Consider the following 288,358-nt stretch of genomic DNA (forward strand, 5'->3'; position numbering starts at 1 on the left):
GTCGGAGACCAAAGCCAGTTTTGTTTAGACATGTAAGGTTTAAGATTCCTGTTCACATCTAAATGGAGATTCAGAAATAGGCAGTTGAATGAGTCTGACATTCAAGGAGAGAAGCTGTAGCTTGAAATATAAATCAACACATAGATGGTATTTAAAGTCCTGAAACTAGCAGTGAATAGATAGTGAAGGGGAGTGAATGTTTCCAGTTGATGTTTAGAAGATCAGGAGAGGAACGGGAGCAGCAAAGGAGATGAGAGATGACTAGACAAGCCAATGTCCCAGAAGCCAAGTAACAGAGTATCTTCTGAGGGGAGAGGGACGAATTGCTAAAATGCCCTGTGACAGGAGAACTAAGAATTCTCCGTCTGTAACTCTGCCTCTTAAATAAATGAATACATTTTAGGGGAAAGAAAACAAAGAATTGGCCACTGGGTATAACAATGCTGTGTCGTCAGTACCACTGAAGAGCCATTTCTGTGTGGTGCTAAGTATAAAGGTGCCAGGAGTGTGGATATGGAGACAGGCAAGGAATGGATTCAGACACTTTCCAGGAAATTTCTCTGAACAGAAGAGCAAAACGAGAAGTAGCTCAAAGCAAATGTGGTTTTTACGAAGGGGTTTGTTATTGTGTGTTTGATGAAGGGAGTGAATCCATAGATAAGAGAAGGCTGATGATGCAAGATTGGAGGGGATAGTACCTAGAGCTGACCTGGCTGTGTTTTCCATAAGCAAGTGCTGGGACAATTTGGGGCCCTAGATGTTTATTAGGAGTCAAAACCTGTGGAAGGAAGGGAGAGGAAGCAAGACTGAATAGAACTCGGACTACTGCCTGGTGGTTTTATTTTGGCAATTATTAAAATCTGGTCCTTACATTTTCTCTTATTTTGCCTTTCAGAACTTTCTTTCCCTTCCTCCCTCCCTCCCTCCCTCCCTCTCTTTTTCTTTCTTTCTTTCTTTCTTTCTTTCTTTCTTTCTTTCTTTCTTTCTTTCTTTCTTTCTTTCAATTTATTTATTTGAAAGGCAGAGTTACAGAGAGGCAGAGGCAAACAGAGAGGTCTTCGATTGCCTGGTTCACTCCCCCCATGGCCACAACAGTTGTAGCTGACCTGATCTAAAACCAAGAGTCAGGAGTTTGTTCCAGGTCTTCCCATGTGGGTGCAGGGGCCCAAGGACTTGGGCATTCTTCCACTGCTTTCTCAGGCCATTACAGAGAGCTGGATTGGAAGTGGAGCAGCCGGGACTTAAACCGGTGCCCATAAGGGAGATTGGCACTGTAGGTGGCGGCTTTACCCACTAGGCCACAGCTCCGTCCCCTTTGAGAAATTTTTAACATCTGTAGCACATGTGCATTGCTCTTTCTCTTGCAAAGACACTTCAAAAAGTTCATGGAAAATGGAATTAAAGTATAAGTTTATTTTGGTGCCAAAAATGTGAATCATGCACATGAGGGATCTTCAGAAATTTCATGGAAAAAAATTATGCTTGGATTTAAAAAACTTGGACACCAAATAAACACATCAGGCATATGTGGCATAGTGGGTGGGGCCACCACCTGTGGTGCCAGCATCCCACTTGGGCGTCAATTGGAGTCTCTGCTGCTCCTCTTCTGATCCAGCTCTCTGCTATGGCCTGGGAAAGCAGCAGAGGATGGCCCAAGTCCTTGGGCCCCTGCACCTGCGTGGAAGACCCAAAAGAGGCTCCTGGCTCCTGGCTGCGGATCAGTGCAGCTCCGGCTATTGTGGCCACCTGGGGAGTGAACCAGTGGATGGAAAACTCTCTCTCTGCCTCTGTCTTTCTGTAACTCTTTCAAATAAATAAATAAATCTTTAAAAAAATAAATAAAATTATCTTGAAATCCCATTTTCCATTAACTTTTTGAAGTAATCTTGTCTGTGTGGAGCCCTTTATGTACTCATATCTTTCCCAGACTGTAAGTTTCATGAGCATAGACCATGTCTGTGTTTTTATTATTCTCTCTCTCTCAGTGCTTGGCATGGTGTCTGACACATAGTAAATATTTTAAAAAAATATTTGTTTAATTGAAATGTATCTCCTTTGGGTTCTTAGACAGTGACATGAGTCTGTCGTCTGGATGCTATTTAGAGACAGTCCAGTAATATCAACTCAGTAAATTAACATGGCTTGAATAAGCCGATGGTCAGATTCTTTTTAAAACCTTGTCATAAATATAAATATAGTGGTGCATTTGGTTCTTCTAAAAACAAAGTCTCATGCTCTATTTTTGGCAGAGTTAGCCAGTGTACTTAGTTTGGTAATTTGAGATTAGGTTTGAGAATATCTGAATGTAGCAATATCCAGTTGTTTGATAATAAACTGGGTAGTCCAACTTGACAATGGCAAGGGAGAATTACTTGAGCTAAGCAGAGAAGGGGAGGGGGAAGAATGTTGTGAGACTTGGAGAATAAAGAAACTATGTGGTTACAAACTTCTGCCCCTAGTAACTAATTTTGTTCTAATTGTTTTAAAGATTTATTTTGAAAGTCAGAATTACAGAGAGAGGGGGAAAGATAGAGATCTTCCATCTGCTGATTCATGCCCCAGACGACTGCAACAGCCAATGCTAGGCCAGGCCAAAGCTAGGAGCCAGGAGCTTCTCCCATGTTTCCCATTTTTGGGCAGGTACCCAAACACTTGGGCCATCTTCTGGGGCTTTTTTTCCGGCCACTAGCAGAGAGCTGGATCAGAAGTGGAGCAGCCAGGACTTGAATCAGCGCCATGTGGATGCTGGTATTGAAACTGACAGCTTTACCTGCTACGCCACAATGCCATCCCCGTTGCTCTAAATTTCAAAGGTTTAATGTGTAACATATTTCATTAATATATCTTATCAACTATACCATGTAATGAAACCAAAGAAATAGGAAGGCATAGAGGTTTGGTATTATTTCTTTTGTTTGCTGTAAAATGGGGTGCTCATCTCTGTTGGAGGGAACTTTTCTGCTTGTGGGCCAACAATCAGTTCCTAGGGTATATTCAGTTTCATCAGTATTGGTCACATTTTCATATCAAAGTCAGAAAAATGTTTTCCACTGCAGGTTGGTTAGATACCCTCAATGTCATCACAGGACAGTCAAGTGGAATGGTGTCCTACAAAATAGATATGTCTGACTCCAAGATAGTCCTATAAATCATATTTTGCATCTAGAGTTGTACAAATATTTTTTATTATAATTTATTCTTTATTTAAGTAAATTTGCCCCACAGGTTTTAAAAAGTTAATTTTAAAATAAACATGTTTTTACATTAGAAAAAGAAGAAAGATTCAAAGTGGATGCTACCTTCTAATAACTTTTTTTTGAAAAATCATTAGTTATGAAAACAGCATATGAAAGAGGTACCTGTACCGCCATGTTGACTGCAGCTCAATTCACAATAGCTAAAATATAGTATCAACCCAGATGTCCATCAGCTGATGACTGGATAAAGAAAATGTGGCAAATGTACATGATGGAATACTACTCAGCCATAAAAAAGAATGAAATCCTGTCTTTTGCAACAAAATGGATGTAATTGGATACCATTATGAGACCATTATGTTTAGTGAAATAACTCAGCCCCATAAAGACAAATATCAAATCTTTTTCTGATTTGAGATAACTTATGATTATAAAGCAAATTGAAAGTGTGTCATTGCAGAAATTAAAAGAAAAATAAGAAAGGAAGGAAGAAGGAGGATGAGAGGGAGAGAAGGAGGAAAATATCATTATGTTCTTAAAACTGTGGGGCTGGCTCTGTAGAGCAGCTGGTTAACACCCATATGGGCATCTGTTCGAGTCCTGGCTGCTCCACTTCCAATCCAGCTCTCTGCTGTGGCCTGGGAAAGCAGTAGAAGATAGCCCAAGTCCTTGGGCCTCTGCACCTGTGTGAGAGACCCAGAGGAAGCTCCTGGCTCCTGGCTCCTGGCTTTGGATCAGCATAGCTCTCGCTGTTGAGGCCACCAGGGAAGTGAACCAGTGGATGGAAGACTCTCTCTCTCTCTCTCTGCCTCTGCCTCTCTGTAACTCTGCCTTTCAAATAAATAACTAAATAAATCTTTAAAAAAACAAACCCATTCATCTCTCTAGCAAACCTCAGCCTTTGAGGCCATGCAGAGTTTAGTTCCCAAAGTGTTATATTAATAAGAGGGTGTAAACTTAACCCAATTATGGTGTTTAGAGGTAGAACTCTTAGGTGATTACACTGGGTTATGTTAAAGTGGAACCCCCATGAGTGAATCCTGATAGATTTAAAAGGAGAGAGACTTTACAGATGTAGACAGACATGAGTGCCCCCTGTCTGTTGCCTTGTGATAACCTGCACCACTTTGGGACTCTGCCAACAAGAACACTTTTACCAAAGACCCAAGCAATGGGACCTACCAGATCACGGATGGTAAACCTCCAAAATTCTGAGCCCAAATCAACCTCTTTTCTTTCTAGAGTAGCCTGCCTCAAGTATTTCATTGCAGAAATGAAAAGCTGACTAATATCTGATTTATTTAATGTCTCAGTTGTCCGCTTTGTGCTTCTGAATATTTGAAGCCATTTTTGGCCTCTCCCTATTTTCAGTTAGTTATATCAAACATTTTGGGTTCTAAACTTCTAAATGGCTCTCAGACCCACCCCTTTTCCTTTCAGCCATATCTGCTCTCAACTAAACTGTTATTGATCTGAAGACTCTTTCTTTTCTTACCGAAAAAAAGAGTCCATCAAATAAGAAATAATTTGCAAGTCCTATAGTCTGACTAGTGTCTTCAGTAAACACAGACTAATCTATTAAGACTCAAACATTATCTTCTCAATAATGCATTTCTCATGCATCTGAAGACTCCTTCCCATCACCCCTATATTGTGCTCCCTTAGTACTTTGTTCATATCTTTGTTACAGTACTTATGAAATTGTGTTGTAATTACTTATTCATATGTCTGCCTTTAGGGTTTTGCGTCTTCAACGTCCTTTCTGAAGAATCAGTTCCCCTCATTTTCCTCAAACACCCTTCCACCCTCATTCCCAACCCTGTTGCCACCATCCATACAGTTAAATGAAGAATTATTTATTATTTATGTATTTATTTATTTATTTATTTTGAAAGTGTTAGAGGGGGAGAGAGAGAGATCTCTCATCTGTAATGCTGGGCCAGGCCAAAGCCAGGAGCTTCCTCTGGGTCTCCTGCATGGGTGGTAGGGACCCAAACACTTGGGCTATCTTTTGCTGCTTTTTCCAGGCCATTAGCAGGGAGTTGGATTGGAAGTGGAGCAGCTGGAGTCAAATAAATACCCATATGGCATGCCGGTGTTATAAGCAAGTTCTGTTATGCCACAATGCTCTTTTTTTGTTTGTTTTTAAGACTTATTTATTTACTTGAAAGGCAGAATTACTGAGAGAGAGGGAGAGACAGAGAACTTCCATCCATTGGTTCACACTGCAATGGCCAGGGCTGAGCCAGGCCAAAACCAGGAACCAGGTGAAGCTCCCACATGGGTGCAGGGGCCCAAACACTTGGACCATCCGCCACTGCTTTCCCAGATATAGGAAGAGCCTTTACGCACTATGCCGCAACACTGGTCCTGGTGAAGGACTCCTATATGCAGGTTTTCCATGCTAACTCTGGCCCAAGTAAAGCCAGTTAGTCCCTTTCTGGGAAAATGGAATACAGAGACAGAAAAATTGATTGGTAAAATGGGATCTGCAACATATAGTTAGAAACTATAGAGACACATTTCCTGCTGTGTGGACTAGAAAACCTATGGTGTAGAAAGAGAGACAAAAGAGTGAAGATGAAAGAGAATGGATCAAAATAAGGTAATGTAGGTGTTAATGGTTAAGATGATTGCATCCGGCATTGGAATTCCTGGGTTTGCCTCCCAGCTTCCGCTCCTGATCCGAGCTTCCTTCTTATGTGTACAGTGGGAAGGAGCAGTGATGGCTCAAATATTTAGGTTGCTGCCACTAATGTGGACGATCTGGATCACATTCCTGGTTCCTAGCTTTAGCCCCCAGGGTCTGGGGCTGTTGTGGTCATTTAGGGAGTGAACCAGGGGGAGAGAGCTCTCCCTCTTGCTCTTAATTAAAAAATAAAATAAGGTATTATGATGGCTAGTTTTATCTGTCAACTTGACTAGGCCATGGGATGCCCAGATAGCTAGTTAAACATTGTTTCTGGGTGTGTCTGTGAGGGTGTTTCTCAAGAGATTAGCATTTGAATTGTGGCCTTTCCGTGGTGGACATATGTTACCCATATGTTTGTTGAGGACCAGAATAGAGCAAAGATGTCGTTTGCCTGACTGCTTGAATGAGGGCACTGGGCCTCTCCTATCTTCAGTGTTCCTGCTTCTTAGGACTTCAGAAATCCACAGCATCAGCTCTCTGGCTCTCAGGACTTTACATTATACCAAATTCTCCTGGGTCTTCTATATGTAGAGGACAGGTTGTGGGACTTGTCCAGCTCCATAATCACACTGCCAATACCTTATAGTAGACCTTTGTCTCTCTCTACCTATCTATCTTTATATATATATATATATATATATGCACATATACATATGTATACATGTCTACATATGAATCTATGATGTATATCTATGTGTATATATACAAAGTTGGCCTTCTTGTGCCTGCAGGTTACACATCCATGGATAAAACCAACAAATGAAAATGTAGCCAGGCCTAAGTGGTTGTGTTTGTACTGAACATGGACAGGCTTTTTTCTTTGTCCTTCCCTAAACAATACAGTATAGCAGCTATTTAAAAATATTTTATTTGTTTTTTTAAAAGGTAGAGTTACAGAGAGAGGGGGAGAGACAGAAAGAAGGAGAGAGAGGGAGATCTTCCATCAGTAGATGGAAGTTCACTCCCCAAATGGCTGCCATGGTTGGGGCTGAGCCAGGCCAAAGCCAGGAACCAGGAACTTCCTCCAGGTTTACCACATAGGTGCAGGAGCCTAAGTACTTGTTTCATCCTCTGCTGCTTTCACAGGCACATTAGCTGGATCAGAAGTGGGAGAGCCTGGACTCAAAGTGGTGCTCATGTAGGATGCTGGAGTTGCAGGCTACGCCCCATCGCCAGCCCCTCTTAGTTTTTCAATCCCAGTACCCAGCAGTTTCCCACTAGTGATAATTCAGTATATCAAGACAGAATGAATAACAAAGCCACTGGGTTCCTTGCTCTGACCTCCTCCTCTCTGCCCCTTCACTTCTTCCTACATTAGCTAAACTGGTCCTCTCAGCTGTGATACCTTGTTTGGCCCAACAGAGAAACCAGACAGTTTAGGAAGTGCCCATTGTTTGTTTACTTGAGAGTTACAGAAAGAGAGGGAGCGATAGAGAGTCAGAGAGAGACCTTCCATCCACTGGTTCACTCCCCAAATGGCCACAACAGCAGGAGCTGGGCTGATCTGAAGCTAGGAGCCAGGAGCTGCTTTTGGGTCTCCCTCATGAGTTCAGGGGCCCATGCACTTGGGCCATCTTCCACTGCTTTCTCAGGTCATTGGCAGGGAGCTGGATTGGAAGTGGAGCAGCTGGGACTCCAACCAGCACCCATATGGGATGCCAGGCACAGGAGGCAGAGGCTTAACTAAGTCACAGTGTTGGTCCCATGGAAGTGTCCATTGCTATTCAACCTCCAAATCAGAAATTTATTTGATAAATTTAGAAAAGATCAGGGATTATTGCAAAGTCTCTTTAATGGACATTTGCATTTTCCAAGGCCCTGTTATTAAACTGGTTGAGAATTTAATTCTTTGAAGACTTTACACTATAACATGACTGTCTCTGAATGATGCCATGCTGCCTTGTTCGTGGAAGAATAAGCAAAAGTTAATGTGCATTTTTCTTTCTTTCTTTTTTAAGATTTATCTATTTATTTGAAAGTCAAAGTTACACAGAGAGGAGAGGCAGAGAGAGAGAGAGAGAGAGAGAGGTCTCTCATCCGATGGTTCACTCCCCAATTAGCTGCAACAGCCAGAGCTGCTCTGATTCGAAGCCAGGAGCCAGGAGCTTCTTCTGGGTCTCCCACGCGGGTGCCAAGGCCCAAGGACTTGGGTCATCTTCTACCGCTTTCCCAGGCCATAGCAGAGAGCTGGATTGGAAGAGGAGCAGCCAGGACTAGAACCGGCACCCATATGGGATGCTGGCCCTTCAGGCTAGGGTGTTAACCCGCTGAGCCACAGCGCCGGGCCCCCAGTGTGTTTCCACGAACTTTTGGAAACTCCTTCACATTATATTGACAGGTGAATGAATGAATGAATGAATGAACGATTGGAATCCCATTTAACAATCCATGCTCTACACTGAAGTAGGGATTATGTCATTCCCGGCTAACGTGTGTTAGTGATACTGGGATGTTGCACGGATCCCTTCCCGTGGATCTTCTCTTCTGTTATTCAGTAAGCTCTGCCCATTGCAAGTGGTTCTCCGTGAGAATTCCCTTTGGATACATCCACCTGCTCCTCCCCAGAACCGGAGCCTGGGTCTCTGCTAGGTGGACACGAAGGCTCCGGGCATGCTCACTAGCGAGCTGTGCTTGCCCAGGTGGCAGGCATCCCCCAGGCTGGCGAAGGCGACTTCATCCTGTCTTGTGCGGCTGAACTTCTGCTTTCCGAGGCCAATCGAACGTCCTGGAAAATGAGGTTTAGACAGGGAGGACGTCTACGTTTTAAAAGCCATACAACGGAAGGCGTTATTTTGGAAAAATGCGAATGCCTGACAGGAGCTTCTCGGAGCGCAATCTTGGCGTGACTTAAGTGTTCAGGGATGTGGTGTTTACGACCAAAGAGGATGTTCATGGTGCCTTGAGCCTCACCGGGCCAATCAAAGCTTTTAAACGTTTTTTTTTTTTTTTTTTTTTTTTTTTTTTTTTCCGGAAGCTGTCCAGAATTCCAAGGACCACCTTTGCCGCCGGCTTCCTAAAGAGAGCGCGAATTTGGGGGCGGTGCGCGCGCCGCGGAGGGCAGGCGGCCGAGCCGGGCCACCGCTCTCCAGAGTCAACAGCAGGGGGAGAGGCTCGGCCGGCGCCGGGCGAGCGGCGAGCGGGGCGCACCGCGGCCGAGGGTGGGGAGGCAGGACCGAGGGAGGAGACCTGAGGCGCGCCAGGGGCGGGAGCTGAGAGATCGGAAGCCTGTGGTACCCGAGGCCGCAGCCTGAAGCACTGGAGAGCGGAACCGGCAGGCACGAGCCCGGCGCGAGTGCGCCTCTCGGTCTCCGGACAGGTAAGAAAAGGCGCGCTCGCGACCCGGACCGCCCTGTACGGGGGCACGTGAAGTCTCCCCGGCTGTCACCTCCTCCCCTCCTCCTCTCTTCCTTTGCCCGTTCCCGGGGACCCCTCGGTGGCGCGCTGACCCCCCGGTCGGGGTCCCGCGCAGGCTCCCACCTTCCGCGCCCCCCGAATTCCACCCCGCCGCCGGCGGGACCCCCGCCTCCTCTTCAAGCACCACCCGGCACTTTCTCCTTTTCCCCATGGGCGGCTCCCAAAACCTCGCGCGCGCGATGGGGTAGGGGCGCGGGAGGTCCCCAAGCTCTCCAAGTGTGGAGCGCAAACGCGGACGCGCCGAGCGCCCTTGAAGGCTGTAAGAATGCCCAGGCTGAAAGATCCCCACGGTCGCCTTCCTGAACGCACCTTGTTTTTCTCTAACGCATCTGTCCTAACTTTGGGAAGAGTATTGATTCTTGATCAAGGTGAATGTGCCACCTTATCTTTTATATGTGCACAAAACATGGACTGGGGTCCTTCCCTTTACATACTGTGCTAAGTTTACAAGGTTTTCCGGAAGACTGCGGTGGTAAAACTTTATCACGGCTTAAACACTGCTTGAAGCAAAAACCCTGCTCAGGCACTGGGGGAAAGAAACAAGGGCCCTATCCAGCCCTTGCAGACATTTGGTGAGGGAACCAGTAGATGGAAGATCTCTCTCTCCCTCCCTCTCTCTCTCTCTCCCTCTCTTCTTTCTCCTTCTCTACCTCTGTAACTTTGCCTTTCAAATAAAACAAACAAACAAACAAACAATAAATAAATAAATCTTTAAAAAAAGGAGAGAGAGAGCGAGGGAGCGCGCGAGCACTTGCTCACCAGCTTGTGTGTATTTAAAAAGCATCTTAGGTGGTTGCGGTGGGTCTTGTTGAAAGTATCTGTAAGGTTTGCTTGGTTTGTTTGGGAGGGAGAGGAATAAGCATCACTTGGAGATAGCGTGAAATGGAGTGAAATCCGGTTCTGTGCAAGTGGATGAATTTGGCATTGTTGGTTCCGAGAGGCTGTTGTGGGGAACAAGGGCTGCAGTTCATTTGTGACTCAGATATAAGGTGGGGAGAAACACCACACTTCTAAGGGACCTGAGTGAAGAGCTAGCTGGGGTTTTTTTTTGTTTGTCTTGTCTTGTTTTTAAATTTATTTATTTATTTGAAAGGGTTACAGGGAGAGAGAAGGAGAGACAGTGAGAGACCTTCCATCCAATGGTCCATTCTCCAAATGGCAGCAATGGCTGGGGCTGGACCAGGCAGAATCAAGTAGCCTAGAACTCCATCCAGGTCTCCATGTGGGTGGCAGGGACCCAAGCACTTGGACCATCTTCTGCTGTTTTCCCAGGTACATTAGCAGGGAGCTGAATTGGAATTGGAATATCTGGCACTTCAACTGACACTCTTATATGCCTGCAAACTCAGTGCTGGCCCCAAGTGTTAACTTTTAACTTTCAATGTCTAAAATATAAGGATTCCTTCAAAAGAACTCTGTGAAAAAGGGCTGAGGCCCATTCTCCTGGGAATCAGAAAGTCTTCTCTTGCTGACTCTGACAAGGACTTAATGCAGGCTGCTGGCATTTTTACATGGTGTTGCTGTTAAGGCTCCTGACTCAAATGGATGGATTATTATCTGTAGGAACCAGGAGGAGGAGTGATCATAGAAACTGGTGAAGATCCAGTTTATCCTCCTAATCCTTTGAACCAGGCTCAATTGGTTACGAGTGTCTGTAAATCATGTTGTATTTGCACAAACACAAAATGTTTCTTCATCGTGCGCTTTGTGATAGGTGTACATTGCCAGCTTCTCTTCCTTGTCTACATAAGTACCTGAATCACTCTAAGTATGCATCAAACTATGGGCGTAATTACCAGGGAAAATAATGATTTTTGCTTGTCTGTGGTTTGCAAAGTTAAGGTGAAGGACTCATTTGCAAAAAACATACTGTAAGGTTGATATCTAGATGTACATTTGTTTTTATGAAATGAGAGGCTGTTAGGAAATAGGTATGATTTTTGGTATCTACTTTCAAGGATTTTAAGGACAAGCTGTTGACTGTTTGCAAAGCATTTTCAACTTGTAAGAAAGGAGTCACTGTCCAGTTATTGAGCCAATTGTGATTGTTTTCCTGGCAAACTTTTTCTTCCTTTCTAAAATTAGCATTCCCCCAGGAAAAGTAGTGCAGATGCACATGATTCAGTCAACTACATCCAGAAAATTCTGTTTGAATTTTAAAAGTGACCTTAATTCATCCCTATAGATCTACTGTTTGCAACCTATGCCACAAAATATGCAGAAATATTCATCGCTTGCTGATCTTTGCAGAGTGTTTGCTTAGGGAGGGTAGTTATGGAAAGACTACAATATTAAGTTACAAATTTTATTGGTTTGGGCAAAACTATTATGGTTATTTTCCTATGGTTTTTGTGTATATGTGTATACACTGGTTCTGGAAGTTACATAAGTGTGTGTGTGTGTGTGTGTGTGTGTGTTTAACACATGTTTTTAATAGGAACAGAAAGCCGGCGCCGTGGCTCAATAGGCTAATCCTCCACCTTGCGGCGCCGGCACACCGGGTTCTAGTCCCGGTTGGGGCGCCGGATTCTGTCCCGGTTGCCCCTCTTCCAGGCCAGCTCTCTGCTATGGCCAGGGAGTGCAGTGGAGGATGGCCCAGGTGCTTGGGCCCTGCACCCCATGGGAGACCAGGAAAAGCACCTGGCTCCTGGCTCCTGCCAGGATCAGCGCGGTGCGCCGGCTGCAGCGGCGGCCATTGGAGGGTGAACCAGCGGCAAAGGAAGACCTTTCTCTCTCTGTCTCTCTCTCTCACTGTCCACTCTGCCTGTCAAAAAAAAAAAAAAAAAAAATAGGAACAGAAACCCACAATATTTTTCTCTGTGGCAAAACATTGTAAGCATTAGGTTTTCATTACTTTTTCATGGAAACTTTAATATGACAGAACTGAGAGCTTCAAGGAAATAATTCCATAAAGATCTATTTGGATCCAGAAGTCCTTTTTGGAAAAAGATGTTGGAAGCCCCGAGTCGGCTACGTGCCTGGCCTCCGACGCGCAGTCCTTTGTGAGTGAGTAAGGGTGGTAGATCCAGTTCTGGCAACCTCAGACGTGGATGATTAGACCCTGCCACGCTTCTGCAGACCTTTAATTTAGTCTGTAACCTGATGCTTCACTGACCCCACACTCTCTCTGCCACGCTAGCACACAGTGGAATTGCTGGCACTCTGGGTTGAATTTTTTTCCCCTCCCATCAATTAGAACGTGTTTGCATAGGTTGCAGGGTACAGTTATATTTTTAGCTCAGTATTCTAAGAAATACCTCTGACCACAAGGAGAGTAGCCTTAGTGAGCCTGCCTCATAAATTGCTTATTTCATTGTGCTGTGTTAATTTCCCAGTGAGTCAACTGTCTAGAAATAATTGTCACAGAGTATTAAGATTGGAAGGCACTTTAGAAGTCATCCAGATTTTAATCATTTCTTTCTACAGATGAATATCTTAGCACTCATTGCCACAATCCAAACTTTGAGAGCAGAATTTAAACTTTATATTCTTCCCAGTTCTTCTAATAATGAGGATTTCATTCATTGGATATGAATTTATATGTGAGTTCAACAATGTAGCAATGGCAATGAAGTAGAGTGCAAATCTCAGCTCGATTTCCAAGAAAATTCCAAGTCGTGGCACTAGAGGCGATGGAGGTCATTTAGGAAGGCAGTGAACTACTTTAAAGTGGCATCCTTGGTGTTTCATTGCGTTGGGTGGGGTCTGATTCAGCTGGCTGCCGGGAGGGAAAGCGGATCGCACTGAGACAGATGAGATGAGAGGGAGAGTGAGGGGAAGAGCGAGTGAAGGGCATGAATTACATCACTCAGGGATGGCTAGCAGACCTTTCCCCAAATAATGGCAACAATGGTTGGAGCTTCTAGCCCCGCCAAGGCCCACTGAATTGAAGTCTTGCCCTTTGGAAATCCTGCTTCTTGAGACTTCCATCTTTTAAGATCTTCTGTCTTGAAGATCTCCTTTGCCAAGACCCTGGTGCTGAATGTTTTTCTTCTCTCACTCGTTTTAGAAGAATTCATCCTGATCTATAGACCATGAGAGGATTGAATTCGCTCTCAAGAGACCGTGTAAGAGAAGTATTCTTGCTAATACCACAATTTGCACAGTCATGATTTACGTTAGCTGGAAGCTGGGTTGCAAGCAGAGTTGCTGGGACTTGACTGGTGCTTGGATATGGACTGAGGATGTCCCAAGTGGTGGCTTATCCCACTGCACCACAATGCCTGCCCCGGCAGGGAACTTGCAAGTAGGAGTACATTCTAAAATAATGATAAAAACCTGATATGGTAAATACATAAGCTGGTCATAGTCATTCATCATCATTATCAGGTATTACAGACTCACATAATTGTGTGCTGTATTTTATATGTTGGCAGCACAGTAGACGTGCTTACACCAGCATCGCCACACGCAAGGTAATGCATTGTGCTACAACCTTGGTGACAGGAATTTTTCACCTCCATTATAATTTCATGGGACCATCATCATTCATGCTTGTGGTGACCAAAATGTCATAAGGCAGTGCACGGCTATTCTTTTCACACATTAAGGAAATATCTTCACAGCCCTGCGAGGTAGCCATTGCTACCCCTTTGTGATTCAGAGAAGTTAGCATCTTGACCAGGAATACACATGGCTTCTAAAACCCACAGTACTTTCTTAACAAGTGTGCCCTGTTGACTCTCCAGTAGGTGGTGTGCTCATTTTGGGACATCAGAGGTGTTTTCTAATTCTGAAGACTTTATAAAGTCTTTATGTGTTTCTGTAGTTCTTTTAGGTATTTTTAATGTGTGGAACTCAACAATGTCACATAGATTCAATGATTAAAGGCAACTATTGATATTAAAATATGTTTTCCAAGTGGAGTTAATCCTCAACAATCAAAATGTCTTTAAAACTAATGTTCTTTATTATTTTGTGAAATTGTGATGATTCATATTCATAAGATGACTAATTTGTACACATTCCATTGTTCTCAACAACTGATTCTCTGTTGTGTGATAAAATTTCCTTCAAAGCTTTTAAAATTCTGGCTCTTAGTGTAGATCATCTACTTTAGTGTCATCCTGCTTGGGCAGAAATAAACTGTTAATGAAATTTTAAAATTTATCTATTATTTATTTTTTAATTGACTCACTTTTAAAAGCATTTATTTGAAAGGAAGAATGACAGAGAGGGCTTCCATCCACAGGTTTATTCCTCAAATGCCTGCAATAACTAGGGCTTGGCCAGACTGTAGTCAAGAGATCAGAAACTCAATCTGGATCTTCAACATGGCTGGCAGGGGCCAAGTACTTGAGCCCTCACCTTCCTCCTAGGGTGCACATTAGTAGGAAGCTAGAATCAAAAGCAGACCTGGCATTCAAATCTTGGATATGAAATGTGGGCATCCAAGTAACATCTTAACTACTGCATCAAATGCCCACTCCCTAAAATGTTACTTACTACTTTATTAGGATATACTTTCTTTGATGTTTCCTTAATGCCACAGTTGGGAAGGGATGGAATTTGTTTTGCTTTGAAAGTGTGTAAATATTTGGCTATATTTTCTATGAATATCATTTCAGGATGGTAGAGGGGTGACTTAGAAAATTATTTTTTGTAAAAATAAGCATTAGTCTGATGAGGTTGAGAGCTATAGCCCTATACAAAATGTTTCTAACTGAGTCTGACACAAGTATGACAAGTGTAGCCATAGTGGAGTTTCCCCTTTCAGGAATTTATACATTTGAACGTGCTGCTTTTAGCTTTTGTTTATTCTGCATGATCAGCATCGAGTGCATTCACTGCTATCACTGAATACTCGAGATGAGATAATTTATAAAGAGAAAAATTTATTTTGGCTCAGCATTCTAGAAGTCCAAGAGCTTGCCACCAGCATCAGCTAACTTCTGGTGAAGGCTTGGTGCTGTTTCAGTCATGGCGGAAAAGCAGAGCGCCAGCAAACATGCGAGGAAGTGAGAAAGCATGAGCGTGAACTTGCTGGGCCTGACTCTCCCTGCTCTCATGGTCTGTCATCTAGTCCTGAGAGAGTGGGAGAAAGGCTTTCATTCATTCATAATGTCTGTTAAACATCCCAGCACCTCGGGACTAAGCTCCAACATAAGTTTTGGTAGGAACAAACCATAGCAAGCATTAAGCCTTTTCACATGAATAGCTGCTGTATTGGAATTGAATCTTGAAGCCTCTACCTTGGGGGAAGGTAGAAGAATTCTCTTTCTCTTTACCACCATTCTTCCATGGTGCTTATCTTCATATCCCCAAAGGCAGAGTTTATCTCTGATTTAGGAGGCTCATTGAAAACCTTTGAAAGGCACCACTGCCAGGTCCAGAGGGTACAACTGGTCTGGGGTCACACCCTTGGCATGGCCCAGCTTCCAGGATGCCACTGGGAATGGGGGAGCATTGCATCTTGGAGAATATATTATAATTGCCTCATGAAATTTTACTTTAAATTTCCAAGTAAGTTCTTGTAACTTAATACTTTTCCCATAATGCTTAATTAGTTCAGTTTTTTTTCCTGTCAAAAGCCATACTCTCCATTAGCATACTTTAATACTTTATCACTGTTTAAATACTTTATTGCTATTTACGTACTTTATCAGTGTTTGACACTGTTTTCTGGGAAACCACCTGGGCAGAAAGAGGTAAGGGAATTGGAGTATAATATTTAACTTTATTTAGAAACATTATGTTTATAAATAGGCTTATGAAAGGGGTAAAGGAGTATGTCAGGCAATTGCTTTCTTGTATTTTTGGATTGGAAAAATACAGCAGAGTATACATATGAATATCAAAGTGACTTCCAAGACCATCACTTAGAGATGACCACATCTAACATTTTGGTAGAACTTCTACAGTTTTTAAATATATGTGTGAGTATGTATTTATATGAGCTTTGTTGTTACAGAGCTGAGTTTTTCTATACATTCTGGTTTTTTTTGGAACCTACTTTTAAAAATTTACCAATGTATCTGGGGCTGGCGCTGTGGTATAGCAGGTTAATCCTGCACCTGTTATGCCAGCATTCAGTATGGGCACCAGCTTGAGTCCCAGCTGTTTCACTTCCCATCCAACTCCCTGCTGATGTGCCTGGGAAGGCAGCGGAGGATGGCCCAGGTGCTTGGGCCCTTGGAAGAAGCTCCTTGCTCCTGAATTTGGCCTGGCCCAGCCTTGGCCATTGCAGGCCATTTGGGGAGTGAACCAGTGATGAAAGATCCCTCTCTCTCTCTCACTCTCTCTCCTCTTTCTTTCTCTGTCTCCCTCCCTCCCTCTCTCTCTGTAACTCTGCCTTCAAATAAATTTTAAAAAAATTTACTAATGTATCATAAGAATTACCTATGCTATTGAGAATTTTTCTTTCACTATCTGGATTATATTTTTTTGTGTTCACTTTTCTTCTGTGTATGCATTAGTTTATCTTTACTATGATAAAATATCCAAGACAAACTACTTATGAAGGAAGGAGGTTTATAATGGCTTACAGTTTTGGAGAGTCACAGTCCAAGATCAGGTGGACCCATTGCTTTGGCCACCTGGTGAGGCTGACAAATGGCAGTAATGGAGGTGTGCAACTGAGGGATCACTTAGTGAGTCAGGAAGCAGGGAGAGTGGCTGCATCTGACCCTCGGGCTTTAAAAACCAACCCTCTCGTGAGCACCATCTCCTGAGGGCACTCCCTGCCACAACCTAAGGCCCTCTCATTACATCCACCGCCTAAAATCCATAACAGGGCTATGTTTCCTCCTGTCTTAGTACCATGAACTTATGATTTTTGTGGTTTAAATGTTTACATGAGTTCAGGAGACATATTCTATTTAAATCATAGTACTCAGACACATACCATATTAAAAATCAAATGTATCATTACAATCCATTATTGCTATCTTTAGCATTCTTGTTTATTCATTTATATGCTCGTTTTCCCTAATCAGTGGCAGGAGGAAATGGTTTCTTTACCAATCTTCCTCCTGTAAAATGGGAAATTTGGCACATTTATGACCTCACTTTTCTCCAGCTCTTACACTTCCAAGTTTTTGGTTGATATAATCAAGGATTATTAAAAGCAAATGTATCATCACTATTTATAATTTTTTTAAAGTAGGTCATGCATTTTCTAATTATATAATAACTTTTGACATTCTCTTTAAGGCTGCGAGACAAGATTTGGCTAAGTTTCTTTAGACTTAGCTCTGTTTAAATTGTTCCCTGTGGACATCAATTCAGTTATATTTCCTCATTCCTTAAGCTCAAATCATAACTAACTTTTTAAAGATTTAGTTACTTATTTGAAAGGTAGAGCTTCAGAGAAAAAGAGGGAGAGAGAGGTAGAGAGTGGGATAGTCTAGCTGCTGGTTCATTCCCTAAAGGACCACAATGGCCAGGGCTGGACCAAGCTGAAGCCTAGAACTTCATCCAGGACTCCCACATGGATGGGAGGGGCCCAAGCACGTCCCACTGCCTTTCCAGAGGCACTAGCAGGAAGCTGGATTGAAAGAGGGGCACCAGGGACTTGAAGCAGTGCTCATATGGAATGTTAACATCACACTGATCTACCCCATGCCTAATTTAAATATTCAAGTAACTGTTAAGCCATGAGTACCTGAGAATTTCATCAAGAATTTTTTCATCTATGCCAATGCATAGATAAGAATGTTTTTTATTTCATGAAAAATGCTTGGGCCATAGTCTTTTTTTTGACAGGCAGAGTGGACAGTGAGAGAGAGAGAGAGAGAGAGAGAGAGAAAGGTCTTCCTTTTTTGCCGTTGGTTCACCCTCCAATGGCCGCACGGCCGGCGCGATGCATCGCACTGATCCGATGGCAGGAGCCAGGTGCTTCTTCTGGTCTCCCATGGGGTGCAGGGCCCAAGCACTTGGGCCATCCTCCACTGCACTCCCTGGCCACAGCAGAGAGCTGGCCTGGAAGAGGGGCAACGGGACAGAATCCGGTGCCCCGACCGCGACTAGAACCCGGTGTGCCGGCACCGCAAGGCAGAGGATTAGCCTAGTGAGCCGCGGCGCCAGCCTGGGCCACAGTCTTTACCGTCCATGTTCTCTAGGTAGTGCCCCATAGAATTCCAGCATTAGAGCTGCAGAACAGGAGACTGATTGAGGTCTGTCTGCTTACTGTTTCTTTGTAGGTGATCCGGCTTCCAGTGTGGATATTTAAATCATTGTTTTCTTTTCTCAAATACTAAGCTTTTTTTTTTAAAAAAAAAAGATTTTATTTATTTATTTGAGAGGTAGAGTTACAGACAGTGAGAGGGAGAGATAGAGAAAGGTCTTCCTTCGGCTGGCTCATTCCCCAAATGGCCGCAATGGCTGGAGCTGCGCCCATCTGAAGCCAGGAGACAGGTGCTTCTCTCTGGTCTCCCGTGCAGGAGCAGGGCCCAAGCACTTGGGCCAACTTCTACTGCTTTTCCAGGCCACAGCAGAGAGCTGGATTGGAAGAGGAGCAGCCAGGACTAGAACTGGTGCCCATATGGGATGCTGGCACCACAGGCAGAGGATGGCACCGGCCCCCAAATACTAAACATTTTAACCTGACCACGCCATCATGATAGTTTTATTAATATATTTTTTAGAGATTTATTTATTTATTTGAAAGGCAGATTTACAGAGAGGCAGAGAGAGAGAGAGAGAGAGAGGTCTTCCATCCGATGGTTCACTCCCCAGATAGCCTCAATGGCCAGAGCTGGGCTGATCCAAAGCCAGGAGCCAGGAGATTCTTCCAGGTCTCCCAAGCAGGTGCAGGGGCCCAAGGACTTGGGTCATCTTCTGCTTTCCCAGGCCATAGCAGAGAGCTGGATCAGAAGTGGAGCAGCTGGGACTTGAACCGGTACCCATTCAGGATGCTGTCACTGCAGGCAGCGGCTTTTCCTGCAATGCCACAGTGTTTTATTAATTATTTATTAATTATTTTCATTAATTATTTATTAATTAATGCCCCATATTTTATTAATTTTTGCTGCTACTCTAGGGGCAGTTTAGCTTTGAAGATTTAAATCTTTTTTTCCCCATTTTCTTTTCAAAATCTTTAAAAAAATTTTTTTTGAGAGGCAGAGAGAAAGAAACAGAGACAGAGTGATCTTACATCTGCTTGCTCACTCCCCAAATTTCAGCAACAGCCAAGGCTGGGCCAGGCTGAAGCCGGGAGCCTGAAACTCCATCTGGGTCTCCTATGTGGGTGGCAGAGACCCACGTGCCGAATCATCACCTGCTGTGTCCCAGGTGTACATCAGCAAGAAGCCAGAATGCAAAGCAGAGTAGGGACCTTAGCAGAACTCAGGCACCTTAATATGGGATGTAGACATTCCAACCGGGGCTTAACTGCTGTGCCAAACTCTTTTTTTTTTTTTTAATTTGTTTGAAAGGCTGAGTTAGAGAGTGAGAGAGCAAGAGTGAGAGGGAGAGAGAGAGAGAGAGACTTTCCATCTACTTATTCAAATGGTTCCAATAGCCTGGAACTCCATCCAAATCTCCACTGCTCCACTTCTGATCCAGTTCCCTGCTAATGCACCTGGGAAAACAGTAGAACACAAGGCCCAAGAGTAGGAGACCCAGATGGAGTTCCTGGGTCTTGACTTCAGCCTAGCCCAGCACTGGCCATTGTGTCCAATTGGGGAATGAATCAGTGGATGGAATATCTCTTTCTCTCTCTCTTCCAGTCTCTATGTACCTGTGCCTTTCAAATAAATAAGTCTTTAAAAAAAGAAAGAAAGATCTCCTTCTTTTGGAATACAGTTAGCCCTCTACATTCATGCATTCCTCCAACTGAGAATCAAAAATATTCAGAAAAAAGGTGCATCTGTACTGAACATGTAGGGAATATTTTTTCTTTTCTTTATTTCCTAAGCTTTACAAAAGTCATCTGGAGATGATTTAAAGTATATGGATTGGAGCAGGCATTTGGTCTAACATGCAAGATGCCTGTGTGTCAAATCAGAGTGCCTGGGTTCAATTCCTGGTTCCAGCTTCTCATTCCAGCTTCCTATTTGTATGGACCTTGGGAGTCAGTGGTGATGGCTCTAGTCACTGGGTTCCTGCTTCCATGTGGGAGACCACATTGAATTCCCAGGTACTGGCTCTGGCCCTGGCAGCCCTGGCCATTCTGGGCATTTGTGAAGTGAACCTAGTAGATGAGAGCTCTCTGTCTCTCAGATAAAAATAAAAAAGTGAGAGGCTGTGTGAGGTTATATGCAAATACTATGCCATTCTATATAAGGGATGTGGGCATCCATATAATTTGTAACTCTGAGGGGTCCTGGGGTCCCAAGGACAGCTGTTTTTCACGTGCCTGGTGCTTGTTGTCTGTTCACATTGCCCTACAGAGGAACTCTCAGCCCAGAACTAGGGGATAAGGTGGGTGCTGTCACATAAGGTGTGGGCCCCTGGCTGACTCCATGGTCAAAGGAAAGGAAAAGGAAAAAGTTTAAATGTGCTGTGGTTTGCTTTACCTTTTCAGAGAAAAGGGAGAGAGAGAGAGAGAAAGCAAGAGGTAGATAATAATCAGGGAAGGGAAGCTTGACTACAAATTTTTTTAAAGATTTATTTATTTTATTTGAGAGGCAGAGTTACAAACAGAGAGAGAGAGAGAGAGAGAGAGAGAGATAGAGGGAGACAGAGCGAAAGGTCTTCCAGCCACTGGTTTACTCCCCAGATGGCCGCAGTGGCTGGAGCTGTGCCAATCTGAAGCCAGGATCCTGGAGCTTCTTCTGGGTCTCCTATGTGGGTGCAGGGGCCCAAGCACTTGGACCATCTTTGGGTGCTTTCCCAGGTGCATTAGCAGGGAGCAGAATTGGAAGTAGAGCAGCCAGGACTCAAACCGGCACCCATATGGGGTGCCGGTGCTTAAGGTGGGGGTTTAAGCTACTACTCCACAGTGCCGACCTGTCGCTAGCACCACTTGTCACACAGCTCGACAAGGCTAATGCAACAAGTGGGAGCACGGGAAAGAATCACATAGAATCATGATAGTCTTTTCAGTATAATTTATTATTCAATACTCAATACCACTCAGTATATATATTCAGTGCACACATCTAAAGGTCAATACCACTCATTATGTCATTAGTCCGCAAGTCATAACACACATCTAGGAGTAAGGCAATTTCCAGAAATATCCAGCCATAGTATAACACATAAAAAGCATAACCAATCTATACTCATGGCTAGGGATGTAATATGAACGCTGCGTTCTCAAGGTTCCTATCACGGTCATGAAAAATCAAAGTCCAAAGTCCAGAGTCCAAAGTCTCTGTTACCACTCGGAGAGACGGATCTCAGAACAGTCACTTACAGGCAGGAGTCGTGGGATGACTGGCACTCTGGGCAGTAGACTTGAAGTTCCAAGACAAACAGCAAGGTGAAAGGTTGGAGAGGTCACCTGATGAGAAGTTGGCTCCAGTGGAGTGGTGAGCAGAGCTTCAGTCAGTGGAGACGCGGGCAGAGTTTCACTTGACTGAGCCCTGGTCCCCGAGGGGATGCAGAGCAGTGGTGAGGCTTCCTTTTTATCCCCCACCCCTGGGGTAGGTGGGTGGTGCATGTGCCCTAGGCTGTCACCAGTCACAAGCTCATCTTTTTAGGTGTCACCAACCAGATGTTGGTGTCTGGGTGTGACCAATGGTGTGTTGGGGGTCTTCTGGGTGTGGCCAATCGTGGTGCAGTAGTGAAGGTGAAGCAATGCAGTAGCCAGCTGGTTGGCTGCTTCTTGTGATGTAATGTCCCCCAGTCTTATCAGGCCTCACCACCTGTGTCTGTCCTGGCAGATGGTCTGGGCAGTTCCTGGTGCTTAGTGGCCTTAGCTTAAGTAACTCCATTTTGGTTTTGCTTTTTCTCTTTCTTTTTGGGTTAGGGGTGCCCTGCCCTGTAACTCTTTTGGGACTCCTGTGGGATTCCCCACATGGCCCTGCACATTTTCTTTTTTATAAAATGCTGAAGCTTCATTAAAATAGAAACTTGTCCCAATGTTCAAACACTTTTATACATGATCTTATTTTATTCTTAAAACTAATACAGTTCCTGTGATCATTTATTCAGAAGGTTGTGGATGAAATACTTTCCTAACACTAATTCTTTTTTTTTTTCTTTTTTAACTTTAGTTTTCTTAGCCTCCTTTCCTTCACCTAGAAAGCAGGGTTTGAATTCCTGGAAAAAGATAGTATTTACCTCATAGAGCTGTAAAGATGACATGAGATAAGTGTAAAGGAATTGTCAGAACACAGATTGATGATAGTGGCCATGCAAGACATGGCCCAGACAGAGTGTGGCTCTAGAATAGGCCTTCAGCAGTGAAACCCTGGGGACACAAAGAAGTCCACACCAGGAGTCTGAGGAGGAGTGGCCAGAGTGTCAGAGACAGGCCAGGGGAGGCAGGGGAGTGAAGTCAGGCAATCAGAGGGGATGGAGCAATTTAAGATGAAGAGGACCGCCCTTAGTGTTGTGCATCAGGAGCCTGAAGAAATTACCACTGGGTTTACTGGTCAGCAGCTCAGTGGTCTCAGCCTCAGGCAGGTTCAGTAGAGAGCAGGCAGGAGGCAGGCTGTGGTGGAGGATTAGATAGCCAAGTGCAAGCTGCTAGTAAAAAATGTTCTCCCTTGGGATAAAGGGAAAAGGTGGGGGGGAGGGGAGATGATAGGCCAGTGGCTAAACAGATACCCAAGATACTCCAGATTGGAAAATAGCATGTGAATTTCACAGGATAATAACATAATGTTTAAATCTTACCTCTGTGTTTATTTGAGAGGGAGAGATAGCGCTCTCATCTCCTAGTTCCCCCCCTAAATGTGTGCAGTGGCTGGGGCTGGGCTAGGGCCAAAGCTTGTGATCTGTCAGCTCCAAGTTAGAGAACCAGGAAAGCTGGTGGTTGAATTCACTGAGTTCAGTTCTGAAGGCCCAAACACAGGGATTCTGACGCCCGAGGACAGGAGAAGATGGATGTCTTCACTGACGCAGAGAGAGAGTTTGTGCTTCCTCTGCTTCTTTGTTCTATCCAAGCCCTCAGCAGATTGGTTAATTCCCATCCATTGGTGAGGATGATCTTCTGCACTCAGTTTACTGATTCAAATGCTAGACGCATCCACACAGAAATGCCCACAAATGATGTTTTACCTGCTATCTGTTTTTTTTTTTTTTTTTTTTTTTTGACAGGCAGAGTGGACAGTGAGAGAGAGAGAGACAGAGAGAAAGGTCTTCCTTTTGCCGTTGGTTCACCCTCCAATGGCCGCCGCGGTCGGCGCACCGCGCTGATCCAAAGGCAGGAGCCAGGTGCTTCTCCTGGTCTCCCATGGGGTGCAGGGCCCAAGCACTTGGGCCATCCTCCACTGCACTCCCAGGCCACAGCAGAGAGCTGGCCTGGAAGAGGGGCAACCGGGACAGAATCGGGCGCCCCAGCGGGTCTAGAACCCGGTGTGCCGGCGCCGCAAGGTGGAGGATTAGCCTAGTGAGCCGCGGCGCCGGCTATCTGGGTTTCTCTTAGCTCAAGCTGGCACATTAGATTTACCATCAGAAGCAAACAATAAAGAAAGTAAAGTAACTTTCTGATTCTACTCCACGAGTCCCGCCGTGCATGGTAAGAGTCACATGTGTAAAACTGTCTATGATTTTTTAGTGATACACAACTGACAGAAGAATTGAAGGAGAGGGCAGAGGTGGTTATTGTGGGAATTGAACTTTTTTCAGAGACGTCACAATAACTATTTTCATTTCTTAAAATGATGCCAGAAGCATTTTAATTAATCAATTTAAATATGCATTAGGTAATTTTAAAACGAGGTTTGCAATCTGCTCCACAGCTGGGAAATGAGCTGAGATATTGCCTGTGTGTAATAAGCACAGAAGACAGTTTAGTCCTGCTGTTTCCAGAGAATCATAGAAGCAATAAACGGCCAAGATTGATTGTTCACCGTTTGTATTCTGTCACTGATCAATTAAAAAATATGTGTTCCTGTAAAATAGCAAAGATGATGCCCATAAGCCAATAAACTCTAAAATAAACAAAAATGCTAATGGATTTCTCCTTTTAGCATTTGGGAATTTTAAAAGGGCTTTAAACTATTAGCTTCCAGATCATCTTCCCAGAATTCACAGTGTTATTCAATTAGTCTTTGAATGGTGAAGGAGTGACAAGAGGACAATCCAAACAGCGTTTCTATTAATGTGCCCCTAAGAGCTGAAAAGAACCTGGAAAACACATGCGTTCCTACTTCTGCTCTGCCAGCCAAGGCCTGGGGGACCAGAGCAAGAAGCGGGGACCGTGGTCTTTACGTAATCTGATGGCTCTGACTACCACAAACTGTGCTGGCTTCCACTGCAAAGATGAGAGAGATTAGAAACTTTATTGTTTGGCTTGAGGGTCAGAAGATCAGACACTACAACACTGAAAACAGAGTTGATTTAAGAATCATCCAGGCTGGCGCTGTGGCTCACTAGGCTAATCCTCCACCTAGCGGCGCCGGCACACCAGGTTCTAGTTCCGGTTGGGGTGCCAGATTCTTTCCTGGTTGTCCCTCTTCCGGGCCAGCTCTCTCCTGTGGCCCGGGAAGGCAGTGGAGGATGGCCCAAGTGCTTGGGCCCTGCACCCCATGGGAGACCAGAAGAAGGACCTGGCTCCTGGCTCCTGCCATCGGATCAGCGCGGTGCGCTGGCCGCAGCGCGCCGGCCGCGGCGGCCATTGGAGGGTGAACCAACGGCAAAGGAAGACCTTTCTCTCTGTCTCTCTCTCTCACTGTCCACTCTGCCTGTCAAAAAAAAAAAAAAAAAAAAAAAAAAAATCATCCACAGCAGCAGTGACTGACCCAGGTTCTTTGAAAAGAGATGTTAACTGTCCTTTCAAGATTTATCATCGACAGAAAGCAATGGGCGGCTTCTTGGTTTAGCTGTTAGACTGAAGTATGGAGATACTGTATGGAGATAAAGCTGAAAAATACAAGAACTTAGTACCTGATAATGCCAAAAATGCTGACAATGCAACTAAAAATGCAGAGCCCCTGATCAGTTAGGACATAAATAATCCTGATTTGAAGGCTGGTGTAATGGTGTTGGCTAACCTTCAGGTTCAATGTCATGATGATTACCTGGTAATGTTTAAGGCAATTCATGTTTTTGATTGAGGAGTGCCTGACACAGGATACAGCTGCTAAAGCAAATCAAACAAAAGAGGGCTCCCTTGTTGCTTAGACAGACAGGTTTTTGGTTTTGACACAGCAGATGCAGTTCTTAATGAAGCTGCTCAAATTCTGTGATTGCGGAGTATAGAATTAAGAAAGCTATGGTAGCTGTTCAGGCTATTATTGCCAATCCAAGACAGACCACAGACTGGGCTAAGTGTGAAGATGAGCACTTGAGGCTATCAGCTTCTCTCTGCCTTAACACACATTTGGGAACCACTTCTGGCGTCTGTTTCAAAGCAAAATGTTGGGGCCGGCACTGTGGTGTAGCAGGTAATGCCGCCGCCTGCAGTGCCCGCATCCCAAATGGGTGCCAGTTTGAGTCCTGGCTGCTCCACTTCCCATCCAGCTCTCTGCTCTGGCCTGGGAAAGCAGTAGAAGATGGCCCAAGTCCTTGGGTCCCTGCACCTGCATGGGAGACCTGAAAGAAGCTCCTGGCTTCTGGCATCAGATCAGTCCGGCTCTGGCCATAGTGGCCAATTGGGGAGTGAACCAGCAGATGGAAGACCTCTCTCTCTCTCTCTCTCTGCCTTTCCTCTCTCTGTATAATTCTGACTTTCAAGTAAAATAAATAAATCTTTTAAAAAATGAAAATAAAATGTTACATTTTCATGGAAGGAATCCCAAGAAATTGACTGTGTTCTGAAATTTATCACCATTGCTTTTTTTCTTAAATAAAGTTTGGGAAAGTTGGGGTGGAAAAAGAAAACACTTGTGAATCACACCCAAAGTATTTACACTGACAGAGAACAAGTGCAATTTGTTCCATTACAATGGGATTTTGGATCCATAGGTAGGATTTTAGACTGGCCTGAAAGATGGCAGAAAGGTGATGACTTGGTGTGGAACCAGTCTTCTAGAACCAGTCTTCAGTGGTTCTAGAAGAAGCCCTTGCTGGCTTGCGCTGTGGCATAGTGGGTAAAGCCGCCACCTGCAGTGCCAGCATCCCATATGGATGCCAGTTTGAGTCCCGGGTGCTCCTCTTCTGATCCAGCTCTCTGCTATGGCCTGGGAAAGCAGTAGAAGATGGCCCAAGTCCTTGGGCCCCTGTACCCATGCGGGCTACCTGGAGAAGCTTCTGGTTCCTGGCTTTGGATTGGCACAGCTTCAGCCATTGCGGCCATCTGGGGAGTGAACCAGTGGATGGAAGACCTCTCTCTCTCTCTCTCTTTTTTTTTTTTTTTAACTTTTATTTAATGAATATAAATTTCCAAAGTACAGCTTATGGATTACAATGGCTTCCCTCCCCATAACTTCCCTCCCACCCGCAACCCTCCCCTTTCCTGCTCCCTCTCCCCTTCCATTCACATCAAGATTCATTTTCAATTCTCTTTATATACAGAAGATCAGTTTAGCATATATTAAGTAAAGGTCTCAACAGTTTGCACCCATATAGAAACACAAAGTGTGAAGTACTGTTTGAGTACTAGTTATAGCATTAATTCACATTGAACAGCACATTAAGGACAGAGATCCTACATGAGGAGTAAGTGCACAGTGACTCCTGTTGTTGACTTCACAAATTGACACTCTTGTTTATGGCATCAGTAATCACCCTAGGCTCTTGTCATGAGTTGCCAAGGCTATGGAAGCCTTTTGAGTTCACCAACTCTGATCATATTTAGACAAGGTCGTAGTCAAAATGGAAGTTCTCTCCTCCCTTCAGAGAAATGTACCTCCTTCTTTGATGACCTGTTCTTTCCGCTGGGATTTCACTCGTGGAGATCTTCCATTTAGGTTTTTTTTTTTTTTTTTTTTTTTTTTTTTTTTGCCAGAGTGTCTTGGCCTTCCATGCCTGAAATACTCTCATGGGCTTTTCAGCCAGAACTGAATGCCTTAAGGGCTGATTCTGAGGCCAGAGTGCTGTTTAGGACATCCGCCATTCTATGAGTCTGCTGTGTATCTCGCTTCCCATGTTGGATCATTCTCTCCCTTTTTTATTCTATCAGTTAGTATTTGCAGACACTAGTCTTGTTTATGTGCTCCCTTTGACTCTTAGTCCTTTCATTATGATCAATTGTGAACTGAAATTGATCACTTGGACTAGTGAGATGGTATTGGTACATGCCACCTTGATGGGATTGAATTGGAATCCGCTGGTATGTTTCTAACTCTACCATTTGGAGCAAGTCAGCTTGAGCATGGGAAGACCTCTCTCTCTCTCTCTCTCTCTCTCTCTCTCTCTCTCTTCCTCTGCTCTCTGTAACTCTGCCTTTCAAATAAATAAATAAATCTTAAAAAAAGAAGCCCTTGCTGTACCTTTGGATCTGCAGGGCAACGCTGTATTGCTCCAGAGCTGTGTTCAATGCTTTGTGCAATTCCTTTAGTGTTGTGTGAAGAGCAAGAGGGAGTAGAAGTGGGTGATTTCAATAGGTAGTTAGACAACTTAGTAGTTGTGTGGCCTTGACACATTCTGTGTCCTACTATTGCTTTTTCCTAGTGGTAAGCAAAATTCTAAGATCTTTCCCAAGATTCCCACCTCCTAAGTCAAATTCCCAGCTCGAGGCTTCAGCCTGGCCTAGCTGCTTCCATCATGGACATGCGGAGTGATTCCATGTCTCCCATGTGGTTGACAGGAGCTCAAGCACTTGGGCCATTTCACACTGCTTTTCCAGGTGCATTAGCAGGGAGCTAGATTAGAATTGGAGCAGCCAGGATTTGAACCAGTGCTCATATGAGATGTTGGCATCGCAGGCAGCTTAACCTGCTGTGCCGCAATGCCAGCTCCTACGCTTATCTTTGAATTCCATTTTTCCGTGCACTTTTTGAACTCTCTTTGTATTTATTCAGGGCTTACTTGTGTTACAGTGGAAATGAGGTGAGCTTTCCTAATCAGTTCAGTGTTCTTAATTGACTGGAAGTCCTTAAATTCATTTTGTGATCTTTCCCCCAATAATTCTTAAAAATTTTTTATTGGAATTACATTGAATCTATAGATTAATTTGGAAGAAATTTACATTTTAAAGGTTTATTTATTTATTTGAAAATCAGGGTTATATATAGAGAGAGGGAGAGGCAGAGAGAGAGAGAGAAAGAGAGAGAGAGAGAGAGAGAGGTCTTGTATTTGCTGGTTCACTCCCCAGTTGGCTGTCAATGGGCCAGAGCTTCGCCGACCTGAAGCCAGGAGCTAGGAGCTTCTTCTGGGTTTCCCACGTGGGTGCAGGGGCCCAAGGACTTGGGCCATCTTCTACTGCTTTCCCAGGCCGTAACAGAGAGCTGGATCGGAAGTGGAGCAGCCAAGTCTCGAACCTGTGTCCCTATGGGATGCGGGCACTGCAGGCGGCGGCCCTACCCTACCCACAGGGCCAGTCCCAGAAATTTACATATTTAAAATGTTGAATTCTATCTATGAGGCTGTTGTATATCTCACTATTCATTATAGACCCCTTTTAATGTCCTACTGAAATTGTGTAATGAAAAGATAGATGTTGTGTAGTGATTGTTAAATTTAGTGCTATGCTTTATACTTTCTTTATTCCTCAGTATCATTCTTGGCTTGTTGAATATCTGCGAGCAAATTACTTAATCATTCCCGTTGATCTGCTTAAGTACTTTTTAAAAAAAAATTTTTTTTTTTTTGACAGGCAGAGTGGACAGTGAGAGAGAGAGAGAGAGAGAAAGGTCTTCCTTTGCCGTTGGTTCACCCTCCAATGGCCGCTGCGGCCGGCGCGCTGCAGCCGGCGCACTGCACTGATCCGATGGCAGGAGCCAGGTGCTTCTCCTGGTCTCCCATGGGGTGTAGGGCCCAAGCACTTGGGCCATCCTCCACTGCACTCCCTGGCCACAGCAGAGAGCTGGCCTGGAAGGGGGGGCAACCGGGACAGAATCCGGCGCCCTGACCGGGACTAGAACCCGGTGTGCCGGCGCCGCTAGGTGGAGGATTAGCCTAGTGAGCCGCGGCGCCGGCACGTACTTTTTTTTTTTTAAGATTTATTTATTGGGGGCCTACTGAGCCGCCGTGGCTCAGTAGGGTAATCCTCCACCTGCAGTGCTGGAATCTCAAATGGGTGCTGGTTCTAGTCTTGGTTATTCCACTTCCAATCCAGCTCTCTGCATGTCCTGGGAAAGCAGTATTAGAAAATGGCCCAAGTGCTTGGGCCCCTGCACCCATGTGAGAGACCAGGAAGAAGCTCCTGGCTCCTGGCTCCTGGCTTTGGATCGGCGCAGCTCCAGCCATTGCGGCCATTTGGGGAGTGACCCAGTGGAAGCAAGAACTTTCTCTCTCTCTGTCCCTCTCATTGTCTGTAACTCTATTTTTCAAATAAATAAATAAAATCTTTAAAAAAGGATTTATTTATTTATTTGCAAGGCATAGTTACAGACAGGCAGAAGCAGAGAGAGAGAGAAGTCTTCCATCCTCTGGTTCACTCCCCAGATGGCCGCAATGGTTGGAGGTGTGCTGATCGGAAGCCAGGAACCAGGAGCTTCTTCCAGGTCTCCCACGTGGGTGCAGGGGCCCAAGGACTTGGGCCATTTTCTTATTTTCCTAGGCCACAGCAGATTGCTGGACTGGATGTACAGCAGCCAGGACTCAAACTGGCATCCATATGGGATGCTGGCACTGCAGGTGCCACAGCACCAGCCCCTAAGTATATTTTTATATCAGGAAGTCAACTGCTTAGTATAAAGCAACAAACACACTAAATAGTTCAGTTACCATTTTCATTTATAAGTCTAGTCGTAACCTATTGTTTAAGAAGTTTAAAACGTGCATATATAAAAATCATTCAAAATACACATAAATCAAACTTTTGAAATATAAGAAAACCACTAAAATTGCAACTGGTAACACAGTGGTAAACTAGAATTAATATGTGAGGGTTGTTTAAAATTGAATTCAAAGATAAACCTATTTTGGTGCAAAACAATTTTCAAATCCATGCATAGCTCTTTTCATAATAGACATTTTTATGAATATTTGAAGATCTCTCATGCCTGAATATCAAAAATTTTTGCCAGAATATACATACCTTTTAATTCAATTTTCTATATAATTTTTGAATTACCCTCATATATGATTTTGTTACTTGATGCAGGCTAAATCAGGATTTTTATTTTATTTTATTTTATTTTATTTTATTTTATTTTATTTTATTTATTTGACAGGTAGAGTTACAGACAGTGAGAGAGACAGAGAGAAAGGTCTTCCTTGCGTTGGTTCACCCCCCACATGGCCACCATGGCCGGAGCTACGCCGATCTGAAGCCAGGAGCCAGATGCTTCCTCCTGGTCTCCCATGCGGGTACAGGGGCCCAAGCACTTGGGCCATCCTCCACTGCCTTCCCAGGCCATAGCAGAGAGCTGGACTGGAAGAGGAGCAACTGGGACTAGAACCAGTGCCCATATGGGATGCTGGCACCGCAGGCAGAGGATTAATAGCAGACTGAGGTCTCTAGCTAGACTCGGAGCTCAGCCTTAGGCAAAGACATTGAACGAACTGGGTGATCTTCATCTCCAGGCTATGTGGACAGTCGACTCAGGCATAACAGAGATGCAAATGGAGGCATCAGTGGCAACTCTGAGTTGAAGGCTCCTTTCTACACAGACTGTGAATGCAAATCTAAAACAAAGCCTTTCGGCAGCTGTCCAGCAGGATGGAGACCATGTGTGGTTCTTTTTTCACAAGCGCCACGATGTAATCAGTGCATTGCTACTGCTTGCAGAGACTTATCGATTCAATGCTGCACTGTTTACCAATGTAGATACTTAGGGCTGGAAGGGACCTCAGAGATTCAGGATGTACAAACTAAAGGTGTGTATCAGAATCCTTTCATGGGACATTTGCAAAAATACCTGTGAAACATTCTGATTTAGCAGGTCTGGAATGTGGCTAAGTAGGGGTGTTGGGCAAAGTTTCCTGGATAATCTGACGCATGCTTCTGGTTAAGAATCATTTTTCTGGTCTAACTCTTTAGTAGTATGGATAAGAGAGTTTTCTTGGAAGGAGGCAAATTGCTTTTAAGATTGCCTTGGTTAGTAGAGGTGGTTAGAAAATTTAAGCCTCAATGATTCCATTTCTCCTGTTCTTTCTGAGCTCATATTTCAGCACCGTTAAGTTGTAATTTAGTTTCTGACTTAATAACTTGGACCTTTATTTTCTAAACAAATCTCTGTTTTTCTGTAACATAGATGAATGAACAATGCTCCACACTGTGTTTTGGGTTCAGAAATTGTGAGAAGCAGTTTAATGATGATAATCCAAGTTAGTTGTTAGCAGTTGCAACAGAGAGACAGCATACAGAGCTGCTGGGTCCGATGCTGGAAACCACAGTGAAGTTTGTGTTGTCCATGGGACAAAGTAATTTTTAGGAACTCACAAATTTATTTTTCATGCATGTGTATCTGAATTAATGAACAGCACATACAATTTACAAGCTGGGCTCATCTCCCAGTGTGGACATGATTAATACCTTTTCTAATCAGGTTTTTGAAATGTAGTTCATATGTCTCTAAGTTTGCACAAATATAAAAGTTTGCTTTTTCAGAAGGGTGAAGCAGGCTTCCGTACTTAATTGGAACTCACAGCATCCTTTCCTTACTTTGAATAGCAGGGAGAAATCCCACAGAAGTGGAGTGGCATTCGGTGCAGTGATTAAAACCCTGCTCCCCATATCAGGGTGCCTTGGTAGAGTCTGGGTTCTGCTCTTGACAATGCACACACTTTTGGAGGTGATGATGAGGGACAAGTAATTGGGTCCCTGCCACTTGTGAGAGGTCTGGATTGAGTTCCTGGCTCCCAGTGGTGGGCTGGCCCAGCCCTGGCTGCTGTGGGCACTGGGAAGTGAACCACTGTCTCTCTGTTTTTTAAATTAAAATTAAAAAAAAAAAAAAAACGCCACAGAGAAATCTCTCATTTGGGAGAGAGAAAAGAGCATGGTTCAGATCATCCACCTTACTTAATTGGTAGCTAACCAGGGCTGCCTTTTCATTCATTGGGTCCCACATTCAGCTTCCCTAGTAGCAGAGAACAAGATGTTAAATAATATAGGATCTGAATAAGTATTTTCGATGTAAGTGACTTGCTTTATAATCTACCTTTTTTTAAAAAAAAGATTTATTTATTTATTTGAAAGTCGGAGTTACACAGAAAGAGGAGAGGCAGAGGCAGAGAGAGAGAGAGAGAGAGAGAGAGGGGTCTTCCATCCGCTGGTTCATTCCCCAGTTGGCCGCAATGGCTGGAGCTGTGCCGATCCGAAGCTAGGAGCCAGGAGCTTCTTCCAGGTCTCCCATGCAGGTGCAGGGGTCCAAGGGCTTGGTCCATCTTCTACTGCTTTCCCAGGCCACAGCAGAGAGCTGGATTGGAGGTGGAGTAGCCAGGACTCGAACCGGCACCTATATCGGATGCCGGCACTGCAGGTGGTGGCTTTACTGACTACACCACAGTGCCGGCCCCTATAATCTGCTTTTATTAGAACCAATTCACTTTTTAAAGGAAATTATAGCTTTAATTTCACATTTTCCTTTCTCAAAAAGGAACTTAGACTGTTCACTTTTTAAAATGGTTTATTTATTTTAAAGGAAGAGTAACAGAGAGAGAGAGAGAAAGAGAGAAAGAGAAAGCATGTGTATGGGAGGGGCCAGCGCTGTGGTGTAACAGGTAAAGCCGCCTTCTGCAGTGCCAGCATCCCATATGGGCACCAGTCTGTGTCCTGGCTGCTCCAGTTATCTGCTATGGCCTGAGACAGCAGTAGAGGATGGCCCAAGTCCTTGGGCCCCTGCACCCACATGGAAGACCCAGGAGAAACTCCTGGCTCCTGGTTTCGGATCAGTGCAGCTCCGGCCGTTGCGGCCAATTGGGGAGTGAACCAGCAGATGGAAGATTCTCTCTCTCTCTCCCCCTCTCCTCTTTCTGTGTAACTCTGACTTTCAAATCAATAAATAAATCTTAAAAAAAAAAAAAAAGAAAGAAAACGTGTTAGAGAGGCAGGGTGTTGATGGGGGAGGTAAGGAGATATCTTTCATCTGCTGGTTCACTCCGCAGATGGCTGCAATGACTGGGGCTTTTCCAGGGTGAAGCCAGGAGCCAGAAATTCCATCTGGGTCTCCCACCTGGGTGGCAGGGGTCCAAGCACTTTGGCTGTCATCCACTGCCTTTCTTGGCATATAAGTAGAGAGTTGGATTGGAAGTGGAGCATCCAAGACTCACACTGGCACTCAGATATGGGATGCTGGCATTGCAGGCAGTGGCTTAACCCACTGTGCCACAATGCTAACCCCTCATCCACTGTTTTACAAAGGAGGAAACTTGCTAGGGTTGATTCTTGATTTTTAGTGACATTCCCTTTAGCAGTTTTTTGGCTTATGATTAAAAGCATAGATACTTGATAAAGCTGTGTGTTCAACGAGAGAGTCAGTATGGGATTTTCATGTTTCAGAAACACTTGGTTTAGGAGCTTTTTGTGCTGTTCTCCAGTGTTACTGGCCTTTTTCCCTCTGATATTGCATTTCCTGAACAGCATGTGGTTGGGCATCTTGTGAGCAGAATTATGTCACTGCTGGGGTGGGCACTGTGGTGCGGTGGGTTAAGCTGCTGCTTGGGACACCCGAATCCCGAATCAGATTGAGTTACACCTCTGCTTCAGATCCAGCTTCCTGCTCTTGCTCCTGGGAAGTAGCGGATGACTGCCTAAGTACCTGGATCCCTGTCATCTATGTGGGAGATCTGGATGGAATTCCTGACTCCTGGCTTTGTCCTGGCAGCCCTGGCTGTTGCAGCCATTTGGGGAGTGAATCAGCAGATGGAAGATTCTCTCTCTCTCTGTCTCTCTCTCATCTCTCTGTCTCTCCCTTTCTCTCTGTCACTCTACCTTTCAAATAAATAAATGTGCTTTAAAAGAAGTGTGTCGCTGCTGAATAGGCGGTTTCAAAAATTCTCAAATGACAAATAACAATCGTATGTATTTATGGTAAAGAAGATGATGTTCTCCTATGAGTTTGCAGTGTGGAATGGTTAAATCAAGATGGTTAACAAATCCAGAGTAGGGGTTTTTAATCCATGATATGAGACTTTCTGGCATCTACGTTGGCTGCCTCCTTGGCCCATGTTCCTGAATGGTGATATGTAATATCTCCTGTTGGACCAGGATGGATATTTAGTATAAGTGAGAAAACCTTTTTGTTTTAAGTCACTCAGATTTTGGAGTTACTGGTAACTTCAGGTTACAGATCTGCTAACTAATGGGTGTTTTCTTGAAAGAAAAATAATGTTTCCAATTTAGTCTATCACATTAAAGGGAAATGAAGAATTTAGTAACACATGTGGCACTTTAGGGTAAAGTGTGATACAGAAAGTTTGCTTACTGAGAATATCTTTTTTGGGGAGGGGTTATGTTTCTGTATTGTTGTCCAGATTCCCTGTTTTTAAATTGGGCCATGCCGAAGCCAGGAGTCCAGAAGTCCACCCAAGTCTCCCATGTGGGTGACATGGGACCCAGGTACTTGTGCCTCATCTTCCTCCCAAGGTACATGTTAGCAAGAAGTTTGATGGGAAGTGGACCTGGGACTTGAACCCAGAGCACTCACACTTTGGGTGTCCCAAAGCAGGATCTTAACCACAGTGCCAAGTGCCCACCCAAGAGCCCTTTCTAATTACGGTCAGGATTCAGCGAAATAAGAGTCAACAGCTTTGGGTCCTGGTCCTTATGTTGCCACTGCACGACCTTCACCTGTCTGGGTCTCAGGACACTCACTCTTCTATAAATAGGCGCTGAGACAAGCTGTCTTGTATGCTTTCCGAGCTCTGTTAATCTGTAATTCCAGGAACCAGGGTAACATGCTGCTGGCTGTTTTGGGTCTGGGCTCTCAAACAGAATTTTAAGGTAGTGTAGGAACCACGTCTATACATACTTTGGTATAAAAATTCAAGGAAATTCAAGGAAAAATGGTGCTTAAGTCACCCAAAGCCTGAATGTCCCAGAATGCCCTATAGTGAACTTTCAGAGCCCCATTTTTTGGTGAGTACAAGCCATGATTTTTAAAAATGTACTTTCAAGGTTTTTCTAATATTTAAATAGATTATCCTTGTATTTAAGAACTTTTTCTTCTCTAACATTCACAAAACGTTTCCCAAGGGTGTAGTGGAATTGTGCCTTTTTTAAAAAAATGTTTGAACATTTGAAATTCAGAGACAGAGAGAGATCCATAGAGAGAGAAATAGACACAAACAGAGAAAGAAACACACACGGAGAGGTAGGGCTCCGATTGACTGGTTCACTCCATAAATGCCCACAAGGGCTGGGCCTGGGCTGGAGCCGAAGATAGGAGCCGTGAATGCAATGCAGGTCTCGCACATAGGTTGCAGGAACCCAATTGCTTGAGCGATCACTGCAGCTCTCTGGGAATGTTGGTGGGAAGCTGGAATTGGAAGCTGGAATTAGGAACCGAACCCAGGCACTCTGAGGTGTGGGATGCAAGCATCTTAAATGCTAGGCCAGGGGCCAGCATTGTTGCACAGTGGGTTAAGCCTCCTGGCTTTGGCTTGGCCCAGCCCCAGCTATTGTTGACATTTGGGGAGTGAACCAGCAGAAGGAAGATCTCTCTCTCTCTCTCTCCCTCCCTCCCTCCCCCTCTGTCTGTAACTCTGCCCTTCAAATAAAAAAAATCTTTAAAAAAATCGCCAGGCCAACCATCTATCCTTTTGCCTGTTTTTTAAAAAAAATTTAATTTAATTCTATTTATTTGAATGACACATACTCTCACAACACAGATAGCTCATATCTGCTGATTCACTCTCAGATGCTTGAATCAGCCAGAACTGGACCAGATTGAAGCCAGAAGATAGGAACTCAATCCAGGTCTCCCACTGAGTGTCAGGAACCCACCTACTTGAGCCATCACTTGCTGCCACCAGGATGCACAGTAGGAAGCTAGACTTTAGAACAGAGCAAGGACTCACACCCAGTTACCCCAATGTGGACGTTGGTGTCCCAACCGCTGTGCCCAATACCTGTCCTGTGCCTCTGCTTTAGTTTGCTTTTTAAGTGTCTGACATTTCTTGTAGAGGTGTGGATGCCAAGGTCTACCATTTTTTTATGAGATTTGTCACTTTCTCTAAATTTTCCTTACTCTTTCTGAGTTCTAAGACCTTGGAAACATATTGCTGGGCTCAGCATGAATTGCCTTCCCCTTCATTTTTTTTTAAAGATTTATTTATTTATTTTTATTTATTAGAAAAGCAGAGTCACACACACACACAGAGAGAGAGAGAGAGAGAGAGAGAGAGAGAGAGAATCTTCCATCTGTTGGTTCACTCCCTGAATGGCCACAACAGCCGTGGTTGGGCCAGGTCAAAGCCAGGAGCCAGAAACTCCATCTCTGTCTTCCATATGGGCAGCAGGACCTCAAGCACTTGGCCATCATCCACTGCTTCCCAGGCGCGTTAGCAGAGAGCAGGATCTGCAGCAGACTAGCGAGGACTTTAACTGCCACTCTGGTATGGGATGAAAGTGTCCCAAATGGCAGCTTAACCAACTGTGCCACAAACCTGCCCCTTGCTCTGGCTTTGTGACTGCTGTCTTCTCAGAGCCAGAATAAGCTGGCCACAGATCCACAACGACGTAGGCCTTACACAGTGCTGTCATCCAAGTTACATTAATTTCATTGCTATTCCAGCGTACTGGTAAAGGGACTGAATGAGCTATGAAAGCCTGTTCAGTTGTCTGCTTCTAGTTGCACACTCTTCAGGATTTTTTTTTTTTTTTGCTTATTACTTTTCATACTGCAGTTTGCTAATACAGTATTGTAGCATGATGATCTATCTTAGGAAGGTTTTAGATGATGGTGGAAGTTACTGATAAGGATTCTTGGTTGTAAAACATACTTTTACAGAATCAGAAACTATCTGAAAATATAAAACCTATTCAATTATACTGAGCTTTCACACCTTGTTTTAATTCAATGGCAAATAATATGCTTTTTATGTGAAACTCAGTTTTTAAGAAAGCAGAGCTGTGGTATTTTGACTGGTGTTACTTACTTTGCATTCTTAAAATATTATTATCATTTTCTACTTTTGCCTAAATCTTATATATAAAGACAGTTTCAGTTCACTTATCCAAAGAAATAAAAATAACCTCACAAGAGTACAAACAGTTCTCTGTTACAAGAATTCTGATGGAGCTTTTAAAGTTCCATGAACAAAAGCACCATTCAGCGTTGATCTTAGAGATAACAATCTTAGCATCTCTGATTAGTCATCCTACCTAATCTTAACTAGTGGCTAGTCCAGTCCGGTCCAGTGCTGTGCTGGTCAAGGTGAATCAGTGTCTCCAAATTTCAGTTGACCTTGAGGAATGCATTAGCCCAAGCCCAGGCAATGCACTGTAAGCCTTGTCTGTATTTGTGAACCACAATCTCAGGGTGTCTGGGTAGGCATGACAGGCATGTAGGCTGAGGTATTTACTGATTCCTCTATGCCACCAGGCTCACAGCGCTCCACTGAGTTAAGCCACATGTCACTACTTGGGTGGCTTCATTGCTGAGGAGTGTGAATGGGGTGGAATGTGGTAATAAAGTGGTCCTGAAAATGTTCAGATTTGGTGGTGTAAGGGATATGTGTGTTTTGCATGATTACTTTCAGTAGAATACTTACAATTCTAGACCTTCTTTCTGAGCAATGCAGAAAGAAATAGACTTGTTTGCTTGATTCGTTTTCACAGTCATTTCTCCAAGTACAATGGGTAATATTAAGAAAATTCTAATAACTACACTAGGTGCTCCGTTAATGCACCCATAAGATTTCTCTTAGCTCAGTAAAATACTCACAAGGGGAATGAGCTGGATTTTTACGGTACTTAGCATTTGAGCTAAGTGCAGTTCTGTTTCATTCACACTTGGAAGGTTTTATAACTCACTGAAGGAACTATACCCCAGGTTCCCAAAGGAAATGTTGACAACAATAGGTCTGATGTTTGGAGAAAATAAAATCCGAGCTCATCAAAGGAAAAGCAAGTAAAAGAGCAAAGAAGCAACAATCCTTGCAGAAGTGTTCTGTGAACCTGCCTCTGTTGGGCACTGAGGGCACGAGTGAGCCCATTCTCCTGGCTGCGGCTTGATGTCAGCTCCTATCAGCTGCTGCCACTAAGTGTCAGTTATGTGGGGGCCCTGACCCCTTTCCATTTGCAGAACAAGAATAGAACTAATTGTAGCGTTAGGATGCAATGCATTCCAAAATATATTTATTCTGAAGCAGGAATCTCTTCTACATCCCGCAAAGCAACTAGCTGGATGTACTTTTTGTCACTTAGAATATTTTTGACATTGGATTTGAAACTCTAAACCTCAAATGTGCTCAAAAAATATACTTCAAATAATTCAACTTATATATAGTTCAAATATTTTAATAATGAACTGTGTGAGACCATCCGTTGTGAGACCATGGTGGAATTGTACTGTGTTAAGTTGTGCTTAAAATAAAAACACCAGTTTAGGGAGGATGTTCCAGAAATGACATTTGCCATCATGGCATTGAGTCTGCACCCACATCAGAGCCTCCGCCAAATTATAAACTTGGTAAAGTTTGCATCTCTCTTCTTTGTTCTTTAAGTTTCTGCTCTTCCTCAGAAGCCGTTGCCCTCATTCTGATGAATTCCCAGTATTGGACAAAGTCTCCTTAACCACATTTAAAAGCAAAATCTGATGTTCAGAAGCATATAAAAAGAACACACAAAGGCATATTTAATCACTAATAGCAGAAATAGGAAACTTCTCAGTTTGGTGCCCCTGGACTGATTGCATGTGATGACAGGGAAGTTGGCATGGTTTCTGCAGGATGGGGAACCACAAGTCCTGCGTCCAAGCCCTCTCAGAGCCTCGTCTGTCTCAGCCTCAGTTTGTGTGTTCCTTGGGAGCAGTGGTGATTCTGTGAGATGGTTTGTTTAGTACTGTCATAAACACTCTTGTTCTATGTTTTTTAAAAAGTGCTTTCAAGCCATGCAGGGCTCTGTAATTGGGAATTCAGAAGCCCTGAGCATCGTCCTGCTTTGCTGCTTCCCACTCTCTGAGACTCAGGGAAATCTAACCATGCCAGGCCTGTTGGTACATCATAAAAACCTGCAGTTTGAACCAGAATATCTCTAAGGTACTGTTTAATGCAAAGCATTTTACATGAATTAAAATCATTTGCAAAGACAATACTGTGACACCCAGTACTGAGAACATGGAAGGTGACATGTGTTTGAGTTAGGATGTAAGTAGAAGGATAAAGGGGGTGGTGATTATGGGGGAACCAGCATTTATCCTCCCTAGGAAGTGCCGAGGGAAGCTGTAAACCATGAGGTGAATGGGTTCAGTGTGGCAGACCCCTAGAGAGTAGGGGCATTACTTTGGATGGGTTCACAGCTTTGGGGTGAAGGTTGAGGGATATTGGGGACTGAAGAACAGGGAGTATTAAAATTGGAGGGGTGCAGTGTTGTTAGAGGACAGGATCTAAGACTGTAGGGGATTTTGGTGGTCAGCAGCTGCAGGGGGGAAGGTGGCAGGAGGAGGAGCAGAAGGAAATGCAAGGACAGTGAAGACAATGACTGACAAGGACAGGGAAGACAATGATGAGTCTGGGCAGTGAGAGTGATCAATTTAACATATAGATGACTTCCCTATGGTTCATGGCTTTCCTTGTGTCGAGGAAATACAAATGCCTTATCTTAAGCTTTCAGGTCCTTGAAAGAATTGGTGCTTGCTTTTAGCCCTTCCCCTCTGTTCCACTCTGGCTTTTTCCCTCTGGATTCCAGCCACTAAATTGCACCTGCACTGGGGCCTTAGCTCACAGCGTTTCCCTACCCTTCTTCATAGGGTGAGCATGGAGTTTAGCTCAAGAGTTTCTTCAGACAGGCTAGCTCTTTTTTTTTCTTTGTCTTTTTAAAGGTTCATTTTATTTATTTGGAAGGTAGAGTAAAAGGTGGTCGGGGGGGCAGTTCATTCCCCAAATGGCTGCAATGGCTAGGGCAGTGCCAGGCTGAAGCCATGACCCTGGAACTGCATCAAATTCTGCTACAAGGGTGGCAGGGGCCCAAGCACCAGGGCTATCCTCTGCAGTTTTCCCAGGTGTATTGGGAAGGTGCTGGATCAGAAGTGGGGCAACCAGGACTTGTACGGGATGCTGGCGTCACAGGCGCAGCTTAACCCGCTTAACCTATTGTGTGCCACAACCCATGTGAGTCAGGCTTTCTCTGATCACCCTATGTCTAATATTCTCTATCCCTTGTCTAAATTCTTTGTCTTTTCTTAATAACTACCACAATCTATAGTTTTGTGCTTCCATACAGTATCTGATCAAAAGACTCTTTTGTCAAGTGATTGAATAAACGAATGAGCTGACATTCTTTTTATTCCTTTTCTCTGTTCCCATATCTTTCTCTACTTATTTTGTATTTCCTTCTTTTTTTTCCAGAGTCAATATAGCTTATGTAATTTCTTTTCTGATTGTGAAGGTAGTACGGGGTGGATGTTGTGGTGCAACAAGCTGAGCCATTGCTCGGGCACCCACATCCCATATTGCAGTGCTGGTTTGAGTCCCAGCTACACTGCTTCCTGTCCAGCTGCCTGCTGATGGGCAGCAGACAAGGTTCCTGTCATGCACGTGGCAGACCCAGATGGGCTGCAGGCTCCGGGCTTCAGCCTGGCCCAGCCCTGGCTGTTTTGGGCATCTGGGGAGTGAACCAGCAGGTAGAAGATCTCTCTCTCTCTATCCTTCCCCTCTCTGTCACTCTGCCTTTCAAATAAATAAATCAATCAATCAGTCTTTTCTTAAAAAATACATATCAAGGCTAAAAAAATTAGATAATAAGGAAATAAGGAAGAGAATGAAATCATGGAAATTTCATCACCCAAAGAAAATTATATGCAGATAAGAAAAACATGCAAACTGAAGATGTGCTTACGATACACATGCTTTTTTTTTTTTTTTTTTTAAGATTTATTTATTTGTTTGAATGGCAGAGTTACAGAGAAGCAGAGGTAGAGAGAGAGAAAGAGAGGTCTTCCAGCCACTGGTTCACTCTCAAATTGGCCACAACGGCCAGAGCTGCGTTGATCCGAAGCCAGGAACCAGGAGCTTCTTCTAGATCTGCCACTTGGTGCAGGGGCCCCCAGGACTTGGGCCATCTTCCACTGCTTAAAAGGCCATAGCAGAGAGCTGGATGGGAAGTGGAGTAGTCGGGACTCAAACCAGTGCCCATATGGCATGCTGGCACTGCAGGCGGCGCACTACACCACAGCGCCAGCCTCTACACGTGCTCTTTCATAACTTCCCATGTTGTTAATACGTATGGATCACGATGTTTTCATTCTTTTACCAAAGTCATTCCCTTCCCATAGCAGCTCAAAGTATGTTTTATTATTCATTGCATCTATTGAAGAATTTTAAAATCCAGTCCATAATTTTAAAAAGCAATTGAGATCAGTATTTCTCATTCCAAAATTTAACAAAACCAAGTTGCTTTCCCTTAAAAGGGCTTCAGTTAGTCACCTGTGCCTCCTTCCAGAGGTCTTTGCCCTGGAGTTAGGCCGGCCCCGCCTTCTTTAGGCATAATCCAGCAGTTCTCTTCGGTATGAAAAGTGGCGGTTATTCTTGTCTTTCACTGCCGGCGTTGCAGATTGTGTATTTGGAGAAGCTAACAGCTGCGTGTGCTATTTCCAATACTCTTTAAGATCCACCAGGATGTGACCATGGGAATGCTTGCCATTTGGTTTCTGGGGATGGCGGGGTGGGGGGTGGGGGGTGGGGGCTGGGAGGGTGGGAAGGCAAGGAGGGTGAGTCCGGGATATTTGTAAGATTGGTGAGTGTTATGCAGAGGTGAAAACTAGGTGAGAAATTCTTCAATAGACTGTAGACTTGCCATCCTGTATCTAGAGAGAACTTACACTCCTTTGAACAGCTCTCACCCTGAACGTGGGCGGCCAGAGAATGACCCTCAAGCAGCATCAGTAGGCTTCCACAGCAAACAAGCAGATAAACGCCCCTATTCCTATATCTGATGATATCACACCATTGCATAGTATGCTTATTAGTAACCATCAACAAACCAATCAGACGAAAAGCCTTGTTTTTTCTCTTTTGAAAAACAAACTGTAACAATTAGGGGGCAATGGACTTCATTGAAGCATTAAGACACACAGCTGAGTTGGGTTTCTGGTTGTTTATGTGCAACCAAAAGACCATCCGTTGACATGGTTTGCTGATTGGATTAGGCTGAGAAATCCTTGTTATATTTTACTTGGGTCAGTTTAATGGATTTTTCTCAAAATAATTAGCAGCCCCAAACCTGAAAGAAAATGAAATCTTTATTCCTATCCTTTTCATATAATAATATAAATCATTTTATGTTCTGGGGATTTTTGCTTGGAAAAGGATGCTTAAAATTACAGCTATTTTTCTTTGCTGTAATTACTGAAAAGCCCTTCATGGCTAGGCTTTAGCCCTTTTCATGAGGGTTGGGGAGCTTGCAGTTAGCGTGTTAGCGTTTGTGTAATCACTTGATAACAGATATATTTTTGGCTTGGAAGGATGTGGGAGAAACTGTGCCCTGCCCACTTCCTTTTAAGACCTTTTCAGGGGCTGGGGCTGTGGCGTAGTGGGTAAAGCTGCTGCCTGCAGTGCCGGCATCCCATATGGGCGTCCGTTCGAGTCCTGGCTGCTCCACTTCCCATCCAGCTCTCTGCTATGGCCTGGAAAAGCAGCAGAAGATGTGCTTGGGCCCCTGCACTGGTGTGGAAGACCTGGAAGAAGCTCCTGGCTTCTCGCTTTGGATCGGCCTAGCTCTCGTTGTTCTCAGACATTTGGGTAGTGAATCAGCGGATGGAAGACTTCTGTTTGTGCTTCTCTGTAACTCTGTCTTTCAAATAAAAAAACAAAACTTAAAAAAAAAAAAAGACCTTTTCATTTCCTTGCTCTTCAAACTTCCAACTGCTAGGGTCTGGAGAAACTGAGGAACACACACCAACTCCCAGGAGCCTCAGGTCCTGGCCGCTGGGAGTTGAAGTGTATTTAATGCACCTCTCCTATCTCTTGGATGGGATGGGTTAAGGCCTGTGTTTGTCTTCGGAGTTTCCTGCTGGAGTTAAGTTCTAATCATGGGTTGAACAACCCACTTAATTAGCAATCTTCCCTTTCCTGCTCCCCTCCAATGCCTTCCTAATAAACTCTTTGCAATCAAATCTTGGTCTTAAATCAAACCACAACCCTGCTTTGGGGTGTTAAAAATTGTAGGCGGCCATAGATTTGGATTGGGCACCCATACCAACAACCAAACCAGTATGTAGTTTAATCACCTTACCTGAGCTTTGATTGGTTGCAGAAAGCCCTGGAACCAATTAACTAATGAAGCTGTAAAGTTAATTAAACTGTAACCAATTGGTTGACTAGATTGTAGCCACTTACATTGTTTTCTAATTCTCATCTTCATTTTTATATAAATTCTGTCTGATCACATTGTTGGCTGGAATTCTCAGAAGTTTCTAGGATTCTGGATTCTTTTAAAAAAATTTTATTTCTTTGAGGCCGCATTGAGGTATAGCAGGTTAAGCCTCTGCCTGCACCATTGGCATCCCATATGGGTGCCGGTTTGAGTCCCGGCTGCTTTACTTCCAAGCCAGCTCCTTGCTAATGGCCTGAGAAAAGCAGTGGGAGATGGTCCAAGTGCTTGGGCCCCTGAACCCACATAGGAAACACAGAAGAAACTCCTGGCTTTTGGCTTCCGGCTTCAGCCTAGCCCAGCCCCGGCCTGTTACAGCCATTTGGGGGAGTGAGCCTGAAGATGGAAGATCTCTGTCTCTCCTCCTCTCTCCGTAACTCTGCCTTTCAAATAAATAGAAAATAAATCCTAAATAAAAATTTAAAATATTTATTTTCATTTTATTTGAAAGTCAGAGAGAAAGAGAGAAAGAGGGGGCAAGAGAACTATATCTTCATCCACTGGTTAACTCCCCAAATGCCCAAAACAGCCAAGGCTGGGTCAGGCTGAAGCAATGAACTTGGAACTCAGTCTGGTTCTCCCACAATGGGTGTCAGCGACCCAAGCATTTGAGCCATTAGCTGCTCTCTCCTACATTAGTAGGAAGCTGGATGGGAAGTGGAGTAGCCAGGACTTGAACCTGCTACTCTGATGTAGTAATGTGGGTATCCCAAGTAGTGACTTAACCACTGGGCTACATGCTTGTCCTAAATTCTTTTTTTTTTTTTGACAGGCAGAGTGGATAGTGAGAGAGAGAGACAGAGAGAAAGGGCTTCCTTTTGCCGTTGGTTCACCCTCCAATGGCCACCACGGCTGGCACGCTGCGGCTGGCGCACCACGCTGATCCGAAGGCAGGAGCCAGGTGCTTCTCCTGGTCTCCAATGGGGTGCAGGGCCCAAGCACTTGGGCCATCCTCCACTGCACTCCCTGGCCATAGCAGAGAGCTGGCCTGGAAGGGGGGCAACCGGGACAGAATCTGGCGCCCCCGACCGGGACTAGAACCCGGTGTGCCAGTACCGCAAGGCAGAGGCTTAGCCTAGTGAGCCGTGGCGCCAGCTTGTCCTAGATTCTTGAATCGTGTTTGTTTTGTTTCACTTTATTTTGTTCTTTGCTCCAATAAACTCTATTAGATTTAATTGATCTAAGGAATTTTCCTTTTATCATACCAAATCTAAAACAAACCTCTTGCCATTAGGCAACATGTTACTCTATTATCCTAAGAAAGTAATAATAATAATAAAAAACTCTTGGCTTAATCTGCTTAACAGGCACTTTCTATGTTTTCACCATCTGGTAGCCTCTTTTGCTAATTATCTACTAAAAATGTCTTTGTTGTTATTCTTTTTAAAGGGAATACTTTTATACATCTAAAACATGATTGAAGCAATTACAATTCAGAGAAATCATCAGAAAAATAAGTACTCAGATCAAACAGTCATATTTTAAGAGATCCTGTTAGATAGGAAATTAGAAGTTAGCCTATGTGTGTGTGAGGGCCCTAAGGAAACAAAGCAGAGAGGAAGGCCTGGAAATATACCTTGAAGTAGCCCAGTATTTGCAGTGCGGAGTCCTGTCCGTACCCTGGTAACGTCACAGTGCGGAGTCCTGTCCGTACCCTGGTAACGTCACAGTGCGGAGTCCTGTCCATACCCTGGTAACGCCACAGTGCGGAGTCCTGTCCGTACCCTGGTAACGCCACAGTGCGGAGTCCTGTCCGTACCCTGGTAATGTCAAAGGTGGTCCCAGCTTTCCCCTCTAGGAAAGCTCCCCAGGAACATCCTCCCTGCTCAGTGCTGAGGGGTTACCCCGGCCGATAACTTTGTGTAATAAAACCTTCCCAGCCTTCCCCCTAGGAAGGCACCCTGGGGAATAACTCTCTGCCAGGTGCCAGGTGGGCTACTCAGCTTGTAGTAAAACGTTGGGAGGAGTTTTACCCAGTTAGCACCCAGCAATCCCTCTTCCAGGAGAAGAGGGAGGGGGAGAGGGGAAATGGCAGGAAGACCTGGACTCCATTCCCCGTATGCCCCAGTCTGTCCTCTCGTCCGATTCCTGAGATGCCCGGCTGGTCTGTCTGGTGTACTCTGTTCATCTGCTGCCTCCTTACCACTGCTCTCTGTCTGACGTCTGAGTTTCTTTCGTGAAGACAAGAACTCCTGAGCTGCCCATCTGCAGGAACAATCCCAGTCACAGTAGTGATACTTCAAGACAGAGAATAGGTGCCAAGTCGGAATTTAGTGGCTAAACTTATACTTTTATTGTTGCTTTCATGGCATCTTCTGTATCATAGACTAGCCAGAGGCTTATAAAGAATTTGGAATTTTAGTGATACTTAGGTCTGCAAAAGCCATTTAATTCACATCAGTGTAATAGCTGTACATTGCAGTTTGCTTTTTACATTTGATGTAGAGTGATAGATTTTGTAGGCCTGGAGGTTACTCCTGCAAGAGTCACAAGCACTTTGAAAGACACAAGTGCTGATTTGAGTCCCAGCTGCTCCCTTTCCATACGGATCCCTACTAATGCACCTGGGAAAGCAGCAGAAGATGGCTCAGGCTCCTGGCTTCAGCCTAGCCCAGGGCTGGCCATTGCAGCCATCTGGGGACTGAGCCAGCTGATGGAAGATCTCTGTCTCTCTAACTCTGCTTTTCAAATTAGATAAGTAAATATTAAAAAAGAAAAAAATGAATTGTGTAAAATTAAGAATATCTTCTGTTTTATTCATTGTGTAAGTAATTGGCTTAAATATAATTCTTTTTTTTTTTTTTTTTTTTTTGGCTCCACTCTGGGTACTTTCTTGTATTGAAAGTAGCCAGGACTTGAACCAGCACTCATATGGGATGTTAGCATTGCAGGCAACAGCTTTATCCGTTACACCACAGAGCTGGGCTTCCCAATTTGTATTTATGTTATCACGGTGAGAACACATACTTTATTTTAAATATTGAACTTCTAAACTAAGTAAACAGTAAGATTCACAATTATGTCAGATATTTCATCCTAAACAGACTAAATTTCGAAAAGCTTTACTTTTATCCTGTGAATTAGACTGAAAAAAATCAAACCCTTATTGGGTTTAATAGATGAGGCTTTGATGACACTGATATAAAATTAGCAACAATGAGCTGTCTAAAATCCTCCTGTTGTCAGTATCAACCATTATGGCTTTACTTTTTGTACACGAACACAAAACTTAAAATAAAAAATTGGCAGAGTCAGTTGAGAAGACTATTACTGGATCTAAATGTTATGTAAGCACCTTCTACAGCTGTGATAAATCATAAACTATGGAACAGGCTTCTCCAAATAGCTATGGATGTTTTATGTAGACGATAATGCTTCTTCAGCAGATTTTTGTTTGAGGGTTTTCACTTGGTGCTTGATATCAAGATATCTTGATATCTTGCCATGGGGGAGGTGACAAATGATGACATTTTGTTAGTTTCGCATTCATCATCAACTTACTTGAGAATCAGAAAGGCAGTATTTGGGGCTGACATTGTGGTGCAGCAGGCTAATCCAGTGGATGGAAGATTGTCTCTCTCTGTGTCTCTCCCTCTCTCTGGAACTCTGCCTTTCAAATATATAAATAAATCTTTAACAATAAAAAGAAATTCAGTACTTAATATCTTACTAAGCGTGTATTTCCATTTTCTGTATATTTATTTGAAAGGCAGAGTTACAGGAAGAGAGATCTTCCTTTTCTTTTTAAAAAAGATTTATTTATTTATTTGAAAGTCAGGTATGGAGAGAGAGAGAGAGAGAGAGAACGAGTGAGCGAGTGGAAACAAGTGAGCTTCCATCTGCTGGCTCACTCTTCAAATAGCAGTAATGGCCAGGGCTGGGAAAGACTGAAGCCAGGAGTCAGCAGCTCCAGGAGCTTCTTCCGGGTCTTCCATGTGAGTGCAGGGGCCCAAGCACTTGGGACTCGAGCCTGCATCCATGTGGGATGCCGATGTCGCAGGTGGCAGCTTTACTCACCATGCCACAACGCTGTACATGTGCATTTTTGAGCGCATTGCTGTTGAGAGGATTTATTGCAAAATAAAAAAGCATCACCTAACAATGCGATGCACGTCACGAAAGAGCTGCCTCATTCTGGGAAAGGGGTCAGACTGGCACCTCTGGCTCTAAGGTAGCACTCTCAGTGGCTCCCCCACCAGTGTGTCAAACATCCCAGCTCACAGTTTGTCATATTTCCTGCTGACCCCACCAGCTGTGCCTTGGAGCTTCTTGAACTTGCAGGCCTGAACCTGGGCCATGACACACCTGGTTGGTGAATGCTGAGGTCACAGGGCAGCAGCTGTTGGGAGTTCTCTCGCCAATAGCAAAGGTACCATGGCACACAGAGCTGTCCTTGAGAAGGAGGTGTGTTGGTTCCCTATGTGGAGAGGCCTGGGGAGAGTCTTCCAGAGTTGCTGCGTGCTAAAGTGATGCCTGTGTCCACTGCTCATGTGAATTATGCAATACAAGACAGGGCATGGTGGAAGCTGACAAAGACTACTGCTAATTCAAAGTGTGGGGTGGGTGTTTGGCTCAGCCGTTCAGATGCTGTTTGGGACACCGACACCCCACAGCAGAGGGCTACCTCTGTTGCCAATTCCAGTTTCCTGCTGATGGATGATATGCACTCTGGGAGGCAGCAGGTGGTGACTCAGATATTTCAGACCCTGCCTCCCGTGTGAGACCTGGACTGAGGTCCCAGTTCCAGGCTTTGGCCTGGTTGTTTTGGGCATTTGGGGAATAAACCAGAGGATGGAAGATCCCTCTGTGCATTGGTCACCTGTGTCTCTATCTCCTTGCCTTTTAAATAGATAAATAAATTTTAAAAGTTAATAAATATTTTAAAAAATTAAAAATAGAACTGCTGTGCTCTGGCCCAGGCCCACACTCCATGGTTATTTTATTTTATTTTATTTTATTTTATTTATTTATTTATTTTTGACAGGCAGAGTGGACAATGAGAGAGAGAGAGAGACAGAGAGAGAAAGGTCTTCCTTTGCCGTTGGTTCACCCTCCAATGGCCGCTGCGGCCGGCACGCTGCGCTGATCTGATGCCAGGAGCCAGGTGCTTCTCCTGGTCTCCCATGGGGTGCAGGGCCCAAGCACTTGGGCCATCCTCCACTGCACTCCCTGGCCACAGCAGAGAGCTGGCCTGGAAGAGGGGCAACCAGGACAGAATCCGGCGCCCCGACCGGGACTAGAACCCAGAGTGCCCGCGCCGCAAGGCGGAAGATTAGCCTATTGAGCCATGGCGCCGGCCTCCATGGTTCTTAAGGTGGGTTCTGGCCAGGCCTCCCAGGATGTCAGTGGCCTTGTATCTGCTGAGGGGCAAGAGGCAATCCAACATCTCCTGGGAGAAAGTGTCCAGCTCATTCCACTTTGTCATGGAGGATCAGAGCAAGGGCCAGGTGAAAGAGTATGTCTAGTAGCAGCATATGTTACATAGAAATCTCATTTATCTAGCTACCATAGCACATGCCAGCCCAGCCACTACTTCAAAAGCAGCAGGATGATCTTCCACTTGGCTGTTGTGAGGAGAAATTATAATTAAAAGAAAGTATAGGGGCCGGCACTGTGGAGTAGGGGTAAAGCCACTCTCTGCAGTGCTGGCATCCCTTATGGGTGCCGGTTCTAGTCCCAGCCTCCCCACTTCCAATCCAGCCCTATGCTATGGCCTGGGAAAGCAGTAGAAGTTGGCCCAAGTCCTTGGGCCCCTGCACCCGTGTGGGGGCCTGGAAGAAGCTCCTGGCTCCTGGCTTGGGATTGGCACAGCTCTGGCAGTTGCGGCCATTAGGGGAGTGAACCAGCGGATGGAAGACCTACCTCTCTCTGCCTCTGCCTCTCTGTAACTTTGAAAGGCAGAGTTACACAGAGAGAAGGAGAGGCAGAGAGAGATAGAGAAGACTTCCATCCGCTGGTGCACTCCCCAACTGGCCACAACAGCCAGAACTGGACCAATCCCAAGCCAGGAGCCAGGAGCCTCTTCTGAGTCTCCCACAGGGGTGCAGGGGCCCAAGGACTTGTCTCATCTTCTACTGCTTTCCCAGGCCATAGCAGAGAGCTAGATTGGAAATGGAGCAGCTGGAACTCGAACTGGTGCCTATATGGGATGCTGGCACTGCAGGTGGCAGCTTTACCTGCTATGCCACAGAGCCAGCACCAATGAATAAATCTTTAAAAAAATAAATTATAAATTAATGTAATAAATAACATAATAAAATACAATTCATCTCCTACACAGTGGAGACAGGATCTTCACCAATTCAACTGTTCAAAATGTGAATTTGAAAAATGTGAAGAAAGCTAGTAACTTAACTGTGCTCTCAGTGTTAGTATTTATTTTAATAATGAAGCAAATCCCTCAACAGATTGGCCCAGTTGTCTTGTTTTCTGTAATGAGAGCGTGTTTGGATAACAAAGACAGTGGGCATCCTGAAGCTGACATTTTTGTTTCAGTCTGAGAAGTTTCAGCTAAATGTTGGATGATCTGCAGAAACGGGTAGGCTCCTAACTTTGATCTTGCCGAATGGACCTGTGATTGTGTGCTGCCTCCTACTGGTCCAACTGCTTTTTGGGTTGCTCTGAGATAAAACTTGCTTTCCAAAGGGGGGAAAAAAAAAGAACCATCTTGATCCAACAATACCACTACTGGGACTATATATCTAATGGAAATGACGTCAGTCTGTCAAAGAGACAATTGCACTCCCATTGCAACACTGTTCACAGTGGCCAAGAAATGGAAGCCACCCAAGAGTTCATCAACTGATAAAAATGGCTATAGACAATTAGATACACACACACACACACACACACACACAAAGAGACCGGAATATTATTCAGCCATGCAAAGGATGAAATCTTGTCAGTTGAAACAGTGTGGATGGAACTGGAGGTCGTTATGGCAAGTGAAATAAACAGGCACAAAAGACAAGTATCAAGTGATTTCGCTCAGATGTAGACTGAAAAATTGACCTCAAAAATGTTGAGAGTGGGAATTGTGGTTACAAAGGCTGGGGAAAGTTGTGGGGTAAGGAAAGGTTGATTAATGGGTATTGCACAGGAAGATGGCTATAGATGATGATGCACTGCATATATAAATATATAAATATAAGATTTATTTTATTTACTTGAAAGGCAGAATTACAGAGAGAGAGAGAAGGAAACAGAGAGAGAGAGAGACAGACAGACAGACAGACAGACAGAGAGAGGGAAGTCTTCCATCCATTGGTTCAGTCCCCAAATGGCCTCAATGGGCAGGGCTGGGCCAGGCTGAAGCCAGGAACCAGGAGCCAGAAGCTTCTTTTGGGTCTCCCACATGGGTGCAAGGGCTCAAGCACTTGCACCATCCTCTGTTGCTTTCCCAGGTGCATTAGCAGGGAGTTGGATCAAAAGTGGAGCAGCTGGGTCTTGAACTGGCGCCCATATGGGATGCCGGCACTTCAGGCCAGGATGTTAACCCACTGTGCCACAGCGCCGGCCCCTCAAATCCTTTCTTTCTTTTCAAAAAACATATACAAAAGAAAAAACATATATATATATATATGCACACACACACATACACACAGGGCACACACACACACACACACTCAGGGGCCATTGCTGTGGCATAGTGGGTTTAAGCCATGTCTCGCCATGTCTCTCTACTATGGCCTGGGGAAACAGTAGAAGATGGCCCAAGTCCTTGGGCCCCTGAACCCACGTGGGAAACCCGGAGGTAGTTCCTGGTTCCTGGCTTGGGATCGGCACAGCTCCGGCCATTGCGGCCAATTGGGGAGTGAACCATCAGATGAAAGACCTCTTTCTCTCTCTTTCTCTGCCTCTCCTCCCTCTGTGTAACTCTGACTTTCAAAGTAAATAAATAAATAAATAAATAAAAAGAAAGGATTTGAATATCTTACCATTAAAAAATTATAAGTATTTTAGGCAATAGATATATTTATGCAGATTGGGACATTATATAATATAAATTATATATAATATATAAAAATGTATATAATATAAATGTATATAAGTACATAAGTACATCATGTAGTACCGCATCAATAAATGTATCAATTTAAAATAAAAACAGTAGAGGGCGATGAAGCCAATTCTAGCTTATTTTCTGCAAAAATTAATGTTAATCATCCATCACACTAAAAAATCCAGGAAAATGTTAAACCAGATGGGGTGGCAGGGCAATAGGTCAAACCAGGACTGTACAGGGCAAGAATATGGCACATTTCCTTTCTTTTTTTTTTTATTTTGGCACATTTCCTTTTCTTTTTTTTAATATTTATTTATTTATTTGAAAGGCAGAATTACAGAGAGACAGAGGCAGAGAGAAAGAGAGAGAGAGAGAGAGAGAGAGAGAGAGAGAGAGAGAAGTCTTCCATCCATTGGTTCACTCCCCAAATGGCTGCAATGGCTGGAGTTGAGCCGATCCGAAGCCAAGAGCCTGGAGCTTCTTCCGGGTCTCCCACGCGGGTGCAGGTGTCCAAAGACTTGGGCCATGTTCTGTTGCTTTCCCAGGCCATAGCAGAGAGCTGGATAATAACTGGAGCAGCCAGGACTCAAACTGGCGCCCTATGGGATGCCGGCACTGCAGGCTGCAGCTTTACCTGCTATGCCACAGCACGTGCCCCTTGGCACATTTTCTTAAAAGAAGGTTTTGCTTGGGAACACTAGAGGGCGCTTTAGACTATAATAAAAATCCTTTCCTTTATAGAAACACATACTCTGTCAGATTAATATAAATTTCAATAATGATAGTTTATAAAAACTTAAATAAATCCACATCAAGTTGTTTTGATATTTCTATGATATGTACAAATTGAATACAAATGTTTTGATGCCTTCTGCCCCCCATGCTGGTGTGGAGGTTATAATTCTATTTTTGCTTTAGTTATTTTTATTTTTAGAAAAAGATTAATCCATTTATTTGAAAGGCAGAGTGACACACAGAGGGAGTCTTTCTCTCTCTGTCTCTGTCTCTCTGTCTCTGTCTCTCTCTCTCTCTCACACACACACACACACACACACACACACAGATATTTTCCATCCCCTGGTATACTTCCTAAATGGCCACAACAACTGAGACTGGGTCAGGCTGAAGCCAGGATCCAGGAACTCTTTCTGGTTTTCCCACATGAGCAGCAGGGGCCTATGTACTAGCGCCATCGTCTTCTGCTTCCCAGGGCCATTAGCAGGGAGCTGGATGGGAAGTGGAGTAGTAGGGACTCCAGCTGGCGCTCATAGGTGATGCCGGCACCCTAATCAGCAGCTGATGCCTGACTCATGGTAGGCTTTTTATTTAAAAAAAATTTTAAGAAGCATCTGAAAGTTGAAGACAGGGTTGCAATCTCACTAATTGAGGTTTTGTTGTGTGTGTGCTTAATGCAGAGATTTAAAACAACTGCAGCATTATTCTTGTTTACAGATGAGCTTAAAGATATTGTTGCAGGTATGCGTAGCACCTGTTTCTCTTGTTGGGTGTGTTAATAAGTAAGGGCTGGTACATCAGTTTCCAGGGCAGCAGTATGATCCTGTGGGGAAAAGTGGTGCTTGACCTGGCTCGGTGCACGCCTCGGTGATGTGGGCGGATCTTACCATCTTGCTGGGGCTTTTCCTAGTAAGGGGGTGAGGCTGAGCCGAGTGATTCCTAGGGACGCTTAGGTGGTTTCCATGGCTTGGCCATTGTGAATTGTGGGGCAGTCAACATGGGAGTGCCGGCAACTCTTCCACAGACTGCTTGTATTGCCTTTGGCTATCTCCCCAGTAGTGGGATTTCACGTTTAGAATTCTCTGATGTGTACACTTTGATTAATCTTTATTTATATTTGCCTGTGGGTATCATAATAGCTAGAAATCCTCTCAACTCACATTGTGACATCTGTGACGCTGTGAATATTTGATTCTGGGAAAGTGGGCATGGAGGTGGTTTCCTTCTTGGGGCCCTGATCAAGTTCTCCATAATGGCTCATTTTACACTAGAAATGTCCCCCTCTCTGCTGCTACACAATATTAAACAGACCCAACTGCCCCACCTCAAAGTTCCCCTGGAGGAAAAATGATGGCCAAGTGTTTGTATTCCATGGACTTTCTTGATCAGATTCAGACTAGATAAATACTGAGAGGCCAAAATCATTTGCAGTTTCTCAAGTAAGTCTCAATAGTCTATCCTGCCTGCTACAAAAACACATGAGACAGATGTTTGCCGGATATTAGCCTCACCAGCCATCGTATTAATTAAGGTCAGACTTTAGTGGTCTGGTGTTTGATTGGATACTGTTGTTACTCTTTTTGTTGTTGTTGTTCCTGAAAATGCTCTGGCATTAAAAAATTTTTGTTTAATTTGAAAGGCACAGAGACAGAGAACTTCCATCTGCCGGTTTACTCCCCAGATGCCTGCGACAGACTGGGCTGGGTCAGGCTGAAGCTAGGAGCCCAGAACTCAGTCTGAGTTTTCCCTGTGGGTGGCAGGGACCCAAGTACTTGAACTAGCACCTGCTGCCTCCTGAGGTACACAGTAGGAGGAAGCTGGATCAGAAATGGGAGCAGGAATGGAATCCAGGCACTCCTGCATGGTGTGCAGGCATCCCAAGCGGCATTTCACTGCTGCGCCAGACGTCTGCCCCACCCTAAACCTTTTAAATTAATTAATTAATTGGAGAGGCAGAGAGATTAAGAAAGAGAGAGCTAGTGCGTTCCCATGCACTGGTTCATTTCCCCACAACAACCAGGGCTGGGCCAGGCTGAAGTTAGGAGCCAGGAACCCCATCCAGGTCTCCCAGGTGAATGGCAGGGACCCACTACTTCAGCCATCACCACTGCCTCCCAGGGTCTGCATTAGCAGAAAGCAGGGATTCAGAGCCAGAGGTGGGATCAAACCCAGGTACTGTGATGTGGCCTGCCAGCTTGTTATCTGGTGTCTTAACTGCTGGGCCAGTTGCCCGCCCTGCTTCCCAAGCCTTTTAAGTGTAGCACATTAGTTTTTGTCATAGCCTATGAGATAGGCACTCTCATGATCTCCAGGGTGGATGAGGAGGGACTGTTGAGGTTGCATATCTGGAGCAAGAAGTTTGTCTTCAGAGCTCTGCTCCTAACCTTTACACTGTGCAACACAGTTGTATGGCTTAGCAATTCCTGACTAATATATATATCCGTGAGTGAGTGAATGTTGTTACATAGTGACTAGGCATATGGTAAGCAGGAGAGAAGGGGCCAGCTCTGTGGCATCTTGGGTTAAGCTGCCTCCTGCGGTGCAGGTATCCCATATGGTTACCCGTTGGAGTCCTGATCCAGCTCCTTGCTAATGCACTTGGGAAAGCAGTGGAAGATGATTCAAGTACTTGGGCCCCCTGTATCCACATGGGAGACCTAGAAGAAGTTCCTGGCTCCTGGCTTCTGCCTAGAAGAAGCCCTGGCTGTTATGGTTATTTGGGGAGTGAACCAGCAGATGGAAGATCTCTCTCTCTCCATTTCTCTCTCTGTAACTGTGTCTATGTCTTTCAAATAAAATAAAATAAATCTTAAAAAAAAAAAAAAGGAAGAGAGAAAAGTTTCCATGGTGTTTTTTTCTAGTGGCTGTTTCAGTTACTCCATGAAAGGTGTTAGGTTCCCAGGAACCCATGGAACTCACTCAGGCTTCGTAATATGAGTACCTGGGTTACATTTAGGTTTGCCTGGAAATAGTGAATAGGGATTCAAGGCCACCCAGTCATCCAACTCTTGGCAGTTAGGCCCTGGGGTTGGAATAGAGAAGCATGGGGAACAAGAATGAGGAGTGGGGTCCAATTTTCTAGCAAACAGGAAAAACGCAAGGAGGGGAAGTAGCTACAGCTCCCTGGCAGCCCCATCCACTAGCCAAGTCAGGGGCAACGGAGCCTCTCCTGTGTCCCTCTAGAGCCACTCTGAGAGCCAGGCTCCCCCGGAGTGACAAGATGTGTCTCCCCGAGTGGACCCAAAGAGGATGGACAGATGCTGAAGTCCCAGGACCACAACTGGTTTCAGTGGGGAATGGGTGAGCTGTGGGCTGGGGACTGTGGTGCAGCAGGTTAAGTTGCTGCTAGGGAAACCTACATCCCATCTCAGAGCACCAGTTTGAACCTGGCTGCTCTACTTCAGATCCTGCTTCCTGCTAAGGCACCTGGGAGGCAGCAGATGATGGCCCAAGTACTTTGGTCCCTGCCACCCATGTGGGAGACCTGAGTGAAGTTCTAGGTTCCTGGCCTTGACCTGCCCCGGCCCTGGCTATTATGGGCATTTGAAGAGTGAACCAGAGGATGGAAGCTTGCTTTCTCACTCTCCCTTACTCTACATTTCAAGTAAAAGAAATCATAAGCCTTTAAAAAGTTCCCTTTGTTGTTTTTTTTTTTTATTGTGGTAAAATTTATGTAATATGAAATTGGCCATTTCCACCATTTTGAAGTGTATCATTTAGTGGCATTAAGGACAGTTACAATTTTTTTTTGCAGCTCCACCACCATCTGTTTCCCAGACTTTTTTCATCATCTCAAATAGAAACCCTCCTTTTCCCACTCCCCACAGCAAGCCGTAACTTAAACCACCTTTCCACGCCTGTGTCTATGAGTCTGATGGCTCCGGGGCCCTCATAGAAGTGGGATCAGACAGTATTTGTCCTTTAGTGACTGGCCTATCCCATTTTGCATAACATCTTCAAGATTCATCCTCAAGTCAGCCTATGTGCCTGAACTTCACGCCTTCTCAGACTGCAGAAGCCGCCTGGCCTTGCACTTCTTTGGTGCCCATAAGAGAATGTGGAGTAGGAAAGAGCGCCTTTCTCTTGCCTCTCAAGAAATCCTATGTTGTCCCCCAGTGATAGCAAGTGGTGTGACTGATCAGGCAACAGAAAAACAACCCTTCATACCCCCAAACCTGATCCCCAGGTACTTTTCCACACTGCCTGGAAGACGGGGGACCTGGAGCTGGGGTTGGTCACACAAGGAGAGAGTGTGGGGGAGTGGAGCTGGGGAGAAGATGCAGTCCATGATCTCACATTCACGTGGGTTATAGTAATCAGATCGTGTTCCTGCCCTCGCTCCCCCAGCTGTACGGAGTAGGAATTACAAGGCTGAATGGAGAGTAGAGAAAGGTTGTCCGTCTGGAACACAGGGGGCTTATCCGGGCACTAGCGGAGCTCCAGGCCTGTGGGGAGAACAGAGGGAAGAGAAGAGGAACCGGACAAGAGAGGGAAGGGCAGAGGAGCCAACTTTGCTCTTGGCCAGTCTTAAGCGGGACCAGATGGGATGGGCTCCCTCACCCTCCCAGCACCTGTCATTTAATGCGAGTGACGTCTCTAGGCCACCTGGAGTTCTAGAAGGGACTGGGGACGGCTGCCCCGTGCAGCCTCTCTCCTTCCTGTGTAGCTTCTCTGGTGCTGCAGGCGTGGATGAAGTTTCCAAGGCCGACGCTGGGCCAAGCAATGCGGACTGAATTTCTTTACGGACAAGCTTTGCGCTCCGTTCCGCTGTAAGTGTCTTTGGCCTGGAGTCTGCTAGGGCTGCCGCTCCGGTTGATGTAACTTGACACTCTCATAGTGGGAGGAGCCTCGCTCACCTGGACTTGCGTCTTGCTTAGCTTTTTCACGTTGGATTGGTTGGAGAAAAAGCAGCTAGCTTATTCTGTGAACTGTGTGTGCAGTCCGGAGACAGGAAGGAGGTTTCTAGGTCTGTGTTGTTGACCTAATTCTGGATTATGTTTTTAGTGTTGCTGACCTAATTCTGCATTATGTTTTCATTGAATGAGTTGATTATTTTTGTATCCTTTTCTGGTAAGTGAATTACCTTCACTACTTTCATATTTTTTCCATGCCCCAACTTCCAGCTCCTCTCCACATTTTGTAAGCGCTTGAAAATTCACTCTGTAAGCTATTTTTCATTCTTTTAAGCCAGTAGGAATAATCTTTGCCTGCTTATCATTTGAATGTCAGCATTGCTGCTGGGCTGGGGCATAATTTGTATGGGGAATAAGTTGATGTTTGTGGCAAGGCTTTAAAGAGGCTATGTTCTTGGTGTTGCATTTAATATTTAATGTGCCAATGGAATCTTTTTACTTTAATCGCTTCCTTGGGTGATTAAATATGCGTCACCAGACCTGGCTTTCTTTCATCAACCTTGAAAAAAAACCAGTTCCTTGTTAAACAAGTCAGTTACTTGTTCTCTGAAGTTATGTTCGCCGGATACCGTGACTACTGACATTGTTTTTTGTGTTTCCATTTCAGTGCAAGGGATGAAAGCAAATCACTTTAAAGATAAATATTCTCGTATTTTGACACTGTGGTCCATGTGCTATCTTGTGGTTAGCTTGAATATTTGAAAAATTCCAAGTTCAAGTTCACAGGCTTCATGGTAGGATTGTTTCTCAAACTTGTGCAATTATGCCCGATTTCCTCTGGCATGGTATAATAAAGACTCTTGTCAGGTATACATTTGATTTTTTTTAAATCACTTCCCTGTTTTTCAGTAAGCTTTAAGATTCTTTTTCAGTCTTAAAAAATTAATTGAAAATAGTAACAAGATTACATGTGCCTTTAAAAAAATCTTTAGGAAGACAGCATTGCTTGAAAACTCTTTTCTAAAAAGATCAAGACATTCCAAAAGGAATGATTCTGATGGCAACACTGAGGATTGAGACCTTGTTATAGGTTTCTTTGTGGGTGTGAAAACTATCTCAATGTACATAGGTCCATTTGGTAACACTTTAGGGATCAATCATGCTATCTCCCTCAAACACAAATTTATTTTAGAAGATGTTATAAAAATATTTTGTAAGAAATATAATTTTAAAGTTATTTGTTGTCACTGCGTGCATTAAGTATGCAACTATAGTATTTGTGCTTCCTCCTCCTGTTACTAAACAACTCTAGTGGAGAAAGCAGAGAAGCTCTTTCAGTCCCTGTTTCTTTTCCTGTTGTATTCACTTAGGACATTGATCTAATTACATTGTTCAGCTTTGCAGCAGTTTCTACTAATTCAGTTTAAAATCAGATTAAAACAAAACAACTTTCTTCTTCTTGTGTGTCCAAACCCATTATTTGGACTGTTCTGAACTTTTTAAAAGAATGCTTAGGAGGCTGGCGCTGTGCCCTGCAGTGCCAGCATCCCATGTGGGCGCCGGTTCAAGTCTTGGCTGCTCCACTTCCTATCCAGCTCTCTGCTATGGCCTAGGAGGGCAGTGGAAGATGGCCTGGGTCCTTGGGCCCCTGAACCCATGTGGGAGACCAGGAGGAAGCTCCTGGCTCCTGGCTTCAGATTGGCACAGCTCTGACTGTTGTGGCCCACTGGGGAGTGAACCAGTGGATGGAAGACTTCTCTCTCTCTGCCTCTGCCTCTCTGTAACTCTGACTTTCAAATAAATAAATAAATTTTAAAAGAAAACAACAACAAAAAAAAGAATGCTTAGCCAGGTTTTCTCCTCCAACCACAATTTGACACAATTTCCTTAAACCCAAGAAAACTGTGCCACATTCAAAGATCCTGGAGTTAGTTGTTGAGGTGGTGTTCCTGATGATGGGGAGAAGCTAAGTGGACCACCATGGGGTGTTTTCTTTATGAGTGATGGAGAGAGCCAGGGCTGGGGAATCAGGGCTGAGTCTTAATTAGTCTTAATTAAGGCTGGGGTTTCCCTTTGATTTCAGCATTTCCATGGGTCCTTGTTTTCATGTGGACTTTGTCCTCTCTCTCCCAGTTGCCTGCCCATTTTTTTTTTCCTTCATACAGATATTGTTAACAAAATGTGACCATATTTGGATGCCCTCTGAGCTTTGGAAAGATATTTTCTTTGGGTTCAGTCCATTGGGTGCATTTGGTGCTGCTGTGAATGCATCAGAGAAACAAAGTGGGATAAAGCTTGAAGTATTGAATTATCTTATGTTCCTTCTTGGGTCATATCAGCTGCAAAATTTTACTTCCTTTTGCTGCTTAGAAAATGTGACCCATTGTCAGCAGGGCATTCCCAAGCCACAGAAGCTCCACCATAGCTCCAAGTCCTGCAAATCAAACACCTTCCTGCTTCCCCAGGTCACCCCAGTGTTTGCTTTATGACTTCATGAATGATGAAAGGAGAGGCTCTGTCTTCAGCAGTTGTGAGAATCTCAGCTCCAGATGCTGGCATGGCAAAACAGCGTAACTGTGTCAACTTGAAGATTGTGTTAGGCAGAGAAACAAGGCACTGGTTTATTTATTTAAAAATTTTTTTTTAAAGATTTATTTATTTATTTGAAAGAGTTACAGAGAGAGAGAAGGAGAGGCAGAGAGAGAGGTCTTCTACCTGCTGGTTTACTTGCCAGTTGACCCCAACAACCAGAGCTGTGCTGATCTGAAGCCAGGAGCCAGGAGCTTCCTCTGGGTCTTCCCATGTGGGTGCAGAGGCCTAACAACTTGGGCCATCTTCTACTACTTTCCCAGGCCATAGTAGAGAGCTGGATTGGAAGTGGAGCAGCCGGGTCTCAAACTGGCACCCATATGGGACACCGGCACTGCAGGCAGTGGCTTTGCCTGCTATGCCACAGTGCCAGCCCCAAGGCATGGGTTTAGATGTGAGTAGTTGCCCCATATCTGTGGTTTTCCTCTCTGTGACTTCAGTGACCTGAGCACTCAACAGTGGCCTGAAAAAAGTAGGTGGAAAATTCTAGAAGTTCTTAAGTTGTACATCATTGTGTGTGGTGTGGTGAAAAATTTTTTTTTTATTTAACAGGTAGAGTCAGACAGTGAGAGAGAGAGACAGAGAGAAAGGTCTTCCTTCCATTGGTTCACCCCCTAAATGGCTGCTACGGCCGGAACTACGCCGATCCGAAGCCAGGAGCCAGGTGCTTCCTCCTGGTCTCCCATGTGGGTGCAGGGGCCCAAGCACTTGGGCCATCCTCCACTGCCTTCCTGGACCACAGCAGAGAGCTGGACTGGAAGAGGAGCAACCGGGACTAGAACCCGGCGCCCATATAGGATGCCAGTGCCGCAGGTGGAGGACTAACCAAGTGAGCCACGGTGCTGGCCCCTGTGTGGTGAAATCTTACAACGTTCTATTCCATCCCATCCAGGATTTTACTCCTCCCTTTGTCCAGAGTAACTCTGCTGTGTGTGCTGCCTGTCCAGTAGTCACTTAATGGCTGTCTTAGTTATCAGATTGGCTGTCGCAGTATCATAGTACTTCTATTCCAGGAGCCCTTAGCACAAGAGAAGTGATGTTGGCAATTCCAATATGCCAAAGAGAAGTCATAAAATGCTTTAACTGAAAAGGTGAAGGTTTTCCACTAAGGCAATTTAAAAAACCTGTATGTTGAGGATCCTAAAATCTAGGGTAAGAATAAATTTTCTTAAGGTGTGAAGAAGGAAAATGAAATTCATGCTAATTTTGCTATCACCTCAAACAGCAAAGGTTGTGGCCACAATGTATGATGGCTGCTTAATTAAGATGGGAAAAACATTAAATTATAGGGTTTGGTACTACCTGTGGTTTTGGGCATTCCTTGGGGGTCTCAGTATATAGCACCCACAGAGAAGGGGGGATGACTTAGATGATTTATAAAGAAGAGAGTTGGAGTGATGATTTAGGCCAGAACTGTTAGCAGAGGTGGCTGGAATAGAGGTTCTTGCCTTCCCCTTAGAAAAGAATTTCAGACATGGGGCAGAATAGTAAGCAAGGTAACAAAGTTTAGTGAGGTAGTGCATCCATCAGAACAGGTGGGCACCTCTTCAGAGAAATGTGAGTGTGCCAGGTTACATTAGAACTGGGGAAAGCAAGGCGGCAGACTTTAATACAGAGAATACATCTGAGAGGCCATGTGGGCGTCTTAGCACAGAACTGTTGGCCCAGTGTGCATTCAGACTGGGGCTTATTACCGGTAGGGGGCCCAGTTATTCCCCTGGAGTTTCCTTTTCCTCATCCTCTTCTATCTTCCTGCCTAACAGAACCACTGGCAGTAGATAAACCTGGTTCAAAATCTGGTTCAGCCTTTGACTAGCCAGGTAAGTTTGATATGTCTAAAAGTTTTTTCATCTGTAAGATAAAGCATAAGGGGCGGTGTTGTGCCATAGTGGGTTAACCTGCCTCCTGTGGTGCTGGCATCCCATATGGATGAAAGTTCAAGTCCCGGCTGCTCCACTTTAGATCCAGCTCCCTGCTAATATGCTTGGGAAAGCAGCAGAGGATGGCCTAAGTGGTTGGGCCCCTGTACCCAGATGGAGCTCCTGGCTCCTGACTTCGGATTGGCCCAGCTGTGGCCATTATTGCCATTTGTGGAGTGAACCAGCAGATGGAAGATCTCTCTGTCTGCCCCCTCGCCCAACTCTGCCTTTCAAATAAATAAATCCTAAAACAAAAATGATACTACATAATATTTAGGGGATATTGTGGGACCAAGATATCTGTTATATCTGGCATAAAATAGGTCCTCAGTAACTGTCTCATTTGTTCATAAGTGTATTTCTAATTTTTTCATCAAAGAATAATCATGACACGTTTCTTGGTGACCGTCCTGATGAAATAGAGGTGATGGATATTGAAGTACTGACCCCTGCTGGTGAGTTCCTGGCTGCCCTGTGTGGGCCTTTCCCTGAGCCTCTGGAGAACGAGGCTTTTTCCTCTGTTTTCTTTGTGCTCTGGCCACCCTTAGGCCATTGCATTTAGCTCAGGGTTCCTGCACTTTCTCCTGGATGGAGAGCATTTCTGTAGACAGGGATCATCTTACGCATATTGTCTCCCTCCCACCAACTGTCTAGTGTAGGGACTGGCATGGACGTCACCATTAGTTGGAATGAAATGGATTGAATTTAATTAGGTCAAATACCTGCATAGAGAACAGGGCTGCACTGCCCAAGACTGTGAGGCACTTCATTTTACAGACTTATTTTTTTTAAAAGATTTATTTGAAAGAGTTACAGACACGCACACACACACACACACACACACACACACAGATCTTCCCTCAGTCCCCAAATGGCCTCATCAGCTGGGGCCAGGCCACACTGAACCAGCACCCAGGAGCTTCATCCAGGTCTCCCACATGGGTACGGTGGCCCGAGCACTTGGGCCATCTTCTGCTGCTTTCCCAGACACATCAACAGGGCATTGGATTGGAAGTGGAGCAGCCAGGACTTGAACTGGTGCCCATGTGGGGTGCCAGTGCTGCAGGTAGTAGTTTCACCTTCTGTGCCACAGCACAGGCCCCTACAGACTTATCTTTTAAACACATATTTATTTATTTAATTATTTTATTTATTTGAAAGGCAGAGAGACAGAGATAACTCAGGTAGACATGGAGATCTTCCATCTTCTGCTATACTCCTCAAATGCCAATGATGTTTGGGGCTGGTCCCAGGAGCTGGTAGCTATCCAGTTTTCCCATGTGGGTGGCACCAAAGCACTTAAACCATCACTTGCTGCCTCCCAGGGTGCACATCAGTGAAAAGCCAGAGTTAGGAGTGGAGCCAGGATGTGAACACAGGCTCTCCACTGTGGGATGCAGGTGTCCCAAGTGCATCCAATGCCTACTCATACAGCCCTGTGTTTGATTTCAGGCCCCCAGTCTTGGTTTCACATTGGGCTTCATCTCACCTTTGATGTTGTTCAGAATTCTAATTGTTGTCACAGGTAAGCAATGGGCTGATGTCCTGCTGCCAGCAGATGTCAGCTTTTTCAAGGCTTCAGGGTTGGATTTGGCATTCTCTGGGACATGGCTGGGGTGTAGTTGGGTCTTCTGTTCTACAGGGGATAGGGCAGGTATGAGCTTAGGAATCATGCTTGGATGTCGTGGGTTTCCCTGTGGACTTAGTGACTTGTCTTTAGCTTGTCAGTAGGGGGATGTCTGTAGCTACTGTTGACACCCAGGTTCACTTTTGTGTCCTCAGGTTTCCTGTTTAAGAAAAAGGGAGTAAGCTATTCCACTTATGGTGGCAGTCAAAAATAACAGTGATATCTTGAAAGACAGAAAAAAACCTAGTGCTATTGTTATATATAAATTTTTTATATGGTTGCCACATCTGTTACTTACATTATAGTTTTATAGGCTCCTTTGTAAGACTCTGGTATTCTTGAGGAGGGGGCATAATTTAAAAATACATCCTTCTATCTGTTCTAATTCTTTGCTCTCCTTGTGAATTTTTAAGGTGGAGTTAGAGAGGGAGGGAGAGATGGAGAGATGTAGAGAGAGATCTTCCATCCATTGATTCACTCTGCAAATAGCTGCAATGGCCAGGGCTGGGCCAGGCTGAAGCCAGGAGCCAGAAGCTTCATCTGGGTCTCCCATGTGCATGCAGAGTCTCAAGGACTTGGGCAATCTTCCACTGCTTCCCCAGACACATTAGCAGGAAGCTGGATTGGAACTGGAGCAACCAGGACTTGAATTGGGACCCATATGGGATGCCAGCATTGCAGGCAGCAGCTTAACTCATTCATTATGGCACAACACTGGCCCTTTTGCTCTCCTTTTAAAAAAAATTATTCATTTGAGAGGCAGAGAGAGAGAGAAACAGAGAGAGAGAGAGAGAGACCGATTTCATCGGCTGGTTGTCTTTCCAAATGTCCACAACAGCCAGGGCTGGGCTGGCTTGAAGCCCCAAGCACGAAATTCAATCCAGGTTTCCCACATGCATGGCAGGAACACAATTACTTGCACCAGCACCACTGTCTCCCACGGTCTGCATTGGAAGGAAGCTGGAGCCAGAGCCAGGATTTGAACCGGCGTACTTTTGTTGCCAAATGACCCCCCAAACCTGTAGGAGATGTTGCTCTAGAACTCTCCAGATCTGGGTTTACTTGCCTGAGGCACCAAAAGCCAATCAGTGACATTGGGGTGGTAGAAGAAAGTAAGAGTTTATTGCAAGGGTTGCAAAGGCAAAGCAAGGAGCTGGACAGCTACTGCTTAATTCTTGGGCTCCCCAAGAATTCTCACAGATTGAAACTGGGGCTGAGAGGTCTTGTTCAGCTTGTTTTGAAGTTCCTGCTTGCTCAGTCATGCTCATCACCTTCCTTTGATTGGTCAGTGATACAGTGCTCTTTATGAAATTTTTATAATGGCCTTGTGGGCTTCATTTGATCTGGGGATAATACAAATGGTAGCTAGCTTTTGCCCTAGATCTGAAATATGCTTTCCTGGAGACCTGGAATTCTCCTACACAAACCCTTCCGAACAGGACGGGTTACCAAGATTTTATTTGTTGGAGAAGCAAATGACTTCTTGAGTCCAGTAATTAGCACCTTGTAGGGCCAGATATACGGGTCTCTCAGTTCAGTGACTTCCTTTTGGTAGAGGACAGGCATAGATACCTTGGGCTAAGGGAGGAAGGGGAAAGGCTGGGTCCTGCCTTTGCAAGATAGGGGTTTGGTCTCACTTTGATATGGGCATGTGTGTCTTCACTGCTAGGCTAGATGCCTTCCCCACTCCTTTTTTATTTTTTTTAAATGAGACCATACTTATTCAAGAATTGACTTAGTTGGATGAAGGAGTTGGTGTGCACTGGGTGGATCCAATAAGGGTTGTGTTATCTGAGGCCGGTGCTGTGGCATAGTGGGTAAAGCTGCTGCCTGCAGTGCTGGCATCCCATATGGGCACTGGTTTGAGTCCTGGCTGCTCCACTTCTGATCCAGCTCTCTGCTATGGCCTGGGGAAGTCCTTGGGCCTCTGTACCTGTGAGGGAGAACTGTAAGAAGCTCCTGGCTCCTGGCTTTGGATTGGCCCGGCTCCATAGCTGCCATTTGGGGAGGGAACCAGTGGATAGAGGATTTTCTCTCTCTCTCTCTGCCTTTCAAATAAATAAATTAAAAAAAGTGGTTGTATTATCTGTATAATTTTATTTAGTTAGTTATTTTAAAGATTTATTTATTTAAAAAGTGGAATGACAGAGACAGAGATGGTCCAGCTGTTAGTTTATTCTCCAAATGGCTGTAACAGTGAGGTCTGGGCTAGGCTGAAGTCAGAAGCCTGGAACTCCATCTGGGTCTTCCATGTGGGTGGCAGGAATCCAAGCACTTGGGCCATCGTCCACTGCCTTCTTGAGTGGATCAGAAATGGAGCAGCCGGGACTCAAATAGGCACTCCAGTATAGGTTGCTGGTGATTTTTTTTTTTTTTTTGGACAGGTAGAGTTAGACAGTGAGAGAGAGAGACAGAGAGAAAGGTCTTCCTTCCATTGGTTCACCACCCAAAATGGCTGCTATGGCTGGAACTACGCTGATCAGGACAAAACCTGGGACCCCAACTGAGATTAGAACTTGCAGTGCTGGCGCTGCAGGCGGAGGATTAGCCTAGCGAGCCACAGCGCCGGCTGTGTTACCAGTGATTTAAACAGCAGCTTACCCTATTGCCCCACAACACCTGTCCTCATCTCTATAATCTCAAAAAAATAGTAAACCCGACTGAAAAGCAGTCTGCTTTTGATATCATTATAGGTTAACCATTCTAAACAATGTTAGTGATAAAATACTCTTCCCTGTGTTTACTGTTGAATTTTAATAATGTAATCATATATGTGATCTGCAAATAAGTCCATGTGCATTACTTTTTTTTTTATAAACTATTTCTATGGGGTTGTTAATTCTGAGAACTCATAATAATTGGCTCATGATCTACATAAATGAAGTACTCACATTCACTCTTTGTTTCCATTTTATTTTTTAAGTAATTAACTAACCTGCATTTGAAAAGTAGAGACAAGAGCAGAGACAAATGGACACAGAGGGGTATCCCATCAGCTGGTTCACTTCCCAAATGCCCAGAGCAGCCAGGGCTGAGGCAGTCCAAAGCCAGGAGCTGGGAACTTGGCCTGGGTCTCCCATGGGGGAGGCAAGGACCAGCACAGGAGCCACCACGTGCTGCCTCACAGGAGGCACCTGAGCAGGAACCTGGACTGAGAAGCGGAGTCCAGGACTGTGATGTGGGATGCATGGAACAAAGTGGCACCTTAACTGCTGTGCCAAAAGGCTGTCCCTGCCATTCCCCCCTTGCTAAAAAAAATGGATAAGCCTTCATTATTTCACAGTTTCTGGGGCTCTGGGATCCAGGAGTGGCTGAGGGTTGAGCGTCCAGCTTGTCAGTTGCAGTGAAGGTGTGGCTGGGCGTCACCTGGAGACTGGGCTTCCTGGAGGCTGGAGGCTGGGCAGGAAGATCCGCTTTCTCAGTTAGGGTTTCTCGGTTCCTCCCCAGCTGAGCCTCTCCAAGGACATCTGACTTCCCCTGAAGGGAGGGACCCACATGCATTCATCTCAGTAATTTCCTAAGATGTCTGGATTGTTTGAATTCTCTTCAATGGTAGTTGGAGCTCCTGTCACTGTGCTACTGCGCATGTCTGTGTTTAGACAAGTAGATGGGAAATAAGCAGTGTTGGCTGTGATTGTGTTACCGGAGAAATTGCAGGGTTCTTGTCTTCGTGCAAGAAAGAATTCAGGCGTGAGACAGAGAGTAGTGGGAGGTAAAATAGCAAGGTTTATTAGGGCAGGGACATCCGTAAGGATGGATGGGCACCTCTCCAGACAGGACCTGGGAAAGAGTGCCATCGCTCGGACGGAGGGGGGGGGGGGTGGTTGGGGGGGTGGGGAGGGGCAAGGTTACATGATTGAGAGGAGAGATTACACCTGGCCAGGCAGGTGGGCAGCTCAGCAGAGAGGCAGAGGGCTGAGCACGCAGTCTGGTTGAGGCTGGCTGGGGGGATGGGGTTAAGGAGATGGGTCTTTGTCTTCACACATCTCCTCCTGAAACAAAGGATTTTATGGCTGTAAATATTAAGAAGCTCCTATCTGAGTTTTCCCTTGAAGGTATCAGACAGGAGGAAGCTTAGTTGGCGCCATCCTGGGTTCAGAGGAAGGGTGAGCAGGACCCCCTAGAGAATGGGGATCCGAGCAGAGCAGGGTGTTTGAAATGCAGATACTGGGCTGCATCTGGGAGATTGTGGAAGATCTGTCAGGCAGAAGGGGCGGGATCTCCACCTGGCAGGTTATCAGGTAGAAGGGGGTAGGGCAGAATGTGAATACCGGGCTGCCCCTGAAGCATTGTCAACAGATGCATATGCTGGACATAGATGTCTTCTCTTTAGGCCTTTGTGTCACACACACATAAGCTCATAACTGACTTCCTACCTAACAATTGGACAGATTGGACAGTAATGAGATCACCTTTCCTTTGGTTCTGTCACTCCTGTGACATTTTGAATTAAAAATTTGTGTTTACAATTTGGAACAGCATAAAGGGTAATGGGTAAAATTTTAAGATTGTTTTTATTTTAGAGGCAGAGGGAGATTTTATTGAATTTGAGTAACATCTTTAAAATGAAAATTTATTTTGCTTTTAAGATTCTTGCTGGTCTAATTGATTTTATTAAAATTCTTTAGTTATTTGAGAGGCGGGGGAGAGAGAGCGAGCCAGCCAGTGAGCTACCATCTGCTGAGTCATTCTCCAAATGCCTGCGTTCCCTGGGGTTAGGCCTGGGTCTGGCTGAAGCTAGAAGCAGGGAACTCAATCCAGGTCTCCTACTTGGGTGGTGGGAATCCAATGACTTGAGCCCCACCGCTGCCACTTGGCAGGAGGCCGAAGTCTGAAGCTGGAGGCAGGTAGGAAGCCCAGCCAGTCTGATATGGGATGCAGGTGTCTTAACAGCTAAGCCAAATGCCTGCCCCTCTTGCTTGTTTTAAAAACAAAAGAAGCCCCCCCCCGCCCATCCCCCACTGTGGCACAGCGGGTAAAGCCATCGCCTGCGGTGCTGCCATCCCATATAGGCTCTCGCTCAAAACCCGGCTTCTCCTCTTCTGATCCGGCTCTCTGCCTATGGCCTGGGAAAGCAGTAGAAGGTGGCCCAAGCCCTTGGCCCCCTGTACCCATGTGGGAGACCCAGAGGAGGCTTCTGGCTCCTGGCATCCGATCAGAGCAGCTCTGGCAGTTGCGGCCAACTGGAGAGTGAGTCAGTGGATGGAAGACCTCTCTCTCTCTCTCTCTGCCTCTCCTCTCTCTGTGTAACTGTTGACTTTCAAATAAATAAGTAAATCTTTAGAAAAACAATAAAAAACAAAAGAAGGAATAAGAAAATATATTACATCAGTATAATTTAGTAGTTACCAAATTGTAAGTTTCCCAGGCATTTCATTTTTCTTAAAATTCACTTATTCAGTGATTATAATGTTACTTCTTATATATGGATAAATTCATATTCATCATTATATATGTAGATAAGCTTGTAAATATGTACACATTCTTCCCTCTCTATTCCAAGTATATATGAAAGTGGGGCCAACGCTGTGGCACAGTAGGTTAATGCCCTGGCCTGAAAGCACTGGAATCCCATGTGGGCGCTGGTTCGAGACCCAGTTGCTCCACTTCCAATCCAGCTCTCTGCTTTGGCCTGGGAAAGCAGTAGAGGATGGCCCAAGTGCTTGGGCCCCTGCACATCACATAGGAGACCAAGAAGAAGCACCTGACTCCTGGCTTTGGATTGGTACAGCTCTGGCCGTTGCAGCCATTTGGGGAGTGAACCAACGGAAGGAAGACCTTTCTCCCTGTCTCCCTCTCTCACTGTCTGTTACTCTACCTCTCAAATAGGTAAATAAATCTTTAAAAAAAAAAACCCATGAGAGTGGCCGGCGCCGCGGCTCACTAGGCTAATCCTCTGCCTGCAGCGCCGGCACTCCAGGTTCTAGTCCTGGTTGGGGCGCCGATTCTGTTCCGGTTGCTCCTCTTCCAGTCTAGCTCTCTGCTGTGGCCCGGGAGTGCAGTGGAGGATGGCCCAGGTCCTTGGGCCCTGCATCAGCATGGGAGACCAGGAGGAAGCACCTGGCTCCTGGCTTCAGATCGGTGCAGCACGCCGGCCATGGTGGCCTTTGGGGGGGGTGAACCAACGGAAGAAAAACCTTTCTCTGTCTCTCTCTCTCTCACTGTCTATAACTCTACCTGTCAAAAAAAATTTAAAAAAACCCCAAAAACAAAAAAAACCTCATGAAAGTAATAAAGGTATTGTCCTGTTACCTTTTTCCTTTTTGAATGATAACATTTCTTTTTTGTCTTTATATTTTTTAACATGATCATATCTTCTAAGTTCTGTGAAAATAAAAGAGCTCCTATTTATGCTGCTTTTCTGGCCATTCTCACCAGGGTATTTGCTTCCTTTTACAAGTATAACTAAAAATAACTTTGCCATTTAGAGAAGGGTGGTGTTAAAAATTGGTTTACTCCAGGTCAAATTTGCTGAGTATGTTACTGCTTCAGCAATAGTTTTCCATGTAAACTTTACCATCTGTAATAACTTTCCTTGTACTCCTATACTTTGTCAACTAAACACATTCTGCTCTTATCTAGTGACAAGTTCCTGAAAAATTCTATGTAATCTAAATCTCCTGAAAGCTGAGATTTTAGGGGCCAGCACCATAGCACAGCAGGTTAATCCTCTGCCTGTGGTACCGGCATCTCATATAGGTGCTGGTTCTGGTCCTGGCTGCTCCTCTTCCAATCCAGCTCTCTGCTGTGGCCCAGGAAAGCAGCAGAAGATGGCCCAAGTACTTGGGCCCCTGCACTCACGTGGGAGACTGGGGAGAAGCACCTGGCTCTTGGTTTCGGATTGGCACAGCTCCGGCAGTTGCAACCATTTGGGGAGTGAACCAATGGAAAGAAGACCTTTCTCTCTGTCTCTCCCTCTCATTGTCTGTAACCCTACCTATCAAATAAATAAAAAAACTTTAAAAAATAAAAAAATAAAAATCATTCGTTTTAAAAAAAGAAAGCCGAGATTTTAAAATATATTCTTCTGAGCACACAAGTTATTAATTCTCTTTTCAACATGTTTACACCCGTTTACCTTCTATTACCTTTTTATTTTTAAGATTTATTTATTTGAAAGGCAGAGTTACAGAAAGACTGGAAGAGGGAGAGACAGAGATCTTCCATCTGTTGGTTCAACTAATGGCTGCAAAGGCCAAGGCTGGGCCAAGCTGAAGCCGGGAGCCAGGAGTTCTTACGGGCCTCCCACAGGGATGCAGGGGCCCAAGCACTTGGGCCATCTTCTGCTGCTTTCCTAGGTACTTCAGCGAGAAGCTGGATTGGAAGTGGAGCAGCCGAGACTGGAACGGGCGCTCAAGTGGGATGATAGCACTGCAGGCGGCAGCTTAACCCACTATGCCACAGTGCAGATCCTGCCTTCTATTACCTTTTATCCTTAAAGGAATATCAGGGAGCATCCACAAAGCATGTTCTGGGTTCTGAGCATTGAATGCTAGGTATTTCTCCTGCTCACATGTTCCTGCACTGATCAGAAAGGCATAGCCCCTTTCAATCCCAAAGCTACTTCGTTCCTGCCTTGTGGGTCCTCCCTGGATGGCTTTGGGATGGCAGACTAGCATGGTTTCCAGGTCATCTGCTTCCTGCAGATTTGAACTCATGTGCTGCCTTCTTTCCAGATAGCACCAAAGTAGCAGAGCATTCTCTGCCAAAGACAGAATGGGAACCACTCATTTCAAAGATGAGGACACGGTCACTCTGATGTAGTGTGGAGTTCCTGGTCATATTTAGGAACAGGCGCATGGTGCATACTTGAATATGTTGGTTAAATGAATGAGGTCCCGACATTACTGTTAAAAATCAATCAAGAATTTCTGAATGTCCCCTAGACTGTTCTTAAGAAGTAGCATCATGGGAGTGGTGTTGTACAGCTACTTGCAACACTGCTGTCCCATATTGGAGTGTGAGTTCAAGGACTGAGAAAGCAGTGGAAGGTGACCCAAGTATTTGTGCCCCTGTCGCCCATGTGGGAGACCAGGAGACAATTCCAGGCTCCTGGTTTTGCCCTGGTCCAGCTTGGCTCTTGTGGTAATTTGGGTGAGTGAATCAGCAGGTGGAAAATCCAATCTCTCTCTCTTTTCCCCCCTCCGCTTCTTCCCTTCCTCCCTACCTCTTTCTCTTTCTGTAACTCTGCCTTTTAAATAACAAATAAATAAATCTAAAAAAAAAAATTCTGGCTTTAGCCTTAAAAAGATCAGGGCGTAAATCTTGCCCCCTTAAATATGTTATCTGGGTGATCTTGGGCAAAGGGCTGATCTCGATGCGACTTTCCTCATCTTTCCAGTTACCAGGGCTGCATGGATGAAGTGGAATAACAGATGGTAGAATGGCCAGAATATCACAGACTCTGTTGACTGGCAGGTGTAATTGTGGCAATGTAGAACCATTTTAGGTTTGTCTTGGCTACATCCTGTAAGAGTGGGCTTCAAACAGTTCATGGAAAATGTGTATTATGAAAAAGCATGCTTGGATTTCCAGTTGGTTTTGTAGCAGATTATATTTATGCTTCAATTCCTTTTTCCATGAAGCATCCTCATATGTGAGCTTCTGCCTGCAGAACTGATACAAAGCACTGGTTTTTGCTGGAGTTGGAGGAGAACTCCTTCATGTGGAAATAGTACACAAACACCTGGGGAGTGTGATCTGGGTGCTGCTTTTATTATTTGCTTCATGTAAGTTGTTTTATTGTTCTTAACTCATCTCCCTTTGGGTTTATTGGCGTCTGTCCTAGTATATGTGATGCTGATCACAGAGTAATTTGAAGGTTAAAGGGATGATGTATTTCACTGGCTGCAGGAGCTTTTCCAGAAAGAGGGTCAATGTTTACCTCTTAAATATGGGATGGCAGGGCTGGCATTGTGGCATAGCATAGCAGGTGAAACCTCCACCTGTGCCATATAGGTGCCAGTTCCAATCCAGCTTCCTGCTAATATGCCTGGGAAAGCAGCAGAGGGTGGCCCAAGTCCTTCGGCTTCTGCACCCACATGGTAGACCTGGACAAAACTCTTGGCTCCTGGCTTTAGCTTAGGCCAACCCTGGTTATTATAGCCTTTTGGCGAGTGAACCAGCAGATGGAAGATTTCTCTCTCTTTCTCTGTCCTCTTCTCTCTGTAACTCTGTTTTTCAAATAAATAAAAAATAAATCTTTAAAAAAATATGAGGATGTCCTTATATAGGGTCACAATAAAGGTTTGGAAATATTTTGGATGTGTCTCTTATATATACAGGGTCTAGTGACTCCCCAGGTGAGGCACACAAGCATAACCTGAATATATGTTAGAATGATAATAGATGATGAAAAAGGCACCTATTGTTTTTTACATGAAAAATCCCAGTTGAACTCATAAAGAGCTTTTGGAAACCTCTGATACAGTTTCTGAGAAAGTGATCAGGGCTATTTATTTAAACCATCAACTCAGTGTATTTAATCCCTTTGGGCTAAGGAGGAAAATTATTTTTTTTTCTTCAAAAAGTAATTTCCACATCCAATGAAACTCTTAGACTGGTGTCTATTTTTAATGAACAAATATGAGAGCTGGGAAAGTCATTTAATTTGTCTGTGTCAGTTTCTTTTTCCATAAAACGAGGGAGCTGAAGCAAGTGCTCAGACTTCTTGTGCCTTTGCATTCTTGGGTTTGTAATGCAAATCAGAAGGGTTGAATGGCTATTGACATCTGCCAATCATTTTGTGTCCTTCTAGGGAATGTAGTCTGACCTCTAGATTGTACACTCCTAACAAAGGGAAGGAGTCCTTTACATTTTTATAAGTGGCAAAACATGCAGTAGGAGAACTTCGGTTTTTCACTGTTTGTTATCCCCTTTTCATCTGGCAAGGCCTGGCTCTTTCATCTGAAGTTAAGCAGATGTTGGTTTCTGTTGAGTTTTTCCTGGTGGCTTCTCAGGGTTATTGTGCTTTGCTCTGATAGAATGTGCCATGTTAAAACCTTTCCCCCCCCCTTTTAAGGAAACTTCTTAACTGTGTCACACCACACTGTTTTTCGTGCACCTTGTTGTAAATTTGCATCATAAATCTTAAAAATGCAAAGCTCATGTAGCCTGACATTAATTTTTAAGTGACATTGATGTTCATACTTTGCATCAAATTTGACTTTCTCTTCAGCCCTTTCTCTGTTTCTTTCTTTTCTTTCCTTTCTCCTGTTATGGGGGAGCCTAAGTCAAAATCAATATTTTGGGGTCCTTGCCATTTATGTAGAGATTTCTAAATACCAGTTCAAATGAAGCAGACAACATGGTAAGGTTTGAGATTTATTTAGAGAGTGAGAGAAATACACAGGAGCGTGAGGGCGTTGTTAAGGGAGAGTGAGTCAGAAAGTTTAAACAGGAAGCTCCAATCCAAAATTTTGGGGGGCAGGCCAGTGGCCACGTGCAGGGCTCTGCAGGCCAGAGGCAGGAGGTTGGGGGGCAGGAGAAGGGCCAAGAGCAGGGGCAAAAAAGGAGGCGGGTTCAGTGTGATCCAGACCTCTTATTCACTCCCCAAAGAGGAATGGTTACGTAGCCTGATTGACAGGTGGATGGATACAGGTGAGCTCACGCAGGGGGCGTGAGATCACCTGGGGGACAGGGTGGGTGTGGCCTCCAGATCTTGGGTCTAATCCTGTCTCCCTGATAGGGTCCCATATCATTCCCTCCCTTCCCACCTTCCTTCCTTCCTCTCTCTCTCTCTCTCTCTCTCTCTTTCTCTCTCTCTCTCTCTCTCTTTCTCTTTCTTTCTTTCTTTCTTTCTTTCTTTCTTTCTTTCTTTCTTTCTTTCTTTCTTTCTTTCTTTCTTTCTTTCTTTCTTTCTTTCAACAGGTAGAGATATAGACAGTGAGAGAGAGAGAGACAGAGAAAAAGGTCTTCCTTCCACTGGTTCACTCCCCAAATGGCCACTACAGCCGGCGCTGCACCGATCCGAAGCCAGGAGCCAGGTGCTTCCTCCTGGTCTCCCATGAGGGTGCAGGGCCCAAGCACTTGGGCCATCCTCCACTGCCCTCCCAGGCCACAGCAGAGAGCTGGACTGGAAGAGGAGCAACCGGGGCTAGAACCTGGCACCCATATGGGATGCCGGCACTGTAGGCAGAAGATTAACCAAGTGAGCCACAGTGCCGGCCCCCTTTATTTCTTTCAGATTTATTTCTATTTGAAAGGCGGAGTCACAGAGAGAGAGGGAGAGACAGAGATATTCCATGTGCTGGTTCATTCCCCAAATGACCAGGGCTGGGCCAGACTGAAGCCATGTGGTGGCAGGGACCCAATTACTGGGACCATCTTCTGCTGCTTTTCCAGGCTTCTTAGCAGGAAGCTGGATTGGAAGTGGAGCAGCTGGGACTTGAACTGGCTCTCAGATATGGGATGCGGATGTCACAGGTGGCTTTACCTGCTATGCCACAACACTCCCCCCCCACACATTCTTTTTTTAATTTTTTTTAAGATTTGTTTATTTGTTTGAAAGAGTTACAGAGAGAGAGGGAGAGACACACAGAGAGATCTTCTGTCCTCCGGGTCACTGCCCAGATGGCTGCAATTGCCAGAGCTGGGCCAGCCTGAAGCTGGAGCTTCTTCCAGGTCTCCCATGCGGTTGCAGGGGCCCACTGACTTGGGTCATCTTCCACTGCTTTCCCAGGTTGTAGCAGAGAGCTGGATAGGAAGTGGAGCAGCTGGGGCTAGAACTGGTGCCCTTATGGGATGCCAGCACTGCAGGCGGCAGCTTTACCTCCTACACCACAGTGCCAGCCCCACTCCTCATCTTTTCCTAAGGCTGCCCTACAAAATAAATACAACCCAGTTTAAAATTTTTTTCTTTTGTTTATTTGAGAGGGAGATATATACATATATATATATATATATATAGAGAGAGAGAGAGAGAGAGAGAGAATAAGAGGGCTTCTGTTTGCTGGTTCACTCCTCAAATGTCCGTGATGGTGAGGGCTAGGCTGAGGAGAAAGCCAGGAACTGGGAACTCATTCCAGGACCTCACATGGGTGGTAGGGGTCCAAGTAGCCGAGCCCTCACCTGCTGCCTCCACGGTGTGCATCAGCAGGAAGCTGGAGTCAGGAACCAGAGCCAGGCACTCCAGTATGAGATGTGGGCACCTTGAGTGGAATCTGAAACACTAGGTCAAATACCTACCCCGATCTACTTTACAGCAAAATTTCAAAATGTTCCCCTTAGGAGGATTCAGCTACAGTCAGTTTATTTACTGAACAATTAAATGAGTGTCTACTCTTCTGGGTACTGTGGAAATGGCAGTGAACCAAAGAAGAGAAATTCCAGCCCTCACGGAGCTGGCATTCTAAGGAACTGGGCATCAATAACCACACTACCACGTGTAGTGTGTCATCTGATGGTGGTGCATGCCATAGAGAAAAGTAAAGGGGTTATATTTTCAAGGAAGGTGGCTGTAAGGGTAGCCTTGATGTCATTTACCCCTGAGGAGATAGGTGAGGAGAGGGATCTGGATAAACGAGAGAATTTATCCAGCACTGGATGGTGCTTGAAACCCTTATAGGAGGAGCAAAGGCAGCAGCAGGAGGAACCATGCAGTGTGTTAGGGCCTTTCGTGTGTATTAACCAGGGACCTGGCTGGCTCTTGGTGTGGCTTTGGGCTAGTGGTTCAGATGCAGCGTTTCACACTGAAAGGCCTGGCCCATTCCTGGCTCCAGCTGCTGACTCAAGCTTCCTGCTAAAGCAGACCTTGGGTGGCAGCTGTGATGACTCAAATGATCGGGTTCCTACCATTCATGTGGGAGACCTGGATTAAGTTCCTCCTTCCTGGCTTTGGCCACAGTCCAATCTGGGCTGATGAGGGTGTTTGGAGAGTGAACCAGCAGATGGGAGCTCGTCTCTCTCTTTTTCTCTCTCATATAAAATTTTTTTTCCCAGAGGTTTTAATGCTAAATAGAAGTGATATCCCTCACTCAACTCTATTTAAAGGATAGAATTACTGTTAATTTTTGTCGATTCTTATGGCAGTTTCTTTTTCATAAACCCTTTTTTGGTATATTGTTCTTCTGAACATGAATACATTAATAAAGTTCAAGGAGGGGCCAGTGTTGTGTAGCAGGTAAAGCCACTGCCAGCGATGCTGGCATCACAGAGGGGCATGGGTTTGAGTCTGGTGGCCACTGTCAATCCAGCTCCCTGCTAATGACCTAGGAAAAGCAGTGGAAGATAGTCCAAGTGTTTGGGCCCCTGCGCCTACATGGGAGGCCTGGATAAAGCTCTGGCTCCTGGCTTTGGCCTGACCCAGCCCTGGCTGTTGTGGCCATTTGCAGAGTGACCCAGTGGATGGCAGATAGATACTCTCTCTCTCTCTGTCTCTCTCTGTCTCTCTCTCTCTCTGCTTTTCAAATAAATAAATCTTTAAAAAAAAAAAAAAAAACAAAGTTCAGGGAATATAAAAGGGTGAATGAGTTCAAAGTATTCCTTGTGTCGTGGAGACACCGAGTTCCCCTCTTGGGAGGCAAGGATATCATCACTTTCCCCTGCATCTAGAGATGATCTAGACCCATTGTCATGCACACAGGGTAAAGCTTGGGGCAACATCTTTGGAGCCAGACTGCTTGCATTTTAGACCCCACTAGTACTCACCCCACTGTGACCTTGGGCAAGAAACTGAAAGTGTAAATGCTTCCATTTCCCCATCTGTAGAATGAAGGAAATGCTCATTGTATTGTTCTGAGGCTTCAATGAGATTCTATGTAATGTATGTATAAAAATACAATGGATTTAGCATAATAGTTAGCAAATAAAAAACAGCCAATAAGGTTTAGTTTTTATCAGCATATTTCATTCCCATGGAAAGCTTTTATAAGATTTATTTTATTTATTTGAAAGAGAGTTACAGAAAGAGGTAGTGTTGCCGTTGATTTCTCAACAATGTTGCAGTGGATTCGTTTCTGAGAGGAACAGCGTGGTGGGGGCAAGAGGCACGGAGTCACCACACAGACCCCGGGAGTCCGGTGAAAGCAGGCTTGAGGCGAGCAGCTGGCAGACTCGTTTATTTCAGTTGAAACTACATCTTATATAGCCAAGACCAGCCAATCTGGTCAAGGGGCGGTCTATGCCCCATCCAATCACAGCCTGCCAGGCAGTTTCCAAAGCCATCCAATCACAGCCTGTTGCCAGGCAGTTTCCAAAGCCATTCCTGAGTAACTAATACTCGTTTGCCAGTGGCCATCTTGGCATGGTCCTCTTTTGCAAGAGAATTACAGAAAGAGGTAGTGCCAGAGAGAGAGGTCTTCCATCCATCCTCTGGTTCAATCTCCAAAGGGCTACAATGGCTGAAGCTGAGCCAATCCGAAGCCAGGAACCAGGAGCTTCTTCTGGATCTCTCATATTGGTGCAGGGGCCCAAGGACAATGGGCATCCTCTGCTGCTTTCCCAGGCACATTAGAAGGGAGTTGGATCAGAAGTGGAAGAGCTGGGACTCAAACCGGCGCCCATATGGAATGCTGGTGCTGTAGGCTGGTGCCCTGTAGAGAGCTTTTATAGTCATCCCACTCTACAAGTGAGGACAACGAGTCTCAACAAGGTCAAGCAGGACTGGCATGTGATGCTTGGGAGTCCCTGCAATACGGCAAACCTGGGTTCCCAGGATAAGAGTTAAGGGCAATGGCTCTCTGTGTCTGCCCATCTTAGATGCATAAATGCCAGATGAATGCCACTGTACAAGGTATGTGGATGTTTGCTGGAGAGCCTAATCAAATTCCTGTATTTTCTTTTCTATGGCTTCAGCCAAGGATATTTTACAAATGCCTGTAAGTTTTGTTGCTTTCTTAGACAACTTCCGTTCTTTTCACAACTGTTTCTTGAGCATTTATTATGTTCCATGCAGTGTATTAGACACTGTGGTGAACACACTAGACCAAGTCCCCCTTCCTGTGATGGTTACAGTGAAGTGAGAGACACAGACAAATCAATCTTTAAGATTCTGAGTGCTATTTGCTCTGATAGCGATTTGGCCAATTTAGGGGAGAGGTGGATTTCCTTAAGACTATACGTGTTTTCTAAAACATTTAAAAAAATTGTTTGCTTTTAGGGAGCATTCACCAGGTTTATTGATCATGGACGTACACCAAATAATTCTTAGAAACAATAGGCTTGTTTTTTGTTTGCTTTGCCTGAGAATGTGCAGAACATTGGGTGTTGCTGCTGTCTTTGAAGGCTCGGGGGTTGCAAGCAGGTATTGCATTGTTTGCCAACAGAGAACTCATTATCAATGTAACACATGAAGGAGATTGTGACTTAAAATGGACAGAGGAAAAACAGTAGGTATGGATATTCAGTGGGTTGCATTATAGGTGGGAAATGAGTGTAGTCTGCCTTGAAGCCATGTTAAATTATAAATGCTGTCAGCTATTACTTCTTGGATGGAAGGAGTAAAACAAAACTTGAAGCCATTAATTCTGCTTTGTCTGGTCTACATGGTCTACTCAGCTCTACACGCCTGGGGAAGTAGGAAGTTTGAAAACTAATAAACTTCAATCAGACTTTTTTGGGGATAATGTTTGTTTTGTAAATTTGCAGATAAATCACAGCAGAAATGCAATCAAAAATTATGTATAGAATGATGTTCAATACTTACTGATGATTTATTGCCATCCATGAAAATTACTGCCTATTTCTCTTAATTCCACCTCCATATTGCCTTTGTGTCTGCTCTCCTCATTCTGTGATGCTGTCACTCACACTTACCTATCTCACTTGCTCGTGGCCTTGTAAGGGAGTGAATGTATGTCTTGGAGAAATTCCAGCATTCCATCTCTCCTTTGGTTGAGGGTGGGAATCACCTGCAGAATTGTACTCATTCTGCAGTTCCAGTTTCATGCCTTTGGGCCCAGAACTGTCCACAGGTCCACACGGAGAGACTCAATGGCCCCTAACTCCAGCATCAGAGCTGTGAGATCCTGAATGCTCATCCTGCGGCAAGGTCTCTGCCAGTCCACCTGGACCTCCCCATTGTGGTCTCAATGGTTGTTCCCCAGTGTTGGGGAGGGGGCAAGTGGTTAGGTCACAGGGACAAAACATTCCTGAACAGGATTGGTGCCCACATACCAGAGGCTCAAGAGAGACTCATTCTTTCCACCAAGTGAGCACGCAGTGAGAAGATGCCTTCTAAGAACCAGGAAGTCAGCCCCAGTCAGTTCCCGGCTCCCAGAACAGTGAGAACTAAGTGTCTGTTGTTGATAAGCCACCCAGTGCATGGAATTGCGTTACGGCAGCCCAAGTGGACTAAGACTCCTTATTCTCACCCTCTCTGAACTCATCTTTGTGCCTCCAGTCCTGGCATCTTTTAGGCCCTTTCTGATTAGCTGTTGGACAGAGAGTTCTGGTACTGCTAATGCCTCAGTTTGTGTCCCATGGCAAATAGCACTGCACTTCTGGAACCCTGGCGGCCAGGCCAGTTTCCTTGGTGCTGGTTTATAGTGTAGTTTACCTTAGAAGTATTGTTTGGGGTTGGCATTTTGTGATGTCCCTAAGCAGAGACGGGAAACAGGTGACATTTAGCAGCCTCTCACCATTGTTTTCCTGAAGACACAGGCAGTCTCTCCAGGCCTCTGGCTAAACACTTAAAGTCCCTGGCATAAGGCATCGGGCTTGCAACCTGCTTCTGCCTGCTGCACACTACTCAGGAGAAACCCAAGGCAGGATGAAAGAATTGCCATTGCGTTCCTCTGCCCCGGTTGGAGCCCCCAGACTTGCTTCAAGGCCGCATCACATCTCGCCATTCCTCATACGGGGTGGACGTCAACCATTTTCCTGATGTGCTAAGATTTGTCCCCAGAAGCTCTGTGTCTGAAGGAAACACCTGCTCTGCTTCCAAGCCCTCAGGAAGCCCCATCCTGTCTCTGAGTCAGCCATCTGCACAGCTCCACCTTCTTCAAGAAGCCATCACGGCCGGCCAGCCCAGTCTGTCTCTGCCCAGCCTTGTCTCGCCCTAGCTTGCACCCCCACAGCTGGCTGTTTCCTCAGTGTCTGCCTGCCAAGTCCACCTGGAAGGCTTCTTTGGCTGTGTTCTTTGTTTTTACATAGTGCTCTGCCATGATTTGATTCAATTCTTTCCATCACTGAGAAAGGCAGCATAGTGTGTCCATGACAATAGGGATTATATCTGACTCCCAGATGAAATGTAAGAATACACAGACTCCAAGATCAACACTTGGTACATGTGGTAAGGGTTCTATAAACACCAGCTGACTGTGTTTTCTTCTGGCAGCAAGTGCTGTGTGGCAGGATCTTCAGCTTTGGCTTGGTGAATAGCACTGTAGCTTTGTGGGTATGAGAATGGACCTAGGTCCTCCACTGTTGGGGTTCAAATCATTCCCTAGGTGACATTGGGTGATTTATGCATTTTGCTTCATCTCTGTCCCTCAGTTTCCTTATCTATAAAGTCAGCAATAGTTATAGTTCGGTTCATAACATTGTTGTGAACATTAAATTAATTAACCTATTAAGTGCTTAGAAAACCATGTTTCTGGTATAAAGTGCTAGGTATTTTTGTTTTATTTTATTTCATTTTTTTTAAAATTTTTTAAACTTTTATTTAATAAATATAAATTTCCAAAGTACAGCTTATGGATTACAATCTTGGCTTTCCATGCCTGAAATACTCTCATGGGCTCTGCAGCCAGATCCAAATGCCTTAAGGGCTGATTCTGAGGCCAGAGTGCTGTTTAGGACATCTGCCATTCTATGAGTCTGCTGTGTCCTGCTTCCCATGTTGGATCGTTCTCTCCCTTTTTAATTCTATCAGTTAGTATTAGCAGACACTAGTCTTGTTTATGTGATCTCTTTGACTCTTAGACCTATCATGGTCAATTGTGAACTGAAATTGATCACTTGGACTACTGAGATGGCATTGGTACATTTCACCTTGATGGGATTGAATTGGAATCCCCTGTAAAGTGCTAGGTATTAACAACTCCCAGTGTTTAAGTCTGGAAGAGATACCCTGTGACAGTAGTCGTGAAAGTGAGCTTTCATTACTAGGCAGCATTAGGTAAGGCAAGTTCCTTCTCTGCTTCTTTGCAAAAATCCAGGTCAGATTGGAACTGAATGTGGACCAGTGGCTGCAAAATAGAGGTCAGAAATCCACTGGAGCAGCCTTGTTGGGCATTGGAGTTTCTGACTCAGCTAAGTAAGGCAGATGTGTCTCCCGAACTCATCCTAAGAATCACCTGGGGCACTTGTTAGACACATAGACTCCAAGCCTTGCCCCAGACCAACTGAATCAGAATCTTCAGGGAGGGGCCTTGGAATCTGGTGTCTAACAACCCATCCAAATAGTACCACCTAGAAACACTAAACACTCCATCACTGGAGAAGGGTTTAGATGCACTGATGTTGAGTCTCATGCTTTGGGGGTTCTGATTTGATTGTTGTGGGGTGTGGTGTGTGAGCAAACATGTACAATCTGATTTGATTGCCTTTGGGTTTTGGCATATTCTTTAAGCATGTAGGCGTGAAGACTTTCTTTTCTTTCTTTCTTTTTTTTTTAAGCAGCTTTTCAGATATTTCTAATGTGAGCTAAGGTTGAAAAACCACTAAAATAGAGAGTCAGATTTAAGTCAGCACTTTTTTCTGAAGCAGTTGGGATATGTGTTAAAAATGCAGTGTTATTAGTCCCAGCCCCAGTCTGCCAAATTGGACTCTGGTCAACTGGGTAGGTAGGGCCAGGTGAGGAGAGAGGACTGAAGCCCTGGAATTTGCATTGGAAACAGACATTCCCTGTGGTTCTCTTGCATGCTGTACTTTTTTTTTTTTGACAGGCAGAGTGGACAGTGAGAGAGAGAGACAGAGAGAAAGGTCTTCCTTTGCCATTGGTTCACCCTCCAATGGTCGCCGCGGCCGGTGCGCTGCAGCCGGCGCACTGTGCTGATCCTATGGCAGGAGCCAGGTACTTATCCTGGTCTCCCATGGGGTGCAGGGCCCAAGCACTTGGGTCATCCTCCACTGTACTCCCAGGCCACAGCAGAGAGCTGGCCTGGAAGAGGGACAACCGGGACAGAATCCGGCGCCCTGACCGGGACTAGAACCCGGTGTGCTGGTGCCACAAGGTGGAGGATTAGCCTAGTGAGCCGCGGCGCCAGCTTGCATGTTGTACTTTAAGAGCTACCTACTCAAAGATGATTTCCCTTAGAAGGCATGTGAGAAAGTAGCTGAATGAATGACAATGAATCATTATTTCCTTTCCTTGAAAGGAGTGTGTTAGAAATGTGTTTATTTGTAATTTGTAAATAATGTGTAAATTTGTTACTTGCTCTCCTGTAATTGATGATTAGGGCTTCTGGATAATTGTCCCATTTTTATTCTCCTTTGATTTACCCAGGCAGAAATTTATGGGTGTTCTTCTTTGGGTTTTTGCACAGCCACATAGATGTAGCAGGTAAGATGATGAAACAGATAAACATGCTTTGGAACTCAGTTAACTGGTTGGACAGGTTGAGGCTCAGCATGGGGTGGCTGTGTTCTCAAGGCTGTTAAACCAAGGGTCTGAAACCACTTGGTGCTGGTAATGGATTGATTTCTATAGTAGAGGTGAGTGCATCAGGCAGCCAAAGCCTGATGGTGTTGAGCACTTACTTGGTCAACTTCTGCTGTGGTCTAATTCATATTCAGCTCACCAGTGAGCTCTGACACTTCCCCATGTAGCTTACCCGCACCTTTGCCATTGAAAATGTGTGCATGGACCAGCAGCATTGGCATCACCTGGGAGCTTTGTAAGAGCTGCAGACTCTCTGGCCGCATCTTACCAAGCCCAGTGTGTTGACTTGTGTCTGACAGTGTGTCTGCATCACACGCAGTAATTTCTGCTGGTGTGAGTCAGCATCCATGAGTTTGATTAGCTTTAAGATACTAATAAAGTTAATTGCTGGGCCTGTGAGAGCGGCCCCAGAGGTGGATTCATCAAGAAGATGTCACTGAATGAAGGGCTGGTTGGCCTCCTCTCTCGTCCTGTGGTGCCCTTTAATTTCAGCACTGACGCGCTCTGTAAGCTGCTGCAGATAACTGTCTGGGCTCATTTCCATTTTGGCCTGTCGACTCAATGAACTCTCCCATCCAGCTCTTCCCCTGCTTGCCCAAGCCGTTGTTCAGCCAGCCAGCATTTCAGCAGTTTCTGGGAGTCTTTGCAGATGGTGCAGAAAGGAGATTTAAAAAAAAATTCTATGGGATACATCTGTTTATGAATTATTATTAGCCTTTCTTCCATTTTAAAGACTGCTTATTTATAGCAGTTTCAGGTTCATAGCAAAATAGAGAGGAAGTTCAGAGATATCCCATGTACCCTCTGCTGCTATACATGCACAGCCTCCCACATGAACATCTCCCACCCAAGTGATATATTTGTCATTATTTTTTATTTTTTGAGAAGGAGAGGGAGGGAGGGGAGGGGAGAGAGAGAGAGAGAGGAGAGAGAGAGAGCTCATCCTCTAGTCTATACCCCAAACGCCAGAAACAGTGGGGCCAAAGTTAGAACTCAGTGCAGGTCTCCCAAATGGGTGGCAGGGACCCAAGTACTTGAGCCATCACGGCTGCTTTCCAGAGTCTGCATTAGCAGGAAGCTGGAGTCAGGAGCCAGAGATGGCCATCCAAGTCAGGCACTCTGACGTGGAACGTGGGTGTCTTCATGTCTAGGCCAAGAGAGTGCTCCTCTTTATCACTTTTCAATTAACCTAAGTCCCTACCTTATTTAGACGTCCTTAGTTTTTAACCTAATATCCTTTTTCTGTTCCAGGATCCCATCCAGAACACTGCATTCCATTTAGTCATCACGTCTCCTCAGGCTGCTCTTGGCCACGTTTCTTAGACTTTCCTTGCTGTTGATGACCTGGGCAGTTTTGAGGAGTATTTTTAGACTGCTCCTCAATGGGGCTTGGGACAGGTCTGATGTTTTTCTCATGGCTAGGCTGGGGTTGTTAGAGTGCCATTGTCATCACATCAGTCCAGGGGTGCCGATTGTCTCTGTGACATTGCTGAGGAGAGCAGCCTTGGTCGCCTGGCCGAGGTGGTGCTGGTTGGTTTTTTCCATTGATGTTCCTCTTTTTCCCTTCCCTACAGAAGTCACTAGAAGGAAGTTATTCTGTGTCATCCTCACTCAAGGGGTGGAGACTTACTCTCTGCTTCCTTGAGGGTAAAATGTCTTTGTACATAATTTTTTTTTTTTTTGACAGGCAGAGTGGACAGTGAGAAAGAGAGACAGAGAGAAAGGTCTTTCTTTTCCGTTGGTTCACCCTCCAGTGGCTGCTGCGGCCGGCGCACCATGCTGATCCGAGGCCAGGAGCAAGGTGCTTCTCCTGGTCTCCCATGCAGGTGCAGGGGCCAAGGACTTGGGCCATCCTCCACTGCACTCCCTGGCCACAGCAGAGAGCTGGACTGAAAGAGGAGCAACTGGGACAGAATCCGGCGCCCCAACCGGGGCTAGAACCCGGTGTGCTGGCACTGCAGGCGGAGGATTAGCCTACTGAGCTGCGGTGCCGGCTTTTTTGATATTTTTAAGATTTATTTTATTTATTTACTTGAAAGAGTTACAAAGAGAGAGAAAGAGAGGCAGAGAGAGAGGTCTTCCATCTGCTGGTTCACTCCCTGATTGGCCGCAACAGCCAGAGCTGCATCAATCTGAAGCTGGGGGCCAGGAGCTTCTTCTGGGTCTCCCATGTGGATACAGGGGCCCAAGGACTTGGGCCATCTTCTACTGCTATCCCAGGCCATAGCAGAGAGCTGGATTGGAAGTAGAGCATCCGGGTCTCAAACTGGAACCCCATATAGGATGCTGGCACTGCAGGTGGTGGCTTTACCTGCTACGCCACAGCGATGGCCCCAATTATTTGGTATTTTTCTGCATGGGAGATTGATGGATCCATTCTCTACCATTTATTCAATCTTGTATCAGCGTGGATGCATGAATATTTGTTTTGTGCTTTGTTCCAGAAGCTAATACTACTTTACTTTGTTGTTAAAATTATAGGTGTATCCTTATTGTTTGTTTGTTTTTGGGTGCTCATTAGAAATCTAGGACTTTTGTCACTGACTGAGTATAGACCCACCTGCAGGTAAAGCAGGTAATTGCTTACCTGGAGTGATTTTAGTGGGGGTCTCCCACCAGTCTTAAAATTGGTGCTGTTTCAGGGCCGGTGCTGTGGCACAGCGGGTTAAAGCCCTTTAACCTGTCCCTTTATGTGTGTGTCCTAAGTTCCTTGCTTATAAGTACACCACTCAGATTGGGTTAGTGACTACCCATAATGGCCTCATTGTAACCCAGTTACCTGTTTTAAAAATTTATTTAATATATTTGAAAGGCAGAAACAGAGAGAGAGAAAGAGAGAGATCTCCCATCCACTGGTTCACTCCTCCCTGCAACACTGGGGCTGGGCCAGGCTGCAGTCAGGAGCCCCAAACGCAGTCTGAGTCTCCCATGTGGGTGGCAGGGACCCAACTACTTGAGCCGTGTCTGCCTTTCCTCCCAGGGTCTGCATTAGCAGGAAGCTGGAATCGAGAGCAAGAACTGGGATGCAAGCCCAGACGCTGATATGGGATGTGGGCATCCTGAGCAGTATCCTAACTGTTATGCCAAATGCCTCTCCTCCATCTCTTCAAAGACTGCATCTTCAAATACAGTCACATTCTAAAGTGCTGGCTTTGGGACTTCACCGCGTGGCTTTTGGAGCAACACTATTTAGCCCATAACAATCCTTCAAGAGTCTAGATACAGACACATTTTCCCCATGCATTAACAAGAAGCAGCAATCATTGTTTATGCTCTTTAACTTACCTTACTGACCTGACCCCATGTGAGGCAAGACTGTACTTCCTCTGGGAGAGCCCAAAACACAGTCAGTGGGGAAGGGGTTTGGGAATCAACCTCTTTGCAGAGGGACTACTATGACCGGGGAGCCTCAGCTTCGGGCAGGATGAGACCGCTGTCTAAATGCATATGGAGGAAGGGAAAGGAGTTTTAGGACACAAAGCATAATGGATGGATGGGGAGTCACATAGGCAGTGTGTAGTAACCTGTACTCCGTGCAAGGTGACTTTGTCTATTATGAAAAATTATCTTTAGCTGCTTGACAGCACACGGACTCCATAAGAATGATCTTGGAGTCAAGTTTATGTAAGAAGATCAGGCGATTTATACTGCAAGGGTGACCACTTTTCTGTATCTTGTCACTCAGCTTGGTGTAGAAAAATCTCTGTCTCTATTCTTAGCTTAGGGTTGTGTTACAAAAGACCTCTAGGCTTGATATGAACCTTGCCCAGATCAAGGATATTGTGCAATAAATGCATATTCTTTGAACCAAAGCCCAATCTTTGAAACCAGCTGAGTTTGTTGTGACTTTAACAAGCAACAGATCTTGCTGGTGATTGTGGTTCAATGCTTTCAACTTTTTCAGTTGTGGAGAAAGTAACGGTGTGGAGTTTTAGTACTTCGTGTTTCAAGTCATGCACTTGACTTCCAAGGCCAGTAACAACTGGAGACACTGTACAAAAACGAGGTTGATTCAGGGGAGAGAGAGCAAGTTTGAATGGTAAGACCCTGCACTACGTTGCTGGTTTCATCTTCTATGGAAGAGACTAGTCATTGCCTTTTAAAATTTTTTTTAAAAAAGATTTGCTTATTTATTTGAATGGCAGAGTGACAAAGAGAGAGGGAGGGAAAGAGAGATCTTTGGGTCAGGCCAAAGCCAGGAGCCAGAAATTCCATCTGAGTCTCCCAAGTGGGTGGCAGGGCCCCAAGTACTTGGGCCATCTTCTTCTGCTTTCCTAGGCACATTATCAGGAAGTTGGATTGGAAACCTAGCAGCGAGGACTTGAACTGGCACCCTGGTATGGGATACCAGGATCAATAGTGATGGCTTAACCTGCTGTACCACAATGCTGGCCCCGGTTGCCTTTTTAAAAATATTTATTGATTTACTTGAGAGGCATGTTAGAAAGAAAAAAACATATCTTAAGACATTACTACTTCTCCTCATCCCTATTATAGTGAGTCAAACCCAATTCTTTTTTTTTTTTTTAAGATTTTTATTTATTTATTTGACAGGTAGAGTTACAGACAGTGAGAGAGAGACAGAGAGAAAGGTCTTCCTTCCACTGGTTCACTCCCCAAATGGCTGCAATGGCCGGCGCGCTGCGCCAATCCGAAGCCAGGAGCCAAGTGCCTCTTCCTGGTCTCCCATGAGGGTGCAGGGGCCCAAGCACTTGGGCCATCCTCCACAGCCTTCCAAAGCCACAGCAGAGAGCTGGACTGGAAGAGGAGCAACCGGGACTAGAACCGGCGCCCATATGGGATGCCAGTGCCACAGGTGGAAGATTAATCTAGTGCGCCATGGCGCCGACCCTGCCAAACCCAATTCTTGATGAACTTTGGCTACGTATTAAAATTATCTGGGGACTCTATTTAAAACTACTACTGTTTGGACTCCACCTCCAGAGATTCTGAATTCATTGGTTTGGCATAGGAACCAGGCAAAGGTTGTTCTTTTTTTTTTTTTTTAAGATTTATTTATTTATTTGAAAGTCAATTACACAGCGAGAGGAAAGGTCTCTCTCTCTCTCTCTCTCTCTCTCTCTCTCTCTCTCTCGGTCTTCCATCTGCTGGTTCACTCCGCAACTGGCTGCAACGGCCGGAGCTGTGCCGGTCCGAAGCCAGGAGTCAGGAGCTTCTTCCAGGTCTCCCACGTGGGTACAGGGGCCCAAGGACTTGGACCATCTTCTACTGCTATCCCAGGCCATAGCAGAGAGCTGGATCAGAAGTGTAGCAGCTTGGACTAGAACTGGTGCCCATATGGGATGCCGGCACTGCAGGTGGCAACTTTACCCGCCATGCCACAATGCCAGCCTCCACCCAGTTGCTTTTATCAGAAACCTGGAAGTCAACATTGAGCCACTGAACTCTCACTTCCAATACCCAGTGAGTTCCGTAGCCCTGGCAACTCTCCTAAGTAATGTATGAAACTGCTCACTTCTCTCTAACTCCATTGCTGCCCCCAGCTTCGTCTCTCTCCTGTGCTGCTGCAAACAGTCTCTCACCCAGAAGCACATGCATGACATTTTGTTTCCCTTCAACCTATTTCAACTCTGCAGCTGGGGTAATTACTTAAAAACATACAGATATGGTGACATCAAGTTGCTTAAAAAGGCTCTATTTGGTCTTTAAATTTAAAGGCAAAGAGAGAGAGAGAAGGGGTGCCCGTCTTCTAATCCACTCCACAAATGCCTGCAATGGCTGGGGCTGGGCCAGGGCCAAGCCGGGAGCCAGGAACTCAATCCAGGTCTCTCATGTGGGTGGCAGGGACCCAGGTACTTGAACCATCATTGCTGATTTACAGAGTGGGTGTTATCAGGAAGCTGAAGTCAAGAGCCCTCGCCAGGAATCAAACCCAAGTATTGTGATGTGGGATGTAGGCTGTGCAACTGGTGGACCAAATGCTCACCCTTAGTTTAATTTTTAAGTTTATAAACTCCATTTCTATCATCTGGCCTTCTTCTACATCTTAATCTCAAAGCACTTTTCTTCAACCTTCCCACTCCAATGCGGGGCTGTTGAATTCTTTAGATTTCTAAAGCACATTGTGCTTTTCTGTCCTCTGCTTAGGTTTTCTCTGCCTAGCAACTCTGTCTCTCTCTCTTTTATTTTTTCTATGTGTTTTCTGACTCAGCTCGTGCAGGACTGAGCTGAGCCGTCAGTTGCAGAGGGATGGCCTTCCTCGCCTTGCGGGTGGGGAGTTCTAAATGTTTGGCTTCACATTACAGCCAGTGGAGGAGGTTTTAAAACAACTCAGTAATCCAATTTCATTTCCTGGGCTGGGGTGTGAATCAGAATCACCTGGTGGGCAGTGCCAGTGCTGCTGGCCTGGGGCCCCCGCACTGTGGAATGATTGTTCTAGATTTGTCTGAGTTCCAGTGAAGTGCTCCTGTCAGATATGTGCAGCCCTTCCCATGGCATTTGTCACACTTTGTTACTATTGCTTTTTTTTTTTTTTTTAATCTTTTATTTAATGAATATAAATTTCCAAAGTAGGACTCATGGGTTACAATGGCTTCCCCCCCCATACCGTCCCTCCCACCCACAACCCTCCCCTTTCCCACTCCCTCTCCCCTTCCATTCACATCAAGATTCATTTTCGATTATCTTAATATACAGAAGATCAGCTTAGTATACCTTAAGTAAGTATTTCAACAGTTTGCTCCCACACAGAAACATAAAGTGAAAAATAATAGATGATTTTTTTTTAAATGATGATGAAATCAGATCAGACCTATTGTCATGTTTAATCCCAGTGAGAGTCAAGTTGGGAATTGATAATTTCTTTCTTTCTTTCTTTTTTTTTTTTTTACAGAAGATCAGTTTAGTGTACATTAAGTAAAGATTTCAACAGTTTGCACCCCCATAGAAACACAAAGTGAAATATACTGTTTGAGTACTCGTTATAGCATTAAGCCTCAGTGTACAGCACGTTAAGGACAGAGATCCTACATGAGGAGTAAGTGCACAGTGACTCCTGTTGTTGACTTTACCAATTGACACTCCTGTTTATGGCATCAGTAATCTCCCTATGCACCAGTCATGAGTTTCCAAGGCTATGGAAGCCCCTTGAGTTCTCCGACTCTTATCTTGTTTAGACAAGGTCATAGTCAAAGTGGAGGTTCTCTCCTCCCTTCAGAGAAAGGCACCTCCCTCTTTGAAGACCTGTTCTTTCCACTGGGATCTCACTCACAGAGATCTTTTTGCCAGAGTGTCTTGGCTTTCCATGCCTGAAATACTCTCATGGGCTTTTCAGCCAGATCCGAGTGCCTTTAGGGCTGATTCTGAGGCCAGAGTGCTATTTAGGACATCCGCCATTCTATGAGTCTGCTGAGTATCTCACTTCCCATGTTGGATCACTCTCCCCTTTATTTATTCTATCGGTTAGTGTTAGCAGATACTAGACTTGTTTATGTGCTCCCTTTGACTCTTAGTCCTTTCATTATGATCAATTGTGAACTGAAATTGATCACTTGGAGTAGTGAGATGGCATTGGCACATGCCACCTTGATGGGATTGAATTGGAATCCCCTGGTATGTTTCCAACTCTACCATTTGGAGCAAGTCAGCCCGAGCATGCCCCAAATTATACATCTCTTCCCTCTCTTATTCCCACTCTTATGTTTAACAGGGATCACATTTCAGTTAATTTTCAACACTTAAGAATAACTGTGTGATAATTACAGAATTAAACCAGTCATATTACTATTGCTTTTTTTTTTTTATTTTTTTTTATTTTTATTTTTTGACAGGCAGAGTGGACAGTGAGAGAGAGAGACAGAGAGAAAGGTCTTCCTTTTGCCGTTGGTTCACCCTCCAATGGCCGCCGCGGCCGGCGCGCTGCGGCCGGCGCACCACGCTGATCCGATGGCAGGAGCCAGGAGCCAGGTGCTTTTCCTGGTCTCCCATGGGGTGCAGGGCCCAAGCACCTGGGCCATCCTCCACTGCACTCCCTGGCCACAGCAGAGGGCTGGCCTGGAAGAGGGGCAACCGGGACAGAATCCGGCGCCCCGACCGGGACTAGAACCCGGTGTGCCGGCGCCGCTAGGCGGAGGATTAGCCTATTGAGCCGCGGCGCCGGCCATTACTATTGCTTTTTAAAAATTGTCTTTCCTGAAGGCAGGTGTTTGCCCTAACTGTTAAGACACCTAAGTACCACTTTGAAGTACCTGGGTTCGATTCCTGGCTCCAGCTCTTGATTCCAGCTTCTTGTGAATGCAGGTTATAGCACAAGTCATTGAGTCCCTATCACCCACACGGGAGAGCTGGATTGAATTCCTGGCTGCCAGCTTCCCAGCCCAGCCCTGGTAATTTTGGGCATTTGGTGAGTGAACCAGCGAATGGAGCTCACTGCCTGTCTCTTTGCCTCTCACATAAATAGCAATTTTAAAAACCCCTTCACTCCTTCTAGAAAGGAAGAACAATCATTTGTGAGATTGGGTGCTCTGCCTCTTGTCTACTTTTGTATCCCCAGTGTCTAACCCTGCGTGCATAATAAGGATTTATTTACTATTGAGTGAACAAATAAAGTACTCTGTTTGGGTGAGAAGGAGGTGTCCAGATTGTCCTTGCATTTGTTAAAGCTGTTGGCCGGCGCCGTGGCTCACTAGGCTAATCCTCCGCCTAGCGGCGCCGGCACACCGGGTTCTAGTCCCGGTCAGGGCGCCGGATTCTGTCCCGGTTGCCCCTCTTCCAGGCCAGCTCTCTGCTGTGGCCCAGGAGTGCAGTGGAGGATGGCCCAAGTCCTAGGGCCCTGCACCTGCATGGGAGACCAGGAAAAGCACCTGGCTCCTGGCTTCGGATCAGTGCGATGCGCCGGCCGGCGGCCGCGGCGGCCATTGGAGGGTGAACCAACGGCAAAGGAAGACCTTTCTCTCTGTCTCTCTCTCTCTCACTGTCTACTCTGCCTGTCAAAAATTTAAAAAAAAAAGGCAGTGATAATTCAGGGGTAGGACTAGGATTTGTCTATGTAGTGATCCTTAACTTGTTTCAAATGCGTTTGATTTTGGTTTCCCTTGGTTCCAACTCTTGCTGAGGGTAGCATCTGCGCCTCGAGGCACCTCTGCACCTTCATTCTTCTCATATCCAGCACTTCTTTCAACATAAAGAGCAGCAAGTGAATGCATTTTGGCTGATTGTAGTTCAAGACAATCCCATGCAAATCTAGCATTTATTTTTGGTGTGTAGATGTGTGTGCTCATGTGTGTGTGCATCTATGTGCATGGTGGCAAATATTTTAACAATATCTTAGAGTTGAAGAGAATGGAAGTGTTATATAGTGTTCCATTGCCAGAAATGTAATTCTTTATAATTGACGAAGCAGAAACTTCCTTTGGCCCTGTTGGGGTTGTGGTGGATTACATTACATTTTAGGGGGCCACTCTGAAGCAAACCAGGATGCATTTTTTTTTGCATATGCAATATCTTGAATTTTTTATTTAAAAAGTTTGTATATTTATAAAATTCTCTTTGTATAGTTATAAAATCATATTTATATAAAATAGTATATACTTATTTATTTACCATTTATACAATACTTTCTATATGAAGCATAATCCAAGCAAGAACAGACAGATGTTCAGCCTTGCTGCATAGTTCACTGGGAGACAAGCAAGTAAGCTGGCGATTAGAACATAACAGAGTAAGTGCTGTAGTAGAGTATGCAAGAGTGACCTTGGGAATATTCCAGCCCCCCTCCCAGACAAATGGGGACCTGCTGCACTGTGTTAGAGCAACACAGGTATTAGCCTGGGTAGGGGTGGAGGTATTAATGCAGGTTGTCTCTTGTGTATGGGTCGTACTTAAGGGTTCGTTCTGACCCTTAGAGAATGGAAGGGAAGAAATGCCAAGTAAAGGGGTTTATTTGACTGTTCAGTTCTTGGGGACTCATAGATACTTCAGCAGGACCGTGCATGCCGTGGGCATGTGTGAAGCTTCTGCAGCAAGTGCTGGTGGTTTCTTCAGGTTCTTACATGGGCTTGTGATTTCCATAAGGGCTGGGATGGCAGCTCATGGAGGAGGAAGATGGATAGATAAGGACTCATTCCTGTGGCTGCAACCGTACGGGACTTCCCTTGGACTTTCCCCATAAATGCAGAAGTAATTTGTGATAGATGTTGCAATAAAAATATTTTAAAGTCAGCTGTACTTTACATATCCTGGGATAACTCAGTGTGGAAACTTGGGTTGGGTTATTGTGTGAAGAACTTAAGATAAACATCTTAATATATTCATGAGTTCTGGTTTCTGTACACAACCCTCTTGTGAAGATGTTCACAGCCATATGTTTAAGGGTCCCAAGTACCCAGGTATAGCACCAGCAGCTGTCAGCCCAGTCCTAGCAGGGAATGAAGGGAGCTGGATGTGGGTTATTTCATTGTCTTGTTCATGTGTTACTTATACTTGGCAGACGGCCGGATGCCTCGTTGTCTAACCTGTGACCAGGGGCCCCTCATTCGGGAAACTTGTTTATTCTGGCAGGTGCCCTCGTGTCTCTTGTCTGGCCCATGTCCAGTTTGCGCTGCTGCCCGTCGGTTTGCCTCTGGGAGGGAGTGAGGGTTTGAACTGGACATTGGCCTATTCAAAAGTCTGCACTCCTTTTGTAGAGTAATCCTAATTTACTTGGAAATGTGGTTTAATCAAGGTGTTTCTAGTTTAAAGCAGCAAATAAGTTTGAACTAACTTTAACAAAACACATTTTATTGTAAGGATTAGGAGTTTCGTGAGGAAACTAAAAATAGGAATTAGGCAACTTCTAGAAGGAACTGGAACTGAGAACTGGAAAGTCATAATTCTCTTTCTCTGACTCCTACCTCCTCTCTTGCTTATCTGCCTTCCTGTTCTCTTGGCTTTCTGTGCTGCTTGTATAGATGGTGGACCATGGCTGCTGGAGCTTCAACTGAGCACAGAGCTTAGATCTCCCTAAATCCAGGTATAGAGAAAACCTGATTGGCTCTGCTTCAGACTGTCATCCTTCCTGGGTCCAATCAACTTTATCCAAGGAGATAGAACTGCATCATCAGACATGGCTGCCATGGAATTTGAAGGCAACATCATTTACTGGTAGGAATGTTTGACCCTTTTCTCATGGATCTGGGTTGGCTGCAACTTACTCTGGGGACTCTAACTGTTACATGGGAAAAATCAAAGGGTTTCCTTCTGGGTTTGACTCTTGATTATATTTCTTTGAAGAGGAAATAAGACCAGAACAGATTTGGCCAAAATGTTACTGTGTATGATTTTCCTCATCTGATGCACATTCCCACTGTTCCTGCGGTCTCATTCTGTTCAGCCTTGTTGTCTCCATCCACATTCACACAGGATTACCCTCCCAGTGCAGATGCTCAGAAGATGCAGATGTTCAGAAACAGTCACCCACCTCCTTTGGGGCTTAGCTTTTCCCTTGGTTTTCAGCAGCAACAGCACCCTGGACTCCCTTTGCCTATTTTAAGTGACCAAAACCCAGCCTAACCTATTGTCATTAGTACCTCTTTGTGATAATGGCCAGAGTCTTTTCCCCAATAGACACTACTTATCTGGAGATGACTCCAGTTACCCTCATTGGGCACACTGGAAAGCATAATTCCTTGGGGCTTGTTAGGAACAAATGGTGGTCACCAGCTCTCTTCTCAATGGAAGTAGTACAGTACCCTGTTACTGACATCCATGCGTACTTTCTGTTTCTTCTGCAGCTGTAAGAAACAAGAAACTCAATAGGGGACCATTTTTGCTGTATGATTTTTGGGAGGTTCCAGAGTTTGATCGTAGGTCAGTTGTTTAGAACTTGGAATTCATTTTACTATGGAAACAATACTATAGTGTAGGTTTCCAGTCAAACTAAATGATCATTGGCCTAGATGGCACCTGAAATGGTAATTGTGACCTTGACATCTTCCTTGTCCTTAGAGTCTGAATTCTTGTAGATAGTCCTGAATTCGTTAGTTTCCCAAAAACTCCATTACCCTGGCACTGCAACTTTCTGTACTTTGACGGAAGTAGGGAGAATCCACGAGGTAGGTAAGTGGGTGATGAATATAGGCTCTGGGTATTGAAAGAGGCAAGGGTAGTAGGTGCTACAAAAGGAAGGATAAGAAAGAGTAGAGAGGGATGAGTTTTATGTCTCTAGTGGTTCTCATAGGAAAGACAGACGAGGCTGGGGAAGAGGAATAGGGAGCAAGGAACAGCTGGCTGCCACTTTTGATAAATGGAGCTTGTCACTAGTTCATCAATGTGTTTAAAATAATAATTAACTACTTTTTCCTGTATGCAAGTCTTTGAGTTGTTATTCCCCTCAATTTGCCTTCAGTAAGTGAGGAGTGTCTTTTACAGAAGTCTTCGTTTGTTTAGCTAGATCCCTGGACTCCCTGAGATGAGATCTCATGGCACAGAAGTTCAGCCAGGAAACTGGAGGATGTGAACCAGCCTCTATGGTTATATCATGGCAGCATGACTTTGTGAGGTCTTGCTTATGTGGTGTTAGCTGGTGATTTCATCCCCCTTTTTGACTTGGAACGAGGCAACTTTAGATTCTCAACAAACAGATGGACAACAAGGTTGACACAGGATCTTGTACTGAAATAATCTTTGAGTCATACTCTTCGACTGTTCACTCATCCAGGAAACTTGCTCCATTCTTCTTGCAGAAGGCCAATGCTGAGAATTCAGCATACTCAAAGCTGCTGGGTTCTCTTATCAATGTATATTTCTATATCTTTCTTCACGGTCAAGTTAGGGATTTTGCTAGTATAAGAATATTATCTAGTTTTTTTGGAAAAACACCTGGCATTTTGCCCTAAGAATAATTTTAAAAAATAGAATGAAAAGTTTTACATGAACCTCCTATTTTTGTCCCCTTTCTGAAAAAGAGATTCTGGCATAAGAAAAAGAGGAGCCTGATTTCACCTGTAACTTTATTTCAGGAAAAGTTGCTATAGTTGAAGCTCGCCCTACTTGATTGTTAGGTTCAAGTGCATATTGTGCCAATGATGGTCTGAGTAGCCCCAGGAACAGCAGTTCATATTTCAGGGTTCAGTTTTCTCATCTATAAAGTGGGAATGATGAAACCACAACTTGAAGGATCATTGTACTAAATGTGATGATGCTTGTGGAAGTATAAAGCTAAGGTAACATTGCTGTGTTAATGTAGATTTTGATTGATTTTCAGAGATTAAAACTGTCCTTCCTCTATTATAACATCAGTTATAGTGCTCGGGGAGCAATTGGTGCAAGAATAGGGAGAAAAGGACGGCTGGCTGCCATTTTGATAAGTGGATCTTGTCATTAGTTAGTCAGTGGGTTTAACAGAATAATTAACTATTTTTTCCTCACATGTAATTCTTTGAGATTTCCGTATTCTAAACCAAGTATATTGTACTCAATACATTTGACGGAACCTTGCTGGCAAGGGCTATGTAGTAATAATGTTCACTCCTTAGTGATTCCTTCCTCTATTTGACTTTTTAATGCAGTGTACAATACAGCATAGTCTAATCCAGGGTTTGGTGTAGCGCAGTTTCTCTTCCTGCTCAGTGGGTGGGTATTTTTGCCATCTTGCTTGCTGGTGAGAGCCGTATGCTGATGTAGCACATCAGGGCATCTGAACTGTTGAACTGCGATAATCAGCATGAGCTGAGCTGGGGCACCCATGTTTACAGCATTCTTTTCAGGCTGAGGGTATCTGATTTCTGCTTCCTTATTTCCAATTCTGATAGCTGTAAGTATGTAGGTATGTATGTTGTCCAAAGTTCTATAGAAGTATGTGTAAAAATTGTAAGCTGAAAGATTGGAATTTCTTCCCTTAGGATTAAATAACACTATGTCATACACTGTCCACTTTCAAATGTTTGGTCTTTTGATGGTCAACTCCTGGATCACTTCCACGAACAGAAGGTAACATTTTGGAGTGGTGGTTGTCATCATCACCACTGAGGAGCAGAGCATCAGCCTGTGTGTGCCCTTGTGGAGGTCGTATGAAAGGCAGATATTTGACAAGGGTCCCTAATCTCAACAGGATAGTCTGGGAGCCTTGTTCCAAAGTCTTTGCCATCTGACTTTGTGTATACTGACCCTTAGGTGGGGAGGTGAATGAGCCTCTCCTCTCACACCTTTTCTCAGTTTGCTGCTTAGATATCTTACTGGACTGCAGTATTTATTCATCATAAACTACCCCTTGAATCTTTATTTAAAATGTAAGTTTGATGTGCTGTTAACCTATCACTAATGAGCCCCGTTGGGCTTAAGGGAGCACTAGATATTCACAAAAAAATTAGGAATAAATTGGAGGGTGATTTTCCATGCTTATCTTTTGCTTTCATTGTAACAGTTTGTCAATGAAGTTTTTAAACTTTAAAAACTTTTTTTATTAAAAAGTTTTTGTTTAGAGTGGGTGTTGTAGTGCAGTGGGTTAAGTTGCCACTTGGGACACCTGCATCTTATATTGGAGTGCTAGTTTGAGTCCTGGCTGCTCTGTTTCTTATCCAACACCCTGCTAAGGTGCCTGGGAGGCAGAGGATGATGGCCCAAGTACTTGAGTTCCTGCCACCCATGTGGGAGACTGGGATGGAGTTCCTGGGTCCCAGCTTCAGCTGGGCCCAGAACTGGTTGTTGTAGTCATTTGGGGGAGTGAACCAATGAATGAAAGATCTCTCTCTCTCTGGCTATGCCTTTCAAATAAATGTCTTAAAACTTTTTTAAAATAACATGTAATACTTGTACTTCTTTATGGGGTATAGTGTGATATCTCAACACATATACACAGTATAAACCTATCAAACCAGACAACCAGACTTTGCCATTTTCTTATCAGGAGCTTTAATATCTTCTCTCTCCAATTTTTTTTTTCTTTTAAGACAGAAAGTTATCCAATCTGCTGATTTGCTCCCCAAATGCCTTCAATGACCCTAGCTGGACTGAAACCAGAGCCACAGGAGCTGGGAACACAATCCAGGTATCCCACACGGGAGTCAGGAACCTAATTACTTGAACTGACACCTCTGCCTCCCAGAGTCTGCATTGGCTAGAACCTGGAGCCAGGAGCCAGAACTGAGAATTGAACTTAGGCACTCTGATGTGGAAGACAGACCTGTTAACTGGAAGACTAAATGCCCACTGTCTCTTCTGGTTCTTTATATAGAATATAATTCATTATTGTGAACTAGAGTTGCCCCACTGTGCTGTATTAGAACCTATCACTTAATTTAAAAAACTGTTTATTTATTTGAAAGGCATAGTGACAGAGAGAGGGAGAGACAGCGATCTTTGACCTGATGGTTCACTTTTAAAATGCCTACCATAGCTGAGACTGGGCCAGGCTAACAACAGGAACCAGGAGCTCCATCTGGGTCCCATATGGGTGGCAGGAGCCCAAGTGTTTGGGCCATAATCTGCTGTCTCCTAGCTACATTAGTAGGCATCTGGATTGAAGGTAGAGGAAGAGGGGCCGGCACTGTGGCGTAGTAGGTAAAGCTACCACTTGCAGTGCTGGCATCCCATATGGGTGCCGGTTCGAGTTCCAGCTGCTCCACTTCTGATTCAGCTCTCTGCTATGGCCTGGGAAAGCAATAGAAGATGGCCCAAGTCCTTGGGACCCTGCACCTGCTTGGGAGACCTGGAAGAAGCTCCTGACTCCTGGCTTCGGACCGGCACAGCTCCAGCCATTGTGGCCATCTGGGGAGTGAACCAGCGGATAGAAAACCTCTCTCTCTCTCTCTCTCTCTCTGCCTCTCTGTAACTCTGCCTTTCATATAAATAAATATATAAAATCTTTAAAAAAAGAAAAAGAAAGTAGAGGAAGGACTCAAATCCAAGCAATTTGATATGGGATGCTGGTGTACTGGGTGATGGTTTAACCCACTGTGCCACAGTGCCTACCCCTAGAACCTATGATTTCTATCTGACTATGTTTTGGTACCTATTATTCAACCTTTCTCCTTGCCCTTACACCGTTCCCAAACTCTAGCACTAGCTATCCTAAGTTCACATCAGCTTTTTTTCTTTTCTTTCTTTTTTTTAAGTTTCTTTTTGTGACAGAACATGTGGTATTTGTCTTTGGTGTCTAGCTTAATCCATATAATGATCTTCAATCCCAACCTTTTTAAAAATGTGAATGGTGGCCAGCACCGCGACTCACTTGGCTAATCCTCAGTCTGCGGTGCTGGCACCCTGGGTTCAAGTCCCAGTTAGGGCACCGGATTCTGTCCCAGTTGCTCCTCTTCCAATCCAGCTCTCTGCTGTGGCCCGGAAAGGCAGTGGAGGATGGCCCAAATGCTTGGGCCCTGCACCTGCATGGGAGACCAGGAGGAAGTACCTGGCTCCTGGCTTTGGATTGGTGTAGCTCTGGCCGTAGCGGCCACCTGGGGGGTGAACCAACAGAAGGAAGACCTTTCTCTCTGTCTAACTCTGCCTGTCAAAAAAAAAAAAAAAAAAAAAAAAGTGAATGCCTTGGTTGGAGAAACTTACCATGTCTAATCTGTCTTATACTCCTTGAACTCTTATGCTTTATTTATCTTTGTATTCCCAGTGCCTAATAAAGGTTTCTTGAATGAAGCAAGAAGGGTAAGAGCATTATATTATGAGAGGAAGCCCAGAAAAGGGTGTCTGACTACACAGGGTAAGGGAAAGTTGCCTGGGGGATACCCAGAAAAGGTATGACTTGGAGTGACATTTTATGGGACAAAGTAGAAAGGGTAGGAAGAACGACCTTTGTAAATGGAGAACCAGAGGAATGTGAGTAAGAAGTTGGGGTCTCTAGAAATAGAGTCATATGGCTGGAGCTAAGATGCAAAGTGAAAAACAATGAATCTGAAAAGGAAAGCAAGTTATACACAATTTTGAATTTTGTGCCAATTAAAAAGTCTCTTAGGTTCTTAGAATTACCTCTGTGATACACTGATCAATAGTATAAAAACCAAGTATGGGATTAGCTTTCATGAGGTCATTTAAGTAGAAGAGATTAAATATTTATTTAATGTTTACATAATCATTAATTCAAAGTAGATGTATGTGTGTAATGGTTTTTGTTTGAAATGAATGGTTGCTAACATCATAAACTGAAATCTTAGCAGTTTTACGAGCATTCTGCCTGATTTAGAGGTTAAAATACTGGAGTCTCATTTCAACACTCAGTGGTTGAATAGTGATGCTCCACATCATGGGACAATTTTATAGCTAAAACTATGTTTTAATGAGGTTTTCCTGCTATATCAGTTACTAACTATTTAGAAGTGTGATACTTATAAAGGGTTTGTAAGCAAGTAAGCTTAGATTATTATCTATGATGGTTACTTCTGTGAAGATTAAAAAAAGATGAGGTATGCAAAATGCTTAGTTCGAATACGATGCCAGGCACACAATCGATAGTCAAATATGACATTTCATCTCCAAACTCCTTACAATGGAGGGAGCAATCACTTTATTATTTTAAACTTCAGAAGAAACTTTAAGAAAACAATGCTCTGCCTCCAAGTGTACCCTTGTTAACAAATCTTTTGTAACAGTTTGGGTTTTCCTTGGTGATGTAAAAACAAGATTTCTTCTCTCACATGTGCTCACTGGATGAGTTTTAGATCATCCAGGCAGGTCTGATATGACTGTAGACTCTTCAAGACCCAGTAGGACTGAGTATTTTATCAGCTGCTTGAATTTTAAATAGTTTTGGTCCCTCGCACCTTAAGGTCCCAGGGAATCGTGCTGAGGCCCTCTTGATGCGTGAGGCAAATGCTTTTCTCTTGGATTTGTGGGCGACCAGCAGGCTTGCCAGAGCTACTGCTGATGCAAAGGAGTTGACATGTCAGATTTGAAAATGAAAACTTAGACCAGCATTTTCTTGGATACAGTTCAGGAGGGTTGCATGCCTTTGGTTTGTTTTGATTAAATTCCAAGGTGATAAAATCATCTGACTATTAAAAATGATTAATTGCTTTGTTTTCTACTGAGAAGGTAATGGTTCCAGATTTGCAAGTTTGAATGCATTTTGCAGTTGGACAATGAAACATGAGCAATTGTTACTGTGATTTAATCTTTAGGGGAGGAGGGCAGGTTACCTGGTGACATCACTGTGAAATATTTCAGGAAGCATTTCTTTAGAGACGTGCAGTTTTCCAGAACTGAATGACTAGAAAATAGAATTGTTAACCTATATGGCTAAAACAAAGTAAACACTAGAAAATAAAAAGGAGAGACTTTATACATCCCATTCCTTCATTATAATCCAGTTAAATCAGAAATCAGCACCAAACGTGTGACCCAAAGACCCAACTCCTTGGAAATTAAGCTTATTATTATAAAATAATCTGAAAGCACGTCATTGTAAAATGTAGTGGGTAAAGCTGCTGCCTGCGGCACTGGCATCCCATATGGGCGCCGATTTGAGTTCCTGCTGCTCCACTTCTGATCTGGCTCTCTGTTATGACCTGAGAAAGCAGTGGAAGATGGCCCAAGTGCTTGGGCCTCTGCACCTGCATGCAAGAGTTAGAAGAAGCTCAGATCAGCCCAGCTCCAGACATTGGGGTCATTTGGGGAGTGAACCAGTGGATGGGAGACCTCTTTGTCTCTCTGCCTCTCTGTAACTCTGCCTTTCAAATAAATGTATAAATCTTTAAAAAAATAAAGCATAAGAAAGGAAGGAGAAAGGAGGATTGGGAGTGTGGGTGGGAGGGAGGGTGGTTTGGGAAGTATCACTATGCTCCTAAATCTGTATGTATAAAATACATGAAATTTGATTCACCTTATATAAATAAAAATTATTAAAAAAAAAACACTCTCCAAGATAAACCTTTGGTTAAACAGAAAAATCAAAGATAAATGATAGATTCTTTGGAGAGCAGTAAGAAAATATACTTCATACACAAATCTCTGAGGCATAACATGTATCCAAAACTGTAGTCAGAGAAAAACTTATGACATAGATATCTCTTTTTTTTTTTTTGACAGGCAGAGTGGACAGTGAGAGAGAGAGACAGAGAGAAAGGTCTTCCTTTTTGCCATTGGTTCACCCTCCTGTGCGCTGTGGCTGGCGCACCACGCTGATCCCAAGACAGTGAGAGAGAGAGACAGAGAGAAAGGTCTTCCTTTTTGCCGTTGGTTCACCCCCCAATGGCCGCTGTGGCTGGCACACCGTGCTTATCCGAAGCCAGAAGCCAGGTGCTTATCCTGGTCTCCCACGCGGGTGCAGGGCCCAAGGACTTGGGCCATCCTCCACTGCACTCCTGGGCCACAGCAGAGAGCTGGCCTAGAAGAGGAGCGACCGGGACAGAATCCGGCACCCAGACCGGGACTAGAACCCGGTGTGCCGGTGCTGCAGGCAGAGGATTAGCCTAGTGAGCTGCGGCCACATAGATATCTCTATTCTTCCTGAAGAAAAGACCAAGAAAATGCCCACTGCCCTCAAATAAAAGACAGACAAAGAACAAAGCCAGCATCCCCACCCACAAACTGATGAAGTTAGAAGTTGGAATTAATACAATAGAAAAAAGTGTCAACAGGCAAAATAAAACAAAATACTGGAAAAAGAGAATAAAATTATACAATATTAGGAATGAGAAAACAGACAACCACAGATGAAGGGAAGATGAAAAGAATTACACATGAAAGCAGATGTAAAATTTCGTGAAAATGAATTTTGAAACTTAGAGGAAATAGATAATTAATAAGCAAAAAAAAATGACTCAGGAAATGACTCAGGAAATTCAAAGAGAAATTATAGAAATCCAATTGGTGACTCTTGTTTTCTTTCTTTTTTTTTTTTTTAAAGATTTATTTATTTATGTTGAAAGTTGGAGTGATTGAGACAGTGTGTGTGTGTGGAGGGGTGGGAGGAGAGACAGGGAGAGAGAGAATTTTCCATCTGCTGGTTCACTCTGTAGATTGCTGCAATGGTCAGAGCTGGACCAGGCTGAATCAAGGAGGCAGAGCTTCATCTGGGTCCCTCATGTGGGTGGCAGGAGCCCGAATACTCGGGTCATCTTTCACTGCTTTTTCCAGGTCATTAGCAGGGAGCTGGATGGGAAGTGGAGCAGCTGGAATGTGAACCAATGTCCGTACGGGATGCTGGCATGGCAGGCATCAGCTGTACCTGCTACACCACAAAGCTGGCTTGCTGCCTCTTTTATTCCATTTGATGTTTACCCTGGGTTTTTTGTTTTGCTTCATTTATTTGTTTACTTTTTTATATTTTTTTTTTTAAGATTTAATTATTTGTAAGTCAGAGTTACTCAGAGAGAGAAGAAGCAGACAGAGAGAGGTCTTCCATCCGCTGATGCACTCCCCAGATAGCCACAATAGCTAGAACTGGGCCAATCCAAGCCAGGAGCCAGGAGCTTCCTCCGGGTCTCCCACACGAGTGCAGGGGCTATAGGACTTGGACCATCTTCCACTGCTTTCCTAGGCCATAGCAGAAAGCTGGATCAGAAGTGGAGCAGCCAGGACTCGATCCACTGCCCATATGGGATGACGGCACTGCAGGTGGCGTCTTTACCCATTATGCCACAGTGCTGGCCCCTTGTTTATTTGCTTTTAAGGAAGCAGTATTATTTAGCAATGCCTTAACATGAGACAAGGTGGCAGTCTTCTAGTTTGTATGCCAGATTTTACTGTGGTATTGTCTAATGGTGTGTAAAATGGTATATTGTGAAGAGTGTATTTTACCTGTGTTAAATCTGAAAAATGATGAGTATCACCCTGCTTTTGCCCCAGTTCTCTCCAAATGCAAGTAACTTACGTCTTCCTTTAAAGAACAGCATGCAACACACTTACTGATAAAATGGAGTATGTTCCTACCTTCTTGGCTAAGGCTAACTCCTCCCAGTCTAGATGATGGTGGGAGAAGTACTTGATGTTGCTCTCCTGTTAGCCACCTGGTGTGTCGGTCAGTTATGCCTTAACCCCCACCTCTGAGACCTGCAAAAAGCTGGCAATTAATTGCGTGGTTGATTGTTGTTGAGGCCAGGTGAATGGGAAATCTGATTGCTATCAGTACAGGGTTTTGTTTGTTTGTTTGTTTGTTTTTTTGGTATAGTGTTCGTCTATACTTATTTATATTTCATTTAATTTGTATTGTTTAAGAACTTTAAATTTTAGTTTGTAATCATTCTTTTGGGCAGAAAATGAGCTAAAAGAGAGAAAGGGTAATGAAAAATTAAGCACTAAATTTCTTTTTCTCAAGGAAGTTGATGATGAGTGTGTAATGTACAGATCTACTAAAATATCATCAGTATCTGCTTCAAAGGTTTGTCATTATTTAAGAATACTTTGCCCAAAGACGATGATTTAACACATTCAGCTGCAGCAGGTGTCATTACATTTTGTTCTGTGAATGTGAGTATTCATTTAGATCAAATGAATCTTCTAAATCTCATTAACCCGTTTTCCATTTTGTTTCCTTATGAATATAAGGAAAGTGAAACAATAGTTGTTAATGTGGTGGATTCCTTTAGTATAAAAGGAATTTGTATGCGGTTAAATTTTTCTAGTATTATGTCAATAGTACCAGATTCTTCAAACAGAAATTCATTTAAATCTATTGCCTGATTGTTTTATTTTCATCTAATTTATGGAATAAAAGTAAAGCTTTAAGGAAAATTGCTCTACCAAAGTTTAAATATTTAATATTCCAGAGATTCTATTATTAATTTGGCTAAAATTTATCATAAAAAATAAAATTGATGTTTTCATTGTGATAAAAGAGATATAACAGAAATTGTGATAAAATTTCCATAGCAAAAGATCTCACCATTTTAAGTGTATAATTTGATGGCTTTTAGTAGATATATAGGTTTGTATAACTATCACTAGCATCCCATTTGAGAGTACTTCTATCAGCCAGAAAAATTCTGATGTCCATTGGCAGCCAATCCTCATTTTCACATCCAGCCCTAGGCAACCACTGCAAATGATTTATTTCTCAGTGAAAATGCAAGCAAAGGTTTTGGTGGACAAGATGTCAGAATATAATCATATATATTGCATATATATTATGTATGTTAGTATTGTATTGGTACTTCAACACTTGAAGACATATATATGTGTGTGTGTGTGTGTGTATACAGAAAGAATATCCATGAAGTAGAAATTTGCACATGTAATTTATTTCTTTTAAACAAATTGTGATAGAAATAGTCAATGTTTACAAATATTTTTCTATACACTCCAAGTAGTTGAACTACAATATTTTTGCAATGAAGTTGATATTGAATCTGAAAATCCTCTAACATGTAGAATGTGTTTTTTCTCTTTGCGGACTATTTTTTTTTCTTTATTTATTTGACAGGTAGAGTTATAGACAGTGAGAGAGAGAAAGAGACAGAGAGAAAGATCTTCCTTCCATTGGTTCACTCCCCAAATGGCCGCCACGGCCAGCACTGTGCCAATCCGAAGCCAGGAGCCAGGTGCCTCCTCCTGGTCTCCCATGCAGGTGCAGGGACCCAAGCACTTGGGCCATCCTCCACTGCCCTCCCAGGCCACAGCAGAGAGCTGGACTGGAAGAGGAGCAACTGGGACTAGAACCAGCACCCATATGGGATGCCGGCGCAGCAGGCGGAGGATTAACCAAGTAAGCCATGGCGCTGGCCCCCATCTCTTTGCAGACTATTAACCAATCAGATTTGAGAAATGTTTTGGATCTTTGAACTACTTTGTAAATCAGTGCTCATTGATAGTACTGATTTTTTTTTTTTTGCTTTTGAAAAGGAATCCTCTAAATTTTGATTGTATTTTGTTTGAAATAAATTGGAAATTTGTAATCAAGGTAAGCAGGCAGAATAGAATACTCAGCTTTTGAAGAATTATATTTTATAGTCATGGAAAGCAAAGTTAGCAAACAAAGCTCTAGAACTTATTCTTGCAAATATAAGATAGGACTTTAAATGATAAGCACTTAATAAGCAGGATTTAATGTTAAAATTTTATAGTTGTATTTGGAATATCTATCTGGACTTGTGGAAAGAATCTTTTGATGGACCTACTATTTTAAATAGGATATAGCTATCTCTCTTTTAAGATTTATTTATTAATTTGAAAATCAGTTACAGAGAAAGAGAGAAAGAGACAGAGAAAGATCTTCCATCCACTGGTTCTCTCCCCGAAGGACCGGACCATAACAACCAGGACTGGGCCAGGCTGAAGCCAGGACCAGGAACTTCATTCAGGTCTCCCACATAGGTGCTGGGGCTAAGCTCTTGGGGCATTTTCCTGCTTTCCTAAGGGCATTAGCAGGGAGTTAGATCAGAAGTGGAGCAGCTAGGACTTGAATTTGCACCCATATGGGATGCCAGATCGCACGAGGCAGCTTAAGCTGCTGTGCCACAATGCCAGCCCTTGCTATCTTCTTCTTCTTTTTTTTTTTAAACCAGACTTCTATAAGCAAAATATGCTATGTTTTGAAATACTTTGGCTTAAGTATTTATATAGCTCAATATAGAAATAGGAAAATTAGGAATAAACTACATTTAGCCTAGCACTTATGTCGCTGGGTAGGATGTCTGAATCTCACATCAGAGTTTCCAGGTTCAATCCTCAGCTCTAGGTCCTGATTCCCGCTTCCCACTAATGCAGAACCTGGAAGGCAGAGTGATGGCTCACATAACTGGATTCCTGCTCAGGATTGTGTTCCTGGTTCCCAGCTTCAGCTGGAGTTCAGTCCTGGCCATACCAGAAATTTTGGAGTGAGCCAGTGAAGGAGAGCTCTGTCTGTCTATCTGTTTCTCTCTGTCTCTTTGCCTCTCCAATGAATAAAATTAAAAAAATTAAAAGATCAATATCATATAATCATATCAATAGTTACTGAAAAATCATTTGATAAAGCTCAGTATTATTCCTGATAAAACTCTTAAGGAGTAGCAGAAAGAAATCCTTTAAATGTAATAAAGACCATTTGTTAAAAAATAAAAAAAGCCCTTCATTATAAATGATGAGATAATATAATCAGTTAAATAAAAAATCTAGACCAGAATGCCCATGATCAGAAATTTTGTTCATTTTAATTTATTATCCTTTGTTATTGTTATTTTTCTAGCAGATGCAATAAGACAAGAAGTTATGTTGTTGCTATAGTTTTTAGAAGAAATAAAAACATCTTTTCTTGGTTGCTGATATGATTATAAACATGAGGCTGAGTCTAAATAAAACCGCTCTAGTAAATAAAATATTTGGAGGGGATGTCTGGATGCAAAATAAATGTAAAAATTGAAATCTTTTCTCTATCTTTCCAATAAACACTAAGAAATAGGTGATAATGTTCCCTTAAATAATATAATATTCATATGTATAAAAGTATATGCAATATATAAATTTCTTATAGTTCAGAGCTATAGTAGCTATAGTAGCTACTTGGGTTTTCAAAAATTATATTAAATAATCATAAAACTTTATATTAATAAAATATAATATGCTGTAATGACAGTATAATAGAGATAGTATTGGCCTAACAATAAACAAATAAATGTTGGAACAGAATAGATTAAAAGATAAATATTTCAGAATGATTACTTCAGAATAGAGATAACTTAATTTTTGATATCTGTTGCAGTCCAATTCAGTGGAAAAATCATGGATTGGTTAATAAATTATTCTAGCATAAGTGGTTCCCTGTTTATAATGCAACTGATTCAAAACTCAAGATAATTCCTTGATGGACTACTAACAAAATTAAAAACAAAACATTGGACTTTTCAGAAGAAAATCTAGGAAAACATACATATAAAATATAAAGGCTGGGAAAGCTTTCTTAATACCAGAAACCTCAGACAGCCAACTCTCATGAGAAAATTCTGAGGAGGGTGTGGGGGACTTGAAGTCACTGGTGGTAAGGGTAGGAGGTGCTAGACCTTGCCAGTGTAGGGGATTTTTTTCTCTTGTAGGGTACAGGATTGACTTTCTCCCCATGGAGGCACTTGCGTTCCTCCATCCTGCATGTCTCTCCTCTACTCTGTAATCTTCATCCAGTCCTGGCTTCTATATTTTTGGTTCTTCAATATTTTGAAGATGTAGTATCTGTTAGCTCCATCTGGCTCCTGGTTTTACTGGAGGACTTGGTGATTAAATGTTGTGCAGGAAGAGGGAGGAGATAGTGGAGAAGGACAAGGTAGGAAAAGAAGGGTATCATCCAGTTACATGGTAGGGAAAACCCAAGTTTTTAGGATACCTTTAAAAAAAAGTCCCATTGGGAAATTAACATCTATACTATATCTGTCTCTGAAAGGTGGAGTCTTTTTTTTTTTTTTTTAATTTTTTTTTTTTTTTTGACAGGCAGAGTGGACAGTGAGAGAGAGACAGAGAGAAAGGTCTTCCTTTTGCCGTTGGTTCACCCTCCAATGGCCGCCGCGGCCGGCGCGCTGCGGCCGGCGCACCACGCTGATCCGATGGCAGGAGCCAGGAGCCAGGTGCTTCTCCTGGTCTCCCATGGGGTGCAGGGCCCAAGCACTTGGGCCATCCTCCACTGCACTCCCTGGCCACAGCAGAGAGCTGGCCTGGAAGAGGGGCAACCGGGACAGAATCCGATGCCCCGACCGGGACTAGAACCCGGTGTGCCGGCGCCGCAAGGCGGAGGATTAGCCTAGTGAGCCGCGGCGCCGGCCCTGGAAGGTGGAGTCTTAATTGCAATAATAAAATTCCATATCCATCAAGCCAAGAAATGTTTTGCCTTTCAGTGGAATCCTTGGCATCTATGTTGGATATGGATGCACAGGACTGAGTGTTGGATTTCCTGTAAACCAGTTTGGGTGTTGGTTGGTATGATGACTCTGGGAACACTGGGGATTTTTTTATTCATTGATTGTCTCATGCAGGAATTTGGAGATAAAACATTAGAAGGATTAATAGAAACCTTGCAAACACAAGGATTCTCAAGAGTATTTCATCTGGCTCTCTGGTGCAGAATCTTAATTCAGGGCTAATGCAGAGTCATTTTTTCTGGAATGAGCTAGGTGCTGCTGACCTCCATTTTCTCACTGACCCTACATCCCGGCTTCCTGGAACTGTCTTATGGGATGATAGAGCCTCAGGCACCTGAATCCCCAGGAGACCTGCTCTCTAATCCAGCCCTCCCTCCCAACTCAGGTGGGCTTTTCTGTGGCATAACGACAATGGCAATTAGCTCTTTAGGTCAAGGGTTTCTTGTAGTTTCAACTTGCTCTGAGAAGTGTTGAGATGCCTCTTGTATGTATGAAAGAGAAACAGAACAACATGTCTCCAACTTTGTCAGATTTTGTTATCGGACATAACTGGAGGATGACTTCTGGGTCACATGTCGACTTTCCATGCAGTTTGTCTGTTCTTTGCCATGCCACCCAGAATGTATTTTTGACCTAAAATCTATCATATGGTTTTATAATATTCGTGTAAATCTTATTATTAGTCTTATTTTGAATTGTGTTATACTCTTAGTTTTATGCACAGTGCACTCAATAAATGTTGAAAGGATGAGTAAGATGAACCTCATTAGATGTCACAGAAAACACAAATGAAATTGTAGGTGTTTGGAAATGCGAAGTGACCAAACTGTCAGGGTAGAACACTGTGACCTTTGCCTTCTATCTTTTCTGGTGCAGCAAGAATTGTACTTTTTGCAGAAGCTGCTTTCTCAATACTTGTGTTCTTCTCTCTGGTTTATCAAAACTGAACAATCCATTTAAAAAGTGCATTTTTAAACCACAGGCTGCACTTAAAGTGTCATGTGTATGATATGTGTTACTAACTTACATGCTAAGGGGCCAGCACTGTAGCATAGTGGGTAAAGCCGCCACCTGCAGTGTTGGCATCCCATATGGACACCAGTTCAAGTCCCGGCTGCTCCACTTTTGATCCAGCTCTCTGCTATGGCCTGGGAAAGCAGTAGAAGATGACCCAAGTCCTTGGGTCCCTGCACCCATGTGGGAGACCCGGAAGAAGCTCTTGGCTCCTGGTTTTGGATTGGCGCAGCTCTGGCTGTTGCAGCCAACTGGGGAGTGAACTCTCTCTCTCTCTGTCTCTCCTCTCCTCTCTGTAACTCTGACTTTCAAATAAATAAATAAATCCTTAAAAAAAAAACTTACATGCTAAGGTTGAACAGAAGTGTAATTTCATGAATGAATTTTGGCCGGTGCCATGGCTCACTAGGCTAATCCTCTGCCTGTGGCGCCGGCACCCCGGGTTCTAGTACCAGTTGGGGCGCCGGATTCTGTCCCGGTTGCTCCTCTTCCAGTCCAGCTCTCTGCTGTGGCCTGGGAAGGCAGTGGAGGATGGCCCAAGTGCTTGGGCCCTGCACCCACATGGGAGACCAGGAGGAAGCACTTGGTTCCTGGCTTCAGATAGGCTCAGCACAGGCTGTAGCGGCCATTTTGGTGGTGAACCAACAGAAGGAAGACCTTTCTCTCTGTCTCTCTCTCTCTCACTGTCTAAACTCTGCTGGTCAAAAAAAAAAAAAAAAATGAATTTTGACTTTTCTTTTTATTAAAGACAATAATTTTCATTTAAAAAAAAAGATTTTATTTTGAGCGGTAGAGTTACAGACAGTGAGAGAAGGAGAGTCAGAAAGATCTTCCATCCACAGGTTCACTCCCCAAATGGCCACAATGGTCAGAGCTGGGCTGATCCTAAGCCAGTATCCAGGAGCTTCTGCTGGGTGTCCCACATGGGTGCAGGGGCCCAAGCACTTGAACCAACTTCCACTGCTTTCCCAGGCCATGGCAGAGTGCTTGCTCAGAAGAGGAGCAGCCAGGACATGACTTGGCGCCACAGGTGGATGTATAGCCCACCATGCCATAGTGCTGGCCTCAGCAATTCTTTCTTAGGTTTATTTTAGGGCTTCTCTTTTACTTACCCTTTAAATAGTGGTATTCCTTTGGATTCACTTTTCTGACCTTTCTCTTTCTTTTCTCTTCCTTTTCCTTTTGCCTCTTAGTTGAACATTGAGTTCCTACTGTGTGTCAGGCCAGGGCCACAGTGCACAGCTGAGTAGGTTGTACACTGCAAATTTCTGAGAGTGGCATTCACTTCCCCACTTTTAAGACTGGTACAGTGTAGATATTTCTGTCCAATAGGCACAACACTAGCTACTTTACAATCTTCTCATGTATGCTCACAACGACCTAAGAGATGAATATCATCATTCCCATTTTTTAAAAAAAAGATTTATTTAATTTATTTGAAAGAGTGATAAAGAGTGGGGGACAGAGAGAGAAAAAAATCTTTTTTTTTTTTTTTGACCGGCAGAGTTTAGACAGTGAGAGAGAGAGAGAGAGACAGAGAGAAAGGTCTTCCTTCCATTGGTTCACCCCTAAATGGCCATTACGGCCGGTGCGCTGCGCTGATCCAAAGCCAGGAGCCAGGTGCTTCCTCCTGGTCTTCCATGCAGGTGCAGGGCCCAAACACTTGGGCCATCCTCCACTGCCTTCCCAGGCCACAGCAGAGAGTTGGACTGGAAAAGGAGCAACCAGGACAGAACCCGGCGCCCCAACTGGGACTAGAACCTGGGGTACTGGCGCCGCAGGCAGAGGATTAGCCAAGTGAGCCATGGCACTGGCCAAAAAATCTTTCATTCGTTGGTTCACTTCCAAAATGGCTGCAATGGTTGGGACTGGGCAAGACAAAGCCAAGAGCCTGAACACCATCTGGTTCTCACGTGTGGGCAGCAGAGACCCAAGTACTTGGGCCTCTGTGGCCTTCCCAGTGCATTAGCAGGTAGCTGGCTCAGAAGTGGAGCAGTCAGGACTTGAACTGGAGCTCTGATATGGGACGCCAGTATTGCAAACAGTGGCTTAACTCCCTGCTCCACAATGCCAGCCCTCATGATTCCCATTTTATGGATGAGAAAGTTGAGTTTTAGTTAAGTACCTTGCTTGAGATTATACAGACATGAATGAGTGGTAGCGTTTGTCTGGGTCCAAAGCTCTGGGCTTCCCTCCACAGCACACTCTCCATTGCAGGTGATCCTGGCTTTCAGTAATTTCATCCATGACCACCCCCTAAATGATGGCCATTCCCAAATGGCCCTCATGTCAGATCTTTTCCTGTTGACTGCCTACTAGACCAGTTTTCCAGTATGCCCTAGAGATTCCTCTGTTTCTGCAGGATTTAAATGCAATCACCATCATTTTGCTTGCCTCTGTGTGTCCTTTTTTCTCACTCTTAGAGGTGCCAATGGCCTGGGCTCTTCTTTCTCTGTCATCCCTCACATCCAATTAGATACCAAGTCCCATAAATTCTGTTTCTGAAATCTCTTTTCATTTGTTCCCATTCCTTTAAAATATTTTATATTATTTACTTTTATTTATTTGAAAGGCAGAGAGAGAGAGAGAGAGAGAGAGATATCTTTCATCTGCTAGTTCACCCCCAAAAGGCTGGGCTGGCTGAAGCCAGCAGCCCAGAACACAATCCGTATCTGCAGAGTGGCAGGGCCCAGACTACTTGAGTCATTGCTGCTGCCTCCCTGGGTGCACATTAGCAGGAAGCTGGAGCTGGAACTTGAACCCAGGCACTCTGATATTGGGTGTGGGCATCCCACGTGGGCCGAATGCCTGCCGCTTTATTTGTCTTTAATGTTTTCATCCCTTTCTTCCCATGCGCATGTCACTACATTGGTTCAGACCTTCATTCTTTTATTGTGAACACATCAACCGCATCTACTCTGTCTGAATTATGAAAAGGCTCACCTGAACTCTAATGTTTGTTTTTGCAGTCATTGTTCTGCCTGTTCGCCCTTCTCTACCTTCTCCACTCATTTCCTGGAAAACTCAGATTTATATCGCCCTGTGGAGGAAGCCTGCTCTGAATCTGTTCATCAATTCCCTTCCTTTGGTTAAACTGTTTGTCTCTGTGCTCCCATGGCGCACCATGCTTCAGTCTACCCTATTGCTCATCACAGTACCCTGATAGCTGATACCCTTATCTCCCTCCTGCCCTGGACTGGAGGGTCCTTGAGCACAAGGACTGCATTTAAGCTACCTTCACCTTCGTGTTCCAGGGCAGCTTCTATGGAAGGAAACCAATCAGTGCTCAAGAGAATGAATATTCACTCACCCTAGGGACACTTAGGCAGATCGGAAAGATTGTTCCCATAATACTATAGCATTCCCCATGTTGATTTAGTCTTATTAAATTTTGCCTGCAGTTTTGATATGTTTGCATGGTTGGAGATACTCAATGATGCTATTTGATTATACAAAATATTCGGGACAACAGGTAGCCCTATTGTTGCTTAACTTGTGTTTTCATTCATATTGGCAGCAGCTTTTTCCCTGTCCTGCTGACAGAGATTATAGCATAATTGCATGGTAATTTAAAAAGTGGACTCTGTGTTGAACTTTGGTTTAAGGCTCTGAAGATTTACATGCCCTCTAATGAATAAACTGACCTCTTCCAAGGTGCTTTATTTATCTTTCCTGGTGCCTGTAGGTCAGCAGTGGCTAGTGTGCCAAGGAAGTTCTTTAAGGTAGGTCATCTCAGAACCTAGGGCACTGCTCCACTTGACGTTAGGTGTCTTGGGGCGGCGGCTTTCCTTGACATACACCTTTCTCAAGTTCCAGCTCTTTGTTCCAGCTCCTTCGCTCTCTGGTTTGGGCCAATCACTTAAGTCACCCTGGACATCAATTTCCTCATCTTTAAAATTAGGTGTTTGAACTTAAAAAGCTCAAAGGACTTTTCAGGCTCAAATATCCTTTGATTTTATTACCTTGGGTCCCTGTTGTGTGTTCTTGTTGCCTTCTCTCCCCTACCAGTGGGTTGGTCCTCCCGCCTGCGCTAGCATCACACACACAGTTCCACTCGGTTCTCCCGCCCTTCGCTTTGACCTAGAGGTTTGCCTCCACAGAAGCTGAGAACCAGTTTGCTTGTGTAGTTTGGAAGAGTGCCTGCTGCTACTACTTCACTGGCAGGCACGGATCTCCCCCACAAAGGACTTGTGAATCCTTTCTTTTATGGGAAGCATGATCCAGACAGTGGATGTAAAAGGAGAGTGAGTTGCAGGCAGAGCCTTCTGTCAGAGAAGGGACATTTGACGTGGCAGCGTTGAACGGATGTGGGCTGTGATTGTGACCTATGACGGGGTGGGTTGTGAGGAGTGAGTTAATACGTCATCTGTTAAAAATATCGCGCGGTATTAAGTGTTGGAGGTTTTGGAGTGAGGAAGGCATGTGGTAGTATCTCACAGCATCTGGCTTTCTCTTTCTTTAACTGCTGAGCAACCAGTTCAGTTACCGTGCGTTTCCCCACATAATGTGTTGACAAAGCACTCCAGTGGAAATCATTGTTTCATAAAAAACATGCCTGTGTCTTAGGAGGGAAACAAACACTCTCCCTGACTGGATGGGCTTGCTTTCTAATTTTATCACTAGACGCAAAAGGATGGATCAGGTACCATCTGTTTTTTGCGATGTGCTTGGGAAGTATTTCTATAATAAACAGTTTTCTGGCGAGGTGGTTAGGCGGGTCTGGAGTGTTACAGAAAGGAGACTTTGGGAGCTGGGAGAAGAAGGTGCCTGGGAAGATGTGTACAGAGAAGCGGCAGGCGCCGGGGACCAAGAGACTGGGTAGGACGGAAGGCACCAGGGCTGCTGCCCCGGGGACCCCGCTCCGGGCGCCCCGGGGAGGACTGGATCTCCCGTTGCTGGTGGCGGCTGGGCTCGGACAGGGTTAAGGCCATCACCTGCGGCTGAAGTGCGACCCAGATGGGAAGTAGGAAGTGCGGCGCCCGAGCTTCCTGTATAAATAAACGCGCGGCTCCCAGCTCCGGGCTCCCGGCGAGCTGCGCCCCACGCCCGCCCGCTGGCTGTGCCCGGTTCACGGGCACCGCAGCTGCCCGTCAAGCCGAGGGGGCGGAGAGGGACTCCTCCTCCTCCGACCCGTCGGTCTGGGAGTGGCAGCGCTGGTGCAGCCCCGGCCAAGTGCAGAGCTGTCAGCTCCGAGCCCGGAGCCCTGAAGAGACTGAGACAGACGGCCCCTCCTCCGCGGCGTGCGAGCGGCTGGGGCTGGCGGCGCGCACCGACCGGGCTGCTGAGAAGCCGCCGGGGACAACGCGGCCCTCCTGCCAGGTGGGCTGCTCCAGCGCTGTGCGCTGCAGGCTGCCAGACCGCGACAGGCAAAGGACCCGGGAGACTGGCCCGGCCACCGCCGAGGCTGAGGGCTCTCGCTCTGCCTCCACTGCTCAAGCCATGCAGAACTGAATCCATTCTGAATGCCTCCGACACCTGTTAACTTTTAAAAATAGATGCCTTTGGAAAGGTAAGAAGAAACTCGTTTTGTTTCTAACAAAGCAATAGCTACAGAAGGTATCATGAAATTGAAGATTGGACCAAACCTCCCTGTGTCTTAAGGGGAGACCAGAAGTTGGCATTGTCTAGGATGTCTACCTTCTGTTATTTGGAAATGCATAGCAATATGTTGACACACATGGCTATGAATAAGATGTTATGTTAACCGTGGGATCTAGGCCATACAGTACAGTGATTATTTTATCAGATAATTGCTGATAAAACAGAATGAAACTCTGATCCAGTTTTCAAGTTCAAGTTAAAGTGAAACTGACTGGTGTTTCAACAGGGAAAGGGGATCTTTTGCTTAGCCCTTCTAGGGTATCCCTTTTGCTTTTCTTACTGGTTTCAGAGATTCTATTGTCAGTCTACTCCTGGTGCGTACAGGAGGGTACCTCCAAAAGTTCATGGAATGGTATACTGTGGAAAATTACATGTGGATTTCAAAAACTTTTGCACCAAAATAAAATCTGTTAATTCCACTTTCCATGAGCTTTTTGAAGGACCCTGTACTTCTCACATGTAGATTTTTCAGAAATAAAGTCTGCACTTTGGGAAAATGTTCTCTTTCCTCATGTTTTTCCACTGCAGACTGTCAGTTTCTTATTTCTTATTTCTTTTCTTTTTTTTTTTTTTTTGTCACATGTATCCTACTCAGACAGTTGCTGGGGCTCCCAATAGAATTTGCAAGTGTTCTTCTGGTTTGATGTATCTGGGTGTTTATTGGAGCATTGAGCGGTATGAGATAAGGGAGAATATATCTAACCTTTCTGAAACAGCAAATCAGGGGTGTCCATGCCCAGAAGCAAAATAAGTGAACTTGGGGATGACTCAGTTTTTAGGGTGAGGCAAAAGGAGCCCAGCCAGTCTTAACTGAGTTCCTGACTAATTGAAGTATCTGCTGCTGCGGCTTTCGCCCAGATGAGGCTCCTGGCCTTCCGTCCCTCTCACATCTAATTCCTTTGCAGGTTCCTCTGCCTTCCAGCTCTCTCTCCTTCTCAACCTGAGTCCTTTTCATGGATAGCAGTCTCATAAGTCTCTAAAACTGTCTTGAGGGGAGTGGTGCAGAAAAAGCAAGAAATCCACAGCAGATCCCCAAAACCACTTGGAAATAATTCTCTTATGAAACCCAAGGCTGTGGTTGCACGTAATGCCTGCCCTGCCCTTGCACACCTTTGACTGGTATTTTATTCTTTGTAGTGAGCATAGACCTAGAAAAATGGGATGGAGATTTAAAGAAATCTCTATATCAAAAAGAGCTTCTGACTAATTGACTGTCTTGATGAGAAAAAAAAAAAGTAAAAATATACAGTGAATGTGAAAAAGATATCAAATGGTAGAATTGGGTTCTTTGGTTTTTGATTCAAATTGAACAAACAAAGCAAAGAAACTCAACCAAAAACTTCCCAAGCTAATCACCCTAGATAACTTGCTCCTACATTACTGTGCTGGAAGTAGGGTTTGAGTGTGGTCAAACACTGTCCATTTACCCAGGGTTTTACAAATATTTACAGTCACCCATGCCAAATATCTCTGTGCTGAGCCCTGAAGGACATTCTCAGCATTCAAAAGCCCCATTCTCATGAATGGTTTCCGTTCATTGGCAATTTAAAGGCATCTAGATCTCCAAACTAGGTCAGTTCAAGGCATGGCTTGTTAAAACAATCAGTTTTGGGGTCTCAGATCATGAACCAGGTTTTTGTAGCCAAAATCCACAGTGAAGAGAAAAGTGTGCTCTCTCTAGAAAGAAAAGAAAGCTATCTCTTCCACGATATAGATGCGTTTAATTTGAGAATATTTAAATTTTCCTTCTTGAAAAGTCTTTTCATTATTTTAGATATTTAGAAACATTCCTATGTGTGTCAGAATCATTTCTGTGTGTTGTTTCTGCTAATCCTGGCTTCTGTGTTTCCCGTGGCCTTGACCTAGGACATTACTTTCTTGTTGAGCCGGGTTGTTAGTGTTTGAAATTTCCAGTTTGAGGTAGAGGTCAGGAATCATGCTGAACCCAGATGTTGATAGAGGAACAAAGTCCGAACAGTTTTGGGACTAAACCTAACTTTGTGCAACTGATTATTTTGCATGTGTGAAAGGTGCCAAGCTGCTCCACAAGTTTGCTTTCCACTTTGGTCTTTGGGGAGTAAGTTTCTGTAGCCAAAGCTCCTAAGTAATCAGGCATCCCTCTCAGGGATGTCTGCCTCAGCTTATAGAAGCTCCTTCGAGACACCAGTTTATCAGCATTTTCCGGTTTTGAATCGTTGAAAGTGAATACAGGTGAGAACCTGGCCTTTAACATTTCTCACTTTCATGTGTAGTTAGAAAAGTTAGGAGTAGAGAGTAGTTAGAAAATACTATTGAGCATCTATTTGCTAGGCACTGTATTAAATCCTGGGGATATAAGATGTGTACGATGTGGTCTCTTTCCTGAAGGAATTTTCCTACTTGTAAGGTTGGAAGTGACTTTGGACTAAAGAGGTAATTTCCTAATTCATGTTGTTTTACCTGAGTATGACAACTACTTTGATGATTGTCATCTCAATCATGTGGGTTTTTTTTTTTTTTTTTTTTTGGTAATATTTGGTAATGTTTCTCTGATGTCACTTGACCGTTAAGTAACTGAAAAGTCATAACAGCACCCAAATTAATTTGTTTTAAATGTCTTAATTTATTTTTTCACCTTTGGGGGAAGTGAGACATCTGGGACTAATGTTTTATTTTTATTAACTTTGACATTTTCTATTTACTTGATTGGTGAGTACTTCTAAATCTGGTGCGTTGTACTGTAGTGGCTATTTCAAAATGGAAAACATTTGTTAAAGAGAGTAAATTTACTGATGCTTCTGAAATGCAGAATGAGAAACCTCTGTGATTGGATCCCTCTCTTGAAAGCACAGTGACCTAAGTGAAATACCGTTCTCTAATTCATAGCTGAGTTGATGCTTGTAGTATCCATTAAGAATGTGCTCTGAAAGAGATATTCCATTGGTTTCTAATTCCTCCAAGGTCATGTGTTGAGTCCAGGCCCTTAGTTAACTTGATCTTTAGCTTCCTGGGAAGAGATCAAGACAACTCATTTCTCTTTGCTATACTCATGGCTGAAGCCTTCAACGCACAAATTCTCCTGTATTGGATTCTGTGAAATCAGCTGTTGACTACCTCCTCAACTGGTTTGGCCTTTGTATGTAGCAACTGGATTTAGTCAGCTACATCCCTAGCACTTATTGTGGGATTTGGTTCTTTGTGGATTGACTTTGTTTCCTGCATTATGGATTCCTGTGATTAGAAAATGATTAAGAAAAGATGAACAAAAATACACACCTTGCCTGGCATGGGATTCAGAAGATTCCTCTTTCAAAATGGCTTTAAATTTGATTCTAATTTCAATCTCCATATAAGGCTTTTAGCTTTCATCAGGGGGATAATATTGACACCTGCTTTTATTCATTTGGAGAAAATAATTTTGATGTAGATATTCCTAAACAGTGCCTCTGGTTTCCTGGTCATGTCCTGACCCATGAAATCAGTCTGTCTCTTGTGCTATGGGCTTTCTGAAATGCCACTTCTCCGTGATCTGTTAATTGCATCATTGTCTGACCTGCGTTTTAGTGGTGTTCCTTCTTGCTTCTGGGCTTTGTTGTTATGCCAGGCAGGGGGAAGAAAATTATCCAGCAGGGCTGGATGAATAATTGCAGGTGGCAGGGGAACCACTGATTAAAAAAGGAGTGATCAGGGCACAGTGGGGGTATTGAGCAGGGAGCTACCATGATGAATGTAAAATTACTGTGCTAGAAGTACCATTGGCTGTTATTCTCATATTCACTCCTGCCTTCTTTGATATGTTTCTATTGTTAGGAAGGCTGGGAACAGATTTCCACCCTTAGGCCTCACCCCGTGGTGTAATGAGAGCATGGGAAGAAGGCAGGAAAGAACAGAAATGCACTTTTTAGAAAATGGACCAACATTTTGCAAATGCTGAAAGTTGACATCCCAGAAACCCTGTACTCCATAGCATTTAGATAGGTTATCACAAAGCACTATCTCTTCCAAGATGTATTTTGTTCGCAAAAATTACAAAAAAGTAGACCTCATTAAAATCGTTGTATTGGACTTTATTCACAACTTCGTTATAAACAGGAGAGAGGATGTTTAGAAAGCAGTGCTTGCTGATAGTGAAGGTGCTTTTCCTTCTTTATGGGATGTTTGTCTTATTCACTAACAAGTAGGTTAATAGGGATACAGAGTCATGGCTGGTTAATGTTTCAGTTAATGTTTCGGTTAGTGACGCACTGCATGTGTGGCAGTGGTCCCATTGATGATAATGGAGCTGAAAAATTCCTATTGTCTGGTGACACTGTTGCCGTCATATCACAGCATGAAGCATTACTCATGCTTTTGTTTGATGCTGATGTAAACATACCTACTGTGCTACTGGTCATATGAAAGTGTAGCGCATAACAATTACATCCAAGTACAACAGATGACTATGTTACTGGTTTATGTATTTACTGTACTTTTTCATCAATATTTTAGAATGACTACTTGTATAAAAAGTGACTGTAAAACAGTCTGTCGTGTGATATGGCAGAGCCTCATCTCTCTCAAGTTTGCTGAGTCTAATGGTGCAATCACATGGTGTAGCAGCCCTAGACCATCTAGGTTTGTAAAATGCACTCTGTGGGGTTCTTACAGCAAAATCCTCTAATATAGCAAAAGCCCCAGATGATACACTTCTCAGGTGTTCTTGTGCTTTAATCCACACATGATTGTCTTTGCTTATCAGTTCCACATTTAGAAGACGATGATCTCCAAGTTACAGAACTTTGATCTTCTTGCCATACTAGAAACTGTTGAGAGAAGATGTCAAAATGAAGGAAGTGGGGCTGGTACTGTGGTGTAGCAGGTTAAGCTGTTGCCTGCAGTACCAGTATCACATATGTGCGCTGGTTTGAGATCTGGTGCTGCACTTCTGATCCAGCTCCCTGCTGATGTGCCTGGGAAAGCAGTGGAGGATGGCTGAAGTGCTTGGGTCCCTGCACCGACATGGGGGACCTGGATGAAGCTCCTGGCTCCTGGGCTGGGCCAGGCCATTGCAGCCATTTGGGGAATGAACCAGTGGATGGAAGATTCTCTCTCTTTCTTCTTCCCTCTCTCTGTAATTCTGCCTTTCAAAGAAATAAAAAATAATAATAAAAAAATGAAGGAAATGTAGACTGAAGTACTCTTTGTTTCTGATATTCCCTGAATGAAGCTGTGGAGCAACAGATAGAACAGAAGTCCCTTTTTCTAAACCATGTGAGGCTCAGTGAGCAGCAGGCTATACACTGCCACCTCGCAGAGTGACAGTAGCAAGGAGCAGTGACTGCTTCCATCACATCTAAGTACCACGTATTTCCTGTGTTTGCTTGTGCTGGAAATTATTTTCTAATTGATTTTGCTTTTAAAACTATGACAAAGTGTGCTAATTGCAATACCATGAATATACTCCTCGTTTTTAAGCATAATTCTTTTAAGAAGTAATCAAATAGGGGCCGGCACTGTGGCATAGTGGGCTAAGCTTCCATCTGTTGGATCGGCATCCCATATGGGCACTGGTGCATGTCCTGGCTACTCCACTTCCAATCCAGCTCTCTGCTTATGGCCTGGGAAAACAGTGGAAGATGGCCTAAGTTCTTGAGCCCCTGCATTCACATGGGAGACCTGGAAAAGCTCCTGGCTCCTAGCTTCCTTGTGGCCATCTGGGTAGTAAAACAGTGGATGGAAAACCTTTCTCTGTCTCTCACTTTCTCTGTCTGTAACTCTACCTCTCAGATAAACAAAATCTTTTAATAAACTAATCAAATAAATACAAAATATACTTGAGTAATTGCAGTTGATTGACTACTATTTAACCTATGGTCCATTTAGGGTATGTATTTGGACTGTTTTTCTGAGCTTACCAATATGCACTGGTTGATTTTGTCCGTGAATGACCAGAGACCTTGTCCAAATTGCAGGGATTAGAACCACAAAACTGGATACTGTGGTGCAACCACAAGACCTTGTCTCACTTAACACTAACACTCATTCATTGCTCTTGCTGCTGTTCTTGCTACTGCTACAAGCCAGTGGTTCTAGTTAGCACTTTTCTAGGCTCACTCAGTGCCATTTGAGTCACCGTTAGTTTCTATAAAGAACACAAACCATCAGCTAACTAAAGCACTCTGTTGGGCAGATGGGCCAAGTTCAACAGCTTATGGCTTTTTCAGATTGTGGTGAATGGTGGAAGCCAACTGCCTGACATGTCATTCTTAGCTGGTCTGGGAGGGCTTCCCTAACAGGCAGAGGTAGGACCTTTGGATGGCTGCCCTGTTGTAGTGTGGGCTTCCTTAGAGAACCTGTCTTTGTTGTGCAGCACTTCAGCCTTACCCCTCACCTTCCACCCTTCCTGAAAACCCTTTCCTTTGCCAGCTCCCTCCTGTCGTCTTGCATTCATGTCCATTATTTCAGCTCTTCACAGCAATGGCTCAGTATCTTGCAAGGGTCTGTAGACATTTTAGTCACATCCGTTTGTCCTGTCTTCTTTTTCCCTTGTTCATGAATAACTGTTATTAGGATTTCATAGCACAAACAAGAAGTAAGGTCTCAGCACAGATCAACTAAATTTTTACTTACTTTAATGTATTCTGTTTTGTCAGTAATGTCCAGTTGATACATTCTGGTAGCTTTCTGTTTCTCTTAGTTTCTTTAGTTGTATACCTAATTATAACATTTTTGCAAAATGGTGTAATAATTCTCAAATAACTACTTGGGTATCACAGTAAAACATCACATTTTCCAATCATGTTATCTTTCTGTGCAAAGGAATAAATCATTGGACTTTGGATAGTCGAGTAGGCACTAACTACATCAGTTAAAAATACTTTTAAATATTGGCTCTCTCCCTTTCTGCGTTTTTGGAGCAGATTGCTTACTCAGACCACAGGCAGAAAATAAAAATTACTTATACATCCAGCTTCTCAAGTATTCCTTTCTTTGTCAATTCTGATGAAAATGCATTAAAGGAAAAGTGACTTTCCTATCAGATAGTACTTGCTTCTCATGTAACCAGCACTTTTAGAACAAGAAACACTCATGCGGCAGGTAGAACTCCTGGTTCTCCTCTCCTGGTAATTTGGTGCAATCCAATGGTTTAGAATGGCTTCCCGGTGATCTGATTGGGTTTATTATGGAAGTCTGAGACCTGCCACCAGCTTAGGAAGTTTAAGTGTGAAGACAGCTATCAGATTTCTCTATCCAACATGCCCCTTGCATTCCTGGCCAAACTTCTTTCCCTAAGGGGTTCTTGACACCCAATAGTAACTGTAAAAGGAATTAGAATTGTTGCCTTTTATAATCAAGTGATATGGTGGGTGATTCAAGTTACTTTCTTATCTTAGACAAAAATGTGAGGTATGAAGCAGAACAAGTCCAGCAAGCCAACAAAGAATGAGTTAGCTCTTGGTAGAAGGAAGACTTTGCTTGAAACTCCTGGGGATTGCCCATGTACTTGTGAGAGATAAGAGGGACAGGAGGAGGTAGCGAAGGGACTGTTCTCAGCCTTCTTATGACTACTTCTGAGCTTCCTGCCCTTTACCGGGTAGTTTGGTGGGGTTTGTTGGTGGTTTCATGCTGTGGGACAGAAGAATCTAAGACATAAAGGAAGAAATCCTCAGAAACTTTGGAGCCTTTCACCCACATCTCTAATGTGGGGAAACGGCACCTGAGGACTTCAGGATTCTCTTGTTCACTGCATGAAGAGCTCAATTTCCAGTGAATCAATAGTGAAAGGATTTCTTGTTTGATATTCTTTTTATGAAGTGTTTGCTGTGTGTCATTCATTTAAACAGTCATTGTTGATTTTTCCCCAAGTGAAAAACCAAAGATCTGGTTTCCAGCCTGTGCATGGACAAGTCTTTTTGCTTCTGTGTTGGGACTTAGTTGGATTCTGAGGGGGTTCCCAGGGATTGCTCCTGCATCTGCCACTCTTGAACCACCAATGGTCTACCTTAATCTCTTTTATAGTATGGCAATTTGCTTAAGATTGTTGTTTTTTTATAAAATTCCATTGCTTGAAAAATGTTCAAAAACCATCATATTAGGGAACTGGTGTTCTTGTACACAGAAAAATAAATCACTTCCTTTTGAAGAGTCATTTTGGATTCTTCACATCTCAAAGAGATAGAATATGTGACTTCTTTCCTCCATCTCCCTGAGCCACAAGTGCTGCCAATTGGAATGCTTGGAATTAAAAACAAAAAAAAGTTTTTATATCATCAAAATGTTTTTGTATATAAAACATATTTCTTTGTTTTATACTTATAATTTTGATTTCAAAACCTTATAGGCATGTAATTCATAAACTAATGGGTGTAAATACGTATCTGGTAAGTTTCAAGACTGATTGCTGCAGTTTCTAGTTCTGCCTTCACGAGAAGTCTATTTCTCTGAGATTCCTAGTATCTCTTTGATGTAATGGATTCATTTCCTTTGGCTGTACACCCAGTAGTGAGATTAGTGCATGAATCTTCTTAAGGAAGTCTTCTGTCCTTTCCTACTCAAGAAACATGTCTTCTTCTCCTTCTCCTTCTCCTTCTCCTTCTCCTTCTCCTTCTCCTTCTCCTTCTCCTTCTCCTTCTCCTTCTCCTTCTCCTTCTCCTCTCCTTCTCCTTCTCCTTCTCCTTCTCCTTCTCCTTCTCCTTCTCCTTCTCCTTCTCCTTCTCCTTCTCCTTCTCCTTCTCCTTCTCCTTCTCCTTCTCCTTCTCCTTCTCCTTCTCCTTCTCCTTCTCCTTCTCCTCCTCCTCCTCCTCCTCCTCCTCCTCCTCTTCCTCCTCCTCCTCCTTCTTCTTCTTCTTTTTTTCCACTTGGGATTTCTCTTTCAGTGTGAAAGAGAACTCAAAGTATGTTGTATATACAGTGCTGGGAAAATAGTAATGTGAAGATAGCAGTTGGGAATTAGGTGGGAGCAGTGTGCTATGCACTGGGGAGTCTTGGAGAAGTAAACTGGTGATAGCTGTCTAAGAAAAATCTGGGAGGGAGAAGAGGTAACATCATTCATTTTTGTTAGAATGGAGTGATAATTCTCAAGTAACTAGTTGAGGGTCATAGTAAAACATCATACTTTCCAATCACATTATTTTTCTGTGCAAGAGAATAACCTGATTTTTGGATAGTCAAATAGGCATAAACTAAGAGGTTTTCTTCTTCTTTTTTTAGTCTCAAAATCCTGAATCTTATGTGCAGGTTTATTTGAATTTAATTTGCTCTTGGTTGATAGCTTGCCAAATAGTAAATTGATGAAGAATATTGTATTTTCCCTCTTACTGGACCTTCGCCAAGGAATATCATGTCTTCCATTTTGGAAGCTAATTGTTAGTTAATTTCTTATTTCATTTATCTTGAATTGAGACTACTGCTACTACTTAGGGAGTAAGTGGAGAACCTTAAATTTTCAAGTTACTAGAGTTAGTAACTTGACTCTTTCTGGTATGACATTAAGAAAGTTAACAAGGGCAAATTGACAAGCAAAAATCTCATTCTATCTTTTTTTTTTTCCATTCACTCCAATCTCCCACCCACCCTTTGTAATAAATTTCTACCCATGTATTGAGACAGAATCCACTGAGGCCAGGTAGTAAATGCTGCACATGTCAAGTAACTTATTTTGCTCAAACACTGGGAGGAAAAGAGTTTGGTTCTTTTTTTTTTTTTAAAGATTTATTTTTTTAATTTAATTGAAAGTCAGAGTTACACAGAGAGAGAAGGAGAGGCAGAGAGAGAGAGAGAGAGAGAGAGGTGTCTTCCATCCACTGGTTCACTCTCCAATTGGCTGCAACGGCCAGAGCTGCGCCGATCCAAAGCCAGGAGCCAGAAGCTTCTTCCTGGTCTCTCATATGGGTACAGGGGCCTAAGGACTTGGGCCATCTTCTGCTGCTTTCCCAGGCCATAGCAGAGAGCTAGATTGGAAGAGGAGCAGCCTGGACTAGAATCAGCGTGCATATGGGATGCTGGCACTGCAGGCAGTGTCTTTACCTACTACGCCACAGTGCTGGCTCCAAGTCTGATTCTTATAGGGGGTGGGTATTGCAATTATTTCTGTAGATCAGAATTGACCATATTCTTTTAAAATAATAACTTTTAGGATTTTGCTCTTATTTAAACAGAATATGAAATTTCCTGATATAAAATAAGATTAATGTAGGAAGACTATTTTAACAATTATTTCACTTCTTTTAAAGATGTTTTGAATAAAATCAGTCTAGTGGAATGATTTTGGTTGTAATTTTTATTTTTTAGTATAAAGATACTTTTCCTATAGTTGTACTGTGTGTAGAGATGAGTTTTGTTCTGTAAAACTTCACCGTTTTCATCTTTCTCTGCCTCATCTCTCTGTAATATCCACTGTGGTATAGTGGCTCAGGATCTAGGTTTGACCTCAGAAGATAGAAGTTTGAGTTATGCTCTGCCATGTACAAACTCTGGGAACTTTAGCAGGTTCTTTAACATCTGGATACTTCAATTAATATGTAAAATGAAGAAAATAATCACATTTGCAGAAGATTAAACAAAATAATGTATGCGAAGGCATACACTGAACACCAACACTATTTAAAAAGTTTTAATTAGAATAAAGTGTGCATAACCTAAAACGTTACCATTTCAACCATTTGGGGTATACAGGTCACTGGTGTTAAGTATATCTAGTGATGTGCACCATCCAGTATCTATTTCTAGAAGTTTTTCATCATCCCATGCAGAAACTCTATACCCATTAAATGTTAACATGTCATTCCCCCCTCCCATCAGCCCTTAGTAACCACCATTGTACTCTCTGCTGCTACAAATTTGACTCTTCTAGTTACCTCATATAAGTTCTCACAGAATTATATAACTTCTGCCCTTTTCTGGCTGGCTTGTCTCACTTAGCATAATACCTTAAGGGTTCAGCCATGTTGTAGCATGTGTCAGGATTTCATTCCTTTAGGGCTGTATAAGATTTCATTGTATGGATGTACTAGGTTTTGTTTATTCATCTGTTGATGGGTACTTGGGCTATATCTGCCCTTCAGTTATTGTGAATAATGATGCTATGATCATGGATGTACAAGCAACTCTTTGAGATCTTGCTTTTAATTCTTTTGCCTATATACCCAGAAGTGGAATTGCTGGATCTTGTGATAATTCTTTAACTTTTGAATGGTACCTTATTATTTTTTTAACTTCACATTTTTTTAGAAACTTAATTAACTTTAAAGAAGCACCCAAGAATGGTACATCTTTTGCGAGCACTTAGATAGAACTATAACTTATGAGACATAAGAATATCCTCCATTTAATACATTAAAAGAAAATAATCTCTTGAGAAAAAGTTTTATCATTAATTAAGGAAGCACCTAAGAAAACAAGCAATGGAGTTGGGCACTTAGGCATAATTAAAACTTATCAGACTTAAGAATATCCTCCACTTAATACACTAACATGAAATAAATCTTTGAGAATAAGTTTTATTGTTAACTCTCATAATACAACTTTTTGTGGACAGAGGTCCTGCATAGGAAGTTAGTGCACAGTGACTCTTGTTAATTTACAATTAACACTCTTATGTGTGATGTCAGTGATCACCAAGGCTCTTGACACGAGCTGCCTAGGCTATGGAAGCCTTTTGAATCCACAAACTCCTTCAGTATTTAGACAAGGCCATAAGCAGAGTGGAAGTTCTCTTCTCTCTTTAGAAAAAAGTATACCCTTCTTTGATGACCACTTCTTTTCACTGGGGTCTCACCCACAGAGGTCTTTCATGTAGGACATTTTTTGCTACAGTGTCTTGGCTTTCCATGCCTGAAATGCTCTCATGGGCTTTTCAGCCAGACCAGAATACCTTAAGGGCTGATTCTGAGGTCAGAGGTGGCACCTTATTTTTAAGAATTTTTTGAAACTGTGTATTGGTGGTAGCAATGAAACTCCTAACTGGTGTGTTTGTTCATAGTGGATGTTTGCTTTCCAGCTTTATTAAATCATAATTGACAAAATTATATATATTTATAGTATACAGTGTGATATTTTGATGTTTGTATGCATCATGAAGTGATTAAATCAACCGAATTAACATCATCTCCAATACTTATTATTTTGTGCATGATGAGAACATTTAAAATCTGTCAATACCATCCAAGTATACAGTATATTATTATTATTTTTTTAACAGGCAGAGTGGACAGTGAGAGAGAGAGACAGAGAGAAAGGTCTTCCTTTGCCGTTGGTTCACCCTCCAATGGCCGCCGCGGCCGGCGCACCGCGCTGATCCAATGGCAGGAGCCAGGAGCCAGGTGCTTTTCCTGGTCTCCCATGGGGTGCAGGGCCCAAGGACTTGGGCCATCCTCCACTGCACTCCCTGGCCACAGCAGAGAGCTGGCCTGGAAGAGGGGCAACCGGGACAGAATCCGGCGCCCCAACCGGGACTAGAACCCGGTGTGCCGGTGCCGCAAGGGGGAGGATTAACCTAGTGAGCCGCGGCGCTGGCCTCAGTATATTATTTTTTAAAAGATTTATTTTATTTATTTGAAAGAGTTACAGAGAGAGGTAGAGCTAGAAAGAGAGAGAGGTCTTCCATCTGCTGGTTCACTCCCCAGATGGCTGCAATGGCCAGAAATGAGCTGATCCAAATCCAAGAGCAAGGAGCTCCTTCTGGGTCTCCCATGTGGGTGCAGGGGTCCAAAGACTTGAGCCACCTTCTACGGCTTTCCCAGGCCATAGCAGAGAGCTGGATCGGAAATGGAGCAGCCAGGACACAAACTGGTGCCCGTATGGGATTCCAGTGCTGCAGGCCAGGGCTTTAGCCGATTGTGCCTCAGTGCCAGCCCAGCATACAGTATATTATTACCAATGATAGCTGTCATGCTGTGCAGCACATCTCCAAACTCACTCATGCGATCTAACTGAAGCTCTGCTTTACCAGCATCTCCTCATTGGTTGTTAATCTCCCATAGTTTACGTGATGCACATTAGGATAGTGAAGTCAGCTCAAGTTTCAAAGTTCCAGGAACACCATGCCAAGAAAGCAAGTTCTTTGGTCCTTGCTTCTCCGAAATGCATTGGCCATACATTTAGAGATCACTAAAGGTGAGGATTTGTTCTCTTGGCCCCCAGATGGGGAGGTCAGATGATAACTGAATCAATGGATGCAATATTTTCTCTTTGGTCCTTTCTGTAGGGATTGAGGAGACTGAAGAAGGCAGAAGAGAGGCTGATGGGCTCAGTCGGCAGACTGCAGTGTCTAACCATGACTGCTGAAAATCCGACGCCTGGAGACCTGGCGTTGGCTCCCCTCGTCACTTGCAAACTCTGCCTGTGCGAACAGTCCCTGGACAAGATGACCACACTCCAGGAATGCCGGTGCATCTTCTGCACAGCTGTAAGTTTTCCTCTGATGCTTTGGCTATGAGAAAATACAAAAGGAAAAAATTTTTAAAAGTACAGAATGTATTTCTGTGGCTTACTGAGAATCCAGAGTTTGCTGCAAGGAGATCCTGCTTTGGAAGGAAATCCCACATTTGGACCTGATTGCAAGTGCATAGTATATAGTTGTTTTACTTTATCAAACCTCCTTTCATTCTATTTTCAAAATATGCTGAAGGCATTTTATTCCACATAATAAAGAGAATGCTGTAGATCCCCGGGAGTACACTTGTCACTAAGTATGATACCTGCTGTCGATGCTCATGAACTTCATTACAAGTATCATTTAAGGCTAGCTGGATCAGATGTAACAATAGGAAATTGACCAATGGGTTCCTGTAAGATTCAGAGATGGAAAAGAAGAATATCGTTTATTCATTCATTCATTCAACAAATATCTACTGAGCAGTGACTGTGTTTTGGGAACTATTCTAGGCAACAGAATCTATCTATTAAAGAAGGAAATCGCAACAAATATCATTTTTGTAAAATAAGAAAATAAATAAATTTATTGGGGTGGTTAAGGAGTATCTTTTTCTTTGTTTTTTTTTTTTTAATTATATATATTTTTGTTTATATAAAGGAAACAGATTTTATGTATTTCATATATATATAGTTTTAAAAGCATAATGATACTTCTAACCCTACCCTTCCTACCTTCTTCGACCCAGCAAATATCCTTTTTCTTATGAATTTAGGAGTTCTGTCAAAGAGAGTTACATGATGGGGGATGGTATTATGGTGCAGTAGATTAAGCTGCCACTTGGGACAGTGGCACTGCACATCAGAGTGCTGATTCGAGTTCCAAAGGCTCCACTTATGGTCCAGTTTCCTGCTAATGCACCTGGAAGGCAGTGGATAATGGCCCAAGTATTTGAGTCTCTGCCACCCATTTGAGAGACCCACATGGAGTTCTAGGTTTCTGGCTTTGGCCTGAGCTAGCCCTTGCTATCGCAGGCATTTGAAGAATGAACTAGCAGATGGAAGATCTCTGTCCCCCTCTCTGTCTCTCTTTCTGTCATTCTGCCTTCCAAACAAATACATCTTTTAAAACAGATGTTAAATGATATACTAGGGTAACTCAGAAATTCACAGGATGATGGATTTAAGATGTTTTTTATGTGCAAAAACTTTTGAAATCCATGCATACAGAGGTCTTCAAAAAGTTCATGGGAAATGTGTATTATAAAAAAATCATACATGAATTTCAAACATTTTTGCACCAAATGACCTTATCTCTTACATCCATTGCTCCACGAAGCTTTGACGCACCCTTGTGTGTCCTCAGATAGACCTTGAAGGAGGTTTTATCTATGGCGCTTGAGCAGCTGTATCTCTTCTTCATTTCCATAGACTTCCCAGGTATAATCTTTATCCCTAGTCTCAAAATGCTGGGTTTTCAGGAATATTTTAGAATTTTCTCTCAGAATGGACTTTTGGAATCTTAATCCTTTTCCTTTTGCTATAACAAAATACCCAAGACTGGGTACCTAGTAAAGAGAAGAGGTTTATGAAGCTCGTGGTTGAAGGTCGAGAGTCCAAGCAGCATGCCTCTGGCTCCTGTGTGGAAGCCCCTTGCTTTGTTGTCCCCTGGCGAAGGGCATCATCATGGCAGTGCATGAGGGAGGCATAGATCCCCTGGTGACACAGAGTGATTCAGGGGTCAGGTGTGCTGGTTTTTCAGCAGCTGTTTTTGTGGGAACTAACTGGGGTACCGTAACTGCATTAATTCCTTCTAATGGCAGCACCCCGCAATAACCTAATTGTCTTGGCCTAAACCCTCACCTCTTTTTTTCTTTTTAAAGATTTATTTATTTATTTGAAAGAGTTACACAGCGAGAGGAGAGACAGAGAGAGAGAGAGAGAGAGAGAGAGAGAGGTCTTCCATCCGATGGTTCACTTCCCAATTGGCCGCAAGGGCTGGAGCTGCTCCCATCTGAAGGCAGGAGCCAGGAGCTTCTTCTGGGTCTCCCTTGTGGGTGCAGAGACCCAAAGTCTTGGGCTATGTTCCACTGCTTTCCCAAGCCATAGCAGAGAGCTGGATTGGAAGTGGAGCAGCTGGGTATCGAACCGGTATCCACATGGGATGCTGGCGCCCTAGGCCAGGGTGTTAACCCGCTGCACCACAGCGCCGGCCCCACCCTCACCTCTTAAGTTTCCACCAGCTCCCAGTGTTAGCACATTGAGCCTCCAGGACCTGAACTTCTGGGAGACAAGCAATAGCTCATTGTATAGTGTTGGGTAAGGAAGGCTCAGGAAGGGAGTAGGGCCCACTAAGTGGGGGTCAGCATTGCAAGGCCAGGGTGTGTTGGACAGGAATTGGCTTCCCCGAGGAGCGGCGACTGTGCTGCTGCTGCTTCCCCGTCTAGTTGGTGTGTGTGCCTCACAGGAAGCGAGGAAATGACCTTGTCGTCCCAGAGCAGCTCCTGTTTCCTCAGGTCTTGCTGAATACTGCCCTCCAAAAGTGATTATTCCTCTGACATTCTCACACATGTTCCAGACCCTTGCTAATCCTTGAAACCAATGAGTCAGAGGCAGCATTTAGTATAAACCAGAATGGAAAATTTTCTCTGAGGGTTACTGATGTTTAAGAGCAGGATCTGGGACTTGTTTTCTGCTGTGAGATTTCATGGTACAGAATTCAAGTTTGTGCGTCAACATACAAGAAAAGGCTGCATGTCATATTCCCAAGGAGCTAACACTTAATAACTGTATTAGCCTTTAGTGTTCCAGTAGTTAGCTGCTAATTAAAAACAGCACCAAGTTTCTGATTTTTCCTTTAGCAATTTGGGGCTGAGGAGTCACTAAATTGCATTGTTCTGTCCTGTAGGATCACACCTCCCTAGGGATGGGGAATACACAAAAGCAGAAAGTCAGATGGCTTGATACTTTTGCTACTTCTCCAGTTTGGGAACTTGATGCACCTATACAGATCAGCTCCCCTGTTTTTCTTATTTCCCCCTTACCTGTGACCTGCCCAAATTGTGAGCTGCACGAGCATGATTACATTAGTGTCTGTAAATTTGCTGTGAGAATCACACTCACTTGAAATACTATAGCTGGTTTTTTTTTTTTTTTGATGCAAGATTTATTTCTTCTTTTTTAAAAAATGATTTCAACATGTGTCTAATAGCCCCAGACTTTACTCTTCGCTTAAGTTAAAGATATCAATATGTCATGAGGTTTCAAGGCTGGCTGAAAAGAAATTTGTAGCATTTTTTGACGTGCCACATACTACTAAATTCCACTTTTAAATAAGATTGGATGACATCTCTGAATTATTGACTGGGAAAGATTTCTTCAGCATATGCTATTTAATATGATTTTATTGGTTTTGCTAAGACCTCTTCTACCCCAGGAAATGTCCAAATATAGTGGTTCTCCTGCTTTGTTGGTGCTGTCCTGGTATATTTCCATAGATTTAATAAAGCTTTTTAAACATTCTGCCTGTGTCCTGTCCTCTCCAAGTGACGTCCCTGGCTGTTTTGCTGTGAGCTCCAATTCTTTTCATTTCCAAGATCAGCGTGCTCCTGTACTAACTCTACCCCAGCTAACTCCATTGTGGGACTGGATATCTGATTTCTAATTTTTAACATGAAGGTGGTAGAGATCTTCACCGTGCTCCAAATGCTGAGTGCGATGTGTCGGGGAATGCGGAATGGGAGGGTGATGAGTGTCTTTCTGGACTACTGCATGTTACCAGATGTTTCCCTCTCTTTAGGGAGGCCTGGCCTTTAAATGGGTGCCACCTCACCCCAGGTGTGTCCGTGCCCTCCCCTGCCCCAAACCCTGAGCGCCACAAATGATTCTTAAATAAAGTGTTCCACATTCAAATTAGCTTGAAAACGGCCCCATTCTCTGTTCCTGTCCTTGGAGGGATGTGAGGCACATTCACATTTCAGAGGCTCTGAGAAATCTTGTGGCTGATAAGAAAGGAGGGACCCCGTGAACCTCTGGAGGAAGCATTTCCACTTAGCTGTGCCCCCCCTTTCAGTGGAACACCTATGACCTTGTCCATAACTGGTGCTTCGTAGAATGCTGCTTTAAATTATTCCCCAGAGGTAATTCTTGATGTGAATGGCATCCAGAGAGAGGGGTGTGATGGGTGTTCATCCAGTAACCCAGAAATATGTCCTGTTTCTTGATGGAGGTGTTCGGTGTGTGAGAGTGGTTTCCATTAGGTTATTTTCTCAGCTGTAATATGCAGAAGAAAATGTAGAATAAGGCAAGAGAAACTACACAGATAAGACACAAATGGGCGTGGCTCCCACCAGCACGGCTAAAGTCACAGGTCACTAGGTGTATGATGCAGACAAAGACGGTGATGTTGGGTGGTTACTGAGAGGGGTACTGTGTAATCACTTATTCTATTCTGCAAGTTAAATATTTCAGAGATAGAAGCCTCCCAAGAACATGCACAGAGTCTGCCTCTTCTCTCACTCTCTTTTTTTGCCTGCAGATTTAAATAACCCAATTATGAAAATTTGAACTTTCCCTTTCTGGCTTTTGCAATACGCATAATTTTAATTCAGGTGAAAGGAAAAGGTTTCATAAAAGTCAGTTATCAAAGTAGTGAAAATTTGTGGTTTGCTCCCTGGGTGGGCAGTATTTGCTTCTGATTTATTTTGGAGGCTATTTCTGTCAGCCATGGATGCAGGGAGAATGAAAACACAGTTGTTGCTTGTTTTTATAACCTAGATAATTTCACCTAAAAAGAGTTGGTATGTTGGGCCTGGCCTATTTACCTTTCAGATTAAAGTCAGGATGTGCTGAGCAAAAAGAAAATAAAGTCCAGCCATATTCCTGACTCTTTTCCATTACATTTTGTTGGCCGTGGGTAGTTAGAGCTCCTTTTACTATTCATTTCTCTGAGCCAAATGGATTTTCCAATGTTTAAAAAGTGAGAGGAAATAAAAAACTTTTTAGACCAAACCCCTCTTTCCCTTGGGGCCTGTCGGATGACCTTTAAGAAAGCCCACGGCTGGCCTGGGAGACGTTTACAGTTTGGGAAGATTTGCAGTGCGTGTGCTCATGTGTGTGTGTTTGCGTGTGTGTGTGCATGCCTGTGTACTCGTGGGCTGGTAACTTCCAAATAAGGCAGAGAGCGTGCAGTGCTTCTTTCCTGCATTCTAACTGATATCTGCATTAGGAGAAAGGAATGTCATTTTCCTACTCCTGCCCCTATTTCTCCCTTGCAGTCTAGCGTAGTGTCTGAGAAGGCCGTTAGGGAGACCATGAGAGCCAGACTCAAGCTCAGACTTTTCCATTTAGTGGTGTTCGATTTGGGGTGAGTTCTTTAGCATCTGCAGCGCTTAGTGTCCTCACTTGTTTGATGTGAAAGGGAGGAGATGATACCACCTATCTTGGAGTGTGGTAGGGGGTGTAATACATGAGCTGTGCACTAAAGCATATGGCACGGTGCCAAGCCTATTCAAGCTGACCTTATTATGATGCCTTTCTTTCCTAAGTTCCGTTGGTATCCCGAGCTGCTCAGTTTGTAAAAAAGTGTTTTAGAGGAATGAAGACTCATAAAAGATATGACTAGCTTCCTCATTAGTCTTTTTGAAAAGGTAGCTATCCAGGTGAGTTCAACTCCACTACTGTTCTGAGACATCCAGAGACAAGCAGCAAGGATAGAGAGAGGAATTTCTCTGTTGGACTTTTTCTAAGTGTGGCTTATGGTTCTTGGACTTCTGAACTGAAGTTCCAAAAGTAGGACAAGGGAAAAAGCAATATAACTGAGAAAGTTGGGGCTGGCGCTGTGGCATAGTAGGCTAAGCTTCTACCTGCATCCCCAGCATCCCATATGGACGCCAGTTTGTGTCCCGGCTGCTCCACTTCCAATTCAGCTTCCTGCTAATGGCCTGGGAAAACAGTGGAAGATGATCCAAATACTGAGGCCCTTGCACCCACGTGGGAGACCTGAAAGAAACTCCTGGATCCTGGCTTCAGATTGGCCCAACTCCAGTCATTGTGGCCAGTTGGGGAGCAAACCAGTGGTTGGAAGACCTCTCTCTCTCTGTCTCTTCCTCCCCCTCCCCCACCCCGTAACTCTATCTCTCAAATAAATAAATAAGATTTAAAAGAAAAAAAAGTGGGGCCGGCGGCCGTGGCACAGTAGGTTAATCCTCTGCCTGCGGCGCCAGCATCCCATATGGGTGCCGGTTCTAGTCCTGGCTGCTCCTCTTCTGATCCAGTTCTCTGCTGTGGCCTGGGAAAGAAGTGGAGGATGGCCCAGGTCCTTGGGCCCCTGCACCCATGTGGGAGACTGGAGGAAGCTCCTGGCTTCTGGCTTTGGATCGACGCAGCTCCGGCCATTGCGGCCATCTGGGGAGTGAACCAGCAGATGGAGGCCCTTTCTCTCTGTCTTTCCTTCTCACTGTCTGTAACTAACATTCAAATAAATAAATAAAATTTTTTTTAAAAAGTAAATAGATGAGCACATTTCCGATGGATGTAAAAAATTCTGATGGATGTAAAAGATTCAGATGGAAGAGTATCTCATGCTACCATTAAAAAAGTTTTATTTGTTTTCATTTTATTTGAAAAGCAGAGAGACAGACATAGGCAGAGAGCCATCTTCCTTCTGCTGGTTCACTAACCAAGTACCACAACAGCCATGCTGGACCAGGTCACAGCTGAGCCTGGAACTCAGTTTGAGTCCCTGATATGAGAGTCAGGGACGCAAGCATTTGATGCATCATCTGCTGCCTCCTAGGATGTGCATTAGCAGGAAACTGGATTAGGAAGCAGAGCCAGGACTTGAATCCCAGCACTTCAACATGGGATACAGCATCCTAAGCAGCATCTTTACTTCTGCATCAAATACCCGCCCCTTCCATTTGTCTGAGAGCTACTTACCCCTAAGATGAATATAGTAATATAATTCATTGTTGACTTGCCATGTTACTCTAGTACCATTTTAAGGACCTTTCATTGAAAACTCTCTAGAACTGCAGGAAATAATGAGGCATCTTACAACTGTTGGCCAAATGCCCTAAACAGCACTCTGGCCTCAGAATTAGCCTTTAAGGCATTCGGACCTGGCTAAAAAGCCCATGAGAATTTCAGGCATGGAAAGCCAAGACACTGTGGCAAAAAATGACCTAAATGAAAGATTTCTGTGAGTGAGATCCCAGTGGAAAGAATGGGCCATTAAAGAAGGAGGTACCTTTCTCTGAAGGGAGGAGAGAACTTCCATTTTGATTATGGCCTTGTCTAAATAAGGTCTGAGTTTGTGAACTCAAGAGGCATCCATAGCCTTGGCAGGTCATGACAAGAGCCTTGGGAGATTACTGACATCATAAATAAGAGTGTCAATTGTTAATGAACAACAGGAGTCACTGTGCACTTAACTCCCCATGTAGGATCTCTGTCCTTAATGTGTTATACTATGCAAATTAATGGTAAAAATAGTCTTCAAACAGTACTTTATACTTTGTGTGTCTGTGTGGGTGCAAACTGTTGAAATCTTTACTTAGTATATACTAAATGCTCTTATTTATATAAAGATAATTAAAAATGAATCTCAATGAAGAATGGGATGGGAGAGGGAGTAGGAGACGGGATGGTTTGCGGGTGGGAGGGCGGGTATTGGGGGAAAAGCACTATGATCCAAAAGTTGTACTTTCTAAATTTATATTTATTAAATAAAAGTTTTCTTTTTTTTAGTATGATACTTTTTTGTATTTTTTTAACTTTTATTTAGTAAATATAAATTTCCAAAGTACAGTTTATGGATTACAATGGCTTTTCCCCCCATAATTTCCCTCCCACTCACACCACTCCCATCTCCCACTCCCTCTCCCATTCCATTCACATCAAGATTCATTTTCAATTATATTTATATACAGAAGATCGATTTAGTATATATTAAGTAAAGATTTCATCAGTTTGCACCCACACGGAAACACAAAGTGTGAAGTGCTGTTTCAGTACTAGTTATAGCATTATTTCACATTGGACAACACATTAAGGACAGATCCCACATGAGAAGTAAGTGCACAGTGACTCCTGTTGTTGACTTAACAAATTGACACTCTTGTTTATGGTGTCAGTAATCTCCCTAGGCTCTAGCCATGAGTTGCCAAGGCTATGGAAACCTTTTGAGTTCGCTGACTTCGATCTTATTCTGACAGAAAAAAACCTGTTAGCCAATGCCACGGAACAATTTTCTTTCACTTCTTCTGGTCACATGAACTGCCAAAACTTTCTAAAGCTTCTGAAGTCTCCATCCCTCGAGATTTCCATGTCTTCTATTGCTATTAAGTTGACAAGACTAAATTTTAACCATTAAAATCACTCTATTATTGTTTTAGTGTTTGGTACTAAAGTACATTGGATTGCAAAGGTAGTTTTATGCTTTCTCTTATTTGCTTGGATGGTCAAGAGTAAGTCAGTGAGTTTATCCTCATCTTTTTAAAAACTTTTTAAAAAGATTTTATTTATATAAGAGGTAGAGTTACAACCAGAGAGAGGGAGAGAGAGAGAGAGGTGCTCCATTTGCTGGCTCACTCCCCAAATGGCCACAATGGCTGGAGTTTGGCTGATCCAAAGCCAGGAGCCAGGAGCTTCTTCTGGGTCTCCCATGCAGGTGCAAGGGCCCAAGTACTTGGGCTATCCTCCGCCGTTTTCCCAGGCCATAGCAGAGAGCTGGGTTGGAAGAAGAACAGCCAGGACTCAAACTGGTGCCCATATGGGATGCCAGCCCTTTAGGCAGAGGCCCAACCCACTACACCACAGTGCCGACCCCTATTCTCATCTTTATGAACTGACTTCAACATACTTGCTGCTTATATCTGTTAAGAGTTTTAATGATAGTAAATTTTATTTGTATTGGTCCAGTCACCAGTTTGAAGTGCCAAGTTCAATCTTATATTTTCCACTGACAACAGAGTTGCTGCAGGGTCAGATGGCATCTGCGAATGGGACCAAATAGTAACAGCATGAGAAATGGATTAGAGATGACTCAAGGAGGAGCTGGCTTCCTGGACCTATGATCTCATCCAGGCCTAATGCTTACCACCTACTTATTCAAGGAAAGTAGTAAAATATGGGCCAGGAGGGAAGAATAGTGAAAGAAATCCATACTACTTAGGCCCTAATGTCTTTGCTATTACATTGTCCTAGAATTGTAATGAATCTTAAGACTTCTAGTACCCCTCATGCTCCTAATGAAAGAAATCCTTTTCCTGGCTGCCAATGCGTTTGGGCATTCCAGAGAAGCATCTGAAGTTTAGTTGCCTGAGCCTCATTTATTGAACAAATATTTACTGTGTCTTGCACAAGTCTGATGATTAGGATGTAATGGCAAGCAATTGGGTCAAGGCCTGGTTTTTAAGGAGCTCAACTTCAGTTGCATGACAAACTTGCTAGCAAGTAGAAACAGAAGCCAGATGATGATACGTGCTGTCACAAAACAGAGCACAGTGAGAGGGTAGAGAGTGTTCTTGGGTAGGGGTTTCTGCTTCATGTTGGATTGTCAGGGAAGTCTCACTGATAAACTTATCTGAGCAGAGACCTGAAGGAAATGGGGAGCAAGCCACTGACATGTTTTAGACAGAGGGAAGCAGCGTGGAGGCCTTAGGCTGGAAGTGTGCTTGGTGTGCCCCTCTGTGTGGTTGGAGAAGGGGTGTGTATGTGTGTGTATAGGGGAGCCACCAGAAGACAAAGTTAGAGAGATGATGTTTGTGTATAGAATGTGTAGGACCTCACAGGCTATGGTAAGGATTTTGACCTCACTCTGATTTAAGAGTAGAGGGTTTTGATTCACAGAGTGGCAAGATCTGATAATGTTTTAAAGATTTGTTTATTTATTCGAAAGGCAGAGTTACAGAGAGGCAGAGCCAGAGAGAGAGGTCTTCCATCTACTGGTTCACTCTCCAAATATGGGCCAGGAGGGAAGAACAGTGAAAGAAATCCATACTACTTAGGCCCTAATGTCTTTGCTATTACATTGTCCTAGAATTGTAATGAATCTTAAGACTTCTAGTACCCCTCATGCTCCTAATGAAAGAAATCCTTTTCCTGGCTGCCAATGCATTTGTTTATTTATTCGAAAGGCAGAGTTACAGAGAGGCAGAGCCAGAGAGAGAGGTCTTCCATCTACTGGTTCACTCTCCAAATGGCTGCAAAGGCTAGAGCTGGGCAAACTGATTCATTCTAATTCATTTATTATGCATTTCTTTATTTAAGGAAGTCTTCCATGTTTTATAAACATGGCCAATTTCATATATGTATGAAACTGGAAAACGAAACATTAAAATATTCCATTATAAAAAAAAGGGTAGGGCTGGGCCAATCTGAAGCCAGGAGTCAGGAGCTTTTTCCAGGTCTCCCACATGGGTGCTGGGGCCCAAGGACTTGGGCCATGTTCCACTGCTTTCCCAGGCCATCGGCAGAGAGCTGGATCGAAAGAGGAACAGCCAGAACTTGAACCGGTGCCCATAAGAGATGCCGGCACTGCAGATGGCAGCTTTACTCGCTACACCACAGTGCCAACCCTCCTGATAGTGTTTTAAATGGATTACTATATTAGTAAGGGTTCTCCAGAGATACATAACCATAGGAAAATATATATATATCCCAAAATATATATATATACAAAATCTTCATGTAAAATGAATATTATGAAAAAACTATTCATGGATTTCAGATTTCTATGGTGCCAAAAATAAGCTTACTTTTTAATTCCATTTTTCTGTGAACGTTTTGGAGCACCTGCTTGTGTGTGTGTGCGTATGTGTGTGTGTGCATGCATAGATATGATTATAGATTTATTACAAGGAATTGGATCTTCCAGCTATGGAGACTGAGTCCTACAGTCTGCCATCTGGAAGATGGAGAACCAGGAGAACTGATGGTGTAGGTTCCAGTCTGAATCTGAAGACTTACAAACCAAGAGAGCCTGTGTGATGAGGCCTCGTCTGAGAGCAGGAAGACTAATGTCCAGCTCAAGCTGTGAGGCACCTTCTTCCTCTTTCCTGTTCTAGCCAAGCCCTCAATGGATTGGATGGTGCCCACCCACAGAGAAAAAGGTCATCTGCTTTACTCAGTCACTGATTCAAATGCTAATCTCCTCCAGAAACATCCTCATGAATGTTTGACCAAATATCTGGGCACCCCCTTGGCTCAGTCAAGTTGATATATAACATCAACTATCCAAATCATTCAGGGCTGCCTTGAAAATAAACTACAGAAGCCAGGATGAAAACACAACTAGTTAGGAGGCAAATGTAGTAGTCCAGGCCAGAGAGTATACTTACTAGACCAGCAGGTGGTAGCTGTTGATGACCTTGAGCAGTCTAGGACTTCATTTTCTTTTATATAAAATAGGGATAGTAATAAATCCTACCATGAGATTATAGAGAAGATTATAGTAGACTATATAGCACACACTACAGTGCCTGGAATATACTGAGATACAGTATATAAAACCAATATATATATAAAGCCAATAGAACTAGCATTTGTATCTCTACTGGTTTTAGTGTGATGTTTAGTTTTTGACTAAAAAGTTACAGGATTGAAATATACTATAATTTTGCCTATTCAGTGGTAGGAAATTCTAATTCTAAACTATCTTTTCTTGCATTAATTTGGAACCTTTTAAAATTTAATTTGTAAGTATTAGTGCTAGTTCTGCTCTTTAAAATATTTTTTTTTAAATTATTTATGAGAGAGAAACAGATTTTATCCACTGATTTACTCATTGAATGCCCACAATAGCTGGAGCGAGGCTGGCCAGGCCCAAACCAGAAACTGAAAACTTAAACCAGGTTTTCCACTTGGGTGCTAGGCATCCAATCATCTGAGCCATTTTCTGCCATCTCCCACTATCACTGTATTAGCAAGAAGCTAGAGTCAGGAGCAAGAGCTGGAAATCAAAAATAGGTACTGCAATGTGGGATGTGGGTATCCTAACTACAGGGCCACATACTTGCCCCCTAGTTCTGCTCTGTAAGATCAAACTGGATGAAATCCAGTTTTGCTATTATTAGTTAAAATGTGATCCTACTGGCTGACTTTGTATTATTTGAATGAAGTTTATCTTTCTGTTGGAGGACAAGGATGAGGTTACTCATAAAAAACTCTGCAGTACTCAGTCCAGCTTGGGAGGGGTGAGCTATGACAGGGAAGTCTTGACAGTCAGGTCTGGTTCTGGTTCCCATTCTGTCAATGGCTTATGGCTCTGAGCAAATCATTTCTCTGTTTTGGGATATTTCTATAACAGTTCTTGAGATTCCAACCCTCCCCATAGTGTTTTCTTCTTTCTTTATTTTTTTTAAAAGATTTACTTCATTTATTTGAAAGAGAGAGTTACAGAGAGAGGGGGAGAGAGAAGAAAGAAAAAGAGAGAGATCTTCCATCCACTGGTTCATTCCCCCTATGGCTGCAACAGCCAGGGCTGGGCCAGACGAAAGCCAGGAGCCAGGAGCTTCTTCTGGGCCTCCCTCAGTGGGTGGAGGGGCCCAAGTACTTGGGCCATCCTCTGTTGCTTTCCCATGTGCATTAGCATGGAGCTGGATCGGAAGTGGAGCAGCCGGAACTTGAGCCATCACCTCTATGAGATGCTGGTGCAGCAGGCCAGGGCTTTAACCCGCTGAGCTGCAATGCCAGCCCTAACTCATCAGTTATTTTAACTAGCCAGATCATTCATTCTCCTATGGGAGATTTCAGTTTGCTGAAGGAGATACATAATTAAATATATTAATTATTCACATGCATTTAGATCCCATAATCAGATAAGCAAGGCCTTACTCTATTTGGCGTGGAAATACAACTGGTGTGGACACTGTTCTCACCAGATCCCTCCAGAGGGTGATGTATGTCCCGTTCCCCATTCCCCGGGGCTGGCCTGCACATCAGTGGCCGCTGCAGACACATGAAGGTCTTGGCCCCCACGGCCTAGGAAGAGGTCACTTTGTAGGGCCATTCCCACCCCTAAACACCTTGTTGGAGGGCACCAACTCAGGCCCCAGTTGCAGCTGCACTGTTGGGATCTCCTCGTGCCCCATCCTGCCTTACTCGGATCTAAGCATTGCTTTGTGGAAGGGATACCCAGTGAGTCCTTACGGCATTCTCCGTGTTGGAATCCACTTCTAGCAAACACAGTTGAAGGCACAAATCCTTCAGTTTTTTTCCTCTATAAGGCCCCTCGCTCCAGAAAAATTTCCCTTTTTTAAGTGAGCGTCTCATAGCCTTTCTTAGTGTGGGAAAATTCCTTAAAGTGTGCGGTATTCCTGTATTTATTGTGTTTGTATATTTACACAACTCTATTGAACCTGAAAACTATGCAGTTTTTGGGTGTATCTTGGAATGTCTCACCTTAGAGCGGGTATGTTCACAAATGGTGCTTTATTTCCTCCTTGGATTGACAGAATTCTTTTGAAACAAGTACCATTTGCACAACACTCTTGATTTTGATCAGAGGTTGAACGAGTCCTTTTAGGCTTTTCTGCACTGAGAAAGCGTGTGGTAGCAGACTGGGAGTGGGGGAGCTGTACGACGGAACACAATTTTATTGTTTTTGCACAAAGAAATGCTGAGAAGATGGGAAGTTGGTGATCTGCTTGTATGCTATATGGTTTCTTTTCTAAAAAGCAGACCTTTGCCAACCTTTAATTCTGCAAACCATGTATCAGAAGGTGATAGGCTTATTGCCAAACATGCAAACCATGCTACAACGAGAGAACGTCCCCCTAACAAGTCACCACAGTTTATTTATTCTTTTGAAGTTGTGCCCTGATTGTAATTCCCTCTAAGTCTCCTCCCATCTTAGTTCAAGCTCTACCCAGCCACTTGATGCCCTGTGTCCAGGCACTGTGCTAACTGTAGAGCAAATGGCAGTGCATCACGCGTCACACATAACCCATTCGGCCCTTGTGTGGGAAGCAGAGCCTCTGATTGAGGAAGCACAGTGTGCCGTGGGAGCATGCAGAAACTCACTTGTACTAGACTTGAGCTTAGCAAAGAGTTCCTGAGGAGCTGAGGCTGAAAAGATGATTGGGAGGTTGCTTGGCGGCTGTATGAATGGGGCCCTGGGAGGGAGCAGTGCTCCAGGGAGAAGGGACCAACCACGCGTGAAAGCACAGAATCAGAGGGCGGCTTGCTGCAGAGTCCTGGCTCTGCTCTTGATTTCAGCTTCCTGCCAGTGTGCATCCTGGGGGAGGCAGTGGTGATGTCACATAGTAGTTGAGTCTCTGCCACCTGTGTGGGAGACCAAGATTAAATTCCTGGCTGCTAGCTTTGGCCTGGCCCAGTCTGGCTGTTACTCGACAGCTTGATTCCTCATGGCATTTCATTGCTGGATCAAGGCACATCTCCATTCATTATTCAATTATTCAATAGGTAATATACTAGGTGATGCGGAATTTATTGGTGGCATTGAGTAGGCTAATGTAAAATAGGCTTTTCTGAAGGCATTTTGAACCAAAAAGGAGATTTTATAGAAATATCTGTATTGCCTTATATTCTAGCCATTTAACATTGGTTCATTTTATCTTTCCACTTAGATTTGAAGCTCACTAAGGGGAGAAGCTAGGAAAAAACCATCATCACAGTTGGTACAGTAATAGTAGCTAGCGTTTATTGAACACTGCTCAGTCCAAGGCATTGTTCTAAGTGCTCTAACTCATTACATTTATAAAAGTATCTGAGTTGAGCATTAAAAAGTACCCCTAATTTCAAGATCATGAAGCTGGTATATAGTAATGACTTGTTTACTAATGTAATGATATATTGTATTTGTGAATATGTTTTGAGGCCTATTTGGCCATTCCAAGCAAATCATTCATTAGTTGCCACTTTCTAAAAGCATTTGGGTCAGGAGTGGGCCTTTAGCATAGTAGTTAAGACACTGCATGGGATGCCTGCTTCCCATATCTGAATGCCTGTGTTCAAGTCCTGGCTCATCTTCGTCTTCCAGCTTCCTGCTAATGTGTACTCCTGGGAGGCAGCAGGTAAGGGCTCAAGTACTTAGGTCTCTGCTACCTATGTGGAAAACCCAGATTGGCTTTGGTCTGTCCCAGCCCTGGCTGTTGTGGACATTTGGAGAGTGAATTAATAGATAGAAGAGTTCTGTCTGTTTCCCTGCCTTTCAAATAAACTGAAATACATTTATGTAAAATACTTGAGTCAGGCATGGGATGTTGTGCCATCACTAAAGATTTACCTCTCCCAACTTCAACTATTTCTACAAAGTTTACAGAAATTCAAGGGTGGGGTGCATAGGATTTTAGTTCCTCTGTTTCTGTAGAACTAGGAAGCCAACAGGCAAATCAAGAACCACCCACCCCCTCAATGGAAGAATCTACAGGAAAGGCCTTATAGTTGAATTCTCTCTTCCCTTCAATTGCTAACCCACAACAGTTTTCAGTTCTAGATGAGACTTGAGGTAAATGCAAAGCTTTTGGTGGCCAATTTCATGTACCCTGATGGGGGCAGAGAATTTAACTAGAAATATAGTGAAATCTCAGGTGCTGGTTTCCTCCCTCCTAGCCCATTTTTACTTGTTCACTTCTTTTTAAATTGGAGCTAATTTTAAATTATATATGTAAATACATGCTTATCTTAAAATAAAACAGAAGCTTTGAAAAGTGTTGAACATATGAACAATTCACCTGTACTCCCTCTTCCAGATACTTTCCCTGTGTATAAAGCAACAGACATAAATATGGATGGGTGCATATTCATTTGCATCACTTAATGGAGACAAGGGATCATTATGGACACTTTTCTTTAGCTCAAGTTTTACAAATTTAACTCGGTATACTGCAGACACATTTTTGTATAAGCTATACAGACTTACTTTTCTTATTAAGAGTTACATAATGTTTTATGGTATGCATGTATCAAAATTTGTTTCACCAGGCCCCTCCTAATACTGGATTTCAAGGTTGTTTCTGGTTTTTGCTTTTATAAATGAAAATTCCTGTATTTATGTAAATGTGAAAATATCTGCCCCATGAGACATTTTCAGAACTAGAATTGCTTCATCAAAAGGTATGCACATTTAAAAGCAATGTCAAATGACCTTCCCACAATGTTCTGCCAATGTAGCAATCCCTCCAGTAGCATAGGAAAGTCCCTTCTTTTGACACCCAGGGTATTTTCAAACTTTTCACCTTCTCTAATCTTATATGTGAGAAGAGCATATCTCAGTGTTTAATCCATGCTTCCTTCTCAAAGGAGGAAGAAGACTGTATAAAAACAAGCTCATCTCCTGATTTTATCTATTTTTTTTTTTAAAAAAGACAGTCTGATCAATGCATGTACAGTTGTGGCTGATTTTATGCTGTGGTATTCACAATATCGTCAAGGTAGCAGAAATGGACTGTATCTAGAAAAGTATTCCACATAGGGGAGATAAATGAATGAAAAAATACTTTTTATAGCAGTGGTCCTAAGGCAACAGGAGAAAGAAAGTCACAAAAAATATTTATGTAGAGTGGCGAGATGTTACTAGGAAATAGAAATTTTACAAACATAGGCAGCTAAAAAACAACAAAAAAAATCTATTTCTTTCCGTCCCTCCTCCCTCCCTCCCTTCCTTCCTTCTTTCTTTTTTAAAGGTTTACTTATTTATTTTGAAAGGCAGGTGATAGAGAGGAAGAGACACACACAGAGAGAGCTTCCCTCACTGGTTTACTCAACCAGCAGGGCTGGGCCAGACCAAAGCCGGGAGCCAGGAACTCCATCCACGTCTCCCACAGGGTGGCAGGGACCCAAGCCCTTGTGCTGCCTTTTGCTTTAGCAGGTGTGTTACCAGGGAGCTGGATCCAAAGCAGAAAAGCTGGGACTGGAACTGGCACTCCTTTGTCGGATGCTGGCATTGCAGGCAATGGCTTAACCCACTGTGTCATAATACCAACCCCAAGAATCCTGTTTTCTGAACAATTCAGTTCATCCACGATTGGTTAGGTCAGGTGGTGTTGTGGATTCCAGCATACCTCTTGGAATCAGGTGAGTTATAGTCAGCTCTGCCAACAGGAAGCCTCGGTGGTTCTGAACCTTTCCATCCTTGAGTAAGGATGTCCTCTTGGTGTGACTTCTGGAGAGGGTGTTTGTTCACTCTCTTTGAATTTCCATTTAGTCATCTGGTGGGAAGAAATCAAGGAAGGAGGAAAAACAAGGGCACGTGAGGACTTGCCTGATAATGTGTATTATGCAAGGGTACTTTAAAGAAAAATTTATTTACATTTAGCCTCCAGTTTATAGATGAAGAAACCAACGCAGAATTTAGTAACTTGCCCATGATTCATGCTCTTAATGCTTGGATCAGAGCATTGTTTGGCTGGAAGAAGAACTGTGAAAATAAATAGTGTACTGCCTAGCATGCAGTGTGTGCTCCCCCATTTTAGTTTGTTAACGTGGTTCATAAGAGGTTTTAGTGATCCTACCTATAGTTTCTAAGGCTTATTGAATCCCAAACTGACAACTGGTTACTGATTTTACATGAAGGCACTTGAGAAAGTTCATGGAAAAATAGAACTGAAGATAAGCTTATTTTGGTGCAAAATTTTTTTTAAATCCATGCATTGTTTTTTCATGGTATATATTTTCAATGAACTTTTTAAATGAACTCATTTGCATATATTTCAAAATATTTTTCCATCAAGATAAATTTTATCTTTTAATTTCATGTTCCATGAACTTTTTTTTTTTAAGATTTATTTATTTATTTGAAGTCAGAATTACACAGAGAGAGAAGGAGAGGCAGAGAGAGAAAGAGAGAGAGGGGTCTTCCATCTGCTGGTTCACTCCCCAATTGGCCACAACGGCCAGAGCTGTGCTGATCCGAAGCCAGGAGCCAGGAGCTTCTTCCAAGTGTCCCACACGGGTGCAGGGGCCCAAGGACTTGGGTCATCTGCTGCTGCTTTCTCAGGCCATAACAGAGAGTGGGATCGGAAGTGTAGCAGCCGGAACTTGAACCAGTGCTCATATGGGATGCCAGCACTGCAGGTAGCGGCTTTACCTACCATGCCACAGTGCCGGGCCCATTCCATGAACTTTTTATTTTTATTTTATTTATTTATTTATTTTTTGACAGGCAGAGTGGACAGTGAGAGAGACAGAAAGAAAGGTCTTCCTTTTGCCTTTGGTTCACCCTCCAATGGCCGCCATGGCCGGTGCGCTGCGGCCGGCACACCGCGCTGATCCGAAGGCAGGAGCCAGGTACTTCTCCTGGTCTCCCATGCAGGTGCAGGGCCCAAGCACTTGGGCCATCCTCCACTGCACTCCCTGGCCATAGCAGAAAGCTGGCCTGGAAGGGGGGCAACCGGGACAGAATCCGGCACCCCGACCAGGACTAGAACCCGGTGTGCCGGCGCCGCTAGGTGGAGGATTAGCCTAGTGAGCCACGGCACCGGCCCATGAACTTTTTAAAAAGATTTATTTATTTATTTGAAAGGCAGAGGGAGTGAGTGGGAGAGGGAGAAAGAGAGATCGATCTTCCATTTGTTAATTCACTTCCCAAAGGCTGCAACACAGGTGGCTGAGCCAGGCTAAACCTAGGAGCCAAGAACCCTGTCTGATTCTCCCACATGGGTGAGCAGGAACTCAAGTACTTGAGCCATCATCTGCTACTTTCTAGGAGAGGCTGGATCAAAAGTAGAGTAGCGAGGACTCCAAACCGGCGCTCTGGTATGGGATGCAGGTAACCTGCTGAACTACAGCATCTGGCCTCCAGGAACTTTTTGAAGCATCCTCATCTATATAAAGGTTTAGTAGGTACCAATGGTTGTAGGGAACAACTGATTTAAAAGACCCAAAAGAGCTTTCCAGAGAACAGAAGTGAGTGTATAACCTTTTTTAAAAAATTTATTTTATTTATTTTGAATGGCAAAGCTGGCCCAGGACAAAGCCAAGAAGAACCCAGAATTCCATCTGGGTTTCTCACGTGGTGACAGGAGCCCAGGTACATGGGCCATCATTCATTTCTTTCCAAGGTGCGTTAGCAGGGAGCTGGACTAGACACAGAGCAGCTGGGACTGAAATCAGTGGTCTGATACAGGCTGCCAGAGGCACAGGCGGTAACTCAACGATATGTGGTAACAGCAGACCCTAGAAAGCAAAATTGTTGAGCCCCACTTTAGACTTACTGAATCAGAAACTGTGGGAATGGGGCCCAACTCTCTGTATTTTGATTCAACCTCCAGGTGATACTGATGCACTGGTTTAGGGTACTTGGAGACCACTTTATTGGTGAAGCCTATATTAATTGCTCACTAATAATGTGTTTTGAAATACATATGCTCTCTCTGTGACCATGGACACACATTTCTGAAACAAGATCATAAAGTTTTTTTGCCAGGAGAGTCTGGTTTGCTGGAATATATATCAGCTTCATGTATTTGGAAAGTAGTAGTTCAAGGATAGTAGCTGGGTTAGATTTTAACAACAGTCAAAAGTAGCCTCATAGGGGCTGGTGCTATGGCGTAAAGCCACTGCCTTCAGTGCCAGAATCCCATATAGGTGCCGGTTCGAGTCCCGGCTATTCTACTTCTGATCCAGCTCTCTGCTGTGGCCTGGGAAGGCAGTAGAAGATGGCCCAAGTCCTCAGACCCCTGCACCCATGTGGGAGACCCAGAGGAAGCTCCTGGCTCATGGCTTCAGATCGACGCAGCTGCGGCCGTTGTGGCCAGTTGGTGAGTGAACCAGCAGATGGAAGACCTCTACCTCTCCTTCTCCTTCTGTAACTCTGATTTTCAATAAATAAATAAAATAACTGTTTTAAAGAAAAGTAGCCTCATGTCTGTAACACATGGATTTACTAAGAGAAAGAAAAGGAAGACTGGTTCAAATTATGGCAATTGCATTGGAAAAAATTGCCAAATATAAAGACCAATGATTTCTGGAAACTTACTTTTTACAGAATGTAAAAAAAAAAAAACTTAGAGTTTTGTAGAATTAAACTTTTGGGGGTATATTATAAGGTAAGGAAAGTTGTAGTTTTGATGCTATTTAAATTATAATTAGGAAGTTACCCTGATTATACCATGGGGTAACCAAATAAAATTATTTCAAATTAATTTTGAATAAAATAAGTTTCCTAATAACTAACCTAGTCGCTGCCCAACCTTTCAGATTTCATGTTTCTTGCATCTAGGAGATTGTGTCTTATAACTAACCAGGGAGGCAGTTTGTTCAGGGCTTAGGTCTATTCTCAACCAATAGTGCGTACTCCTAATCATCATTCACATAGAGAAACAATGGCCTCTCCAGGCAGCTGTGACAGCATCACCGTTGTTCAACTTCTGGGTCGTTAATGTGAGCTATTTTGCATGCTAACTTTATAAGGTATATACTGTAGGAAAATATAACAGATGGCATATTAGCTTTCATGTATACAATGTAAATATTCTTTTAAAATTTCAAAAATCTAGATAGTCACAAATTAATATTTGTCCCATTAGTTTTAATTCATAAGATGTTCTTTCACTATAATTTGTTCTAACTCTGGTTTAAGTACTGAAACAGATACTGGTGTTTTATTTAAAATATAGTAGAGATGATGTATGCTTTAAGGAATGTTGAAATCTGAGATTTGATGAATGATGTCAGTTTTTTTTTTCTTTTGAATTTAGTTTAAAAAATTGGACAACAGTTTGCTATGAAGGTTTTCAAACATTCAAAGAAGGTGAAAGAATTTTGCAATGAATATGCCTACGGCCTCTTAGATTCTGTCTTAGTCCATTTGTGTTACTGTAATAAAAAACTTGAGATGAGGTAACTTGTGAACAATAGAAATTTATTTTGGGGCCAGCTCTGTGGCACAGCGGGATAAGCCTCTGTCTGCAGTGCCAACGTCTCATATGGGTGCCAGTTTGAATCCTGGCCACTCTGCTGCCAATCCAGCTCCCTGCTGACATGGGAAAAGCAGTTGAAGATGGCCCAAGTGCTTGGGCCCCTGCACCCACGTGGGAGACCCAGGAGTTGCTCCTGGTTCCTGGTTTCAGCTTGCAGCCCCAGCTGCATTTGGGGAGTGAAGCAGCAGATGGAAGATGTCACTCTCTGTCTCTCTCTCTCTCTCTCTCTCTCTCTCTCTTTCTCTCTTTCTGTAACTCTGACTTTCAAATAAATCTTAGAAAGGAGAAAAAATTACTACTGTCAGTTCTGAAGACTGGGAAGCCCAAGGTGAAGGTGGCAGCAGGATGGTTGTCTGATGAGGGCTGCTGTCTTCCAGGGTGGTGCCTTGTGTCTTCACAGCAAAGCAGGAGAGCTCTCCCTCAACCTCAAGCCCCTATAGAAGGATGCCCTCCCATTCAGAGGGTGGAGCGCTTGTGGTTTGATCATCTCCCACCTCTTAATATGATTGCAATGGGGATCAAGTTTCAACATGAATTCTGGAGGAAACACCTTTATTTATTTAAGATTTATTTGTTTATTTGAGAGGCAAAGTTACAGACAGAAAGATGGAGAGACAGAGAGAGAGGTCTTCCACCCACTGGTTCATTCCCCAAATGGCTGCAACGTCCAGAGCTGAGCCAATCTGAAGCCAGGAGCCAGGACCTTCCCCTGGGTCCCCCATGTGGGTGCAGGGTCCAAGTACTTGGGCCATCCTCTGCTGCCATCCCAGGTCATTAGCAGGGAGCTGGACCAGATGAGGAGCAACTGGGACATACACTGGCACCCATATAGGATGCTGGCACCACAGGTGGAGGCTTAACCTACTACACCACAGTGCCAGCCCCGGAAACACCATCATTCAAACCACAGCAGCTTCTAACACATATCTTCACTTGCTTTATTACATAACTAGCCATTGCATCTTTTTTGCAGGGTATAGTTTTATTACTGACTCTGATTTCTCCAGGAAAATTTTAGTACCCAATGTGTTTCTTTAGATTGGGTTACATCGTTGTATTTTCTTCAGATAACTTGTGTAGTGCTAAGTGGCTAGGGGAGATTTCTTCACCTCGTATTAATTTACGTTTTGTTTCTTTCTCTGTTGCTGAGACCTTCTGTGCATCCTGAGAGATTCAAAAGCACTGCCTAGGAGTTCAAGCAGGGATTCTTATAGGGGGAGGAAGAAGAAAGTGACAAATGAGTTCAATGGAATCTGCCTGTGCCGAGTCCGGGGTGTGCATATTCTCACTGCTTGTGCTGGGCCTGTTTGCTGGAACCTTGGTGCCAGCTGAGGGATTACAGCTCTGAGAGCTAATGTTTCTTTGGAGGAAATAGAAGGATGTAAACTTGGCAAGCTTTCTTGTTTTCTTTCTCCTGGAGCCATTGGTTGCTTTTCTGGGCATACTGTGTCATAAGATAGCACTTGGCGCAGATACATCTCTTTGGGACTAGTTTAAGAATTGAGGCCTCCTTCTGCTAAGGAAGGCAGTACAGGTGGGCAAAAGAAAAACTTCTGGAAGGTCGTCTGAAGAGTTATGGAATTACTCATATTGGGATGTTCTAGTTTAACAGAGTGAATTGGCTTCCTTGTAGGCACTGGACTAAGTTGAAGCATTTGCAGGGGATTTCTCTTCAAAGCTATTTCAATCACTGAGTTTCTTATTTTAGATATTTCATGATCACTTGAGATAAAGATAGAAATGTTTGTTGACTATTGCTTGATGGGAACTGGAGGTACTTTTCACCAAAGCCCATATCGAATGGAAGTCCAATCTCCCATGTTGAATGACTGTTCTCGTACTTACAAGGTAGACTGTCATGCACTTTTCAGGAAAAGTAACATCACTATTAAACCATTTAAACCATTTGGGTTAACTATTTAAAGTTTCTCCATCAGAGTTTTATCTTTTACCAATAAAATCTTCTCCTTGAGCCTTCTTTGCTACATCTTCTGGATCTAGCTGGATGCATGCAGTCTCCATGGAGATGCTGGATAGGAAAGAGTCCTTCCTTCCCTGGAGTTCATATGCTCAGCATTATTGAATGACTTAGAAGCAGTGATGATGGATGTAGAAGTATCTTCTCCGATTAGAACTGAGGGCATGGGTGGTTCCCAGAGCTGGTGGCACATTATAATCTCAAGAGTTTAAAAATACTGTTCCACAAGTAATACAAGGTCAATATACAAAGATCAATTGTGTTTTTGTATACAAACATGATATTATAATGGCATTAAAAACAGTTCCATTTACAAAAGCAGCAAAAGGGTTAAAATCCTTAGAAATAATTTAAAAAAAAAGTACAAAGCATAGATTCTACATGCTCTACAACATTCTTGAAAGAAATTAAAAACACTGAAGAAATGGAAAGATGTCCATTTTCATGGATTAGAAGCCTTAATATTGTTAAGATGGCAACATTCCCCAAATGGATCTACAGGTTCAACATAGTCCCTACAAATATACCAGTTGTTCTTTGCAGAAATTGACAAACTGATACTAAAATTCAAATGGAGGGATTGGTATTATACCACGGTGAGTTAAACTGCCACTTGCAACTCTGGCATCTCATATCAGAGTGCTGATTTGAGTCTTGGCTGCTCAGCTACCAATCCAGCTCCCTGCTAAAATGCCTGGGAAGATGGCAAAAGATTACCCATATACTTGGGTCCCTGCCACCTGGATGGGGTTCCTGGCTCTTGACTTCAGCTTGGCCCAGACCTGGTGTTGTGAACATCTGGGGAGTGAACCAGCAGATGGAAGATTTCTCTGTATGTGTCACTCTGCCTTTCAAATCAATCAATCTTAAAAAGTGAAATTAAAATGGAAATATGAGGGACCTAGAATAGTCAAAACAATTTAAAAAACAAGAGTTGGAGAACCTTCTTCTTCATTTTAAAATTTACTACAGAGTGATCATAATAAAAACAGTCTGATAACTCTCATGAGGGTAGAAAGATCATTGGAATAGAATTGAGAGTCCAGAAGCAAATCCTCATATTCAATGTCGATTGGTAAAATATTTTAATACATTAAAGAAAAAGAAAGAGTGTGTGCTCCTACCCGCTGATTTACTCCTGAGTGCTTGCAATAGTTGAGACTGGGCTGGGCTAAAGTTGGGAGCCAGGAAGGCAATGTAGTTTTCACACATGGGTAACAGGAACCCAAATACTTGAGCCATCACTACTACCTCCCAGGTTTGCATTAGCAGGAAGCTGGAATTGGGAGCTGAAGTCGATTGTCAAACTCAGGCCCTCCAATGTGGAATGGGGGCATCTTAACTGGTGGCTTAATCACTAGACCAAACATCATCCTCTTCAGTTAGTTTTCAACAAGGGTGCCAAGACAACTCAAGGAAGGAAGAAAAAATTTTCAACAAATGGTATTGCGGCAACTGGATATCCATTTGTAAAAGAATGAAGTTAGAGCACTTCCTCATACCAAAATAAATCATACCCTAAATAGAAGAGCTAGGAAAAGAGACACATCCTCGTGACCATGGGTTAAGTATTCTAATATATGGCACCAAAAGTATGAAAGGAAAAACAGATAAATTGGGCTTCTATAAAATATAAAACTTTCATGAACAGTGAATATCATCCAAAAAGTTAAGCAATAACCTACAGAATGGGAGAAAATAGTTGCAAATCATACCTCATAAGGGACATCCCTAGAATATATAAGGAGCTCTTGAAACACAATAATAAAAATACAAATAATCCAGTTAAAAATGGCTAGAGGAGTAGACAGTTCTGAGTAGACCGCCTCCACATAATGTGTACAAATTATCAATAAGCTAAAAATCTTCAGCCACAGAGAAATGCATATCAAACCCACAATGAGGTATCACTTCTTCATATTAGGAAGGTTATAATTAAAAAAAAATCACAGAAAATAATAAAATTTTGTGAGGATTTGAAGGAATTGGAACCCCTATACACTGTTGATGGGAAGGTAAAGTGATGACGGTGCTTTGGGAAATAGCATAGCAGGTCCTCAAAAGGTAAAAATAGAGGTGCCACGTGCCATAATCCCTGATATATACCCAAGGGAAATGAAAACGTTTGTTTGGGGCCGGTGCTGTGGCGTAGTGGGTAAAGCCACTGCCTGCAGCGCCGGCATCCCATTTGGGCGCTGGTTCGAGTCCTGGCTGCTCCACTTCTGATCCAGCATCTCTGTGATGGCCTGGGAAAGCAGTAGAGGATGATCCATGTCCTTGGGCCCCTGCACCTGCGTGGGAGACCCAGAGGGAGTTCCTGGCTCCTGGCTTTGGATAGCATAGTTCCAACTGTTGTGGCCATCTAGGGGAGTGAACAAGTGGATGGAAGACACCTCTCTCTCTCTCTGCCTCTGCCTCTCTGTAACTCTCCTTTCAAACAAATAAGTAAATCTTTAAGAAAAAAAAAAGAAAATGTGTGTTCATGCAAAAACTTGTTCATAGATGCATATTTCAGAATAGACGTAAAGTGGTAGCTGCCCAAATATTGAATGGATGAATGGATGAATATAAGGGCATCTCACAAAGTTCATGGAAAAATGGATTTAAGTGTCATTTATTTTGGTGCAAAAGCCCCCTTTGGAATCCATGCATACTATTTTCATAATAAACATTTTCTGTGAACTTGTATGAACTTTGTAAGCACCATGCTAGGTGGATGAAGTCAGTCATAAAGGTCACGTTGTATGATTTAACTTATGTGAATTGTGCAGAATAGGCAAATCGACAGAAAAAGTATGTCGGTGTTTGCCCAGGACTGGGACATGGAGAATTTGTGGGAGAAGTGACGAGGAAGTGCTAACAGGCATAGAGTTTCTTTGGGAAGTATGAAATACTCTAAAATTGAATCTGGTGATGGTTGTACACTGTGAAGATACCAGGAAATACTGTATCAAATATTTTAGAGGGGTGAATTGCATAGTATGTGAGGTATATCTTAATAAAACTGTATTTAAATTGATGCCAGCATCATTTCCTTAGAGGATCTGGGCAATGGACTTTGAAAATCCCCCCAGTAAGGACTGGTGCTGTGGCACAGTGGGTTAAAGCCCCAGCCTGCAGCACCGGCATCCCATATGGGCGCCAGTTCGAGTCCCGGCTGCTCCTCTTCCGATCCAGCTCTTTGCTATGGCCTGGGAAGGCAGTGGAAGATGGTCCAAGTCCTTGGGCTCTTGCACCCATGTGGGAGACCTGGAAGAAGCACCTAGCTGCTGGCTTTGCATCAGCTCAGCTCTGGCTGTTGTGGTCCTTTGACCATGGGCAAGAATGGAAGACCTCTCTCTCTCTGGCTCTACCTCTCTCTGTAACTCTGTATTTCAAATAAATAAAAATAATTCTTCAAAAAAAAGAAAAGAAAATCTCCCCAGTAGTGTGGAGGTTTTTAAGACCCACTTGTACACCAGCCCATTTGAGTGTTTGGGTTTGAGTTGGCTTCTGCTGATGCACACTGGGAAGCAGCAGTGAAGGTTCAAGTACTCGGGTCCCTGCCTCCCATATGGGAGACCTGGGTTGAGCTCCAGGTCCTGGTTTTGGCTAGCACAGCCCTGGCTGTTGTGGGCATCTGGCAAATGAGCCAGTGGGTGGACGATTTCTATCTGTGTCTTTCTCTCTATATATCTATCTCTCAGCCTTTCTGATAAATGTAAAAAGAAAAGAAATCTCCTTAGATGATTCTATTAAACAGCTAAGTAGATCTTGGTACTCAGATGTGATCTGTCTGCCAACAGCATCAACAAGATCTGGGAACTGGAAAGGACAACAGAGTCTCAGGCCCTGACCTGGAGCTGCTGAATCACAAACTGTATTTTTAATAAATCCTCAAGTGACTTTAGTGGATATTAACATTTGAGCAGCATTGTCTGTAACATAGTTGAGTAGGAAGGCAGATAAATGCTCCTTTGGAATTCACTACCCTCCTCTTGATATGCCTCTCTTTGCCTGAGCTTTCCCAACAGTGTCCCACAGTTTCCGGTGCTTCTTGTCTATAAAAACAGGTCTGGCATAAGTCTTTTTCTTGAAAGTATTGCTCACTGCTAGGGAGCCTCTGTTCTATTGGACTAACCTGTAGTGATATTTTCTGCCATCATGAAGAGCGTTCTGGAGGTGAAATTCTAACCAAAGAAATGTAATCATTGAAATTTCTGCTAATGTTGACGGGTAGAGTGAGTGGCGAGAGTGGATTTTTTAGGAATACATAATTATATATACCTAATTATTTAATCTCAGTTATAGTAAGTATTATAAGGAAGGAAAAAAGAGTGGTGATAGTCGTGGAAGGATCTTAAGCTGCTTAGGGAAAGAATCACACTTAGATTTATTTAAAATTCTTTTCCTCTTGGCCGGCACCGCGGCTCACTAGGCTAATCCTCCGCCTGTGGTGCCGGCACACAGGGTTCTAGTCCCGGTCGGGGCGCCGGATTCTGTCCCGGTTGCCCCTCTTCCAGGCCAGCTCTCTGCTGTGGCCAGGGAGTATAGTGGAGGATGGCCCAAGTGCTTGGGCCCTGCACCCGCATGGGAGACCAGGAGAAGCACCTGGCTTCTGGCTTCGGGTCAGCGCGGTGCGCTGGCCGCAGCGGCCATTGGAGGGTGAACCAACGGCAAAGGAAGACCTTTTTCTCTGTCTCTCTCTCTCTCTCACTGTCCATTCTGCCTGTCAAAAAAAAATTAAAAAATAAAAATAAATAAAATAAAATTCTTTTTCTCTTCATTGGGGAGAATTAATAGAAAGAGGCGAAAGCAGATGCAGAAGTCCAGTGAGTGGGCTAAAGAGAAGCCAAGACCCGAGATAACTGCGCCTGAGTATGGGCTACTGGCAGAACAGACTGAGAAAGGATATTTATGCAATGGACATTTATGAAAAGAGGTACAGGATTGGGGTATTAAATCGTTCAACATGTTCTGTAGTACCTTCTACATGTTTTCTAAGGATCCTTCAAAAACCAAGACAAAATGTCTGTTCTTATAACTGACCTTCTAGTGGGGCGGCAAACAGGGCACAAGTTGGGAGGGCTATGAAGAAAAATAAAGCCACGTAGAGAGACCCATCGGGGCAGGGCAGGCTGGCTTTTAGAGTTAGGGGGAAGGCATGTCTGATATGGTAACATGGAGTGGCGTTCCTCATGGAGTAACCACAAGGTGTCTGGAGAAGGTACCTTGCAAGGAGAGGGAATGGCAAGTGCCAGGAAGGACCCAATGGCAGAACAAGTCTGGCTGCTGATGAACTGGCAGGAGGGCCCATTTTCCCAGAGCTTGGTGGAGGTGGAACGTGGTAGAAATGAGGTGTGGGTAATAGCCAAGAGTTAAGGCATATGGGAGCTTGAAAGCCATAGTCAAGAGTTAGAGAGATACTCCAACTAAATACAAATTCATTGCAGGGTTTGGGGCAAGAAAATAAAAAATAAAATAAAATAAAAAATAAATAAAATAAAAAATAAAAAAAATAAAAAAGAAAAAAGAAAAAAGAAAATAAAAATGTCTAAAAATTGCTGTGTGGAGAAAAAGCCCAGAGACTAGTGAGGAAGCTATTGCAGGGACCACAAAAGAGGAGATGGTGACCTGCAGTGGAGTGGGGATTTGTGATTGGATTTGGGGCACATGAGGCGTCTTTAAAGAGTTAATGGAAAATGAACATTATGAAAAAACTATGCCTGGATTTCAAAAATTGTTTTACACTCAAATTATTTTTTAGTTCAATTTTTTCAAGGAACTTTTTGAAGTACTCGGGTATTTCAGTCATGGAGTTTGAGGAAAAGGGGAATCCAGGGTGATGGGTTTTTATCTCTGGTACCATTTACCTAAAAGAGGACGCTGGGAGACAGGAGAACAGTTTTGTTGGTAAGTTGGGAAAGGTGGAATCCAAAACTTCTAAGTTGGATTGAGTTTGAGGAGGTGGCAGACAGGTAGAGATGTCCAGCAGGCATTTATTGGGAAGCAGAGTAGGAGAAGGAGCAGCGTTGTGAACGACTGCCAGGCTTCTGGGTAGTACAACTGCCAAGGATGGACATGCCAGACACACAGAGAGAGAAGGAAGCAGGATTTAGGAGGAAAGGTCATGCATGCAGCCTTGTGTCTGTTGGATTTGAGTTCCTGTGATCCATCCTGGGGTCACTACAATTCCAGCATTTAAAACTTGAGTTGAAAAATGTTTCAGAGATGGAAGAGGGGTGGCCAGAGGGCAAGACTGTCAATCAGGAGAGTGTGGAGTCCTGGAGGCAGTGAGGAGGAGGTTGCAGAGAGGTGGGAGTGGAGAACCTGAGTCTGCTGAGAGGTCTGGAGGGAGGGAGCGGGCCCTGCGTTGAGTGACGTGCAGGTCCCCAGCCACTGCATTTCAAGGTGGCAGGAGGACCGGGGTTGGGGGTTGGTGAGGGAGTGAGGGCAGACAGGTCTTTCAGACATGTCACTGTGAAGAGAAGAGAAGTAAAGAAGCCAGTAGACAGCCAAGAGGAAGAGTAAGGGAGGAATGATTTTCTTTGCCATTTTATTATTATTTTTTTAAAGATTTATTTATTTGAAAGTCAGAGTTATACAGAGAGAGGGAGAAAAAAGATCTGCCATCTGCTTCACTTCCCAGATGGCTGCAACAGCCAAGGCTGGGCCAGGCCAAAGCCAGAACTTCTTCCAGGTCTCCCACATGGGTTGCCAGAGCCCCAGTACTTGGGCCATCTTCTGCTGCTTTTCTCAGGCCATTAGTAGGGAGCTGGATCAGAAGTGGAGCAGCCAGGACATGAACCAATGACCGTTTGTGCTGCTGGCATTGCATCAGCAGCTTTACCCACTACAGTACAATGCTGGCCCCTATTATGTTTCTTTGATTAGGATATCTTTGCTCATGCTTAATCACTGAATAAGAATCTACTACATTGGACAAAATTTTAAGACATAGGAAAAGGGGTGAGCATTTGGGGTAGCAGTTAAGATACTACTTGGGATGCCTGTATCCCCTATCTGAGTGCCTGGCTTCATCCTGGCTCAGCTTCCAATCCCGGCTTCCTGCTAATATGTACCATTGGAAGCAGCGGGTGATGGCTAAAGTATCTGGACCTCTGGTACCTCATGGGAGACCTGTATTGAGTTGTCACATCCTGGCTTTGGCCTGGCCCAGCCCTATCTGTTGTGGGCACCTGGCAAGATGGAAAATTTATGTCTCTGTCTCTCCTTGTACTCTGCCTTTCAAATTAAGAAAAAAAAAAACCTGAAAATAAAAATTAAGAAAACAAATATATAAGACAGAAACTGGATCATCAATAGGTTAATTTCCTGATATCAGGAGGGAATAGGAAACAGAAAATAATGGAGTTGACTTCTAGGTGTCCAGGAGGAAGGGGGAAAGGATACATGTGTGGGTGGGTTTCTATTTTAGTGATTAGAACTGAAGTTTTGCCATCAGCTCCCATAAAAGCCTGAGGGGTCTATCATGTGCCAGATCTTGTGGGAGGTGCCCATGGGAACAATAAATAGGTGATCTGGACCCTCAAGGAAATTCTGGGCTGTTGGAAACAGGCAAGTTCATGGTCATTTTCAAAGCAGGGGGCTAAGGGCTGCTTTGTTTGCCTGTACAATCTTCATTCAGTGTTAATATCTGGTGTTACCTAAGGTGGTGCTAGGTAGTTTGCAAGTAGGGAGGAAAAGTCAAGTCTTCTGAATGATTGAGGAAGCTGGTGGGGGTAGGGGTGGGTAGGAGTTGGGGAGGCTGAGTAGTTTATAAAATTCCCTTTGGCGTTGTGGTGAAATGGGTTAAGCCCCAACCTGTGATGCTGGCAACCCACATCCAAGAAATGGTTCTAGTACCGGCTGCTCTGCTTCTGATTCAGCTCCCTGCTAATGTGCCAGGAAGGCAGCAAGATGCTCGAAGTACCTGAGCTCCTGCCACTCATGTGGGAGACCCAGATGGAGTCCAGGCTGCTGGCTTTGATCTGGCCCTTCTCAGCTTTTGTGACCATTTAGGGAGTGAACCAGTGGGCTGAAGATTCTCATTCTCTCATTCTCTCATTCTCTCATTCTCTCATTCTCTCATTCTCTCTCTCACTCTCTCTCTCTCTCTCATCCTCTCACCTCCATCTCCATCTCTATCTCTGTCACTCTACCTTTCAAATAAATGACACAAGTCTTTTTTAAAAATTGCCTTTGGATACTCTGCTATTCTGATACATCCCCGAAGGAAAGTGTACTATCTCAGACCCTCTGCCAGTGGGAATCACGGTGTTCTCCCACTTTGGATGGGTTATATGGTTTCCTTTTCAGAGTAAAATAATTAGAACCCCAATATTCAGTTATTTAAAATACTTCTATTAGAGTCTTACTAACACTTATACAAATAGAAATACAAGGTTTAGCACAGTTAGGCATATGTCTCTTAAACAAGAACACCAGAATAAATGGGCAAGCCAAACATGGACTGGAATTACAGACCAATAAAATGTGAGCAGACATGTATGTGATGGGTGATGTTTAGCTCAGCTAAATCACCTTCTGCAGTCAGACTCTGAGTTTGGAGTGTTCCAGTGAGTATGTGGTAATTCAGTGATCCCACCACTTTCCTCTTCTGGAATCACTAAAAATCCTGATGTGTGCATCTGCTCCTGGCTCTAGATTCTTTCTTTCTCTTTCCATCTGCCTGTGACAATGGAGGCCTTTCTACCTGGCAAAACAGTCCTGCCCACACACACACACACACACACACACACGTGAGCATTGAGATTCAGTGGAAATAGGGAGTTTCCTGAGATGGAAATGCTTTTATTTAGATGTTTAATTGAGATCGTTGAGTCAACATAAAATGGGAGAAGTCTTGCCTTGAAGAACTCCTGGGCTCCCAAGAGTACTTGCGTGCGTCTGGTATGAGGGGGCAGTGCTAGCTGAGCACCTGGGTACTGTGACAGCACATGGGCTGGGATGCCGCCACGCTTGGGGCCAGGCAGGGAAGGGTTGTGGAGTAAGAGAAGCTTGAGGAGGAGAACTGTGAAAACTAGGGTTTCTTTTAACTGTCCTGACAGCTTGTTCTTTGACTTAGATTTCTCCTGTTTAGTTACTTGGTGCCAGGTTTTCCCAGGGGTCCTCTGATATCCTTTGTGGTTGACAAACACCCATGATGGAGAAGTTGATCTGCATCAGTAGGATCATATTGGTTAACAGCCTAGATCTCTGAAAGAGGTTTTGTCAGAAAACATTTTAAGATCATACCATATTAGGACCCAACATCTTGCCTTGTTGTAAATTGTTGGTTTATCTGATTTTTTTTAAACCAAGGTGATTTTGGTGTGTTAATAGGCTTTTGAGTTGCAAGAGATACCATCTTGAGCTTTACTAACACTTTAACTCAATTGCAATTCAACAAAGAAGGCTTTATTCTCAAACCATGTGGAGAGCTCAGAGTCTAAACTAGAATAAGCAGAATATTGGCCTCAATGTAAGATGCTGCGTAGAACACACTGGAGATATTGTGATGTAATTGTGTATGGAGGCAGAGAAATGTTAGTCTATTTTTTTTATAGACTATTGACGTTAATGTACGCATTGTACCTGGAATAATAAAATGCAGAACAGACACTCAGGAGCCTGTGTGGGTTTTGGCCCTGAGGTACTATCCTCCTCATCACCTTTCTTTCCAGCTAGGGATGAGAGAGAGAGAGATGAGAAACCCTAGGTCAGTAGTGTGGGGAGCAATCCGGACTGGACTAAGTTACTGGAATTAAGACTTATTCTATGCATCTGCTCTCCCACAATATGGCGCTGGGAGAGGAGAAAACAGCTTCTACCCAGGTGCCTCCAGTTCAGCCAATAAACTGTAGGACTCGCTCCTGATTGGAGGAGAGCAGCGTACTCGGCGTGTGGGCAGCCGAGTTGGGATTGGCGGAGGACTATAAAGGAGGAGAGAGACGGCATGCACCAGGAACATCTAAGGGAACACCTGTGCAGCCCCCGAGAGAGCCGGCCGGCGGTGTGCCGCTCCCCTGCGGAAGTGGGGAATGTGGCCAGGGGGAACTGCCCTTCCACGGAGGTGGAAGGGATAGTAGCCAACCCGGGAAGAACCAGCAGCAAACCCGGGGAGGGCCGAGCAGACGAAAGAACAGCGCGGGGTCCTGTGTCGTTCCTCCACGAAGAGGGGGAGCGACAAGTAGTTCACTAACTAAGCTTCCAGTGGGTGACTCCTTTATAGACCTCAGGACCACAGCACCTGCATCCCATAGCAGCCAAGATTCTGGGGAAGGGAGGGGGTGTCATCTAAATATTCAACTAATGTAGCTATTATGACTTCCTTCCTCCCAACTATACTTATTCTCTTCCTGCATTCCCTCCCCACCCCATGAGGCTGGTCTTCAAGAATCACATCTGCTTGGGGACCTTGATTTCTCCTTGCCTGCCTACCATTCAGAAACATCTATTCCATTCTCCATTTTTCACTTTTCAGAATATTTTCTTGTATTCTCTAATGCAAGACTCTCTCCATTTCCTGAGAATATGCTAGGCAGGCAGTATTGTCCCATTTTATTTTAGATTTTATTTATTTGAGAGGTAAAGTTACAACAGTGAGAGGGAGGGACAGAGGGAGAGCCATTCACTCCCCGAATGGCTGTAATGGCGGGAACTGGGTCAATCCGAAGCCAGGAGCCAGGAGCTTCAGGGTCTCCCACATGGGTGCAGGGGCCCAAATGCTTGGACCATCTTCCACTGCTTTCCCAGGACATTGGAAGAGGAGCAGCTGGGACTAGAATCGGCTCTGATATGGGATGCTGGCGCTGCAAGCAGAGGATTAGCCTACTGCACTACAGTGCTGGCCCCTATTGTCTCATTTTATATAAATGGTATCTCTCCCCCTGTAACCTGAGAGGTTAATGACTTGCCCAAGTCAGCAGAGGAGACCTTAGAGCTTGTCCTTCAACCTCCATCACTGGAATCCAGTTCTATACACTACTCATTGTAATGTTTTATTTTCCCTAGGAAAAAAAAACCTTGAAGAAAAGTATGATCTAGTGGATAGTCCCTTCCACCCCATAGCTTGTTCTTTCAGTGAGAGGGAACATGGGACCCTCATCCTGGGGACCCTTTGCACACTATAACACATGGGAAGAGTGCCTCATCCTTTAATACACTGGAAACCCACACCCTTGAAGGGGATCTTGGAGAAGCCCCTTTCCGGGAAGATCCCATTGGAGATAATTCAAAGATTTTCAGGGCTGGAACAGACAATAGGAGTCCTCTGCTTCACCAGGGGTTTGAAGGTTAAATTCTTGGTTAGATCCCCTCTGAATCCTTGAGGCTGGTGGAGGGAGTTTGAGGAGCAGTTCTTGTCATGATATTCATAGATTACCCTTCATGGCCTAAAAATACTAACTCTACCAAAGTAAGTAAAATGTTGACTGTTCAAATAAAAAAGTTGTGTGGAAGGTTGCCCTGGGGCACAGGGAAAGTCTCAAAGTGCAGTTTTCCCAACTCTGCCCAGAAATGCAAATCACCGACCTGGGAAAACCTGTTGTGTCATGGGGAAACTCACCCTATCTCAGCAGGGACTGCTGCTGTAAGCATACACCTCAGCCCGGTCCATGCTGCAGCAGCAGTCAGCCTCTAGCTGTCCTGCCACCTGCTGCTCACCTGCAGCGTGTTCCATCATTCTACCTCTGCTCACTCTCTCCAGCTGTTCTGGTGAATTCCTTTACACCTGCGACACTGGCCTCAACGGTCACTTCCAGTGACAAGTGTTTTCTTTCTTCTCTGGGTTTTTGAAATATTCTGTTTGAAGGATTTATCTTGGAATTTGTTAGCTGTTAAGAAAATTGCATATTCGCCAGGGAAATGCAATTCAAAACCGCAATGAGGTTTCACCTCACCCCAGTAAGAATGGTTTTCATACAGAAATCAACAAATAATACATGCTGGCGAGGATGTGGGAAAAATGTACTCTAATCCACTGTTGGTGGGAATGTAAACTGGTAAACCCACTATGGAACACAATGTGGAGATACCTCAGAAATCTGAATGTAGACCTACCATATGACCCAGCCATTCCACTCCTGGGAATTTACCCAAGGGAAATGAAATCAGTAAATAAGAGAGTTATCTGTACCCCCATGTTTATTGCAGCTCAATTCACAATAGCTAAAACATGAAATCAACCTAAATTCCCATCAATCGAAGAATAGATAAAGAAAATATGGGATATGAACACTATGGAATACCACACAGTGGTAAAAAATAATGAAATCTGGTCATTTGCAACAAAATGGGTGGTTCTAGAAAACATCATACTTAGTGAAATAAGCCAGTCCCAAAGGGACAAATACCACATGTTCTCCCTGATCTATGAGAACTAATAGAGCACCTAAAACAAAAGCTGTAGAAGTGAAATTGATACTTTGAGAAGGGATGACTTGAGCTGCCTTGTCTTGACTGTCGAGGAACAGTTTCATGTTTTTTTGTGTCTTTGGTTTTTTTTTCTTCGTACTATTTGTTGAACTCTTTACTTAATATAGTTAATCATATGTGTATAAAGTCAATTGAGGATGGATCTCAGTAAAAAATAAGAGTGGGAATAAGAGAGGGAGAGGAAGTTTGTAACTGTAAAGCTGTATAGTTCTGCATACATTCTTACAGACTTACTTCTAAGGGTGCAATATAAAAACTTGTCATGGGACTCCAAATCCCATTAAGCTGGGTGGTAAAAAATGCCATCTTAGGTGTTAAATTGAATGTATTAAGTGTTATAGTGGAACATATAGATAGGATCAAGTGTCTGGTAATAATAAATAGAATTAAAAAGGAGATAATATTCCAACATGGGAAGCAGTCCACACAGCAGACTCATAGAATGACAATTGCTTTAAGTAACACTCTGACCTCAGAATCAGCTCTTTAGGCTTCCTGGTCCGGCTGAAAAGCCCATGAGAACATTTCAGGCATGGAAAGCCAAGACACTGTGGCAAAAAATGTCCTACATGAAGGATCTAAGGATCTGTGTGAGTGAGACCCCAGCAGAATTAGTGGCCATCAAAGAAGAATGTACTTTTCTCTAAAGGGAGAAGAGAACTTCCACTTTGCTTATGGCCTTGTCTAGATACTAATGGAGTTTGTGGACTCAAAAAGCTTCCATAGCCTAGGCAGCTCATGTCAAGATTCTCGGGTGGTCACTGACATCATGCATAAGAGTGTTAATTGTTAAATTGACAACAGGAGTCACTGTGCACTAACTCCCCATGCAGGATCTCTGTCCTCAATGAGTTGTATTATGAGAGTTAACTGTAAAACTAATTCTCAGTTTTTTTGTCTGTGTGCGTGTGTGTGCAAATTGTTGAAATCTTTACTTAATATAGAGTTGGTCTTCTGTGTACAAAGTTACTTGAAAATGAATCTTAATAGAGAATAGGACTGGGAAGGGGAGAGAGAGGAAGAGGAGGGGTGGGAATGTGGGTAGGAGGGCAGGTAAGGTCAGAAGAATAACTGTATTCCTAAAGTTGTACTTATGAAATTTGTATTCCTTAAAAATAAATAAAGAAAAAGTAAAATCATGTGTTTGGGTACCTGTTTAATGCTGTTGTTTAATGAAATGTAATTGTTAAAATGTGATGAGATAGTGATAGTTTTTTCTATTTCTGCCTTTCTTTATATTTATATACTAGATGCCAGTTTCCCCCCAGAATTGTTAACCATTTACCTATGTTTGCTTTGTGAAACATGTACAGGGGTTCATGTGCAGGTTTTTTTCCTTTTGTGTCTTATTAGCCAGAGGTAATGAAAAAGAGAGGGAACGTTTGTGGGTAAATTTCCTAGTCAAGGAGAATGGAAGGCATGTAATGAACCCATGGTACTTGAAAATACAATAAGAAGGAAAACAACCAAGAGTAGTTATTGTTCTCTACCTGCCTTTGAATAGAAGCGCATATCTAGAGGGCTGGAGTGTCAGTGTGACACTTTACAACCTGCAGTTACCAATCTCTATCTTGAACCAGTGTTTCTTACACTAAAAACAAAGGGTATTCCAAGTGTGTACTTAAACCCAACGTGTAGAGCTAAGAGCTCTTCCTCCCTCAAAATCATGGGTCATTTGCAGCAAGCAGAGTGCTTATGAAAAGTTTCAGAACTCATTAGGTTGCTGCATTGTGGTTTGCAATGTACCTAAGAATATTGCATTAGTGGATGAAACATCTATTATAAACTCTTGGGGAAACTTTTATTTCAATTTTACAGACTTGCAGTGTAAGTTGAAATAAATTTTGATAACGACTCTCATAGCCTCTTTAGTTCCTACTTAACATTAAGCTTTTTATATAGACCCCAGTAGTTCCAAGCAGAGACTTGCCTAGAGCCATGCAAAATGCTGTGTTATAAATAATCTGTTCTGTCTTCCATAGCTTCTCTTTAAGCTGTTTAACTGGTCCCCTTCGGGGAGCAGAGAAAAGATGGCTCAGAAGGAGGCAGGGTTAATGTTTTCCACTAGATAAAGTCTAAGACCAGGTAAAGAGGACAGAAACCATGATATTCTGCAGTTTGCAGTTTTACAAAGGAGGAGCTTTTATATACAAATTTCAGGTTTGTGTGTCTGTGATTTTTAAGGCTTTTAGGTCATTGAAATAAGTATCACTACACCCATCTCAAAGATTAAGGGAAGTAAGTCCGGGTCATGGATTAAATCACTTTCCCATTGTCATCTTACAGAGTGGAGTTAGGCTAGATCTTTGAGGTTAGGGTTGAAATTTATAGTGTTGTTCGCTTTGTTTTTCTCTGGTGCTGTCCCTCCAATCCTGGAATCTGTGTGACGTGGTGGCTGGAGAGATGAAGGGGGTAACACTGGGACAGTGTGTCCCATGGACGGCAGAGAGGTCCTTAGAAGCAAAGTGGGGTGGGCAGGCCTTCCCACCATTGACTCTTTTATTCCCTTGGTGTACGCTTCTTTTATGAGCCACCCTTATTGTTCCTCCTGGGTTTTGCTGCCCATTGAACTTCTTCCCGTATGTGCTTGCTGCTGCCTCTTCCATGTATCACTGTTCCTGGTGCTGGACAGTGTTTGCCACAGTCAGACTCATAATAAGTGATTATCCACTCTCCTCTTGAACAAGAAAGTGGAAGTTAAAGTAGAGTATTTGCGTTGGGATTTACCTACCAGTTAAGCTATCTCTTCAAATGCCTATATCCAATTTCAGAGTGCTTGGGTTCCACTCCTGGCTCCGCTCCTGATTCTGTCTTCCTGCTGATAGACACCCTGGGAGGTGGGGGTGATGGCTCAAGTACTTGGATCCATGCCACCCACATGGAAAATCCTGATTGAGTTCCCAGTTCCTGAATTTAGCCTGGTCCAGTCCTGGCTGTTTGCAGGGATTTGAGAAGTGATCCAGCAGATGGGAGCAGCCTCCTACACCCTTCCCCGCCCTCTGTCTCTCTTTTTTTTCCCCTCTCTGTCTCTTTCTCTCTGCCTCTCAAAAATAAATAAATAAAAATTTTAAATAGTGCATATTGTCTGGATTAGGTAAATCATAATGCAAGAATGATTTAAGAGGACCTTACTCCCAGGTACCTTTTTATTCCTCAGTTTATGTCAGATCATGAGCACTTCTCACATCTTTAAATACTATTGAAAACATTTTCTGTCATTCTGCAGCATTCCACTATTTGAATGTAGCGAAATTTATGTATGTGTTCTTCTATTTTGGATATTTAGGTGTTTTTTTTTTTTAGTTGTGGTCATGACTACTTGAAGAGATACAAGTCTGGTTTACTTGGTGTGCCCTAGTCATCAACTCATTTGTACATTGTAACAGGAGTTTCCATCAGATAAATACAGGGTTATTTTTCTGAAATAATATAGTAATGATATTAATTTGACTTTCAGATGGAGAAATGAAAAATAGTGGTCTGTGAAAGGAATAGATATCACAATATGTCTTTGGTATCTGACCATAGAGTTTTGTTTAATGGTTTTTAGTTTTATAAAACTTGGTGCAATTGCCATATTTTTAGTGTAGCAGATTGATACATAATGTATATATTTGAAAATATCTGAACTGAATACTTAAATAATCATCATTTTATAAGAGTCTATACTTCACAGAGTAGCTTGGGTATTTTTGGTGGAGTATTTTATGTGTATTTTGAGCTTGAATTTTTTGGTTATCCATGGGCTCAACAATTATGAACAAATTAGTAGAGGATCCGACTTTGAGATTTGTTGTAGTTATTTGCTGGAACTATATTTGTCCCTCTTTATCCGAGGCAGTTTGTTCTAGGAACTCCATAGACACCAAAATCCACAGATGCTTAAGCCCCTTCTATAAAGTAACATAATATTTGCATAGAACCTACCATGTCCTCAGGTATATTTTAAATCATTTCTAGATTACTTACAATATACCTGACAAATGTAAATGCTATATAAATAGTTATTATCTTCTTTTTTTTGGAAATAATGACAAGGAAAAAAGCCTGTACATTTTTTTAAAAAAGATTTTATGTGTTTATTTGACAGAGTTACAGAGAGTGAGAGGGAAAGAGAGAGAAAGGTCTTCCATCCACTGGTTCACTCCCTAGATGGCTGCAATGGCCGGAGCTGCACTGATCTGAAGCCAGGAGCCAGGAGCTTCTTCCAGGTCTCCCACGTGGGTGCAGGGGCCTAAGTGCCTGGGCCATCTTCTACTGCTTTTCCCAGCACATAGCAGAGAGCTGGATAGGAAGTAGAGCAGCTGGGACTAGAACAAAGCCTGTACATTTTAAGTCCACAGTCATTTTTCATAGGCCAGGCCAGTGACAATATAACTTTTTTTTTTTTTTGAAAATATTTTGGATCTGTGAAAGTACTTGTTGAATCCACAAGGGCTGTCTTCAGTTTCCTGTGGCTGTGTGAGGTGGGGTGGGAGGGGAAAAGAGAGGAATGACGCTGGTGGTCCCATAATGCTCTCTGTCCTCTCCTGCCTTCTCACCCCTCCACCCACTGCCCGAGGTCCAGGCACAATTAACCATAGGCCAAGATTGTTCTTAGTCTTCCCTATCCAGTTTCTTACTGTAGGTGAGCAGTGCCTTTTTTCTACCCAAAACTTTTCAACATGGCATCCACCGAGGCATATAGTTTGGGAAGGCCTCATCCTCTGCAATTGTCTTTGCTATTCTGAGTTATCAGGAGGTCTTGGACTTTCCCCAACCCTGTCACTGCCTTTTCCAGGTGCACGTACTGATATGAGTGACCCTCGATATGTCATTGCCGTCATCTTACTTTGGTTCTTTTTGGCTAGTTAAGCACAGGACACAGAGCTCTAGTCTCCCTCTGGGTGTACTTTGAGGGAGGGGGCCGTCAGAGAAAAATGGAATTGGAATGTCACATAAGTTTAAAAAAATTTAAAAAAGGCCCTTGCTGTGAATGCAAAAGGTGTTTTTTCTTTTCCCAATCTGTGGTGAATGAAATGTGTGAGCATACGGGAATTTGACTTGAATAAACTCTTAAGATGAAGTCATACCTAATGAATTGCCTGTCTCTACATTCTTTCCGAAGTGATGGCTCTTAGTATTTGCACTTGTGATAACTTATGTTTCCTGAGTACAGGAGCCCCAGGACGGCCAATTAAGGAAGAAGCGGCAGTGGCTGCTTCATTACGTAACTGTGCTACCGTAATAGAGTGAATAATTGTCTTTTTTCTTTTTAATTTCTAGTGCCTGAAACAGTATATGCAGTTGGCAATCCGAGAAGGATGTGGGTCTCCTATCACTTGTCCTGACGTGGTGTGCCTGAACCAGGGGACCCTGCAGGAAGCTGAGGTATGCACGAGTGCCACAGCCTACCCCTCTTCCTGTTGATGTAACTTTACTAGGATCTTGACTCTACACACCTCGCTGCCAAGGAGTCTAGCAACAGAATACAGAGGGCAACTTGGTAAAGGAGTTCTTTATTGCTACATACCTTTGGATTCTTTATATACACTGTTAACATGGTCCCTGACCTCAGTTCTATTTATATCTGCCAACTTGAGTGCTGAAACAGGTCTAGAATAGGCAAAGGTGCTAGAAATCCAACTGGAAATGGAATAATGCATGGTCTTTAAAGATAAATAGACCATAGAATAGCCACAGTTCTCAAAAATATAAACTACTGTGATTCTACCATGGTAGCCTGGGTTGAACGATTTCCCAAGAGCAGAGAGAGAGAGAGAGAGAGAGAGAGAGAGAGAGAGGCTTTTCATTCAAATCATGTCAGGCATCAGAACATCAGAAACTTTTTTTTTTTTAAAAGTTTTTCTCTCATTTTCTTACGACTGTAATTTATCTCTTTCCTTTGTTTGTTCAGTCCTTGATCATTGGCTTGCCATAAATCTACCTTCTAATCTTTGGACCCTGTTCACTGTTAATCAGAATATAATAAGCTTTTGTCCATTCTTAAGGAGTTTGTAAGTCTCTGAAAGAGGTTCCAAGAAATCAACGGAATAAGTTACCATTCAGCAATCACTGAACACCTGCTTTGTACCAGGAACCCCTACAGTTGCTCTTGTGGCCACTATACTACTATCTAATCCTCTCAACAAAACTCATGATATTGGGTTACTTCCCAATGAAGAAACTGAGGCCATGTAATTATGGGCAGAAATAATTTGGTTTGAATTCTATCTCTTTACTTTCTTGATATGTGCTTTTGTGTAATTTTTTAACCCTTACAGGGCTCAATGATGGTTCAAGTACTTGGATTCCTGCCACCCATGTGGGAGACCCAGATGGAGTTCATAGTTCCTTGTTTCAGCCTGCCTAACTCCTGGCTGTTGCAGGCATTTTGGGAATGAACCACTCGCTCTGTCACTTTTCCTTTCAAATAAGTAAATAAACAAATTATTTTCAAAGGCATGTTGTACCCAGGTTAGAATTTTTTTTTTTAAAGTTAGAGTAATTGGGACTGGTGCTGCGGCACGGTGGGTTAAGCTGGTTCGAGTTCCAGCTGCTCCACTTCCGATCCATCACCCTGCTAATGGCCTTGGAAAAACAGCAGAAGATGGCCCAAATGCTTGGGCCCTTGACACCCACATGGGAGACCTGGAAGAAGTTCTGATGAGTTCTGACTCCTGGCTTTGGTCTGACTAAGCCCCAGCCATTGTGGCCATTTGGGGAGTGAACCAGTGGATGGAAATGTTTCTCTCTGTCTCTCCACCCCTCTCTGTAGTTCTGCCTTTCAAATGAATAAGTAAATAAATATTTTTTAAGTTATTGATTAAAATTAGATATAATTTAAAGTTCAGCTTTTAAATTGTGCTTGTCAGTAACTTTTTTTGTTTAATTAACTACGTATTTGCAAAGCAGAAAGAGATAGAGAGAGAGAGAGAGATGAACAGATAGTTCTCTTCCATCTGTGGATTCTCTCCCAGGCTTGCAATAGCCAGGTCTGGGCCAGGTCAAAGCCAGGAGTCCAGAACTCTATTGAAGTCTCCCACATAGGTGGCAGAGACCCAAGCACTTCGAGCCATCACTTGCTGCCTCCCAGGATATGCATTAGCAGGAAGCTGGATTGGAAACAGAGCTGAGTTTCTACCCCAGGCACTCTGATATGGGATGCGGGTATCTCAAGTGACATCTTAACTACTGTACCAAATGCCCACTCCAATAACTGTTTTTAAGTGTTCAACAGCACATGTAGCAAATGGCTTCCTGATTGGACAGCATGGGGTAGGACACTCACGTGAATGCAGAAAGTTCAGCGGCATAGTGTGGCTCTGTACTTTCAGGAAATGCTAACCATCAGGCAGTGACACTCCAGGTGTGCAGTGTTAGGGCTCAGTGTTAGACAAGTGGGTGAGGACTGGCTGCAGTTTGTCTTACCCCTTCTGATTTTCCTTGTGTAGGCTTTTTGTGCTTCCCCTCCTCTTGCCCTTTTCCCAGTAGGTCCACCCTTCCTGCTTCTGGTTCTGTTCATCCAGATTTATTTTAAAAGCAATTTTACTTTGAGGTTGTATTAAAATCAAACAAACCTATAATAGCCCTTTAAAGATTACCAAACACATACACACTCCCCCCGCCCCCCCGAAAGGGAGAGTTACAGAGAAAGAGGTGAAGCTATAGGGAGATATCTTCCATGTTTTCGTTCACTGTCCAGATAGCCATAGTGGCCAGGGCAGGGCCAGGCCAAAGCCAGGAGCCTAGAACTCCATCCAAGCCTCTCACTTGGTGGCAGGGATCTGCTACTGCTTTTCCAGATGCACTGGCAGGGAGCTCAATTGGAAATAGGGCAGCTGGGACTCAAATCAGCGTCCATATGAGGTGCCAGTGTCACAGGCTCCACCAGATGATATTTTAAAAAGCAGAACAAGGGCCAGGGGTCTGTTGTGGTACAGTGGGTTAAGCTGGGACCTGCAAAAGATTTGAAATCCATATATAGGGAGAGTCTTCAAAAAAAGTTCATGGAAAATATACATTATGAAAAAACTATGCATGGATTGCAAACATTTTTACACCAAAATTATCTTTTAACTCCATTTTCCATGAACTTTTAAAAGATATTTAATTATTTGAAAAGGTAGGGGGAGAAATCTTCCAGCTACTCATTTACTCCCCAGCTGACTACAAGAGCAGGGGCTAGACCAGGGTGAAGCCTGGAGCCAGGAACTTCATCTGGGTCTCCCACGTGAGTAGCAGAGACTCAAGTACTTGAGCCATCATCCATTGTCTCCCAGGCACATTATCAAGCAGTTGCCTAGGAAGTGGAGTAATTGGGACTTGAACCGGTGCTCAAGATACAGGATGCAGGTGTCCCAAGTGGCAGCTTAACCTGCTGTGCCAAAACACCTGCCCTTCCATGAGCTTTTTGAAGTGCCCTCATATATAATTCACTATCTGTACATTATTGAGTAGATTCCAGTGGAGTTCTAGTTGAGGCTGGTTCCCTTTGTCTTGCTGCTATTTATATGAGGATATAGAATTTTTCATCATTCATTGTCTTGTGCAATGCATTAAGTACAACATTTCCTCAACTTCAGAGGACACTAGGAAGTCTTTAAGCTCTTTCCTGAGTGAGCCCAGCTCACAAAGCGGGCTCCGCTCCCTGTGTCTGCCTCCTTGGTTCCTTCAAATTGGCTCAGCTCTTGGCTCTGCCTCTTTTCTCTGTCAGGAGAGCCTCCTTAGTGAAGCATTTAGTGCCCAGTCCAAGCACTGCTTGCTTACATATTAACTGTCAGCTTGTGTCCATGTCACAGAAGAGGGGGGCGAGATAGGAACCGGAGGACCCGTGCTAGAGGTGAGCCCACGTGAGCCTGGGATGTGCTGAACTTCCCTTCGTTGCATCCTCTGGTACTTTCAGCTGTTGCTCAGCAGGGTGTTCCAAGGTACTGGATCCAGGGACCTTGTCCAATATGGAATTATGAAGACAGGACACAGATTGTTCTGATAGCATTACTTCGGGCCAAGTCCTTGCTTGAGAGCTTAAGGAGCTTTATTAAAAAAGGTGGTGTCTACTTTGAGCAGTTCCGTACCTCTGGGATTAATGCGCTGTCCTTCCTGGGAGAGTCTGAGCTATGCATCTGGGCTGCATCATCCTTGAGTGGCACGTGCATAACGTATTTGAATGGGGGCTGCCTGAGTTGAACTTCTTCCAACTGCCAGCTGGCGGGGAGGCACACAGAAGAGCTTCTCACCCACTGATCCTCCTTCCAAGTGCTGAGGCCCTGAATCCGCCAGCCTGCCTTTTACTGCCAGTGCCATAGCATGCAGCAGAGGAAGGGTGGGGGCATCTGCTGCTGCCAGGAATGGGGGATTCTGGGGCTGGCGTTGTGGCACAGTGGGTTAAGCCACTGCCTGTGACACCGACATCCCAGATGTGCACTGGTTCGAGTCCTGGCTGCTCTACTTCTGATCCAGCTCTCTGTTAATGTGCCTGGGAAAACAGCAGAAGATGGCCCAAGTGTTTGAGTCCCAGCCACCCACATGGGAGACCCAAATGGAATCCCTGGTTGCTTACTTCAGCCTGGCCGAGCCCCAGCTGTTGCAGCCATCTGGGGAATGGACCAGCAGATGGAAGATCTCTGTTTCTGCCTCCCTCTCTGTATCACTGCCTTTCAAATAAGTAAAATAAATAAATAAAATCTTAAAAAAAAAGAATGGTGGGGATGCTCCAGAATTTCTCTAAGATAGGATTTAGGGTAGGGCACTCTGGAAGCCTGGGAGCAAGGAGACAGCTAGCATATTAAGGACTATGAAGCTACTTTACAACATAGTTTTTACTTAGATGGCATATCATTTAGGGTGGCTTTGGAAAAGGCTGCTAGAGTTATGAGGATCCAAGTGTTCTTTCCAAATTACCTTCCTTTAGCATCCCTTGCAGTAACCAGGTCTTTCTTTTTTTTTAAAGAATTATTTTATTTATTTGAAAGTCAGAGTTACACAGAGAGAGAAGGAGAGGCAGAGAGAGAGAGAGAGAGAGAGAGAGAGGTCTTCCATTCTGCTGGTTCACTCCTCAAATGACCACAAAGGCCAGAGCTGAGCTGATCCGAAGCCAGGAGCCAGGAATTTCTTTCAGGTCTCCCATGCAGGTGCAGGGGCCCAAGGACTTGGGCCATCTTCTACTGCTTTCCCAGGTCATAGCAGAGAGCTAGTAACCAGCTCTTTTTTTTATCTTTTAAAGATTTTATTTATTTATTTGAAAGGCAGAGTTACAGAGAGAACGAGAGAGAAATCTTCCATCAGCTGGTTCACTCCCAAATGGCTACAATGGCTAGGACTGGGCAAATAGCTTGAACACCATCCAGATCTCCCACATAGGTGGCAGGGCCCTAAGTACTTGGGCCAGCCTCTGCTGCTTTCCCAGGAGCATTAGCAGAGAGCTGGATCAGAACTGGAGCAATTGGGACTGTGGACACTCCTGTATGGGATAATGGCATTGCAGGTGGCTTAACCTACTGCACCACAATGCCAGCCCTGGGTTCTTCTAACATTCATCTTTCTGTGATCACAGGAAGCTGGGCCAGATCAAGGATTAGGATGCCAAGCAAATGTTGTAGTACTGTCCCTGGGGTTGAAAAACATAAACTGAAAGGGATTGGGCCTGTGTGTGCTACACTTAGGCTGCCATTTATGTTGGCTGGAGAGATGGTAAACTTTGGGTATGGCAGGGAATAGAGGAATCTGCCAGAGTTAAATAGATATTTTTGAGATTCCCAGCTGAATTTTGTTTGGTTTAGAGAATATATAAAGCTTTCTTTTAAAATGTATTTAAAACTGCAGATAAATGGGAAATAATATTTCCAAGCTTCTGCTTTCACTAAAGGGAACCAAGCTGTGTCACATGGAGGTGCACCTGGGCAAGTGCCTTTTACCCACAGATGAGAGTTCTTTGAACAGTTCATGGAAAATGCATATCATGAAAATACTATGCATGGATTTCAATCTTTTTGCACCAAAATTAACTTATCTTTTAACTGCATAACTACAGACTCTCTGAGGCACCCTGAAGGGAGTCGAGGGAGGAAGTTGGTGGGTGATGGGAGCACTTGACCTTGGTTGCACAGGGGCTGAGACGTCTGCAGAGCACATGATGAACGGACAGCCTGTGCACACATGTGCAGACACCTCTGCGGATCACTGGCCCGGGAATCCTCCCGCCCTTCACTTCTATGGTGGGACCCAGCTTCTGGTTGATGCCCTCCTGGTTCTTTCTATCAGGATTTGAGGTCTAGAGTTTAGGAAAGGAGGCTTTGGCTGGTCCGTTGCGCTGAGGTAAAGGGATCCACTTGCTGCTTTTCTTCTCTGTTAGGAAGTGTAGTTCTTCTTTTCTAGGTCGGGATGGAAAACATTTCTTCACTTCTGTGCCAGTGTGATTAGACATTGATCCAGAAGGCAAGTCCAGTTTCTCCCGCCTTTACTTTTGCAAGTCATAGTCCTCAAGCATTGCCAGAGCCTTGACAGGTCATATGATCCAGTGGTTAATTCCATCTCCAGATGTATTGATTTGTTGTACTCTCTGTTCAACCTGTTTCTTTAATTTTTAAAAGCACTTGTAGCAGAAGTCTGATTGATTAAACACATTTTTAAAAATTTCATGTGAGAGGCAGAGAAACAAGGAAAAATAGGGAGAGTGGCAGAGCAAGCTCCCATCTACTGGTTTGCTCCTCAAATACCTCCAAAAACCACAGATGAGCTGGGACTGATACAAACCCATCCAAATCTCCCATGTAGGTGGTAGGGATCCACTTATTTAAGTCATCTCTGCTGCCTCCTACAGTCTGTTTTAGCAGGAAACTCAAATCAGGAGTTGGAGCCTGAAATTGAACCTAGGCACTCTGACATAGAACCCAGAGCATCTTAACTGCCCGTCTAAATGCCTACTTCCAGGGCCAAACCTGGGGGAGGGGGAAGCATTTGGCGCAGCACTAAGCAGCTGCCTGGGACACCCGCATTGCGTATGGGAGTGACTGGGTTCAAGTCCCAGCTCAGCTTCTGATTCCAGCTTCCTGCTAACATGCACCCTGGGAGGCAGCAGATGATGACTCAAGTAGTTGGGTCACTGCCACTCACAAGGGCGATCCAGGTGGAGTTCCTGGCTTCTAGCTTCTGCTGGACCCAGCCCTAGTTCTTGTGTGTATTTGTGGACTGAACCAGTGGATGGGTTCTCTCTCTCTCTCTCTCTTTCTCTCTCTCTCTCTCTTCCCCTCCCTCCCTTCCTCCCTTCCTCCCTCTCTCTTTCTCTCTCTCCCTTCTCTCCCTCCTCTCTCTCTCTGTCTCTCCTGCCCTCCCATCTTCTATCTTTTTCTTCCTTTCAAATAAAATAGATTACAAAAGTAATAAAGGGCCAAAACTAAATAAAGTCTTAACTTCTCTCTTCTTCTGTCCTGCTTTGCAGATTCTGATGGGCAATATTTACTGAAGCCTGTCTGATCTTCAATCATTGAGTTTTAATCACTTCATTTTCTTAACCCAGAATCAATTTCCCAACTAGAAATCAACATGTATTGTGTTTACCAACATTTCTCACGGGAACACATACCACTCTGTTCATGCATGATTTTGCAGTAAGCAGGCTCTACCGTCTGCTCCTTTCTTTTCCTTTGCTTTGCTTTTTAGTTTTTTTGTAGGGTTGGTGTCAATGTAGGTTGAAGTTAATGCAGGTGGTGATGCCTTCAAGTATTATGGCCATAGTTAATAGTGATTAAAAAAGGGTGTGGCTCAATTTTCATCTTTCTCCAATGTGCATGTTAGAGATATCCAGTTAACTGCCAGGTCTAAGTGCTACTGCACCCCTCGTGTAGGCATGCTCTGACTTCCTGAGTGTGGGCCTGCTCTGGGTGGAAGGGAAAATCAAAGCCTTCCAGCAGAGGAAGAGTCAGATATTTAGTAAGTATCCCCAGCTCCATTTTTACCAGAATAATAACCAAAAGAAAAATACAATGAATAGTGTGTTTTTTTTTAAAAAAATATTTGAAATGCAGAGCAAGTGAGCGAGAGAGAGATCAGTTTTCTATCCCCTGGTTCCTCTCGAAATGGCTATAATGGTGAGACTGGGCCAGGCTGAAACCAGGAGCCCCTGTGGGTTGCAGGGGCCCAAGCACTTGGGGCCATCTTCCATTGCTTCCCCAGGCACACTAGCAGGGAGCTGGATTGGAAACGGAGCAGCTGAGACTTGAACCCCCACTCATATGGGATGCTGGCATTGCAAGTGCCAGCTCCACAACACCAGCCCCACGAATAGCTTTTCTGTTGTTACTCTTTTGGTATTATTGCTCTAGTTCTGTTCAAACTAAAAAGTATATTTTCTCTGAATTAAAATTGTTTTCCTTTTAGAAAAATTTCAAGAATGATGAGGAGGAAAAATAATCTATTGAGCTTGGATAGGAGGAGATTTAATAGGTTTAACCTGTTTAATAGGTAAAGTAGCACACATTTCAAAGGAAAAACTTTAAATCAAATTAAGGACTTTTTAGTGGTTGATCTGAGGGACATGGTCTTTTTTTTTTTAAAAAAAGATTTACTTACTTACTTGAAAGTCAGAGTTACACGTAGAGAGAAGGAGAAACAGAGAGAGAGAGAGAGGGAGAGAGAGAGAGGTCTTCCACTTGTTGGTTCACAATGGCCAGAGCCACGCTGGTCTGAAGCCAGGAGCCAGGAGCTTCTTCTGGATCTCCCACACAGGTACGGGGGCCCAAGGACTTGGGCCATCTTCTACTGCTTTCCCAGGCCATAGCAGAGAGTTGGATTGGAAGTGGAACAGCTGGTACACAAAACCGGTGCCCATATGGGTTGCCAGCACTGCAGGCGATGGCTTCACACACTGCAGCACAGTGCCGGCCCCAGGGCATGTTGTTTTGATAGCCAAGGAAATATTTAGAGAGCTTTGCTTCTACTGCTTGACTATGGATTAGAATCCACTGAATAAAACAAATATTAGTAGTCTATATACTGATCTAAATAAGATGAATAAACACATCTTTAGGGGAGAAGGGACAGAAGGTAGGAATAGAAAAGTCATTAAGCAAATACCACAATAATATAATTTTTTAAATTTTTATTTGATAGGAAGAGAGAGAGAGAGAGAGAGAGAGAAATCTCCCAACTGCTGGTTCACTCCCCAGATGCCTTCAACAGCTGGGGCTGGATCAAGTCAAAGCCAGGAGCAAAGAACTCAATCCAAGTCTCCTCCATGGGAACCCAGTCACTCAAACCATCTCTGCTGCCCCCCAGGGTTCTCATTAGCAGGAAGCTGGAATTGGGAACCCAGAGATGGGAACTGAATGCATGTATTCTGATATGGGACACAGGCATCCATTCATTAATGGGTAGCACAAATGCCTCCACAGTGATATTTTTGGCAAGAACTGTAAATGGATACCAAAATTAGTGGGCAAATAAATGTATGATCAGAAGCAGGAGTTTGCATGGGCTAAAAGCGCCTTCCTATAGGGAAATCTTAAAACTGTATGTTGCCTGGGCATCTGTTTTGAATTTAAGTTGGAGCCTCTCATACCAGAAACAGGGCTTAGTCACCTTTGAGACAGTTTCCATCAGGTATCTGCCTCACGCAACTTCCTCTTGATGAATGCCTCCCGTATGCTCCCTGCCCTCTGTGTGCAGCCTCCAGAGATGCCATGCCATCCCCAGGGCTGTAAATAATAAAACTTTATTTCTATCCTATGTTCTTCCCAATCATTGCAGGGGTACTCTGCATCTTAAAGATTCTAAATTAAAATACCGTCTACCCCTGCAAGATACTTGTTGATCACAAAGGTTGGAGAAACCTGACAGACACCACCTAGCTAGCTCAGAAAGTTAAACACCATTGGTAATAAGATGTATTGTCCCCATGTACCGCCTGATAACCCCGAGATTGCACCTGTGATATTTTTGCCAAAAATGTACACTCTTAGTCTAATCAGACAAATCCAAATCAGGGAATTTTATGCAAACAAGTGGCATGGATTCTTAAAAAATGTCAAGGTCATGAAAGAGAAAAATAAGCTAAAGAACTGTCATGGGTTAGAAAAGGCCAAGGAGACACTGACGCAAGTATAGCTTGGATCCGGTCTTGGATTACAAAAGACAGAGAGACAACTTGTGGAATTTATATAAGACCTACTGTAGGTGGTTTAGTTGTGTTGAATCAGTCAGTGTGAATTTCCTATTATTTCCATAATTGACTGTGGTTATATGAGGGGACTTTGAAAAGTTCATGGGTAATTGGAATTAAAAGATAAATATACTTGGAAATTTTAAAAAGCAAACCAGACTTATGCTACAAGTGTTTTGAAAAATTAAGAGAGCAGGTTGAACAGAGAGTACAACAGACCAGTACATCTGGAGATGGAATTAACCACTGGCTCATATGACCTGTCAAGGCTCTGGCAATGCTTGAGGATTACTATTTACAAAAGTAAAGGTGGGAGAAACTGGACTTGCCTTCTGGATCAATGTCTAATCACATTGGCACAGAAATGAAGAAATGTTTTCCATCCCAACCCAGAAAAGAACTGCTTTTTCTAACAGAGAAGAAAAGCGGTATATTGACCCTTTGACCTCAGCGCAACGGACCAGCCAAAGCCTCCTTTCCTAAACTCTAGACCTCAAATCCTGATTGAAAAAACCAGGAAGGAGGACCTCAATCAGAAGCTGGGTCCCACCATAGAAGTGAAGGGTGGGATGGAACTGGGTTCCAGGGCCAGTGCTCTCAGAGGTGTCTGCACACAGCTGCCCTGGCCGTTCATTTGTCTTGTGTTCTGCAGATGCCTTAGTCTACCAGGCAACCAAGGTCATGCACCCAACTCATCCCTGACTCCTCCCTCAACTCACGTGAAGGTGCTTCAAAAAGTTCATGGAAAAGTGGAATTTAAATAGAAATTAATTTTAGTGCAAAAAAAATTGAAATCCATGCATGGTTTTTTCACTATATATATTTCAACTTTTTAAAGACATCTCAAATAGGGCTTTATCATTAAGAGTAGGTAAGGGGAATGGAGTTTAGGAACACTAAATAAATTTTGCAAATTTTCATGAATATAAAATTGTTTCAAAATAAAAAGGTAAAGAATGATGCAGTGTGGTTTTTGAATGATAGAAATTTCTTTCTTGGCAGAGAAAAGATGAATGCGTATCGCAAGACACTTCCAATTGATCTCTTACTATTCTCTAGAATTGTTAGTCTAGCATTCAATGTTAAAATTCTTTCGGTCAAAAAATTGTCTATAGCTCCTTTACCTGCATCATGATTGAGTTTTCCAATAATCATCCTAATACAATAATTTCAATTTTGGAATAGTAGAAATGTTAGTCTTGATCAATAGTGACTTAGTGGCAAATGGCATCAGAACCAAGAATTTAATAATTTGGATCATTTTTTTTTAACTAGCTCCAGCTTTATCTCATCTAAAACCAAAAATGTGATAGACATATTTGAGAAAATTAGTTTTCATCTGAAGAATCCAACATACAACAAGATAAACAAATAGATCTTTCTTGAATCTTATATATACAAAGGTACTTCAGAAGGTTTGTAGAAAGTAGATTTAAAACATAAGTTAGGAGCAGATGTTTAGCCAACAGATAAGATACTCCCCACATTACAAATTCAATTCTGGGCTCCGACTCCTGACTCCAGATTCCTGCAAATTAAGACCCTGGCGGACAGCAGTGATAGCTCAAATATGCCACCCAAGGAGGAGACTTGGATTGTGTTTCAGGCTCCTGGCCCCTTTCTCTTCCTCTGGCTACTTCCCCTGGGGAGTGAACCAGTAGATGATAGCTCTCTCTGTCTCTGTTTCTCTGCCTCTCAAATAAATAACATAAAATAATTTTTAAAAATAAATGTTTATTTTCGTGCAAAAAGTTTTGAAGGACATGCAAAGCCTCATCAGAAAACTCTTGGAAAATGTATATTAGGAAAAAACCACGCAAACATTTCATTTTTTTCACCGAAATAGACATATCTTAATTCTATTTCCCATGAGCGTTTTGAAGTACCCTTGTATTTCTTTCCTTTTGAGTAGTGAAGTTACTTGAGTGCGGCTTCTGCGTCTGCTTCCTCACATGCCCAGGCCTGCAACCCAAGGCTTTGCACACAGTAGGTTTCACTGAGCATAGGAGGAAGGTATAGTCTAAATGGCAGGGCTGGCCAGAGAATTGATATATTCCCTGGGGTACTTGCATTCCAAAAGGATCAGATAAAGCGAGCAATGATGGAATTAACTTTCTGTGATACAAAATATCAGTAGAAAAATGGATTTACTTTATTAAGGCCTAATTCCATATAGACCTTTGATTTAGGAAATAATAAGCAGGAGATTCAAAGCAGAGTTAAGAGGGGAAAAACTTAAAGAGACCCAAGACCTCCCTGTTGTCAGTAATGTGTATTCTGATGGAGTTTATCTTTTTAATTTAAAATTAAACATCCGTCTCTACCGTTGATGACTTTTGATGACATTAATTTCTGACATTTTTCTCAACAGCATTTCATCTGTGACTAAAACATCTTCCTGTTGCCTGTGTCTTTTGTAAATTGTCTTTGACTTACTGTTGCATAAATTACTCATCATTAGAAAATCAGCAAACTGGAAGGTTGACTTTGAAGGATCTAAAGAAGGTCTTGATCAGTCCTCAGACTATTTTCGATTGCAGTGAGTGGTATAGAGGGCTGTCCCATAGAGTCAAAGACCTCTCATAGCTTTTGGGGAAGGAGTATGGTGAAAATAAGCTCATGGAATGTCACTGTGGTCTCTGGGGCCCAGATGATATCATTCCCTCCTCACTCTAATCCTGGAGTTGTAGTAACAACAGGTTGGTTGTCCTCCACTCACAACACATCACTGGCAAATGTGGGAATTGGACTCTGATTCCTTAATGTCACCGCTCACTTCATTTGCCTGGACCTTTTGTCTCCAATCCTGATTTTATTTGAGATACCTTTGTTTTCCGGGAAAGATTTTTGGGTAGTGTTATAACAGATGTCCAGAGTTGGCTTTCAATAGAATAAAAGTCTAACCATATTTATAAAAAGAACTGTGGCAAAGTACATTTCGCATGAAATTGACCTTAGTTTGTTATGAGGATTGCTAAGGTACTAGATGAAAATAAAACATTGTCTCCCCAAATGGAGAAAGAAAATTTCAAAAAAAGAATGTATTTATAATTAAATTTGTTTCTGCATATTTCACTTGGATTGGGAAGATCAAACCTGCTTGTTTTGTGGCCCTTCTTACATTCTAGCTACCTTAGTTTGGTTCACTTACAAAGTAAACAAATCCAGATTACTTTTGTAGCAGGGATGATTAGATTTCTGAATACATTTTAAATGTATTATATTTGTTAAATGCAATTTTAGCTGCATTATTTTCTTACTTGAGTTTTTTCTCAAAGTGGACTTGCTTTCATTAGTTGTAAGAACTTCCATTTGGATATGTTTTACAGCCTACCCCCTCCTCCCCTCTGCCCCGCCACCAAAAATAGTAGTTTAGAGAGGGAATTGTCAAGGCTAAGGCTGTGTTCTGGATCATGTTGCTGAGTATCTAGAAAGCTAATATCAAATCCTTTGATTTTCTCAGTTGTAAATCTTTTAAGCAACGTCAATATACTTATATTTTGACGTCAATGGAATTAATATTTTTAGAATGCCAGCTTAAGAGCAGTTAGCTTTTCCTGCATCTGCCTTTTAAATGCAATTTAAAAATGATGAATCTGAAATGTCACTTGGTTGGCTATGAATCACTGCTGTTTACTAATAAACCTTTGGTTCATGTGGCCTTCTGAGAGGGAAATGGAAAGCTAGCCACAAGAAATGTCTAAGGCATTTCTTTTCCACCAGGGGCTGAGCGGTCATTGTGATAACTGAGGGCTCCACGAAGTGATTTTTGTCAAAAGAAATTATTTTTGAATTATTCAAAAGATACAATTTCCTGGGCAACCAATAAAGCCTTCATAATTGCTGAGATACAGAGATCCTTCAAAAAGTTTATGGAAAGTGGAAATGAAAGATAAGATTATTTAGTGAAGAAAAACATTTGAACCCCATGAATAGTTTTTCATGATATCCATTTCTCTTGAATTTTTGAAGACCTCTCATATACATGCATTTAAATTTTGTTTTGCACTGAAATAAACTTACTTTGTAATTCCATTTTCTGTGAATTTTTTGAAGTACCATTGAGCCATCTACTTGACCTTGGTTTCTCAGGGTTCTAAAGGCAGAACACCACTATTTTTAAAATTTCTTAATCAGATGTAGAGAGAAAAGGAGAATCATGGGGCCACTGTTGTGGTATAGTGGATTAAGCTACCACCTGCAAGGTTGGTATCCCATATGGGTGCCAGTTCATGTCCTGGGTTCCCTACTTCTGATCCAGTTTGCTGCTAATGTGCCTGGAAAAGCAGTGGAGGATGGCCCAAGTGCTTGGCCTTTGCACCCACGTAGGAGACCTGAATGAAGCTTCTGGCTCCCAGCTTCAGCTGGCTCTGCCCCAGCCATTGTGGCCATTTGGGGCATGAACCAATGGATGGAAGACTTACCTTTCTCTCTCTGTCTCTCCTTCTTTCTCTCTGTAACCCTGCCTTTCAAATAAGTAAATAAATTCTTTTAAGAAAAATAAATCAAGAAAAGGAGCATCTTTCATTTATGTTCACAACTAAGTGGGGAATCCAGGTAATAAAATTTGGCTGTGTGGCCTCAGTAGGCATTGATCAAACAGTGCAGGGCTATCAGTGTTTTTGTAACTGGAGCCTTGAACAGTGATTCCTAGCCGTATGGATGATTTGAGACTGCACGTGTTAGTGCGTGAACAGTGTAGTGAAAAGAAGTTTGCAAACAGCTGTGACAGAGAGCATAGAGGAAGCCAAACAAGAAAGAGAACTATAAAAGGCTGCTAACTCAGGACCCTGTGGTGACTGAAATCTCATCTTTCTGACATCTCTGCTTTCAGATTGCCTGTTTGGTGCCCGTGGATCAGTTTCAGCTTTATCAGCGGTTAAAATTTGAACGAGGTATGCACTCTTTTCTTGTCCTATGATGAATGTGATTTTACATGTGTCATCTTTACACCAACCCACATGGAAGATGAACACAGCTGCGGGCTGACAGCAGAGCTGCAAGGGGACTCGGAAAGGGAAAAACTGTAATTGCAACATAAAATTTCAACTCTCGTCCACACCAGAAGAAACTGCAGACTCTCAGGAAATAGGGCTTTCCATATGTGGATGGTTTTGTTTTGAATTTGGCTCATGTAAGAAAGGTTTTGCAAAAGTTGGACGATTTCATAATAACACTAATAATACAAAAAAATTGATTCAAAATACGTTTTCTCACCCATTTTTTCCACTCTAGAAGATTACATCAAAGCATTAACTTGCCCAGGCATTTTACTACGCCTTATGATATTCACTATTTTTTAAAGCTTATTTATTTGTATTTATTTGAAATCATGGGGGGCAGGGCGGTAGAGAGAAAGAGAGAGAGAGAGAGAGAGAGAGAGAGAGAGAGATAACTTCCATCCTCTGTTTTGCTCCCCAAATGGCCAAAACAGCCAGAGCTGGGCCAGGGCAAACCCAGTAGCCAGGAACTCCATCTCTGTCTCCCATGTCAGGGGCCCAAGCTGGGAACTCAGTCCCAGTCTCTGTTGTGGTGACAGAAGCCCAAACTTAAACAGTTATTTGCCATCTTCCCAGCTGCACATTAGCAGAAAGCTGAGTCAGGAGACAGAATAGAAGTAAAACCTGGCTGACGCTGCGGCTCACTAGGCTAATCCTCCACCTTGCAGTGCTGGCACACAGGGTTCTAGTCCCGGTCGGGGCGCAGGATTCTGTCCCGGTTGCCCCTCTTCCAGGCCAGCTCTCTGCTGTGGCCAGGGAGTGCAGTGGAGGATGGCCCAAGTGCTTGGGCCCTGCACCCCATGGGAGACCAGGAGAAGCACCTGGCTCCTGCCTTCGGATCAGCGTGGTGCGCTGGCCGCAGCACGCAGGCCGCAGCGGCCATTGGAGGGTGAACCAACGGCAAAGAAAGACCTTTCTATCTCTCTCTCTCACTGTCCACTCTGCCTGTCAAAAATAAATAAATAAATAAAATAAATAAATAAAAAAGTCAAACCCAAGCACTGTGATATGGGCATTTCTTTCTTTTTCTTTTTTTTTGGACAGGCAGAGTTACACAGTGAGAGAGAGACAGAGAGAAAGGTCTTCCGTTTTCTGTTGGTTCACCCCCCAAGTGGCCGCTATGGCCAGCGTGTTGCGACGATCGGAAGCCAGGAGCCAGGTGCTCCCTCCTGGTCTCCCATGGGGTGCAGGGCCCAAGCACTTGGGCCATCCTCCACTGCACTCCCTGGTCACAGCAGAGAGCTGGCCTGGAAGAGGGGCAATCGGGACAGAATCCAGCGCCCCAACCAGGGCTAGAACCCGAGATGCTGGCACAACAGGCAGAGGATTAGCCTAGTGAGCCGCGGTGCCGGCCAGGATGTGGGCATCTTAACAATCAGCCAAATACTCATCCCCACAATCTTCATTTTGAGTCTTCACATTTGTGACAATGCTCCTTGAGTTTTGTCTTGCTCTTTTATTGCCCCTGGTTAAATGCTCCCACATTGTCTTTTGTATCTGATCATTAAGGTTTTATTTCATCAGAGCCCTGGCTCATTATTTTGTTTCTTGTAGTCTGTTAAAGTCAGTGATACTTGATGACTTTATCATCTGCTCAGCTTTATTTTTAATTCCTATCTCTTGTTAGTCATTTTCCTTCTCATGGTCTCTGATCACAAGCCCATTCTTATCATCTGTGTGTGTGTGTTTTCTTTTTGAGTCTACTTTTCTGGAGTTTTGTGGTAAATGTATGACTAAGTCCAGGGCTTCCTTCCTAAGCTATGCTTTTTAATGATAACACTTTCTCCTCAGCTTAAGCTTCCTCTGTTTGCCAGCCAATTCTTTCTCGTGGATCCATTTTAAGTATAAAATAGTAGTTTCTAGATGTTTCAACTTCCCATCAAAAGACTAAAGTACCTGTGAAACAAAACTTGCACTGATCATCAGGTGGGGTGAGGTTTCTAAAGAGGACCTGAGTGAGGGACACAGTTAAATGTTGGCTTCTCCCTTGGTGGGCTTCCATTTCCTCATCTATAAAATGGGAATGATAATTGAATTATCATCCTACAGTTGTTGTAAAGAATGAGTGAATGAATATTGTGTGTCTTTCACAGTGCATTTAATAAATTATTAGTGGCATTTAAAAAATTATTGTTGGGGCCTGTACTGTGGTACAGCAGGTTAAAGCCCTGGCCTGCAGCACTGGTTCCCCTTATGGGCACTGGTCCAAGTCCCGGCTGCTCTACTTCCAATCCAGCTCTCTGCTATGGCCTGGGAAAGCAGAAAAAAATGGCCCAAGTCCTTGGGCCTCTGTATGCACGTGGGATGCCTGGAGGAAGCTCCTGGCTCCTGGCTTTGATCCAGCACAGCTCCAGCCATTGTGGCCATTTGGGGAGTGAACCAGTAGATGAAAGACCCCCCCACACACACACTTCTGGCTCTACCTCTCCCTGTAACTCTGTCTTTCAAATAAATAAAATAAATCTTACAAAAAATTATTGTTATACATAATCACCACCACCAAATCTTACCTTTTCCCTCAGTTTTCCAAACTGAACTGAGAATCTTGCAGAAGATTCTCCAATCATCCCTTGGATTGAATGTGTAGAATAACAACATAATGTGTTCATCACCATCTAAATCTTCTTCAGCCCATTTCTACCCTATTGTCCTAGATTCTAGAGAATTGTGTAGAACCTTAATAATCAGGACTAACTTCTTAAATCACTTATCATATTATCAGTTTAACACAGGTTGCCCTTAGTCTAAGCAAGAATTCCACCTTCTCTTACCACCTGGAAGTAGATCATGACTTGCTGAGATGGAACATCCAAGGTGGCTACTTCAAAGAGAAAACATTCTTATAGTGATAGTGGCAATTAAGATTTATTTAGTAATGTTGTGTTTCTTTATATGCAGTGGTATTTTAGGAGGAAAACAGACTCACCAAGCATAAGTTATGCAAACTTCTAACTTCTGTGGGCCAGGATATAATTGTGTCATATTAGATAACCTCAAACAAAGATTTTTTCCAAGTTTGAATTCTGTGGTTCTTTTCAGTTGTCTTGAGAATAATCCCTCCAACAATGGCTACCTCTGTTTGGGTGTATTTACTGTAGCAGATGTTAATTCTAATCAGTGTGGTTTAATTGCATTTTCATTATCTGCAGAAGACCTTTGTTCTTTGAGATATCAGAAAGCAAATTAACTTTGGCATAATTAAAAATGCAATGGGTCATAAAAGCTAAAACAGTTTGATTTATTTCAGCAGATAATTAAATTAGCTTGGGTGCATTGTGTTTCCCATAATCATAAAAATTCATGGGATGTCTTTTTTTTGGCACAGCTTCCTTTTCTGGAGAAAGACAAAAAAAAAAAAAAAGAAATAAAAGAAAAAAAGACCCATTCCTGTTAGCTAAGAGAATATATAACTGAATGAAAAGAAAACCCACATATCTAATGTTATGGCGCTGGGGGAAAACCAAGGATCTTGCATTCTGTTTTTGACAGTGGAAAACAATCACTTGAGTCAGATATGGTCCTTAAGTCTCATGGCTATTTTAATTCCCCAGAATATTTCTATTTGCTGATAATTGTCAGAATACAGAAGTAAGAGTTCTATGTTACTTTACATCTTAGATTTTTTTTATTTGAGTGGCAGATATAGAGAGAGACAGAGGGAAAGAGAGCTCGCATGTGCTGGATTACTTCCCAGATGCCTACAAGAGCTAAGACTGGCCTAGGCCAAGGTCAGGAATAAGGAACTCCATCTGGGTTTCCCATGTAGGTGGCAGGAGCCCCACTGGTCCCGCCCATGGTCTGCATTAGCAGGAAGCTGAAGTGAGGAGCTAGAGCCAAGGTATCCATCCCAGGTATTCTGATGTGGCACATGGGTGTCTTAACCACTAGGCTGAATGCCTGCTGCAAAAAATAGTTTTAGATAGCACTTCCTGCCTAGCTTAATTTACATGAACAAGCACAGCCTTAAGATCAAATAGTCATGAGGTTTTACTTCAGTATAATCAATTCTACTTTCCTTAAGTAAATTGCAATTCAAACCTTTTAATTTGTCCATCTCCAATGTAAATTTGTCATAGTTAATCACTTCTAAGTCATGTTCATATTAAAGATTCAGGGTCCCTATTGTGTGGGAGCTGACTTCCAGGTTCCTGATGTCTCCTTGTTGAGATTTTTGAAGCTCCCAATCTCAGAGCTACATGATACTTTTCATCAGTGCTCATGAAGAGGAAATCAACTGAACCAGCCTCAACTCACTTTCTACACACTTTGGAATAAAAATTTGAAGGGGGAAGCAGCTAAACCTTAAGCTTTGTGGATAATTGTGCTATTTTATTTTTATAACAGCTATGTTTCCTAGGCCAAAAGCCAGGAAACAGAATTGAATTCACAACTAAAGAAATAAAAAATATTTTTAAAAGATTTATTTATTTTTATTTGAATGTCAGAGTTAAGAGAGAGAGAGAGAGAGAGAGAGAGAAAGAGAGAGAATGTCTTCCATCCACTGGTTTACTCCCCAGATGGCCACAATGACCAGGGCTGGGCTAGACTGAAGCCAGGAGCCAGGAGCCAGGAGCCAGGAGCTCCATCTAGGTCTTCCACGTGTTCCTGACCAGGGCCCAAGAACTGGGGCCATCTTCTGCTGCTGTTCTCAGGCCCATTAGCAGGGAGCTGGATCAGAACTGGAGCAATCAGGATGAGCCTACACTCATATGGGATGCTGGCTTTGCAGACATATTTATCTGCTACAACACAACAGTAGCCCCAAAAGGTATTTTTATAAATATCCTATCCTTCCTGTTTGGGGCTCCACTTTATCTCAAATTCCTCTCGGATCATTGGTTTGGAGGAGAGTGGGAGGGACAGTTCTTCATGTGACAGTGGTTTGACTCTACCTGGTGTCCGTCAGTTTGTTGGGTTCCATGCACTCCTCTCCAATGCCGGAGCCCCAAGTGTCTGATGCTCCTTACGCATGTCTTCCTTTTCTACTGATCTTGCCTCTAGGCCCCACTTACGTACACTCTGTTCCATGAGGTCTTTAAAGAGAAATTGTGCAGTTAAGGGCTTGTTGGATACAGTCATTTAAACAGAAAACAGTTCTGTTGCCTTTTGTTGACTTCTACTTGTAGCTGCACTTGTAAGAGCTGGGCTGATGGGTATCCTGAAGAGTAGATGCTGGGCTCAGGCAGTGAAGTCTGGCCAGATTTGTATGTCGCGGCCCCTGTTCCTTAGATAGGGGCAAACACTCCTGTATTAATGCCTAAACAGGTCTCTCCCTGTATTGTTCCTGTTTTCTGAAAGTGTCTGAATGCAGGGTAGGTCAATATAGAACCTTGTCATATATGCTGCCATTGTACTATTTACTGCGGGGAATTGCTCTACTGGTACTATTTCTTATGCTTCTGTTGCAGTGCTTTATCATTCATTAACAGAATGTGCCAGGCAGCTGACTAGGTCAAGGTCAGTGATTGTCAACCTGTACTGAATTTGACCCCTGAAGGACATTTGGTATCGTCTGAAGACATTTTTGATTGTTGTGACTCTGGAGTGGGATGCTCTTGGCATCTGGAGAGTAGAGGCCAGCGATACTGCTAAACATTTAATGCATAGGATAGCATCCCCCCACTACAAAGAATGATCTCATCCAGATTGTCAGTAGTGTTGGTGTTGCAAAACCCTGTCTAGGATGATGGAGATATAATGATCTTCAAGACAAAATCCCTGCTCAAAAAGGATTCTGATGTATGTCAGGAGAGAGGGTTAGATCATAAATAAGTTATATTAGATAGTGGTATGTACCATTTATATAAATAAAGAAGGGTAAGAAGTGGGGAAGGGTTGAATGGGGAGACTTTTATGGAAGACCTCCCTGAGGAGGTTCTGTCTGAGTAGACCTTTGATTTGAAGTGAGTATGTCACGTGAATACACACGGAAAGAGCATACCAGGCAGAGAGAAGGGCAAGTGCGAAGGCACTGAGGCAGGAGTAAGCCAAGTTTCTGTTTGGCAGACAGTAAAGCAGAGCTAAGTAAGTAGAAGAGAGAGTTGAGGGGCATAATATAGTTGTCAAGGGCCTGATCATATGATTAAGATGATGAAGCCTCTGTGACGTGAAGTCATTGGAGGACTGTGACCAGGGTAGTGTCTTGTTGTGACTGCCGGTTTTAGAAAATTGGTGTGGCTGCTGCAGGAAAAGTTGATCATAGTGGAATGAAGTGGTAGCAAAGAGATCTAGGAGGCTCTGTGGCCATCTAACCTAAGATGATACTGCATCATGTTATAGGTAGAAATACTGAAAAATCTCCAGACTTGAAGGGTATTGTGTAAGTAGAACTGTCAGGATTTTCTTGTAGAAGTATAGTTGGATAATATGAACCTGGAGGTAAGAGGAGAGGTCAGGAACAACATTATATATTTTCGAGTTGTCGGCTTAGAGGTCGGGTTTATAGCTGTGGCATTGAATGAGCTCAGCGAGGAATAGAGTGTGGATAAAGTCTCAGGATTGAGACCAGGGGCACTGTGACTTTTACAGGTGGGGAAGAAGAGGTGGAGCCAGTGAAGAAGATTGGCAAAGGAGGCCCAGAAGTACCTGCCCAGAAGGAGTTGAAGGTGTCTGATTTACAGAGGAGAGAGGGTCAGCTGGTCAGATGTTGGAGAGATTAGGAAAGGGAAGGACCGAGAGTTGGTAACACAGAGGTCTTTGGTGACCTTGACAAGTGGGGTAATGGGGAAGAACCTGCTTGGAGAGGGTTCAAAATATTCTGAAAAGTGGGTGTGGTGAATATATTAAGCAAAACACTTTCTGGGAGGTTTTTTTCTTAAACAAAACTCCTGCTGCAGCAGGGAGGGATGATACAGGAGAGGGAGAGAATGTTACGGAAACAGTCCTCAGGCTGTGAGGGTGGAGAGGACGTGGGTGTGGCTGCAGGTGGGCTAGCAGGTTTGGCGTGCCCCGGGATCTCTTCTAATTGCTTCTGTGTCCTGGTGAAAAAATAAGAAAGGCAAGCAGGTGAGAGTGACAAGGGAAATAGCTTCTGGAGATCTCAAACAATAGGAGGAACTTTAGGTCACAAGAAAATAGAGTGAATAAGAAAACAACACAAATTTTACAAAATACCTCCCAAGTTGCAGACATTTGTAAATCATTCAGCAGATGTTTATAGACCCCCAGCTTTGTGGAAGCCACTATGTTTTTCAAGTTATTTGTATCCCAGAATAAGAAATACATTTTCCCTTGAAAGCCAGCACATATACACCCATACCCCCCAAGACAGAACTAACAGCACTTTCATAAATCTATACTTATTAATGAAATACACTCTATTTTCTTTCCTAATGTGTTTGGTTTTTAGAAATGACTGTTCACAACGCATTAAATGAATTTCTCAATCCCCATTGTTTGGAAAACACCACAGTGAAAGAATACGGATTTGTGTGTTCCTCTTCAAAGAGTTTAAAGTTACACCTTTAGGTTGAGAATTAGAAAGAAAGGAAAGATTTTCACTAATTTTTCTTGGAGAATCTGCTAATTGGTGGACACTGGGTGTTTAGGCAGTGTCTTTCTAATCTTGACTTTTCCATTTTACACTGAGGGAAGTATTGGATTAGGAGGAGCTATATATCCCCTATATTGTGACAGCCCTAGCTGAGTTTAGTGAAAATTAAGGGCTGTTTTCATTCCTTGTTTGTTTTCTGATTTTGTAAAATCAGCCTGCTATGTTATATGTGTAACTCTTTACTTTTGCATTATTTGAATAAAATTTGGAAATTCAAACTCTGTGTAGATTGCTTATTTACTCATGGTTTTAATCTATAGGCATAAATGTGATTTTTAAAAAAGTACCACGGTGAATAAGTCTCAAAAGCAGGACTTGATGTTTGCACAGTATCCTCTGGTTTTCATAAATGTCACACTATCTAGTGATTCTAAGTAAATTAGTAGCTACCCAGTTAAAATTGAGAGCAGAAAATGCATATTGGAGCTGAGGGGTCTAGACCATGAATCAAAATTAGACAAGGCAGATAGAAAAATTATGTAAGTATTCTTTATGCCTTTAGGCCCAGAGGCACCACTGTACCTTTTCTTCTCATTCAAAAATGCCTTTCATGAATTTCTATGAAAGATTTGTGTGTGGCTGGTTGAGGGAAGGAATCAATCTCTTTATTTCTGTCTCTCTTCCAATAAGAGAAATTGAGTCCTTACTGCTTTGGATATTGTTTCCATAATTCCTTGGTAACTTACATGACTCCATACTTTAATGCAGAAATATAAAGCTGAGAGGACTTTTGGGAGTTTGGTTAGATTTCTCTCTTTCCCTCAAAATAGTTATTTACTCTGCTTTTTTTTTTTTTTTTTTTTTTTTTTTTTTTTTTTTTTTTGACAGGACAGGCAGAATGGACAGTGAGAGAGAGAGAGACAGAGAGAAAGGTCTTCCTTTTGCCGTTGGTTCACCCTCCAATGGCTGCTGCGGCTGGCGTGCTGCGGCCAGTGCACCACGCTGATCCAGAGCCAGGAGCCAGGTGCTTCTCCAGGTCTCCCATGGGGTGCAGGGCCCAAGCACTTGGGCCATCCTCCACTGCACTCCCAGGCCATAGCATAGAGCTGGCCTGGAAGAGGGGCAACGGGGAAAGAATCCGGCTCCCCGACCGGGACTAGAACCTGGTGTGCTGGCGCCGCTAGGTGGAGGATTAGCCTATTGAGCTGCAGCACCGGCCAGGGAGTATATTTTCTATAACCAGAGCCTTAGGATAAATCACAAGTAATTATGTGAGAAAAAAGATCTATGTCCCAAAGCAAACCTTGACAAACAAAGTCATAGCGGGTTACTATCATAGGTGCAATTCTGAAGCAGTGGACATTTCTCCAGGATTTGGTCGTGAAAGATTCTAAAAGGGGGCTTGATGATGGGAGGGGGACCCTAAGAGTAGCCTTTGGTTTGAATTGACAGCTGTCTGGCCTCTGTTTTCTCTTCTGTCCCCTTGTGTGTAGAAGAGGGATAATTTAGATCCACTGGGGTCGACATGAAAGTACTGAGTATGTCCCCTCTGAATGGTGGTATGAGGGGTGCTGAAAAACCTGGAAGGGAGATCATCTTTCTTTGATGTACCCTGATTCTTAGTGGAAGAGACAGCCTGCCTTCGAGGGTATTCTCTGGAGTTGAAGACTAGGACAGATGTGCAAGAAACAATTAGTGAGCAATACACTGGAGTTACTCTCAGAAGATGTGTATACCTGTGGGTTTTCTTCAGGTGTATGTATCTGTCTTTCTGTAGGGTGTTCAGGAAGTAGAAAAGGTTGATCAGCAAATATGACTAAAAGAGCCCAGCACTGTTGTGGTTTTGGTTTCTCTTTTGGGCTGGACGTATTCTGCCACTCACTCTTCCACTGCCTGGTTGATGTAGGTTTTGTGCATAAATTATTCATACATTTTGTGTTTAACCTCAACTTGGCCTGTGGTCAATGATGTGTTAGATAACAGTCTTTGTGGGGGGTGGGACATAACTCTTATCTACAGTATTTGCCAATTTCTAAGATATAAGTACTTCCACCATGGTTAATTTCAAGCTACCCATGTGCTGTCATTGAACTTGGAGTTGGAGACAGATGTATTTGGTTCTCGTAAGCCAACAAGAGTCCACTTTAGGACATGACTGCTGGTATCCTTGCTTGATGTTTCTTTTATGTACAAAATATTATTTCTAATATCTGGAAGAGACTACTCTCTTCCTTCTACACCTTGCAAATGCTGGCTGCCTGCAGAGTGACTGCCCTAGGGATTTGTTTTTTAATCTCTGTTTATGTGGTACTGTGGCTCTTTCTAGCTTAATCTTTTTGTATTCCATTTCAGCGTGTGTTACAGGTTTTGTTCTATGATTAGGAGGGACTAGTTTTACCTTATGATTTTAAAGTTGATTTGAAGGGGTAAATTTCACTGTGGCTACTTGGATTAAAAATAAACATAAAATATTTTTGCATGTAATTATTAAATATTCCTTATCTCCACCCCCAGAGAGCTCCTTACATGTATTTGTTGGTAATTTTACTTTGTTATCTTGTGGGATGCACTATCATTTATTGTGTGGTTTTATGTTTTTGTTTTGACACTGTCTTTGTTTTAAACACTGCTTTTCCTTTTCACACTGTATTATTTCTGAGGAGGAATGTCTATTTTCCAACTTCATGTGTGCAGGGTCTTTAAACAGTACTTGAAATCATTCATGTGTTGAATGAACAATGAGTCATAGACATTTGCCTAATTTGCAGTCTTCTAATCACAAGAGGTCATGCCTGAAGAAGACATTTGGAAGAATCCAAATTAAAGTGAAAGTGGAGGCTTAGTTATGGCATGAGTCCTATAAATAAGATGTGGGAGAAATGCAGGATTAGGTTTTGGAAGTCATCCATGGATGGGAGCCAAAGAAGCAGTGTTGATGGTACAGGAGAAAGGATTGTGGGAAGTAGAGAAGCCAGGACTTTGCACAGGGAAGACAGAGTGAGAAGAAGAGTATTGGGCATGCAATGAATTGAAAACATTTGCTGCAAGTACCTAGAGGGATGTCACTTACAACTTTTAGAGAGAAGTTCATTATTGAGAGTAAAAACTGATTTCAGAGACATAAGGAGGATATGAGTGGATAGGATGAGAATGAATGAATGTGAATTTTCATCCAAGGATTAAGATGGGATAGGAAATAAAATAGCTATTAGTTACAGAGAGATGGTAGAGTTCTCAAAGGGATGATTATTATTCATCTTAATGTTGGAAAATATTTTAATTGTTGCTCTTCATAAGTAATACTTTATAAAGGAGGTTGACAGTTGTGCTATATGTGAAGTTCCATGTTTTGTGAAGTTGAAACTGATCCATATTTGAGACTCTTAATTGAGGTGGGTAGAGATCTGTGGTCTAATGTAGAGCTTAACATGCTCCCAAAGCTGGCACTGATATTGGGTGATTTCAGTGTGCCATGCACATTGTTGATGAGAGGATCTGTTGATGCAAAGCATTTCAGAATCATATTATTAGTGTATGTACTGGGAGTCACTTGTTTGCACAACAGTACATTTATACTTTTGAAAAAACCAGAAATTACTGCTTTAAATCAATAATAACATCCCATCACCGTGTCAGGTAAATTGAAATACACAAAGAAAATAAGAAACAGCCATTACCTACAATCTAAAGAGAAAGTCCATCTCCCTGAAATGAGTAAAGAACAGTAATTAACAAGATGCTGATTATGTGATGCCCCCTCCTAATTAAGGCAAGGAAATAATAGAAATGACTTCTTTAAGAAATGGTTAGTCTAAGACTTGGTAAAGGAGAGGGAATTTTTAAGGGAAAGGATAAGCATAGAAGGAGAATTGTCTTTAAGGGGAAGAATGTGAAACAAAGGGAAAATCTGAATATGCCTCAATGTTATAAAAAGTAAGTGATTTGCCAGGACTCAGCTTAGTTTCAGAATTATTTTCTGTTTGTTGTTCATATATTGGGTTGAAATAAAATTATAAAAATAGTATTTGTGCCTTTTAAAAAACTGAAGTTCACAAGCAATCATAAAGTAAATCTGCCTGCTTCCCCAATCCCTGTCCTTTACTTAATGATAGCTGCCTTTGATATTCTTCTGGAAATGTTATGACGTATTTCTGTGTATATATATATATATATTTATATATATGTTATAAATATAGTCCATGTGTGCTCTTTTTGCCATCTGCTTTTTTTTCATTTAACAATATATCTTTGAGGTCTTTCCGTGTTGCTATATTGATATATCTTATTTTTTTAAGCTACACAGTGATGAACTATATGGGGCATTATTGTGTGCTCAACCTGCATAAAAACCTTATAGATCTGGCACAGTATATGAACTTTTTTTTTCTTTTTTTCTTTTTTTTCTTTTTTTATTTTTTGACAGGCAGAGTGGACAGTGAGAGAGAGACAGAGAGAAAGGTCTTCCTTTGCCGTTGGTTCACCCTCCAATACAAGACGAACATTTGTTATGGCAATTGAGATGCCACTTGGGATACCCGCTTTCCATACTGGGATGCTTGAGTTTGAGTCCTGGCTTTGCTTCTGATTCCAGCTTCCTACGAATGTGCACCTGGGAGGTGACATGTGATAACTCAAATATTTGTGTCCCTGCCAACCATGTGGGGGATTTCAATGGAGTTTCCTATTCTTGGCATCTTCTTGGGCCAGCCCTGGCTGTTGTGGGCATTTGTGGAGTGAACTGGTGGACAAAAAATATTGGTCTATATTTCTCTCTCTGTTTCAAATAAATACATAAAAATTTAATATATATATATAAAAGATTTATTTATTTGAAATTCAGAGTTACAGAGAGAGGGAGAGGCAGAGAGAAAGAGAAGTCTTCCATCTGCTGGTTCCCTCCCCAGATATGTGCAATGGCTAGGACTGTGCCAGGCTGAAGCCAGGAGCCAAGAGCTTCATCTAGGTCTCCCATGTGGGTGGCAGGGGCCCAAGCACTTTGGTCAGTTTCTACTGCTTTTCCCAGGCCATTAGCAGGGAGTTAAATTGGAAGTAGAGCTGCTGGGACATGAACCAGTGCCCACACAGGGTGCTAGCATCACAAGGGGCAGCTTTACCTGCTATGTCACAACACTGGCCCCAAAAGTATATACACATGATTATGCTACAAGAGGCTTAGTACAAGATAGTAGATGTAATCTTACTTCTATTTACCTACATATGTTCCCATGGGTTTCAAATATAGAATGATAAAATCATTGGTTTGGAAGGCTTTAAAGGCCGTCTTGGGCATGACACCTTAATCTCTTTGATAAAATACCTATTGCCTAGGAGAAACAGCTTTTGTTTGAACAGGTTGCTTGCTTATGCTTAAGCTGCAAGGAACAGAAGACCTGACCAACAAAAGGCTTAAACAGCGAGAGCATTTCCTGAGACACTTAGCTTTTCCTCAGAGTTCCTAGATTGTTGTGGTAATTCAAGCATCACCACTTCACACAATCATGTTCCCAGGCAGACAAACAATGGAGGATCCTGCCCCAGAAGCCCCTTGATGAACCTTCCCTTGCTTCCCGTTGGCCAGAATCATGTCACATAGCCAAGTCTTAGCTGCATGGGATCCTGGGAAAGCCAGTCTCTGGAATATTTAGACTGTAGTGATTGATGGGTATTCTCAGCAAGGAATGTTGAAAGGGGTTGGGATGAAAGATCTGTGTCCCAGCGACTCCACTGTGGGTCATAATTAAGCTCTGTAAGCCATCTCTAAAGAACAAGACTTCTGATGAAGAAAACATGTAGAAAGCTATTGTGTCTCCTTTCCTCCCATTCCTCTGCACTCCTTTGCATGGTCTTTTATGGACGATCATAATGGTGCAAAGCACAGATCACTGTTTTCTGTGACCCAGACTCTGCCCTCCCATTTGCAGTTAACTCGACTGTGTGTCACAGCTATATTGCACACTGAGATTCTTTATACCAGTGTATCAGAATTCATAGTCATTTCTTTATGGTTTCTTCTGTTGTGCCACTGCAGTTGCCTGAAATAATAGGCTGAGAGTAACAAGTCAGAATCTCTACTCAGTAATTTTAATTGACTAGAGTTATAAGGACAAGTGCGTTCTTGTATCTTTTCATTCCTTTTGATCACTAAGGATGTTATAAATTTTAGCTATGTCTTCACTTCCCTTCTCCTCTTTCTTCTTTTTTTTCCATCAAACTTCTAAAAGACGTCTGATGGGTGGTAAGTTATAGTGGATATGGAAGTCCTTAGCTCTAAGTTACGTACCAGCATTTGTTTCTTTGGGCTTAGTATTGTGAAACAATTTTAAGTGTTTAGAAGAAAGTATTAAATAGTGTAGAAACAAAAGGCCAGGACTTTCGAGCCTATGTGTGTCACTATCCTCTTGACTTAAGTTTTAGGGATCCTTGAGGGTTTATCTCTCCTGGAGTGTAAGGATTACGAATCCTAAGATTCCTCTTTCTTGTTATATTTGTGTCAAGGATCCATCCTATTCCAACTGCACTCTTCAGAATTATTAGATAACATACTTCAGTATGCTTTTTTTGAATGGAAAATTATAATAAGGAAAGATCCAATTACTTCATATTCTGCATCAGACATGAATGGAGACGGTGTTTACTGGAATATTTCAGATTTTTCCCCCAACATTGAATTTGTGAAATTATTAACTTTAAAAACTTAGCTCCTACTTAATACCTTGATTTCTTTAATGCAACACTCTTTGGATTTGTTTGACTCCTTTATATAAATTTCTAGGAATCATGAAACATAGGAGGTTTAAAACTAGAATCTTATCAGTTCAAAATATGCAAAACACATTGGTTCAATTTTAAAAATGGTGTCTGCAGCCTTGGAATAACAGTGTTTTTTATGTTCACTTAAAGGTAATATTATATGCAAGGAACATGGAGTCTATTGTTGTGTAGAAAACTAAGCAAGATTTTAAACAATTGAATAGATAGCTGTCCACCCTCTAACCTAATCTTCCTTCCTGGGTGCCATTTGGACCTAGCCAGTGTGGTGCGACTGGCTGCTTGTCATTTCATGGTCCATGAAAGTTACAAACTGTCTCTCACTGTATATTAGTAGGACAGCATAATACCCAAATTGAGGGGTAATCTGGCTTCTTGGCTAAGCCACACCAGAGACATTTGTTCCCTAATTTACCTGATTCTTGTGCTTCAGTTTTCTGCTATCCAGTGAAACAAATCTCACTACCTATTTCTTCATAACCAGTTTTCTTCCAAGAGAGTTTCCAAATAATTGTAGAGGAGACTTAAGATTCTTTTTGCCCATTTTGAGTGCTCAAAGATTCCAAAAGAGTTGCAAATTTTGTTTTCTTACCTGTTCATAAAAGCAATGGTGACCCATTCCGTTAGTACCTGCTTTGAGAAAGTGACAGGGCTGAGTGACCTTGTGGATTGGAGATTCATATTCATTCTATTATGAAACCTAGTAGTAGAAATCTTGGCCCATGGTTGTAATATACTTCCATAAATATTAGTCTATACCACAGAGTAAATGAAGAGGAGAAAGCCTCAAACGAATGAAAGACCACATTTTTGTTCTTTATGCTTTAGAAGTTCACCTGGACCCCTACCGGACATGGTGCCCTGTTGCGGACTGCCAGACCGTGTGTCCCATTGCATCAGGTGACCCAGGACAGCCTGTGCTGGTGGAATGCCCTTCTTGCCACCTGAAATTTTGCTCCTGTTGCAAGGATGCTTGGCATGCAGATGTCGCCTGTAGAGACAGTCAACCTATTGTCCTGCCAACAGAGCATGGGTAAGAAATGGAACTTTGTCCCTGGGATTATTCACTAATGTGTTTAGAAACTTGAAATGTGTTGCTTGGGGAAGTTGTTACATTGTGATGGTGTTTGGAGATTGGTTATTTTATTGTGAAAATTCCCAGAGAAGTGCCTCAGAATCAGCAAACTGCTAACAAAGAATAACCCCAAAAATGCATTTCTAAAAAGAATTTTAGTTATCAACCCCAGAAGAATCTTCCAGATACAACTGTAGGAATTTTGTTTGCTCTTTGCTCTTTTAGGTAGAGAGGTCCCATGCTCCACTGGTTCTCAGGAGCATGTTAGGGCTTGTCCACAGCTATTTATTGCATTGGTATACAAAGGTATGTCAAAGAGGTCATGGAAAATGGAATTAAAGGTAGTTATTCTGGTGCAGAAAAAATTTAGAAAATATGCATAATTTTGTCATATTACATATCCTCCATGAACATTTTGAATACCTTTCCATATGCATGGATTTCAACCTTTTTTTTTTTTGGTCCCCTAATACACTTATGTTTTAATTTCATTTTTTGAGAGTTCTAGAGATAGTCTTGTATTTTGTTCTTCCTGCTTGCAAAATGAGACCTGACTTCTTTTCTTCCTTGACTAAATTGCCAGCCCATGAGATATGCACATCATAGCAATAGAAACAAGTGAACAGTAATAGAAATTAGAGGCGTCAATCCTTAGGTGAGAGAGGTTCTCTTGTCATTCTCTGTGCACTGAAACTATGGTGCCAAAGTTGAGATTTGTTATGAGGAGAAGCAATTAAATCTGTGTCTTTCAGTACCCAGTGTTTTTATAGCAGCAGTAGGGCCCAGACAGAGTGAGGGACCTTTGTGTTCGGTCCCTTGCTTTGCTTGAGGCTATGGCTGTCCTGCATCAGCAGGAACAGATTTCCAGTGTCATGGTCCAGTTGGCTCAATCACTTTGTGCTCTTAGAGTGTGCAGAGCAGTCTCTAGAAATAGTAATGCTACCTGGCTTAGACACTGTGCTTGAATCTCTTGCCAAACAAAAGGAAAAAAAGATCCAATACACATAGCAGGCCTTAGCCAGGCTCAAACCAGCGCTTTTGACATTTTTACTGCTACAACAGTCAGCAACCTGGGTGTCGCAGGGCAATATGAAGAACTCACAGGGAAGGAAGAGTTGAGTTCTGACATTGTCACTTGGTGTCTGGGTCTCCTCATACAAGTCATTCAGTGCCTGTGAAACTGTTTCCCCATGGAAGAAAAAGCATTGGAATAGTACCTGTCCCACCACTATTTAGGGTTAGTGTCTGTATGAAGTCCAATCATGGATTTGATACTTTGAGAACCAAGTGTTGCTGTGTGCTGGGTGGGGGTTTTGATAAACAGTGGCTAATGTGTAATCCAGTGCTGTGGCTCCCCTGTCCCTTGACCCCATCTCAATGTATGCTACCTTTTTGTTTTCTTATGTCCCTTTTGGGGTGAGTCTGTACTGGCTGCTCACTTGCAGGTCTTTTCAACAATATTGGACATTTATTTTATAGTATTGCTTACTAAGACCATTCTCCCACTTGTTTAATGAGCAGATCATTAGATTCATGATCTATGCCCAATTTGGATCGTAAGCTTGTATCCCTGCTGTGGAGCTGACTCCTTGCACTTCTTATCCAGACAATGTATGCTTGGGAAATGAAATATTAATTTGGCAATAGAATGAGTTAAATCAACTGTGGAAAGTATAATGATGTAATTTTTCTCACAGCCAGAATAAATACATTTTCTTTCCTGCTTTGAGTTATCTGGACAGCTAGTAATCTACGTCTTCCCTATTTTTACCCTCAACCCTTGCTTTGGAAGTGACGTAAGCATTGATAACTGAGGGTGCATTCGTTACTATCAGAAGCCCTGGGGATTCAGCTGATGATTGTCAATTGCATGCAATTTCTCACCCGTGTTGTTTCTAGAGCCCTCTTTGGGACAGATGCGGAAGCCCCCATTAAGCAATGCCCAGTCTGCCGGGTTTATATCGAACGCAACGAAGGCTGTGCTCAGATGATGTGCAAGAACTGCAAGCACACATTCTGCTGGTATTGTCTCCAGAACCTGGACGTAAGTTCCACCTGTAAGGGGTTTCGCACCTAGCTTTCCTTGACTGCATCTGCACCACAGCCGCTATCCCACAGGTTTTCCTTTTAAAGTGATCAGCTTATTTGTGTCCTGCAAAAGGATTTTTTTTCTTTGCCAGACCTTGTGAGTCTGCTATTTGATTGGTTTTAATTATTTTATTAAGAATTGTAGGTACTTAGGGACTACTGTGTGATATTTCAATACAGGAATACAGTGTGTACTGATCCAATCAGGGTAATCAACATTTCTCCTTCTTTGAAGGTACTTTATGACTAGGGGCTTGGAGTTCCTTTCTTCTACTACTTTAGGTTTTTACACACACTCTTTTTAATTAGCTTAAGTATATCACCTTGGCTTTAAAGGCAAGGGGGGTATTGCCCAATACCTTTATGTAAAGGAATATTAGTGGATTAGTTTTCTATTGCTATTGTAACAAATTATCACGAACTCCACGGCTCAACACAGATCTGTTACCCTACAGTTCTGTGCACGGCAAGTCTGACAGGAGTCCCACGCTGTTGGGCAGGACTGCATTTGTTTGTGGAGGCCCTGGGGAGAATCTGTTTCCTTGCCTTTTCCATCTTTTCTAGGCTGCCCACCCTTCTTGGCTGTGGCTCCTTCCTCCATCTCAGTGCCAACAGCATTGTATCTCGCTGACACTTTTTCTGAGTCTCTGCCTTTGAACACCCTTATAATGAGATGGCACCATTTAGATAGTATAGCTTAGTCTTCCCCATCTCAAGGCCTTTAATTTATCTTCACACTTTCAAAATGTCTTTTGCTAATGTAAGGTAACCAGTTTTCAGGTTCTGGGGACTAGTTCTTAGGCATGGGGATTGGTCTGCCTCCCACAGTTAGGTTGTTTTCCTCTTTTATAATTTAAGGAAAACACCTGTTCACATCAGTAGTGTTTCTTAACTAAATCTCATTTACTGGCATGACACAGTACTGCTACTGTTTGGTCAATATTCCCTTAGAAAATCAAGGGAGTTAGCCAAATTATTGTTCCCTCTTTTACTCTTCATGATGGAGGTTTAGGGTGATATCTATGAATAAGAATCTTTGTAAAACGTTTTTTACTTTTTAAGATTTTTGATTGACATGTTAATACTTGAATATTTTATGGGGTATAGTGCAATATTTCAACATAGATATCAGCATAAATTGATCAGATTGGGCCATTAGCATCCCCATTTCTTATTTTTTTCTTTGTGATTGGAGCTCCTTTCTTCCACTTTGTTATACAGTATATAGTACATTATTAGAATAAGAATTTTAATCAGGAGGAGATGTTTGGTGTAGCGGTTAAGATCTACCCGGGACACCTGCATCCTATATTGTGGCACCTGGATTCAACTCCTAGATCTGCTCCTAATTCCAGCTGCCTGCTAATGTGCACCCTGGAAGGCAGCAGGTGATGGCTCAAGTGCTTGAGTCCTTGCCACCCAAGTGGGAGACCTGGACTGAGTTCCCAGCTCCTGGCTTCAGCCTAGCCCAAACCCATCTGTTGCTGGCATTTGGAGAGTGAACCAATGGATGGGAAATTCTCTCTCTCTCTCTTTCTTTCAAATGCATAAAACAGCAAATAAAAGTTAAGAATTTTGATGATAGTCTTTCAAGAAGAAATACCAAGTGGGGAGAAGAAGATGGTCATTTTGCATGCTAGAAGTACAGCAGCTCACATTGAAGGAAATATTTTCCTTTAAATTTTTGTTTTGGATTTATCATAGCCTCTTGTGTAATAGTTATATTTGATATTTGAGGCCTATTATAATTCTAAATCAGCAATATTATGGATAAGGATTTCAGAGTGTATGGCATACGTGCATTATGAAAAAAAGAAATCTTTGTTGTTTTCCTTCAGATTTATTTAACCAGAGTGTTAATTGGATTCATATCCACATGGAGGCCGAACCCATGAGGTTCTCCTTAGAAGGCAAGAATATAAGACTAAATGTGTGCAGCAGATCTACATCCCTTAGCTGAAATACGTTTGGAGGCCAGTGCTAGCTGAGAACACGCTGTTCTCTTGCTGTGCTGCTCTGGTTCTCCAAATGAAGTGGTGCAGATGTTCAGTGGCTGGAGACACAGATTTCAAACACTGCAGCATCTTTCTCTCCTCACTGTCTAATGAGATCCCATTCTGTCTGTTTTCTCCAGGGCTACTGACTTGCTGGTAATGATCTTGTTCTGTAGACAAATGTTCTATGTCACAGAGTGGCACTGATCTCTGTTTTTAGGGATGTGGAGAGCACAGGGCCAGGAGAGGGATGGTGGTCTAAAATCCAACTCTGTGATAGATACCAAGATTCTGAGTGTTGCTGGGGTATTGAGTTTGTTCCTGCCTTGATGCTCAGCCCTGCCAGGACAGGGTATTGCTTTTTTTTTTTTTTTTTTTTTTTTTTTTTTGACAGGCAGAGTGGACAGTGAGAGAGAGAGACAGAGAGAAAGGTCTTCCTTTGCCGTTGGTTCACCTTCCAATGGCCGCCGCGGCTGGCGCGCTGTGGCCGGCACACCGCACTGATCCGATGGCAGGAGCCAGGAGCCAGGTGCTTTTCCTGGTCTCCCATGGGGTGCGGGGCCCAAGCACCTGGGCCATCCTCCACTGCACTCCCTGGCCACAGCAGAGGGCTGGCCTGGAAGAGGGGCAACCGGGACAGAATCCGGCGCCCCGACCGGGACTAGAACCCGGTGTGCCAGCGCCGCTGGGCGGAGGATTAGCCTAGTGAGCCGCGGCGCCGGCCATGGACAGGGTATTGCTAATCTTCTTTGGACTCCTGTTCCCACTTGTAGCCTCACACACTTGTCCCTGCCAATGATCTTGTCTCACCTGTGACTTCTATTTCTGTTCTCTCATTTAAAACAAGTCAGTGAATAAAATGAGCAAGCTTTTCTCCAGCCTACATCTTCTCCTCCCTGCCCCTCTATTTTTCTCCTTGGTTTGGAAGCCAAGCTTCAGTGAATCCTGGTTACCTCTTGCTGTTGACATCCCCTCCCCTGCCAATCACTGTAGTGCACTCAGATTGCCACCCTGCCACTTCCTGCCTATATTTTCTCTCCAGGATCTTGAGTAATTTCTTACTGGTGAAACCCAGTAGATGCTGCCATCCCCACCTTGCATAGTTCTTTTGCTGCATGGCCTCCCCCCGTTTCAGTGATGCAGCCTCTGCTGGTTTTTCTTTGGTCTCCATGGCCATATCTCAGTTCCCTCTCCAGGTCTTCTCTGAGCTATTCTTTTTTTTTTTTAACTTTTATTTAATGAATATAAATTTCCAAAGTACGGCTTATGGATTACAATGGCTTCCCCCCCATAACGTCCCTCCCACCCGCAACCCTCCCCTTTCCCACTCCCTCACCCCTTCCATTCACATCAAGATTCATTTTTGATTCTCTTTATATACAGAAGATCAGTTTAGCATACATTAAGTAAATATTTCAACAGTTTGCTCCCACACAGAAACATAAAGTGAAAAATAATAGATGATTTTTTAAATGATGATGAAATCAGATCAGACCTATTGTCATGTTTAATCCCAGTGAGAGTCAAGTTGGGAATTGCTAATTTCTTCTTTTTTTTTTAACAGAAGATCAGTTTAGTATACATTAAGTAAAGATTTCAACAGTTTGCACCCACATAGAAACACAAAGTGAAATGTACTGTTTGAGTACTCGTTATAGCATTAAGTCTCAATGTACAGCACATTAAGGACAGAGATCCTACATGAGGAGTAAGTGCACAGTGACTCCTGTTGTTGACTTTACAAATTGACACTCCTGTTTATGGCATCAGTAATCTCCCTATGCACCAGTCATGAGTTTCCAAGGCTATGGAAGCCCCTTGAGTTCTCCGACTCTTATCTTGTTTAGACAAGGTCATAGTCAAAGTGGAGGTTCTCTCCTCTCTTCAGAGAAAGGTACCTCCTTCTTTGAAGACCTGTTCTTTCCACTGGGATCTCACTCACAGAGATCTTTCATTTAGGTGGTTTTTTTTTTTTCTTTTCTTTTTTTTTTTGCCAGGGTGTCTTGGCTTTCCATGCCTGAAATACCCTCATGGGCTTTTCAGCCAGATCCAAATGCCTTTAGGGCTGATTCTGAGGCCAGAGTGCTGTTTAGAACATCCGCCATTCTATGAGTCTGCTGAGTATCTCGCTTCCCATGTTGGATCACTCTCCCCTTTATTTATTCTATCGGTTAGTATTAGCAGGTACTAGACTTGTTTATGTGCTCCCTTTGACTCTTAGTCCTTTCATTATGATCAATTGTGAACTGAGATTGATCACTTGGACTAGTGAGATGGCATTGGTACATGCCACCTTGATGGGATTAAATTGGAGTCCCCTGGTATGTTTCTAACTCTACCATTTGGGGCAAGTCAGCCTGAGCATGTCCCAAACTGTACATCTCTTCCCTCTCTTATCCCCACTCTTATGTTTAACAGGGATCACATTTCAGTTAAATTTCAACACTTAAGAATAACTGTGTATTAATTACAGAATTAAACCAGTCATATTAAGTAGAACAGACAAAAAAAAAAAAAAACTACTAAGAGGGATAATGTATTAAGTTGTTCATTAACAGTCAGAGCTATGCTGATCAAGTCACCGTTTCTCATAGTGTCCATTTCACTTCAGGAGGTTTCCTTTTTGGTGTTCAGTCAGTTGTCACCGATCAGGGCGAACATATGGTATTTGTCCCTTTGGGACTGGCTTATTTCACTCAGCATGATGTGTTCCAGATTCCTCCATTTTGTTGCAAATGACTGGATTTCGTTGTTTCTTACTGCGGCAGAGTGGACAGTGAGAGAGAGAGACAGAGAGAAAGGTCTTCCTTTTGTCATTGGTTCACCCTCCAATGGCCGCCATACCTCGCTGATCCGAAGGCAGGAGCCAGGTGCTTCTCCTGGTCTCCCATGGGGTGCGGGGCCCAAGGACTTGGGTCATCCTCCACTGCCTTCCCAGGCCACAGCAAAGAGCTGGCCTGGAAGAGGGGCAACCGGGACAGAATCCGGCGCCCCGACCGGGACTAGAACCCTGGGTGCCGGCGCCGCAGGCGGAGAATTAGCCTCTTGAGCCGTGGCGCCGGCCCTGACCTATTTTTAAACGTTTGAAAGATTCTCGGCTTCTCAGTCTACACCTCTTCCTGGATAATCTCATTTGCCTCCGTGGTTTCTTCTGCGTCAGGGACATGAAAGCTCAAGTCTTTTTCCCAACATCCAGATCTGTAAAATCTGTATAATGAGTTACCTTTTGAAAAGTGCTGCTGCTTGGAGATATCAACTGTCTCAAGTTCAGCTTGTCCAAGCAAAACCCCTCTCTGTGTTGTCACTTCTCTTGACAAAGCCACCACCTCCTTTCTGCCCAGCAACCTTCCTCTCAGCTGTGATTTCTTCTCTCTGTTTCTCCATCTGGTTACCCTCTCATCTCGTGACTGTGCCATCCTCCTCTCCATCCTTCCCTCAGCCACTCTCACTTGGTTTGCTACCACAGCCTTTTGCTCAAAGTCTTCCTATCCTGTGTTATACCTCTGCTAGGGCCCATGATTACCTTTCTAGGAAAATCAATCAGTTCATTGATGTCTTGAGTAGAATCGATCAAGAGTCTTATTGAGAGGTTGGCATTGTGATGTAGCAAGTAAAGCCCCTGCTTGTGACTCCAGCATCCCATATGGATATTGGTTTGAGTCCCTGCTACTCTACTTCTGATCCAACTCTCTGCTGATGTACCTAGGAAAAGCAGAGGAAGATGGCCCAAGTGTTTGGGCCCCTGCCACCCATGTGGGAGACCCAGATGAGGCTCCTGGCTCCTAGCTTTAGCATGCCTCAGCTCTGGCTGTTCCAGCCATCTGGAGGAGTGAACCAGCAGATGGAAGATTTCTCTCTGTCTCTTTCTCTCTCTCTCCCTCTCTCTGTAACTCTGACTTTAAATAAATAGATAAATATTTAAACGAGAGTCTTATTATTATCTGTTTTCATTCAGTGATTTACAACACTATATTCTAAAGATTATATATTCTAAAGATTATGGGCCTGGAATTCCTGGAGAGAGCTATTAACATCCCCAGAGAGAGACTTCGTTTCCATTACATGGTATGATGTGGCTTGTATCCATCAGTCGATCCAAAACCACACATTTACTGAAACCTTTCTGTTTTTCAGAATGACATTTTCCTCAGACATTATGACAAAGGGCCATGCAGGAATAAACTCGGTCACTCGAGAGCATCAGTGATGTGGAACCGAACACAGGTAATCCTGAACTTGAAGGGAGCATGAGACAAACAAGGAGCCCACCCATTCATCCTCGTCACTCTCTTCCCTTCCCATCCATGCCTGTCTGGGATGTTCTGGGCTGTGATAGGGAGAAGTGATGGGGCAACTGCCAAAGTCTCCATGCAGATAACAGTGACCTACAGAATCACAGCAGACCTCTTTCCCCTTGACATTCGATGGAATGACCCCTAAATCGCTGTAATGCTTAATAATGATGCCTATCAGAGGCAGCGCTGGACAGTCCCATGAGCCCCTGCTGGGACTTAGAACCCTCTGTACCTGCCATTGTGTGTTTGTGTGGTAGGTTCAAAGGGAGTCATGGTTTATTTTTATATTTATCAAAGGCCACGGTTCTTTTGAGGGAGTCAGTGCTAACATCCCAGCAATCATTAACATCCCTGTGAGAATATAGAGGCAACTCAGGTAGAGAAAGTGCCAACAGCAATGGCTTCTGAGTAGATTGAGCTTGAGACAGAGCTGGAGTTAGCATTTGGTTTGCTCTCACCCTCGATTTTGATTTTTTTGTGTCTCCCTGGTTTGTACCCATTTTGGGCCAGTGCTGGGGTGCTAGTGAAAAGATCCCATAGATATAACTTTTATATGCTCCAAATGATGTCTTATTTATTCAGGCTGCTTGAATGATTTAGACAGCAGAAATTCAAGGGCTCTCTTCCTGCTTCAAAGATGTCCATTTTTTGTTGGGTCCTCCCTTGATGAAGAACAGGGAGAAAGGAAACAAGCTCTCAAACATTTCTTCTTCTTCTTCTTTTTTTTTTTTTTTTTTTTTTTGATATAAGGAAATGTTTATTGGAGCTATTTGATTGTGTTCAGGTTCAAGGCTACATAGCTGATTCCCAGGAGTCACAATTCACATGGAAAACAATGTGGTGACCTTCAAGGCACATCTCTTCCATAGGGCCACTAATCACATCATGAGGACCCTACCCTTATAATTTAATTCATCTCCAAAGACCTTATCTCCAAAATCACACTGGGGATTTGGTTTTGGCATATTAATTTGGAGGGCACAATCCATAGCAGATGGTGCAGTTGGAATAAATACACATGTAGGAAGATTTAACTGCTGAAACATGCTTTTCTTTTAAATTTCTAGGTGGTGGGGATTCTCGTAGGATTGGGCATCATTGCCTTGGTGACTTCACCCTTGTTACTCCTGGCCTCACCCTGCATCATCTGTTGCGTCTGCAAGTCATGTCGGGGCAAGAAGAAAAAGCACGACCTGTCCACAACCTAAGGATCTCTATTATGTCCATGTGCCACAAATGTCTGCGTTATATGACATAGCACACAGCGATAAAGCCCTACGTAGTGACCTTGTCTCCTTGCCAAACTTTGGAAGTGCCTCTGTGTCCAGACTTTGAACTTGCCTGCCAGCCTTCGGCATTGACAAAGGCCAAGTCCTGGGTGCAAGTGTTCCGTGTAACAAGAACCAGGCTCTACAATTCAGGCTGTGTCTGTGGAGCATGTTGGGCACTTTGGGGAGATTGGGAAGAACACACATATCATTTTCTCATCTACAGGATCCCACTGAACTGTTCAACTTCCAGCCAATTCAAGGAGCCTGCCATTCGATGTAATAAATGAGTTGTGGTTGGTAACACATATGATAACAGAAACCCCATTCTCTTCTGTCTTGATTTGACCACCATGAGACACCTGAGGGAAGCCTGGTGTAGGAGGGGAAGGATGGACTGCAGAACAGAGAATTTTCATGAGAGCTGGAAGCAGCCTGCTTATCTTAGGAGTCAATGGCTTTGTGCTACTGGCTGTGCCGTTCCCAGCGTTCCCGCAGTGACCTGGCAGAAGCACAATAGCTTTCTCCTTGTCTGATCTCAGCTTCAGGCAGGAGAAACTGCTGTGCAAGAGGGTGTTGTCTTTTCCTCAGTAATCAGGTTGCAGCATGTGAAACAGCATGGTCTAATTTAGGGTCTCTCCCTCAGCGAAAAAGAACTTTCCTGGGGCCAACTTGTCTTTTACAGCCTGGACTTGTGGTCTACAAAATTGCTTTATATGAAATGTGGATCTAGTGGTAAAGACTCAAAATCTCCCTGATAGATACCAGGGGTCTTTCTCAGGCTCTGTGTTCCCAACAGATCTGAAATTAGACTTAAAAGTGTACCACGAAAATACATGTTAAAGTCCATCTGGAATCCATATGACTTGCAGCCTATCTAGAATTTCTACCAATTGGACCTGCATGGATATACTCAATAATAAACACAAATTCATTCTATCCTGTGACTAAAATAGCTTAATATAAATCAAGCTTAAGATATTTTGCATATTATATATGTGAATTTTGGTTGCAAGTTCGTATCTTACCCAAGGGTATAGACTCAGAAATATTAATCTTTTAAAATAGTACCTAGAACAATATCATAGTATGTCTATTTATAAAAATATTCATTGATAATCAAGTTATTTACATGTTTTCATACATAAGTCAGAGCAGCTCTGTTCTTGATAATTTAGTGCTGTGTGTACAGGCACTGATAAAACAACAAAAATGTTTAACAAATAAAATGAAAATGTTTTATATCTCTTAAACAGTTTTGATTTATATCACCTCATTTGTGACTTATTTTTCCCATTAGACCATTAGTCAGACTTGAATAGATGGGTGTTGAAGAGGCAAAACCTTTTTCTCCAATAACAGGATTGTATAATGGTCATTAGCATTGTGCCCGGTGCTTCATGAGAACTGTACTAAATGTTAACAGGGAGCTTTGTTTGAAGCCAGGCTATCCTATCAGGAATCTTCAGGATCTATGATACTGTCTGAGATAACTGGGTAACTGGATTACTCAGATGCTGCTATCCTGTACCTGTTATTAAAGGCTGATGCTATGCCTCTGTAATGGGAGTTTCCCAAGTGAGGATATGTCTATTTATGGAACTTCCATTCGCACGTATTCATTGATATCTGATGTATGTGAACCTAGATGAGAACTCTGGGAAAACTTTTGAATGACAGCCAACCCAAATCATTTTTAATCATTTATTAGAAATTTCTCAATAATTGTCTGTTTTTAAATTTCTAAACACTTCAGAAAAAGAAACCCTTGCTCTATCAGAGTATTTCATATTGGGATACACATAAATGTAAATATATTTAAAGTGTGAATTTGTTTTGTCTTACACGTAGCCTACTGCCTCAGTATAGGTAAAAGGCGTCGATAATTGCTCAGGGGATCACCGGAACTCAACTGAAATTGAATTTTTATAACAAGAATGTCCATAGTGGCAATGTCCTCTTCTGTTAGTAAAATCTCTCTCGTGCACTAAGAATTTTTAAATGGGGACTGATTTCAAGTCACCAGAAATGCTGTATGCTCAGTGGAAGAGCTCCTAAAGTTGGATTAAAAGGTGGAAGAAAATACCTGTGCTATTTCCTTGGTAAACCTGAAGGAATTTGTCTTCTCACAGAAATATTACAACGGAATGAGCTACTTTTTTAGCCAGGGCTCAAGAGCGGGGTTTGTTTGTCAAACTGATTTGAAATAACTGGATTTGATTTTTTTCAATGTTGAAAAATGCCTGAAAAATAGAGACTTCTTCCTTAAATAGCTAAGTGTGTGTGAGGTTTTCAGAAGCAACTGGCACAGGTTGGTAGGTTAAACACAGACATCTCTGGTGCATCAAAGGGGGTGATACAAGCCAATCTGGAGACTTTGTTTACCAAGGAGTGAGCTGACAACTTGGTTAGCAGGGGCTGGTGTTTTCCTGTTAGGTAACTGACCAGTGAAAGGGTTTGACCTTGACTCCTTCCTCTGTCTGCCAGCTTTATCCTTTCCTAGCGATTTTCTTTCTGTCTAAGAAAGAAATATGGACTTACCTAAGAATGTTAGATGCTGTGACACAGCCATTTTTGTGTGTGTTTAGAGTAGTACAATCCATTTGAGATAGAAATTAAAAAAAAAAATCCATCGCTAAAATGTAATCTGGATGTAATAACCTACCATCCAGAAAAATTACAGGATATAATGGCATAACATTTAGCCAGTGCCCCTTCTAGGAATTCTTCTCTTGTCATTAGATAGGGGAGTGGGAAGGCAGGCCATGTGGAAGCGTATGTTAGAATCTTCGGCGTTCTATTTGTACCTGCTCTGGGTATTTGCTTTGGACTTGAAATCTGTACTTTGAAAGAGGCCTTTGAGAAACACGTAGTCCACAGTGTGAATTTTCTTGTAGCCTGCATCACAAAAACATTAGCTATCCAGGTTGGAAAATCTACATGTTTATTTGATTGTAAATCACTATTTCTTCAAACCCCAAAGTTTCTCTTAAAAATCATTCTGAACCTAAATCTGAATTACCTTTTAGCCTCCCCTACATGGTTCTTCTAGAATATTTTTCTTTTTGTTCACGAATGGATGCCTTCATGTGCGTAGAATTATGTGTACATGTATAGTAGCTTCAAGGATAATTTCAGAATGCCTTCAATGAATGACATTTTATAAAGATGTCACAATCGAGATCCATAGACTGTTACATCTCATGTTGATTCATGATCCAGGAAGTTTTGTTATGTTATTAAGAAATTGCTATTGTATTATTTTTTTTTTTCAATTTTTTTTGGGGGGGAAGAAACCTGTTTTAGTCTCTCTGGCCCCAATAAATGTGAGCAGGAAATCATGTGTGTGAACCTTTGTTGTGCTGCACAGTTCTAGACACTTTGAATTTTGTCCTCTAAGAATCAACCAAATTCCAGATTTAAACTGTAAATTGCAATGCCGTCTATGGGAATAACTCTTGTTACTTCATTTCTTAAAAAAACTGGGGCAATGCATTTACTTGTTGCAGACTTTCTTATTGTGTGTGTGATATTCCACGCTGCCAGGGCACAACAATTGATCACTATCCAGAGAAATAACCAACCATACAGATCTTTGATCATTCTAATAAGAAATGCTGCCAGATGTCAAAGCCATTAGTTCTGTAAAATGAGGGTTGGATTAGATGTTCTTTAAGGCCGGTCCTTTTCTTCCAGAAGTCTCTTAGAAGAATGTGTTTCCTTGGTATGATTTTAAAAGAAAAGATTTACGTTACAGTTTTAACTTAAGGTCGTTTCCATTTGATTAGTATTCAAGGCAGTACTCCCTTGAGTTGAGTGCCAGAAGTCTGGTTAACAACCAGAACTTGTGTTACAGCAAAACCAAAGACTCACTTTCCTGTACTGGTGTTGATGGCTTTTTATTGAGTGTTGTATGTTTCTAAAGTGACACCTGAGTATGAAGGCTTACAACTGACTTACAATTCAAATTTAATTTTCTAATGATTCAGTTTTGAAGCAATCAAAGGATCATTTTAAAACATTTTGCGTTTGTGGTTTTTTAATTTTCTTAATCCTGTCCTAGAATGTCAACATTATTTCATTTTCAAAATGTTTATTGTTTCTTAAACTTAAATTTGCATTCCCAAAGAAATATTGAATGAACCATTTTCTAAAGCAGTGATTTTAATCAGTACCCTCACCAGCAAACTCAGTGCAATGTAAATTATGAATCTAGTGAATCTGGAGGAGAATGATAATTAAGTTTTACTGTAATTCAATTATTTTCATTTATTAGATAATATATCTGGTTTTCCCTTGGATCCTAAAGGTAATGTTCAAATGTACATCATGAGAAAGAAAGAAAATGATTTCTTCAAATAATTTGTTAATAGCAATTATATTTTATTTGTATATTTTTATATAAATAATGTATGAGAACAATTCCTGTGAGATGAATGGAGCAGATATTAGATCCATTCCATAGAAAAATACAAGCAATGGTTTAGTGTTCATACTATCGATGAATGTTAGCCAGAAAAGGAGTTCACACCTCCTTGAAAGTGCATCCATAATCTTTCATCCTGAAAGCAATCATTCCAAACCTTCCTTTACCTCCGAATCTGAGTACCAAGAGAACATATGCCCCCCTCAATTGTCTTCCTCCATGAAGGTGTGTATAAGAAAACGGTTTATTATTTCAAATCATCATTTAGAGCCTGTGTTCATAATTTAGAGTAGACATTACTAGGACACATAGGCCACCCCTGAGGTCAACTGCCATTGCTCTGGGGTTCAGCAAGAGAAAGGCAGGATGGAGGGATATTCACTAAAGAACAAGGCCACGTGCATTTGACTTGTTAACATTGGAACCACACTTAAAGATGATGCATGAGGGTATTTCAAAAAGTTCATGGAAAATGGAATTAAATGTTGTTTATTTTTATGCAAAACAACTTTGAAATACTGCTTAGTTTTTCATAATATTCATTTTCCATGAACTTTTTGTTTTTATTTTTATTTTGTTTGAGAAACAGAGAGCTGCCATCTTCTGACTGACTTGCTAAATGTCCACAATAGCCAGGGCTGGGCTGAGGCTGCAATCCAGGTCTCCCACAGGGATGGCAGGAGTCTAATCACTGAGTCATCACTGCCGCCTCCCAGGGCTCATCGATAGGAATCAGGAAGCTGAAGTCCAGCGCTGTGATTCAGGATTTCGACATACTAACCTCTAGTGTAAACACCATTCCTCCATAAACTTTTTGAAAATCACTCATACACTGGGATTTCAAATGTTTGTACCAAAATAAATTTATCTTTTAATTCCATTTTCCATGAACTTTTTGAAGTGTGTTCATACTGTATTTACTCCAATGCCAAAATTTTTGCCTCTCCCTAACAAATACAATGTGTATTTTCACAGATGTCTTTTGTTGTTTACTATCAAGACACCAAGTGATTGCTAACTTAGGTCCAAGCCCTTTCCTAATAACATTACCAACTTCTTGAATGTGTGTTTGTGGCCTGTCATTAAAAAAGTCAACTGATTGTTGTCTCAAAAGCCAGAAATGGGGCTCTAAATAATGAATTTCTGATGTGTGTAAAGAAGTAGTGCTTTGAATTGAATTGATTCACTTTATGCTTTTAGGATTTGCAGTGTCAGTGTCATATTTCTGTTTTGATTTTTTAATATATTAGATCTGGAATTCAGGCTCTTAATGAGAAGAAAATTAGTCTTTCAAATATTAGATATTTTTCTACTAGTTCCTTATTAGCTTGGCATGATTCAGGTGTGTAAATTTTGTTTTGGGGGAGTAGATGAGTGGTTAACATTAACAACATGGGACACTTCGAAGTAAGATCAACTTGAAGCCTTCATGGAGGTAAATTGTGAGATTTCTGATTATCAGTCAGCCTGGACTTAATGTTTTGAAGCCAAGCCAACTTAACTAAAAGCAAGCAAGTCCAATACCTCTGCATGGTGTGCCCTGATTCCAGACTGATCCAAGGACTTTGGCACCAGAAGAACACATGAATGGGGCATGCTGAGAGAGGCTGGAAACTCTGGTGTCACCCTGGGCACAGAACAACTGTGCACTGACCTCTGACAATCAATGTGGTGTGGATTTAGGGACAGACACCCAGTGTGCAATCAGTAGGCTTCAGTTCCAGGCTTGGTTCTATTCCTACTGAAGGTGGGACAAGCCAAGTGTAGCACAGTGTCACGTCAGCTGTGTCCCAGGTTAGGCTCTGGAGGAGTGAATGAAATCCAAAATGTCAAAATGCTTCTAAGAATTGTGTATTAGGAGGGTGAGAGAAGAAAGGACAACTGTGCCACATGTGCTTGTGACTGTGAGTGTGGGGGATGAGTTTTCAGATAGACAGGGTTCTGAAAAGATAAGGCTGGAGGGATTGGTTATGAAATACATCTCAAGGGGCTGGCACTGTGGCATAGCGGGTAAAGTCATTGCCTGCAGTGCAGGCATCCCATATGGGTGCTGGTTTGAGTCCCAGCTGCTCCACTTTTTTTTTTTTTTTTTTTTTTTTTTGACAGGCAGAGTGGACAGTGAGAGAGAGACAGAGAGAAAGGTCTTTCTTTTGCTGTTGGTTCACCCTCCAATGGCTGCCGTGGCCGGCGCACCGCGCTGATCCGATGGCAGGAGCCAGGTCCTTCTCCTGGTCTCCAATGCGGGTGCAGGGCCCAAGGACTTGGGCCATCCTCCACTGCACTCCCTGGCCACAGCAGAGAGCTGGCCTGGAAGAGGGGCAACCGAGACAGAATCTGGCACCCCGACCGGGACTAGAACCCAGTGTGCCGGCGCCACAGGCAGAGGATTAGCCTAGTGAGCCGCGGCGCAGGCAGCTGCTCCACTTCTGATCCAGCTCTCTACTATGGTCTGGGAAAGGAATGGAGGATGACCCAGGTCCTTGGGCCCCTGTATCCATGTGGGAGACCTGGAAGAAGCCCAGGCTCCTGGTTTTGGATAGGCCCAGCTCCGGCCGTTGCGGCCAATTGGGGCATGAACCAGCGGATGGAAGACTCTCTCTCTCTGCCTCTGTTTCTCTCTCTGTGTAACTCTGGTTTTCAAATAAATAAATAAATCTTTTTTTTTAAAAAAAGAAATACATTTCAAGTTTGTGACTGTTTGTTGAGAGAGGTATGATCTACTCCCCTCAGTGAATGTATTGTCTTTGTAGTTTTTAGTAAAAATTCTTGTATTCCATCTTTTTACAAAGAAATATTTCACAAAATAATTAGTTATCTGACTTTATGCTTAGTGAAAATGAAGGATATGTGTAGAGAAAAATACCAAATTTGTATCAACATACTGATTTATGGGGGAAGAGGAGGGCTTTACTATACATACAAACTTGCATGCCTGTATGATGGCTTAGGATGGAAAGTGCTTTCAAACCTATTGTCTTTTGCTCTTCATGCTATTAGGAAATAGCAATTGTTGTGTTTATTACTAGTAGATAGTAGTAGATATTACTATTACTGTTGCACCCACCCTCCATTTACAGATGGGACATAAGACTTGGTCTGGGCGAACCAGTACAAGGTGGTATGGCAGGTGGGTGGTACAAGTGAGAATCAGTCTTCCCAGGTTAAAAACCAAAGTGTTGGGGCTGGCACTGTGGTGTATCAGGTAAAGCTGCCACCTGCAGTGCCGGCATTCCATGTGGGTGCTGGTTCAAGTCCCGGCTGAGCCACTTCCAATCCAGCTCTCTGCTATGGCCTGGGAAAGCATTAGAAGATGGCCCAAGTCCTTGGGTTCCTGCACCCAGGTGGAATACCTAGAAGAAACTCCTGGCTCCTGGCTTCGGACTGGCAAAGCTCAGGCCATTGTGGCCATCTGGGGAGTGAACCAGTGGATTGAAGACTCTCTCTTTTTCTCGCCTCTCTTTCTCTGCCTTTGCCTCTCTCCAACTCTGCCTTTCAAATAAATAAAAACAAAACAAACAAACAAAAACATCTAAGGTGTTGGATTGCTTTATGGCCTCCTCTGGGGCTCAGGTCTCCTAAACTCAATGGCTGTTATCAGCATTCATTTTATTCTCATAGCTTCCATGAGGTCCCTCCATCTTCATACCTACAACGGCTCTTCAAGTCTTTCTCAAAATTTAATTTCTTGGACTTCCTCTTCTGATGCATCTTTCTCATTTCCATTATTTTACATTTTAAAATGGCCATGTAAGCAATTGATCTTGTAATTTTCAAAGGGAAATAGAACTTCAAAAATTCTGTAAAGGCAAATAATTTGCAGATGATTATCTTGAGAACATCAGAAACTTGTGGAAAGCTTAAAGGCAATCTCTCATTTCCTGCAGGAAACTACTGATTGAAAGTTGTCACTGAGCCTTTTACATATGGCCAAGGTGTCCACAGCAACCCTGCTTCTGGCTGTATCCCTGGACAGTCCAGATGGTCTTGACATGGGACAGATTTTTCCAAATGGGCTTAGAAAATGTGATCTCATCTTTGTAAACAAACCTGTTTAGGTTTGAAGGTTGGATGGAATCTTCTGTTGGATTCAATCACTGGCTTAAAACACAGGTTGATGTTGCCACTCACATTAGCCCAATAAAGCACATGGATTTGAGTCTATCAGTTGCTGCTTACTAGAGGCCTGCAACAAGAGTCAAGGTCGTGCTCTCTTCCCGAGCATCCCCCAGTGCAGGGATACAGACCTGGGTAGATGCTTCAAATGATGATTTAAACTAGACTTACCATCCTTCTCAATAGAGATGAAGTCTGGAGGGAGATGTGAGATTTTTCCTAGTGCTCTGTGATCTTGGACAAGTTACAGTTTCTCCTGTATCCTTATCTAGAAATTTAGGAAGTGATTGTTTTTTAAAACAAATCTAATGTGACTAAGATGGAAAAAATCTCTGGCTCCCACTTGGTGCCCTATGTACATAAGAGTAGTTAGCAAATGGGATATTCCCTTACTAAACAAAAAACTGGAAATACTCAGAAAAAGCTAAATTATGGATAATTCCAGGAGCATGTGAAAAATATTACTAATTCTCTTAAAATGAGAAAATTCAAATGGCAACAGTGGAACTTCATGGTTTAGCTACTGCTGTTGAAAGCTGAAAAGACCTATAATAAAAGTTGCTTGGAGAATTCCCAAGGACATATTCCTTCTAGTATTAGAAGATAGTAAAAATATCAGTACCTCAGTATTCTTATCTGAAGCACATCAAGGTCTACTCTGAGTGTGTTAATTTAAGTCGCTTGTTCTTCACTGATTTTTCTCTACATTTCCAGTATACATCCCATAGTCTGTAAATTGGTTTAAATTTAGAGTCCACTTGTATATATGTTAATGATAGTATATAGAGTACTGTAGATACATCCCATTCCCTATGCATAACATAGGGTAATATATACATATATGCGTGTGTGTGTGTAGTATATATGTGAATGAGTAGGCTATAGGTAGTAGATGAATGGAAAGGTGATCTACTTGGGCACAAAGAATTTTTTATTAAAGCTTTAAATAATGTATTTTATTTTCTAAAGTAGAATGCAAAACTGCTTTTGAATTTCAAAAACAATGAATTAAGAAATAAAAATTCACAAAATGATTTTTAAAACATTTTGAGGGGGCAGTGTTTGGCACCAGCACCTGTACTGGAGTTCCTGGGTTTGAATCCTGGCTCTGCTTCTGATTTTGAGTCTCTGCTAATGCACGCCATCACCAGGTGATGGCTCAAGTATCTGGCTCCCTGTCAACCACCTAGAAGACCTGGATTGAGTTCTCAGTTCCTGGCTTCAGCCCTGGCTATTGTTGGAGTGAACCAGCTGGTGGAAGAATCTCTGTTTCTCTGATTTTCAAAAAATAAAAATTAAAAAAAATGTTTTGAACTAAAATGCACTTACTTTTCTATGCCTTATTTGAAACCCATACTAAGCTGTTTGAGTTGTTTGCTCCCATCTGTGGCTAAATGTTCATACCTAGACTTGTAACATTTGAGCAAGGTTAAGGGTCACACTAAACCCATTCCTAGGATTTCCATCTGACCTCACAAGTGTTCCGCAACCATGAAAGTAAAATGAAGACTTCAAAACAATCTTCAGATATAATTTCTGTTAACTATTTTGATGGAAAAAAAATGTGTGGAATACATCTTACAGTGGGTACGATGGAAAAAATGGAAACGATTGTGTTATGTTCCCATTCCGTATCTACTGGGTATTTCTCACACATTTCCACATAAATATTCTTAGCTGATAGACTTGAATTTACTGCTGGAGGCAGTAGAAGATGACCTGGAAGCATTGTCTCAAGCAACTACTGCCAGCATGCACACAGACCAACACCTGGCAAAGGGCTTATAGGAAGATTTTTTTTCCTTGGTGAGAACCAGACAAAGAGAATTCGGGGGGTGGGGTGGGGTGGGAAGAGGGTGGAGGGGCGGCAACTACCCCTGCTGCCCCTGGTAAGAGGGAAGGAGGAGGGATGTATTACTGATTTGCTTATTAATAAACCAAAATATTAATAAGCTGTGTGGGCTCTTGCCACATATTCAGAGAAGAATTCTGAATACCCGCACAAATAGACCAGGCAGCATGATAAGTTTTTAAGCTTTTTATTCAGTGAGAGAAATGCATAGGAGAGTGAGGGCTCTATCTAAAAGAGAAAGGGAAATCTGGATTCAGACAGAGCAGAGACTAGGCCAGGAGCCAGCCACGTGGAGGAAGCCTACATGCCCAAAGGCCATGTGCCCCAAAGGTATGGGGCAACAAGGGGATGAAAGGCAGGGAGAGAAAATAAGGGCAAAGGGAAAAAAGGGCCAGGCCCACCATGTTCAGGCCTTTAATCCATTTCCAAAAGGGGGTGGTTAATTAGTCTGTTGGCAGGTGGGTGCACAGGTGTGCTCAGGTAGGGGCATGAGATCACACAGGGGGCGTGGTGTGATCCAGCTCACAAACTTAATTGAATCGTATCCAATATGCCTGCTACAACAGATGGAGTGAGCCAAGGGCTGTGTCCTAAGAACTTGACATCTCCTTTTTTATTTTTTAATTTTGTTTTTATAATTCATTTAAAAGCTGTAATTTCTATATTATTTTGATTTCATTTGAAAGAGAACATTTTAAATTACTGAAAAGTAATTCCTTAAAGATGCTTCGTCTTAATCTTGTTATCTGCCGGTGATTCCAGTGTACCCTTGTGGTGCACAGACACTTGTATGAGAAGTGATGATTTGGGGTAGGTGTTGTGACCCAGTGGGTTACGTTGCTGTTTAGGAAGCCAGAATCCTGTATTAGGGTGTTGTTTCAAGCCCTGCCTGCTCCACTTCTGATCCAGCCTCTTGGTAATGCATGTAAGAGGCAGCAGATAATGGTTCAAGTAGTTGAGTTCCTGCCACCCACGTGGGAGATATCAATGGAGTTCCTGGCTCTGTTAGGTAGGAGGTCAGAAATTAGTCTATGTGTGTGTGAGAGGGGCCTGAGGAAACTACACAAACTACACAAACTCACTTTGGAAGCAGGCCAGCGTCTACACTTCAAAATCCTGCCCAGACCCTGATAACCTTCTAGGTGGTCCCAGCCCTTCCCCCAAGGAAAGCTCCCAGGACAATTCTCTCTTCAGGACCAAATGGGTGACCCGGCCTGGTAACACTGAGCAATAAAACTTTACATTCTTCCTCCAGGGCAGGCACCCTAGGCGCAGCACCAGGTGAGCTCCCCAGCCTAATTACAAACCGGGGAAGGAATTTTCTAATTTACACTCAGCAAACCCTTTGTCCTGGAGGAGAAAGGGGAGGAGGTAAAGAGAAATGGCAGGAATGAACTGGACTCTTCCCTTATAAGCCTTGGGCTGAGCAAAAACCCCGTGCACTTGACTCTCAGCTCTCCGCTGAGCTGCCTGCCTGTCCTGCCAGGTGTATTGTCTCCATTTAATCATGTAACCTTGCTTTCCCCGTCTCAGTGACTGAGCACTCTCTCTCTCCCTTCTGACTGACAGATGCCCTGTTCCCAATAAAACCTTGCTACTTTGCTCTCTGTCTCACACCTGAATTCTTTCTTACACAAAGACAAGAACCCCACGGCTTCTTTCCAGTGACAGCGCCTGGTTTCCACCTGGCCCAACCCTGGCTGTTGCAGGCATTTGGGGAATGAACCAGTAGATGAAATCTCTGTCATTCTAACTTTTAAATCAATCAATCTTAAATAAGAGACAGAAAAGCGGGGGCCTATAGCTAAACTCAGCTGAAGAAAACAAGTCTATTGATTACCATTCTAACCACTAAGCACGGATTGCAAGGTGTCTGGCACGTAACAAATCTTCCCAGGCAGACGAATCAATTAAGTCACAGGCTTTTATTGGGGTTCCGCTCCCGGGTGAGGTTCCCCGGTCCCAACAGAGCGGGGGCTGGGGAAGTCGCTGGGATGTCGCTCCCCCTCTTCATGGAGGAACGACACTGAACCCTGCTTAGGCTTCATATCCGAGTCACGGCACCATTATGTCGCTCCCCCTCTTCGTGGAGGAACGACACAGGACCCTGCGCTGTTCTTTCGTCTGCTCGGCCCTCCCCGGGTTTGCTGCTGGTTCTTCCCGGGTTGGCTGCTGTCCCTTCCACCTCCGTGGAAGGGCGGTTCCCCCTGCCGCTTTCCCCACTTCTGCGGGGGAGCGGCACACCGCCAGCCGGCTCTCTCGGGGGCTGCACAGGTGTTCCTTCAGATAGATGTTCCCCTTAGATGTTCCTGGTGCATGCCGTCTCTCTCCTCCTTTATAGTCCTCTTCCGCCAATCCTAACTCGGCTGCCCACACGCCGAGTACGCTGCTCTCCTCCAATCAGGAGCAGGATCAGCTCCTGGAGGTCATCACTCAAGTTGGCAAGAGGCAGCTGCGTAGAAGCTGTTTTCTTCTCTCCCAGCGCCATATTGTGGGAGAGCAGATGCATAGAATAAGTCTTAATTCCAGTAACTCAGTCCAGTCCGGGTTGCTCCCCACACTGGGAGAGCTCCTTTTATAGATTCAGGGCATGGAGGTTAAAGGTTGAGGCAGGTCTGATCCTCATTGGTTGACCTTTAGGCACCCGCGGGGACCTTGACAAGGACTTTTCTTCCCCGCAAGTACAGGTAGGGACTTCTCCATTCCAGGAAGTACAGGCCTTCCTTCCATGCGGATCCCAAAGCTATCACGGATCTGTGCCTTCTTTGTACAATTGCGTGGTAATTAGTTGCCTCAAGCAGTTTTGCCTGGTTTAGGAAATAAGAACACATTGGTGGACAGAAGATGAATAACACTGTTAGGACATGCCTGGAAGATACCAGGGGCCGTGAGAAAGCATAGGAGGAAGGACACAGTTGAAACTTCGGATTAGGAATTCATGGTGGTTTGGCACTGGGTCATGTCCCTGACAGACTGATAGGAATATGATCAGCAAGGGCCTTACAGACACTTTGCACGATGAGAGCAAGGTGGTTTGGAAAGTGATGCAATTTAGCTGAAATGAATAGAAATAGATCACTTGTCACACAGAGGAGAGTGAGGAAAGGATGAAGAGAAAGAAGGCCATGAGTGCCAGGCTCCTGCCCTCCTTCTGTGCTGGGAGCCATTGCAGGGTTCTGAGCTTGAAGCGTGACATGGACAAAGCTGCATTTTAGCAGGTTCATCTTACAGATCACTAGGCTAATCCTCCGCCTGCAGCGCTGGCACACCGGGTTCTAGTCCCGGTCGGGGCGCCGGATTCTGTCCTGGTTGCTCCTCTTCCAGTCCAGCTCTCTGCTGTGGCCCGGGAGTGCAGTGGACGATGGCCCAAGTGCTTGGGCCCTGCACCCCATGGGAGACCAGGAGAAGCATGTGGCTCCTGGCTTCGGATCGGCGCAGCACGCCTGCCACAGCAGCCATTGTGGGGTGAACCAGCGGAAGGAAGACCTTTCTCTCTGTCTCTCTAACTCTATCTGTCAAATAAAAAAATTTTTTTTTCCATTATGATGTTGTTTTCTTACTTGAACATGTTACTGGATTGAAACAACCTTTACACAATTGCTATCAATCTTCACCCAGAGGCTGCTTAGAATAGGTTTTGTTAATGTGAGGATTACTCACAGGACTCACCCTGAAATCATTTTTGGAACAAGGCAGGGAATAAATAAATTACTCATAGGGCATGATGAAGGAGCAGCCAGATTGAAAGCATAAAAGTGAGTGGGAGCTGCAGTTCTACTTGGTTTTAGAAGCTCAGCTGATTCTTATGAAAGTAGGGGGCAGAGGAGAATTTCTTGCATTCATGAATTAATTCATGTTCAAGAAGTGGGTTCAACCCAACTACCCTCTCCCTTTTAGGGCAAAGCCAGGAACACTGAATACTAGCTTGACAAAGGCCGGAAATGGAGTTCTGAAAACGCTCTGAGGAAGTTAGTTGACCATGTTGTTTTCATTTACTTGGAAAGGAATTCCCTTTGAAAGTGTGTGAGGTGTGTCTTTTCCCTTAAGGCCACCCTGCAGGCTGTAAGATGAACTGATGTCATCTGACTTCCACACTTCCTCCTTGAATGCAAAGAACCAGGGTTTGCAGGAATACCGCTTAACTCAACTGTTCTGTAATTGATGATGAGCTCATCTTTATTGGAATATTCTTTTGCCCTAGGCCGTGGAAACCATTTGCACATCTGAAAGAGTAGCTGTCGGAGCCCTGCGTAATGTGGTTGAACACAGAGAACAGGGATGAGAGGAGAGGAGCGCTGTGTTCTGGCCAAATTGGCCTTCTGTTAATCAATATCCATTATTTTAGGAGAGAAGAAAAAAGGAAAGCTGCATTTAAGCATCAGAGACCAGCATGGCTTTCACTGTAACAAATAGTGTAAAACAATGTTGAGTCTCCCCAGGGTTATTGTTTTATTTATTCTTTGTAAGATTTATTTATTTATTTGAAAGTCAAAGTTACAGTGAGAAAAAGAGTTACAGAGACAATGTGTGTGCACAAAAAGAGAGAGAGAGAGAGAGCACTTCCATCTGCTGGTTCCCTTCCTGGGGGTCCCAATGGCCAGGGCTCTTCCAGGCTAAAGCCAGCAGCCAGAAGCTTCATCTGCATCTCCCACATGAGTGGCAGGAGCCCAGACACTTGGGCTATCCTCCATTGCTTTTCCCCGGCCATTATCGTTGAGTTGGATTGGAAGTAGAGGAGTGGGGACATGAATAGGCACCCATATGGGATGCTGGTGTTGCAGGTGACGGCTTTACCCACTCAGCCACAACACCGGCTCCTCCCCAGGGTTGTTGTGTGGAGACCAGCTCATGCTCAGGAAAGCAGAGTAAAACTGGGAGAAATGCTTAGGCAGTTTCCCTAGGCTGTCCCATAGGTACTGGCAAATGCAAATGCTCCTCTGGCAACTCTGGCAACATGTTTGTTGTACTGAGAAGGTGAACATTCTAGAACTGAGTGACATAAAGCCTTTTCTAATTTTAACTTTTATTATTAATTTTTTCTCCCCCTGCTTTTTTCTTTTTAAAAGTTTATTTATTTTCATGTATTTGAAAGGTAGAGCAAGCAAGAAAGAGATCTTCCATCTACAGTTCACCCCCCAAATACTAGCAATAACCAGGCAGAAGCCAGCATTCCAGAACTCTAGCTGGGTCTCCCACATAAGCGGCAGGGGTCAAGTTCTTACGCCATCACCTGCTGCCTACCAAGAAGCATTAGCTGGATGGATTGGAAGAGGAGCAGCCAGGACTTGAAACTATACTCTGACGTGGAATATGGGGTTCTAATGGTGGTTTAACTTGCTGTGGCATAACACTTATACATCTGCTTTTAATTGCTTCTTTTTAACCTGTCCGCAGCTCAACAAGGCTAATGCGATATGTCAGAGTATGGGGAAGAATCACACTGAACCATGATAGGCTTTTCAGTATAATTTATTATTCAATATTCAATACCACAATATATATATTCAATGCACACATCTAAAGGTCAATACCGCTCAGTATGTCATTAGTCCACAAGTCATAACACACATCTAGGAATAAGGCAACTTCTAGAAATATCCAGCAATAGTAATAAGTATAACACATACAAAACATAAAAAGCATAACCAATCTAAACACTCATGGCTAGGGATGTAATATGAATGCTGCGTTCTCAAGGTTCATATCATGATCACGAAAAGTCAAAGTCCAAAGTCTCCGTTACCACTCGGAGAGACGGATCTCAGAACAGTCACTTACAGGCAGGAGTTGCGGGATGACTGGCACTCTGGGCAGTAGGCTTGAAATTCCAAGACAAACAGCAAGGTGAAAGGTTGGAGAGGTCACCTGATGAGAGGTTGGCTCCAGTGGAGTGGTGAGCAGAGCTTCAGTCAGTGGAGACTTGGCAGAGTTTCACTTAACTGAGCCCTGGTCCCCGAGGGGATGCAGAGCAGTGGTGAGGCTTCCTTTTTATCCCCCACCCCTGGGGTAGGTGGGTGGTGCATGTGCCCTAGGCTGTCACCAGTCACAAGCTCATCTTTTTAGGTGTCACCAACCAGATGTTGGTGTCTGGGTGTGACCAATGGTGTGTTGGGGGTCTTCTGGGCGTGGCCAATCGTGGTGCAGTAGTGAGGGTGAAGCAATGCAGTAGCCAGCTGGTTGGCTGCTTCTTGTGATGTAATGTCCCCCAGTCCTTATCAGGCCTCACCACCTGTGTCTGTCCTGGCAGATGGTCTGGGCAGTTCCTGGTGCTTAGTGGCCTTAGCTTAAGTTACTCCATTTCGGTTTTGCTTTTTCTCTTTCTTTTTGGGTTAGGGGTGCTCTGTAACGCTTTTGGGACTCCTGTGGGATTCCCTACATAACCTCTTGGGCTTAATGTGTCATATATTTTCATTCTTTTTTAAATTATAAAAGCATTTAAAACCATGAATTTTTTTTACAATATAACTTTGAAAGCCTCCAGTACATTTTAATAATGTCATTCTATTTTCTATAAAATAATCATATTGATTTTTTCTCTCATTCAGTAATGATTTCATTAGACAAAGTTTGATTTTTCAAGTATATTTTGTTTTTTTCTTAGAAAGATAAAAATTTCTAATTTTTTTTTCATCAAGATCTTATTGCTTATACAAATTCTACTTTGGGGAGATTACTGATAACTTTTTGGTGGAAAAAATTAGGAAATATTTCATAAATGTTTTTTGTCTGCATAATAAAAAACTTGAAATATAAACAAATCTTGCTATTAATTCTATCACATAGTCCTATGTTAATTACTTGATGTACATGGGAGGAGAGTGTTAGGGCCATCCCTGTGTTCTCGTTCTCAATTTTATCATTTTCTTCATATTTCTAGTGTTTCTTGCTTATGTGTTTTAAAATTATTTTATTTCAATCCAAATAACATTCACATTTAAACACATTGCTACTGTATTTTGTTAAAGATTTATTTATTTATTTGAAAGTCAGCGTTACACAGAGAGAGAAGAGGTAGAGAGAGAGAGAGAGAGAGAGGTCTTCCATCCAACGGTTCACTCCCCAATTAGCTGCAATGGCTGGAGCTACGCCGATTCGAAGCTGGGAGCCAGGAGCTTCTTCTGGGTCTCCCACACGGGTGCAGGAATCCAAGCACTTGGGCCATCTTCCACTGCTTTCCCAGGCCATAGCAGAGAGCTGGATCAGAAGTGGAGCAGCCAGGACTAGAACTGGAGCACATATGGGATGCCGGCGCTTCAGACCAGGACGTTAAACCACTGCACCACAGCACCGGCTCCGCTAGTGTATTTTGTTAATATAAATTTTCAATGCTGCCAGGTATAAAATAAGAGTTTCTGATCTATCTTTAGTTGATTCCCAGGTATTCACTTTTAAATATTTTGGTTTCAGGGATGGCACTGTGGCACAGCGGGTTAAAGCCCTGGCCTGAGGCGCCGGCATCCCATGTGGGCGCCAGTTCTGGTCCCGGCTGCTCCTCTTCTGATTCAGCTCTCTGCTGTGGAAAGTGGTGGAGTCCTTGGGCCCCCACACTTGTGTGGGAGACCCGGAAGAAGGTCCTGGCTCCTGCTTTGGATTGATGCAGCTCCAGCCATTGTGACCATCTGGGGAGTGAACTAGTGGATGGAAGAACTCTCTCTCTGTCTCTACCTCTCACTGTAACTCTTTCAAATAAATAAAATAAATCTTTAAAAAAAATTTTGGTTCCATCTGGTGGTATCTCTGTATATCTAAGTAATATGAAAACATCACAAACTTTGTTTAAGAAATTCATTTTTATATAACCACAGTATCAGTGGATTTCCTACCTCTAGTTTCAAGAATTTAATTCAGATATACAAACTCTCTCCTGTCCTCCCACCCTATCTCCTGCCAATATTGTTACATAATTTCTTTTAATTCCTTTCCTGGCCACCTTTTCAATGTTTATCATCAACCTACCTATCTATAAAATTTATTTATTTGAAAAGCAGAGTGACAGAAAAGGAAGAAACAGAGAGAGAGAGAGAGAGAGAGAGAGAGAGAGAGATCTTCCATCTCCTGGTTCCCTCCTCAAATGGCCACAATGCCCTGGCCAAAGCCAGGAGCCAGGAACTCCATCTGGGTCTTTCATGTGGATGGCAGGGGTTAAAGTGCTTGGACAATCTTCTACTGCCTTCCCAGGCAAGTTAGCAGGGTGCTGGATCAGAAGTAGAGCAGCTGGGACTTGAACCAGAACTCATTTGGGATGCTGGCATGGCAGGCAGTGTCTTTAACTTCTGCCCTGGATTTCAGGTTTTCTGACTCTCTAGATTTTCTGTTCTTTTTTTTTCAAGGAAGTTCAGTAGGTAATGTGACCTAGTGTGGAGTAACATATGTTAAAAGCGGCATTGTGACATGGAGGATTTCAGTGATGGAAAAATGGAAATTGGAGATCTGTAGTTAGCAACTTGGTTTAAAGGGGACTTTTTTTTTTTTATAACAAATACAGGGGCCAACACATTGGTGTTTTAGATTAGGGGATATGATGCCCTTAAAAAAGAAACAGTTACATACATGTTGAAAGAACCAGTGTATGGGGGCTGTCACTGTGGCGTAGTGGGTAAAGCCACCGCCTGCAGTGCCGGCATTCCACATGGGCACCAGTTCAAGTCCTCGCTGCTCCATTTCTGATCTAGCTCTCTGCTATGACCTGGGAAAGCAATAGAAGATGGCCCAAGTCCTTGGTTCTGTGCACCCACATGGCAGACCCAGAAGAAGCTCCTGGCTCCTGGCTCCCGGCTTTGGATCAGCGCAGCTCTGGCTGTTGCGGCCAATTAGGGAGTGAACCAGTGGATGGAAGACCTCTCTCTCTCTCTCTCTGCCTCTCCTTTTCACTCTGTGTAATTCTTTCAAATAAATAAATAAATCTTACAAAAGAAAAAGTTATAAAAAAAAGAACCAGTGTAACCAAAGAGCAATTCTATGATGATCAATGATGAATAATGAAAGTCCTTTCCAGAAATAGTTACCCAACCAAGGTAACAGAACTATAAAGTTAGCCCAAAGCTTCTCTCTGGGTGCAACTCTTTGGTAATGTATATGCTTCCAGGAAGATTGGGCATTTTGGCTGCTAACCATGATATATAGTCTGAAGAATTCGTGATTGCTATGTAATTTTCTTTTCCCCATACTAAAGATAATAATAATAATGGGCAATAATTTAATGTCCAGTGGCTTCACTACTCCAAATAGTATTTGCAATCATTTACAAGGTGTAACTTATCATTTTATTTTTTCTTTATTTATTTGACAGGCAGAGTTAGACAGTGAGAGAGAGAGAGAGACAGAGAAAGGTCTTCCTTCTGCTGGTTCACTTCCCAAATGACTGCCACGGCTGGCACTGCACCGATCCGAAGCCAGGAGCCAGGTGCTTCCTCCTGGTGTCCCATGTGGGTAGAGGGGCCTAAGCACTTGGGCCATCCTCCACTGCCCTCTCAGGCCACAGCAGAGAGCTGGACTGGAAGAGGAGCAACCGGGACTAGAACCTGGCACCTATATGGGATGCTGGCGCCGCAGGCGGAGGATTAACCAAGTGAGCTACGGCGCCGGCCCTTATCAGCGTTTTAAATGAGAAAACTTAGTTTTACAAAGTTTAGATGACTTGATATGGTAAAAATGATCCCGAGGATAAATTCTGTAAAGGTATCACAGCTCTCTTGTTCACTTGGTATCCCTGGTGGTTAAATAATAGGTGCTCAACAAATATTTGACCAAATGAATGATTCTTACATGTGAATGCTTTCCACTACCTTCTTTTTTATCATTTCATATTAAGATTAGTTAAAGAGTTTAGATGCTGAGCGCGGTGCGCCAGCCGCAGCGGGCTGGCCACAGCGGCCATTGGAGGGTGAACCAATGGCAAAGGAAGACCTTTCTCTCTGTCTCTCTCTCTCACTGTCCACTCTGCCTGTCAAAAATAAATAAATAAATAAATAAAATAAAGAGTTTAGATCCTGGCCTTCCTACTGCTGATTCTTCTTCTTCTTCTTCTTCTTCTTCTTTTTTTTTTTTTTTTTTTTTTTTGACAGGCAGAGTGGACAGAGAGAGAGAGAGAGAGAGAGAGAAAGGTCTTCCTTTGCCGTTGGTTCACCCTCCAATGGCCGCCACGGCCTGCACGCAGGAGCCAGGTACTTATCCTGGTCTCCCATGGGGTGCAGGGCCCAAGCACCTGGGCCCTCCTCCACTGCACTCCTGGGCTACAGCAGAGAGCTGGCCTGGAAGAGGGACAACCGGGACAGAATCCGGCGCCCCAACCGGAACTAGAACCCGGTGTGCCGGTGCCGCAAGGTGGAGGATTAGCCTAGTGAGTCACGGTGCTGGCCCCTACTTCTTGTATAGCAGTTATTCCAAGGGATTCTATGAGCTGGAGGTCCGTGTAGAAAGGGTAGTTGGCAATGCTCAAGAGGAACATTTATTCTTTACATTCTTGTGGATAGGTAATTCTGAATAATGTTGAAATTAGAAAGAAGTATTTTGTTGGCTTTTTAGTAAAAGGAGAATTTTATTTTCTTTTGCAAATTTTGGATTTAAAAGTGTTTTCAGGGGCCAGCAATGTTGTATATAGCAGGTAAAACCATCACCTGGAATGCCGGCATCACATATGAGTCCCATTTCCTGTCCTGGATGCTAGACTTTGGATCTGACTCCCTGCTAATGGCCTGGGAAAAGAAGCAGAGGATGGCCCAGAGTTCGGGTCCCTGTCACCAAAGTGGGAGACCCAGATGAAGTTCCTGGCTCCTGGTTTCAGGCTGGCTCAGTGCTGGCTGTTGTGGCTACCTGGGGAAGTGAATCAGTGGATGGAAGATTCTCTGTCTCTCTCTCTCTCTGTAACCATGAATTCCATAATAAATAAATAACTCTTTTTAAAAAAAGTGTTTTCAGGCATAAATAAGTTGGTCTTTCCTTCTGACCACTCAAACTGCCAGCTGCCCTGGGTGCTTTTGCTTGTTCCTTCATGCTTGTATCTCAATTAGCCAAAACAATATCTTTGGGAGGTTTTTCGCTGAATCAGCTAGCAAGCATTTACCTGTTTCTAAGCAAAACTCATAGACCCTCCTGTCCAATTTTGGCAATCAGAGCTGCATGGCTGCTTGATTGTGGCTTGCCTCTACTTTGATCCATGGTGTGTATGACACTATATTTTTTGGCTGCTCCAAAACAGACAGCCAATTAGATCCAAATGTGTCAGACAGACTTGGAGAGGGGACTGGTGGCCAAGTTTCCATTAGTGGTTACTACAAATCTCAGCCTGCAGCATTCTGTTCACTTAGAAATAGGATCCTATTCTCATCTTTAATCTTTGAGTTGAGAATGAAGGGGGGGGGCAGAACCCAATTAAGCCTCCTTGTATTTCTCAACTATTAACTTTTGTTTCCCCTCTGACACAGGAAAGACTCAGCATTTTGAGGAGGTGGTGACCCTCTTGTTCAGATGGGGACACGTTTTTCACTTTCTCAGGATGAAGGGAAAAGGAAAGAGAGCCACAATTACTGAATAGCAGCTTCGTACCTGCAACTGTGTTAGATGCTTTCAATGTGCCCTTGTCCCATTCATAGACAAACTCTAGAAAATAGGGGATATTTAGTGTAAGGTTGAAGACACCGCAGTTCAGAGGAGGAAAAAGTACATTATTCTGTATTGTTCACATCATATATGGCAAAACAAGTTCAAACAGGCATCTGTTGGATTCAGCAGCCAAAATTATTTCCACTCCCCTGTGCAAAAGGAAGTGATTGTGGTGCATAACACAGTGAGCAATTGTGATTATGGTGTTAATCCCTCCTGTACCAGAAAGTTGTATGAAAACCTGAAGTGCACAATGAAATGAGAATCAAACCAGTCTGCATACTTTAAGACTAGAAACTTACCTGTGACTCACTGAAGGCCAACATAGAAAAAATAACACCAAAGACCTGACTTTTAGATTTCAGCTTCTGCAATAATACTTAGAAGTGGACTGATGTTTATTTTTTCTTTCTTAGTTCTGGATTGTAAGTTTCTTGATATCAGAGCCTACTTCTGAGGATCAAACTGTGCTAAAGGAAAGCAAACGTCTCTTCTTCGTCACAAGTCAGTGTCTGCTCTTGGTTTCCATCAACACCGGTGGGGATGGTTTACTGCCATCTTTCTTTTTTTCTTTTAAAAGAAAATGCAGAGTTACAGAGAAAGAGAGGGTGAGAGAGAGACCTTCTATCTGCTGGTTCATTCCACAAATGGCTGTGACCTTCAGGGTTGGGCCAGGCTGCAACTAGGATCCTGGAGCTCCATCAGGGTCTGTCAGGTGGGTGCCAAGGGCCCAATTAAGTGTCAGTGCTTTCCCAGGCACATTAGCAGGCAGCTGGATTGGAAGCAGACGAGCTGGTGCTCAAATATGAGATGCTGGAATCACAGGCAGCAGCTTAACCAACTGTGCCACAACTCCAGCCCCTACCTCTGCCTTTCAGGGAGGTTTGTTGTAACCAGAAATTTTAGTTGTGATGAACAGCCTAGGGTAGAGGTTGGTAAACTTTCTGTGAATTGTCAGATAGTAAATTCTTTTTTTTTTTTTAAAGATTTATTTATTTGAAAGGCAGAGTTACAGAGAGGCAGAGGCAGAGAGAGAGAGAGAGAGAGAGAGAACCAAATGGCTGCAACCACCAGAGCTGGGCTCTAATCCGAAGCCAGGAGCTTCCTCTGGGTCTCTCACATGGGTGCAAGGGCTCACACACGTGGGCCATCTTCCACTGCTTTCCCGGGCCATAGCAGAGAGCTGGTTCCGAAGGTAAAGCGGCTGGCTTTACCTGCTACACCACAGCACTGGCCCCCAAGATAGTAAGTACTTTAAACTTTGTGGGCTACTGAACTTTGCTGTTGTAGTGTGAAGGCAGGCATGGGCACTATGTAAATAAATGAGTGCAGTTGTACCCAATAAAACTTTATTTACAAAAGCAAGGGGCAGGCCAGATTTGGCCTGTGTGCTGTAGTTTGCCAAACTTTGGCCTAGACGATGTCTCAGATTTTTCTATGCATATGACACTCATTGATAAGCACATACTAAGTGTACAATACATTTTAAAAAATGACTGATGCATATATGAAGGAATGGCAAAATAATGCCCAAGCTATCGACTGTGTTATAAATTAAGAAAGGAGTTCATAGGAATAGATCCAATTTAGAGATAGAAGACTAAAATATGACAAACCATGGCCCTAAGAATTTACAGGCAAATTTTCATGTAGAATTCAAGCTGCCGGATTCTATTCTGTGCTGCATTTACTGAGCTTTCATGGTTCATGCAAGTTTATATAATTTTAGCAATTATTCCAAGGAAAGCTTCTTCTTTCAAAGAAAATAATATTGATTTCTGATGTACCAGATAAGGTTCTCTGTGTTGCAAGAAATACAAAACCCAATTAAAACAGGCCTTAATGATACAGGAAATTTGTTGGAAATTATGAAACAGAAAAGTCTGGATACAGAGTAAGGTCCAGGCAAGCATGACTGTCACTCAGAGTTAGCAATGATCCAAGTGCCCTTTACCTCCTTGTTTTTTTTGTTTGTTTGTTTGTTTGTTTGTTTGTTTTTTTGACAGGCAGAATGGACAGTGTGAGAGAGAGACAGAGAGAAAGGTCTTCCTTTCGCTGGTTCACCCCTCAAATAGCCACTACGGCCAGCGCACTGCACTGATCCAAAGCCAGGAACCAGGTGCTTCCTCCTGGTCTTCCACATGGGTGCAGGACCCAAGCACTCGGGCCATCCTCCACTGCCTTCCCGGGCCACAGCAGAGAGCTGGCCTGGAAGAGGAGCAACCAGGACAGAATCCAGCGCTCCGACCAGGACTAGAACCCGGGGTACCGGTGCCGCAGGCGGAGGATTAGCCTAGTGAGCCGCGGCGCCGGCCTTTACCGCCTTGTTTTGCCTGTGCATTGTCAGACCCCACCTTAAGGCTTTCTTGTTTGGGGATGGTGAAGTGGGAAGCACAAACTCCTCCTTTAACTTCTGCTGAGTGTGGCCAGTTAAAGCAGTGGAGTACAGATAAAAGTGGGGGGCAGGATGGAGTTCTGTACGTCAGTGGAGTATTTGCCAGTCTCGGAAACTGGGAACAAACCTGAGAGCAGGTACACTCTGGAGAGAGGATCATCTTTAGAGGTGGGAAGAGCCTAGCAGATGGACAGTTAGGGAAGGACCATGTGCCGAAGTCAGCTGAGGGTTATCAGCTTTTCTCTCTAAGATGAACAGAAAAATTGCTGAAAATTCTGAACAAACAAGCGATGGACTTAAATGTTAGAAAAATTATCCTAACAGCTTTGTGGAAAGAGATTCAAGGAGAAAAGCAATGAACCTGGTACAGTTATCCGGATGTGGCATGGTGACAGCAGGTGTGGCGAAGAGCAGAGTCATTGAGAGAGAGAGAGAGAGAGAGAGAGAGTGAACTCACTGGGTGTGCGGTAAGTGAAGCAGCCAGGATGGCTCCTGGGCTTGGCAGCTGGGTGTCTGGAGAGACCATCAACCATGAAGGTTAAACAAACACATTCTTTGCCTTCGCTTTTGAGGGCACTCACATGGCAGTCTGGGGGATTCTTGTTATTTTTGGATGTGGATGAGGAGAACCCAAATAAAGGTGACTGCTCCCCAGATGGTATCCTCCTTGCTCAAGCCAGGATGGTGTCTACAAAGAGGTCTGTTAGTGGTTTACACTGTGGTCTGATGGTTTCTGAGAAGGGAAGAACCCTGGCCAGACTGAATTCAGAGGCAGCCACAAAGCCCCTGGGCTACACAACCTTTTGGAATACCACTGTGGAGGGCACTGTCTTCCCTGCCTCATCTCCTTGGGCTTCTCTCTTTAACGGAACATACTCTAAATGTCAAAGTCACTGTCAGCCCTGAAGGGAAGCATTGCCTCTGTTTTGCTTTTGTAAAGATCCTGGCAGGGGAAGTCACCATATGCAAATGCCTGGAGGTGTCCTGGCTGTAGTGAGGGCCCAGAGCACTGTGTCCATCTGTGAGTTAGCCAAGCCCACAAAGAGCATTTGCCAAAAGCTGCCCAGGGAAGAAAGAATTGGAAGGAGCCTCACCATTGTTCAGGCTGTGGGAACATATGTCAGCAACATTGTTCCAGCCACTGCAAAAAGGCTCCCAGCCTGCTTCCCCAGGCAGCATCATGCATAAATTGGTGGCTGTAGCAGCTGCTGGCCCAGCCTGCGTGTGACCATGGGAAGAGTGCATGGACGCTCAGAGATAGCAGCCTGACAGTGACGGCATTGTGGGTGCTCGGTCCCCTCCACAGCATCTCAGCGGCCTCCAAAGGCCCGAATGGGAAGAACTGTGGTGGGAGGCAAATGGAACATATGATTTAATAAAGAGAGGTGCTTTAGTTAGAAAATGCTTAGGGATTATGTTACAAAGCATTTTAAATTGAAATGCAGTGTCCTTCTTAAAGATCCAGGGAGTCTATGAAAGGACAAGCCTGATTGAGTTGCATTTTGGGTAAAGCCAGTCCCCAAGTTATAGCTGAATAGGTTAGTACAGCTTTAGGCAAACGGGTAGATAAGTGTCGTGAGTGCTTTCTGTCAAGCAGCTCAAATAACCCTGCAGCTCATGGTGAAGATTCACTGTGGGCCAGGCATTGTATGGATGAAGGCCAGGGAGAGAGTTAGCCAGCAAGACACAGTCCGTGCTGTCCAGGTGCCTATGGTCGTGGCCGCAGAGGGAATGGGCATCTTTCAATAACCTGGACACAAACCTGACTGTACTAAGTGCTCTCAGACAGGTATAAGGAATATAGCAGTTTAGGCACAAGTATCCTGACCAGGGATTGTTTCAAGATAGAACTGACCTGGAGAGAGCCAGCAGGAAGACAGGGATGGTGAGAGATAAAGGAGGAATCAGTGTTCTGTGAGGGACTGTCCCACACAAACTGTCAGGAAGGTGACCCAGCGGACAGCCGCCTAGAACTAGTCTGCTTCCCTCAGGGTGCTGGAATGTGGGCCAGTTACTGGGATTTAGTAGACAAGTTTAACACCTGGCTGAACCTAAGCAGGTTGAACCAACCTGGCTGCTTCTCACCAGGGGTGAAAACAGGTATCCACAGAAACAGACAAAACACAAAGGCCTCTGACCTTTCATAGTTAAATGTCTAAGCCAGGAAAGGAAAGGAGGGGAGTTTTTTCCTGGTCTGTTTCTTTAGTTAATATTTATTGAGCCCCTCCTGGGCCCATTGGAAACCCCCGATCACAAGGAATGTGCAGTCAGATGGAGGAGATACAGAAGATGTTTTTATTGCTTAAAATATAAAACTGGTGTTTTCCAGAGGCCCTTAAGGTATTGAAGTAATTTGTCAATTAAAGTGTTTCTCTGGGGTCTCCATTCTGTACAAGCTAAAGAACAGGTCTTTATGAGCCCTTGTTTGATATGCTTTTTGGAGACACACATTTCTGAAAACTTGAGTATATTATACACTCATACTGACTCAATGACTGCCTCCGGAGATGATGGAGTTGGAGCCTTAGTAATCAGGGTCAATAAAGCCTATCCCAAGAAAAGGGAGGAGATGCAGAGGTAATCCTACAAGCCCTACAGAAGGGTAGGATGGAGTGTGAATGGGGGAGAAAGTTACATTTATTGAATAAACTTATCTATCAGGCATGAGACTTCATAGGTATTTTAATATTTAAAAAATTTTAACATTTTAATCTTCAAGATGTCTTGAAGATTAAAATGATAATGAATTATAATAATAAAGAAATTGATACTCAGAGAGGCTGAGTAGTGATGTAGCCACGGTTCAGAGGCTGCAGTCCTGGGCTTATGCCACCTGCTGTGCAGCTCCTGGAGAGGACTTCTGTATCAGAAAACAAACAATGCTGTTCTTTCATGGCGCTAATACCAGGAAAGGGGAAAGTGCAAACAGTGTTAACCCCCCAGTAACTTTGCTGCTGCTAGGGCAAAACTTTTCAAATAAGCTTTATAGAAAGACCCAGTACAGGTTTATATGTGTATAAAATTCCAAAGTTTCATGAAACAATTCTTAGATTTACTAAGTGGGACTTCTATTGAAGTCCTTAGACTTCTATTGAAGTAATATGCTTATTAAATTGAAAAACACTATTGATTCTGACCCCACAAACTGGGGGTGGCCTGCATTATGAAAGCACTCTTAGGATCTAATAAACTGAAGATTTATTTGGAGTTTTGGAGAAAAGAATCTGAACACCTCTTTTGCTTATACTCCCAGTGTCACCCTTTTATGACTCCCCTCCCCCACTAAAGGCCATCTGGTTCTATTGTCCATAAAAGAAAAGGGTAAAACTAGAGGATCTCCAAGATCACTCTACTTGTAAGTAGGGTTGCATCCTGTGTTAGATCCTGCATCTTGCACCCTCCCGTGGACCGAGAACAGCAGTCCAGCTCTAATCAATAGGGACTATTGAATATGAAGGAGCTGATCATGTCAGTGTTGTAAAAATCTTCCTGTTGTCTATGTCCAGTGGAGAGGGTCCCTCTTAGGGTTCATGTGTGTGAGTCATTGGAGCTCTTACAACAGCCCTCTTTTACTTCAGTTGTGGAAATTGTTGCTGGAGTTGGTGGTCCCTTGTGTCATCTGTGTGACGTTCAAGGGGGTTGGAAGGAGGTGAGTTTGATGAGCTGAGCTCTACACTGAGGGGCTCCTATCTGAACATCACACCACCCAGACTTGTAGGAAGGAACCTGCAGGAACACCTGTTGAAGTACTTCATGTACTGTGAAGTATTAGATGGAAAATGAGCAGCTTGCTGTGAATTGTGGTGCTGGGTAAGAGAAAGCTGTTTCCTCTGATTGCACAAGATGGCAGACCTTTCCTCCACACGAGCTGGAACTGTAACAATTGTTGCTGTTTACCCAACCCATAAATCAAATGGTTTCTGACTTCCTATTGTATGCAAATATTGTGCCAGGCTTTCCTAGATGCTGGCAACAAAGGCGATCTGCTCTGAGTGCTTTAAGTGCTTGTAATTGATTTTCAGGGAGACTAGAAACAAAAGTGAAAAGTCTATGATGGTGTGTGACTCAGTGCTAAATGGAGGATTGCAGATCACGAGAGAAAACCTAAATGGTTCCACTGGCGAGAGGTCCTCAGACCCACCCCATGGTCAGTGCAGGGATTTCTGGATTAAAAATGTGAGAAAGGAATGAGGATCTAGCATAGATGGTTTATCTGGCAAACTACTCAGTAACAATCAACTCTTGGAATTTATTTAAACTTCTTCGTGGTGCTGATTAAACTCAGGGCTCAAGCCATCTTGGGCACTATAGCACCCACTAAAGGGATTGGTAAAGAACTTAACTGAAGGACTGTGTCTTGTCTGTCTTGGTGTCTTTACCAGCTCAGGCTGCCATGACAATAGAGTTAAAACAATAGAAGTTTTATTTCTTTCAGTTCTGAAAGCTGGAAAGTCCAAGGTCAAGGGGTCAGCATTGTAGGCTTCATTTTGTTTTTCATAGATGGCAGCAGCTGCCCTCTCACTGTGTGCTCACATGACTTCTTTGAGAGAGAGAGCTCTGGTTTTACCTCCTTTTCATCAGATGCATCCTACGCATAGGACCTCATTTAAAACTCCAAAGAACTCTATCTCCAAATACCATCACATTGGGAGCCAGAGCTTCAAAAAAGGAATTTTTGGAGGACACAAACATTCATTGCACAGAAGCTGGTAGCTCAAGTTCTGTGATGAGAAGGAAAAAGGAATAAGCATACCGGAGCAGCCACTTCCTCAGCCTGCTTTGCATTTTTCTGTAGAGAGAATGCATTCTAGAAAAGTCTACCCCATCATTTCACCTGTTCATTTCCTATACAGAGAGGCAGAGGCAGAGAGAGAGAGAGAGAGAGAGAGAGAGAGAGAGAGGTCTTCCATCTGCTGGTTCACTCCCCAGATGGCCACAATGGCCAGAACTATGTGGATCTGAAGCCAGGAGCCAGGAGCCAGGAACTTCTTCCGGGTCTCCCATGTGGGTCCAGGGGCCCAAGTACTTGGGCCATCTTCTACTGCTTTCCCAGGCAGCAGAGAGCTGGATCAGAAGTGCAGCAGCCAGGACATGAACCAGCGCCCATATGGGATGCCAGCACTATAGGCGGTGGCTTTATTCGCTACTTGCTGGCCCCCAAAGTCATATTGATTTCGGTATCTTCACAACATTTGAAATTGAGGCTCTGAATGTTACATTGGAAGGTGTTGTAGTGTCATCCATCAACTTAGGCATCAGCTTTTGTGTTGAGGCCTCTTTAATTCATGCATTTGAGAAATGTATACTCTGTTATCCGAATCATACAACTTAATAATCAATTTCCATAACTTCTTTAACCATCTAATTCCCTACTCAGTTTCTCCACAACTCACTACTTTCATGATAACTATTTTTCCCTCTTTGATTCTTTTAATTAGTATTTCCAGTGTCATCCTCCTCCAGTTTGATTCATCTCCTGTACCTCTTCTTTCTTGCTCAGAAAGACAAATAAATTACCAGTGAGTTATTTGTTTCTTTATTTTTCTGCCTCTGTACAAGGAGGAGTCAGACCTGGTACATTCATGTAAGATAAGCAGGGCTGAGCAGCAGTTGAGTTTGTAGATAATGTGCCAAAGAAAACAGGGAGTGGGGTGTGGATAGGGTGAGCGCCCTCTGAGTTAGTATCAGAAGAGGGCCTTATTGTGGTGCTGGCAAGGTGGTGTTTGGGCTGTAGAAAAAGAATCCCACAACCCTAATAACAACCCCAGGCCGTCAAACTTCTGAAGCTTTTCTTCCTAGAAAAGCAGGCTGCTGAGCATATTCCAACTTGGGTGACCCCGTTTTTTCAATTCACAGTTTGCATAGCAATATCGAGTTTCATAAAGTGGTTTGCCAGAGCAGCCAATTGAAATGCTTCTGGATAAACCAACCTGAGTCACATCACTGTAGGTATCAACAAGGATATCCCCGTGATTACGTGAGTCATAGAAACTTGTGGAGGGACCTTAGGGATTATCCACTCCAACCTTCTTGATTTCAGGAAAAGAAGGAGAGGGCCATTGGGTGGTATCTTTTGTCAGTTGGTACACCTGTTGGGACTGTGTCTGGGATTCCAGACTTCCATATATGGCTCTATTGACTGTGCCCCAGCTTAGAAAGTCTATGCATTTCTTTTGTGGTGGGGATAGGCTTCCTTTGAGGGTTACCTGGTGTTTTAGCAAAATGCTGGGAATTTGATAAGCTCATTACATAATAATCCAGGCTGGCATTGATTTCACCTTTTTAACAGAGCCAGTAGCAGATCTAGAAGTGATAAATAAGGGTTAGAAAATGTGCTGTGATAAAATCTCCTAAGTCAACAAACCCCAGGCCATGTTTTGTTCAGGGTTCTGGATTTGGTTAGTAATTATTCTGGGAAATATTGACTTTCTCTGGGAAGTTTCCATGGGTATGAAGAGATACTCTGTCTTCAGGCATTGTGATATAAGAAGGAGAGGAGAGTGTGGTGTTAGGGAGAAAGGGAAAAGAAGTTGGCAGAACAGCCAGAAAGGAAACAGCACTGACAACTTGTGTCAGGAAACATATATCTTCTTTTTCACGGTTTTGTTATTTAAGCTGTTTCACATCATAAGGCTTCTTCTGGTAATAAGGAAATTGATTAGTCTAGGGTATTGAAAAATTATTTATGGGCGGGGGGGATGAACACTTCCATCTGCAATTTCACATCCTAAATGCCTGCAATAGCCAGGGCTGGGCCAGGCCAAATCTGGGATCATGGATCTCAGTCTAGGTCTTCCGCATAGATGGCAGGAACCAACCCCTGGAACCATCACATAACTACTGCCTCCCAGAGTCTGCATTAGCCAGAACCTGGAGTTGGGAGCTAGAGCTGGGTGTTGGACCCAGGCATCTTAACTGTGAAGCTAAACACTCACCCCTAATTTAGGGTATGCTGTATGACAAGCTATGGGTTCCAAAGGCCATTGATAGGTGACTGAGTAGCCTTCACTGTGCTACAAGTCAAGAGCATCAAGCCAATAATTTCTAACTGTTGAATCTCAGTTTATCAGTGTCACCAAGAGGTTCTCATCTAGCTGAAAAGTTCTAGATCATTCCTTGTGACAAGGTATCCTGTTCCTGAACTCATTCTAATTTAATCGTACACTCTGCCAACTGAATTAGTGGAGGATGCTGGTAGGAGTAGAGTCCAGAATTGCTGGGTGTGTTAGTTAACCCTTGACTCCCTGAGGATCTTCAATAGGAGGCTGCCTTTCTTCTACCACAAACTGGTTAAGAGAATTTTGCAGATTGGGGTGTATGGGATGTCCTGAATACATCTTGCCCAAATATTCTTTCATTCCCCATCTGGAAGCCTTGTGCTACAAGTAGCCAGCTCAGTGGCTGGCACTGTACAGCTGCCCTAGGAGTGTAGACTCCTTCCCTCTCACAGAATATCTCACCAGGTTAAGGTCTTGGGAAATATTTTTGGTTGAGGCAAGATCTTTGGTTTCCTGGAAACAAAATGGCCTTGGGACTTCATATATTGGCTCAGTGCTCCTTCCTTCCATTCTTTCTTCTTTTTAAAATGACTTATTTATTTGAAAGTCAGAGTTACACAGAGAGAGGAGAGGCAGAGAGAGAAAGAGAGGTCTTCCATCTGATGCTTCACTCCGCAATTGGTCTCAACGGCCGCAGCTGTGCCGATCCAAAGCCAGGAGCCAAGAGCTTCTTCCGGGTCTCCCACATGGGTGCAGGGGCCCAAGGACTTGGGCCATCTTCTACTGCTTTCCCAGGCCATAGCAGAGAGCTGGATCATAAGTGGAGCAGCCGGGTTTTGAACCGGCGCTTGTATGGAATGCCGCACTTCAGACCAAGGCATTAACCTGCTGCGCCACAGTGCCAGCCCCTCCATCACTTCTTTTTTGGTCCATCAATTGGCTTTTTCTGGCTGTTCTTCAGAATTGCCATTCCCTCAGAGTGCTTCCTCATGCTTTAGGGCTATTTTGTCTTTCCCATCTCTAAAACTGTGAGAACAGGGAGGACATCAAACTCTCGTGGATCATGACTTGCTGCCAGGACACAGCTTCTATTCAGTGCAAGTCAAAATCCAGCCCCCAAACACCAGTGGGGCACCCTGTGAGTCACTGAAGCACAACAACACAGCAGCGAGTCTTCTTGCACAAACAAAAGTGCATTGAGCTTCAAAAATTCCTTCCAGGGCTGCAAATTAACCAATTTGCAGGCTACCATGGTTCAGTGCCATACCAATTCTTTACCTTTGAACTCCACTCTGCAACTTGATAATAGTCTTCCAGAACATTCAATGGACAGTGATATTAAAATGTATGTGGACCCTGTCAGTATTGTTTTGAACAAATGCACACTAGGGCTGGCATCATAAAAACTGAGAGAGTAAGACTACAATGTCCTGATGAGTGTGGAGGGCAGCATCCAGAATAGCCTCCATAGAAGTCTCACAGGCAACAGTGAGGGGCACATGAGGAGTCAAAGAGCTTATCTAGCCTACTGCAAAAGGTAGCCTACCGGACCCACCCAGACAGCAGTGATGCTGGCAGCACACTTCCCAAAAGTGGCACAAACTTTGAAAAGCCCATTTCAACCAGTAGTAAAATGGATGCATTGAGGAAGCCAACTGTAGTGGAACTTGAAAGTCAACAGAAGTCATATGGCCTCAACTTGGCCACTCAGAATGGACCAATGAGAAGCAGTGGGCAGGATGGGCCCTTTCACAGTACCAATAGCACTGGCAATGTCAGGACTGGGTTGTGGAAACATGAGAGCACTGTGTGGTGCTCCTGGGCTTCCTAGGCAGCAATTTATATGAACTGTGATATTCACATTCCTTTAAGCTATGAACATTTCAAAACAGACTGTTTACAGCCAACTTAGGAATTCAAAGCCATTTTGAATAAACTTCTAAGTAATGGATTTCATTTGTTTTGTATCCCCAAATTGTTGCCTTATTTTCCTCCCTTAGGGAATTTGCAGAAAACCTTGAAAGCCTTATTTTAGTTGACAAAGCCCCAATAGGACAATTTGGAAATCTGAAATGTAATTAATTAGACTCTAATATCTACTTAACATTTCAAACTTGCATTTAATATAATAAGTAGACATTTGTCATTGAAAAAAAAGTACGTAGGGTTTTAACTACTCTTCACATCACAGCCAGTGACTGTCTGCTTCTAAAGAATATGTTTAAAATAGTGAGGAGTGTGATCATAGTATACAAACTCAGTATGACAAGTCAAAGAAAAAGAGTAACTTTAAAGCTTCTTCCAGATACCAAGAATGATGAATTTTTTGCTTAGGAAAATACTGATGGAGTATTTTTACTGGGTGGAATGATCTAGGAGAGAAGATGGAGATAAAATTATCAGATTGTTGAGGATTCTAAGATGGCAGAATAGGGAAAAGAGTTTACTGCTCTAGGCTAGAGGAAAATAGTAAAAAAAAAAAAAAGTGGAGGAAGTACATTTTTAGGGGAGAGTTAGAGAAAAAAACTGCAGTGGAAATTCTACAGAAGGAAGAGAAACAGTGTGGATCTGTGTGAAAGGTGTGGACAGAACAACAGGCGTGGTGTGAGTCTGGACTGGTACCCTAAGGGGGACACAGTACCTGCTAACCCAGTGAAAAAAGGGGCACATTTCTCTCTCTCCATTCCCCCAAAATGGCACCTGGCAACTGGCTGAAAGAGGGCGGGTGCTACTTTGGACGAAAGTAGAAGCTGAGGCAGTTCTTGTGTGCTTGCCCAGTAACTGGCTGGGACAAGATGCCATCTTGTCAGCAGTAGTGGTGGCAGCAGCTCGATGAGTGCACTCAGCAATGGGAGGAGAGAAGGTACTATTGTGAAACAAGCAGGGGCTTCGGCTGGTGGCTCTTGTGCGTGTGTGTGATCCAGGGATTTCACCAGAGGGAAAATCTGTGTTCCCTGCTGACTTTCAGTCTGGCTGGGAGGATGGCCAGGGGGCTGGGCACTGACATAGGACTGTGAGATGCTCCCAGCCTTTCAACATATCACAGGCTCCAAGGCTCAAACTACCAAGGTGGAGCACCCAGAGGCAGTCTCTGCCTCTCTGTGGATGGGACAGGCCAGAGGGGATGGAGTGGATCCTCTTCACCTGTGACTGTGGGAGCCTGGTGCTGAGACTGTGGGAACTCAGGGACTGTGTGAGAGGGCACAGGGTATAGTTGGGTCTCTGGGCAATCACTGGTGCCCATATGGGATGCCGGCGCTTCAGATTGGGGCTTTAACCCACTATGCAACAGCGCTGGTCCCAGGAGATAGTAGTCTAAAATCTCCCTTCCCACGGCGCCTCACATTTGATCATTCAAATTTTTTTCCTTTGGATGAAGTATTGTCCTTCCACCACAATTACTACTTAAAATGTAGATGCTTCTGGAATATGTTAAGCCATCTATTCATTTTATTTTTTTAAAGATTTATTTATTTACTTGAAAGGAAGAGTTACAGAGGGAGAGAGAGTGAGACAGAGAGAGACTGAGAGGTCTTCCACTCGCTGGTTCACTGTCCAAATAGCTGCAACAGCCAGAGCCGGGCCAGGCTGAAGCCAGGAGCCAGGAGCATCTTCCTCCTACCACCGCATGGGTGCACGGCCCCATGTTTCGCTGCTTTCCCAGGCACAGAGCTGAATTGGAAGTGGAGCAGCCCCGACTGGAACTAGCAACCCATACGGGACGCCAGTGTAGATGGCAGCTTAGCCTGCTATGCTACAGCATTGACCCCTTCTATTTCTTTTCCTGTCCATTTTCCTTCCTGACAGGGATAGTTGAAATCGAGATACGGAAGAAAACACAGATTTTAGAAAGTCTTTTTTTTTTGCTTCGATTAGTTTCATGGGGAGTTTCCAGTGAGGACCAGGAATGAGTCCTCCAGGGCACGTACCCGAGATAGGCATTGAGTCAGGGGAGCTAAGTTCATCACGGAGGTGAGAGGCCAAAGCCCTGGTACTCAGGCACTGAATACCGCCTCTGTTTCCTCCCCATATACCACTGGGTATGTCGGCCAAGCACGTCGGAAACACCGAGTTCCCGGCAGAGCGCCTCAGGCTGCAGCGTGAGTCACTGGGAGGCGCTCTCCGCGGGCAGCGGGAAACGTGCGCCGAGGGCCGTTCCTAAACAACCCGCCTAGTTACCAACGCCTTCCAGCTGCAGGTGGCGGTCGGCCCTCAGACTCCGGGGGCTCCGCACGGTGTCGCCCTCAACCAGAGATGAGGAGGAAGCCAGGTTTGGGGGCACGGGAGGTCACCCGCCTGGAAAAGCACCAAGGGGCCCGGGAGCTCCGCGCCGCGCCCCTCACTCGAGACCGGGCACTCGGTGCTGAGAATGGTGGGTGTTGAAACTGCCAGAACCGGGGGTTGTTTGGATTTTTCCGGCTTTTCTGTGAGAAAAATGACCCCTCGGAGGGCACATCTGAGGCGCAGTCCGGGAAACACCCAGGAGCCGAGCGCCATCTGCTGCTTCGCCGCAGGACTGGAGTAGTGGCGGCGTCTTTAAGGTGACAGACCGGTTTTTCTCAAGCCGGGGTTCATGGGTTACTGTCCATTTGTGTGTGTGTGTGTGTGTGTGTTGGGGGTGTGTGTGTGAGGTTTTTTTCTTTCTTTAAAAATTGCCCTTTCCCACAGAAAAGATCTGAGGCACAAATTCATAATGTGCTACGTCCATCAGTAAGGTAACAGAAGTGAATAACAAAGGAGGGACCCCTTGCAGGTGGGGACCAGCTTCGTTATCGGGGTATCAGCCTGTCAAACCCTTGCCACATAGTAGGTACCCACGAAAACATGCTCAGTCCATCACCGAGGGGGCAATTTCAGGCCCTTGTCATTTAGTTGAAGAAATGTACCCCAACCCTGGCCACGCATCTTTTCAGGTGGTGAGTGATGGGATTCTTTTGTTCCCATGGAAACAGACATCCCTGGGCATGGGAGAAACACACTTTTAACAGCCAAATACCAGCCTGGTCTTTTTCTAGAGGGAGGCTTGAATTTTCTTTTTTAAAAGTTAGTTAAGGAATATAAAGAGATGAGAGCATTTAAGATGTGGGATGGGGGCCGGCGCCGCGGCTCACTAGGCTAATCCTCCGCCTTGTGGCGCCGGCAGTCCGGGTTCTAGTCCCAGATGGGGCGCCAGATTCTGTCCCGGTTGCCCCTCTTCCAGGCCAGCTCTCTGCTGTGGCCCGGGAGTGCAGTGGAGGATGGCCCAAGTACTTGGGCCCTGCACCCCATGGGAGACAGGAGAAGTACCTGGCTCCTGCCATCGGATCAGCGCGGTGCGCCGGCCGCAGCGCGCCGGCTGCGGCGGCCATTGGAGGGTGAACCAACAGCAAAAGGAAGACCTTTCTCTGTCTCTCTCTCACTGTCCACTCTGCCTGTCAAAAAAAAAAAAAAAAAAAAAAAAAAAGATGTGGGACGGAATGTTAAGAGATCCACGTTTGGTTCCTATCTGTAATACCCAGAATTGGAATTAGAGGCAGATACTCTTGTTGAGCAATGGAAGAGTAATAGACCCTAATTTTATCAGTTTGGCTAGGGCAGAGTTCCTGAGATCCACCACTAGGCCTCTGTAACTACAGAATCCACCACCAGGCCTCTGTAACTACAGAATCAGCACCAGCTGGTTTGACTTTGTCAGTAACAGGATGTCAAATTGTCTTGTGGATAATAGCAGCTGCAAGTCATGTAACCTGGGCATGTGCTGAGGAGGAAGACCAATGTTCTCTCCTTGTGGAAAAAAGAGACTAGGACCCTTTTAGAAACGAGAGATCCATTGACCAGGAAGATCTGGTAATAGAACCATAAAAACTTGCCCCAGATACCAGATTGACAGAACAGATTTGAGCCTTCCTTCCTGTCTCCTGGCTGGTTGACCTCACAACTAACCACTTCAAAAACGTGTGTGACAGTAATTGGTTACCATGTATCTTTGGCAGTAGGCCCTTGCTCTGTATCCCCTCTAATGACCTACAAGAGAGACACTTGGAAACACATACTCCTGCTTTCTCTTGTTCTTGCTAGCCCTGTGGCTAAGACATCACCTGGTGTCCCTCATACTAAATTTCACCTGGCTGCTTGCTGTGGGCTGTGATCAGAGCATGCATTCTGAGCCTTTCTGTTGGGAAAGGGGAGTCAATCTAATGAAGCAGTCTACAGAGCTGAAATAAGAGTGATAGTATTTCCCCTTTATTTCTACTCTATTTTTACACTGGCTTCTAGCAACACTTATGTGCACAAAAATGTATCTAAGTCAAAATACGGTTTACCATGAGACTATTTAAAGGCATCTATAGATAATTGTTTTTAAAAGCAAAGATTTCTTTTTTTTTTTTGCAAAGTAAGTCATCATAATTCAATTGATAATCTGAGGTAGGATATGTTCCTTATAGGGCTTTGTTGTTAAATATATATGTTTAAAGGGATAGTTCTTGATCAAGACATGGATTGGCTGGTGTTTACTGAGGCAAAATGTGCATTCCTTATATAAAATTATCAATCATGAATGGTTTCCAGATCAACTCTCCAAAATAAATTAAATCCACAAAATAGATGAAATAATAAATTAATAACTGAAGTGAGTAAGAATACTGATAGGCTATTATAAATTACCAAGGAGACACAATATTCAATAGAAACATTCTTTTCATAATCATTAAAATGCTTGAGTAAATGCAGTGTTGGTGAAACATAAAGTAGAAACTTGTAAAGCTTGAAGGAGTCCAAAAATTTGAGACTTTGCACTGTTTCTTGAGTCTAATTCAATATAAAATGTAACTTTGCTCTGAGTAGATGTACATAGTAACTTTCTCTTACTAGTTAGGCAACAGAGGGAATAAGAAGAGATTTTCCTGGCCTAAGTGGGTGAGATCTAAAAGATAAGGATGGAGAAATAGAGATGAAAAAATATGTATGAGTATGAAAAAGAGATATATTGGCCTGTCACTAGATTATTGACCTGAAAGTAGACAAACTAAGAAAATCAGCTTACCTGATTCTTGAAGGAAGGGAATCTATATCCACTGGATTTTCCATATTGTCTGACAGTTATATATGTTAAAAGTGAATAACTTTTTGCATTTCTACTGACTTTTGAAAAATCATTTGAAAAGTTTTTTTTTTTTTCCATGCAGTAACATGATAAAGGTGGTTGGGAAAGGAGTTTTAATTCAGGAATTTTATTTAAAATCAAAATTCAGACCTATTCCACACCCACCTCTGAAGTTACCCTTTTTGATTATTTTCGCAGTGAAGCACCTGACTTGGGCTTTGCAGGATGACATCCCATACAATCCCATGGCAACGAGCTCTTCATGGCAAGGACTCAGCTGGCTCTTACTCTCTCTGTGTGGAACAGGCAGGCAGCTGTGAGTCATCAAACACACAGTGGGGTCATTTGGAAATGCTCTTCACTGGGATGAGAAATGCACGTGAGTGTTTATTGATTTCTTCACTTCAATGAGAGATAAAGAAGCACCATCAAGTGATGGGATGGTCCTTAGAGCTAGTCCAAGGACCACCAGCATGAATACCCCTCAGAAACTTGTCAGCTCCTCCCCAGACCCACTAGATCAGAACCTTTGGAAGGAGGGCTCAGGAATCAGGGTTTGTGGTTTAAGCTCAAGTTTGAGAACCACTGAGCAATATGTGGGTGAGGTCAGGAGAACAGAGAGGGAGCCTAGAGAAAGAAGCCAGGGCAGGCCGACTCTCTCCAAAGCACTGGTTTTATTGTATGGCTGAAGACAATCTGATAGGAGCATGAAGGATCATCTTCCTTAGGGTTAGGAGACAAACTAAGTGCAGTCTTGGGGTAGTGAAAAGGGTGGGAGATTACTATAGACTTTCACTTGGGGTTGAAACTGAAAGGGTTAATTGGCCCTGCAGTCCTTTCACAAAATGTAAACATCACCCAGGAGAGCTCTGAAAACCAAGAATTTTTATTGTAAATTTGGCATCAGAAATCATCAGAATCAAAACCTATCTGGGTTTCACTTGAGCCTATTTATACTCATTATATTTATTGCACTTAGAATGAGCATTCATTTTTGCTTTGAGAGTAATACATTTGGGTCCCAGGCCCTGTTAGAAGTCTTTATTTAAAAATTTTAAAAAGACATTTATTTATACTCATTAATTCTAATGTTAATGTGATATTAACACACAGAGAACATATTCAGTGTACTTCATAGATACAATTCTAAGAATATAAGGATACTTACTTCCCTTCCTCCCATGCTTCCTCCTCCTTTCCCCCCCCCTCTTTCTTTCTTTCTCTCATTTCTTTTCTTGTTAATTTTGAGGTAACTTTTTAAAAAAGATTTATTTATTTATTTGAAAGGCAGAGTTACAGAAAGGCAGAGGTGGAGAGAGAAAGAGGACTTCCATCTGCTGGTTCACCTTCCAAGTGGCTGCAATAGTCGGAGCTGGGCGGATCTGAAGCCAGGAGCCAGGAGCTTCTTCTGGGTCTTCCACACAGGCACAAGGACCCAAGGACTTGGGCCATCTTCTTCTGCTTTCACAGGCCACAGCAGAGAGCTGGATCTGAAGTGGAGCAGCCGGCACTAGAACTGGTGCCCATATGCAATGCTGGCCTTACCTGCTACATCACAGCACTGGCCTCAAGGTAACATTTTTAATTTACATTATAGTGAAAGGCTTAATGCTTCACCAAATAAAGAGTTCAGCAAGCAAAAAGTAAAATTATAGGTTAGTAGGAATATAGGCAAGGGGTATAAATAATAATCAAATGAAAAGATATCCATTTAACTAATATTCAGTAAATTTTAAAATAATCACAAACCATGAAAACTATATTAGTGTATCTATCAATATATTAACTACTGCAAATAAGAGAAAACATTTTTCTTATTGAGTGACTTATTTCACTTAGTATAATGATCTTCAGTTGCATACATTTTGTTGCAAATGTCTGTATTTCATTCCTTTTTATGGCTGCATAATATTCCATCATGTAAATATGCCAAATTTTTCTTATTCAGTCATCAACTGATGGATGTCTAGGTTGACTTCATATCTTAGCTATTGTGAATTGAGTTGCTATAAACATGGAAATGCAAGTAACTTTTTTCATATGCTGCTTTTGTTTCCTTTGGATATATTCCCTCGAGTGGGATAGCTGAGTTGTAGGGTAGATCTGTTTTTCTGTGGCATCTCTGTACTATCTTCCATAACAGCTGTACTGTTTACATTCCCATCAATGGTTTATAATTAGGGTACTTTTTTCATATTCTTGTCAGCATTTATTTTTTGATTTTTGGATGATAGCCATTCTAACTAGGATGAGTTGATACTTCAATGTGGTTTTGTTTACATTTCCCTGATGGCTTGTGATCCTGGGCAGTTTTTTATGTGTCAGGCATTTGTATTTCCTCCTCTGAAGAATGCTTATTCATAACCTTTGCCCATTTCTTAACTGGGTTGTTTGTTTTGTTGTTGAGCTTCCTGAACTCCTTATGTTTTCTGGATATTAATTCTTTATCATAGCTTGCAGATGTTTTCTCCCATTCTGTTGGTTGATTGATTCCTTTGCTGTACAGAAGCTTCTTAGCTTGATATAATCAAATTTGTCTATTTTTGCTTTTGTTACCTCTATTTCTGGGGTCTTATCCAAGAAGTCACTGCCTAGGCCAATGTCTTACAGTGATTCTCCTATATTTTCTTCTGGTAATTTGGTGGTTTCAGGTCTTAGGTTTAGATATTTGATCACCTGTGAGTTGATTTTTTTAAAAAGATTTTATTTATTTATTTGACAGTAGAGTTACGACAGTGAGAGAGAGAGAGAGACAAAGAGAAAGATCTTCCTTCTGTTGGTTCATTCTCCAAATGGCTGCAACGGCCGCAGCTGTGCCTATCCGAAGCCAGGAGCCAGGAACTTCTTCTGGGTCTTCCATGTGGGTGCAGGGGCCCAAGCACTTGGGCCATCTTCTACTGCTTTCCCAGGCCATAGCAGAGAGCTGGACTGGAAGAGGAGCAACCGGGACTAGAACCGGTGACCATATGGGATGCTGGTGCCACAGATGGAGGATTAATCTAGTGTGCCACGGCACTGGCCCTTGTGAGTTGATTTTTGTAGAGTGCAAGGTAGGGTGTTTTTAAAACTTTTGTTTGTGGAAATCCAATTTTTCCAACACCTTTTGTTGAAGAGACCTTCTTTTCTTTAGGGAGCAATTTTAGGTCCTATGTCAAAAATTGCTTGATTGTAGATACATAGATTAATTCCTGGGGTTTCTAATTTGTTCCATTGGTCCACATGATCATTTTTTTTTCTAGTACCAGGCTGTTATCATTATAACATCCCTGCAGTATGTCCTTAAATCTGAAGTTGTGATGCTTCTGATTTTGTTTTTATTGTTTAAGATTGCTTTACCTATTTGGGATCTTCTGTGTTTCCATATAAATTTCAGGATTGTTTTTTCTAGATCTGTGAAGAATGTCCTTGATGTTTGATTGGGATTGCATTGAATCTGTAAATTGCTTTGGATAATATGAACATTTTGATGATATTAATTCATTTTAATTAATTTCATGAACATGGAAGATTCCTCTGTATTTTGTGTCATTTTCTATTTATTTCATCAATGTCTTCTAACTTTAGGGATTTTCACATCCTTTCTTAAATTTATTTCAAAGTATTTAGATTTTTTTGTAGCTGTTATGAAGAGGACTGATCTTATACATTCTTTCTCAGCCAGAGCATTATTGATGTATGAGGATGCTATTGATTTTTTGTGTGTTGATTTTGTATCCTGAAATTTTGCCAAATTCTCTTATAATATTCTCTAAGTGGAGTCTTTTGGTTCCATTATATAAAGGAGCATGTCATCTGCAAACAGGGGTAATTTGACTTCTACCTTTCCAGTTTATATCCCTTTGATTTCTTTTTCTTGCCAAGTGGCTCTGGCTAAAACTTCCATAACTGTATTGAATAATAATGGTGAGAGTGGGCATCCTTCTGTGGTTCCAGATTTTAGTTGGAATGTTTCCAGCTTTTCTCCATTCAGAATGATGTTGGTTGTGGGTTTGTCATATATTGCCTTAATTGTGTTGAGGTATGTTCCTTTTATATCTTTTTTAAAGTATCTTTTAATCATGAAAAGATATTTTATTAAATGTTTCTCTGTATCTTGAACTAATCATATGTTTTTTTTATCATTCATTCGTGAATGATATATCACATTTATGTTGACCTTCTCTGCATCCCTGGGACAAATCTCACTTGGCTTGGGTAGATGATCTTTTTGATGTGTTGTTGCATTTGATTTTCTAGTTTCTTGTTTTTTTTTTTTTTTTTTTTGAGGATTTTTACGTCTGTCTTTACCAGGGATATTGATCTTTAGTTATCTGTTTTTGTTGTATCTATCAGATTTTGGAATTAAGGTAATACTAGCCTTATTGAATGAGTTTAGAAGGGTTCCCTCCATTTCAATGGTTTTGAATAACTTAAGAAGAATTGAGATTAGTTTTTCCTTAAAAGTTTTGTAGAATTCAGCTGTGAAGTCATCTTCTCCTGGGCTTTTCTTTGTTGAGAGGCTCTTCATTTCTGTTTCAATCTCAAGTTTGATTATTGGTCTATTCAGATTTTTATATCTTTGTGATTCAATTGTGGTAATTGTATGTGTCCTGAAATCTATCCATTTATATATAGCTATATACCAACAAATTGGAAAATTTATTTCTGTGGTATCAGTTATAACATCTCCTTTTTTCATTCTGATTTTGTTAATTTTGGTCTCCTCTCCCCTTTTTTTGGTTAGTTGGGCCAATGGGTTTTCAATTTTGTATAATTTTTTTTTCAAAAAACAAGATCTGCATTTCACGATCTTTTGTGTAGCTTATTTTTTTTCTATTTTGTTATTTTTCTCTAATTTTTATTATTTCTTTCCTCCTATGCATTTTGGGTTTGGTTTGTTCTTGTTTTTCTAGGTCCTTGAGCTGCATTGTTAGATCATTTATTTAGTACCTTTCTAATGTTTTTTAATGTTGGCACTCACTGCTGTAAACTTTCCTCTTAACACTGCCTTTACTGTGTTCTATAAGTTTTGATATGTGTGTTTTCACATATAGTCTGCCGATTATATGATCATAAGATTAAATACAAATTTCTTAAATCTGTCCTTGACAAATTGGAAGTTTAAGAAAATTAGCTTTTACATTTTTTATTGATATAGCATAAGGAATTTTCTCTCCCTCTTATTCTTGAAGTGTTCTACCATAAACATTCTGCAGGACTGAAAATCCTCCTCTAGAAATAAAAGGAATTTGGAGGTTCTGCAAGCCTCAATGGGTAGAACTGGTGCCTACCTGGAGGCCAGACAGCCATAGATGAATGTGGTTGTCCTGGGGCCGGCCCTGTGGCTTGGTGGGTTAAAGCCCTGGCCTAAAGCGCCAGCATCCCTTATGGGTGCCGGTTCTAATCCCAGCTGCTCCTCTTCCGATCCAGCTCTCTGTAGTGGCCTGGGAAAGCAGTAGAAGATGGCCCAAGTCCTTGGGCCCCTGTACCTGCATGGGAGACCCAGAGGAAGCTCCTGGCTCCTGGCTTTGGATCAGCTCCTGCCATTGTGGCCATATGGGGAGTGTACCAGCAGATGGAAGACCTCTCTCTCTGTCTCTACCTCTCTGTAACTTTGTCTTTCAAATAAATAAAATAAATCTTTAAAAAATGTGGTTGTCCTGGGAGAGAAGGAGGAAAATCAAAGAGGTGGGGGAATTTGCAGGTAGATACCTGAAATGGATGAGGTACTGAAAACCTCTGGGTACATATTTGATTACATTCTTCATAATATATTTCTAAAAAGAAAATTGTTGGATCACAGAGTTTCAATCATTTTAGAGCACTTTTTTTTTTAGAAAGTTTTTGTTTAATATATATAAATTTCATAGGTACAGCTTTTGGATTATAGTGGTTCTTCCCCCATACCCATCCTCCCACCCCCATTCCCATACCACTTCCTACTTCCTCTCCCATCCCATTCTTCATTAAGATTCATTTTTAATTATCTTTATATACAGAAGAGCAACTCTATACTAAGTAAAGATTTCAACAGTTTGTACCCACACAGACACACAAAGTATAAAGTACTGTTTGAATAATAGTTTTACTGTTAATTCTCATAGTGCAACTCATTAAAGAGAGAGGTCCTACATGGGGAGCAGGTACACAGTGACTGCTGTTGTTGATTTAACAATTGACACTCTTATTTATGACATCAGTGATCACCCAAGGCTCCTGGATAGAGCATTAATTTTCTCAAATCATCTTTGGGCCATATTCCCAAGCCATGTTTGGAACTATGCTGAAAAATTGAAAATGTATGAAGGGTGCCTTGCTATCAGGTTACAAGATCATGTACCACACCCCCATTTAATACAAAGTAACATTAAGAAGTTCAATGAAGAGAAATCCTCCCATTTATATTCCTTGCTTTTAAAAGATATCTTATAAAAATAATAGATGATATAAACTATTGTAACAGACAAATGCCAACCTTGTTGGGATTGGTGTGCACATGAAATGTTTTCAAGTGAACTACTTAAAATGATTCTCTTCCTTGTTGGCTGGCAGATGCCATACACTGCATTTCAGTCTGCTTGCATGCATTTTTGACTGTCTGGCTATTGAAAGAATCACTTTGAGGTGCCCTAGGACTGACTCCTGTTCATTTTTAAACTTCACATTCTATTCAAATTCTTCTTATTAACTATGATCCATTCCTGTCTCCTGTCCCCAGCAGTCTAGACTTTTGATTCTATTTAAGCTTCCAGAAAGAGAGGTGTGTCAATTCTCACCCCTGTTCCCGGCTCTCACCACTAAAATGCAAGGCCTCTTTTTCAGAGCTCTTTCTGGTGACTTCCCTTGGCTTAGAGTGGGTGACCACACCTTTCTGCCTTTGGAAGGAATGGCTTATTTCTTCTTTAAAATTTTCATATATATGGAAGTTTTATATATATATACATCTGTTTATATATATACACAAAAAGTTTTATATATATGTATGTATGTGTGTGTGTATATATATATATATATATATATATTTGTTCACTTCCCAGTTGCCTGTGACAGTCAAAGCTAGGATAGTCCAAAGCCAAGAGCCTGTAACTCAGCTCAGATCTCCCATTTGGGTGGCAGGGACCCAAGTACTTGAGCCATCACCTATTGCCTCTCAGGAAGCTGAAATCGGAAGCAGAGTTGGTGCTTCAATTCAGATACTCCAATACGGATGCAGGCATTCCAACTGGCATCTTAAATGATACACCCAATGCCTGCCCCTTATTCCTTTTTTAAAACACAAACATGATGCTCCCTCCAAAGACGATTTCCATTTCCCTGCAGGCTTCCTGTTTTGGGAACTAGGAGTAGTGGGAAATTTGAGGATTGGGTGGAGGTGCTAATGCTGCATCTATAGGATTGATCTCTCAGGAAGCTCTTGGTGGAAGTGGCTGGCTATAATTTTAAGGGAGCCTCTGAACTTACAGTGTTCTCTACTTAGAGAATTGCTCCCTGCTGTGGGTCTGAGTCATCAGTTCTGTTACCTCTGGAGCCTCACACCATTAGAAATTAGAGCTAATGAAAAGTTATTAGAAAAAATAAAATAAAATAATACAAGAGAGAAGTGAATATACAAATGTGCAATTTCAAAGTGTTTCTTTGAAATTGGGGAAGGTAACTCTGACTCACAGAGTTGGAAAATACCATCACTTAGAAATTTTATTGGTGTGTCTATAAAGCAGAAAAAAATCCAATTGTTTAGGAGCAGTAAAATTTTCCTGGCGCTGAGATAAACTACTGGTTTGGCTCTTAGAGACAGAACACTGTGTACTGCAATGAACAATGTCTTCAACATTTCTTCAAAACAATGTGTCACTTTTACATTCCACAAGGTGAGATAGTGGTGTAGACTTAAAATGCAGTTTGGTGAAAATATTTTACTGGGAGAAGGGAATCAAATGGTGAAATCCAGATGAACAGAAGTTTCACAAAACAGATGGATCTGAGCATGCATCTTGTATCTGGAGGAAAGAAGAGATTTCCCAGTAGTCCTCATTAAATTTTTAAACTAGGCATAGATAATATTTTTAAACATTAAATTTTTTAACTAGGCATAGATAATATTAAACAGCAGTGACTTCAAGGTAATCCTTTCAATAACAGCTGAAGAGCAGGTGAGCTGGGTTCCTGGCCAAAGGCAGACGCACATGCTTAACAGTTCGCTAAGCAGCAAGTGGGTTTGACAGTGTGTGAAAGCTGAGGCATCTAACAGGACACATGCCACATGGAAAGCTCCCCAATTTCCATTTAGAGTCCAGGAAAGACTGAGACACTTTTTGACTAATAACTTCAGTTTTTCTCTAACATATAGACAAATGGGAAAGGAAGCTTTCAATTTCTACTCTGTGGAAAACAGCCTGATCTGTAGATAGGGAGTAGATCCCTACAAGCTCTGCCTATAGATTAAATTAGTATAAGAGTACTTCAAAAAATTCACAGATAATGGAATTAAAAGATAATTTTATTTTTGTGCAAAAATTTTTGAAATCCATGCATAGAAAGGTCTTCGAAAAGTTTATTGTGGGGCTGGTATGGTACAGTGGGTAAAGTTGCTGCCTGCAAAGCCAGCATCCCATGTAGGTGACAGTTTGTGTCTCAGCTGCTCCACTTCCAATCCTACTCCCTGTTAATGGCCTGGGAAAAGCAGTGGAAGATGGCCTAAATAACTGGGCCACTGTCACCCACATGGGAGACCCGGATGAAGCTTCTGGCTCCTGGTTTTATCCTGGCCCATCTATGGCTGTTGCAGCCATCTAGGGAATGAACCAGAAGATGGAAGATCGCTCTCTCTGTCTTGCTTTCTCTCTCTGTAACTCTGACTTTTAAATACATAAATACATCTTAGAACAAAAATTTCATGGGAATTGTTTTTATTAAAAAACTATACATTGATTTCAAATATTTTTTGCATCAAAATAAACTTGTTTTAATTCCATTTTCTATGAACTTTAAAAAATATCTTTGTATCTTTGATTTATTCTGTTATTTTTAATTCATTCAATAATATTTTCTGAGCACCATCTATGTCTTTGGCATAACTTCTGCTAAAGAGTGTCAAATCTTTTAAATAAATGGATACTAAAAACAAAACTTTTGCTTGTGGGAAATTTGCAAAATTACATTTTGATGTTCAAGAAGTTCTCACACTTAAAAAAACTTGATTAAAGGCCAAATTGCTATCATTTTAGCCTGAGAACTTATAGAGATGTTGCAAAGTCTTTGCTTTGACCGTAAGCAAACCTTAGTCTCATCACATGTCAAACACTTGCATGCTTGTGTGTTGTGTATTGAAATTTCTCAGTGCCTTTGTGGAACCACGAGGAATAGCCTGGAAGCTTAGTGATGAGCTCCACTTCTTTGTCCCAGATTCGTTGGATTCATTGAATGTCCACAGTATCATCCTCAGTGGACTCTTTTGCTTATTTATCACTCTATTGCCAAGAGGACTTACATTAGACATTGGGTAGGAAAGTCTCCTAGGTGTTGTTCTACAGTTGCCCATTGTCTTTTCTTCTTCAATTTGCCACTTCTTGAGAAAGAAATCCTTGGTTTCAGGAGGATCAGCAGGCCTCATACTTGCCTTTCTCTTAGCAGCAGACCCAAGCAATCTTATGGTCATATTCCTTGGTTACACAGGTTTCCTAATCAGTGTTTTCCAGCATTGGAGAGTAGGAGAGTAGTCTTAGCAAGTTGGTGAATACAATCTAGGTAATCTAGGTGTTGTTTTTTTTTTTTTTTGACAGGCAGAGTTAGACAGTGAGAGAGAGAGAGACAGAGAGAAAGGTCTTCCTTCCGTTGGTTCACCCCCCAAATGGCCACTACGGCTGGCGCTGCGCTGATCCGAAGCCAGGAGCCAGGTGCTTCCTCCTGGTCTCCCATGCATGTGCAGGGCCCAAGCACTTGGGTCATCCTCCACTGCTTTCCTGGGCCATAGCAGAGAGCTGGACTGGAAGAGGAGCAACCAGGACAGAACCGGCGCCCCAGCTGGGACTAGAACCTGGAGTACCGGTGCCGCAGGTGGAGGATTAGCCTAGTGAGCTGCGGCGCCGGCCTACAATCTGGTTTTTAGAGTGATATTTTGAAAAATCTTGAGGCATTTATTTGTTTTCTATATGTGAGGAAAAAAGCATGTATGGCAGTGACAATTTTGCCTGAAAATGTCACTGGCTTGAACCTTTTCCAGTTTCCCTTTCTCCTTACTACAAGGGTGATTTTTTTCACAAGATGTATCAAGGTTAACTTTTTGGATTTTGGTAGGTTCCCTGTGCTTCCTCAGGGTTGTGGTATCCATTTTGAACTGCGAAGTTATATAAACTCTATTTCTTAAGCATCCATCCATTTTCCTCATGTCCAGAGCATTTACCTAGTCCAAATCATCCTTGTCTCTAGGCTAGAGAAGTTCATGAAAACCTTTTATGAATGAGTGTTTGAGAACAAGTAAATACTTTTGCCATGTTTCCAAAATGACCCCTAACCAGAATAATGGCTAATATTGTAGGACAATAAATTAATTGCATTTCACCAGTCTTCACAGTTCTACTCGTTCTTAGCTGAGGTAGATGGCCCAAACCTTAATCTTTTGGTGGTGTTTCTATTAGAAAGAGAAACTAAGAACAATCCTTTAAGATTCTAGTAAGATTCACAAGAGGCAACCTGCCACTCAAAGAAATATGAGATCTAACAAAACTTTCACCTTTTTATTCTTGTATTTAGTACAAGCATAATAAAATAGTACATATTTTTTAAAAGATTTTATTTATTTATTTGACAGTAGAGTTACGACAGTGAGAGAGAGAGAGAGAGAGACAGAGAGAAAGATCTTCCTTCTGTTGGTTCATTCCCCAAATGGCTGCAATGGTTGGAGCAGCACTGATCCGAAGCCAGGAGCCAGGTGCTTCTTCCCAGTCTCCCATGTGGGTCCAGGGGCCCAAGGACTTAGGCCATCATCTACTGCTTTCCCAGGCCACAGCAGAGAGCTGGATTGGAAGAGGAGTATCCGGGACTAGAACCGGCGCCCACATGGGATGCTGGTGCCGCAGGTGGAGGAGCAACCTACTGTGCCACAGCACCGGCCCCAATAGTACATATTTTATGTTATCTTATTTCGTTTTTGTCTTATTCCAGTAAACTTTATATGGCAGTACTTATTATGTGTCAACCTCCCTTTAAAGAGTTTACAAATATTAACTTGTTTAATAGATAACACAGAGAATAGAAGCCCTTCATACTCCTGTTCCTCAAAGAACATCATGCTCATTTGAGATATTTTTTCTATAACTTCTTTTCTTTCCCTTAAACATATGTATTTTATATGATTGTCACCCTAGTTGCTACTATTATATATTTTATAGTGGAATAACAATCTTTGGCAGTCTGCATTTTCATTTAGCTACATGTCTTGGGCATTTTTTCATGAGTCCATTTAATTGCAGGTCATTATGTTGTGTAGTTTTTCCAACATGTGAAGAAGTCATGGTTTTGTTTAACTATTCTTGTGCTAAAGAAAATTTATGCTAGTTACACTGTGTCACTAATAAACTTTTCCAACTATGAAAGTACTTTTGAAAATGGCTAAATTCTGAGAAGTAGAAATTCTGGTTTTAAAGGGTGTTAACAGTTATTAATTACATTGTATTTTCAAGTTGTTCTTCAATATACATCTTTTCCAGATATGTATTTGTGTACCTGTTTCCTTATACCTTTGTCTACTCTTGATATTCAATAAAAAATCATCAAATAGGCAAATGATAATAATATGTATATTACTGAGGTATTAAAGAAATGAAAGAGGATAAAATGTGTTAAAAGCTAATAATTATAACTAATGGAGAAAACAGTCTCCATTGAAGCTTGGGTAACTGGAAGTGTGGAGTAATAGAGAATTCTTAAGTCTCAGTGTTTAGAGGATTTGAAATTTGGTTGACTAAAGACAGGAAAGCCAAGAATGTTTCCATACTGACTTTACTGAGTAAGCTGTACCTAACAGAGAGTAAGCTCCTGTGCATCCTAGAATGTGGTTACACAGTAGGTGCATTGGTGTGTTTCTATTTTTATTTTCTGATTGTGCTCCTGATAAAAGGAGAGAATGGATATTAGAACTTCTGCAAACCATTTTTTCTCCAGGATAATAGAGTTTCTTTTTTTTTAAAGCTTTTTTAAAAAATTTATTTGAAAGTCAGAGTTACACACAGAGAGAAGGAGAAGCAGAGTGAGAGAGAGGGAGAGGGTGGTGGGGGGAGAGAGAGAGAGAGAGAGAGAAAGAGAGAGAAAGAGAGGTCTTCTATCCGCTGGTGCACTCCCCAGTTGGCTGCAACAGCCCAAGCTGTGCTGATCCTAAGCCAGAAGTGTCTTCTGGGTCTCCCTCATGGGTGCAGGGGCCCAAGGACTTGGACCATCTTCTACTGCTTTCCCAGGCCATAGCAGAGAGCTAGATAGGAAGTAGAGCGGCTGGGACTCGAACTGGCTCCCATATGGGATGCTGGCACTGCAGGTAGTGGTTTTACCCACTACGCCACAGTGCCGCCCCCTAGAGTTTCAAAAATAAAGGATCAATCATAATAATTTCTATAGTTAATAATAAAGGAAAAAATCTCATGTGCAGATAATCAATATATTGACTCTCAGCTCCAAACCAACCCTTTTTTGTTGTGCTTGGTGATACTGGACTTGGACCCTGTTAACATTTCTCCTTTCCTAGCTAGCACTAGGTTCAGGTTTTCATTAGAGGGCAGCGAATGGAATAAAGGGCCTCCAGTGTGCTTTCTCCTGTTTAATTCTTACAGAGTGACTGCCAGTGACATCCAGAACATTGACTGGCCCTTAAACTCCAGCAAGGTTTGTTAACTCCCTGGCTGGCAGTTTTCCATTTGCCTGTTTCAGCCCATGCTTTCCAGCTTGCCAGATGTGGAACAACTCACACCTGGGGGCAAACTAGTAAACTTTTCTGCCATCCAATTGCTTCCTGATCTTCACTTTCACCTGCTGTCACCCCAGAAGGAGGTTTTCTGCTGGCCAGTCCTGATCCATAGTTTCTTGCTCAATGGCCTTGGACTCTTGGCTATAGAACTGACCTGCTGTGTACCATCAAACTTCTTTATTAGCCAGAGGGCCATAACCATACCCTTTTATTATAGGATCTGGGTCTCAGCCTGGGAGAGAGGGCCCCCTTTCAAGTTTGGTTTCTGTAATCTCAGTTCCAGTTTTTTCACTAGATTCCTCTTTAATCCCCTCATAATCTTGTTACTAATTAATAATGCTTTATATTAACCTTTCTCTATTTAAAACTATTCATGTGTATTCTGTCTCCTGACAGGACTCACACAGATACAGACTTGACAATGGGAGTGGATCTAGGAGACAGATGCTCAAGGATTAGATTTGGGGGCTGGTTTGGTTATGTCTCTTGCAAGTACTGAAATTCTCAGAGGGAAGTTCAATACTGCCCCGTGCCCTTTAGATTCCAATTAATCAACCTATCTGTGAACGACTACAATGAAATACAACGGGGGCAAGTGCCATTGAAGCCTGAATGGCTGTGACACTTGATCAATATGGAAACAGTACTGACAGCAAAGACTATCATGGGACAGATTTTCTTGGAATAATTGAAGAAAGAGAAGCACAAGCTTAGGTTTTTTTTTTTTTAACTGTCATCTCAAGTCATGGTCTGAGTAACAGAGAGCGTCTATGATGGACTTAACAGAACTTTTTATTTCTTGTGGTCACAGGTCTGATATTGTCCGATATTGCAGAAAACAAACACAAAATTTAGTTGCATGAGTTGCTGAGCTTAATGTCAGTTGACTTTAGAAGATGACAGTTTCTCATGTAATGATGAAGACATTGGGAAAGACTGGAATCCTAAAATTTAGAAGGATCAAACATCTTTTTGGATGCAGATGGGATTGACAGTCTCACATTATGAAGTCATTCTGATCTCCCATGCCAGTGGGAGTGGTTTGCTCTGCTGAGTCTGAGAACACTAACCTTCCCCTGCTTTAAAAATCTCACGAAAGCCTCACCAGAAACAGAAGTCTTCACCTGCCCTCCTAAACACAACTGTTGTCAGTAGGGTCAAATCTCATATGCTTCAAGTGGCTGGGCACACGTTACGACTGTAAAGGAAATAGCTGGCACATTCAAACTCCCTGGCTGGCAGTTTTCCATTTGCTAACATATGTTGGCAGAAAACTGAAGAACGTGTATGGGAGTGGATTCCAAGGATATTAGAACTACAAAGGTGGAATATAACTCTCCATGAATATAACTCTCCATGTTCATTGACAGTGAGTCCTGACTTAACATGTTAACTTGAGCAACCAGAGGTAGCTCTAACTACTTAATGTGATTGATTAAAATTGAACTCAGTTGCGGCCTAGTAGTGGTGATGCCAAAACTTTCCTGACATGAAGTAGAGGAGGAAATCCAGAGGCTTAGGGAAGCAGGAATATTGGAAGAGATTTGTTTTTATACCTGCACACTATACCTCGGGTACACCACAAGAGAGCTCAGATGAGATTTCCTCAACTAAGGTATTGAGAAGCACATCAGTGAGGGGAATACTTTTGTTCTTGCAAAGCTCCCTGTGTTTAGTGGGTTACACCTTGGAGGATGTCACCAGAACATTGGGCTTTCTGATTTCAGTGAAGGTGATGGGACCACAAGGGAAGTACCTCATTAGAATGATTTCAGTTTTACACATGTAGATAAAAGACTACAAGTAAATAATTGTAATATAACATGTAGACTTTATTTTTATTATTTTTAAAAATTACTTTAGAGAGAGAGTGAACACACTTTTATCTGCTTATTTGTTCCCCAGTTGACTGCAACGGCCTGGTCTCAGGCAGGAATGAGGCCAGGAGTCAGGAACTCAATTCAGGTCTCCCACAGAGGTGGCTGGAGCCCAGTTGCACGAGGTATCACCATTGCCTCCCAGTGTCTGCATTAGCAGGAAGCTGGAGTCAGGTGCCAGAGCCAGAGCCAGACATCAAACACAGGTACTCTGATATGATACATAGACTTCTTAACCAATATCTTAACTGTTTGACTAAATGCCTGCTCTAGATTTTTAAGTGTTGTTAATGTGTTTAAGGTATATATGTACCAGGTCTAATGTTTCACTGGTAAAAGCAAAAATAAGAGCTAAAAGTTGTGTGTGCTAAGAATAACAAAAGGTTCTGAACCTTATTTACAGATTGAAAATCTCTATTGGTTAGACATTTTGAAGAAAAGTTAACAGCCACAGGTAGGATTTGCTACTAATTTATCTTACCCAGTACACGGGAGTTAAAATCTTCATTCCATAGTCTCTTCATCAGATAGTTAAGACATCTCACCTATGGAATATGAAGATAATAAATGAGAGTTTACACTTACCTTCAAAGAATTCATGATCAAAATTTGTGTCTCTGAATTTGTGTGCATGAGAGAGATAAGACGAGGTAATTATGATGTAACATAATATGTAAATATGATGTAACTGATAGAATAGAAACATAAACATTTTGCTTGATCTGTAACAGATCAAATCCAAAATCGCAGTGCCCTGTTTTTCCCCATTATTCCATGCTCTTAATATAGATAACATTGAGGCAGGTGTTATGGTACAACATGTTAAGCCCCTGCTTGGGTTGCCCACATCCTATATCAGAGTGTTGGTTCAAAATCCAGCTACTCTACTTCCAATCCAGTTTTTTGCAAATGTCCCTGGGAGGCTGTGTTTGATAACCCAAGTACTTGGGTTACTGCCATCTAGGTGGAGACCCAGATTGAGTTCCTGACTCCTGGCTTCAGCCTGGCCTAGCTCTGGCTTTTATGGGTATTTGGAAGGTGAGTCAGTGGATGGAAACCTTTCTCTCTTGTTTTCTCTGTCAGTCTGCCTTTCAAATAAAAACAGATCATAAAAATGATTAGATCAAACCAAGCAAAGAAATAGACAAAAACTTTGAAAAAGAACACTTACAGGTACAATGGGCATATCTACATAGATAAGTATTTGCATCCCATGTTCTGTAGCATGTTGTGCATTCCGTATGTGTAGGATTAATTTCTCTATCTCCCTGTCACAATTACCTTCCATAGTGTGAGTTTCCCTCAATTTTTAAGCCAGAAAACCTTGAAAACTTAAGTCATTTGAAACTGCTATATTTAGGAGATACAGGGTTAGCCATGAACTGCTGTCTCTTAGCCTTTCAGGAAGATGAGGGCCACCAGCATGACTATATTTAATGTTACTGTTTGGATGTCTCTGTTCCAATCAGTGGTCCTCATGGAACACAGCTGTTGTCTATTGTACCTTGAGAGGAAGCTTAGCTAATCAACCCTTATTAATTAGTCACTAATATGTACATTGTACCAACAAACGTTTTTGTTAAGTGATGGCAGCACTAATTGATGGGGCATAAAGAGCCCCTCCCTAATTACAAAGAAACACTGCTCCTTACCCTCAGTAGATGATCCCTTGTAGAAAAGGGCCTCTGAGGGAAGGCAGGGACAGGCATACGATGGCAGGGTCTAATTTGTTTTTAACCTGCTTTTAAGGAGTTGTTTAATTAATATGAGATCAGCACATTTGAAGGTTTGAACAGGTGCAAATACACAGTTGTAACCAGCTGTGTAATTGAATGCAGTGGAACAAGGGCTGAGCATACAGAAGTCAGTAATTGCATGCTCACTTCCTACCTGTGGCTGTAAAAGGGCTTGATCTTTTTTGTGCAGGATTCTCTGAATCTTTCTGGAAGGCTGTATTGTGTTGGGATGAGTTTTTGCATAAATATTTCTCAAGTGTTTCATCTCTACTCATTACACAGCAGAAACATCGGTGCTCCCTTTTTTGTTTTTGTAGCCTTCCTAAAAACCATGGAATCATGTGGATGTTGTATGTAGTTGTGGTAAAACGGTTTCCTTGTTCAGATTTCAGATTTTCAGAGTTCTGGTAGCCTTTTAGAGTAGCTGTCTAGCCCAGGAGTCCTCAAGCTGCAGTATGGAGCCTGTCCAGTCTGTGACCTGTTTTTGTAAATAAAGTTTTAATGGCACCCAGCCATGCTCATTTGTCTATGCTTCTTTCATGTCACAATGACGGAGGTGAATAATAGCACCAGAGACTTTATGATATGCAGAGCTGGAATTACTGGCTATCTGACTCCATGCAGAAAAAGTATGCTGATGCTTCAGATCAAGGGTCCAATCCCTACTATGCTTTTTGCTTAACATTAAAGAAGTTGTCCTTTTAAGAATTATTTTCAAGGATTCTACATTCTAGTGGAAGAGATGCATTCCTAAAATGTGTGTAAATTCCTTCTAAATTGCATTTTCTCCTTATGTGATATCTAATTTTTCAAAAAAACTGCTTGTGAATACTTTTTATCCAGTAGATTGGGATCTTGGCTTAAATCTAGGTCCTATTCAGTCTCTAGCACATTACTTGACTTCAGTGTGCCATGTAATTGTTCATTTATTTATTATCTATGTCTCCCACCATCATGAGAGCTCCATAAGAGACAAACTTTACATTTCTTGTTCACATATCCTTGAGGTTTAGAGTGGCGGTCTTGAATCTATGAGATGTGCCATTAATTTTGTGCTTTCTGTACTCTAAGAAGCCGCCAGTTATAAGCTGTGCTGCTGTTTTATAGACCACTTAGCAGTCAATGTAAAACACATGCTGAGAATCATTGCTTAAAAGATGCATCCCTGTTTTAGAGATTTGTAATGATTTATTTATTTTGTATATGGGTGGGGAGGGAGGGAGGGAAAGAGAGAGAGAGAGAAAGAAAGAGAGAGAGAGAGAGAGAGAGAGAGAGAGAGAATCTGTTCCATTCTCTGATTCACTCTCCAAGAGATTGCAATGGCCAGGGCTGGGCCAGGCTGGAACCAGGGACCAGGAACTTAATCTGTGTCTCCCACATGGGTGGCAGAGGCCTAAGCACTTGTGTCATTTTCAGTTGTTTTTCCCAAGATATTATCAGGAATTGGAAGTAGAGCAGATTGGACACAAACTGGCACCCATTGGGGATGCTAGCATCCCAGATAGCAGCTTTATCTGTTATGCCACAATGATAGCCCCTCAGTGATATTAAAATGTGGAACAACATGCATCTTGAAACCATGTGTGAAGGTCCTTGTCAAATAGGTGGGAAAACGGACAATCTTATGTTATTGAGATTTTTTAAAATGATTTATTTATTTATTTGAAAAGTAGAGTTACAGAGGGAGAGAGAGAGAGAGATAGAGAGAGACAGAGAGAGACAGAGACAGAGAGAGACAGAGAGAAAGGTCTTCCATCCTCCGGTTCACTCCCCAAATGGCTGCAGTGGCTGGAGCTGCGCCAATCCAAAATCAGGAGCCAGGAGCTTCTTCTGGGTCTCCCACGTGGGTGCAGGGGCCCAAGGACTTGGCTATCTTCTTCTGCTTTCCCAGGCCATAGCAGAGAGCTGGGTCAGAAGAGGAGCAGCTAGGACTAGAACCAGTGCCCACATTGCCTTTCAACAGAGCATGTAGCCTCCTTCTAATTATGAGAGGTTGATGGTTATATGCATTCCCATGAGGAATCTTGGAAAAAAAAACATGGACAATGCATATTATGAAAAAACTATGCATGGATTTCAAATTTTTGCATAAAATAAACTTATCTATTAATTTCATTTTCCATTAACTTTTTAAAAAAGATTTATTTTAAATTTTTATTTGAAAGAGTCAGAGAGAGAGGAGGAGAGACAGAGAAAATCTCCATCCCCTGATTCACTCCCCAAATGGTTGCAATGGCCGTGACTGGACTAGGTTGATCCTGGGAACATGGAACCTCCACTGGGTCTTCCACGTGGGAGCAGGGGCCCAAGCACCTGGGCCATCTTCCAATGCCTTTCTCAGGCCTCCAGCAGGGAGTTGGATCAGAAATGGAGCAGCCAGAACTCAAAAACTGGTGGAGGTTCAACCCATCATGCCACAATGCCAGCTCCTCCATGAACTTTTTAAAGTATCTTTGCATATTCCTAGATATATTTTTTAAATGCTTAAAGAGAATTTTGTAATATAGAGTACACTTAAAAAGATTTATATATATGTGTGTGTATATATATATATATATATAGAGAGAGAGAGAGAGAGAGAGAGAGAATCTTCCACCGCTGGTTCATTTCCCAGATGGCCCCAATGGCAGAACTGGGCGATCCGAAGCCAGGAGCCTGTAGCTTCTTCTGGTCTCCCATGTGGGTGCAGGGGCTGGAGCACTCGAGCCATCCTTCGCTGCTTTCCCAGATGCATTACCAGGGACCTGGATGCTTTTGCTGCTTTCCCAGATGTATTAACAGGGAGCTGGGTGGAACTGGAGCAACCAGAACTCGAACTGGCACCCATATGGGATGCTGGCACTGCAGGCCATGGCTTTAACTTTCTGAGCCACAGTGCTGACCCCTATAGAACAGTTTAACATGTTTCATTGCACAAATAATACATATTCATAGATAAAAATGGAAATTAGTGGTAAATAAAATGAAGAAAATAAAAGATTGTATACCATCCTATGTGCCATGACTTCTATAACCATTAAGATGAGAAAAAAATCATTTTTAATTATTCAAAAAGTACTTTTGAATAAGAATATAGTCATAAGATGCACACTCAAATTAATAGCCTAGCCTTTCATTCCTGGACCAAAGTATTAGTCTGGGGCCTTCTTGTGTGGGAAATGTGGTTTGTTTGATTTTCTTTCCTAATGAGCAATTGGACTAAAGGATCAGGTTTAATTATAATGAGAGTTCCTTTCTGTTTGTACATCACTGCAGACCTAATTGTAGGCTGGCATCCCGCTGTGGCCTGAGTGGTCATTAGCTTGCTGATAACGGACTGTTCTTGTCAACAAGGCCTCATTAACCATTGTGTTTGCAGTGAAATGGTAGGAAGGGTTTGAACTTGTGATTAAGGGTGCGCTGGCCCATGGTGCTCAGGGAAACTTTGCTTTTGCAGTTTTATGGCCAGAATCAAGGACTTCAGGCTCAGATAAGTGACGATATCTAAGGAAAATCTGCATCTATGCAGCAGGGTCTGCAATGAGATGTTTCAGGGGAATGCCTGACCCCAAGTTCACAGTCTGAGATTCCAGTCTCAGCTCTGCAGCTGTGTAGCCATGTGTTTTGGGGCTAATCATTTCTCTTTCTGTTCCTTGCTTTCCTCACTTGAAAATGAGAAGGTTTTATTCAGTGATTGGTGAGATAACATTTTGCCAATAAAAATAATTTGCATGATGCTTGTGCAATTTTCTTGTTTTTCAGTATTTTTTTGTACCTTTTTAAAAATCTTCTTAGGTTATGCACTAGAGGGCAGTGGTACATTAGTATTATAAAGTACGAATACGCTTGGTACTGCATTCAGTTGAAAGTCATTGATGTTTGGATTAAGAAGGGGTCTGATATATTCCTCATTCAAAAATTGGGAAAGCTGCTCTATGGTATCCCCAATTTATATTCATCCTACCCTTTTTGAGTATTTCTAGTGCTGGGGATCTTGCTACCTCACAAGACAGCTTTGAGTCTTATTCATTTGAGTTTCTAGAGGTTCTTTCTTAGATCAGTGTACCTATAACTTACCAAGTAGTCCCTGCAGAAAACTCTGTTCCTGTTTCTCATATAGGTACTCCCAATACTCTATAGAATAATATTGCTAAATAATTATACTTACTATTTTTTGGTGATTTATAATTCAATATTCAAAATTTATTACTGACTGTGTCAGGTACTGTATCAAGCATCTTATTTGCATTATTTTATTTAATCCTCACCATAAGTGCTGACAGTTTTCATCTTTATTTATCATTATTTTACCAAGGCTCAGGTCTAAATCCCATAACTAGTAAGCAGTGAGGGTGGGGGATTTGAACCTAGGTCTTTCTCATAAAAACTCCCTCAAGTGTCCTTAACACAACAGCTCCTTTTGTAGCTTATGATTTAAGGCCCAGAGAAGGTAAGCAACTTGCTCAAGATTATACAGCTAAGTAGGAAAAGAAGGGGAACCAGGCCCAGATCTTTGGAGAGCACATTCAGTTTTTCTTTATGCTACAAGATAGTACACTCAAGACTGCTGCAACTGATTTCCCAAGTCCCATTTCCTATGTGATAAATGTTCCCATTTTCCTCCATTGTTATTCTGATGGATTCCTTGCTATCCTATCACGTTCTTTGGGCATGTTTTTAACCTGTCACACCCTTTCTAAATTATAAAACTCAGAATTCAAACCAGGGCTTTGTCTGAACAGCATGGAAGGCACTGAGACTGTACTTCCTGTCATTTGGACTTAATTTTTCATTAGCATTGTGTAAGGTTGCATTAGTATTTTCATATACTGTCAGTTTATTTCAAGCGTAATGTCAACAATATACATTATTCTTTTTTAAATATTTACTTTTTTTTTTTTTTTTTTGACAGGCAGAGTGGACAGTGAGAGAGAGAGACAGAGAGAGAAAGGTCTTCCTTTTGCCGCTGGTTCACCCTCCAATGGCCGCCGCTGCAGCCGGCGCACCGTGCTGATCCTGGCAGGAGCCAGGAGCCAGGTGCTTTTCCTGGTCTCCCATGGGGTGCAGGGCCCAAGCACCTGGGCCATCCTCCACTGCACTCCCTGGCCATAGCAGAGAGCTGGCCTGGAAGAGGGGCAACCGGGACAGAATCCGGCGCCCCAACCGGGACTAGAACCCGGTGTGCCGGCGCCGCAAGGTGGAGGATTAGCCTATTGAGCCACGGCGCCGGCTAAATATTTACTTATTTATTTGAGATATAGAGTTACACAGAGAGAGAGAGATGGAGAGACAGAGAGAAAGGTTTTTCCATCTTCTGGTTCACTCTCCTAATGGCTGCAGTGGCCAGAGCTGGGCTGATCTGAAGCTAGGAGCCAGGAGCTTCTTCCGGGTCACCCATGTGGTTGCAGGGGTCTGAACACTTGGGCCATCTTTCACCTCTCTCCTAGGCCATAGCAGAGAACTGGATTGGAAGAGCAGCTAGGACTAGAAGTGGTGCCCATATGGGATGCTGGCGCTGCAGGCAGAGGCTTAGGCTATCATGCCACAGCACAGGACCTCCCCTTGTTCTTTTAATTTTTTTTATGAAATGTAAGAACAAAACAGAGTGACTTTAATATTTCTTACTGATCGGGAAAAAAGGTCCTCCTGATCTGGCCAGAAATTTTGAATAGATAAATTGGTAAATTCCTGCTTTTTCAGATAGTCAAGGGGTGTGAATGTGATAGTATTGGCGTTTCTGGGATGATGACTGGTTTCATGTTAAACATCAGTGTCTGTGTTTGCTATTGCTTCCTTGTGAGAAATGCGTGCATACTGTGTGTGGCAGGCACTTGCTTTCTTGCTGCCTATTACCTTTTGTCACAGCATACCTAGCCCTATTATCTCTTTAAGGAGGGTGTGCATAGCATGGGACCCCTCCCATGCTTGTTTCTAGCTGAGAGACAAGCATAGGGAATAGTGCTTTCTGCTGTGGGAGTGGGTCTCTTGATTCATGTTGTATAGGATGGACAACAATGTATAGGAGGACTGATTCATGCTGATGACACTAGTGTCCATGAGCACACTTCCTTTGGATCCTGCTCAACTTGTTTGCATTTCCTTTGATCTGAGAGCCACTTAATGTATCATTCCCATTATAGATACGCATATGTGTGTATGTACACATGCCTATGTATATAGTTTGCAAGTCAGAATCAGTTTCTGACCATTGCAGCCAAAACAATCTTCACTGATATATTGATCTTTGGAATATTTAACTTTTCTTGAACTTGCCTTATTAGGAAGTTCTACTGTTTCACGGCATAACAGAGTATTTTATCTATCTGACAGAGTTTTGTTAATTTAATTTAATATCTATTATAGAAGCACTATTTTCTGACACTTTTCTGGGATTAAAGTTTTTAAAATATTTGCCAAATCTAATGCAATGGTTGTGTTCTGAAAAAGATTTATTGATTAACAAGGACCCTTAGGGAAGTCAATTTATCAGTATTGACATCCAATATTGAATTTTTTAGAATGGTAAACATTTATTTACTTTACAATTTTAAAAGTAGATGCATTTTTTTCCAAAAAGGAAATTCTTTCATGTTTTTACTTAAATTCTAACTCATATCTGCAACCTATTAACATTTAATCTTAGCATCAACATTGTATATTTCTCCAGGCAGTGTTTTCTATACCATAGGCATAATAAATTCTCACACACAACAGTACCTTTTTAAGGAAAACATTATTTATTTATTATTTATTTACTTAATTACTAGAAAGAGAGATTGCACTCTCATCTGCTGGTTCACTCCCCAAATCCCCAAAAGCCTGCAATGGCCAGACTTCTGGGGCTGAAACCAGGAGTTGGAAATGGAATCCAGGTTTCCCACATGGGTGGCAAGGACCCAGGTACTTGAGTCATCTTTGCTGCCTCCCAGGGTCCACATTAGCAGGAAGTTTGAGTCAGGAGCCAGAGCTGGGAATTGAATCTAGGCACTCTGATGCAGGGATAAGAGCATTTTAACCACTAAACACTGTGCCTCAGTAGGACCTTTTCAATCTATTTCTGTTATTATGTTCTCATCAACACACAGGCCATCTCTTTCTCATGGGAAAATTCCAAATTCACTACTAGTTTTCTTTCTGACTTACTGAACTTTGGAAATTTCCTATTTCTAGACAATGAAGGAAATATTCACTGAATTGTTCCAGGGCATATACAATTTGATGAGACATTCTCAAACTAAATTATCTCAAAGAACATTAATGGGCACTTTGTTCAACATGTTATAAGTCTCCTTTTTGATACTCGAAGGTGGCAATTTCTCCTTGTTTTCAGGACACAGAAGAAACAGGCTTTTTCTAAGTCACTGATTTGCTCTGCTGTCAAAGACCCTGTGACTCTTTTGAGGTTGTGATTAACAAGGAGGCTTCAAGCCAAAATCATGGCCCTCCCTGGCTCACTCATAACCTCATCTTATTTTCTACCTTTACTTTTCTTTGGCCTCATTATTTTCTTTTTAAAATATTATCTTGCTATGTTACCTTACTGTATCATATGTATTTTTTAAGACTTCTGCAAATCCCTTTTTCCTGGACTGTGATGTAAGCAAGTTACAATGAGACATGTGGCTTCATCCCATTTTCCCATTGCTGTTCCCTCTGGCTTTTCTTATTATCTCTCTGTTAAAGTCTGCTCTACACTGTCTGCCTCTGAGACTTAGAACTTGGAGTTTTTTTTTTTTTTTAAACTTTCTCTCAATCCCTCATTTTCTGTAATTAGTTAAACTAGTTAGTCCTCAGGTGTACGTCTTAATCTCTTACAGACTAAAAAAGAGAGGGGGAAAGGTAGTCATCTGTCAGGGGAAGTTGAGGACAGAATTTGAATGGATGTTGTAATCTATGTCCTTCAGATATTGATATTTGGATAAAAATCAGCTTCTCCCATCTTTTACCTTTTATCATGATTATTTTACCTGGATTAACTCTGAATTACTAGTTATCTATGTGATGAAAATGGTTATAGAATTGATATCCTCATCTTTGGACCAATGGTTCTGAAACTTGAGCATGTATAGAATCTCCCAAAGGACTTGTTAAAAATACAGATTTCTGGGGCTGCTTCCACAGTTTCCAACTCAGTGAGGCTCGGTTGGGGCCTGAGAATGTGCATTTTAAAAAAGATTTCTTTCTTTCTTTAAAAAACAGATTTAGAGGAAGAGAGGAAGAGACAGAGAAATATTCCACCTACTGAGTCACTCCCCAAGTGGCTGAAAAGCCAGAGCTGGACCAGGCTGAAGCCAGGAATCTAGAACTCCATCCAGGAGTGGCAGTTTGGGCCATATTCCATGGCTTTCCCAGGCATGAGAATGTGCATCTCTGATATGGTCTCAGGTGCAGCCGCAGCCTGGGGACCACACTTTGAGAATTACTTCCCCACCCTCTTACCCATGCTGTATGCTGCTCCCAGAGAGAAGCTCTTTCAAGGGGTGACTCTTTTCTCAAAGGTCTTTATAGGCCTTGTTTATTTATTTTAAAAATATTTTAGTTACTTATTTGAAAGGCAGAGTGACAGAGAAAGAGGGAGGGAGAGAAAGAAAGAAAGAGTGAGAAATCTCTTCCATCTGGCAGGGCTGGGGCAGGCTGAAACTAGGAGTCAGCCTAGTACATGGGTGGCAGGGGCCAAATGCTTGAGCCATCATTGCTGCCTTCCCAGGTATGTTAGCAGGGAGCTGGATCAGAAGAGGAGCAGCCAGGACTTAAACTGGTACTCCAGTGTTGATACTGGAATCACAAACAGCAGCTTTACCAGCTGTGTCACACTATCAGCCCTTTCATTGACTGGCCTTTTCATGTTTTATGAATTATTTTCATGTTTCAAATGACCCAACTAGTATTCAAGACCCTGAATAATCTAAATGCAACATCTCTTTCATCTCCTGGTATTCCCCCACCCTGCCACCCACCCCATTCTGTAGTATTTTTCTCTTCCTTCCTTCATGTCCGCTTATTGATGATCAGCTCATTTTCCAAGTCTCAACTCAAGTAACACCCACTTCATGAAACCTTGCATGATATTGCCAGTTGCAAGTGAGACCTAGCTCTCTTTAATTCTCATAGAGTGTCTGCAACTTTATGCTTTTAATGATTAGCATAGTTATCTTTTCTCTCCTACTGAGTTTAAGAAACTCCAAACCTAAAAGCAGGGACCTCAGGCTTTGTTGCATGTAGTTTACATGGAAATCCTTTGAAAAATTCATATGACCAGCTACTATATAAGGATTTGAGGTTTGGGGCATACAACATGCATGTTATTTTGAATCCTTTATAGAATTTCTCTGAGATCACATTCTTTGTGGCAAAAATCATAATATTGCTCCCTTTCATTAACACAAATGAAATATTTCATAAAACAAAGAATAAACAATTAAGACCTAAAGACCCCAGATTATCTCATCATAGCACAGGATGTTAATTGAATAGTAATTTTTGTCTCATTTTGACTATGCCAAGGTTTATTAATTAAATGTTATGACCAGTTTTAGACCAAATTAGATAGATGACAATCTGTCATAGAAGTACACCCTACATTTGCCAATTTATAAATAACAAACTGTTTCATTTTTACATAAAAATGAATAATTGTTTGAAAATAGACTGGCCATAAAACACTTTCTGCTTTTTAAAAAAATAGGTGCTGCATATATAAAGGAGTTTTCTATTAAATACATTTAGAGAATTCTAGGTTAGCCATAGTAAATCTTACTGAACAGCAGGACTCCTCAGAGTCCAGATGTGCTAATCTGTTTCAGGAATCTTTATAAGGGAGCATATAACATTTAGCATTTTTGAAGCCATTTTTGCCTTAATTGTTTATTAATTTACAGAGTGGTTTACAGTGATAACTCCCCTAGAGTCACTCTCTGGGAAGCTATGTGCAGACTCCTGAGTGTGTGTTTGGAAAAGAGCAGTGACCTGAAGCAAATGTGCAAGAGGTAACACTAAGCACCCAATATACACATACTTTCACCTAGGGATAAAAGTGATACCTAGGGTAACAACTCTATGTGCATAGTTGCTGGATTTCTTTGGCGATTTTTCTGATTCTTCTAAGTCACTGGGCAAGAGTTTTGTTGAGGATAGGCCAGGAGGTTGCTGGACAAAAGACTCAGCTGGTTCCTTCATTTGGCTGCAATTAGTGCCTGCTGCCAAGGCAGGATTCTACTCAACCTCATTGTCTGAGCCGGATCCAGACCCTTGACAGAACGCCAGCAAGACATCTTTGACAAGTTATTGCATTCAGATGTCCTGATAGCAACTGAAAGTCAACTACTAAGGTTACTGGGTTATAAGAGGTTCCGTCAAGGACCTGGATAACTAAGGATTTCCATGATATGCTGTTTATTTGTGAGGCCTGAGAGTATGTTGTTCTTGATGTCATTCCTTGTATTCATTTTGGGGGTGGGGATGGTAAGGATGTAGATGTGAGGTTTGGTGTTAATACAGTAACACACCTGTCTGTAGTGGCCTTTTTCTGCTGATTTTCTGGGTTGTTATGAACTCTACACCTCATCTTGTTCTGTTTCTGACTCAGTGAGAAGAGAGATGCTTCTGCCTGCTCTCTGAAGCGTTTATTAAAATGGCAGAAACAGAGTCAAAGCTTTTCAATGTCTGCTCCTCCCACCAGTCCCATTTGCAGCATCTTTGGCATCTCAGTGAAGTCTTCTCCCTCTTCAATCTTCTAGTTTGGGTCTGAGAATTTATTTTACCATAGTCTTCTTTTAAATTTTTTTTTTTATTTTTGACAGGCAGAGTGGACAGAGAGAGAGAGAGAGAGAGAGAGAAAGGTCTTCCTTTGCCGTTGGTTCACCCTCCAATGGCCGCTGAGGCCGGTGCGCTGCAGCCGGCACACCGCGCTGATCCAAAGCCTGGAGCCAGGTGCTTTTCCTGGTCTCCCATGCAGGTGCAGGGCCCAAGTACTTGGGCCATCCTCCACTGCACTCCCTGGCCACAGCAGAGAGCTGGCCTGGAAGAGGGGCAACCAGGACAGAATCCGGTGCCCTGACTGGGACTAGAACCCAGGGTGCCTGTGCTGCAGGCGGAGGATTAGCCTATTGAGCCACGGCCTACCATTGTCTTTAAATAAAATCCAGTACTGTAGAACTCTCTGTGATCTGAATGCCCAGGAATGATACATTATCTCTTTCCAAGAATACCGATTCATAATTTTGCCAATTTATTATCCTGTATGCCATTATTATTTTGTGTTTTGCTTGACTTAAAGGTTTTTTTTTTTTTTTTTTTTTTTTTTTTTTTTTTTTTTTTTTTTCTGAATCCCACAGTCAATGTTCAGAGGACTATCACGAAGCATTTGTTTCCCTTAGTCACTGGGGTAAGGGGCATTTACTGAAGTCTTGTAATTACTTCTGGTTTAGATGTGAGGTTCTATTTCATTATGTTCTGACTGCTTTTATTTACTTTTGGGGCACTGTTATCTCACTGATATTAGAAACTTTAGGGGTTAAATATCTAGAGTGGACACTGTTCTAGCTTGATGGAAAATGGCCAAATATCCTACTCATAATTCAATGCCATAGCCATGGTATGGGTTTTCTAAAAAATGGAGATTAAAAAAATTCATCAGATTCTCATTATTCTCATTTTCAGTTAGATCATTTTGTAAGGTTCAAATGATCTATTTAATGTCAACACATCTTGGGATATCACATTGTTTTCTCCAGTTTTCCAGGTCTCATTTAATCAGCCTTTGTTCTTTAGTCACTGCCATGGGGGTGCTTAACTTTGTAACCGAACAACCAGTCCCAAAGTAAATCTGCCTCAGGCTCTGTTTACCAGAAGCGATATGGATGGGCATCAATAGCTACAGATGTTCCTTTTCAAAATAGGAAAAAAGAGTGAATGTATCAAAGTGTGGCTAGAGTAGCCTTGTTTTCATGCTATACAGGTGGGAGGAGGATATGCCAGCTTCCAGTGCTCAGTGGGTGGGCCCGCACCTGCTGCTGTCCCCAAGGACAGCACTCTTGCTGCTGCATTAAGGAAGGTTGAAGAAGCCAGGCAGGAAAAAACCCTGTTGGGACACAGTAGACTATTTTCTTTCGTATTGAGCTCTAGGATTGCTATATAAGAGTAAGAAATGGACAAACTGTTCTCCCGTCTATAGTTTTCCTAGAAACCCCTCCCTGTTACCACCAAGGGAAAAAAAAGGTGATCTGCAAAAGCTGTTGGCAAGTGTAGGTTTGGGTTTTTTTTTTTTTCGTCTTTCCTAGGGAAGTCTCTATCTTTCCCTGTTTTCTTTCTGATTATCCTCCGCTTCTCCTGGAGAACGCAATACCGCCCAGGGCCTTTCCTGAGCCCATCGGCTCAGAGGGAAACATCCAGGATGGCTATTGTGGAGGAGGCTTTAGGAAAGGGGTGGACAGGTGAAATCCTTTAAAACTTAAGTTGGCCAAGGGTGAGACCCTCGCTCTCCAGAAACTTGGGTCATAACCATCCATCTTAGATAGTTCTCTGCTGATGTCATGTGGTGTGGAGATGCTGTTCCCGTGGCTGCAAACAATCCTAAAGACAGCACCACTGGGGGCAGGGGATGGAGGAGGACAGGAGGAATGTCCCTGGCCAGGAGGCCGGAGGTGCCCCAGGAAGCTGCTTCCTCTGAACAGTTAAATGGCTGCCTCTCAACTTGCACAATGTCACATTGAATTTGAAACAGGGAACTTTTTATATTTTTCCCCTGATTGTGCTGGCACCTGGCAGATGCCTATTTACCACAGGCATCAATACACATAGTAATCAAAGGAAATCAGAGGCACAGATTAGCAGCAGCTGCAAGTCATTAGTGACAGACACGGGAAAGCACAATTCTGCACCCAACTTTGAAATAACCAATATGAGTGTTTCAGAGCACGAGGGTTACCGCGGGGCACTCGCTAGCATGAGAGCAGCCAAACAATGGCTGGGCTTGTCTCTCAAGAGAGCCCTCTTCCCAAAGGCAGTCCCACACACTCTGGATTGCAAACTAATCAATCACATGATATTTGGGAGTTGAACGTTAGCCCTTTGCAGAGCACTTGCGTTGATTTACTCTCTTCATCAAAGGTGGTCTGAACTTAGAAGTAACCTCCGGCTGGTAGAAAACTCATTGTTGCCGTATGTAATTTTAGTGGTGGCAGTTTGCGTGCATTTCTGATGACTTAATTATATTGTTGACCTAGTTGGAAAGGGACACCTAGAGGGGATAGATAAGACACTCCTCTTTCCCATTTAATTCCCCCATCCCCCATTTCTATTTGAAAATCAGCCGTGATTGATAGCTGTTCTCTTGGTGGTTATATATTTTCATTGGCAGCACTAACCTCAGCCTACTCCAAAAAATACTATTCAATTTTTAGCTTTCCCCTAATCAATTCATTCAGTGCCTTGGTGGAATACAAGTTGGTCATTTAAAAATTTTTAGCTGTTGCCTGATATGTCCCAAAACAAATTTAGCCAGCATGGGTTTCTATTTTAGACCATTTCTGGAAATGCAGATTTACTGTACAACTGGGTAATGGCTTAGAGATAAACAGACACAGTGAGCTGCTGTCTGATGAGTAGGACTGGGCAAAATTTAGCATTATATATATACTGCAATAATTGGGCCATTGGACCATAGGATGTGTATTAAATTGGTCTCATCCCCACATGTGGTCTCTTCTCCCTTTACTTGCTATTAAGGTTGGTTATTTTGTTTTAGAAATTGCTACTTCCCCCTGCTTGCCTTCCACCAAAATATCTTCAGATGGTTTTTTCTAAAAATTCTTATAATAATAAGTAATTTGTTTTAGAAATTAGGAAAAAAAGGGGGAAAATGCTCTAATGCAGAGCCAGACATTAAATATCAGCTCTTTTTTTAAGATTTTATTTATTATATTTAAGAGGTAGAGTTACAGACAGAGGGAGAGACAGATAGGTCTTCCTTCCGTTGGTTCACTCTCCAAATGGCCACAATGGCCAGAATTGTGAAGACCCGAAGCCAGGAGCCAGGCACTTCTTCCCAGTCTCCTACATGGGTGTGGGGACCCAAGAACTTGGGCCATCTTCTACTGCTCTCCCAGGCCATAGCAGAGAGCTGGATTGGAAGTGGAGCAACCGGGACTAGAACTGGTGCCCATATGGTATGCCGACGCCACAGGTGGAGGATTTAACCCACTGTGCCATGGCGCCAGCCCCATAAATATCAGCTTTTTAATGACAAGCAATATGCCATTATTTTAGAAGGAAGCTTCCAGAGAACATGGATTCTATCTGGCACATCACAGGCATTCAAATGCATGTTGTGACAGTCCTATGTGTTTTTTTTTTTTTTTTTTTTTTTTTTTTTTTTTTTTTTTTTTTTTATAGGCAGAGTGGACAGTGAGAAATAGAGAGAGACAGAGAGAAAGGTCTTCCTTTGCCGTTGGTTCACCCTCCAATGGCCGCTGTGGCCAGCACGCTGTGGCCGGCGCACTGCGCTGATCCGAAGGCAGGAGCCAGGTGCTTCTCCTGGTCTCCCATGGGGTTCAGGGCCCAAGGACTTGGGCCATCCTCCACTGCACTCCCAGGCTATAGCAGAGAGCTGAACTAGAACCCAGTGTGCCGGCGCCGCTAGGTGGAGGATTAGCCTATTGAGCCATGGCGCCGGCCCCTATGTGTTGTTTTAACAATTTTCTGAGAAGAAATTATTTCATGTTTGAGTAAATACTCTAACTTAGCTTTAGAGAGATTGGATTTCTTAGGGTCATTTTATAAGGAAGCTAAGATGTGATATTAACTCATTATTTTATTTTCTAATTAAGCCAGCACATGGTTATTGAATGTATATTATGTCTTTTGGAATGTTTTAGGCATTGTGAATACAGCTGTAAAATGACCTGGTTGTAATATTCTCAACGGATGGTGAGGATTTGAGCAGCTTCCATCTGATGTGGCAGTTAGACTACAGTTCTTCACCGCATTTATTTCTCCCCTCCCCTTTCCTTCTTTTTTTCCCTTCTACTCTCTTTCCTTCTCTCCCCTTTACCAGGTACTTGTGGATTTAGCCCATAGAAGGACAAGAACAAGTGTTGTTGTTTACATAGGATTATTTAATTAAATATAGTATATAGTTTTTGCAAATTAGGATAAAGTTCCTGTAACAAATATAACTCAAATTTCAGTAACATAGTAAAAATTCATTTCCTGTTCACCTAACAATCTGATGAGGGCTTTCCCTGTTTGGGAGAGGCTTTGGTCCATGCCAAAGGACTGAAGGGCTCAGGCCCCTATCAGCTTGTGACCCTGACAGATGTTGGAATCCTCTGCTACTGGTGGATACAAAGGGAAACTGAAGGTTCGAAAGGCACAGCTATTTCCTTTTTAAAGATTTATTTATTTATTTGAAATTCAGAGTGTGGGGAGCAACTGAGACTAGACTAAGTTACTGGAATTAAGACTTATTCTATGCATCTGTTCTCCCACAATATGGCGCTGAGAGAGAGAGACCAAACAACCTCTACGCAGCTGCCTCATCAGTTTGACAAGTTGCAGGAGCTGATCCTGCTCCTGATTGGAGGAGAGCAGCGTGCTCGGCGTGTGGGTAGCAGAGTTGGGATTGGTGGAAGAGGGCTATAAAGGAGGAGAGAGACGGCATGCACCAGGAACATCTAAGGGGAACATCTGAAGGAACACCTGAGCAGCCCCCGAGAGAGCTGGCCGGTGGTGTGCCACTCCTCCGCGGAAGCGGGGAAAGTGGCAGGGGGTGCTGCCCCTCCACGGAGGTGGAGAGGTCGGCAGCCAACCCGGGAAGGACCAGCAGCAAACCTGGGAAGGGCCGAGCAGACAAGAGAACAGCGCAGGGTCCTGTGTCGTTCCTCCACGAATGGGGGAGCGACACAGAGTTACACAGAGAGAGAGAGAAAGAGAGAGGTCTTCCATCTGAAAGGTTCACTCCCCAGTTGGCTGCAATGGCCAGAGCTGCACTGATCCAAAGCCAAGAGCCAGGAGCTTCTTCTGGGTCTCCCACGTGGGTGCAGAGGCCCAAGGACTTGGGCCATCCTCTACTGCTTTCCTTGGCCATAGCAGAGAGCTGGATCGGAAGTGGAGCTGCTGGGTCTCGAACCAGCGCCCATATGGGATGCTAAAAGTGAGTAACTTTTTTAAAGGGTTTGTTTTATTTATTTGAAAGCAGAGAGAGAGAGAGAGAGAAAGAGAGAGAGAGAATCTTCTACCCGGTGGTTCACTCCTCAGATGGCCACAATGGGGCTGGGGCTGTGCCAGGCCAAAGCCAGGATCCAGGACCCAGGAGCTTCTTCCAGGTCTCTCACATGGGTGTAGGGACCTAAGCACTTGTGTGGTAGAAGGAAAAGGCCATGCCAAGATGGCTGCTGGAAAGCGAGCATCAGTTATTCAAGAATGGCTTTGAAACCCACCTGACGATGGAGCTTGCCTGGCAACAGGCCGTGATTGGATGGCTTTGGAAACCAATGACAACAGTGCCTGACTGACAGCAGGCCGTGACTGGATGGTTTCATAAACTGCCTGACAACAAGAGCCTGACTGGCAACAGGCTGTGATTGGATGGCTTTGGAAACTGCCTGGCAACTGGCTGTGACTGGTTAGGGCATAGACTGCCCCTTGACCAGATTGGCTGGCCTTGGCTATATAAGCAGCTGTAGCAACTGAAATAAATGAGTCTGCAGGCTGCTCGCCTCTGGGCCGCTTTCATCTGACTCCTGGGGTCTGTGTGGTGACTCTGTGTCTCTTGCCCCCACCATGCTCCTCCCCTCAGAACAAATCCTCTCAGAAGAAATCAACAGCAACACACTTAGATCATCTGCTGCTGCTTTCCCAGGTGCATTATCAGGGAGCTGGGTCAGAAGTGGAGCAGCCAGGACACAAACTGGCACCCACATGGAATATCTGTTTCACAGGTGGCAGCTTTACTCATTATGCCACAACACTTGCCTCTGTAAGTAACTCTCATACCTAAAGAATGTGAAAAACTCTATAAGGAAGGAATGTATAGGAGGGAAAATAATTTATTACTGGAGGAAATCAGGGAAGGCTTGATGGAGTAGGTGGTTTGGGAACTGGGTCTGAGTTTTATGGATAGAAGGAAGTCCATCTAGAAAGAGAAGTTGGAGCTGAGACATAGATATGAGTAAGAATAGGAAATAAATTTGGGGTCAGAAGTCAGAGTTGCGAATATAGGAAGGAGGAGGAAGAAGGAGAGGGAAAGGGCCTCAGAAATATTCCCAGGGGCCAGCGCCATGGCTCACTTGGTTAATCCTCCGCCTGTGGTGCTGGCATCCCATGTGGGCGCCAGGTTCTAGTCCCAGCTGTTCCTCTTCCAGTCCAGCTCTCTGCTGTGGCCCGGGAGGGCAGCGGAAGATGGCCCAAGTGCTCAGGCCCTTGCACCTGCATGGGAGACCAGGAGGAAGCACCTGGCTCCTGGCTTCGGATTGGTACAATGCCAGCCGTGGCAGCCATTTGGGGAGTGAACCAGTGGAAGGAAGAGCTTTCTCTGTCTCTCTCTCTCTCACTGTCTTTAACTCTACCTGTCAAAATAAAAAAAAAATAAAAAAAAATATTCCTTTTAGGGCCAGCCTGTATAGGGTCTTGAATACATAGTTAGGGAGCTTGGATATAAACTGAGAAGAATCGATACCCGAACTTTCAGGCAGAGAAGATATTACTCATATTTAATTGACAAGGACTCTGAAGCTCAGAGGAATTACCAAAGTTTGGCCCAAGATCACATGGCCAGGTACTGCATGAGGAATAGGAAGCTCTGAGTCCTCCAAGCAGAGCTCATGACATCAGGTCAGAGAGGGGGTCTGAGGACAAAAAGGCCAGAGTACATGAGCCCTTGGCTTTGTGCAACAGTATGGCACATTTAAAAATATATTTATTTATTTACTTGAGAGGCAGAGTTACAGATACATAGAGGGAGAAGCAAAGAGAAAGGTCTTTCATTCACTGGTTCACTCCCCCAAATGGCCACAACATCTGGAGCTGGGCTGATCTGAAGCCAGGAGCCAGGAACTTGCTCCAGGTTTCCCATGTGGGTGCAGGGGCCCAAGCACTTGGGTAATAATCTTCCACTGCTTTCCTAGGCCACCAGCAGGGAGCTGGATTGGCAGAGGAGCAGCCAAGACTTGAACTGATGCCCATATGGTATGTTGGTGCCCACCACAGGTGGGTGCTTAACCTACTGGCCCTGACACATTATTCTCAGTTGATATCAGTAAGTGAACACATTTAGGGATCTTTTGAAAAAAGATAGTCGCTCTATCCACCTAACCTGAAGCCTTGGTTTCTGCTTTTTTTTTTTTTTTTTTTTTTGTTTTGTTTTTACTCTGCTAGTGAATGTCTGGTGATCCTTATTACTTTGGGAGTCAGAGAAAGTCCCATGGGTTAGAAGGATGGATGAGAAAACACAAATGATGACTATGAGGAAAAAACCTTTGAGAGAATGAAGAGATGAAATTTCCTATAACTTGAAATGTATAAGTGCTGTCCAATTGGGTTTCTTTTTTTTTTTTAACTGTAAAATATAGAATAAAGAGTGCTAAAAGATTTCCTTTTTAGAACTTGGTAAAAATGAACACAGATGAACATTAGGCAAAATCAAGGGTGGTTTTTGCTCAGATATGAAAGTATAAGAAATCTAGTTGAGTCTGGTTTCAGTATTTGCTGAAGCTGGTGGCTGTGTCAACAAAGATGGGTTGAAGTAAGCATATTTTAGACCCTAAACAGAACAGCCTCATATTCTGGAATAGAGAGTAGCTTTAAAATGCTTTAAAATGGGTTTCCTTTTCTTTCTCTCCAGCTGTGCTGAGTGTTAGGGGAAGATGAACCAGCTTGTTCTTTGCAACACAGCAATGCACCCACCCAAGGAAGTGAAGCATATTAGCTGTTCAGAACCAGAAGTCCTTTCAATCACTTGGTAGAGGAACTGGTGACAGTAGATTGGGAGAAGCTGCATGACCATTCAACATGGCACTTCCACACCTGGCACATTTTGACCAAATGTCTTCAAACTGCAGCTGATGGTCTCACTGGTTAAAATAGAGCCACGATTGAAATAACCCTGAACAGGCATTTGTCCTACATCTGTGGACCTCTGTTGGCTACTGCTATTGCTTTGCTACTATAGTGGCTTAATTTGAATAGTGTGGAGAGGGGCATTACTATTTAGGTAAACTGATTTTATAAAAGATTTTTTTATTTAATTTATTTTGAGAGGCAGAGACAGGAGATGGTGGGGGGGGGGAGAGAGAGAGAGAGAAAGAGAGAGAGAGAAGCAAAACTAGAGTTCTGCCATCTGCTGGTTCACTCCCAAATGTCCAGGCAGCTAGGACTGGGAGAGGCTGAAGCCAGGAGCCCAGAACTCAACCCGGGTCTCCCATTAAGATGGTATGGACCCAACTACTTGAATCATCACCTATGGCTTCCCATTAGCAGGAAGCTGGAACCAACATCAGAATTGGGGCTTGAATGCAGGCATTCTGATATTGGATGTGGACAACCCAAAACATGTCTTAGCTGGTATGCCATATGCTTGCCCCCTGGTGGGCTTAGTTTCTCTTTTATACCGTCTTGACTTGATCTATAACTCTCCTCAGAGTTAAATGTTATCTTTATTCTATTAGTCTTCTGAGGACCTAGAACTAAGTGGTACTTCAGTAACTTAATATTCCTGTCTCATATATTTATTTCTCCTGATGCAAATTCCATTTTCTAAAGATTGGGTAGGAATTTTGATCTTCTTCACTTTGTAAAAATGATCTGAATTCATCGTGAGTCATAATTCTTATAGTACTCATGTTTTATAAACCTGAATCTAATAATGACATTTAAAAATGTTTTGGTTTCTATTCTTTTTCATTTTTATGGCTTGAATAGGGGAATTTTGAAAAAGTATTAGTTTTCCAAATCCATTTCTGGTCTTTTTTAACTTTTATTTAATAAATATAAATTTCCAAAGTACAGCTTTTGGATTACAGTGGCTTTTTCCCCCACATAACTTCCTCCCACCTGCAACCCTCCCATCTCCCGCTCCCTCTCCCCTTCCATTCACATCAAGATTCATTTTCAATTATCTTTATATACAGAAGATCAATTTAGTATATATTAAGTAAAGATTTCATCAGTTTGCACCCACACAGAAACATAAAGTGTAAAATACTGTTTCAGTACTAGTTATAGCATTAATTCACATTGGACAACACATTAAGGACAGAGATCCTACATGGGGAGTAAGTGCACAGTGACTCCTGTTGTTGAGTTAACAATTGACACTCTTGTTTATTGTGTCAGTAATCACCCTAGGCTCTTGTCATGGGTTGCCAAGGCTATGGAAGCCTTTTGAGTTCGCCAACTCCGATCTTATTTAGACAAGGTCATAGTCAAAGTGGAAGTTCTTTCCTCCCTTCAGAGAAAGGTACCTCCTTCTTTTATGGCCCGTTCTTTCCACTGGGATTTCACACAAAGAGAACTTTTGTTGTTGTTGTTGTTTTAATTTTAATTTTAATTTTTTTTGCCAGAGTGTCTTGGTTTTCCAAGCCTAAGATACTCTTATGGGCTCTTCAGGAAAGATCTGAATGCCTTAAGGGCTGATTCTGAGGAGAGTGCTGTTTAGGACATCTGCCATTCTATGAGTCTGCTGTGTATCCCGTTTCCCATGTTGGAACATTCTCTCCTTTTTAATTCTTTCAGTTAGTATTAGTAGACATTTGTCTTTGATCCCTTTGGCTCTTTTTTGTTTTTAAATTTTCCTTTTTTTTTTAATTTAATTTTTTTGACAGGCAGAGTTAGATAGTGAAAGAGAGAGACAGAGAGAAAGGTCTTCCCTCCGTTGGTTCACTCCCCAAATGGCCTCTACGGCTGGTGCGCTGGGCCGATCCGAAGCCAGGAGCCAGTGCTTCCTCCTGGTCTCCCATGCGGGTGCAGGGCCCAAGCACTTGGGCCATCCTCCACTGCACTCCCGGGCCACAGCAGAGAGCTGGACTGGAAGAGGAGCGACCGGGACAGAATCCAGCGCCCCAACTAGGACTAGAACCCAGTGTGCCGGCGCTACAGGCTTAGGATTAGCCAAGTGAGTTGCGGCACCGACCAATCCCTTTGACTCTTAATCCATTCATTATGATCAATTATGAACTGAAATTGATCACTTGGACTAGTGAGATGTCATTGGTGCATGCCACCTTGATGGGGTTAAATTGGAATTCCCTGGCATGTTTCTAACTCTACCGTTTGGGGTAAGTCCGATTGAGCATGTCCCAAACTATACATCTCTTCCCTCTCTTATTCCCACTCATATTTAACAGGGATCACTTTTCAGTTAAATTTAAACACCTAAGAATAATTGTGTGTTAATTAAAGAGTTCAACCAATAGTATTAAATAGAACAAAAAAATACTAAAAGGGATAAAGTATTAAGTTGTTCATCAACTGTCAGGACAAGGGCTGATCACATCACAGTTTCTCATAGTGTCCATTTCATTTCAACAGGTTTCCTTGTTGGTGCTCGGTTAGTTGTCACTGATCAGGGAGAACATATGATATTTGTCCCTTTGGGACTGGCTTAGTTCACTCAGCATGATGTTTTCCAGATTCCTCCATTTTGTTGCAAATGACTGGATTTCATTGTTTTTCACTGCTGTATAGTATTCTATAGAGTACATGTCCCACAATTTCTTTATCCAGTATACTATTGATGGGCATTTGGGTTGATTCCAGGTCTTAGCTATTGTGAATTCAGCTGCAATAAACATTAAGGTGCAGACAGCTTTTTTGTTTGCCAATTTAATTTCCTTTGGGTAAATTCCAAGGAGTGGGATGGCTGGGTCATGTGGTAGGGTTATATTCAGGTTTCTGAGGAATCTCCAGACTGACTTCCATAGTGGCTTTACCAGTTTGCATTACCACCAACAGTGAGTTAATGTCCCTTTTCCCCCACATCCTCGCCAGCATCTGTTGTTGGTAGATTTCTGAATGTGAGCTATTCTAACTGGGATGAGGTGAAACCTCATTGTGGTTTTGATTTGCATTTCCCTGATGGCTGGTGATCCTGAACATTTTTTCATGTGCCTGTTGGCCATTTAGATTTCCTCTTTTGAAAAATGTCTATTGAGGTCCTTGGCCCATCTCTTAAGTGGGTTGTTTGTTTTGATATTGTGGAGTTTCTTGATCTCTTTGTAGATTCTGGTTATTAATCCTTTATCTGTTGCATGGTTTACAAATATGTTTTCCCATTCAGTTGGTTGCCTCTTCACTTTCCTGACTGTTTCTTTTTCAGTACAGAAACTTCTCAACTTGATGCAATCTCAAATGTTAATTTTGGCTTTGACTGCCTGTGCCTCCAACGTCTTTTCCAAGAAGTCTTTCTTGTGCCTATATCTTGCATGGTTTCTCCAATGTTCTCTAATAATTTGATGGTGTTGGGTTGTAGATTTAGATCTTTAATCAATATTGAGTGGTTTTTGTGTAAGGTGTAAGGTAGGGGTCTTGATTTATGCCTCTGCACATGGAAATCCAATTTTCCCAGCACCATTTATTGAATAGACTGTCCTTACTCCAGGTATTGGTTTTAGATCCTTGATCACATATAAGTTGGCTGTAGATGATTGGATTGATTTCTGGTGTTTCTGTTCTGTTCCATTGGTCTGTCCATCTGTTTCTGTACCAGTACCACGTGTTTTGATAACAACTGCCCTGTAGTATGTCCAGAAATCTAGTATTGTGATGCCTCAGGCTTTGTTTTTGTTGTACAAGATTGTTTTAGCTAATTGAGGTCTCCTGTTTCTCCATATGAATTTCAGCATCATTTTTCCAGATCTGAGAACAATGTCTTTGGTATTTTGATTGGTATCGCATTGAATCTGTAAATTGCTTTTGGGAGAATGGACATGTTGATGATATTGATTCTTCCAATCCATGAGCATGGAAGATTTTTCCATTTTTTGGTGTCCTCTTCTATTTCTTTCTTTAAGAATTTGTAATTTTCATTGTAGAGATCTTTGTGATGTCTTTGGTTAAGTTTATTCCAAGGTGTTTGATTGTTTTTGTAGCTATTATGAATGGGATTGATCTTAGAAGTTCTTCCTCAGCCATGGCATTGTCTGTGTGTACAAAGGCTGTTGATTTTTGTGCATTGATTTTATATCCTGCTAATTTTCCAAACTCTTCTATGAGTTCCAATAGTCTCTTAGTAGAGTTCTTTGGATCCCCTAAATAAAGAATCATATCATCTGCAAGAGGGATAATTTGACTTCTTCCTTCCCAATTTGTATCCCTTTAATTTCTTTGTCTTGCCTAATGGCTCTGGCTAAAACTTCCAGAACTATATTGAATAGCAGTGGTGAGAGTGGGCATCCCTGTCTGGTACCAGATCTCAGTGGAAATGCTTCCAACTTTTCCCCATTCAATAGGATGCTGGCTGTGGGTTTTTCATAAATTGCTTTGATTGTATTGAGGAGTGCTCCTTCTATACCCAATATGCTTAGAGTTTTCATCATGAAAGGGTATTGTATATTTTTTTATGTGTGTCATGGTGATTTTTTTTTATCTTTTATTTAATGAATATAAATTTCCAAAGTACGACTCATGGGTTACAATGGCTTCCCCCCCCATACCGTCCCTCCCACCCACAACCCTCCCCTTTCCCACTCCCTCTCCCCTTCCATTCACATCAAGATTCATTTTCGATTATCTTAATATACAGAAGATCAGCTTAGTATACCTTAAGTAAGTATTTCAACAGTTTGCTCCCACACAGAAACATAAAGTGAAAAATAATAGATGATTTTTTTTAAATGATGATGAAATCAGATCAGACCTATTGTCATGTTTAATCCCAGTGAGAGTCAAGTTGGGAATTGATAATTTCTTTTTTTTTTTTTTAACAGAAGATCAGTTTAGTGTACATTAAGTAAAGATTTCAATCGTTTGCACCCCCATAGAAACACAAAGTGAAATATACTGTTTGAGTACTCGTTATAGCATTAAGCCTCAGTGTACAGCACGTTAAGGACAGAGATCCTACATGAGGAGTAAGTGCACAGTGACTCCTGTTGTTGACTTTACAAATTGACACTCCTGTTTATGGCATCAGTAATCTCCCTATGCACCAGTTATGAGTTTCCAAGGCTATGGAAGCCCCTTGAGTT

General features: G+C 43.0%; 1 protein-coding gene, 2 long non-coding RNA genes and 1 pseudogene across 20 annotated transcripts in view; 3 read left to right on the forward strand and 1 right to left on the reverse strand.

Moving 5' to 3' along the window:
- Positions 1–8,844: 8,844 nt before the first annotated feature.
- RNF144B (ring finger protein 144B) lies at positions 8,845–212,525 on the forward strand. Of its 17 annotated transcripts, none has more exons than XM_070074319.1 (11): positions 9,083–9,205; positions 61,822–61,878; positions 63,430–63,502; positions 94,055–94,247; positions 128,625–128,825; positions 169,337–169,441; positions 184,042–184,102; positions 199,296–199,500; positions 201,442–201,586; positions 207,759–207,848; positions 208,987–212,525. In XM_070074319.1, exons 5-11 carry the CDS (start codon positions 128,661–128,663, stop codon positions 209,125–209,127), a joined length of 912 nt encoding a protein of 303 aa, XP_069930420.1. In that variant the 5' UTR covers positions 9,083–9,205; positions 61,822–61,878; positions 63,430–63,502; positions 94,055–94,247; positions 128,625–128,660; the 3' UTR covers positions 209,128–212,525. The 17 variants fall into 17 exon arrangements, with proteins under 17 accessions (XP_051688539.2, XP_069930417.1, XP_008272335.2 ...); XM_070074317.1 differs by lacking the exon at positions 9,083–9,205 and adding an exon at positions 57,506–57,686; XM_070074316.1 differs by lacking the exon at positions 61,822–61,878 and having other exon boundaries at positions 8,857–9,205.
- On the reverse strand, positions 18,864–21,787 carry LOC127487339 (uncharacterized). The gene is made up of 2 exons (XR_007914113.2): positions 21,602–21,787; positions 18,864–19,182 (listed from the first exon to the last, which is right to left on the reverse strand). It is a non-coding gene; the product is annotated as an uncharacterized lncRNA (long non-coding RNA).
- LOC103352230 (RNA transcription, translation and transport factor protein pseudogene) lies at positions 22,705–25,713 on the forward strand (annotated as a pseudogene).
- Positions 212,526–244,638: 32,113 nt separating the features above from the next.
- LOC108178872 (uncharacterized) overlaps positions 244,639–288,358 on the forward strand; it is a 204,423-nt gene continuing 160,703 nt past the window's right edge. Inside the window, exons 1-4 of one of the 2 annotated variants that reach the window (XR_011388753.1) lie at positions 244,639–245,113; positions 247,855–248,035; positions 248,944–249,228; positions 262,493–262,670. This is a non-coding gene — a long non-coding RNA (uncharacterized lncRNA). The remainder of the gene's footprint in view (positions 245,114–247,854; positions 248,036–248,943; positions 249,229–262,492; positions 262,671–288,358) is intronic. The other variant, XR_011388754.1, reaches the window with a different exon arrangement.

The sequence above is a fragment of the Oryctolagus cuniculus genome, chromosome 5, assembly GCF_964237555.1.
Source record: "Oryctolagus cuniculus chromosome 5, mOryCun1.1, whole genome shotgun sequence".
Classification (NCBI taxonomy): Eukaryota; Metazoa; Chordata; class Mammalia; order Lagomorpha; family Leporidae; genus Oryctolagus; species Oryctolagus cuniculus.

What these genes read in the sequence shown, in the direction of transcription:
- RNF144B (XM_051832579.2), top strand. Translation starts at nt 128,661, where the DNA reads ATGGGCTCAGTCGGCAGACTGCAGTGTCTAACCATGACTGCTGAAAAT. An exon ending in GGTGCATCTTCTGCACAGCT is followed by an intron (nt 128,826 to 169,336) that starts GTAAGTTTTCCT and finishes TTTAATTTCTAG; the next exon opens with TGCCTGAAACAGTATATGCA. An exon ending in TGATGTGGAACCGAACACAG is followed by an intron (nt 207,849 to 208,986) that starts GTAATCCTGAAC and finishes TTAAATTTCTAG; the next exon opens with GTGGTGGGGATTCTCGTAGG.